The 288,358-nt window shown below is 37.8% G+C and overlaps 4 protein-coding genes and 3 pseudogenes across 5 annotated transcripts; 6 read left to right on the top strand and 1 right to left on the bottom strand.

Moving 5' to 3' along the window:
- The first annotated feature begins 3,309 nt into the window (after positions 1-3,309).
- LOC149846668 (auxin efflux carrier component 1a pseudogene) lies at positions 3,310-3,977 on the top strand (annotated as a pseudogene).
- Positions 3,978-56,259: 52,282 nt separating this feature from the next.
- LOC149846669 (uncharacterized) lies at positions 56,260-91,336 on the top strand. The gene is made up of 5 exons (XM_089996487.1): positions 56,260-56,292; positions 56,683-56,725; positions 88,246-88,426; positions 88,583-88,714; positions 91,199-91,336. Exons 1-5 carry the CDS (start codon positions 56,282-56,284, stop codon positions 91,258-91,260), a joined length of 429 nt encoding a protein of 142 aa, XP_089852613.1. The 5' UTR covers positions 56,260-56,281; the 3' UTR covers positions 91,261-91,336.
- A 168-nt stretch (positions 91,337-91,504) lies between these two features.
- LOC149846670 (calmodulin-binding transcription activator 3-like) lies at positions 91,505-123,202 on the top strand. Its single transcript, XM_089992084.1, has 5 exons — positions 91,505-91,690; positions 94,699-95,378; positions 95,519-96,107; positions 121,588-121,911; positions 123,005-123,202. Exons 1-5 carry the CDS (start codon positions 91,505-91,507, stop codon positions 123,113-123,115), a joined length of 1,890 nt encoding a protein of 629 aa, XP_089848210.1. The 3' UTR covers positions 123,116-123,202.
- An 8,249-nt stretch (positions 123,203-131,451) lies between these two features.
- On the top strand, positions 131,452-141,452 carry LOC149846671 (uncharacterized; annotated as a pseudogene). The gene is made up of 8 exons (XR_016430310.1): positions 131,452-131,857; positions 131,985-132,073; positions 133,690-133,917; positions 137,342-137,549; positions 138,505-138,640; positions 139,176-139,256; positions 140,431-140,497; positions 140,725-141,452. The product of XR_016430310.1 is annotated as an uncharacterized LOC149846671 (transcript).
- Positions 141,453-143,341: 1,889 nt separating this feature from the next.
- Positions 143,342-159,669, bottom strand: LOC149846672 (ubiquitin carboxyl-terminal hydrolase 4-like). The gene is made up of 6 exons (XM_089996488.1): positions 159,220-159,669; positions 149,347-149,463; positions 146,553-146,651; positions 146,281-146,469; positions 145,981-146,162; positions 143,342-143,987 (listed from the first exon to the last, which is right to left on the bottom strand). The coding sequence occupies exons 1-6, from the start codon at positions 159,340-159,342 to the stop codon at positions 143,588-143,590; spliced, it is 1,110 nt and encodes a 369-aa protein (XP_089852614.1). The 5' UTR covers positions 159,343-159,669; the 3' UTR covers positions 143,342-143,587.
- A 16,408-nt stretch (positions 159,670-176,077) lies between these two features.
- LOC149846673 (ribosome biogenesis protein NSA1-like) lies at positions 176,078-214,340 on the top strand. Its single transcript, XM_089996489.1, has 12 exons — positions 176,078-176,293; positions 176,484-176,596; positions 177,399-177,428; positions 177,536-177,669; positions 189,047-189,223; positions 189,395-189,458; positions 189,621-189,728; positions 190,241-190,394; positions 192,707-192,796; positions 201,807-201,862; positions 213,127-213,184; positions 213,838-214,340. The coding sequence occupies exons 1-12, from the start codon at positions 176,212-176,214 to the stop codon at positions 214,008-214,010; spliced, it is 1,239 nt and encodes a 412-aa protein (XP_089852615.1). The 5' UTR covers positions 176,078-176,211; the 3' UTR covers positions 214,011-214,340.
- Positions 214,341-234,656: 20,316 nt separating this feature from the next.
- Positions 234,657-236,119, top strand: LOC149846674 (transcription factor MYB53 pseudogene; annotated as a pseudogene).
- The last annotated feature ends 52,239 nt before the right edge of the window (positions 236,120-288,358 follow it).

A 288,358-nucleotide genomic window follows, 5' to 3' on the forward strand; every position in this document is an offset into this window, starting at 1 on the left:
ATGTTCCTAGTGTTGTTCCCCAGAAAACTAACCATGTCAAACACATTGGTACGATTAGATTTAAGGAAAAGATGTGAACAAAAGACCTTTAACAAGCTGGTTTGCCAGGGGGTTTAGCTGGAAAAGTGCTTAGCAGCGGCGATCATCTTATTATATATATATATATATATATATATATATATATATAGGATGGTTGACTCTATTTCACAATCTTTTTTAGTTGCTCATATAAAATCAAAGTAAAAAAATATAAAGAAAAAATCATTCATTCACAACCACTGATGAATGATTTCTCAAAATTTTAAAGATTAGTAATCCTTTTAAAAAATTGAATGGATTCAATCTTATACATATGTGAAGAAGTTAATAGAAAAGAAATAAGAATTATTCTTTCTTTTCTCACTCACAAGCATAGTGACAAAAGTTAAAAACGGAAAAACCTCGTCCGGCAAAAAACTCAAGAGATTTTGAAATTTTTCATAGATCTTGCATTTTTTCAGCAAAATCTCGGGAATAAAAAATAAATTGAAAATATAAAAAACTAATTTTTGTAAGAAAGTATAAATAAAACATATTTTAAAAAAAATCTTGAGGGTTTTCACGATAAATATCTTTTAAAAATATAAATATCGTGATATTTGTCACAGTTTAAAAATCTCATAAGAAAATACGGTTTTAAACTTTCAGGCAATTTCTCGCAATATATCGGTGATATTTTATAAATATCACGATATTTGTCACAGCGCTTACAAGCCGTGTAAGATGAAAGTCTCATGCTCGGGGGTTTTCCTCCATTATCAGGTTCTTTTTAAATCAACTTAGATACATTGCATTGCATTAAAACTCCTGTAGTCATTCTCTTATACAAGTTGGTGTGAGCATTTTGTGGACAGGGTCAAGTGCGATCGCTGGATAGTTTTGACGATGGAAGGCATTGGACACCAAACATGTATAAGAGAAAAAGAGAAAAGGTGAAAAAAAAAGATAAAATTTGTGTCTTGCTTAAAAGACATATGTGACTCACATTGGCCCAACGCATTGGGCCGGGCCTTGAGCTTCTCTTCTAACCCGAACCCGTTAAGAACTAGGCCGGCATGATGCCCACCACTATATGTGAGATTGTATGACTAAAGGTACATATATATATTTGTTGATATTTTAGTGCTATTAAAGGCATCAAAATTATATGGAACTATTGAACTCGAAATCATAAGTTTTAGATTTTTTTCTAGATTAAATCCTGTGGATGTGATCTACAAGTTTTATTTAGTGAAAAATGAGTTTTGGATCATATGATTGCGAATTTTTAAGGACTTCACAAATTAATGGTCCATAATGTACTAAAATTTTATGAATCAAAAAATCAAAATTTTGAATTGAAATAACATGGTCCAAAGTTTGATCCTTAGCAAACAAATCATCCTAAACACATTTATGTGGTCAAATTGAGTCAATAAAGCTTCAACCTATAATTTTCAATTCAATAGCTTCATATAATCATGTGCCTTCAATAACACCATATATTGACCATATATATATGCTAATTACTCTTTAAAAAGTATAATTTTAGCCTTAAAATGTGATTCTTCTAGCATGCCCAAATATATTTCTAGCATTAAAAAGGTTTAATTCCACGTGAAAAAACAAGCTTATCATCTGAAAAAGTAAGTTTTGCATTGAATTTTGAAATCGTGAAAGAAGTGTGTCGTTTTACGCTTTCAAGGTTTTACGATATATAGGGCGTAATTGGGTTAAGTTTCATTTTAAAATTGTGTCTAAAATATTGGATTTAATTTGCAACTACCACCAAAAATTGTAGACCCATACGGTTTAATAGGTTCGAGTGGAAACTGAGTTAGGTTCAAGCTGTTTAGGTCTTAAATAAACCTTTTTTAATTAATCAGGATCTAACAATTAAACCCAAACTTGACCCATCTCGATTCGTCTCAAGTTTCGGGTATATCAGAAAATAGTGGATCCATATGGGTTAACAAATTCATATACAAACCAAGCCAGTAGCAAGTGGTTGGGTCTTATTTTGATTCACGTTTTTGGGTTGGGCCTGGGTATTACTATGAGTATAGAGCTGTATGGATTAATCAGTTTAGATATAAACCAGTTGAATATAGTCGATTGGGTTCATTTTAACGCAAGTCCTATTAGGATTTTTTTTTTACTTTTGGAATTAGGAAAGTTGCTATCATAAAAAAAATCTATTGGATTAATACAAATTATATTCAAATTTATAATAATTGTTTACATTAGATCTGATTTAGGATTGATACATTTGTCAGATCAGAAACTCTTCGATCGGGTCGAGACAGATTTAAGTCAGGTATGAAAACCGGTTGGACATGAAATTGGTTTGGATACATATCCAGTTAAGGTTCGGATACAAAATGGGTTGAGACCAATTGGATTGGATTTATTTTTCATATTTAAAATTGACTCATTTTCAAAACAAGCCTTGATTTTGGAATCCAAATCCATGAGTCTATCAAGATCGAGTCGAGTTGGGTCTAATCAATTGGAGACATCAGTTCAATTCAAATATGTACTACTCGGTTGGAGGGAAGATCAGGTGCAATGTGGGTGCACACTTTTGGTGTGCTGCTGCAGCTGATTACTCTTCATCTGCTATTGGGCCCAACAACTAATAGGCTGTATAGTGTATGGAGAGGGTGAACAGGAGCAGCTGCAGCACACTAAAAACATGCCGTCACATTGCACCAGATCCTGCTCCATATATTAATTGGACATTTTGAATCTGACCCGGGTTCTAATGGTTCCTCCTTGTTTGTCACCAAACGTTGACCCTATTGGGTTTGGTATGTGTCAGATTTAAATCAAACCCAACCCATTGACAACCTTACAAAAGATGATGATATTGGCTTAATTTCAAACCAAAAGGTCATTGCCCTCAAGCTATTGAGGGTAGGAAGAGGGGGGTCTTGGTCATTAGAGGGGTGGTCTGAGTTTCATTATCATGGGTACAGCTCTTAGCATATAAGAAGAGGCAAGGGCATTATGTCTTTTGCTTGTGGCAAAGAAAGGTGACTTCCTGTATTACGGGTTTGCACCAGTGTTGTGAGAGGCGTACGCCTCAGTACCTAAAGTGTACGCCTCAGAGGCAAGGCGCACGCTCAAGGTACTGAGGCGTTGTAGTGAAGCATTTCAGGCTTGAAACGCACGCTTCACTCATGTGAAGCGCACGCCTCACGTCAAAACGCGCTTCGCTTCTAAAGTGACGCATCATGGCACGGTTTCTTCATTTGTGTAGTCCCCACAAACCGTCGCACCAGACCCAGGATGATCACGGCGGCAGACTTCTACCACGTGATGACAGCGGTTGTTCCGCTCTATGTGGCGATGATCCTGGCCTATGGTTCGGTGAAGTGGTGGAGGATCTTCTCGTTGGACCAGTGCTCCGGCATCAACCGGTTCGTCGTCCCCCTTCTCTCCTTCCACTTCATCGCCACCAACGACCCCTACTCCATGAACCTCCGCTTCGTCCTTGCCGACACCCTCCAGAAGCTCATTGTCCTTGTCGTCGTCTTCCTCTGGTGCAGGGCGAGCGGGAGGGCCTCCCTCGAGTGGGCCATCACCCGTCCGAGTTCTCTTCGGGAATCGACGATGGTGGTCATCTGGAAAGTTCTGGTTCTGGCAAAATTGGGGACAAGAGGGTCAGCATTGAGATTCTTTGCGTGGTGCGAGCGGTGCTCAAGAAGATTATGAGGAGGGTTTTGGTGGGGGACAAGGTTCTGGTTGGTGGGATTTATTGGGTTGATAGGAGAGGGATGATCGAGAATGTATTCGAGAGGAAATCCGTGATTATCGATCCTCCAGTGTCAAATTTGGATCATTTGCTTGTTCTTTTCTCTATGGAGCAGCCCAAGCTGGAGCCCTTCACGCTTACAAGGTTCTTGGTGGAGGCGGAATCTACAGGGATCCCGGTCACCCTAGCATTGAAAAAATGAGAACTCGTCAATGAAGAGGTTAATTTTGTTTTTGTCTTCCTATTAGCATAGAATGAACATGGTTTTATGTTTATTTTCCTCTTTTTCAAATTCATGCACTCTAGTCCTTTAAAGCTTTCATTATGATGTTTTAGTTCAATTAGTAAGTATTTAAATAGAATGGTGAATGATCAGCGTAGAGCTTATTGGATATTTATGCATTGGTTTTCTATCTTCCTCCTTTTTTATGCATTTGTTTAATTTGTAAGGGCTTGAATAGAATTGATAGATTTTTCAATCAAAAAACACTGAATGAATTTCTGAAGATAGCATGCTTCTATGTTTTTTATCATCTATTGCTTAGCTTCACATTTCTGGCCTTCTTTATATTTGTTTGGAGTGAGATCTGTCGCATGAATCCTGAGTAGTTAGTTTGTTCATGCAGTCTCAAGAATTGTTGGCGAGATGACTTCCAATTCAACTTTATTATGTGGTAGCTCTAAACTACATCAACTATGTTTAACCTATATTTTCAGTTCAACTGAGTTCTATGATAGCTTTAAACATCTTAAACTATGTTTAATCTATATTGTGATTTTATTTTCTTATGATTTTGTACTAAAATAACTAAAAGCAAATTAGTAGTTCTTATTTAAAATTTTCATTATTTTATTAATATTATATATTTTATTATTTTGATCGTGAAGCTTACGCTTTAATGCCTCGAGGCTTATGCCTCGCTTCATAACATGCTCAACGCCTCGCTTCGCCTCATCGCATTTAACAACCTTGGTTTACACTGTCGGAAAAGCGACTGTAAGTACGGCAGTATTAGCCTCCTATGGGGGAAGCAGATCAGGTCATGCTGAACATGAGCATTTTTGCTCATGCCGACATCGTGGCCATCTGTTTGCATTTTGGATGAATGCCACAAGGTTTTGTTGACTTTTGAGCTTTTTAAAATGCAACTCAGATGGCTGCGATGTCAGCATGAGCAAAAACGCTCATGTTCAGTGTGACCTGATCTGCTTCCTCCGATGGGTGGTTAGTCAAAAAAGATAAAAGGTCACCATGAGGTGGTATCCCATGCGGTAGGCGGGGTCTTGTGTCAAGCTGAAGGCCCAGGATCGAATCCCTCTGCCACATGGTGCGGAACAAAAATTGAAAGCATCTTTTCTATCAATGAGTCAATAGTACGTGAATATTTTGTAATTATTTTTGTAAAGAACAAAGGGGGAAGGTGATTGCACTAGTCGTTAGACATTTTGGAAGGGTTTGAGTTATTGGTGGGCCCCCCATAAATTTAGGGATGTACTGATGTAGACCTTAGAGGTGTGGAGCCCGAAAGGGTGGTGTGTGTTCTCACTGAAACACAAATTCGCATGTTCTTGTATGTACGGAGGAATATCTTGGGACGCACGATAATTCATATGCCAATGTTGCCCACGATAACTTTATAATAAAATAACATATAAAAAAGGTGGATATGCTTTTGACGGAAATGTTTTCTGATAAGATAGATATGCGTTGGATGAAAATGTCCTCCCGCTCCCTGTAAATAGATTTGCACGTTTCGCCTTTGTTTTTAGCTTGTGTTGCAACACATGGCCGCCTTCTCGTTCTTGCCAGATGAGTTGTGGAGCCTGATTCAAAGTTTTTGCCCTTGCAGGAAGGGGGTCCAGGGGCTCCCCCGATGCGGGTCTCGGGGGGGGGGGCCTTGGAGGGGGGTCGTAGGGGGCAACGCCCCCCGGAAGAATTTTTTTGGGGCTTATGTTTGAGACTCAATTTATTATAGATCAGACCCAACTTGTTTAGGTTTAGGGTTGTCGCTCTTGCCTTGTATAAATTCTTTCTTTTCTTTCTCTTGTAACTGTTGAAAAGAGCAATAAGATTTCTCTCTGAGTGGCCATATTTTTTTTATTCTCTCCTCATTGAAAAAAAATAATTTACAGTAAAAATCAAATCAGAGAGTAGCGATTTACAGTATAAATCAAATCAGAGAGTAGCGATTTACAGTAGAAATCAAATCAGAGAGTAGAGATTTACAATAAAAATCAGATATAAGAGTAACGATTTATAATAAAAATCAGATAAGAGAGTAGCGATTTACAGTAGAAATCAAATTAAATCAAAGAGTAGCGATTTACAATAGAAATTAAATCAAAGATTAGTGATTTATAGTAGAAATCATATTAGAGAGTAGCGATTTACAGTAGAAATATGATTTATACTATAAATCGTTATTCTCTGATTTGATTTCTACTGTAAATCGCTACTCTTTGATCTGATTTCTACTGTAAATCGCTACTCTCTTATTTAATTTCTACTGTAAATCGCTACTCTCTGATCTGATTTCTACTATAAATTGTTACTCTCTTATCTAATTTTTATTGTAAAACGCTACTCTCTAATTTGATTTCTATTGTAAATCGCTAGTCTCTTATCTGATTTCTACTGTAAATCGCTACTCTCTTATTTGATTTCTACTGTAAATCGTTACTCTCTTATCTGATTTTTACTATAAATCGCTACTCTCTAATTTATTTTCTACTATAAATCGCTACTCTTTGATTTGATTTCTACTGTAAATCGCTACTCTTTGATTTGATTTGATTTTTATTTAAAAGATGATTTTGACAGGTTTCCTAATTGACATGCATCACAAAAATAATCTTTTTTAAAAGACATTTTAGGCAACCCACAAACCAAATTATTTTTGGCAAGTTTTGAGATATATTTAAAGTTGATATGTCCCATCGTCATATGCCATAGATTTTGAGAGTCATTATTTGCAATAAGACAAAGTTCAGAAATACTTTATAGATATAGTTCATAAACATTATTTCTTCTTAGCCTTTTTAAAATAATATTTTTATTTGAGTCAAATATAAGACATGCATCATGTTTAAAACTGACATTATATCCTATGTCACACATTTGACTGATGCTTAGAAGATTATGCTTCAAACCTTTCACAAGAAGAACGTCTTTAATAAGTGGATGATCGATATTATCGATATTACCAATATTGATTATTAATCCTTTGTTGTTATCTCTAAAAGTGATGGTTACTCCTTCTTTGTACTGAAGAACAACAAATAGATCTGAATGTCCTGTCATATGCTTTGAACATCCACTATCTAATATCCACATGTTTTTCTTTTTGAAAGCCTACAGCAAATCAAGTGAATGACTTTTTTGGTACCCAATCAGATCCTTTTTTGTTAGATTTAGGAACCCATATCCATTTAGATTTGGGTTTCTCTTTAATCAGGGAAGAATACATAGTATTTGTCTTATAAGAATGATAACTCAGTTTAGAATTGAAAGAACTTTTAACAAAAGTAGTTTTCTAATTAGTACAAGATGGTTTATTGAAATAAGAATAACCAATGCCATTCTTGTAAAAGGAGACTCTTTGAGAAGCTAGAAGTTTATCTCGGTTCTCTTTTCCTTTGGTAATTATGAAAATTGTTTTCATCAGGTTTTCTGTTTTACTACTTAACTCTGAAATTTCTATTTGAAGACTTTTAGTCTTTGCACTTGTAGAATTAATTTCAAAAGCTAGCCTTAGATTTTTCTCCTTTAGATCAGAATTTTCAATAGTAAGTTTTTCATTTTTCTGAGAAAGATCTAAGTTTTCAGATTTTAAAACTTTATTTTTGTGACTCATTTTTCTAGATTCTTCAAATAGTTCTTGAAAAGCATCTAGAAGTTCATCAAAAGAAAAGTTAGATTTTGTACTTACAGGGCTTTCTTCTGCCATGAAACACATGTTTGTTGTTTTTGCTTCATTATCACTTGAATCTTCACTTGAGGATGGCTCTGAGTCATCCCAATGAGCATGGAGAGCTTTCTTTTTAAAGTATTTTTTCTTTAAGCCTTCTTCTTTGGGTCTCTTTTTTAGAAGAGGACAGTCACATTTTACATGACTTGGCTTTTTGCATTGATAGCAGATGATTTCTTCTTTAGGACCCTGCTTTTCCTTATACTTTTTGAACAGCCTGTCATTTTTCATAAATCGTTGGAATCTCTGAGTTAGAAGAGTTGTTTCAAAATCATTTTTTGAATCATCTTCTTCAGGAAGAGCTGGGAAGGCAAGAGTTTTCTTTGAAGGTTGTTCTTCTTCTCTTCTTTCCTTCATATGAACTTCATAGACCATTAGATTGCCTATGAGATCGTCCAAGGTTAATTTTGATAGATCTTGGGCTTCTTCGATAGTTGTGGTCTTCTTCTCCCAATCAGATGTGAGAGATCTCAAAACCTTTTTCACCCTATCAGTCTGGGAATAGGTTTCTCTCAGAGATTTAAGATCATTGGTGATGTTGGTGAATCTAGTGAACATCTCTGTAATGGATTCATCTTTATTCATTTTGAATAGTTCGTATTTTCGAACTAAAGATGAGATTTTTGCTTCTTTTACTCTGTTAGTTCCTTCGTGGATGACTTTCAAAGAATGTCATATATCATACACAGAATCACAGACAGATATTCTGTTAAACTCATTTTGATCGATGGCACAATATAATGCATTCATAGCTTTTGTATTTAAATTAGCCATCTTCTTTTCTTCATCAGACCATGAAGTATAGTCTGATGTTGGAGATGTATATGGACATTCTACAATCTTTCATATTGTAAAGTCTACAGACTTAAGAAATATGGTCATTCTATACTTTCAATATCCATAATTAGTGCCAGTAAAAAAAGGACGAGAGGAGTGTTGACCTTCAATATCACGAACATAGGAAGATGTTGTCATTTTATGTTGGAGGACTTGTTATGTCGGATCCAGCAAAACCTGCTCTGATACAAAATGAAATTCCACTAGAGGGGGGTGAATAGTGCATTTGATTCCGGATCGAAAATTAAAAAATAATTAGAGTCAACACACAGAGAACACAGGATTTATACTGGTTCGGTCAAACACCTGACCTACGTCCAGTCCTCAAGTCTTACCACTTGAGTATTTTACTATTTCCTCCTTGTCAAACCCAACAAGGATAAATATTACAACACCTTCATACAGACAACCCTGTAGAGGTCTTCTTCTTAATCCCGAGAAGGATCAATACTGAAAAACTGAAGGATTGCACACTTTTCCTATAGAACCTTCAAAACAATATGCAACAGATGAATGCACTTTTAGAATATCTCAAGTTTTGAAGATTCACTCAGAATGCTCTCTTTTCAAAAGTAGAAAGAATAACCACTCAAGAGAACAAATTTTTCTTTTTGATTTTTCTTAATATAAATTTGTGTTTTTGTCAATATGCTCTCGCTTTTTCTTCTCTTTTTTTTGACACCTTTTTGTTTTTATATATAGGTTTACAAAAAGTCATATCTTTTTGAAACACTATTTCAAATGAGTGTAGTTTTTTATATGAGACACCTTGTCTCTTCAAGACATCTTTTTTTTTATGAAAAATATGTGTACTTTAGTCTATAATAATTTGTGTACCATTTCACTTTTTCATAAGTCAGCATTTCTTGAATAAATGCTTTGCTTAATAAATGTTTGTGTATTATAAAAATAATGTTTTTACTATAAATCATCATTTTCAATTAAATGATTTAAAGTACAATAAATGCTTGAGAATTTAAAATAATAATTATTTTACAAATCGTCACTTCTTAAATAAATGCTTTGAAGTATAATTAATGCTTGAGTAATAATTAAATTATAAATCGTCATTTCTTGAGCGAATACTCTTATATCATGAGCTATTATATATTTTCAATAGTTGTCTTTTACATAAATGCTTTTGAAATCATGAGTTATTATATCTTATCAATAGTTGTCTTTTTCATAAATGCTTGTAGGAAGTATAATGATTGTTCTAAAAGGTTTGATTTAACCTTTTTGAAATAATTCAAAAACACACGTAACGGTTATATTTAAAAATTATCTTTTTAAATTTATATGACTCATATGTTAATGTGTGGTTTTTGAAACATATATAGAAATATGAATTATGCATGTTTTTTGAAGGTTCTGTTACATATGACTCTAAGAAGAAAAAATGACATTCTTGAAGTGCCCGATCATCTCCATCTTGAAGAGAGACTTTATGAAGATTGAGTCGATCAAGCTTTCTTTCAAATATCTGAGTATGATGGCTTCAAATGTTGTACGTGATCACATAGTCTTCACTACTCTTTAGTGAAAGAACCTTGCATCAAATACACGTTAGATACATAGCAAATCATATCATATCAAGTCATAATATAACATTTCACATGTCATCATGTTAAGCATAAGCACATCATATTATCTCATATTACATATTCATCATCAAAATATTGTTTCTCAATAGTACTTACAATCATTATCATGGCAGCGTAAAACTTTGTGGGCTTAATCCTTGCCTATAGGGAGTCACCGTGCTTCGGCTCGTACAAGGAGTGACTTCCATGATATTTGAACCTAGACCACATGCCTAGTGGCCTAGACCCCATCCCACTACACCAAACCCTTTGGGGGCTGTCTTGAACAACTTAATATACCAACAGAGGTTTCCTAGCATTTGGTAGGAACAGTTTGTGCTAGTCACCATGTGATGGGATGTTGCAAGTTCGAACCCCACTGTATACGGGTGGCTGAAGCCTGGTCGTTTGCATGTCTGGGTTGGCTTAAAGTTTGTTCCTTAAAGGGTGGGTGGCCTAATTCCCCAAGCTTTGTTATAAAAAAAACAACTTAATATAGAAATTGAAAACCTTTATTTCTTCTGATTACTCGTATTCTCTATGATTATTTTGTAATTCCTACTTTCCAAACAAACTAAAAATAACACTTCAAGATTTTGACTGCATCAGAGTTTGGTGCCTTCGGAGACCTAATAATCTGTGTTGGGGAAAAGCAAAGCTCCTCTCGTGTTTGGATACCAGGGCTTGGGTTTCGTCATACGTTGCGATTATTTTTGAAAAGTCATATAGTACTGATGCGAATAGAGCAGAAGGCCCGGGTCCATAAAAATCCATTTGGATCTAATTTAGTTTAGGTACATAGAAGTATAATAGCTTTGAGAAATTTCTGCATCTTGGGGTTCGAAGGTGCATCAAGTACCCAGAAAACGTGCTATTTTGAAAATATCATGTTTTCACCATGTTATCATATTAATACAATAAAAACAATTTTGTGGCATTTTTTATATCATTTATATTTGTCTTTGCAATTTTATATATCTTTTATGAATTTTTCTAATTTTACATACACTGATATTTTCTGGAAATTTTCTCAACAAATCAAAATTTTCAATATATCGCAAGCCTCTCTCTCTCTCTCTTGTTGTCAGAAGGCCAATTTTGTCAACATTGTTTAAAATAGCTCACGATTATTGGACGTTGTCAACGGGTCGAGTATCTGACCCATGATAGTGCACCCAAACCCACCCTAACAAGAAGCACTTGGGTTCAATTCCAGACCAAGAAAGTTGAATCACAAATCTGAACTACATAATTCAGAGAGTATTTAGAATATGTATTTTGTGGTGTTTAGAACTTATCTTTTACCTAAAAATACACAAGAAAACCCTTGGATCAGCCGAATCAGGTCGAATCTGACAAAAAACATAGCTCATACTTGATCCATACGATACTCGGGTCTGGTTTAGGTCAAAGAGAATAACATCTGGATCGACATTTTCGTGTCTGCACCCAAACCAACTCTGACCCATTGACAGCTCTGAGAGATAGGGGTGTCAACGGGTCGGGTTTGGTTCAGACCCAAGTAGAACCAGACTTAGACTGGATTTTTGAGTATGGTATTGGGTCCCGACCCAAGTTTAATCGGGTCTACTATAAGAGAAACCATACCCAGAACCAATAAGAACTACATGATCCAAACCCTGACCATACCATGTAAAATAATATTTTTTTATCATTTTTACATTGAAAATCTGTGGGTCTTAATCAGAACTCGGGTTGGGCTCTGGTCTGGTATAAAATTTCACAAACTATGCCCGGGTCCATGTATTAATCGGACCTTCAGGTCTGGGCCCAGATCTTAATCAGGTCTTCTTATTTGTCACCATACCCTGGACCCTATAAGGCTTGGTTCGGGTAAACCGCACCCGCTAACACTTATATATATATATAGAGAGAGAGAGAGAGCAGTCAACATGTCAAGTATGACGCAATCCCCACCCGTATCAGAACTGGTAGGGTCAGGGTTTGGTAACAAATAAAGTGGTCCAATTAACTATTTGATTTGGACGCGTGAGGTCTTGGTTATTAAACGGGCCAGGTATGCTTTATGGTTTATAAAATTTTATACCAAACCCAGAACCCACCCGAGTTCAGATTAAGATCTGCAAATTTTCAATGTGAAAAGCTTTAAAATATTATTGTATCGGGTATGAATATGTGATTTTTATAAGATCCGGGTATAATTTTTCCTATGAAATGTCTGCTCGGATTTGTGCCTGAACCTGGTATCAGTACCTCTTAGTCTGATCTTGGTCCAGACTCCAGACCCGTTAAAAGGCGAGGGTGAGACTCATTGACGCCCCTAGATAATCGTCTGGATGGCTCGGTGGGGGCCAGCGGGCATCTTGGATATTTTAATTCAGAACAGGTAGTTACGTGTCTTTATGAAAAAATGATGAGTTTTTTTGTAAATATAAAAAATGATTTCACAGTTCACAACTTCACATGCTTTGGCACGTGTCCATTCGCATAAAAGCTTCAACGACCAAAATTGAGTTTTGTGGTCTCCCCGGACCAACAATATTTTATAGGGAAGAGGTGAGCTTAGTCAACCCTTTTCATTGACTCAAGGTCTTTAACCGAAAGGAAAGCGAGTGAAAGGCAACATTGAGGAACCTAGTCTTGGGGCAAGGCACTGCCACTCCATCACGTTTAAGCAAGCCTCATTTCGCTTGAAGCTTAGCTAGTGAACACACTTTTTGTACGAGTAGGAGTGATCCACTGGTTTGGTTTAAGACTGAGCAGTGAGCCTCAAGAGCACTTAGCCTATCTACACTCTGTTGGAGACAAAGCGGAAACAAATTGACGGATCGAGACTTCCCCACAAGTGTGAATCGATAGAAACAATGCAACGATGACAGTGGAAGAAATAAAAACAACAAAACCAATAACGCACACAACGATTTACGTGGTTTCCTCTCAACTGAGGTACGTCCATGGCAACTGATAGGTCAGCACCTTCCACTATCTTCTTGCAAAGATTACAAAGTGGTCAAAAGGCATAAGCCTTACAAACACACGAGGTGTAACAAATAAACAAGAGGATATACCTCACAGAAGAACAAGGAACAAATGATCTGAAAAAACAGCTTGACGAAGTTGTTCTGAAAGAAGTGCAATATCACTTCTTTCTCTTGTTCTCTTCGCACCCTTTCGGTGCCCTAAAAGTGTCTCATACTCTCTCTTTAATGTCTGAGTGCACCAGACGACCCTCTATTTTCCCGCTCATCCATCCCTTAAGTAGAGGATGAGACCCGTAATAAATGCGAAAAAACTAAACATCTTGCACAACTTACGAAGCATCAGGAGCGTCAATTGCTATTCCAGCAATACCCGTGAATCACCATGTTGCGATGCCATAAATCGCTATCCAGCGATGACCACAAATCGCCATGCGGTGATGTCACGAATTGACTTCCTGCAGAAGCCACAAATCGCTATCCAGCGATAACCACAAATCGCTGTCCTGCTGACAACACAAATCACTATCCAATGATACCACAAATCGCTATTTGGCTAACAACACAAACCGCTCTCCAGCAAATAACTATAAATCGTTGTCTGGCTTACAGCACAAATCGCTCTCCTACGAATAACTATAAATCGCTCTGCAACAAATACGAAGTCGACTTACGCAGCTCCAAGCGATAACCACAAATCGTTGATCCACAAACTTCTGAACAACTGAATCATCATTCAGCTGATAAGGACTACTACAAATCGTTGTTCAGTGAATAAGAAACTGTCCTCAACAAGATCAGGCAACGTGTTTGAAAGCGACTGCAGCGAATAGGGCTTGGAGTGCGGCGAACATGAATAAGGAGAGAAACCCAGCAATTCTCCCCCTTCTCGACTTATGTGGAAGCTTCTTCCATTCTTGCTAGGAATCAACACTTCTCATATTTGTCCTTGGGCAATGATTTGGTCAACATATCTGATGTGTTGTCATCAGTATGCACTTTCTCCAGATGCAGTAATTTTTTATTCAAGACATCCTAAATCCAGTGATATCGAACATCGATATGTTTTGATTTTGAATGAAACGAGGAATTCTTGCTCAACTGAATCACACTCTGGCTATCACAGTAAAGAATATACACTTCTTGCTTCAAGCCCAACTCTTGCAAGAATTTCTTCACTCACAGCAACTCCCTGCTGGCTTCTATAATGGCGATGAATTCAGCCTCTGTAGAGGAAAGAGCTACATACTTCTGCAATTTTGACTGCCATGCAACTGCTCCTCCTGTAAAAGTAACCAAGTACCCATGAGTAGACTTTCTACTGTCTACATCACCAGCCATATCACAATCTGTGAATCCTTCAATAATAGGTTCACCAATTTCCAAAGCACAAACTCACCTTCGAAGTGCCCTGGAGATACCTGAGAATCTATTTCACTGCTGCCCAATGTTTCTTCCCTGGATTTGACAAGAATCGACTAACAATTCCAACAACATGAGCTATGTCTGGTCGAGTACACACCATAGCATACATCAATGAACCTACTGCCGAGGCATAGAGAATTTTCTTGTAACGACCCCAATCCATACCCTTTAAAAATGTGAAATATTTTTTTTATATATAATAGTTGCAGAAAACTTCCCAAAGACCTGAGGTCCTCACAGTTCCAATTCCGACTGGATAGCCCAAACACCACAAACGAACTTGCAACCATCATCCATAAGAACCAAAATAATTTCTTTATTTATGAGTAAAAGTAAATTTCAGAGACAATGTTTTATTCAACTGAAAGTAAAGTAACAACTGAAAAAGCAAGAAGGATTAAAGAAAGAGCCATTTTGTCCCCTGCTGAAGCTGACAAGCTCAAGTATGACTCTCATTCATTCCCAGTAGCCAGTCCAACCTCACTGTTCATCATATCCTGTGAAAAACCAACAAAATAGGGTGTCAGAACCGAAATTCTGAGCACAACTACTTCTAAAGAAACCAGGTGAGACAAAGAACATGGATAAGATTTCATGCAATGATTTGATTGAGTGCAGATATAAAATTTGCAGTATTCAAATATCCATACCTACCAACAATTACATATGCTCACCAGTCAAGAACAGTAAAGCAGTACCATATATCAAGAACTAAATAACCAAACCTTGCAGCATGATTTCAAGAAGTAAATCATATGCTACCACCAAATCATGTCATGATATAGAGAATGATTCAAACATGCATGATCTAATGCATAACAGAAAAATGCATGATTATGTGCAATGCATGATTTCTTCTATTATCTTTCATTTAAGTTCAATCTTTCCATATGCATGCCCTATTAAATGCACGCAGCTTTAAGTTCTTTTTTTTAATTATTGTTGCCCGCGAATACACCAAACGGGTATAATCCCCGAGGTCAAGTAGGTTCCCAGGGTAGCTTAGCACACAATTTGTATTTTATTACTGGGTTCCAACTTAGCCCTCGACTGAATCACCTTCGGAACATTAAACCTCCAGATCTAATGTCGGGGACACAAGGGACACCCCACGCCCACAAGTGTCACTTCATTGGTACCATAAACAACAGTTGTGTCAAACACACCACTCTCGGGTAAAGTGACGGACTCTCCCTAAAACCGTGGTCAGGAGAAAGAACCTCAATATCGGGTTCAGGGGACAAAATTACAGCACACAGAGTTTTTGTATCCTCACAATCTCCCCAAGACCGGACATCTAAGATTATCATACTCCAGATGAGATATCCCATAACGTATATTACACTGTTCTTAATCATTATATTTTTATTAAAGTTAATTCTTTAAGTTTGCAACACCATATGCAAAAGTAAAGTGAAAACTCGCATCCTTCCTTGCGGGGACCCTTACGAGACTCCAGTCTGTATAGACCACTAGAACAGTGTAGTAATGTGTCATACCAACTTATGTGGTTTAAGTGATGCAGTTCAAAATATATATGAAAGAAACCCAACCCACGACTCTCCAGGCCGATGATGGTCCATTTAGGCCATCGATGCATTGCTTAATAAAACCAAATAGTGTTTACTCATTACACTATGTCAATGGTACTAAAAGCATGTGCACTCATGCAATCATGACCCAATCATATGCATGTTATTTATCAATCATATGCATTTTCACTATGTGTGTGTTACCTACATCACATACGGGTATTAACAAATCCATGTTTTCTTTGAGTGTGTGAGTGCACATGTACCATTTCACATAATAAATCAAGCATACATGTTCAAGAAGAATTATCAATAACTGAATCACGCTCACACTCACGAGTACCATAATCATAACAATAACAGTTACATAACCTTCTTAGAAATAACATTCCAACCTGTTCTTGACATATATATATATATAGGTGTGTATATGTTCCAAGATTTCCCTTTATTCATATCAAGACTTATATCATACACAGTATTTATAAAAATCTGGAACATATTTCCATTAAACCTAATTCATAACAGTCAAGTGAAAACATACACCTCCATGGCAACCAACATACCAGCCTTTAAATCACTCATAGAATTCTGAACACGAATAAAATGTTCAGCTAAAGACAACAAAGCAAGACACATTACATATAAAATTTCAGTTGTATGTGTCCATCCTCCCTAAACATAGTAAAATGAACACTATTATACACAGCTCAAAATTTCAGGTTATGTTTCAATGATCCCATGCTGCATCTTACAAATATGTGCTTAAGCCACACTCAAGAACCAGCTTGAGATACTTTAAAGCAAATTCGTGTGTATAGGCATTATGTACTGAAATGACAGTGGGTGCTTATGCAAGCAGCAATAGTAAAGACAGTTAGTAAAAAAATTCTGCTTCTTTTAGGACACGCACTCAGCACGCGAATTCCACCCAAATTTCAAGATCATACAATAAGTCCCAGAATACCCTATCCTTTCCCTAATGGAAATAACAACTTGAACGAGAAACAGAAATCATGTTTTCCACAGTAAAATACAATCATTTCCATGCAGTTATCGAACAAACTTTTGAAATCAACATTTCTGCTTGGCTGTATTCATTGGGGAGCAACATACATTGCTAAACATCAAAGGTCCAACTATTCAGCATGCATATAACAATAAATCTTTAAAGAAAAACAAAACAACGATCACTCAGCCCTTCATTTTAGAGGCTTTAACTCCTACCCTCAGCATGATTGTAAAAATTACAAAAAAAGAAAAACTATCAGATTCAAGTCCTCCTTTCTTTTCTCCCTTTTTTTTTCTTAAGCATATACCTCGATTCTCAATCAAGAAAACCCCAAATTGAGTTGATTTGGGAACTCAGCAGGTTCGGGTTATATAAAAAATATCATTTAAGAACCTCCATATTCAGATTCCCCTTTTTTTTTCAAATAGATGTAATCGGCCAACATATATTAAAACATGTAACCAACAATAGGAATTGAAAACCCCCATTTTTTTTTATCATGGCAGTCGAATCTCCCAAATTCGATTGACTTGGGCTTTCCGTCAACCCTCATAACCTTCTCCCACTCCTTTATTCATGACAAGCGAAACCCCCAAATCAAAGATTTGGGGTTTTCCGATGTCGGATTCACCAAAATCCCCAACTACAGAGTTCTTGTGGAACCTCCCCTCAAACCCACACATGGAATCGAACCCCTGTTCGATCCCTCACCCCGATTCTAAGAAGACCCATACCTTTTTGAAGCTTTTCCTGCGATCGGAGGCTGGAGACGCGAAGGTAGGGCCGACTGAAGTTGCCCCTCACTGCTGCCGTGACAGGAATGCTCGAGGAGGGCTTCGGTGGCAGCAGGTAGCCGGAGCTTTGCCGGCAACGATGGCTGATGTTTGTCGCAGGTTTTCTGGCGTGCCCTTTTTCTCCGATGCGCACCCAACTCGACAGAGAGAGATAAAGAGACAAAGAGACAGGAAGAAAGAAAGAGAGAGAGAGACTGAGTGAAGAGGGCAAGACCCCCCTCTCCACTCCCCCTTTATCAGCTAACCCCCTCCCCTCTTGCCGAGAGGCGCGGGGTCGGTTACGCCCTGCATAACCCCCCCCCCCCCCCCCCCCTTGCTCATTTCTTGATTCTGTTTCAGCTTTATCGGGCAACCCTTATCGGGTTGCCCCTTTTCTTTAAAAAGTTGTTTACATAGGGCGCGGCTCGAGTCCGGACCCGTAACCCGACCCCAAACGATATGAATCCACAAGTTGGATCCAGCTGTGGATCCTCGGATTAATTTTAAAAAATTAAAATTTTATTCATTTATTATTATTATTATTATTATTATTATTAAATCGTGGTTGATATCATTTATACCTAATTACCCCTTTATGGGTCCTAGATCTGAAATGTGGATCTAGGCCCAATTTGCATATTTTGAATATTTTATAACATAAACAAAATTTTGGTAGCAAAAAAAATCGGTTTTTACATTTCTGCATCTTGATTCCTTCTTCATCATTTGCAGGACATTGCCTTGAGCTGAGTTTGAAGTGGACTGCAAGTGGACAATTAACAGGCTTTGCCTTGTCCATGTTGAACCTTTCTTATATACTTCTCTTGCGATAACCAGATCAGCCCATGTGATCTATCATGAACGATTCTCATCCCAAGAATCTGTTTTGCTGGACCTAAATCCTTCATGGCAAATGTCTCACTCAGCTTGAGCTTCAACTCGTTTATCATGCTGATGTCTTGGTCCACAATCAACATATCATCCACATAAAGCAAGAGAATGGTAAAATTACCATTTGGAAATTTCTTCACAAACACATAATGGTATGTGGAGGTTCTTGAATATCCATGCTCAGTCATGAAGAAATCGAATTTCTTATACCACTGTCTTGGTGCTTGCTTTAATCCATACAAGCTCTTCTTCAGCTTGCAGACAAGGTGTCATTTACCCTTGTCAATGAAGCCCTCGGGTTGCTCCATATAAAATTTTTCCTCCAAGTCACCATGCAGAAATGCAGTTTTCACATAAAGCTGCTCAACTTCCAAATTCATGCTTGCAGCTATACCGAGCACAGTTCGGATGGAGGACATCTTCACAACTGGCGAGAAGATCTCGTCAAAATCAACTCCCTTCTTCTGAGAAAAACCTTTCACTACAAGTCATGCTTTATACCTAGGTTGGGAGTTGTTGCCATCAGTCTTCTGCTTGAAGACCCACTTGTTCTTCAACACCTTTTTCCCTTTAGGTGTCTTTACCAGATCAAAGGTGTGATTCTCATGCAATGAATCTATCTCTTCTTTCATTGCCTTAAGCCACTCAGTTTGGTTTGCATCCTCCAAAGCTTCTTCAAAAGTTTTTGGCTCACTTTGATCTGTAATCATCACATACTCATTTGATGAGTATTTCCTGGATGACTCTTTATACTTGAGGTTTATAAGCTTTCGAAATAGAAAAGCCTTGTTCACTGTCATCTTTCTGCCGTAAAGGCTTTCTAGTTTGGTACAAAGACCATGCACCGAAGTTTCTGTAGAAACATGATGAAAGACATTGTCGTCTATCCACTGCCGAATGAAATTGACCGCCTTTCGGTCTAGCTTTTTTCATTCATTGTCTTTCATCTCTTCTGGTTTGCCGCTGACACCCTCAATGGGTATATCCAGATCTTTACAAACTAAGAGGTCTTTCATCTTAGTTTTCTATGTCATCCAGTTTGTGCCATTCAAACTGATCATACACCCGACAATGTTGTTCTCCATGACTTCACACACGAATATACGAATCAAAACTCTGATATCAGAGGTTGGGGACAAAGCGGAAACAAACTGACGAATCGAGACTTCCCCACAAGTGTGAATCGATGGAAACAATGCAACGATGATAGTGGAAGAAATAAAAACAACAAAACCAACAACGCACACAACGATTTACATGGTTCCCTCTCAATTGAGGTACGTCCACAGCAACCGATAGGTCAGCACCTTCCACTATCTTCTTGCAAGGATTACAAAGTGGCCAAAAGGCATAAGCCTTACAAACACACGAGGTGTAACAAATAAACAAGATGATATACCTCACAGAAGAACAAGGAAAAAATGATCTGAAAAACCCAGCTTGACGAAGTTGTCCTGAAAGAAGTGTAGCAACACTTCTTGCCCTTGTTCTCTCCGCACCTTTTCGGTGCCTTTAAAGTGTTTCTCACACTCTCTCTCTAATGTTCTGAGTGCACCAGACGACCCTCTGTTTTTCCGCTCATCCATCCCTTAAGTAGAGGATGAGACCCGCAATAAATGCGAAAAAACTAAACATCTTACACAACTTACGAAGCGCCAGGAGCGTCAATTGCTATTCCAGCAATACCCGCGAATCACCATGTTGCGATGCCACAAATCGCTATCCAGCGATGACCACAAATCGCCATGCGGTGATGTCACGAACCGACTTCCTGCAGAAGCCACAAATCGCTATCGAGTGATGCTCACAAATCGTTGTCCTGCTGGCAGCACAAATCGCTATCCCGCGATAACCAAATCACTATCCAGTGATACCACAAATCGTTATTCGGCTGACAGCACAAATTGCTCTCCAGCAAATAACTACAAATCGTTGTCCTACTGACAGCACAAATCGCTCTCTAGCGAATAACTATAAAACGCTCTGCAGCAAATACGAAGTCGACTTACACAGCTCCAAGTGATAACCATAAATCGTTGATCCACAAACTTCTGAACAGCTGAATCGTCATTCAGCTGATGAGGACTACTACAAATCGTTGTCCAGCGAATACGAAACTGTCCTCAACAAGATCAGGCGACGTGCTTGAAAAAGACTGCAGCGAATAAAGCTTGGAGTACAACGAACCTGAATAAGGAGAGAGACCCAACACACTCTAATTAGTGCAAAAACTTAGCCTACTTGGCTGAGTCAAAAACTTAGTCTTGGAAGATCTTATGGTTACGGAGAATGGGCATATGGAAGAGCATGTGTAGGCATGATGAGGAAAGTGATTTGGCATCCTCACCGTCCACAATGTACACAAGGACCATGAATACAGTGACAAATATTGTGAGATAATATTGTGAGATTTTCATAAATCATGAGATAATATCACAAGAAATTGCTTGAAAGTTTAAAATGGCAATTTCTTGCGAGATTTTTAAAATATTATGCAATTTATGAAAAAACATAAATATCGTTATTTAAATATGATATTTATGTTTTAAATGACTATTTATCATAAAAAAATCATGTGTTTTTATTTTTAAAGAATTTTTATTAATATTTTCTTATATAAATTAATTTTTATATTTTTTAGTTAATTTTTTAATATTGAAATTTTGCTAAAAAAATGCAAGACTTATGAAAAAAATTCAAATTCTTACGAGTTTTTGAAAAATGATATTTTGCTATTTTTAACGTTTGTCACTATGACCATGAGGTCCTTGTTGGATGAAGCAAGGGACGGTGAAGATGTCAAATCATTTTCTTAAAGTGATTTGATAGATCACCTGACCTGCTCTCCTTAATTACTTCAAAAGAATTGGATGAGGTAAGCTCACAGTCATATAAAGTGATAGTGAGGATGACTTGTGACAGTGAGGATGACTTATCTGACAACTTTTCTATATCACCCTTAGAAAAACCAAACTCCGTCTTATGCAATGGACGTTGACATTGACCCATTAAGAGAGATAGGGACAATCGAAAGAGCTGTTGAAAAAAGGTTTCAACATTGGATGCGACTCAACAAGCTTCTTAGATATCTTAGATGCTTAATCTCTAGGAAGATGGCTTAGGAAGCACACATGTTTTCTTATGTGGAACACTGGGTGTTGTTATTTTGAAATTTGTTTTTTTTTGGCTCAAAGAAACAGCCATAGGCACATAGACCTAGTTGTGCTGGCTCAACCAGACGTACTTATAGTCTCTATCCATGTCAGCGTAGAACTTCGAGGGCTTACCCCTCTACCCCAGGGAGTTGCCAAGCTTCGGCTTACGCCGGGGGGGTGGTGACACACATGGGATTTGAACCTATAATGCGGTCTTGGGCCCTCCCACTATGCCAAACCCCTTGGGTCTGTCATTATTAAATCTAACTTGCCATTGGAATCGTACTTTTATTTTTTAAATGGCCAATCTAATATTAAACTAGTTATATAAGTATTAGTTGTGTTTGTCTTATTAAAATGACCAAGATAACCTTAAACATGAAGTCCTTTTTGGAATATACATAGTTACCTTTTTTAGTTAAAATTTCACTTAACAAAATTGAATGTGCAAAATGTACATTGTTGTTTTTTGAAAATTGCATTTGAATTTTTATTTTCTTAACTGAAAAACTTATTTTATCTGAAAAAACAAACAGATGTCTTTAAAATGTCATTGTTTTTAAAAGTGTTTGTTATTTTAGTTAGTAGCTAATCCCTATATAATTAACTTAATGTTAGGTAAAATCTTTTTTTAAGAAATTATAACTTACAAAATGCATATAAGTTAAACATAGTTTTTAGTCACTTTTATCTCTTAAAGCAAATTAAGGCATTTTTTAAAAAATTACATATTTCATCCATTTGTTCTCCTTAGGCTATAAACATGTCCGACAAATAACCATTAAAGTGAACCCAAACTCACCCAAAAAACAATTATTTGTTTTTTGCATTCACATTGAAAAAATGAAAGTCGCTACCAAGCCCACATAATTTTGAGGGCATTTAAAATATTTTCTTTTACATAAAAACAACTTTGATGACAAAGCCAAACTTGAGTTTGAGATATCCAAATTTTACCTAAAAAAATAGTTTGTGGGAAACCTAATTTATCGAAATGAAGATTTTTAACATGTCTGGATGCCCCAAAACTTAAAAAAAAACAGCCATTTTCTAATTAGATACCAATAAATGGATGGTTGGAAAATGGATGAAATGTCAACAAAAAAAAAAGCCAGCAATGAAAATGGCCAAACACTAAATATTAATAATATCTTCATATTTCTATTAAAAAAATATTAAACTAAGAAAAAAGAAAACAAAAAAAGAGGAGAAAAAGGGCAATAAGACTATTTTTCTGCCAAGGAAAATAGTTTGACAGTTATTAAAAAAACAAACACTTTCTTAATAGTCACCGACCGCGAATAGCCAACCACAAATCAATTGTCAGAAAAGACATTGGGTGGTGAGGGTTGGAATAACCTTCCCCAAATAAATCTGATTTAAAACAAAAGGAAGTGGGGCAAAGGGGTGGTGGGTGGTAGGGGGTGAGGAGTTTTCACGATAAAAAAAATTACTAATCATGAAATTTGTTTTTTCAACCAACACTGCTTTCAAACCATGTTTATCAAAACTTTGCTTGACACTTAGGTATCGTTCTGGCCTAAAGCACGCAGGTTGTGCGAGACGACACTGGCTGGCCCATCATCTCGGTCAGTCCTGAATATATATATATATGTGTGTGTGTGTGTGTGTGTGTGTAAATTTATACATATATAAATAAAATATATATATTTATAATATATATTATAATTATACATATATATTATAATTTTAAAAAATATGCCCAACTTTTTTTTAAACATTAATTTCAATATGTAATTATGCAGTGGACTTACCAATGGTTACGCTCCAACCGTACCAAGCACTAGAGGGTCCATTGTAGCACAAGCGCCATCATGTCTTATCCTACTAATATTAGGTCCAGTTCGGAACCACCAAAGACAAAAGCTGGTTTGACTATATTACATAAAGAAAAATCTTTAATAAAAAAAAATATCATTTTATTTTTTGTTAAAATCTTGAGTGGATTACAGGTACATCAACAAAAAAGTAATTATGTCATTCATTAATCGGTTAAATCATTTGACCACCGGTTTGTAAATAAATGTTAAACAATTTAATAGACTTAATAAAATATAAAGTGTTGTCCAGAATTCAAACAATTGGTCCTTGTCACACCCCGCAATATCCCGTCATCACTCGAGTACATCTATGTATTACTTGTATGGTTATAATATTGAGGGTCAGACTCCAACTAAGTCTTATTAGAAAAACACTAACAATGCATGTGCATACAATATCAGGTATACATGGAACATGCAATTCAATACAATAATCCTGTTATCATTCAAACATACAAATATTGCAAATACCTTCATGCATAATAATATTAAACTAGAACATATCCATACTTAGCATTCAATCATCCAAGGTATATTTGCCACACAAATGCAAGTACATACAAAATAAGTATACACGGTCAATTATACATAAACAGTTAATCAATACATGATCTTACTAGAGCAATCAAACATCTCTTTAATGCATGAATAACTTTTATATTTTTTATTATCTTTTCTTTCTTAGATGATGCATGCAATGTCTTAACTGCATGTACAACTCATAATTGTTTCGATATCATAATCTTATATAGCTACCAACACAGACAAACCGGATCAGAGGCAACAACCTAAGGTATATTTTAAGATAATTTGTGACTTATTAACCTGGCCTTGCACAATTTCACCGTGTTGGGATATAGGGCAATTCAATGTTGAGAGAGATACATAATCCTCTAACCTGATATATTAAATTTTTCTTTAGCTGAAGTCCATACATACCACCCCACAACTGTAGTGGTAGCCTTGTCTCTTCTCTCTGTGGCTAGGGAAAAACAACCTTTTATGCTATAAAGTAACTTATGAAGCCTAAATTACTACTTACCCTCTCCTTATAAGCCTAAGAGAATTAATAAGCATTTCATATTAGTCTTAATTATTTTTTTTGTCATTCACGCCTTGATAAAATTAACCACTCACATTCAAGGAAGCAGATCAGGTCATGTTGAACATGAGCGTTTTTGCTCATGCGGACATCGTGACCGTCTGTTTGCATTTTGGATGAATGCCACATGGTTTTGTTGACTTTTGAGCTTTTTAAAATACAAATCGGATGGCCACGATGTCAGCATGAGCAAAAACGCTCATGTTCAGCATGACCTGATCTGCATTCCACACTCAATGTAAATTCTGCCATAGTCAAAATAAAATTTAAAATTTTTATAATAGATGCACAAATATGTTAACTATCTACAGTCAGTCAAAAATCTTGGTTCAATCTTATACTGGATCATGGAGAAATACATTTTTTACTGAAACTGGTTTTTTGTTTATAGAATAGACCGATCCGGTTTGGCTTTACTGAAGAGCTATCAATCAATGAATTTACAAAATAAAATAAATCCTATAAATTTTATTGTAGTTAGGTGAATATGTTTGACATAATTTTCAAAAGAAATCAGGTCTAAACTCCATCTCAGTTGAGAATTAAAATTCACTCACTATAGTTTGTTCTTATTTTTGGATATACTGAGTTCCAAAATTTTATGTTTCTGAAATAAACTTTCATGATTTTTAATTCACAAATCGTAATGAATTTGTGCACAAAATTTTTACCATGTTTTCTTTCATATATATAAATTAACAATGATAAAAATATTGGCCATAAATATGAAAAATTGAGCAAAATAAAATAAACAAAAAATGTGTAGTCATTAAAAAACTTCTGTCAAGAAAAAAAATTCTATTTTGATTTGCAGAAGTTGTATCTCACAATCCAAATCTCAAACAAATCCATTTTTTTTATGGAGATTATTCTTATATGGCTGAAAAATCTCTCTAAAATTAAGAAAAAAAATGGTTCACCATTTTAAAAAACCATAAACATTTTTTAAACTAATCAAAATAAAAATCACAGGACAAAATGCATTTTTAACAAACACATAATTAAATACATGCTTTTCATAAAGTAAACACTCTAAACATGCATTTCGTAATTTTGATTCAATATAAACATGTCATACATATGCATGTACACATCCTAACATGCTATAATCACAGAGACCGAATTCATAATACGAATGACATGCAAGATTCAATGTACTTCAAATAAGAAAACCCATTTTTTAAAAAAAAAGTCATCCATACACCAAAATTACTTTTTTATGTTAAAGATTTTTTATTTTAAAGAATTTATACACATGTAATAATAGATATGACATGAATCCAAATTCATGCATGCTAATCATACATGAATATCACACTAAACTAAATTTTGAATTTGTATAAACCATTTTTTTTCTCAAAAAGACATTCGAAACCTCGAAACCAATTTTTATATAATTAAGCTTTTAGACATTAATTCATATTGACATATCAAATATCAGATTTAACATAGATTTAACATATTATATATAGTTCATGCAAAAAATATAAATTCACACTATCAAAAGTTGTTCTTATGAAAAATACTTTAGCTTCTCCAAAACTGATTGTCACCGAAAACGTTTTAGAGTTTTGATCAATTATGATTGATATCATATAAGTCTTATTTAATGTACAAGGCTGATATATGCATATTATCATGTATATGTGGATCCTCCACAACATGCATATGCATATTAGCACTATGCACATACACACAGTTAGTATACTCTTACCTTAAAAGTCAAAATAAAAAACAAAAAACCGAAATCATAGTGACTTTCTCCTTCTTGATGATCACATCCTCTTCTTAACTTCACCAACAATAAAGGTACAACCACATCAGCTTCAGACCTCCAAGAAATTCTAAGAAGGTATAAAACTGAGAGGAAAAAAAGCAAGAAAGGAGAGAAAATAAACTCTAATAAGAGGGGCATGTGGGAGGTCCCCTTATATAACCTTCACATGGGATTTCTTAATCCCATTAAGTTAATACTTCTAGCCTTTCCCTAAAGTTTCTATTTACTTGTTTATTAATATCCTAGGCTAAGTTATATTCCTACACATTTAGAATATTTAAAAAAAAAATTAAACAACTAGACTTGTCTTTGCATTAAGAAACTAATTAAATATTTGGCTTTGATTAAATGTAAAACTTTTAGGCCTTTAAGAAATAGAAAACTAGAAGACCTTAGACAAGTAGGATGGGCCTACATAGAGGGGCATCCCACCCTCTTGGATCCACTTATTTATTCAATTTAATTAATTATTAGATTTCAATCCATTTAAATTTCTAGATTTAATTATAACTAATTCTTAATTTAAAATCTTAATTGGATCCAAATCCAAATTATATCCAATTTTATTTAAGTTAAATCTATATCCAATTAAATTCCATATCCAATTTCAAATTAACATTTAATTAAATCCAATTTCAATTGAACTCCACATTCAAATTCATGTTTAATTAATTTCAATTTCAATTTAGTACCAAATTCAAATTCTCGTGAAATTCAAATATGAATTCGATCCAAATCAAGATCATTTTATTAGAATATCCAAGATTCATTTATTAGATCCAAATTAAATCAAAATCCAATATGAATTTAAATTCTCAAATTAAAATCCAAATTGCCTCCAAAATTCAAATTCGAATCGAATTTTGCTTCCACTCGAAATTTAATTGAGATGAAAATTCAACATTAATTGAGATTAAATTTTCAACAAAATTCTATATATTAATTAACATAAAATTCATCTTTATCACTCAAAAAATTATCAAAAACTTATGGGTTTTACATAAACATTTAGCTTAGCCTAGCCTGATCAAGCCCATGGGCTAGGCTTTTTCAATTGAACTGGCCCATCGGTTGACAGGCCGGTCTTTGACTGGGTCTGGGTCGGCCTGATCAGCAACCTGGTAGGGCCTAATCAGCGGTCAGGTAGGGCCAGGCCAACACATTGCCCACCCCTAGTCTTAGGTCAGTCAGTCTCAATATTTTCTGAAAAAAATCACAGCTCAAACCCAGCCTACGTTACCCAGGACAAGTTCGAGTGGGTTGTTGGCCAAACAACTATGTCTTGAACAGCTAGCACAGTCAAAGCTCCCAGCCTCGAACCTCAGTCTTGACTTAGTTCAGCAAGTCCCCACTGTTGCAGCCCTGGTTCCATCGTTAATTGCAAGATGACTTTGACTAATCCTGTTGTGGAACTCACACAAATCGAAAAGCAACCGTCCATCTTTGCAATCGAAAGGTCCAAATTTCTCTACCGTTTCTAGTGGGGACCAGAGTTTCTGACGTGGACGGTTTAAAAACCATTTCCCGGTACTTTCCTACGCCAATTTAGGGCCCAGGTGGAGGGCAGTCCTGTAATACAAGAAAATATAAGGGTGTTTTCGTCAAAATTGCTCCACTCGATAAATACCGCGACGAAAAGGCGACTCTTCCGATTTCCAAATTCCGTCGGCTCCGAATTATTCACTTCGAGGAGAGTCGAGCTGCAGTTTGTTCCTCTTCTTGGTTTCTTGCGTTAGGTTTTCGAATTGGTGGGGAGAAATTTAGGATTTTGTGTTTCATCGGGTAGTTCTTCGTTCTAGTTCCAGGCGGATTCGAGTGAGATCGAAGTGGAGTTTCGATCATGGCGGAAGGCCGACGTTATGGAATCAGTAGCCGACTAGGTAGAAATTTCCTTCTCCGTTCTGTTTTTGGCTTGCTGGTTGATGATCCGATCGTTGAAGACTGAATCCGGTTTCGAATTGTTGTTCTTTTGGTTGATTTGATTGATGATTTTGTGTTTCTTTTGTGACCTCTCGTTTTCCTTTTGGTTTATTGTTGAAGAAGAAATCGAGCTATTTGTAGGTGCCGCGTGTGTGTGGATAGTGTTTGCTACACGGGAATGTACCGTACTCTCAAGTAGAAACTCATACGAATGAGTTTCTTCTGATCACTCTGACTCCGTAGACGGCGTGGTTCGTTTGTTAGGACTTGATACTTTTGATCGAGTGGTCTCTACGTAAGGATGGGCTTTTAATTGTAAAAAAATTGGCACGTTGTAGACCATTGACTGTTGGAAGTCTTAAAATAGCTGTTTATGGCGTCGAAACGTGATTTTGATGAAAAAACCCATGTAAGATCGTATACGTAAGGCTTAATCCACACTAAAATCATGAAAATGTGAAAAAAGTATGGTTTCTACTAGAAAGCATGGTGCAGTCCATTCTAGGATGTTTTACTTTGCTTACGTAGTAATTTAGCTGAGTGTTTCAAACCCTGCCTTTTACATTTGATTGTTTTGCCTTTCTGGTGATAGCCTTGATGTGTTTAATTCGTTAGTAGGTTTCTTTGACGATGCAGTTTCTTTTCTTTTTTCGATGTTTGATTCCTCTTACTGGGAAATGTTTCAGGGAAATTTTAGCTTAGAGATGTGTCCAACCGAATGAATTCTTTCTTGTTGTCATCACCTCCATGAATGAACAGTGGAATTTGAGAAAATTTCATCAGAACAAAGTTAAGGAACTAGTCAAATTCTCAGTGGAGATTTGCTTGAATTTAGTAAGTTAAATCGGGCAAGTTTGCTGTGAATCCTTGAGCAGAAGACAAGGTGTTCGCTGTGTGGTTCATGGGTTTGTGTTGGTCCTACTCAAACTGTGGCTCGCAGCAAGTCTTCTTCTTTTCCTTCATCTATGACCATTGGCACACTGCATTCCATATAATCAAATTCCAAGTCATATATTATAATTGCCAATAACGAAACCATAAACAAGATTGAATCGAACAGTTAGAGCAACCAAAAAGCATCAAATGACACAACCTACTTTAGAGGCCTCTCTCTCATTCTCTCTTCCTTTTAATTTAATCAGCATGTCTTTTGAAGTTCTGTAGTTTTGACATTGAGTTGATGGTGGAACTAAGCCTGACTTGGGACATAGGTGTAATTGTAGTATAAAGATTGAATGGTTTTAAAGACAGTGGAAGGTTTACTGGGTTAGAAGTGTTTTTGCCTTTTAATATGAGGCATCTGTTCCTACAATCGATCAAGAGGAAGAGGGGCATCATAAAAAATTATGTACCAAAAGTACATGGAGCAACCACTAAATGAAACTTCTGTTAAGAGTTGTATATACATGTGCATGTATGTATATATATATATATATATATATATATATATATATATGTATGTATATATACATATAAATTTGTATACACATATATGTATATGAATACATATATATGTATTATATATTATTATTATAGATTGTATCTAGGTTCTTTTTTGTATTTTTATTTTTTATTATGGGCTGTTTGGTCATTTTACGGACTAACCGTTGGGAGCTCCCAACTGCTAATAGGCTCTCTTGTGCCTGTCTCTCTTGTATATTATGGGACATGAGAGTCCCTATTTATCAATGCATTATGTTATGCATTTTACATCAATAAAATAATTATTTTTATATTGTGAGTGTGTGCCTTTGTGCCTCTTGAGTGTTCTCCCTTTGTGGATTGTGTAGTGTTATTGCCCTAGTAAGCTTCTTCTTTGATCCTTGGACATCGCATTACATGGTATCAGAGCCATTGGCTCTTGGGATCTTGTTCTTGCGATTGTGATCAAGAATTGGTTGTTGGATTAACCACCACGATTGACGTGGTGGTTATCCACGATGTGGATACATCCCCACATACCGTATGCTTTATAAATACAAGGTATCATGAGCGACCCTGTGTGTGTGGTGACAGGAAATACAAGTCTACTCACCGGCTGCCTGAGGAAGCCTGCGCTTGTGGTGGCTGCAGCCCGGCTGAGCAGAGAACCTCCGGCGACCTCCCTTTCCGGTGACCACCGCAGCTCAGCAATGGCGGCATCAGGCACACAACCCTCTCCTGTGTGATTAAACTGTTTTAAATAACAGTGTTTTGGTTTTTCCCTGTCAGAGGGGAGGCATTGCCGGAAACCGACCCAACAATGGGTTATGGGCCTACACCACCCCTCCGCTGCGAGGGTTCGATGGTGTTTTTTTTGGGTTTTTCGGCAACTGTCGCCATTGGGCGACAATGTTTTCCGGCGACTGTCGCCATGAGGCGACAAAGCTTTTCCGGAAGAGAGGCATCGTCGTGGGGCAACCTTGCAGGCTGTCGACAGCAGGTTGTCGTGGGGCGACATGATGATACTAATTCGTATGTTGAATTTACTTCATCTTCTATGTATGTCAAGGATCTTCAAACGAGGAAGATGTTCGCTGAGGCAAAAAGATAGCAACATGTACGTCTTCAAAGAAGATCCCTTGACTGCTCGAGCTACATTGGATAGTCACTCGAAGCCTGAGTCCTCTGCGTGTGTTTTTAGTATTTAAAAGTCTAGTGAGTCAAATGTTTGCATAGTAGGTTAGGTCATTGTGGTGGAGTTTTTCTTAAAAAACTAGTTTCAAATAAATTGTTACCCAAATCTGTCTTAGGTGAAGAGTCTTGTGATAGTTTATGTCCTAGTTGTCAAGTTTGTAAGAGTCATGTTTTGCCATTTAATTCATATAATAAAAGAGCTTCGAGACCTTTTGATATTATTCATTATGATGTCTGGGGACCATCTCCAGTTTATCTTCTAGTAGCAAATATTATGTATCATTTATTGATGACTATTCTCGTTACTTTTGGATATTTTTCTTAAAGCATAAGTATGATGTTTTTGGTATGTTTAAAACCTTTTGGGCCTATGTTCATACTCAATTTTCATCCAATATTTTAAATCTCTAGTGTGATGGTGGTGGTGAATACTCGTCAAAAGAATTTGTTGAATTTTTACAAAATAATGGATTGGTCAAAGAGTTTCATGCCTGCGGATACCTTAACAAAATGACATTGTTGAAAGAAAGCATTGCCATATTGTAGAGTGTGATGTCCATGATTCATAAGAGTAAAGTTCTCATAAAGTTATGGATCGAGACATTTTATACAACTGTATATGTCATAAACAGATTGCCTATGAACCTTTTGCAGAACAATTATCCCTATTTTATGCTATAAGGGAAGCACCCAAATTATAATGAGTTAAAGGCATTTAGGTGTATGTGTTATGTTCATGTGGACAACAAGTTGAGAAACAAATTTCAGGATAAAGCCCATGTTTGTCGTTTTGTTGGATATGCTGATGGTTACAAAGGTTACACATGCTATGATTCCAAGTCAGGCAGAATTAAAATATCTATAGATGTTGTGTTTGATGAGTACAACTTTTCTAATGATCAATGCAACCATTATCTTTTGCAGGACAAGAATAATATTGAAGTATATCAGCCTTGGATGGATACTAGCCTATTTTTAGCCATGAATGATAGGGTACAACAACCAAATCTTTTTCCTGATAAAAGCCAAGATGTCTTAAAAGATCCACCAGCCGAATTGGATTATGACACAGAAACCGATTGCAATGTAGAAAGCGCATCAGGAAGATTCAAAGAGGGATGCATTTATATAAGACGTAATCAAAGCCAGTCGGTTCTGCAAGAACAACAACAATCGTCAGATCAAGAGCGACAACTTCAGTCAATAAGAAGATCAAGCAGGGTGAGACATCCGATTGAAAGATGGGTGAGTTATGAAAATTTCAGCATAAATTTTTAGTGCTTCCTTACACAAATCAGACAACAGCAAGAACCCAAAACATTTCAGCATGCAGTGCGGTCAATGTAATGAAATATGCGAAAAAGCAAAGAGTGCACTAGGCACTTACAACATCCACTAATGAACAAACAACAAGGGCTAATACCCAAACCCACAAGAGACAACACAACATAAAAATATAAATGTCTCTTATTGAAAGAGAGAGAGCTCTCAAGAGTGAGAAATACAAGAGGGGTTCACCCCTATTTATACACAAGAGAAGGAAAGGGGAAGGGCCAAGAGGCCTTTAAAGGAGAGCCACATAGGGGGCTCCCCATGTAGTCGTTGGGAGCCCCCAACGGTCACAAATGTGACCATTGGGGGCCCCATCGACTACATGGTGGGCCCCCTTTTGTGTGAGCAAAAAAACAAAAAACAAAAAATATGATTTACAAAAAATAAAGAGAAAAATAAAATAAGAAAAACAAGTACCCCTATCGGGTACTTGTGAAATGACAAAAATACCCCTATCGGGTATTATATATATAAATATATAAAAATATATATATATATATATATATATATATATATATATATATATATATATATATATATGAATTACATGTATTTTAACACCCTCCCTCAAGCTTTACGGGGATATAACTGAAAGCTTGTTAAGAAGAAACAAAAACCGAGGAGCCGCAAGCGCCTTAGTGAAGAAGTCCGCCAACTGGATTCTGATGTGACGTAAGGTAGTGCTATAGTTCCTCTTAGGTATTCATCACGAACGTAATGGCAGTCCATCTCAATATGCTTAGTACGCTCATGGAAGGTGTGATTGCTTGCAATATAGATTGCGCTTTTGTTGTCGCAACACATCTTCGAAGGAGTAGAGATGACAATGCCCATATCACTGAGGAGGCTTCTTAGCCACACAAGTTCCATGGTTGTAGTGGCCATAGCACGATATTCTGCTTCCGTCGAGGACAAGGATACTTTGTGTTGCTTCTTGCATCTCCACGAAATCATAGAGTCACCTAAGAAAACACAAAATCCGGTAGTTGAGACTCGGTCATTGGGATTTCCTCCCCAATCTGCATCAGTATAAGCAATTAAATCAAGTGACGAGGCAGAAGAAAGAAAAACTCCCTTAGTTATGGTATTTTTGATATATCTGACAATCCTTAAGACTGCACTCATGTGCACGGTTGTAGGTGCATGTTGAAACTGACTGACAGAGTGGACGGCATGAGCAATGTCTGGCCGTGTGATGGATAAGTAGGTTAGAGACCCAACAAGTTGCCGGTAGGGAGTAGGATCCTCGAGAGGTGTTCCATCTTCCAACCTTAGTTAGTTGAAGTTGCGGTTTCGGAATAGTGCCCATAACGTATCCCCAAAGCTTTTTCCCCTTGAGGTTGTTTTCCATGGCGGCGGCCCACATCATGTAGTTGGAGCCATTGAGCTTGAAGGAGAGATCAATCTTTTGTTCTCCTTCCATAATAATCACTTACAAGAGGATAAAAAGAAGAGAGATATAACAAGAAAAAAATATAGCTACACAACTAGCTATATTAAGAAGAAGAGCATACACAAGGCTCTGATACCATGTAATGAAATATGCGAAAAAGCAAAGAGTGCACTAGGCACTTACAACATCCACTAATGAACAAACAACAAGGGCTAATACCCAAACCCACAAGAGACAACACAACATAAAAATATAAATGTCTCTTATTGAAAGAGAGAGAGCTCTCAAGAGTGAGAAATACAAGAGGGGTTCACCCCTATTTATACACAAGAAAAGGAGAGGGGAAGGGCCAAGAGGCCTTAAAAGGAGAGCCACATAGGGGGCTCCCCATGTAGTCGTTGGGAGCCCCCAACGGTCACAAATGTGACTGTTGGGGGCCCCATCGACTACATGGTGGGGCCCCTTTTGTGTGAGCAAAAAAACAAAAAAATAAAAAATATGATTTACAAAAAATAAAGAGAAAAATAAAATAAGAAAAACAAGTACCCCTATCGGGTACTTGTGAAATGACAAAAATACCCCTATCGGGTATTATATATATATATATATATATATATAAATATATAAATATATATATATATATGAATTACATGTATTTTAACAGTCAAATAGGTGTATAGAAGCTATGAATGAAGAAATGCAAGCCTTGCATGAATGCCAAACATGGAAGATAGTGAAAAGACCGCCTGCTAAAAATGTAGTTGGTTCAAAATGGGTGTATAAAATAAAGTATAAACCCGATGGAACTATCGAGAGATATAAAGCTTGCCTAGTAGCAAAGGGATTCACTCAGGAGGTCCTGATGAGCGAATGTCTGTTTTTGAATACTGTGTTTTCCTTGGAAGAAATTTGGTCTTATGGAGTAGTAAGAAACAAAAGGTTGTTGCGAGGTCCAGTACAAAAGCTGAATATCGTTCCATGGTTGCAGTTACAACTGAGATGACATGGATTAGACACATGTTGTATGATTTGGGAGAAGTCATTCCCAAGTCACTCTTGATGTGTGATAATCAAGGAGCTATCAAGATTTCAGTAAATACCATTTAACATAAAAAGACAAAACATGTCAAAATTGATCAACATTTTATTCATCAGAAAGTGGAGGATCAGGAGATTGAGACTAGCTATGTCCGGACTGAAGACCAAGTGATTGACTTGTTCACTAAAGGCCTCACAAAGAACAGGTTTTGGTATTTAAGAAGCAAGTTGTCCATGGTTGTTAACTACATACAACTTGAGGGAGGCTATTAGAGCGTGAGGTTTGAGGTGGTCGGATCTGGATCTTGATCCGGATCCATATCACTCATGTCACTGTTCACGACATTATTGTTCACGTCTCCTAGTTCCCTTTTGTATTTTATTATATACTGTGTTCCTAAAATACCCTTTAGTAGTCTTCTTGTATTTTGTGTTAATAAGGGTGTTTTAGTATAAAGTAAATATAAATAGTCACAATGAGGCACAATTTTCTCATATTGGGAATCGTGAGAGTTAAACTCAAACCTTTCTCTTATCTTCTTTCTCTCTGCAGGAACCTCAGAAAACCTAAATCTAACAGGGATATGCTTAAGAATACAAAATAGACTATAGGGAAACCTTTGCACCTGTAGCAAGAATGATCATTGTTATGACTCTCATAGCCTTAGCTTCCATTATAGGTTGGCCTATATATCAAATAGATGTGAAAGATATTTTTTTGAAGGGAGATTTAAAAGAAGTCTATATGGATCCGCCCCCAGTTCTTGAGATTCCACCTGGATACATTATCTATTTAAATAAAGCTTTATATGGTTTGAAACAAGCCCCTAAAGCCTAGTATGATAGATTCAGTGTTGTCATGTTAAATTTTGGATATATATCATGTTATACTGACACTGCTTTATTTGTTAAGACATCTGATGCAAGTATAATCATTCTACTGTTGTACGTAGATGGCATGATCATCACTGGTGGAGACAACCAGGGAATTAGTCATATCAAGAATGTTCTTAAAAATAAATTTGAAATTATTGATTAATTTGAAATTATTGATCTTGGATTTCTTACATATTTTCTTGGTATAGATGTCACATACTCATCTTGTGGGTATTTATTAACTCAAACTAAATTTCTAACTAAGATTATTAACAGGTCTGAAATTACTGACGAAAAAGGGGTCGACACTCCAGAAGTGATTAATGCAAAAATGAAAATTGATGATGGAATTTCTCTGGAGGATCTCACACCATACCGTCAAATAATTGGAACTCTCACATACTTATCTATCACCAGGCTTGATTTCATTCATGCAGTTCACATTGCAAGCAATTTCCAACACTCACCAACTGTTGTGCATATGAGTGTTGTTATGAGAGAATAATAAGATATATTAATAAAATTGTTTCTAAAGGCCTTTTTTTGTCCTCTTTCTCCCTTGATTTAGTTGTATACTCTGATTCAGACTGGAGAGAAGATCCTAATAATCGTCGCTTAACTACTATTTTGTGTGTGTTTTAGGTGACTCGCTCATATCTTGGGAGTGCAAAAAACAACAAAAGGTTTGTCTTTCATCAACGAAAGTTGAGTATCGAGCCATGGCTGCCACTACATCTAAAGTTGTTTGGTTGAGGCGATTGCTTGGAGATATGTGGGTAAATCTCATGACACTCTCAAAGCTTTGTTGCGACAACAAGAGCGTCATTTACATTGCCGACAACCATACATTCCATGTGAGGACTATGTTTATGAAAAATATTTGAAGAGGACCATATCATTGCCTTACGTCATATCATAATATCAATTAGCGGATTTCTTCACCATGGCGCTTCCCTCTCCTAGATTCCATTTTTTCCTTGACAAACTTTCGGTGGTCTCACCGTAAGTTTGAGGGAGAGTGTTAAGAGTTGTATATATATATATAAAACTATGTATACACATATGTGTATATGAATACATATATATGTATTATATATATTTTATTATATATTGTATCTAGGTTCTTTTTTGTATTTTTGTTTTTTATTATGGGTTGTTTGGTCATTTGACCAACTAGTTGTTGGGAGCTCCCCAACGGCTAATACGCTCTCTTATGCCTCTCTCTTGTATATATATAGGACATGAAGATCCCTATTTCTCAATGCATTATGTTATGCATTTTACATCAATAAAATAATTATTTTTATATTGTGAGTGTTCTCCCTTTGTGGATTGTGTTGTGTTATTGCCCTAGTAGGCTTCTTCTTTGATCCTTGGAGATCTCATTACAACTTCAACCTAAAAAAACAAAATTTGCCAGTGACATGGTGACAAGATGTAGCATTATTTAAATATAACGTTATTTTGAAATTTTGATGGATGTGTGGAAATACAATAAAAGATAAGATTCAGAACGAGGAGATACGTAAGAAGGTAGGCGTTGCATCAATTGAAAATAAGATGAGAGAGAATCGTTTACGGTGGTTTGGACATATTCGGCGAAGGCCTAATGATGCTCCAGTTAGAAGGATGGAGAAATGGGAAAATATATTAGTTAAAAGAGGTCGGGGTAGGCCTAAGAAGACTTGGATGGAGATGATAGGAAAGGATATGAATGCTTTGAACCTCACCGAGGACATGGCATTGGATAAAAATGATTGGAGGAGAAGGATTCATGTGGAAGACCCAGAATGATTTTCTTTTTTTGGTTCATATCGCCGACCCCAATTGTTTTGGGATGAAGGCGTAGTTGTTATTTTGAAATTTTGATGCTCACACCTTTAGCAATTAATTTGCCCATCACTAACACATTAATTTTGATTTGTATTGCATTAAAAGCACAACAATAATTCACCGAATATGTGAATGTGTTTTTATACAAATTTCTAAAATAGTAGAGGGAGCCGGAACATGAGTTTTCACGATAGGAAAGAGACATGACTATTATAAGGAAGCAACATATGCTTCCTACTTATACATGTTTAGATTCTGTATCAAATTCTATCTGCTCTTTGAATGCATAAAGGCCCTTTTGACTTTTACTGTGACATTTTGACATTCCAAAATTTATACTAATCATAGGTTAAGTTTCATAATTTTGATCAAACTATCAGAGTGTCGTGAAGTGAGAGGCTTTGGGAGATTAAACTTGCTTCATTAATTCCATCAAGATGAAGAATAAACACTCTATGCACATTACGTGAAGATTATAAACTATAAAAATTACATAATTAAACTACCTCATAGAATACAAACATCAGAAAAGAAAAATCTGGCCTCATATATGTTTTATAAATATATAAAGGTGTTATAGTTATGCATGCAATGCAGAGTAAATGAAGGATTAATGGCGTTTGCATCCCACCAAGTGGATTTGCGAGCATCTCATGTTCACACACCATTGATGTGTCTAAAACAGTTCATATATTAAGTGAAACCTACAAAAACTCAAAATAAAATAGTAAGTTCCTTGTTATTCATTTTCTTGTAATTGTTGCTTCATTTTGGACTTGTAAATTTTGAATTACTTGCAGTTGATGGGCTTGTATGTTCCAAAAATCATTTGCTATTTAGGTATGAGAAGAAAAAAGCAGGTCTCATTAACAATCCTCCATGCAAACCTTCTAGTTGTAATATGGATACATTTTACCTATTTTCTTGGTTTAACTTTGCATCATCTCACACAAATGTTGGTTTTCTTCAAAGATATCTGCTTGAAACTTGTGATACCTGATTCGTATTCTCAATCACTGCTTAGATATAATAATATGTCTCTCTTGTGCTTAAACTGATTGTCTTCTTTTCCTTTTTGCTTTCTTTTTCTTCTCAAGTGAAGATGAAACTGTTTGTTGTCTTGATGAACAGATATTGAGCAGGTACTCTTGGAAGCACAACATCGCTGGTTGCGCCCTGCTGAAGTTTGTGAAATTCTTCGAAACTATCGCAAATTTCAAATTGCCCCTGATCCACCTAATAAGCCGCCTAGTATGTTTCTTTTTCTAGAGATGTTATCATCTTGACTTTCTAGCAAAACTGCATACATGTAGTTAGGGCTGGGCAACAAGATGAGCTGCTCGTGGCTCAGCTCCTGTTCAGCTTGTGAAGAGCTCGTTCGAAAATAGACTCTACAAGCCAAACATGGACAATAGGTGTTTGGCTTGGCTTGGCTCATATAGGCTCGTTAACTAGTAATGAAAATAATTTACATATAATTTTTTTATCATAGACATAAGTGGTTGAAGTGTAAGTTTGAGTTCAAATCCTATTGCTTACAGCCTTGAAACAATGTATTTATTTTGTAAATGAGTCAGTTTTGTTAAATATTGATATATATGTATGTATGTATGTATGTATGTATGTATGTATATACTAAATATATATGTATGTAGTATATATACATTCATACATATTTATGTATGTGTATACATATATATACTTTGTATACATATATAATATATATGTTGTTAAAATTTATATTTTGTATTTTTATTTATTATATATTTTTTATATTTTTGAACTAGCTGTTGAGCCAGCTAGCCTTTAGGCATGCCTAAGTTCCTAACTGCTAATCTAACAGCTAGTTAGACATGCCTAACGGCTAGTAGGTCTTTTCTCATTCTCCCCTCTTTGTATATATATATATGGTCGCCTTTCCCATTGTAAAGCTATGCTTGTTGTGAGCATTTCATTAATAAAATTTATATTTATTTTATGTTGTTTTCCCTTGTGACTATTCTCTTGTGACTTGATGCATTTGTATTTTCCCTTAGTGGCTTGTGTTATTGCCCATAGCTTGTATTTGGCCATAGTGCCCATGGCCATATCTTGTACCTTTTTGGGTTGTTTGATTACAAGTTTGAGCTTGGCTCAGTTGGTTTAAAGTTCATATTCTATTATTTCCAGCTGTGAAAAAAATGTATTTTTTTTGTAAAAGAGCTAGCTTGAACTTGCCATGAGCTCGAGCTTGGCTCAACTTACCATAAGAATGAGCCGAGCTTGAACACCCTTTGTTCGGTTCGTTCGGCTTGTTTACCAGCCCTACATGTAGTTCATGTGTATAATGTTACTTATGTAGGTGCTTTATCAAAGAACCTAAAGCTGCTTTCTGATGTTCTATTGATACTCTACTATAGCAGAGCATTCCTTTCTTTAATCTGTTAACATTTCCAAAAATTCCCTTTTTTAGGTATAGCTATATAGTTTGTAAATTGTAGCATTCCTGTAAAGTGTTAACTGTCATTTCCTTTGGTTGTTGCTTGTGCTGTACCTTTTGTCATGTGTTTTCTGTTAAAGTTTGAGATGTCATTTTCCTTTGTTTATTGCTTGTCCAGTATATTTGCTGTTGAGGTTTTCCTCGCAATGATATTTGTTAACTCGCTGTTGCTTCACATTCAGAAAATTAAGTCTTGCATATACTAACCTAAGGGTTTCTCCATAAACATTTTTACAACTTTCTGTTCCATAATTTACTATTTTCTATTTAATCAAAATAATAAGCTCAACTCTTCATGGAATAATCAAGTTTGCTTTTCCTGTGTAGTAAGTTTTTACTGAACTGCTTCAGCTAGTTATTTGAGTTGCTTTGTTTGATATTTGAATTTCTACACTTTATGCATCTCATTACAAATCAACACATGGTTCGCATTTATTGAAGATCCCATCTGTAGGTTGTAGTGAAATATTTGAGATCGAAAATGTAGATGATCCCTTTCATCCAATTTAGAGGTTGTAACATGAACTTACTGTTTTAGTTTTCTTTTGTGAGTTTAATGTAACTATTTTTAGTAAATGCATATATGTTTCATGGACACTTCACTTAACATGCAAATCCTATGTCGACACAACACGACACTTGGACACCCCAGGACACTTCATGGACACAATCAGACCAGTGTCGGACGCAGTCTGTAAAACCTCAAAAAAAAAAAAATAAATTTGTTGAACCCGGGTCGAATCCAGATTTGGACCCGACCCGGATCCAAAAGGTGAGGCGGTCGGGCATAGCCTCACCGCCTCCCTCGAGTCTTCTAAAGACAGTGAGACAGGGGGGGTTTCAAATACGAAACCCCTTCCCCTCTCCTGCTCTCTCGTTCTCTCTCCCCGACACTCACTCTCTTCCCTTCTCCCCCCGACTCTCTCTCGCCGGCGGCACCTCCGTACCCGACCCCCATACCCTCGTGCCTCTTCGGTTTCGCAGAGGAGCCCCCAACGTTGGAGCTCCCTTTGCTCGCCGGAGACCCCCTCTACTGCTGCCGCCGACGACTGCCTTCGTTCCCTCCATCGACGCCGTCGCCGACGCTGGCAACTTCCAGGTACACTCCTTTCCTTCTCCTGTTTTCTCTCCTCTCCCCCTTTTTTTCTCCTCCTTTTCAGTCGGCAGGCCGGCAGGGACGACGCCCTTTGTCGCGTGTGACCGACTGGTTGGCAGGGGGTGATGCCCCCTGTCGCCTATTGTTGATCGACTGACAGAGGTTTCCAGCCCCTGCCCCTCTCTCTCTCTCTCTGTTGCCTTTGGCCGGTAGGGGCTGTGGCCCCTATTTGTCATCTTTTGGCAGGCTGACAGGGGCATCACCCCTGTCGCCTGAAACTTTTGGATTGGCAGGGGCTAAAGCCTCTGCCTGTCGTTTCTGGTAGGTCGGTAGGAGCGGGAGCCCTGCCTGTCCTTTATCGGCAGGGGCGACGCCCCCTATCGTCTGCATATCATAGGTCTGCATGGGCCTTGGCCCCTGCCTCTCGTTTCTCAGCAGGAGCCGAACCCCCCTTGCCTCTCTCTGGGTCTATCAGGAGGGTGGTGCCGAGCACCCCTCCTAGCTGTCTCCCTACTCTCTGCCTTTGTTTATCGCAGGGAGGGGCTCGAGCCCTCTCTGCCTTCGATCTTCGTAGGGGAGGGCTCGACCCTCACTGCCTTCGTAGTACGTAGGAGGGGCCGAGCCCCTCCCTGCTCTCTTTTACGGCAGGGGAGGGGGCTGAGCCCCTCCCTGCTCCTTGTTACGACAAGGGAGGGGGTCAAGCCCCTCCTTGCACCCCCGTTGTTCAGGGGAGGGGTCAAGCACCATCCTTGCTCCCTCTTTTCGGGCGTCAGGCAGGGGCTTCGCCCCCTGTTTGTTTACGTGTTCGACAGGCAGGGGCCAAGCCTTTGCCTCTTTGCGTATTCGGTAGGCAGGGGCGAAGCCTCCTGCCCCCCCTTTGTGCGAACGGGTAGGGGCTTGATCCCCTGTCTCTATGCTCTTTTGGTAGACAGGGCGACGCCTTGGCCTCCCTCGTTGCCTTCACAAGGTAGTGGTGCAGCCCCGCCTGCCTCCTCGTAGTCTGCTGACAGAGGTCAGTAGGAGCTCGCAGCCCCTGCTTCTTGCACTTATAGCAGGTGCGCAAGGGCACGATGCTCCTGCCTCTGCTTCCCTTACGTCAGGACGACGACAATGCCCATGATCTTCTATTTTTTGTGTTAGCTTGCTAAGATCGTCACTTTTGTAGCTCGTGCGACGGATCCTGCTCGTGCTCTGCGACCCGTGCCGTCCATCGCTTACACTTGCAGACGTCAGCAAGCTTGCAACTCCCAAAGGTAGGGGAAGATTGCACAGAAGACTTGGACAATTGAATTGAATTCAATTAACTAAAAAGGACAATTATATATATCTATATATATCATATATATTTATACGAGTACGCATGTAACTCAAGGACGCGGTTTCGCGATTCTTGTCTTTTACTTTTTGTCGAGTCTTTGCTTTGCCGTCACGCATTCCACAAAGGTTTTGCATTGTACTCCTGCTTACAGTTTTTACTTGCCGTCGTGCATTGCGTCAAGGTTTTGCGTTGTACTCCTGCTAACAATCTTTACTTTGCCGTCGCGCATTGTGCCGAGGTTTTGCGTTGCACTCCTGCTTACAGTCTTTACTTGCCGTCGCGCATTGCGTCGAGGTTTTGCGTTGCACTCTTGCTTACAGTCTTTATTTTGCCGTCACGCATTGCGCAAAGGTTTTGCGTTGCACTCCTGTTTACAGTCTTTACTTGTCATTGCGCTTTGCGCCCAGACTCTTGCTTTTGCATATGTGTTGTTAATGCCTTGCTATTGCAGATGACGCTCAGGTTTTCGCTCATTGCATACGCGTTTGAGGCATCCTCGTGGAGGATGCAAGAGGCATCTACCACTCTCACTCTTGCGACAAGAGTTGAGTCAGGAGCTTAGCGATTTATCATCGTCGAAGGAGAGGGATCCTTAGCAGGGATCCAGGTTCTTCGAGTACGTAGTCCTGCAGACGAATTGGGGTTCGAGCGAATTTCTTAGCGGGGGTTCTGTGAGAAACCCGTATCCCGTCTATCGAGGCCGATATCGAGTCATGGAAGACATGTAGATATCCCGATAGCGATGAGATTCGAGAAAATCGCATGCCTAATATTGACACAAGCTGCTGGCTGTTTCAAAAGATAAAGAATGTCAAAAGTAAAGTCTGAGAAACATTACATCTTTGTGAAACACTCTTGTTGAGGCTCCTATTGAGGAGCTATACCCCCTTCATCCTACAATACTTGTAGTCGTGCACTACATGCTAATACTGCGATGATCGGATGAGACGGTCGTGCGACCTCGAATAGTGCCAAATGCACAATGCTTTAATCACTTAAATGTTGACTGATTCGCCTTCACAGGCAAGATGCTCGAGTGGTTTAAAGACCACAACATAGAATGAGTCGTTAGTTAAACAACCCCTAACGCACCCATTCACTTCTTGTTGTCTGTCAAGGGAGAGGACAGAGCGGTACAAAACTTCAATGGACAGGTTGTTAACAACAACCCCACGGGCAATAATCCGACCTCCCCAGTCATTGGAGTTAAGAGAAAGGGGCTACAATAGTTAGCTCAACACTTTTGCAGAAGTTGAATGCATCCGTGACACTGCTTACCTGCCTTTGGGGAATCCTCTCTCGGCTAAAGCAGTCCTTTTAGGAGCGGACTCAACTAGCTATTCGGGTTATTGAAAATACATAGAATAACAGACGCTCGAACTAGTCTCAATTGTTTCTACGTTTTGACTGTGCGTACCCGCAGGCCAGTAATATAAAAACATAAAATTTGTTCACACTAGTTGATTGCTCGTTTGCTCGGTAGTTCAATATGTTACTCGTTGAGCTAAGCACGCCTGTCAAGGCGTTACTCTATTTGGTTAAACTGCTTACGCAGTTCTTTGCTGAGTAATAACTAGCTTCTCATACTAGTTAAGTGCTTATAATAATAGCATTATACTAGTTGCTACATATTAGCATATGACTTGTTTTACCCCTTGGTCGAACTGCTTGGTGCTTGTTGTAACGTAACACTTGTTGGCTTGCATCTCTTATGATTGATGTGATTGCATACAACTCATAATCTACGAACTGATGACAACTAGGACTGATGTAACCACTTATCTTATAAGCTGCTTACATATTGTGATATAACTGCTACCGTATGATTGCTTTTCATGTGTAGCTTATGAATTGTTTGTGATGCAATAGCTTGTGCCTTACGATTAATTTAATTACTTGCTGATGGACTGAGCCATTTGATGATAATTGTGTGTTTTCGCGAGCATTATTATGAGTGCTTGTCTTATTCAGTTGTTTTGTTTGGCTGTCAGATAAAGTTAGTTACTCTTCGCCTATAGAATCAATTGGATTTCCATATCTGCGTGTTCTCATGTGTTGTTTATGCATGCTTTGAGGTCCTATTTGAGGATTACAATGTTCCTTGTGGCAATAATTTGATGCATAGTATTATATGCTTCTGTGCGATGTGATTGATGTGTCACGTGATAAGAAATGTTGAGAGTATACGATAATATGTTCATGGTTCATGGAACCTTATTGGAGGAATGGGTGATCGTGTTTTGTTTTACCATGTGAACTGATACGATGCATATTGCTGATATACATGCTTGTGCCCATATTGGTGGCTACTGACCCCAAGAGCGGTCAATTGTTCAGAGCAGTCGATTGTATTGATTCATGTATCACTGAGTAGGTTGTCTGTTGAGGACCTGATCTCAAAAGGATTATCTGCGAGGGCGTGTATGATCAAGACCAGGTAACCGGCTAGAGTGGTAGATTCTCTGTGAGGATGTATATTGTCCATGAACGGGTAGCCGCAAAGACGGTGAACTCCTGTGAGAAAGTGTATGGTCCAAGACTAGGTATACCATCTAGGGCGGAATTCCTTGTAAGGTTATACATTTCTCAGACCAGTTGATCCGGCGTTGATCTTATTGATTGTAATAGTGGCTATCGACCCTGAGAGCGGTCATTTGTGTTGATGCGTGTATCACAATGATTTTCATTGTATATGGCATTTGTTGAGGATCGAGTTCTCAAAGGTTTCTCTGTGGAGTATGTATGATCAAGACTAGGTAACCGGCTAGAGTGGTAGATTCTCTATGAGGATGTACACTGTCCACGAACGGGTAGCCGCAAAGACGGGGAACTCTTTTGAGGAAGTGTACAGTCCAAGACCAGGTATACCATCTAGGGCGGAATTCCTTGTGAGGTTATACATTTCCAAGACCAAGTGACCAAGCTAGAGTGGTAGATTCTCTGTGAGGATGTACACTGTCCATGAACGGGTAGCCACAAAGACGGTGAACTCCTGTGAGGAAGTGTATGGTCCAAGACCAGGTATACCATCTAGGGCAGTAATTTCCTTGCGAAGTCGTACTTTTTCTCAGACCTAGCGATTCGACGTAGATCTCGTGTTTTTTATTACCATAAAAAGTTGTGGTGAGCTGTGATGATCTTCTGAGATTGTTTGAGATAGCCAATTATGAATCTATAGTTTTGGCTTTCTGTTTTAGCATGATTTCATGCAAGACTCAGATGTGAGAATCATATCTTTATTTGATTTTAGATCATGTTTTGGACCTTCTATAGAAGGTTGGGCCTTTTATGAGAAAGTATGACGCCTTAAGTGAGTCATCATAGGTGTTGTTGGCCGCGTAAGGCCTTGAGACATGAGAATGTTAGAAAGTGGCTTTGAATACATTAGGTTCAATAAAGAACCCATACACATGCACATGAAGTGCGAATAAACCCATTAAAGGGAGCAACACAAGCACATAATGTGCTAACACATAAACCCACACAAGGGGCAAAAATATGACATAAAGTCATAAGTTGAATATTATTGAAGAAGGAAGAAGGGGGTATAAACCCCATACAATGGAGCATAAGCTCCTCTAAAGGAGTGAAGAATACAAAGGGGGAGACCCCTATTTATAACACAAAAGAGGGGCCACCAAGGGGGCTCCCAAAGGAGTCGTTGGGAGCCCTCAACAGTCACATTTGTGACCGTTGGGGGCTCCCCAACGACTCTTTGGGGAGCCTCCCTAGGTGGCGCAAACCACAAAAAAAGGGAAAAATAAAAAAGAAAATTAAAAATAAAATTACAAACATATTCCAAATGGAATATGCGTAAAAACTGTGAAATGTCTAAACTACCCCTATGCCTATAAATAGATAAATATATATTATATATATATATATAATTAGGATAATACATATGCATATATACCATATATGAATATGTATTATCCTTTATATATATATAATATTACAATCGTCGAATGATACATTTTAACACCCCCCCTCAAGCTTTGCGTGGGGGAACAAAAAGATTGAAGAAAGCAAGAGGAAGAATCTCAAGGCTACAAGAGCCTTCAGGACGAATGCCATTGTAAATGTCTCCCTCCAATGTCTTTAACGATGAGCACCTTCCATGATCTATCCAAGGTACTTCTTTTCCTCTTATCTTCAAGATCCCGAGGAACAACAACAAAGAACAAGTAAAAAATATCTTTGCACTTTACTAAAAAAGGAACATTCCTAACAAGGTGCAAAATTTATGCATAATAGGATAATTACTTTAGCATGAAAAGAAAATTTAGAAAACCAAAGTTTTCAAAAACATATATCATGTTTAAAGAGTGAGCGAAAACATATTGCAATAATGCATAATGCATTCATAAGGTCCAATATTGGACAAACACAACCCCATAATGGAGGAATAACAAAATAGTCCACTAAGGGACACCACAATAATCCTACGAAGAGGCATAAGCAACATATACTTTATTGAATGAGATCCTAAAAGGCCATAAAGAGCATATGCATATATTATCATGAAATGAATTAATACGTAAAGGAATCATTAATGAACATGCTTCAAACATGTAATGAAGTGCCAAACAAGAGAAACAAAGTCTCCAAGCATACTTTAGACAAAAAATAAACACAAGAGTTCACAAGGTTTTAAATCCATTTACGAGGCAAAACGAATAGTGTTATTTGAGTAGAGAATCTTACCCATTTAGGAAAATCTCACTCAATTGACAAAAAGGACACATTTTGCATACAAAAGTGGCCAAAATACCATAAGCACTTAATATATAGATTAAATGCCAAAAAATCAACTTGATTTTAAAATATGCATATCAAAAATATGATTCACTTGAATATCTTAAAACACAAGTCATGAATGAAATTTTGCAAATTTCAACAATAGTTCATCCATTACAAACAACTACCTCATTAGTCCTTCAAAAACCCATAAATCAAGTGTATAAGCTACTAGATCAAGGATATAAATATAATGTCATTAAAGGGCAAAAACACACACAAAGGTGTGCAAAAGAATCTCTTGTCTACATATAATAATACTTGAAATGAGTGCATCTACGACAAGAACAAGAGAATACACGCCAACATGGACCAAAAGCATCTCTTGTCTACGTAAAAATACACTTAAAACCAAGTATGTTCAGCTACTAGAACAAGAGTAACAAGCCAACCATGGGCTAAAACACAATACATCTCTTGTCTACATAAGATGGCACTTGAAATGAGTGAAATAAGCCAACCATGGGCATACATCTCAGCGACTAGAGCAAGGACACAAACGCCAACATAGACTAAAATCACACACCATGGTATGAATCAACGTGCCTTGTATACATAAAATAACACTCAAGACAAGTGTGTTCAGCTACTAGACCAAGAGAGCAAAAGCCAACAAAGGGCTACCAACACACGAAGGTGTAATAAAATCCTTGTCTACATATGATGACACTTAGATAAGGGGCATAAAAGGAGAAGACTTTTGAAGTAATCAAACTTGTAATGACAAACATATATATAAATCAAACCTTAAATCAATAAAACAATATTCTTCAAAAAGGAATACCCATAAAAATAACATTTTGGAATAAACTATGTAAAAGTATCTTCAACAAGATACAACAACCGATAGAACAATATTCTTGAAAATAAATGTGTGAACATACGCACACCAAGAACATATGGAACACTTGTGCACAAAAGCACAAAATCACAAATGTGCAAATGCACTCATAATTTTCATTAACAATGGAAGCTTGAGCAATAATCCCTAAAACCTTGATTTCAATATACCTTAAAACATTTTAAGGTTTCAAACATCATATATCCATCACATTTATATATAAATAAGAGCATCCATAAGATCAATGGCCAACATCAAACTAATGACACACTCATATACCAAATCATTTTAGAGTCCTAAGGTGCCCATAACTCACCTCAACCCCCATCTATAATATGGTAAGTGGACAATCTAAAAAGACATAACAACGAGTGTCACACCCATAATTAGAGATCATATACCAAATCATTCTAGAGTCCCAAGGTGCCCATAACTCACCTCAACCACCATCTATAATATGGCAATTTGGACAATATAAGATGATATAACACGAGGTGCCCATAACTCACCTCAACAAACATCTCTAATAAAACAATAATAAGGCCAAAACAATGATGCATTAAAGAAACATGTGATGGACAAATATAAATGCCACAAAAAGGCAATAAACACTTTAGGGATAATTTTTCAAAGAAAAGAGGACCGATTAAAAATTGAATCAAAGGTCCAATATAATCAATCACAATAATATGCTTTATAACAACAATTTTGCATAAACATGAATTATGCTTAATCTTCAAAAGAAGTCATTTATACAAAAAAGACTTATTATGCAACTAACACAATTATGAAATATTAAGCAACATCATGCGTAAGAACCGATTTGGAATAATAAAAAAGTCAAAAACAAGCCTCAACTATGATAGATATAATGTGCAATTAAATGCACACCAAATGATAATAGATGCAAGATTTTTAAATGACAATAATCTTGAATAAGCAAATAACAAACTTAGGCCAATATAGGCATTCATAAAGATGGTGAAGTTTGAAAAATCTTATGAAATCCACTATTGTAACTTGAAAAATGATGCTCACAACCAATCTCAAAAGATCCACAAAGGGTTACAAGTATTAATGAATCGTTGAAGAATATTATGCAAGGAAAAAGATACTCACAGACAATCTTCTCACAACAACCATGAAATCTTCATAAAAGAGTATATACTCACAAGAAGATTATAAGGACCGAAAGGCTCCTTAAAGAGAGCTCAAAACACACAAAATTCCCAAAGAAGGGGGAAACTCCACTAAAGTGAGAGAAATTCCAACAAAGAAGAATAATATATTTGTTAAAAAACCTTACGATAAAGTAAGATTGTACTATGGCATAAATCTATAAAATTAAACATTTATTGAGGAAAAATTCAAAAGCTTTTAAGTTTTATCAAAAAACATGACTTAATAGATTATTACGAACTCCTAATGTAATAAGTACGCAACAAACATTAGTGAAGACCATAAATTTTATAATGAGACAAGCTCTTTAAATCAAATCGAAAAATCTTTTAAGAGTATAAAGATGCAAAGAAAATCACCATATTCCATAAGACTATTTTAAAACTTAATTCAACCGGAATTATAAAAAAAGACTTTCTTAATTAAATGTTGCTCATATAAAAAGGACACGTTAGGTAAGTGAATCAAAACTTATTAAGGAATTTAGCATTTTTCGAAAAACTACATCTTACAAACATTTTAATCTTAACATACCTTTCTTTAAAGACTTACCATATATAAAAGGTATTCTTATAAACAAAGTTAGATTTAAAATATAAATTCAAGGCTCCAATGGTCATAAATCTTTATCGACCCATTAAGTTTTGAGCAATCATATATCTAATTTTTCGCCAAACAAGTTATCATTTTCAAATTTTTCAAAGAAAAACATACGAAAAAGTATGTATACGAAAAAGATTCAATAGAGTATCAAGTAACTCAAATTTTTATAAAAAGACATAATGACAAAGAGAACACATAAAAAAACATATTAAATTCTTCATACAATACTTAAGAAAATAGAATGCATACCTAATAACTTTAAGAAAGAAAAGAGAGAGAAATAAATACTTCACCATTTTTCTTTAAAAATTTCTTGAATACCACGCTTCCCGATGCACCAAAGAACAACTCGATCTCAACCTTGCTCTGATACCATGTTAGAAAGTGGCTTTGAATACATTAGGTTCAATAAAGAACCCATACACATGCACATGAAGTGCGAATAAACCCATTAAAGGGAGCAACATAAGCACATAATGTGCTAACACATAAACCCACACAAGGGGCAAAAATATGACATAAAGTCATAAGTTGAATATTATTGAAGAAGGAAGAAGGGGGTATAAACCCCATACAATGGAGCATAAGCTCCTCTAAAGGAGTGAAGAATACAAAGGGGGAGACCCCTATTTATAACACAAGAGAGGGGCCACCAAGGGGGCTCCCAAAGGAGTCGTTGGGAGCCCCCAACGACTCTTTGGGGAGCCTCCCTAGGTGGCGCAAACCACAAAAAAGGGAAAAATAAAAAAGAAAATTAAAAATAAAATTACAAACATATTCCAAATGGAATATGCGTAAAAACTGTGAAATGTCTAAACTACCCCTATGCCTATAAATAGATAAATATATATTTTATATATATAATTAGGATAATACATATGCATATATACCATATATGAATATGTATTATCCTTTATATATATAAAATATATATAATATTACAATTGTCGAATGATACATTTTAACAGAGAATAGATTAAGGTTGTTCAGGTCAAAGTGTTTGTTGAAATAGTGAGAGTGACAAACGATGTTCTGATAGTGATTAATGCAGAGACCCCGTTCTAGGAACGAGAACAAGCTTGTTGCGTGGTAGTTCACAGCTTATGATCAAATGAATCGTCTTGCTACGTTTTGACAGTTGCGCTGCTTACTTGCTTTGAACTGCTTACCCGCTTGCACTGCTTACCGCTTGCACTGTTTACCGCTTTCCCTGCTTACCCGTTTGCACTGCTTACCTTGTTGTACTGCTTACCCGCTTACACTGCTTACCTGTTTAACTGCATATCTGCTTTAAACTGCATAACTTGCTGAATTAAATGTACTTAATTCAGTTTCCTGTAGTTTCTCTTGTGCACTTACTAGTTTTTTGCGAAACTAACCTATTCTATGGGTACAAGTGATGATTAGGTACACCACAGGCGATGGCGCGATTACAAGATGACTTCAGGACTTCTTCTTCTTGCTCTTAGCTTGCGTCTTGGACGTTTTGGGTTTGTAACAGATTTTTCTTGGGATATCCAAATTTTGTAAGTTTTGGTTCTTTTAGCTAACGTGCCTAAAGTTGTCAGCTTGCTTTCTAAATTTAACAAAAGAATAGTCTTCCACTGATTTCATAAACAAACTCTGAAGGAAAGATATTTTTTCTAGTCTCTTGCCTGTTTTCTGAAAGGTTCGCAAGTTTGAAATTTTGGTTGTGCCGTTAACTTTATCTATTTCATTTATTATGTTGATTACTTATGTTGTATTCATTTGTGTTTTTCTTTTAACATTTGTCATTAACTGCATTACGTCTCAACTTTTGCTTGGTTTTATTATTTTGATATAAATTATTGTGATTTAGCATTGTTGTTATATATATATATATGTGTCTGTGTGTGTGTCACTTTGTCCCCTTGTCTCCTTGTTCTAATTTTTCAGAATTGCCATGTCATACCAAGTGTATCCACATCATGTCTCGTTCACATCCGTACCTAAAAAGGATAAAAAAAAAACTGAACATTAAATTCTTTGTCTGCAAGGTTTTGATTCATATTTTGGTGTGTTGGTGTGGCACAGATTGTATGCATGTGTTTCCAAAGAGGAAAATTTAGTATTTGAATAATTGATGAGTCTGGAAATATAGCTTTTAATAAAACAACGATTGTTATTGTCTCATCTAAGATTTATTGTCATTTTGAAGAATTCAGAATTTCCTAGCAGGAAATTCTTCTGAAATATTCCAAAAATATTTTGAGATGTAGCATGCCCGCTGGAATAACAAGCAAAAAGTTGGATCCTTGAAAACATAGATGGCTGTAAACCGGTGCTAGAGAAATCTATTTTTGTTGCACATACCTTTGTCTAGTTTCCAGGATTTGGTTGATACCTAGGGGCGAGTGGGTTTTGAGTAGGGATTTTTTTTTTAAATTATGCACTACATAGTTTCGTGGACTTTTTCCATGCTCAATTGCATATCCTTTGTAATGAAACAAGAGTGCACAATTACAATGCCAATGAAGGGCTACACAAATGCACAAATATAATATGGTCTCTAATGGACCGATAACAATCTCATAAAAATATGAAATCCAAAAGATTATAATGGCACAAAGCTCACAAGACCACAATAGAAAAAAGTATTGTATTAACACACATCAAATGCTTTAGAAAAGCATAGCATTACATAGAGAGGTGAGGCTAAGGGAGGTAGTCCAACCAACGGTCATATTTATGACCGTTGGGGGCAGTCCAACCAATATCTAAATCTAAGGCAAGTTTAGATTGAGTCAGGAAATAACCTCTAGAAGAATAAGCAACTTCTATACCAAAAAAATACTTTAAAAACCTCAAATCAGTAATTTCAAAATGTGTTTTGAGAAGTCTTTTAATGTGTTCAACTTCCTGTTTGTCAGTTTCTGTGATGATCATGTCGTCCACATAAAGGAGAAGGATAATAATATCTGCATCAGACATCTTAATAAACAAAGTTGTGTCAGTTAGACAAGATTGAAACCCAACATTAAGTATAACTTGACTAAACCTGTCATACCAAACCTTTGGCGCTTGTTTAAAGCTATACATGACCTTATCTAAACGAAAAGTCTTTTCTTTAGGAATAACTATACCAGGAGGTGCTTTCACATAGACTTCTTCAACTAATTTTCTATTGAAAAACACATTCTTAACATCCATTTGATATATAGGCCATTTATTCACAGTGGCAAGGGCTACTACGGTTTTAACTGTGCTCATCCTAACAACTGGGGCAAAGGTTTCCTCATAATCTATGTCACATAGGTACGGGTGCAGATGCGGCACTTTAAAAAAGCTTGGGTGCAGGGAGGGTGTATATATATATATAATTTTTAACAGTTTTAAGTTAACACTAATGAAATAAAAACACTTATCATATCATCAATTCATCATGCATAAATTCATGCAATAAATCAAATTAATAATCTACAATTGTTATTCCTCATCAATAAAAAATAACACTACATTGGTGTGAAGGTGCATATATATATAAATATATGAATGTATGTATACGTGTGTATGTGTATTTATGTATTTATATATATAATATAAATAAAACTGGAATTCATTAGGGTTAACTGAATCTACTTTTGGATAGAAATAGATCTCAGTGTGGTTGACTTCACCTGATACAAAAGAAGCCATGTCCAAGTGTTGCACCATCGCGGGTGCGGTGCCCTGTTAGAAGAGTTTGTGTTACATAGCTCATAATCTATTCCATACTCTTGAGAGTATCCCTTACCAGCTAACCTAACTTTGTATCATTCAAGAGTTCCATCACTCTTGGTTTTTATCTTATATACCCATCGACAACCTATGAGTTTCTTTCCTAGAGGTATATCTTGGATATTCTAGGTATTCACCTTTTCTAAAACATCTAATTTTTTTCTTATGGCTTCTACCCATTTAGGATGTTTATTTGCTTCAACATAGTTTGAGGGTTCGATATAAGAATGTATCAACACAATATAAGCTTGATACTTGGGTGAAAAGGACTCATAAAACACAAATTTTTCGAGGGGTTTTGATATTCTGGATGACTTTCTAGTTTGTATTTCTGCGTGATTATTAGTATATTTTTCAAGATCACATGGATGTTCAGAATTACTACGCCTGGAATATTGGATTCAGTTTGGATCTCGAGATTGTTCTTTACTTATCTCATTATCATGAGATTCTTCTTCACTTATTATATCATTTCTGATTTCCTGATCTTCATCGAGATCATCATCATAATCATCAAACTTTGGAATTAGATCCAACAGAAAAGAATACTCAATTATTTTCTTAGGATTTTCAAAATCAATTTTTTTCTAAGACACATTTCTTGAAACATATAATTTTTTTATTTTTAAAGTCAAAACATCTATAGCCTTTGTGGTTATTTGCATATCTCCAAAAGACACAAGGAGTAGCATGAGGAGAAAGTTTATCATTTTTATCAGTGAAAACAAAACATTTGCATAAAAAAACTCTTAATCTAAAATAATCAGTGATCAGTTTAAAATTTTTTTCAACTGGTAATATATTTTTCAAGAAGACAGATGACATTTTGTTAATAAGATAAACTGCAGTCAACGTGGCTTCGGCCTAAAATTCTTTAGGTACTTGATTTAAATAAGCAAAGTTCTTTTGTTGGCATCTTTGACCCTGGTAAATATCTTTGGCTTCTTGGCTCAGGTGCCTCATTTCATATGATACCAAATGATAATTTTTTATCCAAATATCATAACTCGAGCAATTCAAATGTTTTTACTGTTGATGGAACATCTTTTGAGATAAAGGAAATAAAAAATTTCAAAAATATTTTAAAAAGGTTCTCTATTCCAAAAATTAGATATATTACCAAATTAAATCTAAATCTTTTATCTGTCTCTCAATTATTTGACTATGGATATAATGTTTTATTCTCTTCTATTGGTTGTCGAGTGTAGAATCGCCAGTCAAGGAAGCTGATTGGGAAATGCCATAGAGAAGGAGGCTTATACTACATGGATTTTTTTGAAAATACCTAAGAATACTTTTTGTTATAATGTTCCGAAACTGGATTTGGATTTATGACATAAAAGACTTGCTATCCTAATGTATCCAAAATCCAACACATTACAAATATGGGAAAATTTTGTAATCTTGAAAATTTTACTTGTGAAGATTGTATTCTTGGTAAAATGAAAAGATCGCCCTTTCAAGAAGGAACTTTTGTCTCTACACGACCGCTTGAGTTAGTGCATTAAGATGTTTGGGGCCCAATACCTGTTATATAATTTTTGTTGATGATTTTACTAGACACACGTGGATTTATTTCCTTAAACACAAGTCTTAAGTTTTTTCATACTTTCAAATATTTCACAATTTGGTCAAAAATAAATTTCAAACAAATGCTTTTATCTTTCACACTGATTGAGGAGGAAAATTTTATCAAAAGAATTTAAAGATTACCTAGACTCAAATGATATTACACATCAAAAATCTTGTCCCTTAACTCCGCAACAAAATGTCTTGGCCTAAAGAAAAACTAATCCTATCCCAACTCTAGTTACACACACACACACACACATATATATATATATACATATAAACATATGTATATTTACATTTTTAATAGTGTCCACTAGCGACCTACAATTGCAATAAAGTTTTTGGTAGAGCATGATGAAGGCACGGTTCCATGAATATTGATGGTATTTACTTGAGTAGATCACCTTTAGAATAAAAGGCTGTAGAAGTGTGTCAAAGTGACTCTTTTGTGTTTAAGCTACAAATAAGGGATTTGCATATGTGAGATTTTGCTGATGTTCTTGAAGCAAATCATGAAGTCCTAATGTGCTACAGTTTTGGAGAATGATGCCTACTGTACTTTTAGTGGTTCATAATCAAACTGATTTTGATGTCTTACATTCAAGTTTAATGGGCTCTGTTGTCAGGTGGGTCACTTTTCCTTTTTGACCGAAAGGTACTAAGATACTTTAGAAAGGATGGTCATAATTGGCGGAAGAAAAAAGATGAGAAGACTGTGAGGGAAGCACATGAGAGGCTAAAAGTAAGTATCAGAGCATACTGAATATTTTTCCCTAAATATGTTTTTATGGTCTCATTCTTTTATGACCCAGTGCTGCTAAATCTGTCGGGTATTTACTTAAATTGTTTAGCTTAGAGCATGATCTCAATAATTGGCATTTTATTGGATTCTTGGACACTGTAATGATGCATAAAAGTTTGTCTCTTTGTGTGTGTGTTAGGCAGGCAGTGTTGATGTCTTGCACTGCTACTATGCTCATGGTGAAGAAAATGAGAATTTTCAAAGAAGAAGTTATTGGATGCTTGAAGAGTGAGTCTTTATTATTTCTTTGAGTTGTGATTTCCAATATTCATGTGTTCTGCTGTTTGTTGTCTTTTTTTATCTTGTCTGATACTGTGATGTCTGTATGAGTGTCCTGTTTTTCATGGCAGAACAAATCGGTGCCTTGTACATGTCTGAATTCAACATATATAGCTGTATGCATGGAAAGCCAAGGAAAACAAATGCTTTAACTGATGGAAATGAGTATGACTTATGCACGATGCCACATAATAGGGAAATCATGTACTATTAAATTATTTACACGTGTTAGCCAACATACTAGATGAATGTTTTCTTTATACTCAGATCTACTGACAGAGGCTCTCTGTGTTTTGTTGATTGATCTGTTCTCGACTGATATGTTTACCAACAATGCAGGGAGTTCGAGCACATTGTACTAGTTCACTATCGTGAAGTGAAGGTCGAACCCAGTTTCTATCATGTTGTATTGTAGCTTTATGTTTTATCTGGTGTTCAGCATGCCAAAAGTATTTTTATCATGCTTTTGAACATGCTATTTCTGACTGAAGTTTTAATGTTATGAATTCTGTTTCTTTTATTTAAGTCTTTCATGCATTTCTTTTCCCTTGAAGCTTGTAATCTAATGCACATTTGATTTTTCTTATAAATCATGATTGAAATGTATTTTGGCTACAAATGTCAGAACAGTGTTACAGGAAGTGCCTAGTATCAGAAGGAATCAACATGTTTTCTGAACAAGTAGGAAGTGCTTCCTGAATCACTTGTTGCATAAAACTAATGGCTTTTTGTTTAATACAAGGTAGTAATGCATATCTCATAATGTTTGTTTAGATGTCTTAACGTAAAGAATTAATATGTGATGTCAGAGGTGGTCCAATTCTTGTGGCACAAGAAACTTGCAGTCTAAGATGTATGGTTGGTGGATTTGGGACAATTCCCAAAAATTCTCTTATTCTCTTTCTAACCAATCCACCATGCCAGCAGTCTTCACCAGCCCCATGCTGTATCACACCAACACTTCATTTTGGCCCTTGTTGTAATGAAACAAAAAGTGCACAAATAGATGCCTCTTATGGGCTTACAGACATACAAGAATGTGCATAAACAAAAGGACACTTATGGGTCAATATACAAAACACGATCACAAAGCCACTCAAGGACAAGAACAACGTTAAAAAAATATCAATATTATTGAGTGGAAGTGCTTGAGACAAGCATGCTACAAGGGGTGTAAACCCCTTTATGTAGGCATAATGGGCCAACAAAGAGCCATTGGGATGCTCCCAACAACTCTAATGGTTGTTTACCATTATGCCCTTAATACAAAAAAATAAAAAAATAAATATACAAAAAGACTCAAGTGCCCCTCATGGTCACATCCTATTACATAAATAGAAAAGACCAAAATACCCCTAATGGGTATAACCTATTAGTATAATATAGAAATATATATATATATATATATATACATACTCGATATAGGTATATAACGATATATATACACCTATATTACTATATATATACAACTTAACACTCTCCCTCAAATTTATGGTGGTATCATCAAAAGTTTGTCAAGCAAGAAATAAAACTAAGGAGAAGGAAGCGCTTTCGTGAAGAAGTCAGCAAACTGGAATTTTGATGCTACATAGGGCAATGTGATGGTCTTATTTAGATATTCTTTACGAAAGTAGTGACAATCCATCTCGATATGCTTGGTTCTTTCATGAAACGTGTGATTGCCTGCTATGTAGATGACACTTTTGTTATCACTGCACAACTTTGAGGGTGATTGCATATACACCCCCATATCTTCCAACAATCTTCTCAACCACAAAATTTCTGATGGTGTGGTAGCTATGGTGCGATACTAAACTTCTTATGACGATAAGAACACTTTCTGCTACTTCTTACACTTTCAAGATACCAATGAATCACTTATAATAACACAAAAACTAGTAGTTGGGTGCCTATCATTGGGATCTCCTCATCAATTAGAATCAAAATATGCAATTAACTCAAGTTGAAAGGAGGAAGATAATAAAAGTCCTTTAGAAACAGAACTTTGCAAATATCGAATAATCCTCATAACGTAACAATGCTCATGTGTACAGTAGTAGGAGAGTGCTGGAACTGGATTACTTTATGCACTGCATGAGAAATGTCAGATTGGGTAATAGTCAAACAAGTGAGCCCCCATCATCTGCTGGTAGGGAGTAGGGTCATCCAAAGGCGTTTCATCATCTATTTTCATTGATTACTTCAGGAGTGTCCACCCTCTTCTCATCAGTATTTCAGACCTGTTAATAATCTCAGTGGCAATCTTGGATTGAGTCAGCAAATAACCATGTGAAGAATATACTACCTCAATCCCCCCAAAAAAATCTAAGGAATCCTAAATCAGTTATTTCAAAATTTTGTTTAAGGATACTTTTAATATAACTAATTCCATGTTTGTCTCCTCCTGTAATGATCATGTCATCAACGTAGAGAAGTAAAATAACAATACCTGTATCAAATATCTTAACAAACATAGAAATGCTAGTATAACATGATTTATAGCCAAGCTTAATCATAACATAACTGAATCTATCACACCAGGCCTTGGAGCATGGTTTAACCATATGGAGCTTTTCTTAAGTGAAAAACCTTTCCTGACGAAACATCATATCTCAGTGGTGGATCCATATAGACTTCTTCCTTCAACTCACAATTTAAAAATGTGTTCTTGACATCCATTTGATAGATGAGCCAATTCCTAATAGCAACTATAGCTATGAGAGTTCTAACTGAAGTCATTCTAGCTATAGGTGCAAAAGTTTCATCGTAGTCTATGTCATATTCTTGGGAGTAACTTTTGGCTACTAACCTAGCCTTATACCTTTCTAGGGAACCATCATTTTTTTTTTACCTTGTACACTCATCTACATCCTATGGTCTTTTTCCCTTATGGGAGGTCTTCTATTTTTCAGGTGTTGGATTTCTCTAATGCTTCTAGCTTATTATTCATGGTACCTATTCATTTGGGATAATTTTTGGTTTGATTATATGTAGCAGGTTTAAAGTAGGAGTCTATCTGGGGTCTAGATATTCTATTAGATCTTCCAAGGGAATTGGGATATTGTGTTTCAAGACTAGAATACCTTTCTAAAACACTAGGTTGTCTATCATTTCCTCTTCTACTATATTGAATAACTAGAGGTTCATCTCTATCTATACTATCATTCACACCACCAGGGACATTCAGTTGAGGTTCTTCATCAAGAGTATCAAAACTCAAAGATGTTAAAAATGTATATATATACATATATGTATGTATTCTATATATATATATATGTATATATTACAATGTATCTAGGTTAGAACTAGGTTTTTAGTTTTGCCTTTTTCTAGTTTCTTTTGGACTACTCAACAAAAAAATGACCAGTCAAAAGAGACATTGGGACAGGCCCAAATGACTCCAAATGGAGCCGTTGGACCTGGAGCTGTTGGACCTCCCCCAATGTCTCTTAGAGACTCCTTGCATAGATTAATTGATAAAATATTATTTTATTTCTTGTGTTTTTACCCCTTTAGTGTGTGTTTGTGTAAGCCCATTTTGTGGCTTGTGTATTCCTTTGGTGCTTTGGTGGAACTCTTGAGTGTCTACTCTTGTTGTTTCGGTGATTATATTTTGGAGGACCTTGTTTTCTTACATGGTATCAGAGCATGGAGATCAAACTGATTTTTCAGTGCATTGAGAAGTGTGCCACTCAAGATTTTGAAGAGATAAAGTCTCTTTTGCAAAATTTATTCAAGTGCTTGTGAGATTGTTATGCCCTCTTGGTGGAGTGCTCGTGTGTTCGTGCTCTTCATTTGAGGTGTTCTCTTTCTGGTAGAGTGCTCGTATATTCGTGTTTCTCATTGGAGGTGCTCTCTTGGTGGTGGAGTGCTCGTGATACTTTTGATTTTCTTCTCTCTTTTTTCCCCATCTCTATCTTCTATTCTTTCTCTTAGCCCTTGTAAACATGGATGACAATGATAATGTCTTCCTAAAATCCATCAAACTTAACAACACAAACTTTGTAACATGGGCTTCAATCATGAAGCATTTCATATGGGAGAAAGGATTGTGGGGATTAGTGGATGGGTCGGATTTGGAACCCAAACTAATCCTTACTAAGATAGAAGGAGAAAAAGAGGTACCTCTTACGGTAGCGGAAAAGACCAAGGCTATGGTCATGTATGAGAAAAGTTGGAAAAAATGGAGAATGGGACTTGCCAATATTATGCTTTGGGCCTTGGCTCATTAGTAATGTGATATCAAGAAGTGCTCAAGTCTAGCTAAGTTTGAACATGCAAATAAAGCATGAGAATATCTCAAGAGGATGCATCCTCTTAAAGATATTGCCCACATTTGCAACTTACAAGACAAAATACACACAATATGACTCAAGGAGGAAAAAGTCGTATCTATGCCGGGAAACCATGTTCATGCTTACAAACCACTATATTATGGGAAACCAAACAATGATAACTATGGAAAACAAGGCAATGAGTTTGAGAAGAAAAAAATTATTTGTTATTATTGTTGTGAACCAGGACATGTCAAGACATATTGTCCTAAACTAAAGAAGCCTTCTGAGAAGAAGGTAGCATCGGTTGCACAAGAGTCAAGTGAGATAAAAGCTATACAAGAATCAAACATTAGGAGCATGTCTTTGACTCAACTTGTAGAAGCTCTCCAACTTCCACTCAAAGGAACTTCATCAACCGGAGCTGCGTTCTCTTCTGTTAGCATCTTTGACTCCAGTAAGACTCTTTGGCTTCTTGACTCAGGTGCCTAATTTCATATGACACCAAATAGTGATATCTCATCGGTTGCACAAGAGTCAAGTGAGATAAAAGCTATACAAGAATCAAACATTAGGAGCATGTCTTTGACTCAACTTGTAGAAGCTCTCCAACTTCCACTCAAAGGAACTTCATCAACCGGAGCTGCGTTCTCTTCTGTTAGCATCTTTGACTCCAGTAAGACTCTTTGGCTTCTTGACTCAGGTGCCTAATTTCATATGACACCAAATAGTGATATCTTATCCAAATGTCGTAACTCAAGCGGGTCAAATGTTTTTACTGCTAATGGGACATCCCTTGAGATAAAGGGAATATAAAATTTCAAAAAGATTTTAAAAGATTTTTCTATTCCAAAAATTAGACATATTCCCAAGTTAAGCCTAAATCTTTTGTCTATCTCTCAATTATCTGACCATGGGTACAATGTTTCCTTCTCTTCTATTGGTTGTCGAGTGTAGGATTGACAGTCAGGGAAGCTGATTGGGGAAGGCCATATGGAAGGAGGCTTATACTATATGGATTTTTTAGAAATACCCAAAAATACCTTTTGTTATAATGTTTCAAAACTGAATTTGGATTTATGGCATAAAAGACTTGGCCATTTTAATGTATCCAAAATCCAACACTTTCTAAATATGAATTTTTTTTGTAATTTTGAAAATTTTACATGTGAAGATTGTATTCTTGGCAAGATGAAAATATTGCCATTTCAAGAAAGAACTTGTCTCTATACGATAGCTTGAGTTAGTGCATTCGGATGTTTGGGGCCCAATACCTGTTGTATCTAAGGGTGAGTTTGCATATTATGTAATCTTTGTTGATGATTTTACTAGACACACGTGGATTTATTTCTCTGACATAAATCTGAAGTTTTTTCATACTTTCAAATATTTCATAAATTGGTCAAAAATTAATTTTAAAAGTATATTAGTTAAAAGAGGTCGGGGTAGGCCTAGGAAGACTTGGATGGAGATGATAGGAAAGGATATGAATGCTTTGAACCTCACTGAGGACATGGCATTGGATAGAAATGATTGGAGGAAAAGGATTCATGTGGAAGACCCAAAATGAATTTCTTTTTTGGTTCATATCGGTGACCCCAATTGTTTTGGGATGAAGGCGTAGTTGTTGTTGTTGTTGTATTTCTATCTTTCACACTGATTCAGGGGGAGAATTTTTATCAAAAGAGTTTAAAGATTACCTGGACTCAAATGGTATTACACATCAAAAATCTTGTCCCTACACTTTACAACAAAATGTTTTAGCCGAAAGAAAACATAGGCATATCATAGAAACCACAACATTGCTTATCTCAAATCATGTACCTTTAAGAATTTTGGGCCGAAGCTACTTTGACTGCAATTTATCTTATTAACAGAATGCTATCTGTTATCTTGAAAAATATATTACCAGTAGAAAAACTTTTTAAACCTACTCCTGACTATTCTAGGCTTAGGCTTTTTGGATGCAAATGTTTTGAATTCACTGATAAAAATGATAAACTTTCTCCTCGGGCTATTCCTTGTGCCTTTTTGGGATATGCAAATAATAAAAAAGGCTATAGATGATTTGATTTTAAAAATAAGAAATTATATATTTTAAGGAGGTGTCTTTCTTAGGAAAAGATTTTTTTTTTTGATTTGAAAACCCTAAGGACATAACTGAGTATTCTTTTCTATTGGATCTAATTCCAAAGATTGGTGATTGTGATGATAATCTCGATGAAGATCAGAAAATCAGAAATGATATAGTGAGTGAAGAAGAATCTCATGATAATTGATAAAACTATTGAAAGAATCGAAGAATCGGTGAGAGAGAGGAGAGAGAACTCAACCTTTTGGGAATCGGCAGCCACACTTTTCTTAATGCTGCACTAATCCTTCATTAAGATTAATAAGGTTACAAACAATTTTACATGGACAAAATTGCCCTTTACAAGAAATACATATTACACATGCATGTATAAGAGGTTGTATCAAATATGGATTATCTACTGGACCCATATTCGATCCATATTCTAATACCCTCCCCTCAAGTTGTGCATGAGAGTAAACCATGTGCAACTTGTTCTTCAGATACCAGAAACGGTTACTTGTGAGACCTTTTGTGAACGCATCAGCGACTTGGTCTTCTGAAGACACATAAACTGGTTCAATCTCTTTATCTGCAATCTTTTGTCTGATGAAATGTTGGTCGATCTCAATATGCTTAGTTCGACTGTGATGAACAGGGTTGATCGCAATTTGTATGGCACTTCTATTATCACACATAAGAGTCGAACTTGAGACATTTTCTCCAATTTCTGTAAGTAGATGCCTAATCCAGGTCACTTCAGCTGTGGCAGCTGCCATAGATCTATACTCTGCCTCTGTGCTAGATTTTGCTACAGCCTTCTATTTTCTTCTACTCCATGAGACAAGATTTTTTCCAATAAAAACACAGTAACCTGAAATAGATCTCCTTTCATTTGGGTCCCCTGCCCAGTCTGCATCTGTGTATGCCAATATATCATGTTTTGGTGTCCCCCATGAAGACTGAGCATATGTGAGTCCATCACCCACCGTGCCTTTTAGATAACGAAGAATACGTTTGACAGCATCCATGTGACCAGTTTTCGGTTCATGCATGAACTAAGATACTTGATTTACAAAGTATACGATGTCTGGTCTGGTAAAAATGAGGTACTACAACATGCCCACTATACTGCAGTACTTGCTTGCATCAGGATACAACTCACCATCACAAATGTTGAGCTTTTGATTGACAACACTAGGTGTAGGCAGATGTTTGCAATCTGTCATTTCTGCTTTGGCTAGAAGATTAAGAGTGTATTTGTGTTGAGTTAATGACATTTTTCCATCCTGTCTATCCACCTCTACGCCAAGGAAATGTCTCAGTTCCTCAAGGTCTTTCATCTTGAACCACATACTTAGAAGCACCTTAATTCGCTGAATGTGGTCTGGAGCATTGCCAGTGATCACAATATCATCAACATATATAAGTAAGAAAACCACAGTGGTACCATCCTTGTATATGAATAGAGAATGATCTAGTTGGGAACGAATGAAATCGTGGTTCTGAATTTCTAAGGAGAAACTTTTGAACCATGATCTGGAGGCTTGCTTTAATCCATACAATGCTCTGGTTAAGTTGCATACATATTCATTTGGATATCCCTCTGCATAACCTTGAGGCTGCTCCATGTTGACCTCTTCCTTTAAATCCCCATGCAGGAATGCATTTTTAACATCAAGCTGATTAAGGGTCCACCCATGTTCAATTGCCAGACCAAGAATAATACAAATAGTTCTCATTTTCACCACTGGGCTAAAGGTTTTCTCATAATCTTGACTGTATTCTTGAGTAAAACCTTTGGCAACAAGGCGTGCTTTGTAATGCTACCATCCGATTTATATTTAATCTTACAAACCCATTTTGAGCCAACAACATTTTTATCTGGAGGACACCCAACTATCTTCCATGTTTGACACTCATGGAATGCCTCGATTTCCTCATTCATCGCTTCAATCCATTTCTTAAAGTGAATGGCTTGACAAAAAGTGAGTGGTTCTTCGTGTTTCTCAATCTTGGATGGAAAAACCTGAAAATCCATTGAAAATTTATCATAACTTACCCACTTTTCAATGGGATGCCTTATCCTGCCTAATCTTCTCGGCGCCTCTCTGTTATTGGACAATGCCACGTGTTCTCCAGCAGACACATCTGTTCCCTCTTTGAGTCTCCTGGTATAGACATTTCCTTTGTATCTCAGACATTCTGTCTTCGATGCCTCATCTGAAACCATCTCATCATTTGTGCTTTCAGTAGTCAAAGTAGTATAGTCCCCAGCCTGTGAAATAAGCTCAACACTGAGCCATGGATCATACCAATTATCATTGGTGTCAATATGTTCACAATTATGATTTGCTTTATTTCCCAAAAAACTATTTTCATCAAAAACAACATTTCTGGAAATTCTGATCTTTCTATTGGCAGGATCATAGCACCTGTAACCCTTGTGTTCATCTGCATAATCTACAAACTGACATATAGAGGCTTTGTTCTGAAATTTAGTTCTCATGGATCTATCAATGTGAACATAACATGTGCATCCAAAAACTCACAACTCATCATAATCAGGATGGTCACCAAAGAGAACATAATAGGGAGACTGGTTTTCAAGAATAAGCATAGGAAGACGATTTATCACATGAGTAGCAATATGAAAAGCTTCTGTTCAAAGACTAATAGGCACATTAGAACCATGCATCATGCTCATTGCACTTTCCACAATGTGTCTGTGCTTACGTTCATCAATTCCATTTTGTTGTGGAGTGTACGAGCAAGAAACTCTACGATGGATCCCATTATCTTGGAGAAAATCTAAAAATTCTTTGGAAGAATACTCACCACCTCCATCACATTGGAGAATTGGGTTTTAACGTAGGCATGAAAACGATGAAAGATGAGAAAAACCTCTGATTTGTGTTTCATAAAGAATATCCAGGTAAAACGAGAAAAGCTGTCAATGAAGGATACATAATATTTACTTCCAGAAGAGGAAGGATTGGGGGTTGTGTAATGCCCCAAAATTTCAAACTTACAAACCTTTCAGAAAAAAAAAACAGACAAGAGACTAAAAAGGAATCTCTTCATCTCAGAGATGGTTTACGAAAACAACGGAAGACTATACTTTTGTTAATTTCAGAAAGGCAAGCTGACAACTTTGGGCGCGTTAGCTAAAAGAACCAAAACGCACAACCCATGCTACTTGCAAACACTTGGAAAATCCACTTTCATTTATGAAGTTCTCCAAATAGTACAAAATTCGGATATCCCAAGGAAAATCCGTTACAAAACCCCAAACAACAGGACGCGAGCTAAGAGCAGGAAGAAGAACGTCTTGGCGCCATCTTGCCATCGCGCCATCGCCTGTGGTATACCTAATCATCACCTGTACCCATAGAATGAGTTAGTTTCGCAAAAAACTAGTAGGTGCACAAGAGAGACTGCATGGAACTGAATTATGTACATTTAATTCAGCAGGTTACGCAGTTTAAAGCAATTATGCAGTCAAACAGGTAAGCAATACCCAAGGTAAAATAGTGCAAGCGCATAAGTAGTGCAAACGAATAAGTAGTGCAAGCGAGTCAGTAGTGCAAGCGAATCAGTAGGGCAAGCGAGTCAGTAGGGCAAGCGAATCAGTAGTGCAAGCGAGTCAGTAGGGCAAGCGAATCATTAGTGCAAGCGAATCAGTAGTGCAAGCGAGTCAGTAGTGCAAGCGAGTCTCACGACCCAACGACCAGTGTGAACAGACCTTATGTTTCGATAATTACTAGCCTGCGGGTACGCGCAGGCAAAACGTAGAAACAACAGAGACTAGTTCGGGCGTCTGTTATTCTATGTATTTTCAATAACCCAAATAGCTAGTTGAGTTCGCTCCAAGGGGACGGCTTTAGCCGAGAGAGGATTCTCCAAAGGAGGCAGTGCCATGGATGCATCCAACTTTTGCAGAAGTGTTGAGCTAACTATTGTAGCCCCTTTCCCCTAACTCCAATGACTGGGGAGGTCGGATCGTTGCCCGTAAGGTGGTTGTTAACAACCTGTCCATTGGAGTTTGTACCGCTCTGTCCTCTCCCTTGACAGACACATAAAAGCGAATAGGTACGTTAGGGGTTGCTTAACTAACGACCCATTCTATGCTGTGGTCTTTAAACCACTCGAGCATCTTGCCTGTGAAGGCGAATGTGAGGCCATTTATGTGATTACAGCATTGTGCATTTAACACTGTTTGAGGTCGCACGACCGTCTCATCCGATCATCGCAGTACTAGACGTGTCGTGCACGACTACAAGTACTCTAGGATGAAGGGGGTATAGATCCTCAATAGAAGCCTCAATAGGAGTGTCTCACAAAGATGTAAAGTTTATCAACTTTACTTTATCCTTTGAAACAACAGTACCTTGTGTCAACATTATGCATGCGATTTTCTAGAAACTCATCCGCTATCGGGGTATCTACATGCCTCACATGACTCGATACCGGCCTCGATAGACGGGATACAGGTTTCTCAACAGAACCCCACTCGTCTGCAGGACTGCATACTCAAGGAGTCAGGATCCTTGCAAGGTAACCCTCTCCTTAGACGAGGATGTAACGCTAGCTCCCAACTCAACTCTCGTCGCAAGAGAGAAAGTGGTAAATGCCCCTTGCATCCTCCACGAGGATGCCCTTAAGGCAAACGCAAAGGGCAAGAACCTGCACGTCATATGCAATAGCAAGGCAATACAAAACATATGCAAAAGCAAGAGCCTAGGCGCAGAGTGCGACAGCAAGGTAAGCGCGGTAAGCAGAAGTGTGACGCTAAACCTCGACGCGATGCGTGACGGCAAGTAAAGACTGACATAAGGTAAAGGGCAACGATCGCGAAACTGCGTCCACGAGTTAAGTGCATACTCGTATAAATATATATATATATATATATTTGTATATATATATTTATTTAATGGTCGTTTTTAGTTTAATTGAACTTAATTCAATTATCCAAGTCTTCCATGCAATCTTTCCCTACCTCGGAGAGTTACATGCTTGTTGGCGTCTGCGGATGTACACGACTGACGGCTCGGGTCGCGGAGCGCGAGTGGGATCCGTTGTAGCTGCAAATATGCGACAATCTTAGCACGCTAACAGCAAAATAGAAGGTCGGAGTCATTGCCACTGACCTAACGCGAAGGAAGCAGAAGCAGGGGCATCAGGCCCCTGTTGACTTGCTTTCGGCAAAGTACGAGGAAGCAGGGGGTTGTACCCCTGCCCTTAAAGAGCGAGGGCAGGCAGGGTTACGCCCCTGCTTGACGAAGAAAAAGAGAGGCAGGGGGCTTCACCTCTGCCTGACGAACATGCACAGAGGTAGGGGCTCGACCCCTGCCTAATAAAATGCGAACAGGCAGGGGGCGAAGCCCCTGCCTGATGCCAAGGAAGAACGAGGCGAGGGGGCTTGCCCCTTCCTGTCGAAAAACAATGGAGGCAGGGGCGATGCCCCCGCCTAAAGAGTGAAGAGGCACAGGAAGGGGTCTCGGCCCCTCCCCTGCCGAAATAAAGAGCAGGGAGGGCTCGACCCCCCTCCCCTGCCATAATAAGAAGCAGGGAGGGGGCCGACCCCCTCCCCTGCCGTAATAAGAAGCAGGGAGGGGGCCGACCCCCTCCTTTGCCGCAATAAGAAGCAGGGAGGGGGCCGACCCCCTCCTTTGCCATAATAAGAAGCAGGGAGGGGGCCGAACCCCTCCCCTGCCGTAATAAGAAGCAGGGAGGGGGCCGACCCCCTCCCCTGCCGTAATAAGAAGCAGGGAGGGGGCCGACCCCCTCCCCTGCCGTAATAGGAAGCAGGGAGGGGACTCAGCCCCTCCCCTACTTACAAGGGTGCAGGGAGGAGCTGGGCCCCGCCCCTGCAACAAGAGGGTATCGGGAGGGCTCAGCCCTTCCCTTACCAACCACAGCACAGGGAGGGCTCCGCCCCTCCCTCACTAAAAAGAATCGTAGGGAGGGGGGCTTTGCCCCTCCTCTGTGATTCAATGGGGCAGAGAGGCCCCCCCCTGCGCAACGAAGAAACGAGGGGGAAAAGAGAGAGAGACAGACGAGCGAGGGAGAAGAAGGGGAGGAAGAGCGTACCTGGTGGTCGGCGGCGGCGTTGGAGAGAGTCGCCGGCGGCGATGGGTTGATGCTGGTCTCTGGCGAATCGAGGGTGACGAGAGGCGGTGGGTGTCGGGGAGAGAGATGAGAGAGTCGAGGTGGAAGGGCGGTGAGGAGGGTTTCGTAACCCTCCTCCCGCCTGCCTCGCTGTCTTAAAAGACAGCGAGAGACGGTGGTCCGGGTCCGGCCCGAATCAAAACTTTTTTTTTTTTGCTGTTACATCCTACCCTCCTTAAAATAATTTCGTCCGTGAAATTTCTATTCCATGAATTGGTCAAAATACAAGTCAGGGTATTTTTCCCTGATATCAGACTCAGGCTCCCATGTACATTCATTTATTCCATGGTATTGCCAACGTACTTTTACAAGAGAAATCGTCTTCGATCTGAGCACTTGGTCTCGACGATCAACGATTGCCACTGGTCTTTCCTCGAACGTCAAGTCTTTTTGGATATCCACATCATCATAATGAATGATGTGTGATGGGTCGTGAACGTATCTTCTCAGCATAGATACGTGGAAGACGTCGTGGATCTGAGCGTACTGAGGAGGCAGCGCAATACGGTAAGCCGCCTCACCGATCCGATCCAGGATCTCAAAAGGTCCGACGAACCGGGGACTCAGCTTTCCTTTCTTCCCAAAACGGAAAACGCTCTTTGTAGGAGATACCTTAACAAAAACCATATCTCCTGTTGAGAACATGAGCTCTCTACGTCGACGATCGGCGTAACACTTCTGCCGACTCTGCGCAGTACGCAGACGTTCCCTGATCATCTACACTTGCTGAGTATAGTGTTGTAGCACTATAGGTGAATCTAGCATCCGTTCACCAACCTCATCCCAGTAAACAGGTGATCGACAAGGCTTTCCGTACAAAGCTTCGTACGAGGCCATACCGATACTCGCATGATAACTATTATTGTACGCAAATTCTGCCAACCCGGTATGAGAGTCCCATTCTCCCTTCAGTCTAACATGCACGCTCGCAGCATGTCCTCCAAAGTCTGAATCGCGCGTTCAGATTGTCCGTCGGTCTGAGGGTGGAAAGCGGTGCTGAATTTCAGTTTCGTGCCCAAGGCCAACTGCAGTTGTCCCCAAAACCTGGAGGTGAACCTCGGGTCACGATCAGAGATGATTGACACATTTACACCGTGCAATCTCACAATCTCTCTGACATAGAGGTCTGCCAAGCTGTCCAGTGACTGACTGAGCCGTATAGGGAGGAAATGCGCCGATTTAGTGAGTCGATCCACGATCACCCAAATCGCATCGTGTTTCCTCCGCATCATTGGCAAACCGACGATGAAGTCCATCGTGATGTCCTCCTACTTCCATTGTGGAATCTCCATCTGCTGCATCACTCCGCCTGATCGCTGGTGCTCGATCTTAACCTGTTGGCAAGTCAAGCACTTCGAAACGTACTCTTAGAGACTCCCTCTTGTGTATATAAATAAGGGATGACTCCCCTTATAATGTAAGCCTTCTTGCATAGATTGATTAATAAAATATTATTTTATTTCTTGTGTTTTTGCCCCTTTAGTGGGTGTTTGTGTGTAAGCCCATTTTGTGGCTTGTGTATTCCTTTGGTGCTTTGGCGGAACTCTTTGAGTATCCACTCTTATTGTTTCAGTGAATATATTTTGGAGGACCTTGTTTCCTTACAAAAAAATCATTATTGCTTTTAATAAAAAATTCTAACAAAAACGAATAATCATTAGCTTTCTTAGGCACAATTGGAGCAAAGATACTTTTCTTTTCAAAGGTCACATTCCTAGAAATGTAAAGTTTATCATTTTTAAAATCATAACATCTCAAACATTTCTGGTTTTTACCATATCCGAGAAAAACACAAGGTATAACTTTTGGAGACGGTTTGTCATTTTTGTTTGTAAGAACAAAATATTTACATCCAGAGGTTCTTAATCTTGAATAATCAGGAGAGATTTTGTAGAGTTTTTTAAAAGGTGAAATATTTTGAAGTTTAATAGAAGGCATTCAGTTTATAAGATAAACAACGGTAAGTGAAGCTTCGGCCCAAAATTTTTTTAAGCATTTTTTGAAGTCAGTAGGGTTCTAGTGGTTTCTATTATATGTCTATTTTCTTTCGACCAATTTATTTTGTTGAGGGGTGTTGGCGCAAGATCTTTGGTATACAATACCATTGATTTTCAAATACTTTTTGAAATCATTTGACATAAATTCTCCTTCTGAATCAAAGCGAAAAATAGCTATATTAGTGTCGAGTAGGTTTTTAACTAGATTGTAAAAAGTTTTGAATATTCCAAACACTTCAATTTTATGCCTAAGAAAATAAATCCACGTGTATTGATCCACAAAGATTACATAATAAACTTAACCACCCTTAGAGGCAACAGGTGTCGGACCCATACATCCAAGTGTATTAATTCAAGTGGTTTAGAAGCAAAAAATGTCCTCTCTTTAAAAGGAATATAGCTTTAATCTTTCCAAGTGTGCAATTAGTGCAATCAAAACTTTTATTACAAACTTTTCTCAAGTGAGGTACATTGGATCATTTCGATATGCTAGGATATCCTAACCTTTGTTTCCACAAAAGTATATCCAAATTTTGTACTTTATAACAAAATATGTTTTTGGGAATAATCAATCAATCAATGTAATAGAGATCCCCTTCTCTATGGTCTTCCCCAATCTACTTCCCGAACTGGAGATCTTGCACCAAACATCGATCCGATGGGAAGAAAATCCTACAACCATGGTCGGCTATTTGAGAAATGGAATGGAGATTTAAATTAAGCATTGGAACAAATCTAATTTTAGAAATAGAAAAGTTTGAATTTTTTTTTGAAATTTTCAATTCCTTATATGTCAAGAGAGGAACCATCGGTGGTGAAAACATTAGATCTACTTTAATTCATACCACAATCGAAGAGTGGTGTTATTTGGGGTCATATGAAAGAATGCACCAAGAGCCAAGAAATCTTACCTGGAGGTGAAGAAGAGGAAACTGCGACACCTGTGATGGAAGAACATGATCCTTTGAGGAGTCTTAGTTCTTTCATGAATTGAAAAAATTCTTCTTTAAGGATTTGGTTTTTTCTTAGAAGAGCATCATTGGGTGTATCCCAAATAGGCTCCATTTTAGCTATTTGGTCTCATAGCCTCTTGAGAGTTCCATAATATTCTCTAACACTCTTATTGATTGCTTACAATTATGGATGTGATCACACGAGTCCCACATATGTACAACATCTCTTTGAGTGTAAGTTTGCTTGGTGAAGGTTCATCGGGTCTTTTAAATTCCAAAATATTGGCACAAGGTTCCTCACACATGCTCCCTATGAAGACAGAGAGCGAGCATTTTCGCATGGCCTACTTCCCATTCTTTGTAGGCTTTCTTATAATACAAGTGAGTTTTTTTCTCTCACTTCCTTTAAGAGTTTCTTCTTTAGTTTCACCATCTTCTCCCGTAATTGTTTTGGTGAGAATTGGTTGAGGTTCTAATATAGAACCATCAACAAATTGATACAACTCCTTTCCCACTAAAATCCTCTTTACCACGGTAGCCCAAATATTATAGTTGGTTCCATCAAATTTGATGGGAACAACGGTCACAACTTCCTTGTCAGCCATGGATGCAAAGAGGAGAGAAAGTGTAACGACCCCAATCCATACCCTTTAAAAATGCGGAATAAAATTTTTTTTTTTATAATAGTTGCGAAAAACTTCCCAGAGACCTGGGGTCCTCACAGTTCCAATTCCAACTGGATAGCGCAAACACCACAAACGTACTTGCAACCATCATCCAACAACAACAACAACAACAACTACGCCTTCATCCCAAAACAATTGGGGTCAGCGATATGAACCAAAAAAGAAATTCATTTTGGGTCTTCCACATGAATCCTTTTCCTCCAATCATTTCTATCCAACGCCATGTCCTCGGTGAGGTTCAAAGCATTCATATCCTTTCCTATCATCTCCATCCAAGTCTTCCTAGGCCTACCCCGACCTCTTTTAACTAATATATTTTCCCATTTCTCCAACCTTCTAACTGGAGCATCATTAGGCCTTCGCCGAATATGTCCAAACCACCGTAAACGATTCTCTCGCATCTTATTTTCAATGGGTGCAACACCTACCTTCTTACGTATCTCTTCGTTCCGAATCTTATCTTTTATTGTATTTCCACACATCCATCTAAGCATCCGCATCTCAGCTACACTCATTTTTTGAATATGATGTCTCTTGGCAGCCCAACATTCCGTACCATATAGTAAAGCGGGTCTAATAGTCGTCCTATAAAACTTTCCCTTCAACCGCAATGGCATTCTACGATCGCACAACACTCCAGTAGCACTTTTCCATTTCATCCACCCAACCTTTATCCTATGATTTACATCTCCATCAATTTCTCCATACTTTTGAATGATGGATCCCAAATATTTGAAATAATCATTCACCGGTATATCTTGCTCACCAAGCTTCACTACACTCCCATCACTACTTCGTTCCTTACTAAACCGACATTCCATATATTCAGTCTTACTCTTACTCAACTTAAAACCTCTAGCTTCCAATGTCTGTCTCCATAATTCTAACTTAGCATTAACCCCAGCTCTAGACTCATCAATCAAAACAATATCATCAGCAAACAACATACACCACGGTATATTTTCTTGAATTGATCTCGTAAGCTCATCCATCACTATCGCAAATAGGAAAGGGCTTAAAGCAGATCCTTGATGTAACCCAACCGTTATCGGAAAATTGGTTGACACCCCTCCACAAGTGCGGACATTGGTTACTACTCCTTCATACATATCTTTAATTATACTAATGTACTTGAGAGAAACACCTTTCTTCATCATTGTCCACCAGAGAACGTCCCTAGGTACTCTATCGTATGCCTTCTCTAAATCAATAAAAACCATATGCAAATCTTTGTTCCTCTCTCTATATCTTTCAATAAGTTGTCTAAGAAGATGTATAGCTTCCATAGTTGATCTTCCAGGCATAAAACCAAATTGATTCTCCGATATCATGACAACCTTCCTCAACCTAGACTCAATCACCCTCTCCCAAAGTTTCATAGTATGACTCATGAGTTTTATACCACGATAGTTTGTGCAATCTTGTATATCACCCTTATTCTTATATAAAGGCACCAAAGTACTCTTCCTCCACTCATTAGGCATCTTATTTGTTCGCCAAATCAAGTTAAAAAGATTTGTCAACCATTCTAAACCTTTCTCTCCCAAGCATTTCCAAGCCTCGATAGGTATACCATCTGGGCCAACTGCCCTTCTTGATTTCATTTTCTTCAAAGCCTCTGCAATTTCTTTCTTTTGAATCTTGCGCATGAAGTCACGATTTATCTCATGAAAAGGAATGGAGAAGTCTCCAAGATCTTGAGCATGACTATCATTAAATAGCTTATCAAAATAATCTTTCCATCTCTCCTTAATCTCCTCATCTTTGACTAAAACCCTTTGCGTTTCATCTTTGATACATCTAACCATACCCAAATCCTTCGATTTCCTATCTCTCATCTTTGCAAGCCTATAAATATCCTTCTCGCCTTCTTTGGTATCCAACTTGTCATAAACCTCCTTATATACCTTAGCCCTCGCGTTTCGAACAACTTTTTTAGCTTCCTTCTTTGCTATCATATACTTCTCCAAATTCTCATTATCACGACTCTTAGATTTCTATAACACTCTCTTTTAACCTTAATAGCTAATTTGACATCCTCATTCCACCATGATGTATCCTTACCTAGTGGTGCACCGCCTTTAGACTCACCCAATACCTCCTTAGCTACCTTTCTCATACCACCCGCTATCTTATTCCACATTGATTCTGAATCCTCCTCGAGACACCAATCAACTTCCTTAACTACCTGCTCTACAAACATTCCTTGTTTAGCTCTTTTCAGTGCCCACCACTTAATTCTAGGACCTATCCTATGTCTATCCCTTTTGCGGCATTGTCTAATTCTAAGATCTAAAATTAAGACTCTATGTTGTGTAGCTACACTTTCTCCTGGTATAACCTTACAATCGATGCAACAACCCCTATCTCTCTTTCTAAGTAGGAAAAAATCTATCTGACTCGTATTAACCCCACTTTTAAATGTTACTAGGTGAGACTCCCTCTTCCTAAACGAGGTGTTTGCTAAGATCATATCATAGGACAAACAAAAATCTAAAATCCTTTCTCCACTTTCATTTCTTTCTCCTATACTATAGCCTCCATGGATATTCTCAAATCCATCCCTACTAATGCCTACATGTCCATTAAGGTCACCGCCGATGAAAAGCTTTTCTCCATAAGATGTCTCTTGTACTACTCCATCTAAATCTTCCCAAAATTGATGCTTAATGGAATCATCTAAACCTACTTGAGGTGCATAAACACTAATAATATTAATAATATCCGTACCTAATACTAATTTAATAAGTAAAATTCTATCACCCTTCCTACGGACCTCAACTACATTATCTATAAACTGACGACTCATAACAATCCCTACTCCATTCCTATTCCTATTTATTCCTGTATACCAAATCTTATATCCCCAAGGTTCTATCACTTTAGCTTTCTCACCTACCCATTTGGTCTCTTGAAGACATAAAATATCAATCTTTCTCCTACACATAACATCTACTAACTCTACCAACTTACCAGGTAAAGACCCTATGTTCCAAGTGGCTAACCTAATTTTATGGTCTTGGACTAACTTCTTTACCCCCACCCGTCCAACAAAGTGAGGGAACCCTTGCCTATTTGACACCACACCCGGGCGCCGGTGTGACGCGTCGCTTCTGGGCGACGACCTAGCAACCCTTGCACATTTATCACTGCCTCCGGGCCTAGAGAGTACAGCGCGTCGCTCAGTAGGGAACGCCCCAACGAAATTCTCATATTGGTTCATTTTCATAGGATATGACAAAGTTTTTTATGCTGGCTGTCACAGGCCTACCGCAACCCTCCTCCTTTATCCGGGCTTGGGACCGGCAGTGTATAACTACACAGGCGGAGTTACTTGCAACCATCATCCATAAGAACTAAAACAATTTCTTTATTTATGAGTAAAAGTAAATTTCAGAGACAATGTTTTATTCAACTGAAAGTAAAGTAACAACTGAAAAAAATAAGAAGGATTGAAAAAAGAGCCACTCTGTCCTCTGCTGAAGCTGTCAAGCCCAAGTATGACTCTCATCCATCCCCAGTAGCCAGTCCAACCTCACTGTTTACCATATCCTGTGAAAAACCAACAAAGTAGGGTGTCAGAACCGAAATTCTGAGCACAACTACTTCTAAAGAAATCAGGTGAGACAAAGAACATGGATAAGATTTCATGTAATGATTTGAGTGAGTGCAGATATAAAATTTGCAGCATTCAAATATCCATACCTACCAACAATTACATATGCTCACCAGTCTACCACCAAATCATGTCATGATATAGAGAATGATTCAAACATGCATGATCTAATGCATAACAGGAAAATGCATGATTACGTGCAATGCATGATTTTTTCTGTTATCTTTCATTTAAGTTTCATCTTTCCATATGCATGCCCTATTAAATGCACACAACTTTAAGTTCCTCTTTTTAATTACCGTTGCCCGCGGATACACCAAACGGGTACAATCCCTGAGGTCAAGTAGGTTCCTAGGGTAGCTTAACACACAATTTGTATTTTATTACTGGATTTCAACTTAGCCCTCGACCGAATCATCTTCGGAACATTAGACCTCCACATCTAATGTCGGGGACACAAGGGACACCCTACGCCCACAAGTGCTACTTCCTTGGTACCATAAACAACAGCTGTGTCAAACACACCACTCCCGGGTAAAGTGGCGGACTCTCCCTAAAACCGTGGCCAGGAGAAAGAACCTCAATATCGGGTTCAGGGGACAAAATTACAGCACACAGAGTTTTTTGTATCATCACAGTATCCCCAAGACCGGGTATCTAAGATTCTCATACTCCAGATGAGATATCCCAGAACGTATATCACATTGTTTTTGTTATATTTTTATTAAAGTTAGTTCTTTAAGTTTGCAACACCATATGCAAAAGTAAAATAAAAACCCGCATCCTCCCTTGCGGGGACCCATTCGGGACTCCAGCCCGTATAAACCACTAGAATAGTGTAGTAATGTGCCAAACCATCTTATGTGGTTCAAGTGATACAGTCAAAAAACATATGTGATAAGAAACCAAACCCACGGCTCTCCAGGCCGATGATGGTCCATTTAGGCCATCTATGCATCACATAATAAAACCAAAGTAGTGTTTTATTCATAACACTAGGCCAAAGTGCCAAAAGCATGTGCACTCATGCAATCATAAACCCAAACATATGCATGTCATTACTCATTCATATGCATTTTCACTATGTGTGGTAACTACATCATATACGTGTATTAACCAATGCACTATTCTTTTGAGTGTGTGAGTGTACATGTAAACTTTCACATATCCATCAAGCATACATGCTCAAGAAGAAACATCAATAACCGAGACATGCACACATTCCAGATTTCACAACTAGTATTATGAAATGCAAAACAACATTTACACAATTACCGGGCAGAAGTGTAAGCCTTGACATATGCTAGGGAGGTTTGTCGGGCTTACCAATCCCAGACCCACCAACCTCCTAGCTAGAAATATAGTCAATTCAGTCCAGCCAACACATATTAACCAATCATGTTGAAAGGACATAAATTTTCAGGAAAGAAAATATAGTTTGCACAATTATCTTAATGCGCACAAGGATCGATCAACATGATCAGATCATTATCCAAAGCTCAGGATTTCAAGAAACATTTACATGGTGCTTATACACAAACCCCATGATAAATCTGTCCATCAAACCCAAATGTATGCAATACAAAAACGGACCTGATAACTTTCATGCATGAGCATCACTATCAACCTATTATAGAATTAACCGTATTATGAGCAACATACATCAAATTAAATAAAATTTAAACACAAACACTTGGCATCATATAAGTGTAGCATATAAGCTGAATATCTTTTTCTTTTTCTCCAGGCTGACATAAGTATATCAAGCAATATTATCAAACATAATTGCTAGTTTGCCAGCAAAAGCAAGTCACCTACAGACTAAAATTGGAGTATACATATTATTGTATTAACACCTATTAGCATCATCGCAGGGCAGTTTAACATAAAATGGTATGTATGTACATACAAGGTCAACTCTCACTCACCTAATCTGATTCTGGACAAAATGTAAGATCAGCAGTGTCATACCGGGTTTGAGCCTACACCATAGTTTTTTTTTTTATTCAGCTAGTAAGGTCTATGATTTAGAACAGTACCCAGACATCTGTTGACAGGGGGGTTCCCTACTGATCCTCGTAACTTTAAAATGAACAACATCTAAAGTGCATTATGTAAATGTTTTAGATTTAAAGCATGCAGAATGTATACTTAAGATATTTCAGGAACATATGCTTAAGAGTATCACTCTGGTTCCCCAACTATCACCATTGCTCTCACGAACTGCAAATGCAATTAAGATTTATTTTGATACGAATCATAACTGGTTTAGTCCAACCCTCAACACCTTAATACAATTAAGAAAATCATAACTTCATCAGACCCATGCTATAAAATGACACTTTCACGGTCCTGAAGTTATGATGAACCAAGCTGTTGATATGAAACTTTATCATACATAAACAAAAATTTGACCCAACTGTTGCAACTTAGTATAAAACCCATGATCAAGACTACTGTAGTCAAATGAAAACTGTAAAAGAAATATTATACATAAAATATCTTAAAGTTCGTGGGTTTAAATCTATCAACATTCACGTACACGTGAATCAAATTTTCTTTAAGAGAATCGTGCTTACCCCTAAAATCGACAGATCAAACACCAAATTAGGCTAATCAGGTGCTTCTATACTGATTTCCTAAATTAATACATGCCAAACCAAAATCTGTGTAGAGCACGCATGTAAAATCAAGAATTTACATTTACAAGTTAAACCCTTATTGTCGTCCGAGTTAGGGCTTCCCCTGTAACCCCAGGGTTCGTGATGGCCTTCGGTTCCTCTTCTTGCATAAAAACAAGAAACCCCCAAATCGCACATCTAGGGTTTAACAGAATTTTCTTCCCCTTTTTTTTTTTTGAAAATAGGGAATACCTCCATCGACAGCCTTCCCTGGATGCTCCCCTCAAACACCTCACACGAGATCGAACCCATGTTCGACCCCTCACCCAAAATCGTTAGAAGCATCGTACCTTTTTGAAGATTTTCTGGCGATCTGGTTCAATCATTGCGAGAGAAGGGTCGGCTGAAGTCGTCCCTCGCTGCTGCCGTGACAGGGGTAACTGTCGTAGCCTGTGGTGGCTGCTGGTGGTTGAAGCTTTCCGGCAACCTCCACCTCTCCGATGCACGCCCACACGAGAGAGAGGGAGAGAGAGAGACTGAGTGAAGAGGGCAAAACCCTCTCTCCACTCCACCTTTTATTGGCCCAAACTCCCTCCTCTACCGAGAGGCGCGGGGTCGGTTACGCCCTGCGTAACCCCCCCTGCCCCCTTTCTTGTTTCTGTTACAGCTTTTTTGGGCAACCCTTATCGGGTTGCCCCTTTTCTTTAAAAGGTTGTTTACACAGGGCGCGGCTCGGGTCCGGACCCGAGACCCGTAACCCGACCCCAAACGATATGGATCCACAAGTTGGATCCAACTGTGGATCCTCGGATTAATTTAAAAATAAAATAAAATTTTATTCATTTATTATTATTATTATTATTAAATCGTGGTTGATATCATTTATACCTAATTACCCCTTTATGGGTCCTAGATCTGAAGTGTGGATCTAGGCCCAATTTGCATATTTTGAAATATTTTGTAACATAAACAAAAATTTGGTAGCGAAAATTTTTGGTTTTTACAGAAAGAGAAGGAGAAAAAGATGAAAAAGGTTGATGGCATGCTTATTGAAGCAACAGTTCAACGCTCCTCCGATCTCACGAACCACCATGCAATCTCCATACACAAATTATAATTCAAGAGCTCCAAGGCTCTGATACCATGCAATGAAACAAAGTGTACAAATAGATGCCTCTTATGGGCTTACAAACATACAAGAATGTGCACAAACAAAAAGTCCACTTATGGATCAATACAAAACACAATCACAAAGCCACTCAAGGGCAAGAACAATCATAAAAAATATAAATATTATTGAGAGGAAGTACTTGAGACATGCATGCTACAACAAGGGGTCTATTCGGGTTATGTCCCCTTTATATAGGCATAATGGGCCAACAAAGAACCGTTGGATGCTCCGAACGGCTCTAATGGTTGTTTACCATTAAGCCCTTAATACAAAATAAAATGACAACAAAAAGACTCAAGTGCCCCTAATGGTCACAAGACTCACAATCTATTACATAAATGGAAAAGACCAAACTACCCCTAATGGGTATAACCTATTACAATAATAGTGAAATAAATAAATAAATATATATACAACTTAACTCTTGTATCATGTCTTCTTAATCTTGTATATTAGTCATATTGAAAACTTCATAACAATTGTCGTATCTCTGTATTCACAACCGTATTCATGTGGCAGGCCCTGTGTCAACATGTGTTGCCCCTAATCCATGACATCATATTGACCAAGGGTCCGTGTCACATAAACATGGACATGGGATGGGACCTGACTCGGACACACTTGGTATGAAAAGTCTTTTAAAACTAAGACACAGGGACATGATCAGCTATATACGATGCGTGTATAATTATGTAGTCATCTCAATGAAAATTTTCCTGCAATAATTCTAAAACATTACGATGAAAAACACTAAATAATAAATTTAACTTGAAAATTAAAATCTAATATAATCAATGTCAAATTTTAAAACAAAACATGCAAGTAAATACAAAACGAGCAATCAAGATTGCAAAAAATGAATAGATGAAGTTAGAGGGACATGGTGCTGACTGTGTCCGACATTGGTTTGATTATTTCCTTGAACTGTCTCATTGTCTGATACCACATGCTAATAGAAGTGTCCATGTGACAGCCAAAGATAGCAAAACTTCATTCTAACACTTTTCTGACCAAGCTAACTTGAGACTTCTAAAGAAAGGACATACCCCGAATAGATGCTGGCCTGATCCTTCTTCTTTGTTGCAAGATTAGCACGAGGTAGCCAGCATTATACCTCGCCTCACGAAAAGCCTTATTAATGTCACTAAGCATATTTAAATTGTAAAGTTTTGTGTTTCATTTTTTTGGGGAAAGATTTTTTCTGGTTTAAAGAGGTAAACTGAGTTATTAGGAAACTCATTTGTTTCTCATCAGTAATCATGAAACTCATTTGTTTCTCATCAGTAATCATGATCATGGGTAATGGTGGTGTTATCAAACCTGCAGGCTATGTAGTCAAAATTGGCGACTAGGTGCCTGGTCGCCCTAGGCATGGGGTCAGTGCCTAGTCCAGGGCACTTTAGGCGCTCTGGACTTAAAAGGTCCCAATTAATCCGACTAGTCCCTGTTAGAAAGGAGCCTTCGATCTTCCACGCTTACCTGCAACAGAGAAAGAGAGAGAGAGAAGAGAGAGAGAGAGGAGGGAGAGTGATTTCAGAGAAAGGGGTTTTGTCGATCATCGACTTACCCTTTCATTCTATTAAATACATTAAGTAAAATAAACCTAGGGTACAAAAATACCCCTTTAACGTGATAATTTACATTTACACCAATTGGGTCTGGACCCGATCCAATATATAAATGGATCGGGTCAGACATATGATGACATCTTTTCAGCCTCCCTCAAGTTGTGCATGGTGCTGAACCATGTACAACTTGCTTTTCAGACACCAAAATTTGACCTTCGTCAACCCTTTAGTGAGAATGTCAGCAACTTGTTCTTCAGTTGGCACATACATAGGCTCAATCTCTTTATCTTCAACCTTTTTTCTAATAAAATGTTGATCTATTTCAATGTGCTTTGCTCGACTATGATGAATGGGATTGAAGGACATGTTGATGGCACTTTGATTGTCACACAGCAACAGTGACCGAGCAATCGATTCTCCCATTTCTGTCAGGAGATGTCTTATCCATGTAGCCTCGGCCGTGGCAGTGGCCATGGATTTGTATTCAGCCTCAGTGCTCGATCTAGCAACCGCTTTTTGTTTTCTACTGCTCCAGGATACCAAGTTTGGCCCAATGAAGCTGCAATAACCGGATACTGATCGTCGTTCGTCTGGATCACCCGCCCAATCAGCATCAGCATAAGTGACGATCTCATGGCCCCCGCCTGGATCTAATTCTTTTTTCTTGTATACCAGCCCATCACCAATTGTACCCTTCAGGTAACGAAGTATACGTTTGACTGCCTCCATATGTGACATACGAGGTTCATGCATAAACTGGGATACCTGATTAACCGAATATACTATATCAGGTCTAGTAAAAGTCAGGTATTGCAACATGCCAACTAAGCTGCGATAGTTAGTGGGATCCTCATATATGTCCCCGTCTTTTGAACTCAGTTTCTGATGAATGACACTTGGAGTTGTCAATGGCTTACAATCTGTCATGCCTGCTCTGCTGAGAATGTCCAACGTGTATTTGTGCTGAGTAAGGGTGAGAGTATCATTTCTTTTATCAACTTCTACCCCAAGAAAATATCGCAGCTCTCCCAAATCTTTCATCTTAAATCTCTGATTTAACAACGCCTTCACCTGCTCAATGTGACTTTTACAGTTCCCTGTGATGATGATGTCATCTACATATATTAATAGGAAAGTAGTGACTCCTTGTAGATTGTGAATAAATAATGAGTGATCCAGAAGGGACCGAGAGAATCCATGCCGTTGTATCTCTAGAGAAAAACTGTCGATCCAGGAACGAGAGGCTTGTTTCAAACCATAGAGTGCTCTCTTTAACTTGCATACATATTCTTTGGCTTCTCGTTCTGCATATCCAGTGGGTTGTTCCATGTAAACTTCTTCTTTTAAATCCTCATGCAGAAAAGCATTTTTTACATCCAGCTGGCTCAATGGCCAACCATATTTAATAGCTAGACCCAACACAATGCGAATGGTCCCCATTTTAACTACAGGACTAAAAGTTTCATCAAAGTCTTGACCTTCCTCTTGTGTAAATCCCTTGGCTACAAGTCTAGCCTTGTACCTTTCAATGCTCCCGTCTGGTTTATACTTTATCTTGTACACCCATTTTGACCCAACAACATTTCTGTTTAGTGGCCTAGGTACAATCTCCCATGTTCCACATTCATGTAAAGCTTCCATTTCTTCATTCATTGCTTCAACCCATCTTCTAGAGCTCGCAGCTTGATAGAACATGAGGGGCTCTTCCTCTTTACTTATGGATGTCAAGAACAACTGAAAATCCAATGAAAATTTTTTATAACTTATCCACCTGTCAAGTGGATGTCGAATCCTTGAGGCCTTGAGGATCTTCTGATATCCATTGTCTGTGAAGATGAATCCGTACTCGTACGCGGGGGGAATGAGGGCTCTTTTTCTCGCCGGGTGTACACAATACCTTTATACCTTGCTGGCTCCAAGACATGTGGAACAGTTTCTTCCGTTTGAGTTTCATTTGCTGATTCCTCATGTGTCTCCTTCTGACTGCAATTTTCTGGACAGTCTAATCTATCATTGGAAAAAAGTTCTGAATTTAACCATGGATAGTATACCTCAATGCTGGGGCTTGAGTTATCAGCATGAAGGGTTGAATTAGCATCCTGAGCATCAAAGTTCATCTCATCGAAAATTACATTCCTTGATATCTTGACACGCTTAGTTAGAGGATCATAGCACCTGTACCCTTTGTAGTCTTCTGCATATCCTATGAACCTGCATTTTAAGGCTTTATCTTGGAACTTGTGTCTGAGTGAGCTGTCAATGTGAACATAGCAAACAGACCCAAACACACGTAATGCATGGTAATCAGGTTGTATGCCAAAAAGAGAGAAATATGGTGACTTATTTTCTAAGATACTCATGGGCAATCGATTTATCACATGGACTGTGGAGTGAAAAGCCTCAGTCTATAATGATACAGGAAGATTGCTCCCGTGCATCATGCTCATTGCAGTCTCTATAATATGTCGATGCTTCCTTTCAGCAATCCCATTTTGTTGAGGTGTATGCGGGCAAGACACTCTTCTCTTTATCCCATTATGTTGAAGGAAAACAACAAAGTCATTCGAGGAGAATTCACCTCCTCCATCACACTGGAAATTGAGGATGTTGGTAGAGAAATGATTTTGAACAAAAGAATGAAATCTTTGGAACAATCCAAAAACTTCTGATTTGTGCTTCATAAAAAATATCCAAGTATAACGTGAGTAACTATCAATGAAAATAAGATAGTATTTACTGCCAGAAAGAGAAGTAATTGGGGCAGGACCCCAGACATCTGAACAAATGACCTCAAATGGCCTTGAAGCTCTTTTATTGATGGAAGCAAAAGGTAAGACATGACTCTTACATAAAAGACAACTAGAACACTTTGTATCAACGACCTCTGAACTCAGACTGGACTTAGGAATAAAATTATTCAAGACAAGTTTTTCAATAAAATGACGACCACAATGGCCAAGACGACTATGCCAAAGTCTTGGCTTATTACATTCAGAAATATTGAAATATAAAACCAGAATCAACAAATTGACGTTGGTGAGGCTTCAAGGATGAATAGCCGGAATGAATGGAGGAAGGATCTTCTTGAAAGATATACATGTTGCCCCATCGTTTTCCTTCAGCGAATGTCTTCCTCGTGTGAAGATCCTTGACATAAACAGAAGAGGGAGTAAATTCAACTGAAGCATTGGCATCATCAACAAGTTTTGAGACAGAAACAATGTTCTTTTGAATATTAGGTGCATGGATGACACTTGGAAGTTTAAGAGAAGACTTTGACATTGGTATAATGGCATTTCCAGTGTGTGAGATTGAGTGATGAGATCCATCTCCTGTGACTATGCTATTCTTACCAACATAAGGTGTAAGAGTCAAGAGTTTACCTGCATCACCTGTGACATGAGTAGCTGCTCCAGAGTCGACATACCAAATTCCTTTGTCATTTTGCTTCATATTCAATCCTGCCAAGGCTGCCAACAACAACTCCTTTACTTCTCCATCCTTCCTAGCCTCTGCTTGTGGAGCTTTCCCTTTGTTTTGAGGATTAAACCAACAATTTGCTTTAATGTGTCCTTTCTTGTTGCATAGAAAACAAGTGGGAATAGGTCTTTGTCCTTGTATATTTGGTGTCGGAAGTATGCCACGACCTCCATAGGTGTTTCTTCCTTGGCCTCCTTTTCCTCGAAAAGAGCTTCCTCGTCCTCGGCCATAACTCATTCCCATATCCAGCACATTTTGTGTTCCTGAATTCCTATGAGAATCTTCAGAAGATCCTTTCAGAGTCATCTCATATTGCAATAGTTTCGCACGAAGATCTTCAAACTTTGGAAGTTCTGGTAAACATAATAAGGTAGTCATCATAACATGATAGTCTGACCCCAATCCACTCAAGGTTTGTTGTACTTTATCCTTTTCACTGACAAGACACCCAACAACAGCCAGCTGGTCCGTGATGCCTTTCATTTTGTTCAAGTATTCCATAACAGACATGGAATCTTTCTTCAGCATTTGAAATTCACGCTTAAGATACATAATTCTTGCCTCAGAAATTTGTGAATACGTCTGAACTAACTCATCCCACAGTTCCTTGGCCGTACAATCATCAGGAAGAGCAATAAGGACTTCCTGTGAGAGAGTTGAAGTGATGTAGGCCACTAACGATTGATCCATCTTCATCCAAGCAACATATTCTGGGTTCTTGTGAAGAACAATAGATTGTTCTCCTTTATCGTCCGCCTTTTCTTGTGAGAGGAATTCTGGAGATGGTGGAACAGATCCATCCAGATGACCGGAGAGGTCCTGACTCTTTATAAATGGAATGATCTGTCTTTTCCAGGTTAAGAAATTGGAGTTATTCAATTTCTCAGAGACTAGCTGACCAAGAAAGCTTGAGGACAGACATGACTGTCCATAAGAGGAATCCATTCACAGCAGAGGACTCGGCTAACAGGGTTTTAGGGATATCACAGTCGAGGTCTCGACTGACAGGGCACTCGGCTGACACTTAGGTATAGATCAATAGAAATGGGAATCACGCACAGCAGTTCAGAGATACAGCAGTTCTCACGCACAGCAGTTCAGAGATACAGCAGTTTCAGAACCCACGAAAAAACAACAGTTTTAGAATCACGCACAGCAGTTCCAACATGGGAGATACATCAGTTCAGTTTTAGAATCACGCACAACAGTTTCAGAACCCACGAAAACAGCAATTTCAGAATCACGAACTCAGAAATATTTTCACACAGCAGTAATACTTCCAGAACCCACGAAACAACAGATTCAGAATCACGAAATCAGAGATATATTTTTCAGAATCACGAACACACCGTGAATGTTCCCAGAAAGGGTCGATACAGAATCACGAACTCACCGTGAATATCTCCAGAAAGGGTCGATTTAGATTTAGAATCACGAACTCACCGTGAAAAGATGTCAGAAAAAATCGACTGTCGCCGTGAAAAGAGAGAAAATCGACTGTCACGGTGAAAACTCCACTGTGAAATCGAGAAAAAACTCCACTGTGAAATCGAGCCACCGTGAAATCGAACAACAATCGACTGTCACCGTGAAACAGTCTTTTACCAAAGAATCGACTGTCACCGTGAAATCGAGCCACCGTGAAACGAAGGCAGCTCTTCACGCACAATCGTCACGCTGCTCTGATACCATGTTAGAAAGGAGCCTTCGATCTTCCACGCTTACCTGCAACAGAGAAAGAGAGAGAGAGAGAAGAGAGAGAGAGAGGAGGGAGAGTGATTTCAGAGAAAGGGGTTTTGTCGATCATCGACTTACCCTTTCATTCTATTAAATACATTAAGTAAAATAAACCTAGGGTACAGAAATACCCCTTTAACGTGATAATTTACATTTACACCAATTGGGTCTGGACCCGATCCAATATATAAATGGATCGGGTCAGACATATGATGACATCTTTTCAGTCCCCGCCTAGGCACCGAGTAGTCACTGCCTAGGTTCAAACTTTGTATTTTTTTGACCATTTATATATTATATGTTTTCCATATATATATTTATATACAAAATGTATTTTTTTAGATGTATATCTACTCTTTTTCTTCAGATATATAAATATATATTCTCAGTTTTTTTCCAAATATGTATATATATATATATATATTTATATATGTATGTGTGTGTGCATGTATAGATTACAAATATATATTATTATAAATTCTGCATTTTCTTAACCCTTTTGTGTTTTAGGATTCCGACTAGTTCCACCTAGGCCTTTTAGATGTCTGCCACCTAGGTGCCGACTAGCGCTTTTGACTACATAGCCTTCAGGCTTAACAGACATTATTAAATTGTAGTTTGCACCATTTTAGCGCTACCTGGTTGAAAAAAAAACTACACTATACCAAGTTGTGCAATTAACTGTTGATTCAATTTGTTGTATTTTGATTATCATCAGCTTGTGCTCTTTCTTTGATAAATAGTGATTTAGTGTCGAACTGAACTTAAAAGATATGTGACAAAAGGAGCAAATGTAGAAAACTTGTAGGTTCCAAGAAGAACCAAACAATTATTCTAGTTGATGTTTAAAATTTAATTTTAAGAAAGTCTTAGAATTTGTTTTTCCATAAGGGTACCACAAGGTGAGTGATGATGGTTGCAACAGTTATTTTAACAAAACAAACTGTATGGGGTCATTTAGAAGTAATGAAAATTATAATCAAGATCATGGATGTGCAAATGTTAAATATGTTTAGGATGATGATCTCTCGAGGGAAAGAGGAGAGGACTGAAAACATTATAAAAGACTTGTACATGGAAAGATTTTGCTTCTTTTGAAAGCAGAAGTAACTCAGAAACTTGCTATTCTTCTTATAGTTATCTACCTGGGGACTTGCCTGACAATTTAAGTTCTACATTGTTAAGAATTTAATGGCTGGTATCGTTAATCAATAAGAGGCAGCTAATGGCTTTCCCAAACTGTTCCCCGCAGATACTGCCTTAACTCTACACTTTATTACAAATTTGCAGTGTTCTGCTTGCAACAGGCTTTAACAATGACTATCTTTTGTGTTATGGTTCATTGAGAGCACAAAGTAGTTAGGACTTTTCTGGTATTTTAGCTTTATAGACTCGGTATCATTATGAAGTTGGTGCACCTTTCAGATTAATTTTTCTTTCTGAGAAGTTGAATTACCAGTTGTTCTATGTTACGTCCATGAATTGAATCAGATGATTATTATTTTGATCTTGAAGATATGCATATATCCTAATCTTTTGTGTTGATATGTTTATTAGGGCAACAAAACAAGCTTTGGTCGTTTTGATGATGCTGAAAGGAATTCTTTGAGTGTTGAGATGGCTAGTCCTGCTTGTTCATCTTCTCTACTTTCAGATCAGAGTCCACTGCAATGTCAATCAACAAATATATCAAGCCTAAGCACTTCTCAGGCATTGGAATATGAAGATGCTGAATCCAGTATGGATGCATTATGTCTTGCCCAATTAAGTCTGATTTTTTCTGCTGAAACTAAGAGATTGAAACAAATAACTTGTTAGAAGTATAGAAGAGCATTTTATTTTAGAATGCTTTGTGCAAGACACATGCCTACTTATACTTTTGTTTAACTAACAGGTGATCTTCAAGTAACTTCCAGATATAATTCTCATTTTGAGTTACAACCCTCAGAAGATATGCCTTTTTTGGGTCAGGAGACGCCTAACATTTTTCAAAACTATTTGAACATTCAAACTTCAAGTGATACAGGTAAGACAATGTATTTTTTGTGAACTTAATAAGCACATCAAGGTAGGTATCATGCATCATAGAGTACAAGTAGATGGTAATAGAAATTTGTGTCAGGTGATTATGACAGGAAGAAGTTTGATATTCTGCAAAACACTTTTGCCTCTCTTGTTGATCAAAATTTGACCGGCGACAGTAAAATTTCTCGTTTTGAAATAAATTTCCACAAGCCCAATAAACAGATTGATTTAACTTCCTGGGAAGAGGTCTTGAAACAAAGTACACTTGATTCACCTCATCAATCTGCATATATTTCTGGTCAGTCTTTTGGTATTGGTAGGACACCAATCCGACAGGTTCATGCCAACCTTGAACAACTGTTCTCAGATGAGCTCAGAATAAAACAGGATGATATCGCGAAACTGGATGACAGATCTGAGTGGCAGGTGCCTCTTTTTTTTCATTGACGAACTTTCTTTTGGATTCTATTTTATGTTTCATGCCATTTTCAGGTAGCAATAATCCTGTTTCTCTTGAAGTTGTTTTTGAGTTCCTTGCTATTGATAACTTTCACATTCATCATGTATTATTTTTTGAACCAGATTTTAGTTGAAGGCCATGCCGGTGTTCGTTTTCATGGTTCAAATGGCTTTCTTACTGTTATCAAAATTTAAGTGTGGTCTTGTCATGTCTCTTGATCGCCAAAACAGAAGGCAGTCAACAAAACTGGCTAAGGGAAAACAAAAAGTTCAAATTGTGCTTCATGCATGTTTAGTTCGTGATTATGATGAAGTTTTTTTTTCAGACCCATCCTGTTACTCCAGTGTATGTTTTTCCTGGTTTGGCTTTTTGTTTTTTCCTCTGGATAGGCAAGTTTCCCATATTCCATAGAGGCTGGTTATGTTTGGAATGGACAAATGTGCATTTATATAGAGGAATAGGGCAAAAAGAGCTGCAAATGTAATTTCGGTTTTTTTGCTGTTATAAGTTTAAGCCGGGTGTTGTGATAACTTCTTGAGCCTTAAAAAGCAAGAGGCACTCAACCAATCTCTCTCTCTCTCTCTCTCTCTCTCTCTTGCTTCTTGATGCATGTTTAGTTTGTGATTCTGATGCAGTTTTTTTCAACTTCTATCCTGTTATTCCAGTGTATGTTTTTCATGGTTGCTTTTTTTAGCAGTTACATGTGATAAGTTTCCCATTTGTGAAAGTCTCACTATCATTCCATAGAGGCTGGTCAAGTCTGGAATAGAAAGCTGTACATTTCTCTTGAGTAGGGCAGAAAGAACTTAGAATGGAGCTCTTGGTTTATTTATATTGATGAAGATGTTTGTGGCATTAGAAATTCCGTTTTGCCTTCTCTTTTGCTGCTTTGCAGCATAAGTTGTTTTTTGTTCCCTTTTTCTGTGTTCTTTATTAACTTTGGTAGTTGCATCAGGCCAGCTGCCTTACCAGTCCTTTTAATTATTGCTTAAATATGTCTGGTGCATTCTGAGCGGAATGGCTCAGTTAATAAGTCAGCATCAGCTAACTCTTTCAGCAATTAAAGCTGATACTTGGCAACACTTAACATTTCTAGACATTCCATTTCTTGGTTCCACTCTTTAGTTCACTTAATGTTCAATTACTTTGTAGGTGTACTTTTAGTCTCTCAATTTTTGGATTTAAACATACTTTTTACTGTTAATTTTGTTGATCTTGTAAAAAGTTGCAAGCATTTTAATGTCTTCATATGACCATATCTTTATGGCTTTATTTGAATAATGAAGGAATTATGTAATAAAATAGTAGTCTTTTTATTGCTCCCATGCATTGCATCCAATTTGGCACCCCAGGACACCTACATATGTGTGTGTATGAGAGAGAGAGAGAGAGAGAGAGAGAGAGAGAGAGAGAGATCTGTGTCCACATATCTATTAAAGCCTTGACATCTCCAACACAGATAGTCATGTCCATAATTGGGCTATCATAATGTAAACCTCAAGAAAGATACTTGGGGGAATATTCCTTTTTTCTGAACTTTATTTTATTGAAAGAAAAGATAAATACAGTTTGGAAACACAGGGTTTCCACTATCCAGCAGAGTAACCGATGTGATGTAACTCCACTATGCACGTGTGTGTGCCTGAAGAATCCAGGATTCTTCCTATTAGTGTCCAGAAGATAGGCTCTTGTGCCTAACTAGAAGACTTCATGTAATGACACAAACTTTCAGATGATTTCCTTAATCTACTTACCAAAACAGCAGGCACTTTCACAGAAAATAAGCTTCCCTGCTATATCTTGTAGGTGGTTTTCTGTTCATCATTCATCCAGCATTTTCTTGTAAGTCCTTAGTTTCTGTGTCACATGGATACGGCCATTTTTATAAAGTTTTCAATATGACTGGTATATAAGAGGGCACATTATGGGTGGAGCATTCATGTGACATAGCTTAGTTGTGGATAAAGTCTGTTTACTCGTAATAAACTTGTGGAAGTGACATTTGGTTTATAACCATTGAAACAGTTGGCTTCAGAAGAAGGTCATTCAGCTTCATCTACATGGCCTATCAGCCGACAACTGCATGAAGATTTTCATGAAGTAAATGCACCTAATAACCTGAAACCATTAACTGGAGAAGCAGACCTGCAAAATGAGCTGAAAGTGCAGCTGAAGGAAAACAATATGCTTCTGGAAGTTAGTTTTCAGAAACAACATAAGGATCTAGAGAGTGCTGCAAATGTAGAAGCAAGTTCCACTTCATTTAAAAAAGTGTCAGACTGCCCATCTGAGGGAGAAGGATTAAAAAAGTTAGATAGCTTCTGTTGTTGGATGAGCAAAGAATTTGATGTGGATGAATCACTTGCACCATCTGATCCAGGATTATACTGGAATGTGGAGGAAAGCCGGGATATAGGTGTTGATGCTGACTTGCTGAGCCCGTCACTTTCACAGGAGCAGCTTTTCAGCATTTTTGATTTCTGTCCAAATTGGGTATACTCGGGCATGGAAACAAAGGCATGTAAACTTCAACCTTTTGCATAATTTCTTTTCTTTTTCTTTTTCCTGTCTTTTTTCCTCCCACGAGCTGTAGCTTACTGTTTTTTTTTCTTTTACAATCTTCATATAGTATGATTAGGGACTACAAAAAGAAACAAAAAATGGAACAATGCATCTTTTAGCTGCTTCAGCCCATCTCATTCAATTGAAATTTATGTCAGTGCATATAGGGATTTAGATGGTTGGATTCAGTCTCGATGTAGATCTTACTGAATCTGACCTTATCAGATATAGATGGAAAATGGCAGTACCAAATCCAGATCCGACTAGCATAAAAAAGCTAATGATAGAGATTTACACTTATGGGGTACCCATTGGATTCAGGTTCTATTTGGTTTTGGATTTGGATGTAAAAACTGGAAACTCTTCATTCTACCAAATCCAAATGAATGGGGTTGGATTTGGTCGGATATCCGACCCAAATTTGAATCATTGCCATCCCTAAGCGAGTAAGGGTGACACTTTAAGACACTTGGGTTCATGCAAGTAAGTTCTGTTTCATTCCTTTGAAATTTACGTCGGTGCATAAAGTGTGACACCATGAGGCTTGGGTTCGTGGCTTAATGTATCCTGTATTCAGATTTGCTTAGCATTAGAGAAAACCCAAAATGAGAGAGCACAACGAGAGATGAATACCAAAAGCTTCTTTGCTAAGAAAGAAAGATCATTACAAGATAACCATCTTGCGGCATGTATTTCATTGACCACTCTTGGCTACACTAAAAGACAAAAATAGTTGACCTTCTAACAACAACAACAACAAACAACAACAACTACGCCTTCATCCCAAAACAATTGGGGTCAGCGATATGAACCAAAAAAGAAATTCATTTTGGGTCTTCCACATGAATCCTTTTCCTCCAATCATTTCTATCCAACGCCATGTCCTCGGTGAGGTTCAAAGCATTCATATCCTTTCCTATCATCTCCATCCAAGTCTTCCTAGGCCTACCCCGACCTCTTTTAACTAATATATTTTCCCATTTCTCCAACCTTCTAACTGGAGCATCATTAGGCCTTCGCCGAATATGTCCAAACCACCGTAAACGATTCTCTCGCATCTTATTTTCAATGGGTGCAACACCTACCTTCTTACGAAAATACAAAAAAACCCTCAGAAATAATCTTATGTACATGAATAGGAGGGTAGCACCAAAACTAAAAATACATACGATACACCTATTTCACCCATATGACATTATTCAACATCTTGCGACATGTATTTCATTGCAATCCAACTCGGGTTGTTACTCAGGGTGGTGTTGCAAAATATAAACTTTTCAAAGGGACAAATTGTAATGAAATATGCAGAAAAACAAATACAAAGTGCACAAGCGCTTTTACAAGTCCAATAAAGAACAAAAACAAAAGCACTAAGGCACTACACAATCACAAAATGCACATACAAGACTTCAGAGAGTCAAAACAATAACATGAGAACATAAAAAATATCATCTTGATTGAGTAGAATGTTTAGGAAAAGCATTAGAAACAAATGAATGTTTTTACCCCTATTTATACACAAGTAGTCTCGGACTCTCAATAGAGTTGTTGGAACAGTCCAACAGCTAGAAATAGAACTGTTGGACTGTTCCAACAGCTCTATTGACTTGTCAACTCTATGCTGACTAGAGTTACTAGTTGAGGAAGCGGGAAGCGAGGCACTTTCAAAAATTTAGGAAGCGGGAAGCGTGGGACCACTTAGAAGAAAATTATGAACCGTCTCGAAAGTGAACCGGAAGCGACCTAGGAAGCGTGGGGGAAGCGGGAAAAAAAATGATAAAAAATGGGGAAGCGAGGGGGAAGCACACTTCCCAAAAAAGGGGGACGCTTCCCCACGCGTTTTGGAAGCGTGATGTTTCGCGCTTCCGAAGTGCGTATCGGGGAAGCACGCTTCCCATGCGCCTAGGCGCTTCCGGTAACTCTGATGTTGACTAGTCCAAAAAGAACCTAACTAAAAGAGCCCCTCAAAACCAAGGCAACTATAAAAAAAAACAAAAATAGATACAAAATTGTCCCTATAGGACAAACCTATATTTAAAAAGTAAAAAGACTAAAATGCCCCTGATGGACATTACTTATTACAACAAAATTATATATATATATATACATATTTTGATGCAAATTTCCTTTGACATAAATTCATCTGGTAGTTTTTATTTTTTACTCTTTGACATAAGATGAGAGAGAATCGTTTACGGTGGTTTGGTTATATTCGGCGAAGGCCTAATGATGCTCCAGTTAGAAGGATGGAGAAATGGGAAAATATATTAGTTAAAAGAGGTTGGGGTAGGCCTAGGAAGACTTGGAGGGAAATGATAGGAAAGGATATGAATGCTTTGAACCTCACCGAGGACATGGCATTGGATAGAAATGATTGGAGGAGAAGGATTCATGTGGAAGACCCAAAATGATTTTCTTTGTTGGTTCATATCGCCGACCCCAATTGTTTTGGGATGAAGGCGTAGTTGTTGTTGTTGTTGTTGTTGTTGTTGTACTCTTTGGCATAGAACTTCATTATTGGCTAATGGGCTTGGAGACGTTTTGTTTCTTTCTTTTTTCAGTTGGAGGGTTGGGTGAGGGTGCAAACTGGCCTTTCTGGGGGTGAGACCTTTTCCCCTAGGAAAACTGCTGCTTCTGAGACAAATTTATCGGAATTTTTTTTTTCCTCCATGTTGGTTTGTTGACAGGAAAGCATTATTTAATTTTAGGAAAAATAAATGTAGACCAAGTTAAAACTTGACCTTAACCATTAGTATCTTGTGCTTTTTGATAAGATAAGTATGTGAAAAATAATAGTAGACAAAAGTAAAACCTCGTCCTTAACCCTTAGTATCTTGTGTTCTTTTATAAAATAGGTATGCGCAGAATAATAATTTATGCTTTGGGTTTTTCAAGTCTCTGTTGGCTGCCCCTTTTTATTGCTTGTAAACTTTATAATAATGCAATTGCAAAAAAAATATCAGGTTTTGGTTACCGGTACATTCTTGCATGATCAAAAGAATTCATACAAATGGTCCTGCATGTTTGGGGAAATTGAGGTTCCTGCAGAAGTCGTAGCCCCAGGTGTTCTTCGCTGTCATGCTCCAATACATAAAGTTGGAAGAGTGCCATTCTATGTCACGTGTTCAAACAGGTTGGCTTGTAGTGAAGTGCGCGAGTTTGAGTATCGTGCAAACAATCCTCATGTGGAGACTGCTGCAGGATTATTTGATAGTACAAATGAGATGCTCCTTCGGCTTGCAAGATTGTTGTCATTGGAGTTGGACACACAACTAAAAACCCCTGTTATTGATGGTGAAAAACATAATATATGCAGCAAAATCAACTCCTTGCTGAAGGATAATGAGGATGAATGGTTTCAAATGAACTCCAGCAGTGATGCAGATTATTCCCCTGGACATGTGGAGGACAAATTGCTCCAGAAACTAATGAAAGAGAAGTTACATGATTGGCTCCTTGTAAAAGCACTTGAAGATGGTGGAGGTCCCAATGTGTTAGATAATGAAGGACAAGGTGTGCTGCATTTAGCTTCTGCCCTTGGTTATGATTGGGCAATAGCACCAATGATAGTTGCAGGTGTCAACATCAATTTCCGTGATGTCCGTGGTTGGACTGCACTTCACTGGGCAGCATTTTGTGGCAGGTAAACCTTCACATTCCTCTTTGCTTAGTTGTATAGCACTCCACATGTCAGTTCCCAGTATTTGGTTATTGTCTGTCTGAAATGCTCTTTTGCTACTTAAGTTGCTGATCTCCTCTTGCTTGAACATGTTACATTCTCAGAGAGCGCACTGTTGTTGCACTGGTTACCATGGGTGGAGCTCCAGGGGCATTGACTGATCCAACTCCTCAATTTCCTTCCGGTAGAACACCAGCAGATCTGGCTTCCAGCAATGGACACAAAGGAATTGCTGGTTATCTTGCAGAAGCTGCATTGACATCACATCTTTCCACCCTCACTTTAAAAGAAACCCTTAAGGATGGAAATGTGCCTGCGGGTTCTGGTAAAAGAGGTACCGTAACCTTTTTGGATAGTGGTATCAACCGTCTTAGTGAAGGTGATATCGAAGATGAATCTTCATTGAAAGACTCATTATCTGCCGTTCGTAATGCTACACAAGCTGCAGCAAGGATTCATCAAGTATTCAGAGTGCAGTCCTTCCACCGAAAGCAGCTGATTGAGTATGGTGATGATAAATGTGGAATCTCAGATGAGCATGCTGTTTCACTCATTTCGGTGCATAAGACACAGAGAACAGGTCATCATGATGAGCCTGTTCATTTTGCTGCTATAAGGATACAGAAAAAGTTCCGTGGTTGGAAGGGGCGCAAGGAATTTTTGATAATCCGTCAGCGCATTGTCAAAATCCAGGTGAGTTCTTTCGATTTTGCTGGTTTCCAAGCATATGCATCCTGGAAAGAAAATGAACTTCATAACAACTTTGACAACTATGTTTTCTGTTGAAATTTAATTTTGGTGGGCAACTTCTTACTGAATGTAGCTTTCAGGTGCTAATCCTTGTGCATCAAAATTAGATTTCACTGAATGCTTGCTGGCCATATGCCCTAGAAGTGCACTCATTATTTAAGCCCCTTAGGATATGTTTGGATAATATTGCGGTCAAAGTTAGAGAGAGATGATAGGAGAGTAATGAGGAAGATAGGATGTCAGGTGTAGTAAAAGGGAAGAGAGAGAAAAGAGAAGAGATTAAGGTTTGATAACTATTGTTCTCATTCCAAAACAGTATATCACAAAAGTGAAAAATTACTCTTAAGACAAAATGGTTCATAAAGGTCCTTGAAATGTTTGGGACTATATATTGAAGGATCCATGAGATCACAATGGCTTTCTCTCCTTTCATTTAGTTTGGTAGTCTTTCTGGTTATATATTCCCATTTGACTCAAGCAAGAACAGCTAGTTTAATAAACCAAACCCATAATATAATTTCTCTCATCAAACTTCGCATTTATTATTGGAAACCCTTTGAGATTGGCATTTCCTTGGGTGTTCAACATAGAAATACCCACCTTTTCTATAATGTTTAAGGCCTTAGGTCATTTCCAAGACTGCTGCATACTAGGGATTTTACAGAACTTGCAACAGGTCCTATTTCTATTGGAGAAACCCCATCCATCAGTCTCAAACACCTCTTAACCACATAATGGCACCTATCTCAGGCCTTTGGACCACTAGATTTAGCCTCACAATTAAGATCTTCTCAAAAGTTTGCAAATAAGGGCAAAAATAGAAATACATATAATATTTCATTAACTTTGGTTCTACTGCTCTAAAAAACCAGTAAAACATCTCTAAGATACCTAAAAACCTGCTTCTAGTGGAAGCAATGGAACTCAAATGATAAAATCCCATTTTACTTGTCATTTGGTCCTCTCTTTGCTGACATCACCTATGCCTGTTATTCTTCAAAAAGCAGGTCTAGAACCTTCACTGTAGCTCTGATTTCATTTTACATTACCTGAGGCTAAAATTTTTGTTTAATTTGGTGTGGAGGATTCGTAAAAATAAGGAAAAGAAGAAGAAGAGAAGAAGAAAAACATGATGAGGAAGAGGAGGAGAGAAAACGTGAGATGAGAATGGGGCAGCTTGTCAGGCCCTCTATTCCTTTTTCACATTGATATATGATAAAGTTAGAGGCTAGCAAACCTGGTTAAAAATGCCCCTTATAAGATTAGTATAAACTATAAAGCAATGTTGTAATTAGCGTATTAGAATCCATATCGTAAGACATGAGAGAAAGAAAAACATTTAAATTATGCTAAAAAATTAAAAAAACACAAAATTCAGAAAAAACTAACAATTTTAGAAAATGCAAAACTTAGAATACAAGAAAAAATAAATAAACATGAATGAGTGCAAGAATTAAAAACAAGTAATTATATAAAAATGAATATAGTAGACTATTAACATGTTATTTACATGAAATAGAGTTCAGTAATTCATTAGATAAAGTGAATAGCATAGATGATACTTGATACTTGATAGAACAAAGAAGCATAGTTTGCTACATGACTATAAAAGTCAAAGGCTCAAAAGTTCACTACATAAATTATCAATAACATAGAAGTTCACTACAACTACATAGTTGACTACATGACTAAAAAAGTGAAAAGACTCAAAAGTTTATTACAACTGCATAATTCACTACAAAGTTCATTACAAGTACCATCGGTGGTAGAAACAAAAGATTTAAAAGAGTTGGTGCTTTGTTCGAATAGAAATGAAGCATTCAGAGTCATGTGAAACAAAGCACCGAGTCAATGATCCAAGAGGACATACCAGGAGGTAATGAGACCGCTCCACTAGAAGTGGATGGGGTAGAGGAGTTGTTCTTCATGAATTGTTAGAGAGCTTTTGTTAATTAAGCAATGAATTCTTTAATGTCTCCATTTCTCTTTGACTCTTTATTTTTTTTGGATAACTTTTCTCCAATGAAAACCACATTTCTTTTAAGCTTGGGAGAATCGGGTTTGACATGTCGTGGCTCATTACAAAAATGACAATTCTTTTTGCCCCTTCATTGTTAGGCCTCCCAAAATGAAGATGCTTATATGTCTTCAAGTTATTTCCCGGTTTTGAAACGGTACGAACTTCATCAACCTCCTTGGTCATGGACAAGCGAGTCTCTTCTTGACATAGTTCGGCAAAAGCTTCATTTAAAGGAGGTGGGGATGTCCTATGAAGTAGAGATGCCCGAACTTGCTCGAATTTTGGGCGAAGACCATGAAAGAATTGAAAAATAATGTTTCTTCTCCATTTGGCGTTGTTTTAATTCAATAGCCTCTCCTTTCCATTGTGGCTCAAGGACAACAAGTTCATCCAATAAGGAGATAGTGTGATAAAATATAATTGTTGTTTTCTTTCAGCCCTAGGTTCGATTTCAAGGAGACGAGAGAGAGAGAGAGAGAGAGAGTTATCGATTCATCAACCCTAATCACTTATTTAAAGAGGTGATTAGGTGTAACACAATTACAAGTAGGCATACGTCGTAATTATGCTTAATTACGTATGACCACCTCAAGACATATGAATATTACTTTTAACACTCCCCCTCAAGCTGGAGCATATATATCTATCATGTTCAGCTTGCTGCAACATCTTGAGAAACCTGCACTTGCGAGAGGCTTGGTGAAGACGTCTGCAACTTGGTCTTCGGACGTCACGTGACTAGTAGAAATATGCCCCACCTGCACTAAGTCACGTATATAGTGACAATCAACTTCAATGTGTTTCGTTCTCTCATGAAAAACAAGATTGTTAGCTATATGGGTAGCTGCTCGATTATCACACATCATCAACATTGGGGATGGAATCAACACTTGTAGGTCTTTTAGAATGGACCTAACCCACATCATTTCAGCAGCAGTTTGAGTCATAGCTCTATATTTTGATTCAGCACTGAAACGAGCTACCACAATTTGTTTCTTACTTCTCCAAGTAATTAAGTTTCCTCCGACAAACACGCAGAACCCTGTGGTGGACTTTCTATCATCGATGGCCCCTGCATAGTCTGCATCTGAGTATGCAATTATATCAAGGTTGGAGCCTTGTTCATATAGCAATCCCTTTCCAGGAGAGGATTTCAAATACCTGAGAATCATCATAGCTGCCTGCCAATGCACTCGAGTGGGTTTGTCCATGAATTGGCTTATCTTACTCACTGCTAAGGAGATATCTGGCCGTGTTACAGTGACATATAAAAGTTTGCCAACCAGGGATCTAAAACTTCCATTGTCAATAGGTTCTTCTTCTTCATCATACATATGCAGTTTAGGATCCATTGGTATATTGGCTGGTTTGGCGCCTAACATCCTTGTTTCCTGCAGTAGATCAAGCACATACTTTCTTTGTGATAGGACTAACCCTTCACTGTTTCTGGCCACTTCTATGCCCAAGAAATATCTAAGAGAACCGAGATCTTTGGTGACAAAATGCTTCTGAAGATGAATCTTTGTGTCTGAGATATCCTTTGCACTACTCCTTGTAAGAATAATATCATCTACATATACAACCATAACCACAATACCAGCAGAGGTTTTCTTGATAAACAAGGAGTGATCTGAAGATGACCTGTTGAAGCCAAATACAGACATAATTTCAAATAACTTCTGAAACCATGCACGTGGACTTTGTTTGAGACCGTATATAGCTTTCTTTAGTTTGCAACCTTGCTACAGTCTCCCTGAACCTCAAACCCGAGAGGTTGCTGCATGTACATTGTCTCAGATAGATCTCCATATAAGAAGGCGTTTTTCACATCTAACTGACATAAACTCCATCCATAATGGACAGCTACAGATATGACCAACTGAATAGTCCCAAGACGGGCTATTGGAGAAAAGGTCTCAAAAAAGTCAACTCCATATGTTTGAGTATACCCTTTAGCGACCAACCGGGTCTTGTACCTTTTAATTGAGCCATGTGAGTTGTACTTAATGGTGTAGACCTACTTACATCCAACGATATTTGCATCAGTGGGAGGAACAACCAAATTCCATGTGTCACATGAGAGCAAGGCATCCATCTCGACTTGCATTGCTTCCACTTAGGATCTAATAATGCTTGTTGATGATTAAGTGGGACATAAGTGGCAGATAAAGCAGAGATAAAATTCCTCATGTGAACCCCAAGTCGTGCCTCAGTAACAAACTTGGAGATAGGATGTAATTGTAAAAGTATCTTCAACAAGATACTTTAGTCGATAACACAACAACCTTAAGAATAAATGTGTGAACATACACACCCAAGAACACTTGTGCACAACAAACACAACACCGAATCACAAATGTGCACTTGCACCCATAAGTTTCATAAACACTAAAGAGGTTGGGCTACAATCCCAAAACCCTTAGAGAAATACAAGAGGAGCTGCCCATATAAATAGGGCTTGGAGGAGGCCTTGGGAGGGGCTCCACATAGTCGTTGGAGCCCCTCCAACGGTCACAAATGTGACCGTTGGAGGGGTCCAACGACTAGTGGGTTGGGCCCCTCCCAATGCATGTACAATGCATTAAATGCAAAAAACAAAAATACAAAAAAAAGAAAAAAGAAAATACAAAAAAACATATTCTTGAAAAAGAATATATGTAAAATTCCTAAACTACCCTTACTATGACTATATATATTTTATATATATAATTGGTAAATATATATACATATATTATATATATGTATATGTATTACCTTATATATATAAAATATATATACGAAATTACAAGTTTGATTACATAATTTAACACCCCCCCTCAAACTTAGGGCAAGATGACCGATAGTTTGCCAAGAAGGAAGTTGAACCGCGGAGCGCACAGGGCTTTAGTAAAGAAATCGGCCAACTGATATTCGGACGTGACATAAGGAAGGTCGATAACTCCGCGGAGATATGCTTCACGAACATAGTGACAGTCCATTTCGATGTGTTTTGTCCGCTCATGAAAGGTGTGGTTCTTTGCAATGTAGATTGCACTTTTGTTGTCGCAGCATAGCTTGGTGGGTCCTTCAATTTTGATCCCCATGTCTTCTAGCAGTTGGTGAATCCAAACAATCTCCATGGTAGTAGTGGCCATGGCACGATATTCAGCTTCAGTTGAGGAGAGCGACACCTTTTGTTGCTTCTTGCATTTCCACGAAATTAGTGAGTCTCCTAAGAACACACAAAAACCAGTGGTGGAGTGACGGTTATTTGGGTCACCTCCCCAATCTGAGTCAGTATAAGCAATCAATTTTAAATCAGAGGAAGAGGACAGAAAAACTCCCTTATTTAGAGTACCCTTTATGTATCTTACGACCCGTAAGATGGCACTCATGTGAACGGATGTAGGCGCATGCTGAAATTGACTTGCAGTATGGACTGCATGGGATATATCTGGTCTGGTAATACTCAGATACATCAGGGACCCTACAAGCTGTCTGTAAGGTGTAGGATCCAATAGGGGAACTCCATCATCAATTTTCATCTTTGCTCCTACTACCGCAGGAGTTTCACACAGCTTCTCATCTGTAATACCTGACCTGTCAATGATCTCAGAAGCAAGCTTAGTTTGAGATAAGAAATATCCTCGAAGAGAGTATGTCACTTCAATTCTCAAAAAAATAAGTTAAAAAACCCAAGTCAGACATTTCAAATTTATCTTTTAAGATAGATTTTATACTTTTAACCCCGTTAGAATCACTCCCAGTGATGAGCATGTCATCAACATACAGAAGTAAAATAACAATCCCTGCATTGGATTTTCTAACAAATAGAGCAGTGTCAGTAAAACAAGAGGAAAAACCATTCTCATTCATAACAGAGTTAAATCTATCATACCAAGCCTTGGAAGCTTGTTTTAGGCCATAGAGTGCTTTCTGAAGACGAAGCACCTTTCCCTTAGGAGTCTCCATTCCAGGAGGTGCATCCATGTAGACTTCTTCGCTTAAATCGCCATTTAAAAAGGCATTTTTCACATTCATTTGATAGATGTTCCATTTGTTGATAGAGGCAACGGTTATAAGACATCGAACAGTGACCATACGAGCTACAGGAGCAAAAGTTTCTTCATAGTCAATACCATATTCTTGACTATATCCTTTTGCAACTAAGCGAGCTTTATACCTTTCAAGGGATCCATCACTTTTAGTTTTTACTTTGAAAACCCATCTGCACCCTATTGTTTTCTTGCCTTTAGGAAGATTTTGGAATTCCCAGGTTTTGGCTCTTCTCAGAGCCTCAAGTTCATTGTCCATGGCATTAATCCATTCAGGGCATTTACGTGCTTCTTCAAAATTTCTAGGTTCTATATAAGAGTGGATGGCACTAAGGCAGGCTCTATATCTTGGTGAGAAAGAGTCATAGGAAATGAACCTAGAAGGAGGCCTTCTACTTCTCTCAGTTCTACGAGGGATCACTTCATTCTGAGAGACACTGGAACTGGCATCATTATATCTGTCAAGAGCACTCCTAAAGTTGTTTTGATCTCTATGAGAGTAGGTGATAGGGTCTCTAGGTAATTCAATAGGTTGATGTGACGAAGGAGACAAGGAGATGTTTTCCTCGGTTTCAAGTTCATTTGGGTTACCTTGATCTGACTCATTATCACTACTATCATCGTCCTTATTCAGTAAATCAAATAAAAAAGAGTAATCCATATTCTCATTATGGGGGTCACAACTTTCAAATCCACTAACATTTTCCAAAAAACTCACGTTCCTGGAAACATACAACTTATCACTTTTGATATCATAACAACGAAACCCCTTTTGGGTTTCAGAATAGCCAAGAAAGGCACAAGGAATGGCCTTTGGAGAAAGTTTGTCATTCTTATCAGTAAGAACAAAACACTTACACCCAAAGACCCTTAACCTGCTATAATCAGGTTCCTTATCATACAGTTTTTCAAAGGGAGAAATTTTGTTTAAATTTTTCGATGGAAGTCGATTTATGAGATAGACAGAGGTAAGAGCTGCCTCAGCCCAAAGATTTTTTGGAATGTTTTGAGAAATGAGCAAAGTCCTAGTTGTTTCAATTATGTGCCTGTGTTTTCGTTCGGCTAACCCATTTTGTTGAGGGGTTTTTGGACATGATTTTTGGTGAAGAATTCCAAAATTTTCAAGATAACCCTTAAATTCATTTGAGAGGTATTCTCCTCCAGAGTCAGACCTAAAAATTTTTAAACATCCATTGAATTGATTTGAAATCATCATGTGAAAATTTTTAAAGGTTGAAAAAACTTCATGTTTATGTTTAAGGAAATAGATCCAACAAAACCTAGTATAGTCATCCACAAAGATTACATAATATGAAAAACCTCCTTTAGACATTACCGGAGCCGGTCCCCATACATCGGAATGGACAATTTCAAATGGTTTTGTCGTAAACATGGATCTTTGAGGAAAGGGCAAACATTTCATTTTCCCAAGAATGCATTCATTACACAAAAAGTCACTTTTACAAAGATGTTTAACAAAAGGCAAGTACGAGATTTTAACAATATTGGGATGACCCAATCTCTTATGCCATACATGAATGTCTTTGTTTTGGACGACGTTGCAAAATTGACTCTTGGGAACTTGAAGAAAATCTACGTAGTAGAGGTCTCCTCTTCTAGAGCCTTCCCCAATCAATCTCCCGGACTGGCGATCCTGTATCCAACATTTATTAGAAGAAAATTTTATATCGCAACCATGGTCCGAGAGTTGGGAAACGGAAAGAAGATTTAGGTTAAGGTTTGGGATAAAACGAATTTTTGGAACAAAGAAGTCTTGTTTTTCAAAATTACCTATTCCTTTAATCTCAAGAGATGTACCGTCCGCGGTTGATACAAAGGATGGAAAAGCACTTTTAGAAAAATTTGAAAGAGTGCAATAACTAGGGGTCATGTGAAAGGATGCCCCGGAATCTAAAAGCCAAGATGTCTTACCGGGGGAAGAGGATGACATAGCGGCTCCGGAAGTACCTCCCTTGAGAAGAGGTTGTAGGGCTTCCACGATTTGTTGAAGAGAAAGAGACTCACTTGATAAAGGGGGTCGTTCTTCAACTTGAGATGCCATAGCCGTTGCAATCAATTTCTTCCATTTAGGACACAAGGGTTTGATATGTCCGGGTTCTTTACAATGATAGCAAGTTACTTTGCTATAGTCTCTTTTGCCATACCGATCATTTCCTCCTTGACCTTGATTCTTGAAATGAGGAGGTCTATAGGTCCTCATGTTATTTCCCGGTCTTGACACGGCATTAGCCATTTCACCATCTTCTTGAGTAGAAGAAGTAACAAGAATGCTAGGGTTATTTTTGCCAATCCCCATACGGGTTTCTTCACCACTTAGCTTGGTGATAACATCTTTGAGTGAGGGGGATGTGAAGGCGGAGAGAAGAGAGGACCGAACTTGTTCAAATTCGGGTCTAAGGCCATTTAAAAAATTGAAGAACCGGTCTTCTTCAAGTTGTTTGTGCCTTAATTCGATAGCCTCACCACTCCATTTAGGTTCAAGGATTGCGAGCTCGTCCCAAATAGAGGATAATTCGGCAAAGTACTCCCGAATGGTCATGTCATTTTGTTGGAGAGTCAAAGCCCTCTTTTGAAAAAAGTACTTGTGGGATAGATCTCTTGAGGTGTACATTTTCTCAAGATATACCCAAGCTTCGGAAGCCCTTTTAAATTTGATGATGTTGGCATTTATCTTGGTCTCAACGGATGAGAAAATCCAAGATAATATCTTGAAGTTCTTCATTTCCCAATCATCATGTTTCTTAGAATACTCTTCAAGGGTCTTTTGTCTTTCATCCCCTTCAAGAATCTTAATATCACCTCCTTCAACAATGGTAATTTTGGGTTCCGGTTCCGGTATGGATCCATAAACGTAACCCCAAAGCCCCTTTCCTTTAATATGGGCTTCCATATTACCGGCCCAAACATGATAGTTTGAGCCATTAAGCTTAAACCCAAGAGAGAAATGGGAGTCTTTTTCGCCCATTAGAGAGGAAAGAATGCAAGAGATAGTATGTACCTTAATTACTTTTTGTGTCTTTCTTGACAAAAGAAGCTCCTAAAATATTGCTCGAAGAAGATGATCCTCTTTGATTACAAAAAACTTGAAGGCACGCTTCCCGAGGAATGCAAAAGAAGGCGAGTCGCAATTCTTCTTCTTCAACGAGGCTCTGATACCATGTAAAAGTATCTTCAACAAGATACTTTAGTCGATAACACAACAACCTTAAGAATAAATGTGTGAACATACACACCCAAGAACACTTGTGCACAACAAACACAACACACCGAATCACAAATGTGCACTTGCACCCATAAGTTTCATAAACACTAAAGAGGTTGGGCTACAATCCCAAAACCCTTAGAGAAATACAAGAGGAGCTGCCCATATAAATAGGGCTTGGAGGAGGCCTTGGGAGGGGCTCCACATAGTCGTTGGAGCCCCTCCAACGGTCACAAATGTGACCGTTGGAGGGGTCCAACGACTAGTGGGTTGGGCCCCTCCCAATGCATGTACAATGCATTAAATGCAAAAAACAAAAATACAAAAAAAAGAAAAAAGAAAATACAAAAAAACATATTCTTGAAAAAGAATGTGTAAAATTCCTAAACTACCCTTACTATGACTATATATATTTTATATATATAATTGGTAAATACATATACATATATTATATATATGTATATGTATTACCTTATATATATAAAATATATATACGAAATTACAAGTTTGATTACATAATTTAACAGTAATGTGCATTGCCTTTTACCTTTTCTGAGAGCAATAGGTCTGTTATCATCAACATTAGACATCGTAATATTTTCAGGAGAACTCACTTCTGAAGAAGGCGATGGTGTAGGTGCTGATTCAGGTGGTGATCTGCGAGTGTACACCAGAGGAGGATCCTGGTACCGAGCAAATGTGGGAGACTGAGAATGAGAGATAGACTTAGAAAATGACTCCAAAGGAAGAGGAGGAATGGGAAAAGGCAGAGTATCACCCTGTTCAACATGCAGTCTGGATGCAGTGGTAGAAAAATAAGGAACAAATTCAAAGAAAGATACATCTGCACTAACATACTCTCGTCGGGAGATGGGATCATAGCACCGGTAGCCTTTTTGATTTTTAGGAATTGAAGTGGCGTACTCTCCTCGAGGGTACATTCTCTCTCAGATGAAACTTGCTGCTGACATCTGTTCCAAATCTGGTATCTCCGATGATAAGAAGACAGAAACCCCAGAAGTCATCAATGCAAAATTAAGGTTGGAAGATGGAACACCTCTCGAGGATCCTACTCCCTATCGGCAACTTGTTGGGTCTCTAACCTACTTATTCATCACTCGGCCAGACATTGCTCATGCCATCCACTCTGTCAGTCAGTTTCAACATGCACCTACAACCGTGCACATGAGTGCAGTCTTAAGAATCGTCAGATATATCAAAAATACCATAACTAAGGGAGTTTTTCTTTCCTCTGCCTCGTCACTTGATTTAATTGCTTATACTGATGCAGATTGGGGAAGAAATCCCAATGACTGAGTCTCAACTACCGGATTTTGTGTTTTCTTAGGTGACTATGATTTCTTGGAGATGCAAGAAGCAACACAAAGTATCCTTGTCCTCGACGAAAGCGAAATATCGTGCTATGGCCACTACAACCATGGAACTTGTGTGGCTAAGAAGCCTCCTCAGTGATATGGGCATTGTCATCTCTACTCCTTCGAAGATGTGTTGCGACAACAAAAGCGCAATCTATATTGCAAGCAATCACACCTTCCATGAGCGCACTAAACATATTGAGATGGACTGTCATTACGTACGTGATGAATACCTAAGAGGAACCATAGCACTACCTTATGTCACATCAGAGTACCAGTTGGCGGACTTCTTCACTAAGGCTCTTGCTGCTCATCGCTTTTTGTTTCTCCTTAACAAGCTTTCGGTTATATCCCCGTAAAGCTTGAGGGAGGGTGTTAAAATACATGTAATTCATATATATATATATATATTTATATATATATACGTAATACCTGATAGGGGTATTTTAGTCATTTCACAAGTACCCGATAGGGGTACTTGTTTTTCTTCTTTTATTTTCCTGTTTATTTTTTGTAAATTATATTTTTAATTTTTATGTTTTTTGCTCACACAAAAGGGGCCCCACCATGTAGTCGATGGGGCCCCCAACGGTCACATTTGTGACCGTTGGGGTCTCCCAACGACTACATGGGGAGCCCCTAGGTGGCTCTCCTTTTAAGGCTTCTTGGCCATCCCCCCTCTCCTTCTCTTGTGTATAAATAGGGGTGAACCCCTCTTGTATTTTTCACTTAAGAGAGCTCTCTCTCTTTTCAGTAAGAGACTTTTATGTTTTTATGTTGTGTTGTCTCTTGTGGGTTTGGGTGTTAGCCCTTTTGTTTGTTCCTTAGTGGATGTTGTAAGTGCTTAATGCACTATTTGCTTTTCCGCATATTTCATTACAATGATAAGATCACCATCATTCCTATGAAGCTAAATGATACTAACTATGTAATGTGGGCTTCGATTATGAAGCACCACATTTGGGGAAAAGGTTTATGGGGTATAGTGGATGGTTCCGATTTGGAACCTAAACTATTTCTTACCAAGAAAGAGGGTGATAAAGAGGTTTCTCTAACGGAAGAAGAGAAGAGTAAGGTGTTAGCCACTTATGAAAAGAAATGGAAAGAGTGGAGGATAGGGCATGCAAAAATTATGTCATGGCTCATCAATAGCATAGACATTAAAAAATGCTCTAGTCTAGCTAAGTTTGAGCATGCCGATAAGGCTTGGTAATACCTCAAAAACATGTATTCCCTTAAAGATATTGCACATGTATGCAATTTACTAGACAAAGTTCGGACAATGACTCAAAAAGATAAAACTATTCGAGAATATTATAATGAGTTGTCCGAACTTTGGGAAGAGTTGGCTCTTCTTGAGCCCAAATGGCATTGTGCCGAAGATATCGAGCTTCGCCAAAAGCAACTCGATATGGAACATTTCTATCAATTTGTGAATGGTCTAAGGCCGGAGTTTGAATCCACCAAATCGGCCCTATTACATCGTGGAAAAATTCCTTCTATTGTTGATACTATAGAAGAGCTCACTATGGAAGAAAATAGACTTAGAAAAAGTACTCTAAAAGTTGATGATGACTCAGTTTTAGCTGTATCTAGACCGGGGAATCATACTCGTACTTACAAGCCGCCTTATTTTGGAAGGCAAAACGGCGACTTTGATAAAAGAAAAGTTATTTGTCATCATTGTCATGAACCGGGGTACTATAGGCCTCAATGTCTAAAGTTAAAAAGAAGAGAAGAAAAAAGAGTTGCATCTGTTGAATCCGAGTCAAAAGATCAAGATGCACCTGTGTCTATGGCTCAACTGATGGAAATCCTTCAACCTCTTCTCAAAGGGGTATCCTCCTCAACCAAAGCCTCAACTGGAGCGGCAGTTACATCTTTCTCCGGTCCAGGTAACTTTCCTTGGCTTTTAGATTCTGGTGTTTCTTTTCACATGACCCCAAATGTTAATAGTCTATCCGAATGTCTTAAAAATAACTCAAGTGTGTCAAAGGTTTTTACAGCCGATGGCACATCTCTTGAAGTAAAAGAATAGGATGTTTTGAAAATCTTCAAAAATCCAAAAAAAAAAATTATCCCAGAAGTTAGATATATCCCTAAACTTAATTTGAATCTCTTATCTGTCTCACAAATATCTGATTATGGATGTAATATATCTTTCTCTTCTCATGCTTGTTGGGTACAGGATCGCCACTCAGGGAAGCTGATTGGGGAAGGCCATAGAGAAGGAGGACTCTATTACATGGACTTTTTGGAATTACCCAAGAATGCATTTTGTTATAATATTCAGAAATTAGAATTGGATTTATGGCACAAAAGACTTGGACATCCTTATATGTCTAAAATTCAATATTTTCCAAGTTTGGAAAAATTTTGTAATTCTGAAAATTTTTCTTGTAAAGACTGCATTCTTGGCAAAATGAAAAGGTTACCATTTCTTAGTAGAACTTTTGTTTCCTCACGACCACTTGAGTTAATACATTCGGATGTTTGGGGCCCCGCACCAGTTATTTTCAAAGGTGGTTATACATATTATGTCATTTTTGTTGACGATTTTTCTAGACATACTTGGATTTATTTTCTTAAACATAAATCTGATGTCTTTGCTAATTTCCAAATATTTCATAAAATGGTTAAAAATAAGTTTCAAAATGCTATTTCTGTTTTTCGCACTGATTCAGGGGGAGAGTTTATGTCCAACGAATTCAAAGAATATCTCAATTTACATGGTATTACACATCAAAGATCATGTCCACACACTCCACAGCAGAATGGCCTAGCCGAACGCAAACATCGGCACATTATGGAAACTACTAGGACATTGCTAATTGCAAATCAAGTTCCAAAAAATTTTTGAGCTGAAGCGGTCCTAACTGCCACCTACCTCATTAATAGGATGCCATCTTCCTCATTAAAGAATACAACTCCAATAGAAAAGCTTGTTAATTTAACTCCAGATTATTCTAGATTAAGAGTCTTTGCATGCAAATGTTTTGTTTTCACCAACAAAAATGACAAACTCTCTCCTCGTGCAATCCCATGTGCCTTTTTAGGATATGCTGATAATCGAAAAGGCTACAAGTGTTTCGATTTTCAAAATGACAAATTATATGTGTCAAGAAATGTATCTTTTTTGGAAAAAGAAAGCTTCTTTGAATTTGAAAAATCCAAGGATGCCACTGAATACTCGTTTTTAATTGATCCAACTTCAAAATCCAATGAATGTGATGTTGGATGTGACCTTGACAATGATCAAAGTCCTATTGTTGTTGAAAATGATGATAGTGAAGAGCAAATCCATAGGGATGTTAGTCTACAATTTTCAAGACGTAGAGAGCAAAATCTTCCATGTGCATTACAAAAATACTCTGAAGTCTCACCTAGAAGAACGTCTAGAATCTCTAGACCTCCAGAAAAATTTGTGTCTTATGAATCTTTTTCACCCACGTATAGGGCCGCCATTACATTAATACAATCATATGGTGAACCATCATCCTATTCTCAAGCCAAAAATCATATAGAATGGATAGAAGCCATGAAAATAGAATTGGATGCACTAGAAAAGGCCAATACTTGGACGATCCAAGATATCCCTCCAGGTAAGAAACCTATAGGCTGTAGGTGGGTATACAAAGTCAAAACCAAAAGTGATGGGACCCTGGAAAGATATAAGGCCTGTTTAGTAGCAAAAGGATATGCCCAAGAGTATGACATCGATTATGAAGAAACATTTGCTCCTGTGGCACGTATGACCACTATTAGAACTTTAATAGCCTTGGCCTCCATTAGAACATGGCCTATCTTTCAATTAGATGTCAAAAATGCTTTCCTGAATGAGAATCTCATTGAAGAAGTATACATGGAAGCCCCACCTGGTATTAGTATCCCTAAGGGTAAAGCTCTTCGTCTAGAAAAAGCTCTTTATGGTCTTAAACAGGCTCCAAAAGCCTGGTATGACCGATTTAGTCATGTTATGCTTGATATTGGTTTTCAACCTTGTTTAACTGACACTGCTTTGTTTGTTAAGAAATCTTATGCAGGCATCATTATTCTTCTTCTCTATGTGGACGATATGATCATCACTGGAGGCGACAAACAGGGAGTTGCAAATATCAAATCTCTTCTTAAAACTCATTTTGAAATGACTGACTTAGGTTTATTAAGATATTTTTTAGGCATTGAAGTTGCTTATTCCCCTCGGGGGTATTTGATATCTCAATCTAAATTTGCTATTGATATCGTTTCCAGGTCTGGAATTACAGATGATAAGAAAGTAGACACTCCAGAAGTTGTCAATGTTAAAATGAAAATTGATGATGGAGAACTTCTTGATGATCCTACTCCTTATAGACAGCTTGTTGGAGCTCTTTCTTATCTTTCCATTACTAGGCCAGATATAACTCATGCGGTTCATACAGCCAGTCAGTTTCAGCATGCTCCCACCTCCGTGCATATGGGAGCAATTTTGCGTATTATTAAATACTTAAAATCCTCTTTTTCACGAGGATTCTTCTTGTCTGCTTCATCTTCATTAAATTTAATTGCATATACTGATGCTGACTGGGGAGGTAATCCCAATAATAGACATTCAACTACTGGTTTTTGTTTGTTCCTAGGTGAAGCCTTAATTTCGTGGAGGTGCAAGAAGCAGCAGAAAGTCTCTCTTTCCTCCACCGAAGCTGAATACAGAGCCATGACAACCACCACTATGGAGGTTGTTTGGCTCAGACGATTGCTAGCGGATATGGGAGCTAAAGCAACGCAAGCTTCAAAGATGTGCTGTGACAACAAAAGTGCGATCTACATTGCAAGCAACCGGACATTCCATAGCGCACTAAACACATTGAGATGGACTGTCACTATGTCAGAGAGGAATACTTACATGGAACTATTGATCTGTCATATGTTACATCATAATATCAATTAGCAGACTTCTTCACCAAGCCTCTCGCTGCTCCCAGATTTCACTTCCTCTGAGACAAACTTTCGCTCATTGTACCGTAAGTTTGAGGGGGAGTGTTAAAATGTAAACTGTAATATATATATATATATATATATAATTTAATATTTTTATATTTTCTTTTATCATTTTTTTCCATTTTTCTTTATTTTCTTTTTTAGCATCTAGTTCAATAGAAACTAAATATTTGATCCAGTCAAGTTCCTGTTGGAACTTGACTGTGCAAATAGCTGTTGGACTGTAGTCCAACAGCTATAATAAGAGACGTTGGACTACAGTCCAACGTCTCTTTTGGAGAGCTCAAAATGAGCTCTCCTCTCTCTTCCACTTTTTTGTATATATAGGGGTGAACCCCTTCAATGTAAATTACTATGCTTCTTAAGCATTTTGTTCATGAATAAAGTATTATTTATTTTTCAAGTGTTCTTCCTTTTATACCCTTTCAAGGGTCATGCTTGTAGTGTCTCCAATAGACACTTGTTTGTGAGTTATTCGTGCATTTGTTGAAGACCACCATTTCATTACACCTAGGTTCGATTTCAAGGAGACGAGAGAGAGAGAGAGAGAGAGAGAAAGAGAGAGTTATCGATTCATTAACCCTAATCACCTATTTAAAGAGGTGATTAGGTGTAACACAATTACAAGTAGGCATACGTAATTATGCTTAATTACGTATGACCACCTCAAGACATATGAATATTACTTTTAACAATAATCATGCACATTCAATCTCCTTGTTTGGTAGATATCACATTTTCTTGCAAAAAGTATTGCCTAGCAAGATCTCTTTGGGTCTATGTACCCTTCATGAAAATCCAAACCTCATTAACTTTTCTAAATTTTGCATGGTTGGCACAAATTTTGAACTCAACATTTGCTTGTGAACCATGCCAATATTTTGGCATGCTCACTTTCTGATTCTGATGCAGTGCATTTAGACCATTCTGACACATGCGATGAGCTAAAGGACGACCCACTATTGATGATCTGCTCCAAGAAGACATACATTTGCATACCTAAGTCCAAAAGGACTCATTCGTGCCAAAATAGAGTATAAGGGTATTTTCATCATTTCATACTTTTGCATTTCTGAGAATTTTGTTTCTAATATCTCTGACATTCATTTAGTTAATCTAGTTCCAAATGTGAGAATTTTTGGAACTACAAAAATAATTTTTGTATTTTTTTAGTAGGAACCGGATTCTATGGATCCGGATAGTTCTAGTACCCTTTAGGATCCATTTTGGGTACTAGAGGGTGTAAGGGTAACTTGGGTAGTTTTTATTCTTTTTCCAGCAATAGATCTGGACTTTGATCCATTTAATTTTTTAGTGTAGAGGATCCAATCCACCTCACAATTGAATCTTCATCATTGGCTCAAATAAAGGTGGCCTCTTGGAGTGTTCAATCCAAGAGAGGCCACCTCACTAGCTTCTCAATGGCCAAAAGAGAAGTGACCTCTTAAATGAGCTACTCTCAACAGCCTTAGAAGTCTCCCATTGGTCAAAAGGTGAGGAGAATGAGACAAAAATATTTGACTTGTCTCTCATTGGCTTTCAAGAAAGGTGGTCTCTCATGAGAGCCAATGAGAGCAAGGGAGGGTCTCTTTATTCCTTTAAAAAACTTTCCAAAAAACGTGAATGGCGCTTTTCTTTACATTTTTGAAAAAAAATCTGTGAAGTAAAAATGAGACACCTTGAGGGTGAGCTTGGGTAAGGATTCTCTTGAGTGTGAGTGTGAAGCTTGTGGCTGATCGTGAAGGACGTGGAGGACGTCCAGTTCCTGTCATTGTATCCTCATTTTTGGCCTCAAGCAAGCAGCCATCCAACTTGGAGCTGCTGCATGTTGGACTCGTTGCAACCTGTTGCTGACTAGCTGCAGAGCTACCACTGTGGACCTGCTGAATCGGACTGCTGTGCCAGCTGCAACAGCAACTGAATCCTCTGCTGCTAAGCCTGGCATTGGGAGGTTGCTGCAGGTGTGCAGTGTGGACTTGGTGGTTGACCCAGCTCCCATCGCTGAACACCGAGTTTGCTTTTTCTGTTCTATTTCTCCTTAAGTGTTTGATTGAGTGTTATATCTAAACTGAAATCTTGAATCGTTGGACTGTTCTCTGTTTGCATTCCACCGAAACTGTGTTAATGATTGGACTGATTCTGAGTACCTGTTCGGAATAATTTTAACGTGAACCTGATAACGTTTTTTGCACCTGCTGCTGAATCCATACATGATGAATCTGACCTAATAGTTCTATGCTGAACTCTTATGAGATCTATAACTGAATTAGAGTAATACTGCCTGCTGTTTAAGGTATGTAATTGAAACTGATTATTGTTTCTGTGGTCTGAAATCTGTTGAGAATTTTGACTGAATCGATTTTGTCAAGCAGACGCCAAACCCAACCCTGCTGGGTCCAGTTTGACACCCTTCAAACTAGCAAAGCAAAACCAGCTTGTTCTTCCCTTCTCAGCTTACCGTGTTTGCTTCCTGAAATTTCTGCTGCAAATACGTTTTGAATGCAGTAGGTTAAAGCTTAATAATTCTGACCTGCGTTAGACTGGAGCCACACTTGTGCAGCGTTAACTTGAATTTCTGTTCTGTACTAGCTGAAATAAAATGTCTATTTGATTTCATAACAAAGCATGCTCAGTGTTTATCAGCGATTGATCTGCTGTGCGATGAACCCCTGCAAATATTTATATATATATACCTTTTTTTCTTCTAAACCTATGTTGGAATCGACAGATCGATAATTGCTGTTTTCAGCCTGTGCGTGAATTGGACCTTCTGCTTCAGTGTTGGGTTAACTTCTTTTCTGTATGTGTGATTGAACCTCTGATTTATTTCCTGCTGGTTTACTCCGTTTGAATTTATTGTTCAGCTGAAAAACAGATTTGTGTTGGCACTGAATTTAAAAATCGTGAATTGAATGCAAAATTATATATATATATATATATATATACATGTTTTACTGTTTTGGGACTGAATATAGTTAATTTTTTGAGGTTACAAAATCTGATTTTTACTTGCATGTTTAAATCTGAAAACTGTTTCAAAGTCATATCTAGTTTGAGACCTAGTTGCTTCCGCATCCATATCGTAGTAGTGTGTTCGCGAACCAACCCCCATAGTCGGTTGCACCACTTTCCCAGTCTTCTACCTTTGATTGGTATTCTTGAATAGCTCATTCTTTTTCTTCTTCATTGAGAGCTTTTTCTTGATCTCCCTCATTCTTTGTAAGTTTTAGTTGAGGCTCGGGTATGGTGCCATACACATAGCCCCAAAGCTTTTTACCTTTGAGATGATTTTTCATGGCAGCTGCCCACATCAAATAATTGGAGCCATTCAATTTGAAGGAGAGATCAATCTTTGCATCTTTCTTGGCCATGACGAAGAAAATGAAAGGAGTAGAGGAAATGTGAAAGAATGATATCTCCACCAATACGATCTCCACAAAAACTTCAAACACTTTGAGAAGCACGATCAATAAGACCCAAGGGTGAGGACATCGAGGAGCTTTGATACCATGTAATGAAACCAAATGTACACAAATACAATGCCACTAAAGGGCTATAAAAAGTTCACAAACATAAAAAGCCTCTAATGGGCTAAATACAATAAGCCACAAAGGCTAACACAATTCATTCACAAAGAGAAAGAAGGCACAAATATAAAAATTATTTTATATTAAATGCTTAAGCAAAAAGCATTAACAAGAGAGGGACAAGAGGTCCCTTTTAATAGGGGAGATACAAGGGCCAAGTGAGTACCTTCTAGCCCTCCCAACGGCTATAGGGGTCAATGACCAAAAGGCCCATGGGGAAAAAATTAAAATAAAATACAGGAAAAATAAGAAAATAAAAAAGGTAAATTAGTCCCTAATAGACATAACCTATTACAAAATGACCAAAATGCCCTTTAAAGGCATTACCTATTACAATACATAAAAGCATAGTATATATATACATAGGAATGTATATATACTCAAATATATATATATATATATATTAACAAATATATACATACATTACATATTTTATATAAAATATAAAGTTAACATGACCCGGACGAGTCACGAGTCAATCATGGATGAGTCACTGGGTTTTAAAACTATGTTTCGAGTAAATGGGAACATTTCTTAGCTCGAGGTTTTCAAAGTTTTACCTGAGCTGACATTATACAATTGTGTGGTTCTCTTTTTAACTGCTGGAATCATATCTGTGTAATGAAGTGCCGGATGAAGTCTCCAAGAGCAAAACAAGAGAGCAGGCACATACACAAATAGCCACTAATGGGCAAAAGAACAACACAACCACTTAAAGTGGTAAGGCACCCAAAAGAAGAGGAAAAATATATATTCCACTCAAAAGGCTTCAAAGAAGCATGCTTTACAATGGGGAGAAACCCCTTTATTTATAGACAAAAGAGGAGGCCTTGGAAGGGCTCCTAGAGGGACGTTGGAGCCCTTCCAACGGTCATAAATATGACCGTTGGATGCTCCAACGTCCCCCTAGGTGGGGCCCATTCCAAGGTGGAAAAGGAAAAGAATAAAGAAAATAAAAAAGAAAGAAAAAAAGGAAATAAAAGAAAAGGAGAAAAAATACAATATGCGATAAGTAAAAAGACTGTTTTACCCCTATATGGGTCTATTTACAAAAGATATAAATATATATATATTTATATATGTAGATAGACACATAGACATATATATAATTAATATATATATGTATATATATGTGTATGTGTCGTGATCTATATATATAAATATATATATGTACAACATATTTTAACACCCCCCCTCAAACACACGGTGAGATCACCGAGAGTTTGCTAAGGAGAAAGAAGAAACGAGGCGATGGCAAAGCTTTGGTGAAGAAGTCCGCCAACTGGTACTCGGTTGGAACATAAGGCAATTGAATGGTGCCTCGTAGGAACTCATCACGAACATAATGGCAATCCATCTCAATGTGCTTTGTTCTTTCATGAAAGGTGTGATTGCTGGCAATGTAGATAGAGCTCTTGTTGTCGCAGCATAGCTTTGAGGGAGTTGAGAATGAGACCCCCATATCTTTAAGCAAACTTCTTAACCATACGATCTCTGTGGTGGTAGTGGCTATCGCACGATACTCTGCTTCAGTAGAAGAGAGTGAAACTTTCTGTTGCTTCTTACACCTCCAAGAGATAAGTGACTCTCCAAGAAACACACAATACCCTGTGGTAGAAATACGATCATCGGGGTTACCACCCCAATCAAAGTCAGTATAAGCAAGTAAAGTAAGAGGTGAAGAAGAGGGTAAGAATAATCCTTTTGTTATGGTGCCTTTCAGATATCTGATAATTCTCATGACAGCAGCCATGTGAATGGTGGAGGGAGCAGTCTGAAATTGACTTGCACTATGAACTGCATGAGAAATATCGGGCCTAGTGATGGATAAGTATGTGAACGACCCAATCAATTGACGATAAGGTGTGGGATCAGCTAAAGGAGTGCCATCACTAGCTCTCATCTTGGCATTGATTATTTCTGGCGTCTCCACCTTCTTGTCATCAGTCAGTCCAGATCTGTCAATAATGTCGGAGGCAAGCTTCATCTGAGAGAGGACATACCCTTTGGGAGAGTATGCAACTTCAATACCTAAAAAATATCTTAGATAACCAAGATCAGACATATCAAAATTTTCTTTGAGAATATTCTTAATAAGGTTAATACCTCTCTTATCATTACCTGTGATAATCATGTCATCAACATATAATAACAGAATTGTAATGTGATCATTAGAATTTTTAACAAACAAAGCAGTATCAGTATAACATGAGGAGAAACCATTATCAAGAACTACTTTGCTAAAAAGATCATACCAAGCTTTAGGTGCTTGTTTAAGACCATAGAGAGCTTTATTTAACTTTAGAATATTTCCTTTACCAATATCAAGACCTGACGGAGGATGCATAAGCACTTCTTCATATAAATTTCCATTTAAAAAAGCGTTTTTAACGTCAAGTTGATATATAGGCCATTGTTTAATGGAGGCTAAGGCAATTAAAGTTCTCACACTAGTCATCCTAGCTACGGGAGCAAAGGTTTCCTCATAATCAATTCCATATTCTTGGGCATAGCCTTTTGCAACCAAACGAGCTTTGTATCTCTCAAGAGATCCATCACACTTAGTTTTAACTTTATATACCCATCTACACCCAATTGCCTTTTTTCCTAATGGTTGGGGAATAATACTCCAAGTTTGAGCTTTGTTAAGAGCCTCTAATTCAACTTTCATTGCTTCAATCCAATGTGGATGATCTTTAGCTTCTTTAAAGGAAGTAGGCTCATGATATGAATGAATTAACATGAGACAAGCCCTATAATTAGGTGAGAAAGATTCATAAGATACAAATTTTTGTGGAGGTCTACTATTACGAGAAGATCTCCTAGGTGCATTAATAGGTTCTTCTAATGAGAGATCTTGAGAATATCTTTCAAGAGTAGGTTGATGTTCAATTCCTGACCGCCGGGTATATACATTCATTTCATTAAGATTCTCAACTTGAGAATCATTACCATGCTGAAGTATATCATTATGATGGGAGATGCCATCACAAGTATTATCGCAAGTACTTGCATCTGGTGTTTCAATTCTAGGAGCAAGATCAAATAGGAAGGAATAGTCAAGGTTTTCTCTAGATGTGTGAACATCAAATCCATTTTGTTCTTCAAGAAAATTTACATTTCTTGATATATAGAGTTTATTATTTCGAGTGTCATAGCATCTATAACCTTTTTGATTTTCACCATATCCAATGAATGCACATTCAATAGCTTTAGGTGATAGTTTATCTTGTCCTTGAACAAGCACAAAACATTTACATCCAAATATCCTTAATCTATTAAAATCTGGAGTAATTTTGAATAATTTTTCAAAAGGTGATACATTTTTTAAAGAAGCAGAGGGCATACGATTGATTAAATATGTTGCGGTAAGAAGAGCTTCGGCCCAAAAGTTTTTAGGAACATTTTTAGAAACAAGAAGTGTTCTTGTAGTTTCAATTAAATGTCTATGTTTTCTTTCCGCAAGACCATTTTGTTGTGGGGTTTTAGGACAAGATCGTTGATGTAAAATTCCATTTGTTTTGAAATAATTTTGAAAATCTTTAGACATGTATTCTCCTCCAGAGTCGGATCTAAATATAGCTATATTGTTTTGAAATTGGTTTTGAATAAGAATATGAAATTCTTTAAAATTATTAAAGACATCGGATTTATTTTTAATAATGTATACCCATGTATATCTAGTAAAGTCATCAACAAAACTAACATAGTAAGAGTAGCCTCCCTTGGACAGAACGGGTGCCGGTCCCCATACATCGGAATGCACAAGCTCAAAAGGTCTTTTTGACACAAAATTACTATGAGAATACGGAAGCGAATGAATTTTTCCAAGGATACAATCATTGCATGTGAATGTATTTGTATTACAAATTTTTTCCAAAAAAGGAAAGAGATACAATTTAGAAACACTAGGATGTCCAAGTCTTTTATGCCAAGTCTCAATATCTTTGGATTGAACATGATTACAAAATGATTTGGTTGGCAATGACAAAAAATCCATATAATAAAGATCCCCTCTTCTATGGCCTTGCCCAATCCGCTTCCCGGACCAGAGATCCTGCACATAGCAATGGGTAGGTGAAAAAGTGACATTACATTCAAAATCGGTAATTTGGGAAACGGAAAATAGATTTAAATTAAGTTTTGGAATAATTCGAATTTTGGGAACAAAAAATTCTTTGTTTTCATTATAAGTTTTCTCAAGATTCCCAATGCCTTCAACATCCAAGGATGTTCCATCGGCAGTGAAGACAAAAGATTTAAATTTGTTGAGACTTGTTTTTGATAAGAGTGATGCATTCGGAGTCATATGAAAGGAGGCACCCGAATCAAGAATCCAAGAGGTCATACCTGGGAAGGAGGAGATAGCGGCGCCTGAAGTGGATGGTGTAGAAGAAAACTGAGAGGAGCTCATCTTCATGAATTGTTGAAGAGTTTCGGTAAGATGAGCAAGAGACTCTTTTATGTCACCATCTTTCTTTGAGTCTTCATTTGGAGGAGCTTCACCAACGGAGGCCACCTTCTTTTTAAATCTTGGGCAATCCGGACGAATATGGCCCGGTTCATTACAATTATGGCAAATGATTTTCCTTCCTCCACCACCATTATTTTTGAAGAAATGAGGTGGTTTGTATGGCCTTACATTGTTGCCGGGTCTAGATACGGCATGAACTTCATCAACATCTCGTTTTAATGCCAAACGAGTCTCTTCTTGACATAAGTCGGCCAAAATATCACTTAGAGGAGTAGAGGCCCTATGGAGAAGGGATCCTCTACGTTGCTCAAATTCGGGGCGAAGCCCATGAATAAATTGGAAAAATCTTTCTTTTTCCATTTGCTCTTGCCTCATAGCAATAGCACTATCTTCCCATTGGGGTTCGAGAAGGACAAGTTCATCCCATAAAGAAGATAGGGCATTATAGTAGTCCCTAATACTCATATCACCTTGTTTAGTAGCTCTTACCTTTTCTTGTAGGAAGAAATGCCTAGCAAGGTCTCTTTGAGTGTACATGCTTTTCATAAAGAACCAAGCTTCATTAGCCTTCTTGAATTTGGCGAGATTTGCACAAATCTTTAATTCAACATTGTTCATGAACCATGCTAAAATTTTAGCATGCTCACTTTCCCAATCTTCTAATTTAGAAGAGTAATCAAGAATAACCTTCTCTTTTTCCTCTTCGTTCAAAGCTTTTTCCTCATTACCTTCAAACTTAGTCAACTTCAATTGTGGTTCCGGAATGGTTCCACATACATAACCCCAAAGTTTTTTACCTTTGAGATTGTTTTCCATGGCGGCCGCCCACATGCGATAATTGGTCCCATCCAATTTGAATGAGAGGTCGATTTTTGCATCCTTGTTGGCCATTTGTAGAAGAGGAATATAAATGCACGAAAGAGAAGGATATTACTTGTCAAAAGAAGATCCGATGAAGCTTTATCAACCAAGGCTCTGATACCATGTAATGAAGTGCCGGATGAAGTCTCCAAGAGCAAAACAAGAGAGCACGCACATACACAAATAGCCACTAATGGGCAAAAGAACAACACAACCACTTAAAGTGGTAAGGCACCCAAAAGAAGAGGAAAAATATATATTCCACTCAAAAGGCTTCAAAGAAGCATGCTTTACAATGGGGAGAAACCCCTTTATTTATAGACAAAAGAGGAGGCCTTGGAAGGGCTCCTAGAGGGACGTTGGAGCCCTTCCAACGGTCATAAATATGACCGTTGGATGCTCCAATGTCCCCCTAGGTGGGGCCCATTCCAAGGTGGAAAAGGAAAAGAATAAAGAAAATAAAAAAGAAAGAAAAAAAGGAAATAAAAGAAAAGGAGAAAAAATACAATATGCGATAAGAAGTAAAAAGACTGTTTTACCCCTATATGGGTCTATTTACAAAAGATATAAATATATATATATTTATATATGTAGATAGACACATAGACATATATATAATTAATATATATATGTGTATGTGTCGTGATCTATATATATAAATATATATATGTACAACATATTTTAACAATCTGCAGACGCTGAATTCAACAAGCTTATGTGCCCCTCACTGTGCCACCTGGGATGCTGTTACTGTTGTCCTAACGGTCATGCTATTTGGCACTTTTTGTAGGATTGTGTTTTGGAAACTTTCCTTTTTGCTCATGCCTGAAATTATGATTTCAAATTCCTAACTCTCTGTAATTTGTAGGCCCATGTAAGGGGTCATCAGGTAAGGAAGCAAGTGACAAAGATTGTATGGTCCGTGGGTATTGTTGAGAAAGCAATACTACGATGGAGGCGAAAAGGAATTGGTCTGCGTGGGTTCCGGGCAGAAGCTTGCATTGATGGCCCTGCAATGCAAAGCAACTCCTCTAAAACTGATGATTATGACTTTCTAAAAGAAGGCAGAAGGCAAACAGAAGAAAGGGTGGAGAAAGCCCTTGCACGAGTGAAGTCCATGGTTCAGTACCCTGAAGCCAGAGATCAGTACCGCAGGCTGCTGACTGCTGTCTCAGAGTTTGAAGAGAGCAAGGTAATCTTGTTACTTAATTTTTATAATTGAATGATTATATATATATGGGTTAATCTACCATAAAACTAGCTTAGTTTAACATTAGATGGGTTCAACCTTATTAAAATGACTAAAATATCATTGAAAGAATGGTATCTTTTAAAATGCATGGTTACTTTTTTGGACATTATAGGCCTTTTGAACTTGGAGAAAATTAAAAAGTCAAATACCTTTTCTAAAAAATTATATTATGAAGCTATCAAAGTTTCCTTTTTGTCCTAAAAAAGTAATCTTGTATTTTTAAAAAATGTCATTATTTTAAGGGTATTTTAGTTATTTTCATAAGGGTGAATACATCTAATGTTAAACACAACTAGTTTAATGTTAGATTAACCCTATATATATATATAAGAGAGAGACAGACAGACTTGAAAATATACAGACTTGAAAATATCTCAAAGTGCTAATTCCTTTTGATATTTTCTTTTTTTGTATAAGTCTTGAGAAAATCTCTTTAAAAGAAGTTGGAAAATAAAAATCGTGAAATTAAAAAATTGCTGAAAAAAATAGAAAGGTATTCATGGCACAAAAAATAATCTAATCATATTAAGAAATTTTAAATAAAAAGAAAATATCACAATATTTTCTCAAAAATGTATTCACAAGTTTATTTTAATTTTGAAAATGTTTTATTTTTCCTTTTTTTTAAGATAATGCAAACGTGCACATACAGAAGTACACACATGTGCACGCACACACACACAAGTGGTCAAATAAATGCGAGGTACGACATGTCTGTTTGATTGTGTAAGGTAATGATGACAAATATATATGCTGGCCATGCTGGATCATATGTTAACTAATGCTGCAAACTAGCTATTGCTATTCCTGCTGCTTGTAAACCTGGCTGATGCAATCTGCAAGTGAAATAGTGTGCAGTTGACTGTCTTTTGTTTAGAGAGAGAATTTCTATCCGATTATTAAGTAGTCTATCATTCCCATGCAGAGAGATAATTGTGCTGGATGTCATTTCTCATGCTGTTTTGCATTGCACTCTAGAAAATTCACTTCCAAATCATTATTTCATTGAAACTCTGAAAATGATATTATACAGGTTGAAATTGAAAGACTGATGAATGGAGCAGAGTCAATTGAAGTTGATGATCTGGTCATGGTTGAAACACAAGATGAAGATGATGACATTTCTATGCTTGTCACAGGCTAGTGTCTGGACGTTACATTATATTGTAAATTTATTAAAACTGTTGTATTATTATTCAATTTTTATTGTGTTCATCTGTTAGAAACCTTAATTCTTCTGCTTTGTTGATGGTTTGTGCAAAAATAATTGTATCATGCTGAGAGAAATTTGTAGGTTTCATCTATTGATTTTGTCCAAGTAACCGTCTTTTATGTGAGACACAGGGCATTTGGTAAGCAATTATTAATCAGACATGATAAAGTTTTTTAAGTATTCTTATATCCAATATTCTTTCAAAGGAAGCAGGTTGATCATTTTTTTTTTAACAGAGAAAGCTGGGGTTAGGCAGACCCCTACCAGTTACACAACCATGTACCAAGGGATTCGAACGAACTTGCAACGTTCCAACACAAGGTGACATGCATTAACAACTCCTGCGAGATAAGCGGAGCGCCCCCGCCACCCCCCGATTGGTAGGTTGTTCATATTTTAGAAACGGGTTTTTCAATACTTCCATGTTGAGGAAGTGAAGCATTTCCCGTTTTTTAAGCATGCTTCTCTATGTAACAAGAAGCTTCCTGTAGCTATGGTACAGAGTTTGATTCCCCTCTATCATCAATCGTGTAGCCAGTCCACTCTCTCAAGGTTTACTTGTTTGGTGGGGCCAATTAGGGCTTGATCCTGGTGTGTGTATTTTTTCTCGTAACAAGAAAAAACGTCATATTAATGTATAATAATACTGACAATTTTATTTTATTTTTTATTCGGAGAAACCGCTCCATGCGCAAAGACCTAGCCATGGTGGCTCAGCCTGCCATACTTACTGACTCTGTCCATGTCAGTGTAAAACTCTGAGGGCTTACCCCTCCACCCCAGGGAGTCACCAAACTTTGGCTTATGCAGGGGGTGTAATGCCCATGAGATTTCAACCTAGACTGCCCATCAAACGGTCTAAGCCCCGTCCCACTATGCCAAACCCCTTGTGTCTAATAATACTGAAAATTAAAGTAATGGAAATTCAACAAACCCTACGATTAAGGTGTTTTCCCATGTGCTATGCAGGGTCCTGTGTCAAGCTGAAGGCCCAGGATCGAATCCCTCATGGGGCGGCTGTTGTTCTGGTAGGGGTCCTCCTAACCCCGAGCTTACCTTGAAAAAAAAAGAAATTCAACAAACGCAAGAGAAGTGTCAATTTCAACAAATCAAGAGACGTGTCAACAGCGTACCCACTTTATGGTCTTTACTAAGTGCGCACTTTTTTTTATCCGTTACAAACCTTAAAATGGCAAATCTCTTTTATTGTTGAAGGCTTTAAAAAATCAAAAATTTCCATCGAGAAAAGAAACTCCTTTGGCTTGCAATATCCATGGCTGATGGTAACGTTGGCCGTTGGTGGGCAATGAACACTGATCCCATCATTTTATACAGGATGGGTTCCATCCTACATTGAATCCTAGCTGTCCAATCAATGCCTAGGATTAGTCCATATTTTCACTTGGATGTGAACTGATCCTAGCTGTCCAGATGCTTCAGCTGGACGGTTAGAATAAACTTCCGAACCCATATGGGATCCTTTTTGGTGGCCAATGGACCTGCAGCCCGTGACCTGCCTGCTTCTTTCCAATGGTTTAAGCACTGGCCACACCACCAATTCTATTTGGGACTGGGCTAGACTGTTATCAGGTGGTTGACCGACCTATTGCCCATGGGGAGCCAGGCCCAAGCCAAGATGGGCTGGGTTTTGCACCAAAAAAGTGGCCCCGAGCTTGGCCCATTTGAGCAGGGCCCCCAACTACCCAATTAACCATAAACCCTAAAAAGTATAGCCTGCCATCACTACTTTAGTTGCCAAACCTCGGGGTTGGTATGTACTGCCCGACTAATTTCTCTTTTAAGATGTGTTGACAGGGGCGGAGTTAGGAATCTAAACTAGGTTGAGCACAAATGCACAGTAAAAAACAAATCAAAACCTTAAATTCTAACAACATGATTCATAGATATACTAATTGAAAAAACAAAAACAAAAAAAAAAGCCCTAAAATTCTAAACAAAATCAAGCATGCATTTACTAGTCATGTTTATTGTTGATTAAAAAAAGACAAAAAATACCTAATAAATATTCATGACATTTAAGAAACCAAATAAAAACATAAATTCTAACAAAAATCAAAGATTTAAGAGTTTGATAAGTAATAACCAAAATCAAGCATTCATTAATGAAATCATGCTTAATGATATATAAAAAAAATAACACAAAAAAACCAAAATTATAATTAAACATTTGCATCATTTGGAAAGATGCAAACCAATACCCTAATCTCTAAAAAGATATGGATTTACGTTCATTGAATAAAAACTAATATTCTAACAAAAATCAAGTATTCATTACATGTTTAATGCTAATTAAAAATATACCAAAAAACCTCAAAACCCTAATTAAATGTTGATGCTATTTTAAAAAAAGTAAATAAAAAACAAAAACCTTAATAAAAAATACAAAAAAATAAATCACTAATTAAACATTTATGTCATTTGAAAAAGTCCAAATCAATACCTTCATTCCTAAAAAAAATTATAAATTTATGCTAACTGAAAAAAAAAACCTAATTGTCTAACCAAAATCCAGCATCCATTACTTGCCTCATGCTAATTTAAAAAATACACAAAAACAATAATCCTAAAAAAGAGTATGCAAAAAAAATCCAACTAAAGAGACTGTCGAATGCTAGATGGTTGAATGCAGTGCACCGGCCTGTGCAGGAGAGAGAGTGCCTAAGAGGTAGTATTTCCCCAGACAATTCTATATGCACCCTTCTTCTTATTTGGAGACCACAATCAGAACCCTCTTGATGCTCAGGATCTTCGTTGCTACATGAAGACTTCTTTCTTCCTTCTCTTTGGGTTGTTTCTCTTGTTGATGCTTACTAGTAGGTATGCTAACAAAGCAATGTATCTAACCCTTCTGGATTCCTGCGAAAAGAGGGAAGGAGGAACGAGAGGACTGGCAGTGCCTCCTTCGGCGAAGAAAAGGAGAGAAAGGGGTATTGTCTTCCCCTTTGAGTTGGGATTAGGTGGGTTGTGCACGTGCCCCCTTTGGGTCGGGAATGTCGGGCACAAGTGATGCCCACCCTGACCAGGGGCATTGCCATTTACACCGAATTTGGGTTTTAGTCGATTCTGATTCAAGTTCGAATGCAAAACTCAATACCAAACCCAAATCTGATTATTAATCCAATCCGAGTTTGGCTACCATCCGACTAATCGGATTCGGATTCAAGTCAGATGTCGGGTTGCATCCGATCTGTTGACATCCCTAGGTAGGATGGAACTCAACTTTTGTTTTCTGTTGGTCACGTACCGCTGCTTAAGATCTCAGGCTGATCTGACTCGAGGCTCGTTGGAGCTTGACATGCCCAGGCCAGTCTCTGACCCGTCAAATGCTCAATCTAGTTCTTGCTGGCTTCGGGTTGGACCCAAGTTTTATCAGGTTGAGTTTGGGGTGGGTTGCGTCAAGATGGTTCCTGATTGGGCACCATAAAATTGATCACTTATCACTATATAGACTCGGCTTGTTTAGTACTAGATCAAGCTGGGTTAGGCCCGAGACTTATTGGGCTTTGTTCTACTTATGCAGCTCAAACAAGATCAAGTATCCTTGGAGACAGGACATGCCAGCTCACTCTAATTTTCACAATATCTTGATCACACCTCAAGCCATTCCTATACAATAATCCCAATGTAGCGGGTATAGTTTAGTGGTAAAAGTGATTCTTTTTATTATCAACTGAAAATTAAGGGTTCTTTCAGTTTGATGCATTCATATTTCCATAAAAAACTTTATTTCTTATAAGGGTTTAATCCTTTCCTATCAATGCCACAATTGGAGAATATTATACATTTTCGTGATTTGCATCCAAAACCTGGGATTATGGAATCGCAAAGCATGCATTTAGGGCTGGTAAACTAGCCGAATAAGCCCAACTTGAGGTGTTCAAGCTGTGTTCTGCTCATTTTTTTGCTAAGCCCAAACTCATGATGAGCTCAAGCGAATTCCTTTATAAGAAACATTGTTTCAAAGCTTAAAAGTAATGGAACTTAAACTATTGAGGCAATATCAAGCTGACTAGTCAAGAAAAAAAAAACTTGTTTCAAAGTTGGAAGCAATGGGAGTTTAAACTTTAAACCTATTGCTTGTAAGACATGCTTCAACTATTTATTATATACTGCTGCAATATATGATATAAAATATATTTGTTAATATTTAATGAGTTTATATGAGCGGAGTCTAGCCACGCCACCTATTATTTATTTTTGTTTTTTTATGGACTAGAGGGGGTTAGGCAGACCCGTACTCGTTATACAACCGTACCATTGGGGTTTTGAACTTGTACAAGGTGACGTGCACTAACTGCTCCTACCAAAAAAAAGTAGAGGCTCCGGTAAGCCACCTAAACCATGAGCGGTTCTGCTACCATTTATTGCCACGGGTACAGGTCTAACAGTTATTTTCCAAAAGATGTTTTATCTTTCTTACTAATTCCAAATGCACCCCTACTTTAATAAAAGTGGCAGTTCAAAAAAAATGCCATGTTTATAGGCTGCACTAAAAAGCTGGACTGTGCCAACGTTTACTTGGCACTCTATGTGAATCGGAATATCTCAATTGTTATATTCCGATTCACACAAGGCCACTTGCACATCTTCAAGCAAACACGTGTCACTTCTGGTCTGGGACATGTTTGCTTGGTTCCAAATAAGAATCGTTCTCTCACAATGGTTAAACAATAGTATTCTGTGCGAGCAAACATGAGAAAGTAGGCATGAGATTTGATTTTTAGTCCATTTTACTCATTTTTTATGTGATTCCAAGTCATATTCTCCACCTTGACGCCCACCGATAAACACGCTTGCATCTTCTGTCTTACTGCGGTGAATTCTTTTTTGAGATGGACAAAGTCAAGGAAAATGTGTTTTTGGGGTGTTCTCGTAGTTCCTATGGGTAGTGTATGGGGTCTACTCAATGCTAGATGCTGGGGGATTCCAATTGAGTTATTTCAGTTTCAAGGTTTCTTTCCCCGCTCTTGAACTTGAACCAAAGAAATTAAAGTAATTAAAGATCACCTATAAATTTCATCCTTTTAGATACTTTTTCAGACTTATTGCCGATACTAAGTAGCAGTCATGACATTGTACAACAATTGAAAGAGATGTAACACAGTTTGGTAGAGTAGAGTCCTGTAAACACTTGTTTATTCCATATTTTGAAGCTTAGCTCTACGAAGCTATTTTAACAGCTCAAACTCGAATCGTGGGCTTCAAACCGTACGGAGATCGGTTCTCGAGTGCAAAGGCAAAAGGGAGCTTGACTACGTAATCTATGGACAATAGGTGAATATTCCTGTACTGCCCCTTGTTGGTTTCAAGGGACGAAAGAAGCTAGGTTAGCCGGTAAATGGATAGATTTTATCTCTATCAAAACCTAGATATGCAAGTGAGCTTATAAACCAATCCGGCTCTCAATAGAGTCATTAAAAAGAAACAATTGCAAGAGCGGAGCTCTACCAACTGGAGATGCTAGCATATGTGCCCATGGTGTGTGTAAACCAATCCAATATATACCATTTACACCTAACATTCACATTTGCATCATTTACACATTTAAAATGGGAAAGCAAATTTTTATGTATATATTCTAATTTTATTTGCATTGATATAATAGCAGCATTAATGAAGCATGTGAGAAAGAAAATGTCTGAGAAAGTTTGCATCCTAGGCAGAAAGCAACCCCACTGTCCATGTTGGAAGTTGGTGGCTGCAGCTCAACTACATTGATGAGCACTTCCCTCCGATGGTCATGGCATGAAAAATTCACTAGTCGTTTTCAAGTGAAAATCAGCCAGGTAGCTTACCTGGATTTAATAAATAGACGGGCCTAATGCACATCCATAAGTCAATTTACTGTCAAATCCTTCTATAGGTCCAAACCCACTTGTTTGTTCATACTTAATTCTATACTTATCTGACCGCACACGGGGTTTAACGCTATCAAGACAGCGAATGTTTACGTATGGCAGGCTAAGCCAGCGAGACTAGGTCTTGAATTTAAGAACAAAAAAATTTTGAGACCCGTGGGTGAGTTTTGTTTCTACACAATCTCAAATATTACATATGATTTTTTTTTCAATGATAGGAATAACTCCACTGGCATTTGAATCAGGGCTGGACTTCGGGCGGGTCCGACTGACAATCACTGAATCTTGACAGGCCTAACCCAAGCCCAAACCTGTGGGAAATCTGACTCGACTCTTATTAAGCTCAGGTTTGGTTCAGGTTGGGCTGGGCCAGGTTAGATCTTTTAAAACTGAACTGTCGTTGGGTGTGCCGGACTCCATTGCTACATTTTTTTTGCTTATATCTGAAACCCGGTCCACTTATCAGTTCAGGTTGGGCTTGAGGCTTCACAGACGATCCAAACCTGGCCCAAAACCAACGAGATCATCCTTTATACCCAACCTAGTTGGCTGAGTTGAGAGTGGGTTTATTCGGGCTTTGTGCTGTTTAGGCCAACCTGATGTCAAATCACAGTTCGAATCCAAGACCCCTCACTTATGATAGATATCATCACTATCTCTAAAGTAGCAAGTAGAGTATGGCGTATCGTTCCACCTCCAATATCTGGTTGGAGGCGAGAAAATTGTTTATTTGAATTCTTATAAATAATTTGTTCTTAAGAAAATGTTATCTATGAAAAATTTTCACGCGAAGGGGCACTTATTTCATGCTCTTTCTTATGAAAGAAGGCTCTTCCCGAAGGGCCCGTTTGTTACAGGCATTTTGCTTTGAAAGAGGCAAATGCAGTCAAAGTCATTCTTCAAATGGGAGGAGGGGGTGCAACTAGGCATGCACATGAGCCGGGTTTGAGCTGAGTTTAGGTCGGCTTGGCTTGGCTTGGCTCAAGATTAAAATTTGGTTGTTCAAGCTCGGCTCAAGCTTCAACAATTTTGCTTGAGATCAGCTCGAGCCCAATCGAGAACAACTCAGCTTGGCTGGAGCTGAACACCTTTAATTTAAAAAATCTTTTTAAAATTTTTGAAATTTGTGTAAAATCCTTCTTTAAAAGAGAGAAAAACAGTGAGATTTTAACCAGTGCCACTTCCAAAGATGACTAATGACCACATTATGGAAAAAAATACATACCTATATAAAATCTAATTTTTGTATATAACTATGTGAGCCGAGTTTAAAACTTTGAAGTTGTGGAAGTCAAGAATTGGATACCCAGGTGTGCCTTCTTTGCTGCAAGGTTTAAGCTAAATGAAAAACTATTTTCTGTGAGCAAAAAAAGAATTTTTATATGCTTAGTTTTTCAAATCCTTATTCACAAGTTGAGTCTCTCCCTTGAGATCGATCGAGGGACACTAGCCAAATCACATGACAGGATTGCATGGGGCCCACAGCTACATAGTGCAGGTCCCACATAAAATGTGGTTATATGATTGCCTGTGTCAAATAGCCATGGCACTTAGCCCCCTCTCTGCTTCCCTTCCTCCTTTCTTTCAAACCTCTCATCTATTGTTAAAAAAGTAGGGGTGCAAAGGGGTCGGATTCAGGTTGGATATGATAGATCTGAATTCAAAATGCAAATTAGATCTGATGAGTTAAGGTTCAATTCAAAACCCAAAATACAAGTGGTAATATTGGATCCAAGAAAAATAAGAAGAAAAAAACAAGTTATTTACATGTAAAAAAACAACCGGATAGGATTTTGATTCGGATCAATTTCAGATCCAAAATAAAATATTGATCTAAATCTAACCCAGAATACAATTGGTAATGCAAATTAGATCTGATGAGTTAAGGTTCAATTCAAAACCCAAAATACAAGTGGTAATATTGGATCCCAGAAAAATAAGAAAAAAAAAACAAGTAATTTACATGTAAAAAAACAACAGGATAGGATTTTGATTCAGATCAATTTCAGATCCAAAATAAAATATTGATCTAAATCTAATCCAGATCCAAAAGTAATCTGATTGAGCAGATCCGAATCCGACCTGAATGCACATTCGGATTTTACTTAAGGGATCCAAAGCCGGAAATAACATTCTGGGTCGGATCGGATATCCGACCATATTTGATCCATTTGCAGCCCTAATTAAAAGTCAAAAACATGAAGCGTACAAGGGCCCGTATGAGGTATTTCTTGAAAACTAGAGCCTCTATTTCGAATTTCTCAAATATTAAGCGTACGGACGGCGGGTGCCTGTACGTAGGTTCCCCTTTTTCTTGCAAAATAATATTTCCAAAGGTGCCACTCCGAAACTTACCAGAGGAGGGAGCGAGCGAGCGAGCGACGTTCCAGGCCGATTGAGTGTCTCCGTAAGCCCTAATTCCGGCGATGGATTCGCCCTCCGATCGGTTCGCTGGCCCGTCCGGTGATCTCTGTCACCAATCCGGCGAGAACGGCATCGTTCTCCGGCACAAATCCGGAGAGAACGGCGCCGTTCCCCGGCACGCATCCGGCGAGAACGGGGGCTTCTTCAGGAAGGATTGCTCGGATACCGATCCGGATCGGGAAGAGACGGCGTTCCCGGCGTCTTCTTCATACGCCGTGTCGGCATCAAGATTGCGTCTACCAAAGGAATGGGAGAGGCTGGAGAGGTGCGTTTCTGCGTCGGCGAAGGGTTTCGCTATCGGCGCAGGCCTGAAAGGAGGCCTCTCCGCGTTCTCCATCCTTGCCCGAACGAAGAATAGATCGCCTTCGAGGTGAGAATTAGGGTTTTTTTCTCGGAGAAGAGGCACGGAGAGATCGGGGGTTTTGATCAATTTTGGTTTGTAGGCATCTTTTTTTTCCTCGTATTTCATGTGCAATGTGGTCTAATTTTTGGTTCAGGAAGAGCAGATCTCTGTCGAATCATGACGCCGTGGTGATCGCCATCAAAGAGACGTTGCAATACGGGCTCTTCCTCGGCACGTTTGCGGGTACATTTATTTCTGTAGACGAGTGTATTGCCGCTTTGGGAGGGGACGATAGGCACGTTACTTTTCTACGCCTTTGTATCTCTCCTTGCTTTTCTTTTTTCGTTTTCTTGTTTTCATAATCATTCTTCTCAAATTCTTTATGAGGTGATCGATGGACTTGTTTGCACCTTGGTAAGAGCAACAGTTGAGTTACTGATGCATCCTATAACTCGGTTATGAGTGTTTGTGTTGACGACCCTTAGTTGGCCAGGCGTTCTTGTGCACTCTTGATCAATTTGTTTCTACTTTCGTTTTCAGATCATGTTGAGTTATCATACATTAAAGAACCTGGGGATGCTTTGGGCAAAAGTAGATTTGTCTTTGAGGTGGATGGTCATTGGTCCCCATCTTATTTCTTAATCCACCTAAGGCTTGCCACTATGCAATACCACTGTGGTGATATTCAAGATGACATCTTGCTCTATTAGAAAGATGGTTGAGGCTGGGGTGTTTGGTGTAAAATAATCATCCATATTAGATGTGCTTATTACCTTGATTGCTGACCTTTTTAAAATCTCCTCCCGCCTTCTTTGTGTCAATATTCAATCAACCAAGTCTCGCTGCCTTTTTATAGTTTCTACTTTATCGCCTTTCTGTTCATAGCCTTCCTTGAGCAACGTCTATTGAACTTGACCTTAATGAAACATATGTAAATTCTTCTCTTATAAATTCGAATAGCTATGGAAAGGGGAGAAGCGATCTCCTAATTCACTAGATAAGTAGCGTGTCCTTGATAATCAGCTCATATATCAACCATTTCTTTGGATATAAGCCAAATTATGCATGTAACCTTCTATGTGATTGAAGCTTTTGGAGATTCAAGTGGCTAAGGGATACTAAAGAGTTCAATCTGAACTATGAGGAGACATTTAATTTAATCACTTGAATGGGGGCAGGGAGCTTACCTGGAAAGTAGTTGGCTGTGAATGGGCTGCAATGTGTAGGTAATAGTTCTCATTCAGCTTGTTGTACCGATTAAAGAAGTTGGACACAATGCTTTATTGACATCGTTCTGTGTTTGGTACAGTCGATCTTGGCTCTAAGAAACTAACCAAGTATGCTGAGTCCTTGAAAGATTAAGTATTCAACACTCTTTTAGCGGCTGGAGTATGGGATGGTGCTCTTAGTGATAATTCAACAAAGTGATACAAGACAGAGGGTGTTTATTATCAACAAGCTCTTTTGAATTAGGGTGCTCAATAGAGCTTTATTGGGTTAGTAAACATGTATTGTAGACTTGGAGTTACTTCATGACTCCACATACACCATCATGTTGGCCAGCATTTCTGTGTATGGTCAAGTAGTGAGTAATGCCTGATAGGGGAGAAAGGATGTTGTGGAAACGTATTATTTGAATGACCTAACTAATTGCATCAACCACAATCATCATAGTTGGAGCCTTTTTTTTTACTTGTTTCACTTATTTTTCTACACTTTTTTTGGCATTAGCCTTGTTCTCAAAGTGAATTTGAAACATTTCTTCAAATAAAGCAAAATAAAACATATTAAGACAAATCATTTTCTCTTTTCATCATATCCTACTATTAAATAATAACCGCAGAATTTTTTTGGTTCAGGACTGCAAGATGGAGAGCACTGGTAGCTGGAGGAGTTGCTGGGCCCTCAATGCTCTTGACTGGTCCAAATTCTCAGCACACTAGTTTGGCTATATACATTTTAATGTGTGCTGCAGTCCTAGCATCACGTTGTGGAATAAAGAGTGAGAAATTCGGGCACATTTGTAAGCCTTTGTCATGGGCACATGGTGACATCTTTCTTATGTGTCTGTCCTCTTCACAGATATTGTATGTGTGTTTTTGGGTTTGCAATATCCTCTTCCCTTAATCACATGATTCATTTCTTTGTATTGTTCACATGATACTACTGTATGCACATTTATGTCATACTAACTTCAGTCCCTATTTGCAATCAGAATTTTGTTGAATTGTTTGATTTTTGTTCAATAATAACTCCATTCCATGTTGGTTTTATGTATCACCTCAAATGAGAAGCAAAATCTCAGTCCTCATTGGAGAGAAAGAATGGGTTTTTGTGAGCCTTCTAATGTTCATTATGTTATGGCCTGTTGGTTGCCATAAATGCTATACATTTACTAGAAGTCACATGTTGCCAAAAAGAATAAAATCTCAGGTGTATTATCAAGCTAATAAAAAGTTAATTTAGTTTCAATGATTTCATATTGCTTTGATATCAACAAGTTGCCCTTGTATTCTGTTGTGGTGTAGAGAGGGGGAGTAGCAAGGTTCCAGTAAGCATATCTTGAAAAAGTAAGTACACTGACAAAAGAAATGTGCAGACTTAGGATTGCTCTGTTGTTCAAAGCTCTAAACATAAGGTTGCACATGTTGAAGAGAACCTGAATATCAACAGCTTTTCTTTTCTGGAATTTATGGCTGGAAAAAAACATAGGCGACTAAAGAGTACTATTTTTCTTGGTGAAATTGTGTAATAAAATGGTTAAAAAGAAAGTGAAATGCATTATATTATAACTGCCTTTTGCTTGTAGGACTGTCGAGACTGGTGAATGATGAAATCAATTGGGATCCATAGATATTGGTTAGTGCTCAGTTCTGTTTGATAAAGCTGTGTAAAGGTGATTGATAACATGTGATGGATAGAAATGCATTATAATTACTTTTGGCTCATATGATGAATGTGCACATTAGTGAATAATGGAACATCTAGAGACCAACCAGAGAGTTTAGATCATGGGTTAGCAGTCCCTACCAATATTGGGTACTCTTGGATATGGGTCCTAGGTTTCAAACTTAAATAGGCCCATTTGTCCATCTTATGCTCCAACCGTCGTGTAGCCTGTGCTTGACATTAAGTGTCTGTTGTTAATTGTGTTGTTGTTGATGATTATTTGTTCACTAACTACATACCTTTGACATGCTTTATAGTTTCAGTTTGTATTGACAATCTATAGCTTTATATCTAGAGCATATTATTAAGTGTAGTATGATTGAGCATTTTTGCATGCATATATATGTGTGTGTGTGTGTGTGTGTGTGTTATCCATACATGTACTCATCTTTTTGGAAGATTTTCAGTTGTAGACTTTGTACCCATGTCGTACCCCTTATCCGCGCGCACCCATGTATATGTGACATAGGTTAATGGTGAATACTATGAAAAGTCATTTCTTTGCCGGCTATATCTTACTGTAGACTTCATGAGCTACCTCTTCCTGTTTAGGTACCATTTGGCTTCCCCTACATAGCTCCAGGATCTTTGAAAGGAACTGCTGGCAAAAGACTTGTACAACAACTTCACCTAACATAGATACTTTCTTCTACTTTTATGTCAACAATGGCTTTGGCCATTTTCTGATGCTGTTGGTGCTCCATCTGTATACTGATTGAGGAAAACTTCAACTCCTATGTGCTCACTGGTGTAGTGGTGTGACACTAGTTTTACCACGAGTCTAGATGCTGGACAAGTCTGTTCTTACCTTTATGGTTTTGGGGCCTCATCCGGATATGTACGTTTTATGCTTCTAGTTTCTTTTTCTCTTTCTTTCAACTAGCATTAACTCCTAGCCATGTGTTCAAAAGGCAGTTTCCATTAGTCATCACTCCAATTCATTTCCTAGTTCAAGAAATCTAAGAAAAATGTAAAAATGATTATCTCCATTATATCACTATATGGCTACGTACTTTGTTAACACATGTTGCAACCATTTCATCTTCAGACTTCTAGTTGCTCTGTTAATGACATTGTCTTAGATACTCTTTTTGTAGAACCTTTCTTTGGTTTTTAAGTTGTCCAATTCATGGTTGTGCTTCCCTGCAGCCTGCATTATGGGACTGCACTCGGTTAGCTCTTTTTATTCCTTTGGTCACTTTTGTCATGTTAGCAACATGAGATAGTGATTCATTTTCACATGAAAGTGAATGCTTTCTTGTGTAACATTAAGTGAGCTCAAGTCAAGATTGTTTGTTTAATAAATGAGCCAAGCTTAAGCTCTAGTAATCCCCACTTCATGGTGCAAGACTGTCAGTATGTTGTATAAAACCAGATCCAACATGATACCAACTAGTAATGACACTCGCTAAGATGGGTGTGGCAAATTAATTGGGTTGGGTCCAGAGCATTGGATTCATAGGTGGACCTGACCTGGTTTAGGTATTTATTAACCAGAATGAAGTCCCACCTAAGGTTTGGTTAAGATATGTTCCCTTTATATGTATCTTTTCCTTAAAAGTAAGGATTCTGTCTTATCAATTCAATTTTTGTTTTACCCTTCTACCAGACTCAAACTTAGGAACTTAATCTGTGTGGGTCAAAGTTGGATTAAGATCCAGAGATGGCTGGGCAAAGACAGAATCTGACATGTTAATAGCTCTACAAGTTTGACAAATTGTAAAGCATCCACTTTCATATATATTGCAGAACAAATATGAGAATTGTTTCATTAATTTCTACATATTACTTGTGCATGTAAAAGTGAATTCCTAAACATATCTCGGCAGACGGATTTTTCTTGCTTCTCGATTGATTCCTTTGTTGTGGCCTTATCATTTTTCACTGCTGATTTATGAGTTTCTACATATTACTTTTGCATGTAAAAGTGAATTCCTAAACATATCTCGTCTGACGGATTTTTCTTGCTTCTCAATTGATTCCTTTCTTGTGGCCTTATCATTTTTCATTGCTGAAATCCTCTCAAATCTTAAGGCCATCGCTTACTGCTTGTACAACTGCTTGTTGACAATTTGTGTTTCATAATTTTAAACTGTTTAAATTTTGTCTTTTGCCATGTAAGGCTAGTTAATTAAATATTATAATTCTTAGTTATAACCTGTGGATTTTGATGTTTGTGATTCTTCCCCTCGCACACTGCAGGTGATTCGTTTTCTTCTGCTTCTTCTGTTGTTTTACAAGCGTGCTTGCTTGCTATAATATACTTGTACTTTACAAGTTATGCATTGCTCTTGGTGTTCATGATTAAAATACTGCAGAACAATTATAGACTAGTAATGCCTATGTATGTGTCATAGGCAAACTCTTGACATAGAGAAGTCTTACTTGCATTTCTTGTCACATCAGACAGCAACAAAGATTTATAGCACACATATTAGTAATTGTAACTGGCACATAATGGGAACAAACCATCAATTATCAAACAATCAAACACATGATTCTTTTGATGTCAAAACATGGTATCTTTAAATAGGAGATAATGCTTGTTTAAATGTTCTGCAGGTCTGCTTATATCCTGAAGCAAGATAGCTTGCCTTCCTCATATAGGTCCTTCCTCAACAAGCATGGTGGGAAGGATTCTGTTATTTTGCAAGGTGTGAAAGCAATTGCAAGCGGCAAACCATTAGGAAATTTGGAGAAAATTGAAGGTTATTACAAGTGCATTGGTGTAAACATAAAACTAAATGCCAATATTAAAGTCTCGTGCACGGTATACATTTTTCCATGGTTTATAATAGTTTCTATGATTTGTGAGTTGCCAAGGCTACTGCTTTAACTCTGGTTGGTTGCCCATTCTGTTCAATATTTTATTTATCTTATGAAAAACTATTTTAACGAAAAACACATCCATGAGTCCAACTGTGTACATTTTGTCCTTAAAATATGTTTAGAAACCAAAACTAACCTTTGGGTCATGCTTAGCATTGATCTGTTTACTAATTTCATGTGTTAAAGTTTACTACAGCATGATATTTTGACCATTTTTAAACCATCCACATCTTCGTGAATTGGGAGACCTTGATTTTCACTGTCTTGAAAATTGAATCATGATACTTTGGAAACCTACTATAAATAAATCATGATAACCACTTGTACGATTAGATTTACATTTGGTGGTTGTATGGTATCATGGTTCAGAACCACAATAAGGGAATGATTGTTTTGACCACAGGTTATTCAGCTGTGAAAGTGATTTATGTGATTCACATTCTCAGGCATTAATTTTCTCATGTTTGCTTTTAGGTTGTGAATTTGACTTGTGTGAAAATCCATCATGTGAGAATGTGTCATGTCACTGCTTTATCACATTCACAGCTAAGCATATAATGCTTGTGAAAGTTATTCGCAGGGTTAGTGTGAAAGTTATTTGCAGGGTTAGACTTGTGTAAAACTTTCACAAGTTTTGAGGCTTTGACATTCACAGATGGAATCACATTCACGGTTTGCATGTTTGCAAGTTCCCTGTGAAAGTTCTAAAATGTGATTCAGAATCACAAGAAACATGTGAAAGTTACAAAATCACAGGCATTGCAAACATACCCTAAATTTTCTCATGTGTGTGTGTAATGGATGTAAGTTTGCATGTGTGCCCACATATATGTGTGTACACTTTCTTTTGATGATGATATGTTCCAGGCACTAATGCTGTTTCTATACCCTTCCAGATGGTTCATGGGAATCAATCATGTGCTGGGCGCACAATTACTTTCCTACTTCAGGCTTATGGAAGGGCATTGCCAGTTTATCTCCTGTGTATTTGATTCCTACACTTATAGTTCATAGACAGGGGTTGTTGAGAAGGTAGTTTGCAAACAATAGTTCCTCTTTCCATGTCATAGTTTTCGGATTCTGTAGAATTCTTATAGACATAGATCCACATTCACATGTGATCCATTTGTTTACCAGTTAGTCGGTAACCTATCGTAGTAAAATTGCTGGAATTGCAGACATGGATTTGCCACAAGAAGATTAAGTAATTTAAAATGGTTCTTTTTATTTCTCATATTTTACTAAATTTTCGTAGAAGCATGGATTACGAGTTGCTGTTTGCATCTTTGGGATTGTGACGTGGAATTCAGAGCTATATTAAAACAAAACATAAAATGTCGAGCAAATTTAAGTTATCTGAATCAAGCCAGTTATGGTCTTGGGATTTCTAAAGATTTAGAGAAGTTAAAAAACCTAGCATAACCATAAAGTGATTGGGATATGGTAATATAATAGGAGATCTGTTTTATTGCTTGCTTTACTATTTGAAAGTACCAAATTTGGGATTTATTAGTCTGCTGATGCATCTGAGCTGTCCTTGGCTAATCCATTTCATAATTCAATGCAGGCCCTACAGTATCCTCACTAAGAGCATTCTGGGAATTGCAAGGTCTAGCTTGTTCCTTTCTGCATATTGTGCATCAGCTTGGTGAGATTTTTTATCCTGTTTCAATATCAGGAGTTCCTTTTTTTTCCTATTTGAGATCAGTCAGGGTTTTCAATTTTTGTAACCTTTGTACATTTTTTCTTATGTGGTTGTGATCTGGTTAATATGTTTTATTGTCCCATGCATGTTTTTGTTGAGATTCATTCTATGTTCTTAGTAGGGTAAGAGCAGAGCCAGGGTTTTTTTCATAATGATAAATATTATCAAGATATAAAAAGTAACCAGTAGACGCAGATAAAACAAAAAGATTAAAGGTCTCAACAATGGTATCCAATTCACAAGAACCCTGGCCACAACAGATCTGTCCCTCACCACTTTTCTTTGGCTGGAACTGGAAGTATAACATCTGCTTGCCCTGTGTCATGGTTGGTTCTTAAATTTGAAACCCATCTTCAAAAGTCCCACTATTCCTTTGCAACCAGACTAACCACCAGAGATGGTAGCAAATTGTTTGAGAGATAAACAGCAAGCCATATGCCTAATTTTGAGTAGCTAGATCACTAACAGTTTGTAGCACACCTGATATGGACAGTAAAGACACAAGTTGGTTCTTTTTCGCTCACTCGGGCTACTCTTAGGAAGTTGATGGAAAGATTTCAGCTGCTTGTTACTCCATTTTCAGAGGACTACCCCAATTGGATTTATTTTGTTTTATAACTACTCTGCATGCTGGAACTCTTTTTTTTGCAGGAATGTCACATCCTTCTTGCACACATCCAAGCTACTAATAAATGAATGGTTCTTTGGTATATGACCAATGGAACATCTATCTATGGATGGTTAGCAATCGTCTGCCTCATGCTAAACTTTCTTAAATTTGTCATAGTGAATAAGATAATCAACTTGTCCTGATTAATAGATCTTTATCATAAAAGAAGGAAGCCCAACAAGTTTCTTTTCTCCAGAATGTGAGCCAAGATTCTGGGCATGACTTCTATTTTCTGACTATGTTGCCCTTTTGCTTCATGCTTCCCATTTCATGAATAATTTATGCCACTTCTAAGCTAATGAATTGTCCATCTTTTTTCAGCAACCATTCCATGTTATGAATTTTTTATTCTGATTTCTCTTAAGATTCAAAAAATTCCTTTAATATTCACTTGACTCAATAAGTAGTTGTGATTCCAACATATGTTTTTGTCTTTCATCTTTTTAGGGCATGGACATGCTTGCTTTTCAAAATTTTCAGGAGATGTAATATTCCACTGGTTGCCCTAGGAACGGTATGAAAAATCTTCATCTCTGTTTTGCATTTCATCTCTCATTTTCTGTGAGCAGTTGTCCTCTATTTTGGATATTGTGTGTTGTTAGACAGCTTAGTTACTCAAATTGAATGGCTGTCTATTTTTCTTAATTAAGTTCTCTGTGTTTGAACTGGAGAATCCATTTAAAAGTAAGTGAACAGCCTCCTGTTTTGTCGGCGTTCTGATTGTGCCCTTTTTGTGGCCAGACCCCTCCTGGCTTGGCTTTAGCAATAGAGAAGAAGAGTAGGCGCATGGAGATCTCTCTCTACTGCTTTGCATGCGCTGTTGAAAGCTTCTTCACATGGATGGCAGATATTGGATTTGTTCCTCCATCTAAGAAACTTGGCAGGGCCGACGTTGTTCTCTTTAGCCTATCAACTGCCATCATCATGCACTGCTATGCACAAGAAAGAGAAGTGTTCCGCTCAAAGTACCTGAATGTGCTTGATTGGGTTTTCGGGGTGCCTCCGACAAGCAGCAAGGAGGCCCAGGCGGATCTAGAAAAAAAACAGAAATCTCAAAATGTGTGAGCTATATTCCAGTTACTGGTTAGTAATAAAGAAGAAACGGTAGATGCCATACCAACTGCCTCTCTTGGAAGACTTGAACGACCAACTGCTAAATGTGGTGATGATCGTGGGCTTTGAGGCATCGTTTGGGGTAATGCATTGTTTTTTTTTATGGAAAGCTGATTAATTACCTCATATAGAGTCCCTTATTAAAAGGGCATTGAATTAGGAGTTTTGACAAAGAATGAATTACAGGGTATAATGTTTTGTAGATCGCTAATGTTTTGGCCAGGTGATCAGAGTTGTATCTGGTAACGCTCGAAGGATTTTCCATGGAACACTATTTGTTCACTATTCAAGATAAAATTTATCACGTTACATATGCCTATGTATCCTAAGCATTTGAATGAAAATTGACTTGGATATCATTGTTGTATGCTCGAATTAATTTTGAGATATGTATTCCATTTATACATGTATTTATACTGTACTTTTTCTTATAAAGTTCATATCAATTAAACTTTATTTGTGATAAAGGTTGCTTTTTCCCTTTTATAGAACCACTGCCCAAGTAAGAAAATTAGTTAGCAGAATTAGCCTAATTTATCTTCAAGGGTTACAAGTTGCTTAAGTGGCTCAAGTGAACTGTGTGATTAATTGCTGCTGCTCCATATAGCGAGTAAACTTCAATCAGCAAAGGTAGAAAAGTGGTTCAATGGTTTCTTAACTTAAGGGTTCTGCCCATCTAAAATAAGTTGCAGAAGATGTTTGAAGCCGCGGTTTGCCAGAAACGAAACTCTGTAAAATGTATGCACACAGTAGCGACAAGTTTTACCATGCCTCCTTATCTTAGGCAAATTTTACTGTGAGTTGCCGAAATGAAAGATCTGATCATAACCTAAACACTACTTTATTTTAAGATGAAATCAATGTCTGGTTGTACTCCATTTTGAGCTGAAATCCGAGGCCTGAGAGTACTATTTTAAGCTGAAATAGCCGGGCAAATTCAGCTGGGATGAAAAGCACGAATGTAGTATGAATAGCTAGAGATTGCAACCGACTTGAGAAACGCTCAAGCAACTTTACCAAGCCAAGGATATCAAGCCTTCTGGTGTATAGAGTCAAGCCATGCAGTAGTACATGCAAAAGCTTTGAACCACATATGAGAAGGCAGCACATGAGAAAAAGAAAAAGGAATCTGCATGAGCATAGGGAAACGAAGAGGAATTAAGTTAGCTGATACTTAAGAAGTCAGAAGAGAGACTTTGGGATCACACTTGTTCACAAGGTTTGGTGTGCCAGCTTTTCTATGTTATACAAGGCAAGGCCTACTTGTGCTTGATCCGCGATCGGGTATGTTTGAATGCTTAGTTTGCGATTCATGAAACGGCCAGACATTGAGCTGACCTGACCCCTCCCACCAGATCGAGCCAGAGATTCATGAATCTACACTAGAAATTAAGGATCTGAAATCGGTGTTTGAATCTCTCAGATTTGGAGTGAAACCCGTGTTAAAAGCACCCCTCAACCAAATAGGTAAGAATTCAGAATTCTGGGTTTTGTGAAATGGCCATCGAGATCAAACATCCAAGTTCCGGAATTCAATGGCTTACTAATTTTGCGACCTCAGTGTCTCTGGGAGACCAGCTGGATAAGTTATAAAGACTAATAACAACCAGAGGGTACCAATCCAACCAAGTAGGGGTGGGCTGTAGCACGGCTCAAGACCCACAAAAACTCCAACCAGATCTGAGAAGCATTTATGGGATTCATATCCACCAAGTATTTCTAGCTATAAATGCATTCACCTCTACCATAGTGCTTCTTCTCTGAGATCTTACACTACCAACCAATCCTTCGAAAATGGTAGCTACTAGCAAGGCAATGCCTGTCCTGACGAGAAAGAAACATAAAAAGTGACATGCTAAATCCCCATTCAAAGATGCTAAGAGCATGAGATTCATCTGAGGAAACAAAGCCTAAAAACCCCAGCCAGAATCCCAAGATGTTTTCATATAAAAGAAAAAAGTGTGAACCAGAAATAGCTATATAACTCTTGTTTGCCTGGTCAAAAGTGAATTATGTAAACTGAACAATGCTTTTCATTTACAAAGCAATTGAATAAAGAACAGAGCTCTACTCGAGAAATCCTCTTCTGCAATTATCTCACATAACCATCAGTCTCAAAAACAAAACGGCATCACCAAGCATTCTGACAATAGCTAAAGTACAATTACTGACACTCGCTTGATATGCATGCACTGAGAAATGGAAGATAATGTTTTCTGTAAATATTATTGGATATTGAGAGAGATGAAGCGACTGCATTTCTATTAAATACTTGGCATCGAAGAATACAAGCATCTGTGAATCTCAACCACCATTTACACTCCCTTTATTGTCTAATAAGCAAAGGATAACGTGCTTCCACCATCTACTGTACATCGCAATCAGCAATCTTCCGCAACTCACACAGCTCATTTAGAATGGCTCTTTCAAAAAGGAGAAAGAGAAGAAACAAAGAAAAACCACCATATTCATTGGGGGAAATCCTACCGCTTCAACTCTTGCCACCTAACCTCTCATAAAACAAGATGTATCCATGATCGGTGTTGCTCGAGTACTCCTGAGCTGATCCAAAAAACGTCTGCACAGCTGATTCATCTAGCATCTCCACATTTTCATCGTCAAAGAAAAGCCAATGGTTGTGGCTCTTCACCAAGCTGACATAATGACCATGATTAGGTCCACTGCCGACATGAACAACGACAGCAAACAAGGAATACTCAGAGTCTGCATCGTCCATGGTGTTGCTGAGCTTTAACTCCAGGGGAAAGACAACTCTGTATGATAGTTTTTTGTAGCGGCCAAGCTGCTCGATATATTTGAAGCGTTTCAAATGAATGACGAGGATGTGAGGGGGCTTCTTTATCTTCATCCTCTTCTGTGCTTCCTGCAAGCTGCAGAGGAAGGGAATTCTGGTTAAATTAAAAACAAGAAAATCAAAAAAGCGAAAGGCAAAAAAGAGTAGAGGCTAGGGCAAAAAGACTACAACAACAACTACGCCTTCATCCCAAAACAATTGGGGTCAGCGATATGAACCAAAAAAGAAATTCATTTTGGGTCTTCCACATGAATCCTTTTCCTCCAATCATTTCTATCCAACGCCATGTCCTCGGTGAGGTTCAAAGCATTCATATCCTTTCCTATCATCTCCATCCAAGTCTTCCTAGGCCTACCCCTACCTCTTTTAACTAATATATTTTCCCATTTCTCCAACCTTCTAACTGGAGCATCATTAGGCCTTCGCCGAATATGTCCAAACCACTGTAAACGATTCTCTCGCATCTTATTCTCAATGGGTGCAACACCTACCTTCTTACGTATCTCTTCGTTCCGAATCTTATCTTTTATTGTATTTCCACACATCCATCTAAGCATCCGCATCTCAGCTACACTCATTTTTTGAATATGATGTCTCTTGGCAGCCCAACATTCCGTACCATATAGTAAAGCGGGTCTAATAGTCGTCCTATAAAACTTTCCCTTCAACCGCAATGGCATTCTACGATCGCACAGCACTCCAGTAGCACTTTTCCATTTCATCCACCCAACCTTTATCCTATGATTTACATCTCCATCAATTTCTCCATACTTTTGAATGATAGATCCCAAATATTTGAAATAATCATTCACCGGTATATCTTGCTCACCAAGCTTCACTACACTCCCATCACTACTTCGTTGCTTACTAAACTGACATTCCATATATTCAGTCTTACTCTTACTCAACTTAAAACCTCTAGCTTCCAATGTCTGTCTCCATAATTCTAACTTAGCATTAACCCCAGCTCTAGACTCATCAATCAAAACAATATCATCAGCAAACAACATACACCACGGTACATTTTCTTGAATTGATCTCGTAAGCTCATCCATCACTATCGCAAATAGGAAAGGGCTTAAAGCAGATCCTTGATGTAACCCAACCGTTATCGGAAAATTGGTTGTCACCCCTCCACAAGTGCGGACATTGGTTACTACTCCTTCATACATATCTTTAATTATACTAATGTACTTGAGAGAAACACCTTTCTTCATCATTGTCCACCAGAGAACGTCCCTAGGTACTCTATCGTATGCCTTCTCTAAATCAATAAAAACCATATGCAAATCTTTGTTCCTCTCTCTATCTTTCAATAAGTTGTCTAAGAAGATGTATAGCTTCCATAGTTGATCTTCCAGGCATAAAACCAAATTGATTCTCCGATATCATGCCAACCTTCCTCAACCTAGACTCAATCACCCTCTCCCAAAGTTTCATAGTATGACTCATGAGTTTTATACCACGATAGTTTGTGCAATCTTGTATATCACCCTTATTCTTATATAAAGGCACCAAAGTACTCTTCCTCCACTCATTAGGTTGTTGGTCAATAAAATATTTGATTGACGCATACAACAGCTTTCCTTATGATTCAAAATGAACAGGAACCTGATGTTTTCAACCAGTGTATTCCAGTATTGTGTTCGTTTTATTTTGTGTATAATATAAAATGATTCAGAAAGGTAAGTTCTCGAGCAAAGTGACATCCAAAATAACCAACAAGAGAAATAGAAGACAGTTTATCAAGATTATCGGGGGGGGGGGGGGGAAGCTGGGCAATAAAAAATGTGCCAACTATTAGGTTTATGCCATCATAAAAGGAAAAAAAGAGAAAACGGCCAATAAGAGGTTCATAAATGGTAAAGGTTGACAAACGGCTCAAAAAATTGCAGAACTGCCTGGTCATGCAACAACACGAACATTCCCAGCAACTGCCCATGTTTTATGGCAAATGACAAATATGTGAAACCTTCCACCAAATTAAGATCATCAAAAGTATGAGTATGAAACATAACTCCATTTGTTGATCCTAAGGAAAGATTAAAGAGTGATATAAAACACTGAACCTGCAACATTTATCACAGAAGAATTTATCCTCAGCATTCAATGTCTCAGTAGAACTGAAATTTTTTAGACAACTGGTGATGGAACTGTTCTGTTCGATATCAAGGCTCAAATCTAAAAATGTCTCGTCCCTTGCTGTTACTGTTTCACACCTTAGGCATCTAGTTTCATTGGTGAGGATACCCTGTAAAGGAAAAACAATGGCACCAACATCACCCACTTTTTAGAGCATACATCTTGAACAATTAACAATCTATAAATTACTCAAATAAGTTGCTAGAGTGATGGAAACTGCCGAGTACCTGAAAATTTTTGTGAACCCATGTAGTCAGGGGCTCTTTATGAACACCGTTAGCTTGAACATTCTGCTGTCCATTTGTGCTCTTCTCTGATGGTGATGAAGTCCCTGGAGACCCTTTCACATCATTCAACTCTTTCTCAAGGATGTCAGCAAGCTCATTTAATAGAAAATTCAAGAATTCATGTGCATCCTACACAAAAACAGAAAGAAGTTAATTCATCTTCCAGAAATGATGGGAAATGTTTGCAGGATCATCTAAGATTACACCCATACCTGATGCATGTAACTACGGAAAAGCTCATTCTCTTTCTTCACCCTTTGCACAAAACGCTTTGGAGCAATAACGCCTGTTTTCTTTTTCTGAGAGCTTATCTGCATCAAATTAAAGAACCCACTTTTGGCACTAAAGACCATACGTGCAGCACAGAGTACATAAGTAATTGAACAAATGGCTTGACTATACTTATAGAGTACCATTTGCAAAGTAAGAACCCATATTTTGGCACACAGGATAGAATGGGATAATATTGGCTACACTTGTAGGTAAGGAACCCCACAACAACAACAAACAACAACAACTACGCCTTCATCCCAAAACAATTGGGGTCGGCGATATGAACCAAAAAAGAAAATCATTCTGGGTCTTCCACATGAATCCTTCTCCTCCAATCATTTTTATCCAATGCCATGTCCTCGGTGAGGTTCAAACTCAAAGCATTCATATCCTTTCCTATCATCTCCATCCATGTCTTCCTAGGCCTACCCCGACCTCTTTTAACTAATATATTTTTCCATTTCTCCATCCTTCTAACTGGAGCATCATTAGGCCTTCGCCGAATATGTCCAAACCACCGTAAACGATTCTCTCTCATCTTATTTTCAATGGGTGCAACGCCTACCTTCTTACGTATCTCCTTGTTCCGAATCTTATCTTTTATTGTATTTTCACACATCCATCTAAGCATACGCATCTCAGCTACACTCATTTTTTGAATATGATGTCTCTTGGCAGCCCAACATTCCAGATGTGATCTACATATTTAGTGAAAAAATGTAATATTTTTAATTTTTTCAGTTTTTTATATATCTGACCCTCCAGATGTGATCTACATATTTAGTAGAAACTGACCTTTGGATCATGTTTTTCTGACATATATGTCAGATTTTATGAGGGTTGAAAAATCAACGGCCTAAAATGTACCAAATTTTCAAACCTCAAAAAAACATATTTTTATGTCCAAAAACTGTGATTCAAGAATTGATTTCTACTATTTTGACCATGTTGAACACGTCCATGGGGTCAGATATGATCAAAACAACCTCCTCCTATGAGTTCTAAGTTTCTAACTAGGGGGTTCCTTACCCACGTGGGTAGCAAATGCTATCCCAGATAGAATATGCAGTACAAAGTACATAAAATAATAAGAAAATCAATTAAAGAAATCAACTTCAATGTAGGCGAAGAAATCCATTTTAAACAAAAAGTACAACAAAAACCATCATGAACACCTCTAATGTGTCTCATATGTAGCACTCTGGAAGCAAAAGCTCAATTGATCATATTACCATACTAGTTGGTTGGTCCCAGGTTAGGAGTTGAGAATTACATATTTGCTTAACAAAGTAATACAGGAAGCACTAAAGTAGGTTAATATTCTTTCCCTGCATCTTGAAGAGAACACTGATCTTAATTCTCTTTTCAATTTTCTCTAGGTTTTCTTAAGATGAAGTCAACAATATTTACATTAAAAACAATAAAGGAATATGTTCTAAGTCCTCTAATCCACAAGATCCAGCCCCTACTACTAAATCAAGTTTACTGTGTTTGATTCCAGCCAGTAGCCAGTTGCAAGCGCCCTGAGTGCGATTTGGATGAACATGAGAGCTCATAACTACATCTGGTGCAAGAACAATGTTATGTGGGATCTCTCTCTCTCTCTCTCTCTCTCTCTCTCTCTCTCTCTCTCTCTCTCTCTCTCTCTCTCTCTCTCTCTCTCCATGGATAACTTGGTGCAGGAACCTACACACCCAACATTTTTCAACACATGCAATGAAAGAGAAAGAGAAGAGAGAGAGTTTATGAGGGTAAAATGGGTAGATAACAATCTAATGAGGATAATAAAACAGGTAATGATTAATCATTTTCATGGTTTAAAACTTTAAAGTGATGATACTATGACACGAAGGATGTCTATGCATTTGGATGAGTGAAGGAAAATTGAGTATGCTTTTGAGTTGTAAGATTTATTGGGTATAGAAACAGCATATACTTTGCTATTCTTTTTTCTTCTGGGGGTAGTTGTTAGGGACTTCATGTGCATGGGCCAGGGGAGGGAGGAGGGGGTGGGTAGCTTTTGATAGTATCCTTTTTCTTTCTTGTTTACTTTTAATAGAAGTGAATAGAGTAAAAATAGGGCTTCTAAAATATAAATTGCCACATCATACAGAATGTTTTTGATAGGTCCCATCAGTTGGGTCATGATGTCATGCAGTTATTTGAAATGCTGATATAACAGAGAACATTCACACCAGAAACAACCATCAATAGAGGTAGTGTATATCATGCAAAGCAGATTGGGTGACTCCAAGCAGCCATATGCCAATGTCATGCAGTTGACCTTTAAAATGCTTAATACAGGGAATGTCCAAAGTCCGGACTCCGAACTGCAAACAATACCAAGGTTAACTAATTACCCACTAGACATATTTTGCAAATGTTTCCACATTTTGAAAACAAATACCATATTTTGCAAATGTTTCCAGTCTTGTTTAGTAACTTCCACATTTTAAACACAAGAAGGGCTAAAACTTATGAAATGATTTGAAAATATCAGACTTATTGTTCTCCATACAAAGCTGGAACTTTAAACGTGAGTCATGTGTTAAGATGATTTCTATGGTTATACTTTATCAGGAATTTCCCCTCCCTCAAAAAAAAACCCCAAAAATACTGAAACAGAAACCAAAAACATAAAATTTAAATTAGTACATATAAATCTCAGGAAGAGATGAAACAGAATGCTGGTTATTGAATAATAATGCAACTAATCACCCACTAGACTTGTACCTGTGTAAATAAATCTGCCAAGCATGTCAACAGATTCTCCTCTGCATCTCCAATATTCTTATTGTTAGCATAGTGCTCTAACAACTGCTCACGGAATGGTACACAAAAGTACAATGCCTGTACCACAAAATAAAGTTGAATTTCTTGTTCTTACAGAATATCATACATAAAAAGAACATGTATATACACAACCAAAGTGTGTCACAATTCAACCATTTCACAGTTAGACAGTTGCTGATTAAAGGAGATAAGGCAAAATTACACATAACCATCTCAGCAGTGTAAATCAGGAAAAAAAAATTATACACTAAAATAAACATTGTTACAAACTCAAACGCATGTTTGTTATAGACATTTAGACAGGAATACCAGATAAATTGTTCAGGTAGTACATATGCTTCTTAACTGGAAGAAGAAAGAATGACATTGGATGGTTGGATAACAAAACATGGTACTCAGTGATGGTTGGATAACAAAACAAGGAAAATGGGTACTGCCTATGCTAGGTAGACAACTAGCAGTTTGTAACTTTCAGCTGTAAAGCCTTCCCTCCAGAGATTAGTGGTTACTCTTGACCTTTGATCCTGACAGGGCTGCCCAAAAACAGTTTAGTGGTCCACCATAGAAGTGTGCCGATACTGACAAATTAAAAGTTGGTTGCCAAGCGAAAACCTTTTACCAAGATGATGATGGCACAAATCAGTCATTGACCAAACAAACAGCTACTACTTTTACCATCCTAAAAATGCAGTTGACAGACTTTCTATAACTTAAGCACATTAAATAGTCAAATATGTCAAACAAAACAGAACAAGTATTTCCCACTAAATGAGGAGAGAGAGCCACAAACATGGGTTGTTAATAGCTAACAGCCTACCTTTGTCTAGGATTCAGCTGATCAATGGAAGCTCAAGACCGATAAAAGCAAGGCCTCTCCCTAACACAGTGTTGGGTTTTGAACTAGGAAATAGTAACAGCCAAACAAACTCAACCTGCACAAGTAACAGGCCCTGTCTGGTCAAATCAGTTAGACCTAGGCCTATCTTGATGACCAATCCTGACAGCACTGGGGACAAGGCCAGGCCCAATCATTTAGCAAGCCCAGCCATCTAAAGTATGTTTTTCCAACATGTCAAAAAAGGTCCAATCTGAGGTTGACCCAGCAAACAGACATTATTATCTTCATTGTATGTCTGACCCGATCCATTTGTATAATGGATCAGGTCCAGATCCAGTTCATGTATTGTAAATTATTATTTTGTAAAAGGGTATTTTCGTACCCTAATGTTTACACTTTATGTTAAATAGAATGAGAGGGCAGTCACGATGGACTGAACCCTCCTGTCAGCTGGAAATTTCTCTCTCCCTCTCTTCACTTCTCTCATCGTAGATTAGGGTTTCATTCTTTCATGGTATCAGAGCAGGGCGTGGATCTGCGTGAATCTGCGTGAAGAAAGCAAGGCGTGGATCTGCGTGAATCTGCGTGAAGAAAGCACAGCGTGTGCATCAGCGTGGATCTGCATCAGCGTGGATCTGCATCAACGTGGATCTGCATCAGCCATCTGCGTGAATCTGGGTGTGAATACCCAGCGTAAATACCCAGTGAAGAATGTCTGGTCGTGAATCAGCGTGATTTCAGCCTGCTTGAAGAAAGAAAGCCCAGCCTGCGTGAAGAAAGTCCATCTGCGTGAATCTGCGTCTGCGTGAAGAAAACCCAGCCTGAGTTTGCGTGAGCAAATCCCAGCGTGAATCCACCAGCGTCAGCAGAGTGAACTTATCAGCCGTGAATCCCAGCGTGAATCTGTGTGCCGTGATTTGAATCTGTGTGGTAAATCTCTGTGAATCTGTGTGGTATTGTGGCCCTCAAATACCTAGCGTGAATCTGTGTGAAGAAAATCTGTGATTTCTTTCAGCCGTGTGTTACAGCATCAATCTGTGTTTTCTTTTCAGCCGTGATTGCTTCTTTGTGAAATCAGGTTCATCAGGTTTAATCCCTGTTGTTTTCCTGTTGTTTTTCCTACATTTAATCTCTTGATCTGTGATTTCCTTTTCCTTTCTGCTGTTTTTCCTGTTAATCACTGCTAATCATTGTTAGCCATCTGTCATATCTTATCTGTCTTTTCTGTTAGCCGAGTTCTTTGTTCTTCATACCTAAGTGTCAGTTCAAGCATATTCATCAAATGGAATTTACTCACGGGCAATCATGCCTGTCCTCAAGTTTTCTTGGTCAACTAGTCTCTGAAAAATTGAATAACTGTAATTTCTTGACCTGGAAAAGACAGATTATTCCGTTTATAAAAAGTCAGGACCTTTCTGGTCATCTGGATGGATCGGTCCCACCGCCTCCAGAATTTCTCTCGCAAGAAAAAGTGGACGATAAAGGCGAACAATCTGTTGTTCTTCACAGGAATCCAGAATATGTTGCTTGGATGAAGAGAGATCAATCGCTAGTGGCATATATCACTTCAACTCTTTCACAGGAGGTTCTTATTGCTCTTCCTGATGATTGTTCGGCAAAGGAACTGTGGGATATGTTAGTTCAAACATATTCACAAATTTCTGAGGCAAGAATTATGTTTCTTAAGCGAGAATTTCAAATGCTGAAGAAAGATTTCATGCCTATTATGGAATACCTGAATAAAATGAAAGGCATCACAGATCAGTTGGCGGTTATTGGGTGTCTTGTCAGTGAAAAAGATAAAGTACAACAAACCTTGAGTGGATTGGGGCCAGATTATCATGTTATGACGACAACCTTACTATGCTTACCAGAACTTCCAAAGTTTGAAGATCTTCGTGCAAAACTGTTGCAATATGAGATGAATCTGAAAGGTTCCTCTGAAGCCTTTCATGGGAATTCCGGAACACAAGATGTGTTGGCTATGAGAATGAGTTATGGTCGAGGTAGAGGAAGTTCTTTTCGAGGAAAAGGAGGACAAGGGAGAAATAACTATGGAGATCGTGGCATACTTCCAACACCCAATGTTCAGGGACAAAGACCCATTCCCACCTGTTTCCTATGCAACAACAAAGGGCACATTAAAGCGAACTGTTGGTTTAATCCTCAAAACAAAGGGAAAGCTCCACAAGCAGAGGCTAGAAAGGATGGAGAAGTAAAAGAGTTGTTGTTGGCAGCCTTGGCAGGATTGAATATGAAACAAAATGACAAAGGAACTTGGTATGTCGACTCTGGAGCAGCTACTCATGTTACAGGTGATGTAGGTAAACTCTTGACTCTTACACCTTATGTTGGAAAGAATAGCATTGTCACAGGAGATGGATCACATCATGCCATCTCACATACTGGAAATGCCATTATACACATGTCAAATTCCTCTCTTAAACTTCCAAGTGTCATCCATGCTCCTAATATTCAAAAGAACATTGTTTTTGTCTCAAAGCTTGTTGATGATGCAAATGCTTCAGTTGAATTTACTCCATCTTCTGTTTATGTCAAGGATCTTCGCACGAGGAGGACATTCGCTGAAGGAAAACGATGGGGCAACATGTACATCTTCCAAGAAGATCCTTCCTTCATTCATCCCAACTATTCATCCTTGAAGCCTCACCAAGTCTTTGATTCTGATTTTTTATTTAATGTTTCTGAAAGTAATAAGCCAAGACTTTGGCATAGTCGTCTTGGCCATTGTGGTCGCCATTTTATTGAAAAACTTGTCATGAATAATCTTATTCCTAAGTCCAGTCTGAGTTCAGAAGTCGTTGATACAAAATGTTCTAGCTGTCATCTATGTAAGAGTCATGTCCTACCTTTTGCTTCCATTAATAAAAGAGCTTCAAGGCCATTTGAGGTCATTTGTTCAGATGTCTGGGGTCCTGCTCCAATTACTTTTTTTTCTGGCAGTAAATACTATCTTATTTTCGTTGATAGTTATTCACGTTATACTTGGATATTCTTTATGAAGCACAAATCAGAAGTTTTTGGATTGTTCCAGAAATTCTACTCTTTCGTTCAAAATCATTTCTCTACCAACATTCTTAATTTCCAGTGTGATGGAGGAGGTGAATTCTCCTCGAGTGACTTTGTTAATTTTCTTCAACATAATGGGATAAAGAGAAGAGTGTCTTGCCCTCATACACCTCAACAAAATGGGATTGCTGAGAGGAAGCATCGACATATTGTTGAGACTGCAATGAGCATGATGCACGGGAGCAATCTCCCTACATCATTATGGACTGAGGCCTTCCACTCCACAGTTCATGTGATAAATCGCTTGCCCATGAATATCTTAGAAAATAAGTCACCATACTTCTCTCTTTTTGGCATACAACCTGATTATCATGAATTACGTGTGTTTGGGTCTGTTTGTTATGTGCACATTGATAGCTCACTCAGGCACAAGTTCCAAGATAAAGCTTTGAAATGCAGGTTTATAGGATATGCCGAAGATTACAAAGGGTACAGGTGTTATGATCCCCTGAGTAAGCGTGTCAAAATATCAAGGAATGTTATTTTCGATGAAATGAACTTTGCTGATCAGGATAATAATTCAACTATGGTGGATACTGATAACTCAAGCTCCAGCATTGAGGTATACTACCCATGGTTAAATTCAGAACTCTTCTCCAATGGCACAGTAGAATGTCCAAAAAATTGCAGTCAGAATGAGCCACATGAGGATTCAGCCAATGAGACTCAAACGGAGGAAACTGTCACATATGACTTGGAGCCAACAAGGTATAAGGGAATTGTGTACACTCGGCGAGAGAAAGAGCCCTCATTCACTTCTTGTTCGAACACGGATATCAGAAGATCTTCACGGATTCGACATCCACTTGACAGGTGGGTAAGTTATAAAAAATTTTCAATGGATTTTCAGTTATTCTTGACATCCATAAGTAAAGAGGATGAGCCTCTTATGTTCTATCAAGCTGCGAGCTCTAGAAGATGGGTAGAAGCAATGAATGAAGAAATGGAGGCCTTACATGAATGTGGCACATGGGAGATTGTGCCTAGACCACTGAACAGAAATGTAGTTGGGTCAAAATGGGTGTACAAGATAAAATATAAACCAGATGGGAGCATCGAAAGGTACAAGGCTCGACTGGTAGCCAAGGGATTCACACAAGAGGAAGGCCAAGACTTTGATGAAACTTTTAGTCCTGTTGTCAAGATGGGGACTATTCGTATTGTGTTGAGTCTAGCCATTAAACATGGATGGACATTGAGCCAGCTGGATGTGAAAAATGCTTTTCTGCACGGGGATTTAAAAGAAGAGGTCTACATGGAACAACCCACTGGATATGCAGAACGAGACGCCAAAAAATATGTATGCAAATTAAAGAGAGCACTCTATGGTTCGAAACAAGCTTCTCGTTCCTGGTTCGACAGTTTTTCTCTAGAAATACAACGGCATGGCTTTTCTAGGTCTCTTCTGGATCACTCATTATTCATTCACAATGAACAAGGAGTTACTACTCTTCTGTTGATATATGTAGATGATATCATCATCACAGGGAATTGTAAAAGCCACATTGAGTAGGTGAAGAAGTTATTAAATCAGAGATTTAAGATGAAAGATTTGGGAGAGCTGCGATATTTTCTTGGGGTAGAAGTTGATAACAAGAATGATACACTTACCCTTACTCAACACAAATATACGCTGGACATTCTCGGCAGAGCAGGCATGACAGATTGTAAGCCGTTAACAACTCCAAGTGTCATTCATCAGAAATTGAGTTCGCAAGAAGGGGATATATATGGAGATCCCACTAAGTATCGCAGTTTAGTTGGCATGTTGCAATACCTGACTTTTACTAGACCTGACATAGTGTATTCGGTTAATCAGGTATCCCAGTTTATGCATGAACCTCGTGTGTCACATATGGAGGCAGTCAAACGTATACTTCGCTACCTAAAGGGTACAGTGGGCGATGGGCTGGTATACAAAGGCAAGGAAGAATTAGATCCAGGTGGGGGCCATGAGATTATTACTTATGCTGATGCTGATTGGGCGGGGGATCCAGACGAACGACGATCAGTATCTGGTTATTGTAGCTTCATTGGGCCAAACTTGGTATCCTGGAGCAGTAGAAAACAAAAGGTGGTTGCTAGATCGAGCACTGAAGCCGAATACAGATCAATGGCCACTGCCACGGCCGAGGGTACATGGATAAGACATCTTCTGACTGAAATGGGAGAGCCGATTGTTCGATCACTGTTGCTATGTGACAATCAAAGTGCCATCAACATGTCATTCAATCCCATTCACCATAGTCGAGCAAAGCACATTGAAATAGATCAACATTTTATCAGGAAAAAGGTTGAAGACAAAGAGATTGAGCCCATGTATGTGTCAACAAAAGAACAAGTTGCTGATATCCTCACTAAAGGGTTAACAAAGGATAGATTTTGGTTTTTGAAGAACAAGTTGTTCATGGTCCAACACCATGCACAACTTGAGGGAGGCTGAAAAGAAGACATTATTATCTTCATTGTATGTCTGACCCGATCCATTTGTATAATGGATCAGGTCCAGATCCAGTTCATGTATTGTAAATTATTATTTTGTAAAAGGGTATTTTCGTACCCTAATGTTTACACTTTATGTTAAATAGAATGAGAGGGCAGTCACGATGGACTGAACCCTCCTGTCAGCTGGAAATTTCTCTCTCCCTCTCTTCTCTTCTCTCATCGTAGATTAGGGTTTCATTCTTTCAGTGTCTACCCCTTGTCCCAACTCAGAATTTTATAATAAGATGAAATGGGTTGATTGATTGAACTAAGTCTATGACATGAGGCGCCTGAACTTCAGTTAGAGTTTGACACATAGAAGCTCGGTTGCCAACTAGGCTAGAAATAAATCTCAGACTTTTTAATACCAACATAGTGGGCTCTTTCAGTTCATGTAAGGACTCGGGATAATGTACTTTTGTGCACAATAAACAAATAGCTGAAATCAAATATCTTGAATTGGTAATGCTAGGATCAGTCCAAGTGCCTCTGTTGTGTCAGACTTCATTCTACAGGTGAGTCCTTGTCATCTCTCCTCTTTCATTACTTCAATAAAATGATTCTCTTTCTCTCACAATAGTTCAACTTCAACCATTGTGCTCTATGGTGACAGTAACTATGAGTTAATTAACAAGTCCATGCAACATGTGTGACACTTTTCATGATATTTGCATAAACTTGCAAACTAGTAAAACACAGCTGCCAATCAGAAAAGCAACACTTATACTAATCTATCAAATAGTTGACAAACTTCACTACAACAAACCAGGTGTTAAATTTCCAATAATTCCTGAACTTATGCCATAAGATGCTCCAATCATTTCATTAAAATTAGCACCAAAGGAGAAGACGCAATTTGATGGTTGATGCACTAAAGTTCAGAGGAGAGGCTTCTGAAATGAAGCAGGGTTCTGAACCTATGCTTGCTAATATCACTACTATTGTTGTCATGTATGCTAATTCTCCCAAATGTAGACAAGGTGAACTTTAATCTTGGATGATCAAAATCAGCAAATCACACCTGTTACGACCATGATGTTATAAAAAAAACAAATGAAAAGAAAGCACCAATAAAAACATTTTTCAAGGCTCGCCGGACTTGCTATTGGTGGCTGAATTTAAGCATGTCTAAACAAATAGGAAGCACAAATTGGGTATGAGCAACAGGTTCACCCAAGCAGTAAGAAAAAATTGTGAAACCATTTCATCACTACAAGCAGAGAAAAGGTGACTGAGATTAAAAGAATCATCTATGGTTGCCAACTTTATGTCAAACACAATAAGATGTCTGCAGGCAGAACCAATCACATATGGCCGTATAGGTACCCCAACCAACTCTCTTACAAATCCACACAGGTGTTGCATGACCATCACTATGATTAAGCTAAAAGCAGAGATATCGACCTACTCTCCTTGTGAGCGATCTTTCAATGGTATGAGTTTGTTGCATATGTTCCATGTCATATTAACCATATCACTTGGACTGTCAAATAATACAAACAGTACTGTCTGCTGATGAGCATTGATTCATTAATAGCAAGAACTCAAAGACTGCCAAATGGACATGCCTTGGCCATGAAACAATCTTTTTAAGATTAAAAAGAAAAAAAGACTTATTCAAATATTTTATGGGGAAAAAGAGGACAGGATGGGATGACAAGATACCAACTCCTGATCCAACCGCAGTTAAAAACGGAGTAGAAAAGCATAAACGATGAGAGGACCAAATTTCAGATGGTAAGATCCAATACAAGAAAAATAATGAAGTATATCCATTTTCCAGAAAAAAATGCCCATTTTGCTCTAAAATAATTAAATAAATGAATACATCAACTGAACCATTGGTACTTGAATTGAAAAAACAAAAAAGTTACGAGCAGGAAGGTATAAAGCCCAGCCCAGGAATAGTTCATCAAACCCAATATCCCTATGTATTTCATGCCCGAGAAGTCAATTATGAACACTTGCAAACAACCTGACAAGTGCTGAAAACAGAAACCTGTCCTTCAGTATGTTATTTTCTTCATGCTTTCTGAGAACTTGTATAAGATCACCCGTTGCAGAGTTTCAAACACAAAGGTTAACAATTTCACCTACAGCAACAAGGTTTATATACCAAATGACCTTAAAAAAAAAAACTATCAAAAAAGTTACAAGTTAAAAGTCCAGGAAGCAGGAATCTGTTGCCACTACATGCAGACCTATCCAGTTAATGGTTCGGTAGCATTTAGTATTTAAAAGAAGAAAAATAGCAGGCAGGTGCAGGATACAGAATAGTGGAGAGCAAAAGGAAAACAAACGACAAAGATAGACATTCTTGTGATACAGTTCAAGGAAGACATGCAAGCAATGAGAATCCAAAGAAAAACATCTCACGAAGCATTACAAAAGTCAAAACTAGCCATTCTTCTGATGCAGTTCCAAGAGGACATGCATGTATCTAGAATCCAAGGAAATTAGGAAATTCATTTCACAAAGAAAGCATTGCCATAGGTAGCAATAGCAATTGTGCTCCATTTCTATAGAATCACTTGGAGAAGAACAAAATAGTGGAAGTGGGAGCCATGGAACGCATTTTCCTGGACCACAGTGGTCATAGCAAATGCATGTTAATAGGCAATTTGCACCACAAACCACTTATTTTCTCTAATGAATAACCAAATTACACTGCAACGACTTAATCTGCTTCCTTGAATCACTTGACATGGATTGACCTAATATAGAATATGATCAATCTTCTGCAATCGAGCCTCGGACTACAAAAAATCTCATCATGAAATTGTGAAATTGCCATCGATAGTGCACTAATACGATTTCAAACACCGTCCAGAAGACCATTTCAGAACAAAACCAAACACCACAATAGTACATAATCAGCATGGACCTTCCATCCATACTCTCCACAGAAAAGGCTACATCCTGATATACCAGTTTCAGAGAGGATTCATTCCATCTTCTTGACAAAGAAACGGCGATCCCCTTCCTTTTGTTCGATCAATCCCAACCACAAACCGCACATTTGAGATTCAAAAACAACCATCCAATGGTTGAATTCTAAAAGCAAATACTTAGAGCGCACGCAAATGTCTCCGCATCATGCCTGGAACCAACAATTCTAGGGCGCCCCTCAAAAACCCACGACTGAAATCATTATAAGAAATCAACAAATGCAATTTGGACCGAAACCCGCGAATTCTTAACGACTACCAAGATGGCGAAAACAAGTAAAACTCTAAGAACTGTATCGAAACAACGTAATACCGGGATACCACATTCGGGAAATCACATGATTCGATAGCAAAATCAGGAAGCCAAGCGAATATTTGGGGATTCCAATTGGATGAGGGGAAGAAAAACAATAAATTGGTTCAAGACGGAAGGTTGGGAGTGAAGGGAAGAACCTGCAGAACGCTGTTGCAGTAACAAGTGTTGCCGAAATTCTCGAGGCCGAAGTACCTCTCCCCCTCTGGAAACTGATCGCCCAAAGCCTTCTCTAGCTTCGACCCCGCGGCTCCCATGACCATGAAAGCATAAACCAGACGCCCTTCTGATGCTCGAATCCCTCTCCTCTCTCACCCAATCCTCACCCCTTCTGTTTCCTCCATGAACCTCTCTCTCTCTCTCTCTCTCTCTCTCTCTCTCTCTAAACAGAGGGGAGTTCAAATCAATATAAGGAAACAGAAGGCAGGTTCAGCGAAGATGATAACTTCTCTTTGGAATGAGAAAGGGGATGTCTCTGAATCTGATCTGCTCTTCCTTCACAGCTTTCCGGTTGACCATCAAACGAATTGGTGTGATGTGTGAATTGTGTCTCTCATCTCATGAGTTATAACAGCTCTGCAGCATGTGCTGTCTCTGCTGCAAATATGTGCAGTGGTTAAAAAGGAACAGCCTCTCCATTCAACCTATTTTGCTCATGTATGTATTGTGTATGAAGTGGTTTATGCATTTTAATTTCTTTGGGTGATGTGTGAATTGGGTATGGGAGGGGACAGAAATGGATGGTTTTATGTGGTATTGCAAAGCTTCCTCGTTTGAGTATTTGGGAATTGGAAATTGGGATATTCTTCTAGCAAAATACCAAATTCTTTGTGCGCTAAAAGGCTTATGTTTGGGAGTTGGGATGTTGGTAGGGGTGTTAATGGGCTGGGTTTGACCCAGACCCAACCCATATCAAACCTTATAGGGTCAGGGTTTGGTGATAAATAAGAAGGTTGAATTAGAATCTGGGTATACGAAGTCGAGTATGGTTTGTGAAATTTCATACCAGATTCAAGTTTCGATTAAGATCTGTGATTTTTCAATGTAAAATAGATAAAAAATATATTATTTTACAAGGTATATATTGGGTTTGGTTCATGCAATCCTTATAAGACCTGGGTATGGTTTTCCTTATGGTAGACCCGATCAAACCCAAGTCCGAACCCAGTGTGAGTACCCGCACCTCAAAGTCAGATCTGGGTTCAGACCTACTTGAGTCTGAACTAAACCCGACCCGTCAACACTCCTACATGTTGGGGTTGGTAATGGCCAGATTGGCCATTGACTTGTGTGTTGAAATTTTCATATTTGAGGTTAATGGTTTCATGAATGTGTTTAATTTTAGGTTAAGAAGGAAGTGAGCACGTATTCAGGTTTATTATTGTGCTTTTTTGTTTTAATTTCCGTGAGATTTTTTTTTTATAACTCAAAGAGACCGCACCCAGCATGAAAACCTGGTCGCGCTGGCTCAACCTGCCATACCTGCGGTCATCGTGCCAGCTGGGTAAAACTCTGAGGCTAGGACCCCTGCCCCCGAGGCCTATGCTGAGATTGGAACTCAAGACCATTTGGTTATGATAGAGCAACCTAACCATCTAACTATTTAATTCAAAAGTTTAGTATTTGAAATAGGAGACATGGTAGGGTTGAGGGTGATGGCTCGAGAAGTAGAGGTTGTAATAACTTAGCCAAAGGGCTTGGCTATCCAAGCAGAAGATGAAAAAAGCCTAATAAAGATACTTGTGATGGAAAATGTATCATATTTTTGTATTATTTTGTGTTTTCTAACATTAAATTTAGAAATCTATAACATGGTTGCCTAAAGTGGGGTGTTATAAGATTTCTAGTCTTATTTTTTCATTTGATAGATGCAACCGGCTAAGATCACCAAGAGGTTACAATATTGAAACCCTTGAGGGGCTGTTTGGATGACAGGTGGACAAAACCTGGTTTTTCTCCAACCAGGTTTTGCCCCAAAACCTGGCCAATTCCACGTGTTTGGGTGACAAAAAACCCGATTTTTAGGTTTTTAGTTACCAAAACAAAATCATGAAAAAAATCTTACTGGTCTTTTTCGGCCAGCCACCGATCAAAAAATGGATGGGTCAATGTCACTCGTGCTGACGGCACCGACTCGGTTTTTTTTTTTTTTTTGAGTTTTACTCAGAGAACCCGCCCCAGGTGTAGAGGCCTACCCACATTGGCTCAGCCTGCCATACTACGGTCTCTGTCCATGTCGGGTGTAAAACTTTGGGGGAAGGGGTTTTTCAGTAAGCTGTTTGTTTACCAAAACCCATTTTAAAACTAAGTTTTGGTGTCATCCAAACGGTACGTGAGTGGGTGTACTCCTTGGTGAGCAAAGGGACCTGGTTTTACAGGAAAGAGAAACGATCTTTACACAGTTATCTAACAAAAAATGAAGTATGGTCATGAGAGAGAGAGAGAGAGAGAGGGGGATGAATTTATGTTGCAAAAATCAGTAATAAAAGTATCACCTAAATTGCATGTTTAAGAAGAAATTCATGAATTAGGATGATAATACTACCACCAAGATGGTATCCCATGTGGTAAGTGGGGTCCTGTGCCAAGCTAAAGGCCCAGGTTTGAATCCCTCTGCCACATGAGGCTTAAGGGATGCCTGATAGGGGTCGGCTAACCCCAGCTTGCCTATCAAAAAAAAATTAGAATGATAATACAAAGATTAAAATCCAAGACTTATTTCTCATCGATAAGAATTCTAAGCGTATCAAAATACATTTTGGCAAGCACTAAGTCGTTTGTCATGTTCTTTTAGTGCATTCATGCTCAACATTTATTGCTATCTTGTACTATTGTACAATCCCTTGCAGTAAAACGCTTCAATAAAAATGGAATGCTTACGTAATTATGTTGTTATTTATATAAATTTACAAGTAAAATGAGTTTCTAATGTGTTAGCCGTGAGTTTCATTTAAATATGAAACAACTTTTATAAGTATTATGAAGACTATTATTAGTGTTTTTTCTTAATGGTATGTTAAAATGTGTTGAGCAATCATGCAATTGTGACCTTGTGGTCAGGAAGTTTTCACTTAGGGTGTGTTTGCCTGTTGCGGAAACCTGGGGGTTTCCACGGAAACACGTGAAAAATTTTGTGTTTACGCCGGCCCCACCATGGCAACACAAACACTCTCCTCTCTTTCCCGCGAAAAGAAAGGGTCGTTCTCAATGTAAACACCCCCCCCCCCCCCCCCTATTTTCCATGGAAAGCTTTCTCGTTGGGGGGTAGGGGTCCAATTATGTTCAAGAAGACTCCGCAGAAACCCTTGAGCGGAGTGTTTTTCCTCTGCACACAAACGCCCCCCTAAGGTTAACCAATCGGTGAAATAATTTGATTTCTCTTGTTTTTCCTCAAAATGGATGAATTATGTGAATAGTTTAGGGAGTATTCTAATGTCTCACAAGTTTCTTTGTGTGAACTATGAGTTTCATTTAAATATGATACAACTTTTCTAAGTATTATGAAGACTCATATTAGTGATTTTTTCAAAATGGTATGTGAAAATGTGTTTAGCAATCATGCAATTGTGACATTGTGGTTTGGAAGAGTTTCATTTAAAGGTAACCAATAGGCGAAATAATTTGATTTCTCATGTTTCTCCTCAAAATGGATAAATTATGCAAATAGTTTGGTGTGGCATTGCTTTCATTTTTTTTTTTTGAAAATTTACAAAAACACACCTAAAATTTGTGCGATAAAAAAACCCACATCTAAGTTTTCATTATTGTTAAAAGCACACCTAAACTTTTCATGGTTAATCGAAAAAACATAGGGTCTACTAACACCAAACTTATCATAAATTTTGCACTGTAATTACCAAAGATTAGGTGAGGTTTTTTTTCACACAACAACAACAACAACTACGCCTTCATCCCAAAACAATTGGGGTCGGCGATATGAACCAAAAAAGAAAATCATTCTGGGTCTTCCACATGAATCCTTCTCCTCCAATCATTTCTATCCAATGTCATGTCCTCGGTGAGGTTCAAAGCATTCATATTCTTTCCTATCATCTCCATCCATGTCTTCCTAGGCATACCCCGACCTCTTTTAACTAATATATTTTTTCATTTCTCCATCCTTCTAACTGGAACATCATTAGGCATTCGCCGAATATGTCCAAACCACTGTAAACGATTCTCTCTCATCTTATTCTCAATGGGTGCAATGCCTACCTTCTTACGTATCTCCTCGTTCTGAATCTTATCTTTTATTGTATTTCCACACATCCATCTAAGCATATGCATCTTAGCTACACTCATTTTTTGAATATGATGTCTCTTGGCAGCCCAACATTCTGTACCATCTAGTAAAGTGGGTCTAATAGTCGTCCTATAAAACTTTTTCTTCCACCGAAATGGTATTCTACGATCGCACAACACTCCAGTTGCACTTTTCAATTTCATCCACCCAACCTTTATCCTATGATTTACATCTCCATCAATTTCTCAATACTTTTGAATGATAGATCCCAAATATTTGAAAGAATCATCCACCAGTATTTCTTGTTCACCAAGTTTTACTACACTCCCATCACTACTTCGTTGCTTACTAAATCGACATTCCATATATTTTGTCTTACTCATACTCAACTTAAAACCTCTTACTTCCAATGTCTGTCTCCATAATTCTAACTTAACATTAACCCCAACTCTAGACTCATCAGCAAACAACATACACCACGGCACATTTTCTTGAATTGATCTCGTAAGCTCATCCATCACTATAGCAAATAGGAAAAGGCTTAAAGTAGATCCTTGATGTAACCCAACCGTTATAGGAAAATTGGTTGTCACCCCTCCACAAGTGTGGACATTGGTTACTACTCCTTCATACATATCTTTAATTATACTAATGTACTTGAGAGAAACACCTTTCTTCATCATTGAACACCAGAGAACGTCCCTAGGTACTCTATCGTATGTCTTCTCCAAATCAATAAAAGCTATATGCAAATCTTTGTTTCTCTCTCTATTTCTCTCAATAAGTTGTCTAAGAAGATGTATAACTTTCATAGTTGATCTTCCAAGCATAAAACCAAATTGATTCTCCGATATCATGACAACCTTCTTCAACCTAGACTCAATCACTCTCTCCCAAAGTTTCATAGTATGACTCATGAGTTTTATACAACGATAGTTTGTGCAATCTTGTATATCACTCTTATTCTTGTATAGAGGCACCAAAGTACTCTTCCTCCACTCATTAGGCATCTTATTTGTCCGCCAAATCTTGTTAAAAAGATTTGTCAACAATTCTAAACTTTTTTCTCCCAAGCATTTCCAAGCCTCGATAGGTATATCATCTGGGTCAACTACCCTTCTTGATTTCATTTTCTTCAAAGCCTCTGCAATTTCTTTCTTTTGAATCTTGCGCATGAAGTCACGATTCATCTTATGAAAAGGAATAGAAAAGTCTCCAAGATCCTGAGCATGCCTTTCATTAAATAGCTTATCAAAATAATCTTTCCATCTCTCCTTAATCTCCTCATCTTTGACTAAAACCCTTTGCGTTTCATCTTTGATACATCTAACCATACCCAGATCCCTCGATTTCCTATCTCTCATCTTTATAAGCCTATAAATATCCTTCTCGCCCTCTTTGGTATCCAACTTGTCATAAACCTCCTTATATACCTTATCCCTCGCGTTCTGAACTATTTTTTTAGCTTCCTTCTTTGCTATTATATACTTCTCCAAATTCTCATTATCATGACTTTTACTTAGATTTCTATAACACTCTCTTTTAACCTTAATAGCTAATTTGACATCCTCGTTCCACCACGATGTATCCTTACCTAGCGGTGCACCGCCTTTAGACTCACTCAATACCTCCTTAGCCACCTTTCTCATGCCACCCGCTATCTTATTCCACATAGATTTTGAATCATCCTCGAGACACCAATCAACTTTCTTAACTACCCGCTCTACAAACATTCCTTGTTTAGCTCCTTTCAGTGCCCACCACTTAATTTTAGGATTTATCCTATGTCTATCCCTTTTGCGACATTGTCTAATTTTAAGATCCAAAATTAAGACTCTATGTTGTGTAGCTACACTTTCTCCCGGTATAACCTTACAATCGATACAACAACCATATCTCTCTTTCTAAGTAGGAAAAAATCTATATGACTCGTATTAACCCCACTTTTAAATGTTACTAGGTGAGACTCCCTCTTCCTAAACCAAGTGTTTGCTAAGATCATATCATAGGACCAACCAAAATCTAAAATCCTTTCTCCACTTCCGTTTCTTTCTCCTATACCATAGCCTCCATGGATACTCTCAAATCCATCCCTGCTAATGCCTACATGCCCATTAAGGTCACCGCCGATGAAAAGCCTTTCTCCATAAGATATCCCTTGTACTACTCCATCTAAATCTTCCTAAAATTGATGCTTAATGAAATCATCTAAACCTACTTGAGTTGCATAAACACTAATAATATTAATAATATCCGTACCTAATACTAATTTAATAAGTAAAATCCTATCACCCTTCCTACGGACCTCAACTACATTATCTATAAACTCACGACTCATAACAATCCCTACTCCATTCATATTCCTATTTATTCATGTATACTAAATCTTATATCCCCAAGGTTCTATCACTTTTGCTTTCTCCCCTACCAATTTGGTCTCTTGTAGACATAAAATATCAATCTTTCTCCTACACATAACATCTACTAACTCTACCAACTTACCAGTTAAAGATCATATGTTCCAAGTGACTAACCTAATTTTATGGTCTTGGACTAACTTCTTTACCCCCACCCATCCAACAAAGTGAGGGAACCCTTGCCTATTTGACACCACACCGGGGCGCCGTTGTGTCGCGTTGCTTTCGGGCGACGACCTAGCTTCAACAAAGTGAGGTTTTTTTTTCAAAAAAAGAAATATTTTTTAGGCAAACTCAGTAACTTCATCCTATTAACTCAACTTGGGTTGATGGAAGTGTGTTTGTTTCTTTCCAGTTTAGGAGTGTTTTAAAAAAGTGCCTCTTTTTGCTGACCTTTAACTTATGGTCTGGGCATCAAATAAAAATTTTGTAATTGAGTTTCTATCTAGTTAAACTTTATTATTTATTTGATATTTATTTATAACTAAGCTGAAGGAAAACTTCCATCACCGATCACACATAGGCAGACCTTTTGTTGGCAAATCTCATGTGGTTCTTGTTAGATAAGAGTGCACCGAGCTTCGACCTTGTGGCAAGAGACACCACCTGTGGGTTTTGAACTAGTCACATTCTTTCACCTTGCCAAAGTTTACAACTTGCCCCTACCAAAGGAACAGATCTCTCGTACAGTTCTCTTTCATGTTTGGTGAAGCTAGTAACACTCAATAGAAATAGTTTCTATCCCCAAAGGGGTTTGTCTTAGTAGGATGAGATCTAGGCAGCTAGGCAGGTGGTCTAGGTTCAAATCTCATGAGTGTCAACCCTTGCTCAAGCCGAGGGGAAAGGAGTAAAGCCATGAAGTTTTACATTGTCAGAATAGCATCCGTAAATATGGTAGACAAGCCGACGCGGCCAGGTCGCTGATCACGAGGGTGGTTTATCAGTGTAAAAAAAAAAAAAAAAGAGTTTTTAGTCTCATAGGGATGACTAAAAATATATATAATTGAAACAAAACATGACATTCTAGCACAAACCATGATTTGGTTTGACATGCAGAGAGATGGTGACAGGCTTTTAAAAGAAAATTTGTAGTGTTCTTATTTGGGATGGTCCCACGATAGGTGAAAATGTATGGCTTTGAGAGGGAGGACCGGGCAAAAGCATCATTTTAAAAGTATATTAGATGTTTCATGTAAAAGCAAATGTTTTTTTTTAGATAAGAGATGAATGGTAGCTCTACGGCTTCAATGCAAAATTTATTAAAAAAATGTGGGTCTTAGTTTATTTTACTGCAAATAGCCACGTAATGCATAACATCACCTTTTTTTCATTTTATTACTAAAAATAGAAAAACTCGTATCTTCGAACGACTTTTTTTTTAACACGTTCAAACGCAACATAATGCCACACTTTCTTTCTTTCTTTTCAAAAAAACATTTAGATTTTGAACTGCTGCTAAATGTCTTTTTTTCTTTCCAGAAATTTAGCGGCAGTCAAGACCGTTGTTAAATCTCCTGAACGCAAAAATATAAAAACAATGAATCGTCAACATTTGATCGTGCACGATCAAGGGCGACACTTCATCCAATGTACACGGGTTACTCACTAAAAATACATCAATAACTCATTTAATCATGCCAAAGAAGCATATATTGAGAGCTCTTTTATTTTTTTATTAAAATATGGTCAACTTAGTGATCTTAGGACCGATAGCAAGTGATCGTATTAGACATAAATGGTCTTTTTTTGGTAAATTACTCTTGAATTTCTTTCTAGAGCTATACTTGGATCGGGTCGTAAGCTGGTAAAGTCAGGTCCTGGGTGGGTCTCACTCTCTCTCTCTTGATTTTCTTTTGACACATCGATAAAGTTTGTTTAGTAAAAAAACAATATTCAATTATGTTTTTTTTAATATTTACACGGAGAAACCACCCCAAGATCAAAGACCTAGCTGTGTTGGTTATGCCTGTGATATTTACATAGAACTTTGTGGGCTTACCCGTTGCTCCAAGGGAGTCGCCACACTTCGGCTTGTACAAGAGGTTACGCCCATGAAATTTGAACCTAGACCACGTCCTACGTCCCATCCCACTATGACAAATCCCTTTGGGTTTCAATCATGTATTTACAATGTATAAGCAGTTTTTTCATCATATTAAAAAAAATAGATGACCAATAATGTTTGAAAATTTTATAGATCCAAAAACCATGTCTTACGTTGAAAAAGCACAATCCAATGTGTGACATTTCTATCTTTTTTAATCAACAATAAACATGATGCATGAATGCATGCTTTATTTTTGTTAGAGTTTTAAGTTTTTTATGTTTCTTTTTCTCAATTATATTTTTTGATGTGCATTTTTTCTCAAACCCCTTTGGGGCTCAATCATGTATTTACAATGTATAAGCAGGTTTTTCATCATATTAAAAAAAAATGATGACCAATAAGGTTTGAAAATTTTGTGGCTCAAAAAATCATGTCTTAGGTTGAAAAAACACAATCCAACGTGTGACCATTTTTGTCTTTTTTAATCAATATTAAACATGCTTCATGAATGCATGCTTTATTTTGGATAGTTTGAGTTTTTATAGGTTTTTTTCTCAATTATGTTTTTTAATGTGCATTTGAGACCTAGTTTAGATTCTGGCTCGACCCCAAACCCTACTTTTTACAAAAGGGCATAAAACAAACATCCTTGACCTCGAAGAAGATGCACCTCCAAGAAAGGGTTCCAATTTTTAGAGAGAGTGAGAGAGAGAGAGAGATTCCCACTACTTGTCTCCCATAAAACAATCCATGTTTCCAACCCCTCACCAAAACCCTAAACTTGTACCTCTCCTACATTTCTTCCCACTACCCACCCGTCGGTTGCTCAACACCACCACCACCATAATCATGTTGGCCATACATGACCATCATGGACATGTTTCACGGAGGATTTCATGCGTTGAGGAGAGAGGTGGGCCCACTCTCTCTTCAACGTATGAAACTGCCCTTTAAAAGGCCTTGTCCAAATGAAGCATGTTTAAACGTACTTCATTTGGACAAGCTCAAACAGTGAAATTATTTACCGTTTTTCTTTTTTTTTAAGAGAAAATCGGTAAGTTTCACACGAGCTGGGTAACGGCTATGCATGAGAGTGAAACCGTCAGTCCCTATCTCTCCCTTAAATAAGGGAGAGGGCTTACTCTGGCATGACATGCTAATCTGAGAAGCACACCCCATCCTAAAGAAGGTCTGTTATGACCTTACCTTCACCTTTGTTCTTCTTGCCTTCATCTGCACTCATTTGGAACACTGATCCTTCAGTGGTATCAGAGCTCAAGCTCTTGCTGCGTGGAGAGACTCATCCATGAGAACACCATCTTCTTCACCGCTCGGGGCCATCAATCATTGTTCGCAGTTCAGATGAACACCGAAAATCAACAGAAAGGTTAGTGTTTCTGTTTATAAAGCTTATTAAATAGGTCATCGGATTTCAACGACCCTTGTCTCTGCATTTACAAAAAAAAAGGTAAACATACATTTTGAATTGGGTCTGTCCAGGTCTATCCGCAACAAAAAAAATCTGTTTGTCCTTCTTTTTTATTTTTTTTATTTTTCTTTTTTTTTTTTTTTTGGGGGGGGGGGGGGGGGGAGGGGGGAGACCCCCAATTGGGATTTGCGGCCATTCTCTAGTAGAGAGAGAACTAGAACTCTAACCCATATGGGGTCTGCGTCAGACATCAGAGGGTTACCATTTTGCAGAAGGTCGTCGGCATCGGGTGACCTCAATACATAAAACAAAAGGAGAAAGAAGAATACAGACCCCGATTCGGGGCCTGCGATAGATATCAGAGGGTCACAAAAAAAAAAAAAATTTTGTTCTCTTGGCTCTAACAAAAGATCTTTTTTTAAGAGTGTCGCTAGTAACTAGCAACCTCTCTTCTCGGGGTTTTCTTTTTAGAAGGTTATTGACATCAGGCGACCTCGGTAAATAAAAAAATAACAAAATAAAATAAAAAACAAAGAAGAGAAAAACAGAGTGGGTCGCAAGAATCAGGTGACCCTTGTTCTTAAAAAAAAAATCAAAGGAGGAAGAAGAACACGAACCCCGAATCGAGGCATGCGTCAAATAACCTTGGGTCACAAAAAAAATGGAAAAAAAGTTTTTTTTTTCTCGGATTAACAGGGATTTTTTTTTCAAGTGTCACCAATAACCAGTGACCTCCCTTCACTGAATATTTTTGCAGGAGGTCGTCGGCATTTAGCAACCTCGCTAAAAAAAAAAAGGGTTAGCTACTTTTTTTTTCTTTCATTGCCAGCTCCTCACCGCAGCCATATCCCTATTTTTTTCGATGACCCATCCTACAAGGCGATCGAATTGACTGATCGGCATCGTCTTCGACGACTGAAGAAAAAAAACCTAGAGAACAACAGAAGCTTTCTTGCAAAGCTTTTCATTTTTTCAGAAATATCGAGCCTTTTTATATAGTTTAACAGTAGATATTACCTTTTTGCCCTTATTTTTTCGATAATTTTGGTCAAGTCCCTGCCATATTGAATTATTTTTTACCCTTGATCTTTTTTGCTATTTTTGATCAAGTCCCTTCTAGGTTAAATTACTTATTTATCACTAGTCTTTTTTGATAATTCCAGTCAAGCGCCCCTGCATGGATAACTTACATTTTTGTCCCTGCTCTTTACTGTTAGTGCATGTTCTATCCTTTTGTAATTAAATTATTGTACTGCCTCCACTCTTTGTTATTTTTGATATCTGTATCCTTCAATTATATAATATGTCCTCAAATTTCTTGTAATTCTAAGAAAGAGGTCTGAACTCAAAAATATATCCAGAACAAGCTTAAACTTTTGATTTCTTGCAAAAAAAAACTCTGCATTTTTTTAAGTCCTATTTTTGAGGGATCATTATTTTTTTCCTACAGTACTCTCATCTGACCTTTTTGAAATTATAAAAAAGCGCTTAGAGATTGTAGATTTGCTCATTTTTAGTTGAAAAAAAATAAGAACTAGATTGTCGTACAAATTTTTTATTTACATAATACAATAAGTTTGATATCATGAATTTGCTAACTATGAACGTGATATTTTCTGAGTTCATGACTAATATTATCTTATTTGTCTACTTGTTAAATGTTGGACTTATATTTATCATGCTTTGCCATCATAAATACCTAATTTCAGAAGAATGACAAGTAGGGCTCGTGCAACTGGCCAAAACTGCTTAATGGAATCAATTTATATATTTGGAAGATGATGATTCCTCTTGTTTTGACCATAGAGGGCATTGAGATTGCTCTCACTACTAAAATGAGAGACTCGGGTAACAAAGCTACCAAATAAGACAAGATAGTTTTTCTAAAGTATATATAAAAGAGATAATATGTTGGCTATAACCATTATGCTCACCTACATGGATGACGATCTAATTAAGGTATTCAAAGATTACCCTACAAAAAAGTCTATGTTTTATTCTATTTCAAAGAAGTATGATACTACCTCTGAAACACATATTCAATTGCTTTTGGAGCAATATAATTCATGTATGATGCAATAAAATGATAATATAGTTGATCACGTGAACAAAATGCTAGTTATGGCAAAGGACTTAGCGATACTTGAGAATGTAATTCTAGATCATATGCAGATATCCACCATTTTGCACAGTCTCCCATCTTCATGGGAGATGGTCTAAACTGCTCTTAGACTGAACTCAAAAAATCTAATTTTAGAAGAGCTTCCAACTCAACTTAAAATTAAGCAATAACATATGTAACAAGATAAGAAAAGTGAATTACACTTCGCGAAAGATAATCACAATCACAGTCATAGCCATTTTAGGCGCTCACATTTTAAGAAAATATTTTTTAAAGGTAATGCAAATTTGATAAGTGAAAAGGTCGAACATTCCGCAAGCTGCAGGCAATTGCCTTCCAGGTCAAGTGCTTCAAGTGTGAAAAACTTGGACACTTCAAGAAAGATTCTTGAAGTCAGACAAACAAAAATAATGGCAGAAACAACAAAAATGGCTAGCAAAAAAGATGCGTTATATAATCAGTATGATATCAGAATGCTCTTATGCGAACCATGCTCTTTCTGGATGGTGGGTGGACTCTGAGGCGACACTTCATATATCAATGAACAAAGAAGAAATGGTGGATATGATCAAGTATAAACCTGATGAACATCTGGTGTACATGGGCAACAACACCTATTCTGATGTTATGGGTGTCAGGACTTATTGCATTAAAACCTCTAAAAACAATGTTCTGTTGTCAAATGTCCTGTTTGTATCATCCTTAAGACATAATCTAGTGTATGTTCTGGCATTGGTTGCCAAGGGTTTTGAAGTTTGATTTTTACCAGGGAAGGTTACTATGGGAAAACATGATCGAGTCCTGTTTGATGGGGTCTTTGATAAACATCATGGATTGTTTAAAATTTATGATTCTGATATGAATAAAATTCTTTGGATTTCTACTTATATTAATATTGTCTTTAATGTGGATGAAAATGTCTGGCACCAAAGACTTGGTCATATTAACTTAAAGAAAATAAAGAAACTTGTTAAATTAAATCTAATACCTGACTTTAATGAATCTTCATTTCATAAATGTAAACTTTGCATTTATAGAAAAATGAGATATAAACCCTGTATTTATGAAGAAATGACAATAAAACCTTTCCCACATAATGTAATTAGAGCATATGAATTATTGAAAATCATATACACTGACATTTGTGGTTCTTTCAGGACTCAAACTCATAAAGAAATACAATATTTTTTATTTTTTATTGATGACTTTTCTATATATATTTATGTCTACCTTATAACTTATAAGTATGAAATGTTAGACAAATTTAAAGAATATCGTCAAGAAGTCAAAAACAAACTTCACAGAAAGATTAAAGTTTTACGGTCTGATCGAAGAGGAGAATATACCTCAAATGAATTTTTTGAATATTGTAAGGCTAACGGGATCAAACCTCAAACTACAACACAAGGTACTCCTCAAAAAAATAGTGTGGTTGAAATATTCAATAGGACCCTTATCGACATGGTTATATGCATGTTATCTAATGCTTCATTATCCAAAGTATTCTGAGGATAAATAATACATACAATAACATATGTTTTAAATAGTGTTCTTTGTAAAATTATTGTCTCTACACCTTATGAATCATGAACATAAAAAAAACCTAACCTAAGTTACCTTCGTAGATGGGGTTCAGTAGCTCATATAAAGGTTATAGAGTGATCTAGAGATAAACTCGATACCAGATATATAGATTGTATCTTTACTGGATATCCCAAAGGATCTAAAGGTTATAGATTTTACCACCCAAATATGGGTTTAATTGAAAGTAGAGATGCTATTTTCTTGGAATATCAAAACATGAAAGAAATTATTCTTAAAATAAATGAAGACCATCCTCTTGATTTGTATTATGATTATGATGACTCGAAAGAACATTTAAGTAATGACGAACCTCTGTAAACTTTTCATCTTCTTCTCATCAGTTTCAGGTTGGGCATAAAAGGTCTAGAGTTCCTCTGTCTTACTTAGATGACTATTATGTCTACTTGTCGGAGAAATTGTGTTATTCTTTAAACATGGATGACATGAAAGATAACCTATCATATGGTTAGGAAATAAACTCACATGAGTCAATAGACTGGGTAAAAGCCATGAACGAGAAAATTGAGTACATTGAGAAAAAGCAGGTTTGAGAATTAACTGATTTACTTGAGAAAAAAAATCATTGGATGTAAATAGATTTTAAAGAAGTTTAAATCTGATGGTAGTATTGATAAATTTAAAGTGAGGTTAATAGCTAAGAGTTTTTCTCATAAAGAAGGATTAGATTATGTTGACACATATTCACTTGTTGCAAAATTTGCCTCTATAAAGACAATTCTCGCTGTTATAGCTCACTACGACTTAGATCTACATCAAATGAATGTTAAATTTGATTTTCTTAATGGTAAGCTCAAGAAAATGGTTTTCATGAAACAACTTGAAGGCTATATAATAAAAGGCAAAGAAGATAAATTATATAAGTTGAAAAAATCCTTATATGGATTTAAGCAATAACCACATCAGTTGTATTTAAAGTTTTATAAGGCAATTATGTCATTAGGGTTTGTGGCAAATAAATTTGTTCATTGTATTTATGTCTGAAAAAAGTGATAGTAAATTTGTTGTTCTCTCACTATACGTGAATGGCATTCTCTTGACTAGAAACGACAACGATATGATTGTCAAAACCAAGTCATGGTTAAATTATCAGTTCGAGATGAAAGACATTGGAGAAATATCCTGTGTTCTTGGAATTAAAATCACCTGAGATAGAAACTCTAATCTTTTAAGCTTGAGTCAAGAAATGTATATAAATCATATACTCAAGAAATTTAAAATAAGTGATTGCAAGCCTGTTTGGACACGTGTGATAAAAAGTGTTAAATTGAGTAAGAATGATAGTCCTGATGATGGACAATAACTACTGAATGTCCCTTATGCATAAGCTGTTGGAAGCTTAATGTATGCTATGCACAATACCTGATATCAACTTTGTTGTTGGCCTCGTTAGTCGTTACTAAAGTAATCTTGGTTGGCCTCATTAGTAAGTAGTAAAATGAATATTTCTAAATTTAAAAGGGACTATAAGCTTGAAATTATGTTTTCAATATAATGTTGTAGAATTAATTGGGTATTTTGATGTCAGGCAATAGGGATGATATTAAATCTACTTCTGGATATGTTTTTTTCCTCAAAGAAGAAGCAATTTCCTCGTCTTGTAAGAATTAAGGTTGTGTAGCTCTGCATACTTAAGAAGCAGAATATATTGCATGCAATGCAGCTGTTACATTTGTTGTTTGGATAAGTCGCTTCATTAGTGATTTGAAGTAGAATATAACCAACGGGCCAGTCCAAAATTATTGTGATAACCAAGTTGCCATCTCTCTTATGAACAATGGAGCAAACAATTATAAAAGTAAATATATATTGGTAAAGTATCATTATATTTATGATATGATTGAAAGGAATGAAATCAAAGTAAGCTTAACCAATGAAGTTGTTTATCGATTTTCTCTTTTTAGAGAGAAAAACGGTAAGTCCCACACGAGCTGGGTAATGACTACCTAGGAGGGTGAAATTGCTAGCCCCTATCTCTCTTTTAAATAAGGGAGAGGGCTTACTCAAGGCACAACACACTAATCTGAGAAGCACACTCCCTCCCGAAGAAGGTATGTTACGACTTTATCTTCACCTTTATTCTTATTGCCGTCATCGGGAACACCGATCCTTCAAACCAATCGAGAGGCAGAGAGATGCCTTGCACCATTGCGGTAGAGTGTGTTGAATTTTCACTCAAACAACTTGAGAGGGTTTAGTGGGAAACAACTTGGATCCCACCAAGATACACATCTCATTAAGTATTATTTTGGTGTGTTTGATGGTGCATTTATGATTGAACAAAACAACTCTCAACATAACAAACATATGCTTAGTTTTTTTTTTGGCTGGACAAGAAGTTGTGTTACAATTTTATGGTGCATGGACAGTTTGGACACATGAATAATGAGTCAGCTACCTTCGTTTTGGATCATACATATCGATCCACCCAACAAGTGTTTTAACATGTTTATTATGGATTTTAGTTTCAGATATGAATCTCGGATTAGATCTAAAACTAAAAAATGTTTACAATTTGTATAATTTTAAAAAATTAAAATTAAAATTTTTTTATACATAAATGCTTTAATCTTGGTCATATTAGATCTAATTATGAAAGTTTATCAAAAAATTAAGGATATTAGCCACCAATAAATGCAAAAAACATAAATAAATCATAAGACCCTAAAATGTAAAAAAGAAAATCATAAATAAACCCCAAAACCCTAAACTACAAAAAACACAAGTTATAAAATAAAAAACTATAAATAAATCATCAAATTAAATACAAAATGCCCTAATTCAAACCCTAATGAAATAAGATCAAAGGAAAACAAAGAAAAAAATTAATCAATTTAAGTACAAGACACCCTATTTTTTAGAATTTTGAATCAAAACCCTAATCAAGAAAAATAAAATAAATCTTAATCAAATTAAACATTTAAAACCCTAATTAACGATAATTGATTCAAAACCCTAATATAAAAAAATCAAAGAAAAAAACCCTAATAAAATTAAATAACAAAATTTTAATTAAAAACATTTAATTCGAAGCCCTAATCAATAAAAAAAAAACCTGGTAAAAAATCATGGAAAAAAATTCCCAAGCGCCAATGGGTTTGGCCTGCCTAGGTGCAAATCTCATTGAAGTCACCTCTTGCGCAAGCCGAAGCGTGCCGAAGCTATTGGGGCAAGGGTAAACCCTAGACCCGCTCCTCTAGCTCCTTTCCCACCACCCGCCGACCGGCGGCTCAGGCACCCACCACCACCATAACCAATCAGGAGACGCAGAGATGCCTCGCACCATTGCCGTAGAATGTGCTGGCTGCCCCCCGCTGCGAGTCATCGTTTCCGACTCCTTGGGCCTCCTGAAAGGTGAGCAGAAACTCTTATTGATTCCGCTCTCCGCTCCTCTGGAAACCCAACAAATCTATTTCATATCGTATCAATCTACACCCTCCCCCCCCCCCCCCTCCAAAAAAAAGGGGGGTTTCAATCCCCTGTTTGATCGGATTGGTTTGATGTGTTAACCGTTCCCTCCTTTTTTCTTTACTGTGTTCGGCAGTTGTGGAGTCTCACAGCGAGAAGGGAAAACCGCAAGTGGTAGACAGATGGGGCGTGCCCGATCCTTCCCGGTACGTCCTCGCTGCGTCGGCGGCGGACCACCCAATTAATCCAGTAAGCGGGCTACGATTCTGATTCTCTTTCTTCTTTTTTTTTTTGGGAATTTCTTGCTTATTTTTCCCGTATAAGCTGTGCTCAGTTGAATCTGTAGTGCTAGTTTGGTTATTATGATGCTAGTCCTAGTGAATTTGTCTGGAAAATTCAGTTGCTTAGCGACAAGACGAGGACTGGAATGTTTTTCACCCTCATGAGTGCATAGCTGCTGTGGAATTTGTACCCTGTGTTGTTTTGATAAGATGATGTGTCAATGTTGGTCTAGAGTGAGAATCGGCTTCTGATGTAGGGTTAAATGCTTGTTATCGACCTTTACCAGTTTTGGTGCCTATGTAGTAGAATTGTTAGCGTATTGGTGACTTTTACTAATTTTAGTGCCTATGTAGTAGAATTATTTGCAATATGTCCCTTTCTCACCATGCATGATCTAAGAGAGATTTTAAGAGATGGTGTTTCACTCGATTTCAGACAGCTGCCTTCCATTCCTATCATACAAAATTTTGTACGTAGGCAATGTGCATTTTGTTCTGTTTTAATGTATTCAAATTACTACATTTTTTTGCCTGCAATATCATAATTGCAAGTATGTTTGATTCTGTCTACATGTTGTTTGTTGGGATTGGGGGCTGGAGCCTTGTTGGGCATTGATGTTGGTTTATGATCTTGCTAGTCAATTTAAATGGATTGCTGCCGTGGTAGTTGATTTCATTCTTTTCTATTTTATTTTCGTTAGATTGTAGCATATGCTAATAAAGGATCCTTTGTTTTTTGTATCTCTCAATGCTTGAAAATGATTTTGCAGTTGCTGGCTGTGGCAAGGAAAAATGGTGAGGTAAGTTCCTCCACAGAGATGCACATTGATATGAGGATATGTTTTGTTGAGATATTGTTCACGACTTCAAGTGCACTTTTGTGGTTAACATATTGCATTGCCATTAGGTTGAGGTACTCAGTACTCGAGATGGAACAGTTTATGCTTCAAAGAATATTGCAGATGCTGATGATAAGAAACATCTCAATAGTTCAAAGGAGGAATTTGACTCTATTGTGGGGCTACATTTGTTCAAAAGGAGGTCTGACCATTTCCATAAATTTTTTATTTTTTCATCCACTGTTTACATGCTCGAGTCAAATAAAATTGTTTAATGTCTTTTAGTTTCTCTTTTGAAGGCTTTCTTAGATATTTTCTCTGTGACATCTTCTACTTAGAATGTGTAGACATATACATTGAGTCTCTCATAGAGTTTTTATGGTGGTTATGGTATTGATATGAAGAAAGGTCTCTAACATGGTTAGGAAGAACGAGTTGACCTTTAGTGAGCATGGCTCATGTGTAAAAGAATAGTGATGAAGCAAGTTGAAAAAAAAGGAAAGGAGAGAAGAAAAGGGAACTTTCAGTCATTATATGTGCTTATCTGATTAAAACCTTAGATAATATGATGTAACCTTATTCCAGTTTTTTTCAGATCTAGGTGTATTGATTATTTGTGATAATTGTAGGTAAGATGTTTTGCACCAAAATGCTGTTAATTAATTTTTGGACAATGTGAAGTTCTCATCTATGGTTGTGTTGTGAATCGGGTTACTCTATTATGTACTTGGAGGTTACACAGTTTGAACAAGTAGCATTCTAGTGAAATAAATATTTGATTTTCATGGTTTAAAATGCATAAGATCCAAGTTTCATTTAGATCAAATAATGCAAGTGCACATGAGATACATGGTTACATATTTCAGCTTTTATCTAGAGCATCTTTGTTTTGGACCGCCTTGTTTTCACCTTTTTGTTTCTTATGTGTATACCTCTTTGGCACTCTCAAGTGCTTGTATATGGCCTTTTGGCTTAAGAACCCCATGTAGCGGGCCCCTCTCTTCCCCTCTCTATTTACTTTGCTTACAAGTTGCTATAAAGAAGTTTTATACATCCTTGCCTCCTTGCTCTCTTTGTGCTTATGCATATGCGTACTCTTGCTTCTGCTCCGGCTCATGTGTTGTGAGTTTGCTTGTGCGCTTAAAAGGCTTGCTTTCGGTGTTTGTGACTACCCGAAGCTACGTTGCGGAGGCCTTCAATTCTAAGCCCGTGACAAGTTGGTACTAGAGCCTTGTCGACATTGGGATTGACAATGGTGCCGAAGAAACATATCATGATTCCTTTAGGTAGTATGGTTCCTCCTGGAAAAGAGTTCATACCTGATGATCGTATGTCATCTATGTGCATGATGTCGCTAAACTGCAGTAGAGGGGGTGGAGAACTCTGTGGAAGGTCTTACCACTAGATTTGAGTATCGGTGGATGATCTTGCCACCAAGATTGATGATTTGCTAGGACGGTTTAACATTATGGCTGCAGGAATGAATGTTGTTTGACAAAAGAATGATCAGTTGGAGCGACAATTGAGGACTGCCCCAGTTGGTGGAGCTGCGGTGCATGTAGATATGTTGCGTATCAAGCTACTTGAGCCTACAAAGTATAGGGACACTCAGAGCTCGAGAGACGTCAAGAATTTCATTTACTAGATGGAGCAGTATCTTGATGCTGCTAGGGTGGAGGAAGACATAGATAGGATGCGCACCACAACGATGTACTTTGCGGATAAAGCGACTCTTTGGTGGAGACGCCGTTTATGCGATGTTTGACGTAGGCTTGTCATGATAGACTCATGAGAGAATCTTAAGAAAGAGCTACATGACTTTTTTTTGCCCCAAAATAAAGAAGGATTGGTCCACAATAGGTTGTTGGCATTCTATGTCACATGGGTGCCGGTGGGGAGGGGTGCGGCACTTTAAAAAAACATGGGTGTGGGAGTGCGGCAAAAAAATAAATACAACAACAACAACAACAACTACGCCTTCATCCCAAAACAATTGGGGTCGGCGATATGAACCAACAAAGAAAATCATTCTGGGTCTTCCACATGAATCCTTCTTCTCCATTCATTTCTATCCAATGCCATGTCCTCGGTGAGGTTCAAAACATTCATATCCTTTCCTATCACCTCCATCCATGTCTTCCTAGGCCTACCCCGACCTCTTTTAACTAATATATTTTCCCATTTCTCCATCCTTCTAACTGGAGCATCATTAGGCCTTCGTCGAATATGTCCAAACCACCGTAAACGATTCTCTCTCATCTTATTTTCAATGGGTGCAATGCCTACCTTCTTACGTATCTCCTCGTTCCGAATCTTATCTTTTATTGTATTTCCACACATCCATCTCAGCATACGCATCTCAGCTACACTTATTTTTTGAATATGATGTCTCTTGGCAGCCCAACATTCCGTACTATATAGTAAAGCAGGCCTAATAGTCATCCTATAAAACTTTTCCTTCAACCGCAATGGCATTCTACGATCGCACAACACTCCAGTTGCACTCTTCCATTTCATCCACCCAACCTTTATCCTATGATTTACATCTCCATCAATTTCTCCATACTTTTGAATGATAGATCCCAAATATTTGAAAGAATCATCCACCGGTATTTCTTGCTCACCAAGCTTCACTACACTCCCATCACTACTTCGTTGCTTAATAAATAGACATTCCATATATTCTGTCTTATTCTTACTCAACTGAAAACCTCTTGCTTCCAATGTCTATCTCCATAATTCTAACTTAGCATTAACCCCAACTCTAGACTCATCAATCAAAACAATATCATCAGCAAACAACATACACCATGACACATTTTCTTGAATTGATCTCGTAAGCTCATCTATCACTGTAGCAAATAGGAAAAGGCTTAAAGCAAATCCTTGATGTAACCCAACCGTTATAGGAAATTTGTTTGTCACCCCTCCACAAGTGCGGACATTGGTTACTACTCCTTCATACATATCTTTAATTATACTAATGTACTTGAGAGAAACACCTTTCTTCGTCATTGTCCACCAGAGGACGTCCCTAGGTACTCTATCGTAAGCCTTCTCCAAATCAATAAAAACCATATGCAAATCTTTGTTCCTCTCTCTATTTCTCTCAATAAGTTGTCTAAGAAGATGTATAGCTTCCATAGTTGATCTTCCAGGCATAAAACCAAATTGATTCTCCGATATCATGACAACCTTCCTCAACCTAGACTCAATCACCCTCTCCCAAAGTTTCATAGTATGACTCATGAGTTTTATACCACGATAGTTTGTGCAATCTTGTATATCACCCTTATTCTTATATAGAGGCACCAAAGTACTCTTCCTCCACTCATTAAGCATCTTATTTGTCCGCCAAATCTTGTTAAAAAGATTTGTCAACCATTATAAACCTTTCTCTCCCAAGCATTTCCAAGCCTCGATAGGTATACCATCTGGGCCAACTGCCCTTCTTGATTTCATTTTCTTCAAAGCCTCTGCAATTTCTTTCTTTTGAATCTTGCGCATGAAGTCACGATTCATCTCATGAAACAGAATAGAAAAGTCTCCAAGATCCTGAACATGACTTTCATTAAATAGCTTATCAAAATAATCTTTCCATCTCTCCTTAATCTCCTCATCTTTGACTAAAACCCTTTGCGTTTCATCTTTGATACATCTAACCATACCCAGATCCCTCGATTTCCTATCTCTCATCTTTGCAAGCCTATAAATATCCTTCTCGCCCTCTTTGGTATCCAACTTGTCATAAACCTCCTTATATACCTTATCCCTCGCGTTCCAAACTACTTTTTTTAGCTTTCTTCTTTGCTATCATATACTTCTCCAAATTCTCATTATCACAACTTTTACTTAGATTTCTATAACACTCTCTTTTAACCTTAATAGCTAATTTGACATCCGCGTTCCACCACGATGTATCCTTACCTAGTGGTGCACCGCCTTTAGACTCACCCAATACCTCCTTAGCCACCTTTCTCATGCCACCCACTATCTTATTCCACATAGATTCTGAATCCTCCTCGAGACACCAATCAACTTCCTTAAGTATCCGCTCGACAAACATTCCTTGTTTAACTCCTTTCAGTGCCCACCACTTAATTCTAGGATCTATCCCATGTCTATCCTTTTTGCGGCATTGTCTAATTCTAAGATCTAAAATTAAGACTCTATGTTGTATAGCTACACTTTCTCCCGGTATAACCTTACAATCGATACAACAACCATATCTCTCTTTCTAAGTAGGAAAAAATCTATTTGACTCGTATTAACCCCACTTTTAAATGTTACTAGGTGAGACTCCCTCTTCCTAAACCAAGTGTTTGCTAAGATCATATCATAGGACCAACCAAAATCTAAAATCCTTTCTCCACTTTCGTTTCTTTCTCCTATACCAAAGCCTCCATGGATACTCTCAAATCCATCCCTACTAATGCCTACATGCCCATTGAGGTCACCGCCGATGAAAAGCCTTTCTCCATAAGATATCCCTTGTACTACTCCATCTAAATCTTCCCAAAATTGATGCTTAATGAAATCATCTAAACCTACTTGAGTTGCATAAACACTAATAATATTAATAATATCCGTACCTAATACTAATTTAATAAGTAAAATCCTATCACCCTTCCTACGGACCTCAACTACATTATCTATAAACTCACGACTCATAACAATCCCTACTCCATTCCTATTCTTATTCCTATTTATTCCTGTATACTAAATCTTATATCCCCAAGGTTCTATCACTTTTGCTTTCTCCCCTACCCATTTGGTCTCTTGTAGACATAAAATATCAATCTTTCTCCTACACATAACATCTACTAACTCTACCAACTTACCAGTTAAAGATCCTATGTTTCAAGTGGCTAACCTAATTTTATGGTCTTGGACTAACTTCTTTACCCCCACCCGTCCAACAAAGTGAGGGAACCCTTGCCTATTTGACACCACACCCGGGCGCCGGTGTGACGCGTCGCTTTCGGGCGACGACCTAGCAACCCTTGCCCATTTATCACTGCCTCCGGGCCTCTAGAGTACAACGCGTCGCTCAGTAGGGAACGCCCCAACGAAATTCTCATATTGGTTCATATTCATAGGGTATGACTAAGTTTTTATGCTGGCTGTCACAGGCCTACCGCAACCCTCCTCATTTATCCGGGCTTGGGACCGACAGTGTATAACTAAACAGTTATACACAGGCGGAGTTGCGGCAAAATAAATAAATAAATATATTATATATATATTATTTTTAAGTTTTAACAGTTAACAACATTAACACTCTCTGTTGGCAGGGGAGGGGCTGAGCCCCCTCCCTACGCCCTCTTTGTGTAGGGGAGGGGCCGAGCCCCCTCACTGCACCCTCTTTGTGCAGGGGAGGGGTCAAAGAGGAGAGGAGAGGGAGTCAAAGAGGAGAGAGAGTACCTGAGGAGGAGAGGTCCGGCAGAGCGGTCGGCGGCGACGTCAGGGTCCGACGAAGAGGTTGATTGGCGTCGACTTCAGGAGGAGAGGTCGGGAAGATTAGGGCAAATTTTTTTTGCCCTAATCCTCCCCTCCGTAGCCCATTTCATCGGGCAATTTTTTTTTAAAAGTCCAAAAACTGGATAAAAATGACCCTGGGTGTGTTGACCGCACCCATGGTCGGGTTGACCGCATTGGGTGCTGCACCCGCACGCGCACCCACGTCGCATCGCCTCGACGTGGGTGCAACACCTAGTTGGCTGAATCCCTGTGATTTAGCTGGCATTAAAAGAGACATGGTCAGTTCATGACTATGTCAAGGCATTCACTTCAGTGATGTTGGACATCGAGAACATGGGCGACACAAATAAAATGTTCTACTTCAGGCATGAATTGCAGGGGTGGGCAGCCACAAAACTCATTCAACATGATCCTCCAACTCATCCTCCAACTCTCGCTGAGGCACTTGCTGTTGTCGAGATCGATAGGCACAACATGTCATTTCAAGGTAGACAACATGAAAATGACCATAACAATAATAATCGAAGGGATAACCAAAGGAATGACAATGGGCAAAATGTTGGCCGTGGGAACCAACAAAATCAGGGCTGACAAGATGGCCATAATAATAATAACAATCAGAACATGAATAATTTTCATGGGGTCAACTATCGTCGTTGTGATTGTCGTATCTACCATGGTGATCATTGGGCCGATACGTGTTCGAATAGGAATCACGGTCAAGAGAATGAAGATAACCGTGTCCGCCTCGAGCAGCGAATGCCGTTCAGGGTAAGGAAGTTCATCAACCTGTAGAGACACCAACTGTTGGGGCAATGCAGATGATGAATGCAGTGAAGGTGACAGCTACTGCGGAACCACCTGTATGCAAAGAACCAATATACTTGAAACTTCTACCCAATGAAAGACTCACAAGGGCGTTGGTAGACAAATGTGCTACGTATAACTTTATCTCTTGTGAAAAAGCATAACGCTTGAGATTGCAGTGGGAAAAGAAGGAGAGCCGCATGGAAGTGGTTAACTCCGAAGCAAGGGCCATCTATGGTGTTATCCATAATGCGCCATCGTGAATTCATAACTGGTCAGGAAGGACCACATTTTCGGTCGCATCGATGAATGATTTCAAAGTCAACATTGGTATAAAATTTTTGAGAAGTAACAAGGCAGTGCCGATGCCTCACCTTAATGCTCCCAGCTTTGAGGGTGAGAATCAGCCTTGCATGGTTACTACGCTACTTGCAGAGAAGCCTTGCAAGCGCTTGGTGTCCATGCTCCAACTAAAGAGACACATGAAAAATAATGATGAGACTTTTCTCGTCACAATCTGAGCAACGAATGAAGCGGGAGAAGTCGTCCCATGGGCCCTAGTCCCTATATTGAAGGAGTTCAACGATGTTATGGCCGCCGAACTGCCCAAGGCGTGAGGTAGACCATCAGATTAAGTTTGTGCGGGTGCACGACCACCCGCTATGGCTCCATACCGTATGACAATTCTTGAGCTGCAGGAACTACACAAGCAATTGGATGACATGATCGAAGCATGGATCATCCAACTGTCCAAAGCTCCCTTTGGAGCGCCCGTGCTATTTCATGCAAAGCACGATGGGTCGAAGCGTCTGTCCGTTGACTATAGGGCATTAAATAAATTGACCGCGAAGAACAAGTATCTGCTTCTTTTGATCACCGACTTGTTTAATTAGCTCAGAAAGGCTAAGGTCTTCTTTATGTTGGACCTGAGATCAGGTTATTAGCAAGTAAGAGTTGCTGAAGGGCACAAAGCGAGACCACTTGTGTAACATGTTATAGGGTGTTTAAATTTTTTGTTATGCCATTCAGCCCGACAAACGTGCCATAAACTTCTCAACCTTAATGAACAAGATTTTCTACTCGCACCTTGATAAGTTTGTCGTCGTTTACTTGGATGATATAGTGATGTACAATGACTTTATGGAGGAGCATATTCAACACCTTCAGATTGTGTTTCAAACTCTAAAGGATCACAAGCTGTATGTCAAGCAGAAAGAATAACTATTTGGTCAGAGGAAAGTTTACTTCTTTGGCTATATTGTGGGAGGTGGCGGATTGAAAATGGACCACAAGAAGGTTGAAGCTATTCAAGCGTGGGAGCCACTTACTAAGCTTCTCAAATTACGTTATTTCTTGAGACTTGCCAATTACTATTGGCGATTCATCAGAGGGTATTATCAGATCGCTGCTCCGCTCACTGATCTACTAAAGGAAGACAGGCCATGGTTATGGTCTGATGAATGTCAGAAAGACTTTGAGAAGTTAAGCGTGTCTGACAGAAGAACCTTTGTTGAGGTTGCCAGATTGTCAGCAACCATTTGAAGTGCATGCTGACACGTCTGACTTCGTGATTGGAAGGGTGTTGCTACAGGAAGGACATCCATTGCATTTGAGAGACGTAAGCTGAATGATGCCAAGTGTCGATACACTATGCACGAGCATGAAATGTTATCTGTCGTGCATTGTTTTCACACATGAAGACACTCTTTTCGGGTCGCAATTCGTTGTGCTAACTAACAATGTTGCGACAAACTACTTTCAGACTCAAAAGCTGAGTCCATGACAAGCCCGCTGGCAAGATTTTCTAGCGGAATTTGATATGATCATTGAGTACAAGTCTGACAAGGCCAATGTTATTGTTGACGCCTTGAGTCAAAAGCGGAACTTGTAGCGCCACTCGCATGGGATGGTAATGTTAGCCAACCGATGAGCGTTCTTCTTGAGCAGGTTCGAGAAGCTTTGAGGAATGATCCAAACACCCAATAGTTGATTGCATTGGTAAAAGAAGGAAAAACACAGAGATTTTGGTTGAATGATTTGCTCTGCTCCACGGGAGATCGTCTATATATTTTGCCATAAGATACTCTACGAAGGCGCTTAATGCACGAGTGCCATGATGCCATCTGTGCGGGTCACCCAGGGCAATAGAGGACCTTGACGTTGTTGGAACGTGCGTTCTATTGGCCGCATATGCACAACGATGTGGACCCTTATGTGCGGACTTGCTTAATCTGCCAGCAAGACAAGCCCGTAAACCAGAGACCTGGAGGATTATTAGAGCCTCTACCAGTGACAAGCCGTCTGTGGGAGGAGTGCATCACCATGGGCTTTATCGTGAGCTTGCTAAAAACTCAAGGTTGCAGTTCAATCTACGTGGTTATGGACAAATTTTCGAAGTATGCTATCTTCGTGCCTGCCCCTGCCACCTGCTCAGTTGCCGATACCGCAAAGTTGTTCGTGCAAAATATGATTAAGTATTGGGGAATCCTTGAGAGCATCGTCAGCGATCGTGACACTCCTTTCATTGGCAAATTTTGGCAAGAAGTATTTTGCTTGAAGTTAACAAATTTGCATTTCAGCACAAGCTTTTATCTTTTGTTAGTGTCAATCAAATAGATGCTGTTCAATTCTGCTACAACCTTCAAAAGAGTGAGTCATCCAACCATAGTTCATTTGAAGTTGCAACAGGACAACAACTGCAGACTTCGCAGACTCTTATCGTGCGAGGACATGGCAAAACGCTTTATGCATACCCATTCGTCAGGAACTATCATGATCAGACAGAGTTGACAAGCACATGAAGAAATGGGTGGACGAGAAGCGTCAACCAACAAAATTTCGTGTTGGTGAAGCTCTTCCTCGACCGCACAACTATCTTTCGGGGCCACCACCGAGGCCTCATTTGCAAGTATGATGACCCCTTCACCATCACCAAGCGCGTTGGGAACTTGGTGTACAGGCTGGACTTGCTATCGAATTTTCAAGTGCATCCGGTCTTCCATGTGTGCAACCTAAAGCCGTTCCATGAAAATGAAGGAGACCCTCAATGGAGCATGCCTTAACATGCTCCCATTCGCAGCGCACACCGTCAATAGTCAGCATCCCATGCAGAGAATTAGAAGTCATCCTCAACCACTCCAACAGTTACCTCGGCGAAATCAAGAAGTACTTGGTGCGGTGGAAAGGTCTACCATAATGTGAAGCTACTTGGGAGAAAGCTACACACATGTTTCAACATCGTCAACTTGTGGAGGACTACCATGAAGAATTGGCGTAGAGGACGGCACCAACTTAGGAGGGGACCGTGTTTCAGACTGCTATGTTTTTACCTTTTTGTTTCTAATATATATACCTCTTTGGCACTCTCCAATGCTTGTATATGGCCTTTTGGCTTAAGAACCCCGTTTATCGGGCCCCTCTCTATGTACTTTGCTTAAAAGTTGCTATAAAAATGTTTTATACATCCTTGCGTTCTTGCTCTCTTTGTGCTTGTGTATGCGCGTACTCATGCTTCTACTCCTGCTGGTGTGTTGCGAGTTTGCTTGTGCGCTTAAAAGACTTTCTTTCGGTGTTTGTGACTACCCGAAGTTACGTTAAGGGGGCCTTCACTTAAAATTACGCCTTATGATACATAGCTTGAAAATTTTGATGATATTGGTTCCGACTGAATTTATACCAAATTCTGGAAATAGCATTTAAAGCCATAAAAATGGGGTGATCTCATAGCTTTTGTTGAGCGGAGATGGTGGGGTTGGCTGATGGAATTTTCTTCTGTTCATTTGACTTTACACAATGCATTTCTTACAAAAATGTTTTCTCCCTCGCTGCAAAAGGTTATTTGTTTTTCATATTGCAAAAAGTCACCATGCACCAAAACGGTATCTGTGTCTCAATAAGAAAAACCCTGCAGAATTCTCGTTATTGATTTTAACTTTTTCTGTTGGACAAGACATCCTCTTGATCTTATATTATGATCTGCTGCCTTGGTTAAATATCCTCATGGTTGACAATTTTTTTATGGGAGGCAGTATCTGCTGTTGTTATGTGCACACCGACCTTGAATTTTCCTAATGGTTTGGTGTGTTTTGGTAATTCACAAAACTGAAATAGAGTCAGTCATATGACTTGTTGATAAAAGATGACTCATAGGCTATGTCGCATGGATATGGCTGCAGATACGGGGATATGGCCATTTTTATGAAGTTTCCAGTATGACTTGTATATAAAGGGATACGACAAGGCAGTCAAAATGTAGTATCTGTGTGACATAATAGCTCATAGACAAACTGGGTTACCAAATGAATAATGATTAATCAACAAGGATGCAGCCAAGCATGATGGAAGTAAACGTGTATGTCTATGGTTATGATTTCAAAAACTCACCAAGATAACTTTTGTTGAAGGTGAGAAGAGGGGCAACATGACGAGAAGCTAAAGGTGGCAGTAGACCTACAATGAAGGAGTTCCAAAGGAGGTAGAAAATGTTGGAACCATGAGCTTTAAAGTGAGGAGCAGGTTCTGTGATGTTGTAAACAGAAAAATTTGAAATTTAGGACACAATTCTAACCCTATTTAGATCTGACTTTTCTGAACTTAGCTAGAGGAAATATGACCCAGTTTGATAACTGTGTCGGAATTGTGATGTGATTTCAGAAAAGTGCCTAACATATCTGGAGCTTGAAAGTTCTTTAGAGTTTTATTAATGTACTTTTTCAATCATGGCCAGAAGATATGAACGTATAGAAATTGGTTTGTAGGGATCTGTGATTGGCACACTATATTTGCAGGAAAGGTAAAGGAATGTCATTATCATTCACATGCTATTTGGTTGAAAATGGACTCAAGAGTCTCGTTTTAGAATTTCTTCAGGCTTGACTGCCCAAATTAACATGCATATTTATACTTTTGATAAATGATCCGGCCAAATATGCTGAATTGCCAAATTGTTTTTCTAATTGTCTATACAATCTTTGCTTATGCTGGCATATTCTTGAGCCTCTTCTCCTCTCTTTAGTTCAAATAACAAGTTTTCCTTCTCAACATACAAAAAAGAATGAAAGAGCCTGTGAACAGAGATCTTGTGTATCCATTTCTTTCTGTTGATACCAGTAAGTACCTGGTAAGGAGTCTGAGATGTGGTCTAGGCCTTGGGTAGTTGGTTTTAATGACTGAAACCACTTATCCTGAATGTTTATGTGCATCTGAAACTGGTTTCATGCTAGGCCATTCAATAGGTATATCTCTTATTTCAAATATGCTTATCAATGATCTGCTTTTCTCCTTTTTTGCAGATCAAACATGTTTGTTGCATGCACGGAGAAAGGAAATGCAAGTTTGAATTACTTCCAGAGAGATGATGCTTTAGATCCTGAGCGTCTGGATAGCCCAAGGGCATGGAAGTTATGTGGCTCTGGTACTGTTTGTTGTTTTTCAGTCGATGGAAGTGAGACTCATTCCATCATTGGAGGGTTAGTTCTTTGTTGCACAATATGAATTGAAAGACATGCTCTGTGATACATTTTATTGCAAATTAAGTTTATATTTGATACAAGAATTTCAGATTTATGTATTGGATTTCTATTGAAAGTCCTGGGAAACTGTGGCTGCCTCCTGACTCTATTTTTCCCCCTCAAAATTAGGAAGGGTGTTGAAATTAGTGTTTGGGATCTTAACATATGCAGCAAGACGTGGACGGCCAAAGCTGTAAGTTTTCTTTTCTTACAAATTTTTTCTTGATTAATATTCCATTTTGTGTAGGTATGGTGGTCATGTTTTCTTTCGTATATACTTTACCATTAAAAGTTTTTCTTGTTACATGTTAAGTTTATGGTATTAATCTACTTAATATTGTTGATTCCATCACAGCCCCCACTTAACAGTCTTAGAATATATACTCCTCCTTGGTTTACTGCTGCTACATTTCTTGAGAAAGAAGATCATCGCAAGATTGTGACTGGAACCTGTCAGCATCAGGTACTGTTTCCAGTTTCATTTTCTGTAGACTGCAGACTATACATCTGGCCATTAGTGGTTGTATAAGGTTATTAATGATTGATTAATCTGCACACCCTGCCTCACAACCCCTTCCCCCCTCCTCTTTGGAAGAATGATTGAACACAGGCATTGTTATATAATTTGTTTCTTTTCTTTCTTATTTTGCTTCTTTTGATACATTTTTCTGATTTTGATGTTTTTTCCAAATAAAATTGTTTCTCTCTCCTGTTGCTTTTGGTTCTCATGTTCTTTCCTTTTCTTTTAGCGAGTGTTCTTTCTTTTACTTTTACGGTTTTACCTGATATAAGAATTAAATATGGTTCAGTCACCACGAGTACAGAAACACACACATTCACTTTATCTTTTGGTAGAAAACAACATTTTTCATTTTGTTAAGGAACTTATGATTGTTTTCCCTCTTGTAGGTTCTACTAATGTGCATATTTGGATTGTTACCTGCTAATCTGCTACTCTTGCACATTGTGGCATAGGTTCGTCTTTATGACATTTCTGCCCAAAGAAGGCCTGTTCGTAGCATTGATTTTCGGGAATCCTCAATCAAGGTCGTTACTGAAGATCCAGATGGATATACAGTGTATGCTGGAAATGGAGCTGGTGATCTTGCTTCCTTTGACATGCGGACAGGTAATATTTTCACCTTCAAATCTATAATGCTAATTGTGCTGCATGTGTCTGAAGAAAAAGATTATGTAGCTGGTAGTGTCAAACAAATTATTCTTTTCTTTCACATTTTGATTATTATTTGAAGTTGCAGCAGTTTCTTGAGTTCAGAAATACTGCATTAACTGAAGAAGATGAGAACTTATGGAAAAAAACTGAGAAAGATGAGAAGTGTAGAAGAATGTCTCCTTGCTGATTGTCCTTTTCACTGGAGATGCAAGAATGGCATGCTAGTGGCCCCCCTCTCTCTCTCTCTCTCTCTCTGACACACACACACACACACACGGTTCAGTGTCAGGCATAAAAACCATGTGCCCTTTTTGAAAAGCATTTTCCAGCTTTTTAACTTTTAATGTTCAGAGCACTCCCATGGTTTTCTGTTTTAGTAATCACACTGAGGGTAGCTTGACAAAATTCTAGAATAATATGTCTTACGCAAGTTGTTCTTTTTGAGGTACGTGTGCTGGAACTATTTGTTTCATGCATTCATTCATCAGTCCTTTGATGTTTCAATGTCATTGTGGAATCTCCTGCGGTTGTTTGTGATAGCATATTGGTCCCTGTTATTTTTTTTTGTTCATACAGGTTTATGGCAGCATTTTATTTACTATCTCTTTTTTTTTCATATGTTCTGTCGAATATCATTATAGAAATTGTGTGAATTCTTGTTCAGAATTCTGGGATGAATTTCTGTCTGAAATTTGAACCAAGCGCATCAAAGTATAAACTGCTTTTGTTTCACAATGAGATCCCTTTAGGGGACTACTGCTATATAGTAATGAATTCAGAAAACAGTGAACTACTAGAAGAAATTTAAGAAATATAATTAAGGTCACAATAAAAAAGGGATATGTGACACGGGTACACTTGAAGGAAGATAAAGTGTATTATTATATGATGTAATACCACTTTCAAACTCATAACAAAATGAGAACTTTCAGCATGAGAGACTGTGAGCAAGGAGACAAAAAAGAGACAAAATCTTGAACCTGAAGATTGGATAATGGAACACTCTTACAATATTTTAAACCAAGTTTAATTTTGGACATCTCCACTATGGTCCCTGCATTGATGAATCCCACGTAACTGGGTTGGCTACTTGAATGAGTCCATAGAATTTGGAGTGTTTCTTCTTCAGCAACATATTTCATTTAGGTGCAGAAATTTTGTCAAGGTGTTAACGCCTACTGATGGCCATGTTGATAACTAATTTTCATACTTACATGTAGATATGATAATTAATTTAATCTATTTTTTCATGAATCAACAATGTTTTTTTCATCTATTCACTTTGATAATCTGAAAATTTGATACCATGGTGTGTCCAGTATGAGAGAGAGAGAGAGAGAGAGCATGTTTGTGACCCTCTGGGACTCTTGGATTTTCTCTTGATCTTTTGATTGCAAGTCACAAGCACACCACTTTCTCAACTGTAATAAAACATAAAAATGTGCACAGCTGTGATTGTGATTCTCACTTGAGAATCCTATCCCTTGAAACCTGTGATTCTTGGTCACAAGATTGACCTTGCGACCCAGCTTCTACTTTCTCAGTTCATCCCCACCTGCGGCCAAAGCAAACGTGCCCATAAGGTTGAAGTTTGTTAAAATCATTTGTATGTACAAATGACTTAACAAACTCCATTTTTAAAATTTTTATTTTTTGTTTTTTTGGGTCCAAACAACCCCATGGATGTCAACTACATGCTGTGTTTTAGTTGGAAACAGGTTTTGAATCGCCAGATCTGACCTATGTACAGGTTTTTCTGGTGATAAAAAAAAAAGACTATGCTGAACCTATTTTTCCAGACTCAAAATGCACCTATTTTTCCTGACTCAAAAAATGTTTCTTCGTAGAAAAAAATGATCCGAGGGTCGATTCCTACTAAATCGACCATGCTGAACACATCTGTGTGGTTAGATTGAGTCAAAACAACCTGCATTGTAAGATTTCAACTAGATTGTGCATTCAATCAACTGTAATATATATATCTGTGCGTGTGTATTCATGCCTTTATGTGTATATGCATGCCAGAACCAGGTTTAGTGCATCTTTTGTGCTTGTTGACAATGGTGTTTTTTATGTTGGTCTGATATGGCTGACCTCTCTCCCGTGTATAATAGTGCCTCTTCAATGATCATGTTTGAGTCCTTAACAAAATTGTGGGAAAAAACCCTCTTCTTTTCTCTGTTGTTTGGATTACTCAAGGATCTGTTTTCAATAGCTCTTCTATGGTACATTTGAATGTCAAACTTTATATTTTCTATTCATTGCAGGGAAATTGATTGGTTCCTTTATTGGTAAGTGCTGTGGAAGCATAAAGTCTATTGCAAGACATCCTGAGTTGCCAGTGCTTGCCTCTTGTGGTGAGTTATGAGATGTTTGGCTGTTCATTACTGAAACTCATTGCCTTAACATTCTACTTGACAGTGCAACCTTATTTTCTGGAATTAGTCCATTGCAAGGGCTTGGTTTTGGATTCTTTAATAGCTCGCTAGTGCATGATGAAAACAGGTCTTTCCTCCATTCATTGTATGAAGGGAGATGTCAGGCTTGTATGCGGGTCTAGACCGGACCATGGGGTCAAGGTTCAGATTGGATCATCAAAGCCTGTCTGTGCTACACCTCGGTTACTTTGAGGTATCAGGACCTTGCAGGCTTGCCTAGAGTCCATCCCCCAATGATCCTAAAAGCAGAATAAGCAAATTTTTGCTTTTGTTATTTTCTAGCCTTTTCTTGGTCACATATTTTGGTTTATTTAATGTGTCTTGGCGGCCATAGGTGGAGCTTCCAACTAGTGTTCTTGCCTCATTATAATCAAGAACTATGTATGACCTTGACAAGTTTGATGAACACTGGGGGAAAGTATGATTAGTTTTAATAATTTTTCATTAGGTAACTCTGAGTATATATTACGAAATTTATTCTTGCTGTTGCTCAAATATTTGAAAAAACATATCGAAACCATTAGGTAGCTATTTTATATTAAATATGGAGCTGTGACATTGTGCTGCTAAAATTATGGGAAATTCAAGAAGAATAAAAACAAATAAAGCAGGAGCAGGAGAAACTGAATTGTTACATAAATAGCTGCTGAAAGTATTATTGTCTGAGCTTGTATATATGACTGTACTTGTATAATGCACAGTATGTTCAGGGTGTTTTTTTTTAAATCTTTAAGGGGCATTTTTGTCCTTTTTATTCATTTCTCTTCAGTCCTATGAAACTGTTTCTGAGATTTTTTCTATGTTCTGTATATTGTATTCAAAGGCTCATGGGTTCATATGTGTACTGGGCTTCTAATGAAATGCACATGCTTTTCACGTGTTCTCTCTTTCTCCTTTGATCCTCATAGTTCGTAAGATAGATCATCTCTCTTTAAACTTAGATAATGTTAACTGTGTGGGTAACTTTATTTGATTTAGCCAAAAGATCCCATGCTTAGTAATCTACAGACCGAACCATTCCGCCAACCTGTCACATGGGCACGGGCATGTACATAGACATGATATGGATTCAATACACATACACAAATTTCTTGAAACTAGGACACACGTGCACATATTTTTGTATTATTTAACTGATAAGAATTTATATTTTAATATATAAAATACATCTACTATTAAAGTTATTGTTAAAAATTATTAAGAAAATTATGTTGAATGTGTCACAGCATATTATGTGGTGTGTCCTTGTGTTGCCTAGACACAATTCCCTATATAGCATGTCCTTGTGACATAGCCACCACCAGTTCAGTTTTAGAATATTATCAGCCACATTTGGGAACCTGAAGATCTGATTGATTGCTGCTATAAAATTAAGCATATTGTTTTAAGATGTAGCTCTAAGTGTATTAAGCAACAAATAAAATTACAGAAGCCACATTTTATATTAAGAGGGATGTATGAAATGAATTTCATTCGGCTGCTATGATCTGTCTCATGCATAATACATATTTTGGAATTACTAATGAGTTCGTCAGTTGCTTTGAGACAAATTTCAAATGTTTAGTCCCTTAACTTGTTCAGTGTAAAGACTTAAAATTCCCCATTGGTGTGCTGCATGAAACTTGACTGACTTCTGTTACTATTATAACTTGTTCTTTTTGTTATGGTGTTCTTCTGAACTTTGCGTTGTTCTAGTACTAATATATGTTGGTCACAACCTATGTCACATGGGTGCGGGTGCGGATGCGGGGGTGCGGCACTTTCAAAAACCTAGGGTGCGGGGGTGCTTCAGGGGCAAAAATGTAAATATATATATATATATATATATATAGAAGGGGGGTCCAAAATTGAAACTTCTAAATAAAATCATTTAAAACTTCAAAATATGGGTTTAATTTACACGTTGGACTTTAGGAGACCTTTCCTATTCTCAATGAAAGCTTTTAATTTCCAAGAATCTAAATAAAGTCATTTAAAACTTCAAAATATGGGTTTAATTTACACGTTGGACTTTAGGAGACCTTTCCTATTCTCAATGAAAACTTTTAATTTCCAAGATAGATTTTAGGAAACAGTTTTCTATTATCAACACTTTCCAAAGCTGCCTTCTTAAGAAACTCGTTGTATGTTTTTGGTGGATAAGAGAAAGTTTTATTACTATTAAATGAGAGAGAGTTTAATGAGAATTTATTCACTTGAAAATAATGTTGTTCAATGCATTTTAAATGAATTTAAAGCAAGGGTCTCTTTTTTTTATTTATTTTCCAAAGCAGATTTTTTTTAATCCAAAAAATGGACCAAAATGACCCTGGGTGCGTTGACCGCACCCAGGGTCGGGTTGATCACACCGGGTGCCGCACCCGCGTCGCGTCGCATCGACGCGGGTGCGGCACCTGTCTTGGCGAATCCCTGTGACATAGGTCACAACCTATAACCATGGTTTCAAATTTTGGAATATCATCATTTTCTTGTCAAGGGAAAATTTCATGACAATTTATAAGCTATGTCACAGAGACTCTTCAACTAGGTGCCGCACTTGCATCGCACCCGTACCCGATGCGGTCAACCTGACCCTGGGTGCAGTCAATGCACCCAGGGTCATGTATGTAACGCCCCAAAATTTCAAACTTGCGAACCTTTTAGAAAACAGACAAGAGACTAGAAAACATCTCTTTCCTCCAGAGTTTGTTCATAAAATCAACAGAAGACTATTCTTTTGTTAATTCAGAAGGCAAGCTGACAACTTTGGGCACGTTAGATAAAAGAACCAAAACTCACAAAATTTGGATATCCCAAGGAAAATCCGTTACAAACCCAAAACGTCCAGGATGCGAGCTAAGAGCAGGAAGAAGTCTTGAAGCCATCTTGTCATCGCGCCATCGCCCGTGGTGTACCTAATTGTTACCTGTACCCATAGAATGAGTTAGTTTCGCAAAAAAACTAGTAGGTGTACAAGAGAGACTACAGAAAACCGAATTAAGTACATTTAATTCAGTATGCTAAGCAGTTTAAAACAGATATGCAGTTAAACAGGTAAGTCGTGCAAGGAGATAAACAGTACAAGCAGGTAAGCGGTGCAAGCGGATAAGCAGTACAAACAGGTAAGCGGTGCAAGCGATAAGCAGTGCAAGCGGTAAGCAATTCAAAGCAAGTAAGCATCGCAACTGTCAAACGCAGCATGGCGATTCATTTGATCGTAAGCTGTGAACTACTACGCAACAAGCTTGTTTTCGTTACTAGAACAGGGTCTCTGCATTTAATCATTATCAGGACATCGCTTGTCGCTTTCACTATTTCTAACAAACTCTTTGTCCTGAACAACCTTAATCTATTCCAATCTCTCAAGGCCTTACGCGACCAACTATCACCTGTTATGACTCACCTAAGGCGTCATACTTTCTCAGAAAAACCCACCCTTCCATAGAAGGTCCAAACATGATCATGATCTAAATTCGCTAAAGATCTGATTCTCACGTCAGGGTTCAACATGTAATCATGCTAAAGCAGAAAGTCAAAACTATAGATTCATAAGTGGCTATCCCAAAAATCTCGGAAGATCATCACAACTCACCATAACCTTTTATAGTAATAAAAAAACATAAGTTCTATGTCGGATCGCTAGGTCTGAAAAAAAAAGTATGACCTCACAAGGAAATTACCAACCTAGATGGTATACCTGGTCTTAGATCGTACACTTCCTCACAGGAGTTCACCGGCTTTGCGACTACCCGTTCGTGGACAGTGTACATCCTCATAGAGAATCTACCATTCTAGCCGGTTATCTTATCTGGGAAAAGTACAACCTCACAAGGAAACACCACCCTAGATGGTATACCTGGTCTTAGATCATACACTTCCTTACAGGAGTTCACCGTCTTTGCGGCTATCCGTTCGTGGACAATGTACATCCTCACAGAGATTCTACCGCTCTAGCCGGGTCACCTGGTCTTGATCATACATACCCTCATAGAGAATCCTTTGGGAACCCTGTCCTCAACAAATGCCATATGCAATGAAAACTATTGCGATACACACATCTACACAAATGACCGCTCTCAGGGTCGATAGCTACTATTACAATCAACAAGATCAACGCAGGATCACCTGGTCTGAAAAATGTATAACCCATGGTTGCCAGTTGAGGAAGCGGGAGCGGGAAGCGATACGGGAAGCGGGAGCGGGAAGCGAGGCACTTTCAAAATTTTAGGAAGCGGGGAAGCGTGGGACCACTTAGGAGCGATTCGGGAAGTGTCTCGGAAGCGACCTAGGAAGCGTCTCGGAAGCGACCTAGGAAGCGTCTCGGAAGCGAGGGGGAAGCGGAAAAAATAAAAATAAAAAATACAAAAAATTGAAAAAACAGGGGAAGCGTGGGGGAAGCGAGGTGGAAGCGAGGGGGAAGCGTGATGGGAAGCGCGCTTCCCATTAAAGGGAAGCGCGTCCCCCATTAAAGGGAAACACGTCCCCCATTAAAGGGAAACACGCTTCCCAAAAAAGGGGGACGCTTCTCCCCACGCTTCGGAAGCGCGAGGTTTCGCGCTTCCGAAGCGCACTTCGGGGAAGCGCGCTTCCCCTTTTAGCTAGGCACTTCCGGTAACCCTGGTATAACCTCACAAAGAATTCCGCCCTAGATGGTATACCTGGTCTTGGACCATACACTTCCTCGCAGGAGTTCATCGTCTTTGCGGCTACCCGTTCATGGACAATATACATCCTCACAGAGAATCTACCACTCTAGCCGGTTACCTGGTCTTGATTATACACGCCCTCGCAGATAATCCTTTGGAGATCAAATCCTCTACAGATACCATACTCAATGATATACGCATCAATACAATCGACTGCTCTGAACAATTGATCGCTCTTTGGGTCAGTAGCCACCAATATAGGAACAAACATATATATCACTTCACATGGTAAAACAAAACACAAGATCACCCATTCCTCCAATAAGGTTCCATGAACCATGAACATATTATCGCATACTTTCAACATTTCTTATCACGTGACATATCAATCACATCACACAGAAGCATATAATACTACACATCGTATTATTGCCACAAGGAACATTGTAATCCTCAAATAAGACCTCAAAGCATGCGTAAACTACACATGAGAACATGCAGATATGACAATCCAACTGATTCTATAGGCAAAGAGTAACAATCTCTATCCGACAGCCAAACAAAACAACTGAATAAGACAAACACTCATAACAATGCTCACAAATCATACAATTACCATCAAATGACTCAGTCCATCAACAAGTAATTAAATTAATCGTAAGGCACAAGCTATTGCATCACAAGCAATTCATAAGCTACACATGAAAAGCAATCATACGGTAGCAGTTATATCACAATATGTAAGCAGCTTATAAGATAAGTGGTTACATCAGTCCTAGTTGTCATCAGTTCGTAGATTATGAGTTGTATGCAATCACATCAATCATAAGAGATGCAAGCCAACAAGTGCTACGTTACAACAAGCACCAAGCAGTTCGACCAAGGGGTAAAACAAGTCATATGCTAATATGTAGCAACTAGTATAATGCTATTATTATAAGCACTTAACTAGTATGAGAAGCTAGTTATTACTCAGCAAAGAACTGCGTAAGCAGTTTAACCAAATAGAGTAACGCCTTGACAGGCGTGCTTAGCTCAACGAGTAACATATTGAACTACCGAGCAAACGAGCAATCAACTAGTGTGAATAAATTTTATGTTTTGATATTACTGCCTGCGGGTGCACGCAACCAAAACGTATAAACAACTGAGACTACTTCGGGCGTCTGTTATTCTATGTATTTTCAATAATCCAAATAGCTAGTTGAGTCTGCTTCTAAGGGGACGACTTTAGCCGAGAGAGGATTCTCCAAAGGCAAGTAAGCAATGCCACAGATGCATCCAACTTCTGCAGAAGTGTTGAGCTTACTTTTGTAGCCCCTTTCCCCTAACCTCCGACGACTGGGGAATTCAGGTCTTTCGCCCGTGACTGTCATTAATGGCCTGTCCATTAGAGTTTTGTACCGCTTTGTCCTCTCCCTTGACAAACAACAAGAAGCGAATGGGTGCGTTAGGGGTTGCTTAACTAACGACCCATTCTATGTTGTGGTCTTTAAACCACTCGAACATCTTGCCTTTGAAGGCGAATAGTCACCATTTTATGTGATTACAACATTGTGCATTTAACACCGTTCGAGGTCGCACGACCGTCTCATCCGATCATCGCAGTACTAGCATGTAGTGCACGACTACAAGTACTCTAGGATGAAAGAGGTATAGCTCCTCAATAGGAGCCTCAACAGAAGTGTTTCACAAAAATGTAATGTTTCTCAAACTTTACATTGCATTTTTTATCTTTTGAAACCGCTAACAACTTGTGTCAACATCTGACATGTGATTATCTCGAATCTCATCCGCTATCGGGGTATCTACATGCCTCGCATGACTCAATACCGACCTTGATAGACGACATACAGGTTTCTCAACTGAACCCCCCGCTAAGAAGTTCGCTCGAGCCCCAATTCGGGATCACCCGAGATATGTCGAAAAGACGAACAGAACTAGCCAGTCACATCCTTCCAAATGCTTCGATTTGGGCAGTCTTTGATGCCTTTGTGCAACTCCTCAAAATCTCAAGTATACTTTGCAGGATTGCGTACTCGAAGAGCCATGATCCTTGCAAGGTATCCCTCTCCTTAGACGAGGATGTATCGCTAAACTCTTGACTCAACTCTTATCGCAAGAGAGAGAGAGAGAGCGGTAAATGCTCCTTGCATCTTCCACGAGGATTCCTCAAAAGCGAATGCAATGAGCGAAAACTTGAGCGTCATCTGTAATGGCAAGGCAATAACAAAATATATTCAAATGCAAGAGCCTGGGCGCAAAGCGCGACGACAAAGAAAAAAATTGTAAGCAGGAGTGCAACACAAAGCCTGGGCGGAAAGCGCAACAACAAAGGAGAAACTGTAAGCAGGAGTGCAACGCAAAGCCTGGGCGCAAAGCGCGACGACAAAGGAGAAACTGTAAGCAGGAGTACAACGCAAAGCCTGGGCGCAATGCGCGACGGCAAAGTAAAGACATGACAAAAAATAAAGGACAAGGATCACGAAACCGCGTCCTTGAGTTAAATGCGTACTCATATAAATAAATATATTTCTATATATATTTATTTAATGGTTTTTTTTAGTTAATTGAACTTAATTCAATTGTCAAAGTCTTCCGTGCAATCTTCTCCTACCTTGGGGTATCACGAGAAGGTAGTTGCCTGCGAGCGTAGGAGATTGTCGGTTCGGTTTGCAGGACGCGAATGGGCTCTGTTGCGCAACTGCAAAAATGCGATATCAACGAACAAGCGAAAGACAAAGAGAAGTCTCGACTTCTCCGCAATACAAGGCATGGATCAACAATCCTTGCTGGCTTGAAAAATAATGGGGCAGGGTCCAAAGACCCATGCCACCAAAGAAATAGGTGCAGGGGCCGACGGATTTAAAAGAAGGGCAGGAGCCTATGGCCCTTGCTAGAACAGTTAAAAGGGCAGGGGGGTTCAGCTCCTGCCGACCTGCCGAGAAACGAGAGGCAGGGGCCAAGGCCCCTGCAGACCTATGATATGCAGGCGACAGGGGCGTCACCCCTGCCGACAAAGGACAGGCAGGGCTCCAGCCCCTACCGAGCCAGTAGGGGCTGTGGCCCCTACCTATCGTCTTTTGGCAGGCCGATAGGGGCATCACCCCTGTCGCCTGAAACTTTTGGATTGGCAGGGTAGGGGCCACAGCCCCTACCGGCGAAAGGCAACAAAGAGAGAGTGAGGGGCAGGGGTTGGAAACCCTTGCCAGTCGATCAACAACAGGCGGCAGGGGGGCATCGCCCCCTGCCAACCAGTCGGACACAGGCGACAGGGGGCGTCGCCTCTGTCGGCCTGCCGACTGAAAAGGAGGAAAGAAGAAGATAGAGGGCAGAAGAAGGAGAAAAGAAAAGAGGCGTACCTGGGGGTCACCAACGATGGCGGCGGCGGTGTTCGGGGAAGACCGGACGCGACGGCGGCTCAGGCTTGCTCCTGCGAATTGAGGAAGACGAGGAAGAGCAAGAGGGTGAGAGGGGAAGAGTGTAGAGAGAACGAGAGAGCATCGGGGGGAGGTGCAAAGAGAGACGGTGAGGGGGGGGGGTCGTATTTGAACCCCCCCTGCCTCGCTGTCTATAAAAGACCCAAGGGAGGCGGTGAGGCTGTGCCCGACCGCCTCTCCTCTTGGATCCGGGTCGGGTCCAAATCTGTTTCTGACCCGAGTCTAACAATTTTTTTTGAGGTTTTACAATTTATGTCCAATATATATATATATATGTATATATATATATAATTTTTTATATTTTTGCCGCACCCCCGCACCCGTGTGACATAGTTTATAAGAGTTTTTTTTGGAAAAATATCAGGAAAATCATGGTGCTTATAAAATTTTAAAATAGAAAAACATAAAGAAAAACATGAAATTCAAAGAAAATAAAAATAAATTAAAATCATGATATAGTGGAGAAGGTGATATTTTTTGCACTATCTGGATTTTATTTTTTGTAAAATTATCAAGTAAAAGATTGGTGTTAATTGAGATGGTCAATGTCCAATCAGATGTTGAATAACAGCATCTATGATTTTCCATTCTGCATTGATCAAAGTACAAAACTATAGCAAGGCAAAAGCTAAGGCTTCAATATTGCCCTTAGGGGTAATCCATTTTATGATTTATTTCTCTTACATCTGTGTTTAGGGTCTTCAAGCAAAATTTTTATTGCTGGATTTGGTTTACTGATATACATGTTTTTTCTTCTAAATTGAAATGATTTGGTAGATCAGTAACTGTATTTGTTGGGGTTGATGTGTTATTTTAGCATGTGAAATTTCTTATTTGTTGACTTGAAAACTGTCACCTATGTAGGGTTGGATCGTTATTTGCGTTTTTGGGATGTGAAAAGCCGTCAACTTCTGTCTGCAGTAAGTTTAATCTCAATCCTTTTCCCTTAGGATAAATGTTTTCAGATTCTTGCAGGTAAATATAATTTTATAATGTCAATTTCTATTCCCTTGGTGGTCTCTTTTGTAATAATAACTATCATGCATTAGATGTGATGTTGGTTACAAGCTTAAAACTTTCATTTGTCATGATATATATATATATATATATATATATATATATATAGGGTGCTCTCAGAGCGCCTACTCCCACCTTATAGAAGCTTTAGGTTTTCAAATTTCTTGAACCTTTTTTGTTGATCAGACCCTATACATATGATCTATAATCATTATTTAGTAGAAAACATGATTTGGATCATGCGATTATAGCATACATGTAGGTTTCTTAAGACCTTTAAAAATCAACGTCCCACAATGTATCAAAATTTCATGACTTTAAAAATCCTATTTTTATGTCCAAAAAACAAAGCATGATTCCTATCAAATAAAATATGTTGAGTACATCCATAAGGTCTGATGCAAAAGATACAACCTGCAACTATGATTTCTAGTATGTGGGAGTTGGTGTCCCGGAGCCTCGAAGTATATATATATATATATATATATATATATATATATATATTGTCAAGCTGGTAAACTGTCTGATAGAAATCGGACAGTTTTTGTGCCGCTGATCGCATGTGATGAGCGGCACTAATTTTTTTCGGTTTTAATGACCTTTAGCGGTGGTTTTGACCGCCACTACGGTTTTGACCGCTGCTACGGTTTTGACAGAACTAAAAGTAAAAAAAAAATGCTGCACGGCGCAAGGCGGGCGTCCGATGATACACTCGTTGCTATATATATATATATATATATATATATAAGAATGTGAGAACTGAAATATGAGAGCTAGAATATGAGAACTAGAAATATGGACATTTCCAACACTTTATTTGCAACTCCAACCATGTGGATGTACTTGGCATGGTGAATTTGCTAGGAATCAACCATTGGATCGTGTATTTTTGATTAAAAAAATTCGATTTTTGAATGCTTGAATATTTATGAAGATTATGAGCAATTTATTTTAAAGTCTTAAAAAAATCTTGTTTATGCATCAAAATCAGATGATTCAAGAGCGGGTTCTTATAAAACCAACATTGTAGATCACATCCATATGGTTAGATTTAAGAGAAAAGAACAAAAAATCCATGAAAATTGCGGTTCACACATTAGTTCTCATATTTCTAGTTCTCATATTCTAGTGATATATATATATATACACATACACATACAAGTCACTAGAATATGAGAACTGAAATATGAGAACTTGAAATATGGGCATTTCCAACGCTTTTTTTGCAAATCTAACCATGTGGATGTTCTTGGCATGCTGAATTATCTAGGAATCAACCATTGGATAGTGTATTTTAAAAATGCGATTTTTGAATGCTTGAATATTTATGAAGATTATGAGCCATTGATTTTTCGTTTATGCATCAAAATTGGATGATTCAAGAGCGGGTTCACACTTTTTGAGCCTACCGCGCGCCTACCACTAGTGAATAGAGATTTTTCGGTTGTTTTTCGCAAATCTAACACTGCAGATGTGTTCAACATGGTTGATTTGCTAGGAAATGACACTTGAATAATGATTTTTCAATAAAAAAGATGATTTTCTAAGCATTGAATATTTTATAAAATGTTAGACCGGTGTTTTTTAAATCTTATAAAAACTTAATTGTATGACAGAATCAGACAATCCAAGAGTCGATTTCTATAAAATCAAGTATGTAAATCACATCTATATGGTTAGATTTTAGAAAAAATAGAAAGATCCTTCCAAAGCCCGGTAGGCTGGCTGTAGGCTCGAAAAGTGTTAGGCAGCTACTACTTACTCTCTCTCTCTCTCTATATATATATATCTATATCTATATATGTGTGTGTGAGAGAGTGTAAGATTGGATGCTAAAAGCGCATCAAACAGGTGGTGAAAGGGCTGTAGCAGTAGTCAGTGACCACCTAAAGGCCTTTTTCTTGACAAATGTGAACACAGATCCAATGGTACATTGACGTTTACAGGTGCACTGTTTACACCAGAGTTACCAGAAGTTTCTTAGATAGGTGGGAAGCTCGCTTTAGAAGAGCGATACTCCTCTCTTTCGAAACTTGATGAGAATCTCGATTCTCCCACGCTTTCCACACGCTTCTCCTATGCTTTAGTTGTTGATACACTTGATTTTTTTTAGGTTTGAAGGCCTAGTGAGGTGATTGCTTGTGGTGGTCAAACTATTGTTGAAGTTTGCAAAATATCACTTTTTGATATTTGTGAGAATATAAATCTCTTCGTGATGATTCATATGTCCGTTAATGATCAAATTTTCGTATGATCAATTTTATGTCTTCTTGAAAAATATGTTGATTTTAAGATTATGGTTTGATTTTATAAAAATTTATCCAAGAAATACTTCTCTTATCTTTCTTAATGATTATCTAATGTTTCTAAAATTGTCACTACTTTGTTTGAAAAATTCTACTTGAGTGTTATTCTTGTTTTTAAAATATATTGGTTTTAAAACTTTATAACTATTGGATTAGGATATTTTCTTTTGTAGTAGGAATTTTTTTGATTTGTTCCCTCTACCGGTTCTTAAAGATGCAATGATTTGAGAAAGGATATCTTTGATGCATCATGGTATGAAGATGGAGATAGCCGATGAAGGTGTTTGAGGATGATCACCAATAAAGACATTTGAAGTCTTGTATTTGCAAAATTTTCTATGTGATAAAGATGAAAAGTTCCCTTAAAAGACACTTGAAGATTTGAGTCCTTCCCATTGAATCTTTGTTGCATTTCCAAACTTTCGGTATATCACACCGTATCTTTGAGGAGAGAGTCTTAAGTTGTATATATATATATTCATACATATATATTTGTTTAATATTGTACATATATACATATATTCATATAAATATGCATATATATTATTTATAATGATGTAATAGGTAAATATCCTCTGGGGTGTTTTCATCTTTTCACTAAGTCATGTAATAAGTTGTGCACATAAGGGCACAGTAGTCTTTTATTTATTTTTGTACAAACTAGATATTTAGTTTGTAGTTGAGGGCATAGTGGTTAAAGCCACATAGAGTCATTGGGACCTTCCCAACGCCTCAATTTCTAGCCATTGGAGAGTGTCCCAAGGGCTCTATGGCTCCTTTAATTATATAAATAGGAGTGTTCCCCCTCCTTGTAACTTAATGTTTCTCCTAAGAATTTATGCTCAATGAAGATGAATAATTTTTATTTTGTGTTTTTTCTATTTAGTTCCTTAATGAGTTATATGCACTTAGTAATTGTAAGCCATTTGCGGCATTGGTTTGTGCTTATGCACTTTTGTGATCGTGATCTTGTAAAACCCTTGGTAACATTGTTTTTATGAATATATATGTATATCTGTACAATATTAAACAAGTATATATATATATATATATATATATATATATATATATATATATATATAGAGAGAGAGAGAGAGAGAGAGAGAGAGAGAGAGAGAGAGAGAGAGAGAGAGAGAGTAATGTGTAGCTTCCAGACCATTTATCTCTCACATTGTCCCAGACCCCTTTAAAAACATATTTGTACGTGTTGTTTGCTTAATCCAAACCTGTAGTTGTGTTTATCATTGTTTATTCACTAAAATCCATGTTTTGGATTGAATCATTTTGACAAGAAATTTTTATTTTTAGTTAATCAAGTTTTTGGTACAATATGAACCATTGTTTTTTTGTTGTTGAGCTAATTACACATCTAAACATGAAAAAAACATATGTTTTCTACTAAATAAAGTATAGTGATCACAACTATGGGTTTAAGTTAAGCAAATAATAAATGCAAGTATGTTTTCTAAAGGGTCTAGGATGATCTGGGAGTTCAATAGTCTGGAAGCTACACATCATTCTCTTTCTCTTTATATATATAGGAAAATGAAAACCTACCCAGTAGAAAACCTCCTAAACCTACCCAATAAGAAACATTTATCAGATTTTCGGTGTTTTTTTCGAAATTCTGAACTTACAGACGTGTTCAACATGATTGATTTACTAGAAATCGACACTTGGATCACACATTTTGGATGAAAAAATGGTATCTGGAGCCTCAAAAAATTATGAAATTTTGGACGTTGATTTTTGAAACCATATAAAAACATATCCATGCATCGGAATCAAATGCTCCAAGAACTGATTCTTATAAAAACAAGCGCATAGATCACATTTGTAAGGTCCTGATGCCCATTGGTTAAGTTAGTAGGACCCCAGTAGAATCACAGTTAAACCACTTGAATTTGGTTATATTCGAAAAAATGCCTATTGGATGGATTCCGTGAGATTTGGGTGTTGACAAATTTTTCTTTGCCATTAGGTTTGGGAGGTTTTCTATTAGGTAGGTTTTCATTTCCCTATATATAGGATTTATATTTGCTACAATTGATTGTACCTACAATTGCGTTTTAATTTCATGATGCGAGTTGTTTTGACGCAATCTATGTCACAGGGACTCTTCAACTAGGTGCCACACCCGCGTCTCACCCGCACTCGATGCGGTCAACCTGACCCTGGGTGCAGTCAATGCACCTAGGGTCATTTATGTCCAACTTTTGGATTTTATATATATAATTTTTTATATTTTTGCCGCACCCCCGCACCCAAGTTTTTTGAAAGTGCTGCGCTGTTAAAATGTACCTCATATATATATATATATATATATATATATATATATATATATATATATATATATATATATATATATATATATATATATATATATATATAACATCAATACCTGATAGGGGTATTTTTGTAATTTTACATAGTTGTTTTAGAAACCAACTATTTTGTTTAAATGTAAATTTCTTTATTTATTTTTTAGTTTTTATTTTTGTATTTTTTAGAACCTAAAAGGGGCTCCAACCATAGAGTCGTTGGAGCCCCCAACGGTCACAAATGTGACCGTTGGGGGCTCCCAACGACTCCATGGGAGCCCCCTTTTGGCTCTTCTTTTGAGGCCTTTTGGCCCTCCTCTTTTCTCCTCTCCCTCTTGTATAAATAGGGGTGAACCCCTTGTGTATTTTCATGCTAGAGAGCTTTCTCTCTTCTGAATAAGAGGCTTTTTATATTGTTGCCTTCTTAAAGGCTTGTGCTTGTATTGTCTCTTTGTGGACTTGTGATATTGTCTCTTTTATTCATTGTTGTAAGTGCTTGCATGCACTCTTTTTATTTCCGCAATATCTCATTACATGGTATCAGAGCCACTCGATTCTTGAAGGAAAGGTGTGGTTCGTGTATCTCATATTTAGTGGATATCTTCTCACTTCTTGGCAACATCATGGAGGCAAATATTGACCTATCTTTCAAGCTCAATGGAAAGAATTATATGACGTGGGCATCGACAATGGAAAATAATCTTAAAGGAAAGGAGCTTTGGGGTTTTGTCATGGGTACCGTTCCGGAACCTAAGCTTATGCTCACTAAGGACGAAGAAGGTAAAGAAAAGGCTCTTGAAGGAGATGTTCGCCTCAAGGCCATTGAAAATCATCAAAAAGAAGTGGAAGATTGGGAAAGCAATCACGCAAAAATCCTTGTGTGGTTTATGAATAATGTTGAGCTTAAGGTATATGCTAATATAGCTAAATTTCGTAGAGCTAATGAGGCTTGGTCCTTTATGAAGGGTATGTATACCCAAAAGGATCTTGCAAGAGCATACTTCTTGCAAGAAAAAATTAGAACCACCAAGCAAGGTGATTCTAGCATTCAAGACTATTATAGTGCCCTAAACCCACTATGGGATGAATTGGCTCTTTTGGAGCCAAAATGGGTTTCTATGGAAGATATTGATTTAAGGCAAAAACAAATAGAACAAGAACGATTGTTTCAATTCCTTTTTGGGCTACGTCCCGAATTTGAGCAAGTGAGATCCTCACTTCTCCATAGATCTATTTTTTCTCCTATTGAAGATGCTATTGCCGAAATCACTCAAGAGGAGACAAGGCTTGGCATGAGTAAGCATGTTGATGAAGTCCTTGCCGTATCAAAACCGGGTAACAATGTTAGAACCTATAAGCCTCCGCATTTTGGGAAACAAAAAAACTACAATGGAGGAAGAAAAATGATTGTTTGTCATTATTGCAATGAGCCGGGTCGTATTAAACCCGCTTGTCCAAAGCTTATTGGAACCTTCAAGCCTAAGGTGGCCTCTCTTGAAGAAACTACCACCAAAGAAGATGAAGGCAAGAACAATGACATAAAAAAAACTCTTGGACAAATATCTATGGCTCTCGAACAAATACTAAAAGTTTCTTCCTCCACATCGGGTGCGGCTATTGCCTCGACATCATCACCCGGTACGTTTTCTTGGATCCTTGACTCCGGAGCTTCTTTTCATATGACCCCTCATGAAAATGCACTTATTGATGTTTGCACCAATTCAAAGGACTCTTGTGTCTCTACGGCCGATGGAACCTTTTTAAAAATTTCAAGTATTGGCTCTTTTAAAGATTCTCAAAATTTTTGTGTTCCAAAAGTAAGAATTGTTCCCAAACTAAATTTAAACCTATTTTCGGTTTCTCAAATTGCCGACCATGAATGTGAAATATCTTTCTCATCTAATGGTTGCTTTGTGCATGATCTCCGGTCCGGGAAGCGGATTGGGCAAGGCCATAGAAAGGGAGACCTCTATTATATGGACCATCTCGATCTCCCTACAAATTATTTTTGTTCTTATGTCCAAGAAAAAACCATGGAAACTTGGCATAAAAGACTTGGTCATCCAAGTTATTCCAAAATGTATCTCTTTCCTTTTGGAAACAAATTTTGTAAGGAAAAAGAAATTAATTGCAAAGATTGCATTTTTGGAAAAATGAAGTCTATTCCATTTCCAACTAGAACTTTTCTTTCATCAAGACCTTTTGAATTGGTGCATTCAGATGGTTGGGGGCCTTCTCCGGTTATGTCTAAAGGGGGCTATTCATATTATGTTACGTTTATTGATGACTTTACTCGGTATGTTTGGATTTATTTTCTTAGTCATAAATCAGAAGTATTTACTTTCTTTAAAGATTTTCATAAAAAGGTTCAAAATCAATTTCAAAATAACATATCTATTTTAAGATCCGATTCCGGTGGCGAATACTTATCTCACGAATTCCAAAACTATTTAACCCAAAATGGCATTTGCCATCAAAAGTCATGTCCTAGGACTCCCCAACAAAACGGCCTAGCGGAAAGGAAACATAGGCACATTATAGAAACCGCTAGAACATTACTTGTTTCTAGGAATATTTCAAAGAAGTTTTGGGCCGAAGCCGTTCTAACCTCAACCTATTTAATCAATAGAATGCCCTCTTCTAAGTTAAAAAATGCTTCTCCCTATGAAAAACTCTTTAAATTTTCACCCGATTTCAATCGTCTTCGTATTTTTAGTTGCAAATGTTTTGTCCTATTACATAAAAGGGATAAGTTGTCTCCAAAAGCAATTGAATGTGTTTTTCTAGGATATGGTGAAAATAAAAAAGGGTATAGATGTTATGATTTTAAGAATGATAAATTATATGTTTCAAAAGATGTAACATTTCTAGAAGAGGAGAACGATTTTGATAAAATAGAAGAAACAAATGAAATTGATTATATATTCTTATATGATCTTATTGATGACATACAAGAAGATTTTCTTGAAAACATAGATGATACATGTGAGGTGTCCCATCCTGATATAACTCCCTCAAATGATAGTGATTCAAATATAAATGTTTATGATAGTGATACAAATATAAATGTTTACTCAAGAAGAAATCAAGAAAATCCTATTAGTGCCCTCGAAAAATACTCTCAAATTTCTAAATCCACTTAGGAACCACAAGTTAGACATTCTTCTAGAATATCAATACCCCCAAATAGGTTTGTATCCTATGATTCCTTAACCCCCAACTATCGGGCATGTTTAATAACCCTACATTCTTATTTTGAACCGGCTCACTATAATCAAGCTAAATCTATACCACATTGGGTTGAAGCAATGCAAGTTGAACTAAATGCTTAAAAAAAGGCCAATACTTGGGAAATAGTTAATCTACCCTCACACAAAAAACCTATTGGTTGTCGTTTGGTCTTCAAAGTTAAAACTAAAAGCGATGACTCTTTAAAACGATATAAAGCTAGATTAGTCGCTAAGGGATACTTCCAAGAATATGACATTGATTATGAAGAAACATTCGCTCCCGTAGCTCGAATGACCAGTGTCAGGACCTTAATAGCTGTCGCATCAACCAAAAAATGGCCTATTTATCAACTTGACGTAAAAAATGCTTTTTTAAATGGAAGTTTGAGTGAAAAAGTTTACATAGATCCGCCACCCGGAATTAATATTAAGCAAGGTCAAACACTTCGGCTTTTGAAGGCATTGTATGGTCTTAAACAAGCTCCCAAGGCTTGTTATGATCGTTTCAGTGATATCATGCTCAAGTTGGGATTTCATTCTTGTTATACTGACACTGCTCTTTTTGTTAAAAATGCAGGTACTAGTATCGTAATATTGTTGCTTTATGTTGATGACATGATTATCACTGGGAATGATCAAAATAGTATTATTGATGTTAAAAATATGTTAAAAAATAATTTTGATATGTCTGATTTAGGTTTTCTTAGATATTTTCTTGGAATTGAAGTTGCATATTCTTCTCGAGGATATATTTTGTCACAGATGAAGCTTGTTGCAGATATCTGCTCTAAGTCTGGGATTTCTGATGACAAGAAAGTAGAAACTCCCGAGGTTATTAATGCCAAATTACGGTTGGAGGATGGGGTTCTTCTAGAAGACCCCACACCTTACAGACAACTCATTGGGTCTCTTACCTATTTAATCATCACCAGACCAGATATCGCCCATGCGGTTCACTCAGTTAGCCAATTTCAGCATGCTCCTACAACGGTTCGCATGAGTGCGGTTCTCCGAATCATCCGTTACATTCGGAACACCATCAATAAAGGGCTATTCCTATCCTCCTCTTCTTCCTTGAATCTTATTGCTTATACTGATGCAGATTGGGGAGGTAACCCTAATAATCAAGTCTCAACTACTGGTTTTTGTGTCTTTTTAGGAGACTCTCTGATTGCCTGACGATGCAAGAAGCAACAGAAAGTTTCACTATCATCTACTGAAGCTGAGTATCGGGCGATGGCAACCACAACAATGGAACTTGTATGGCTTCGCAGTCTACTTAATGACATGGGGGTTAATATTGCCGAAGTTTCAAAATTATGTTGCGACAACAAGAGTGCCATCTATATTGCAAGCAATCATACTTTCTATGAGCGTACCAAGCATATTGAAATGGATTGCCACTATGTTCGTGATGAATACCTTCGTGGAACAATTGCTCTACCATATGTCACTTCAGAATATCAGTTGACGGACTTCTTTACTAAAGCTCTTCCGGCTCCCCGCTTCATGTTTCTTCTTGACAAACTTTTCGTCTTTTCCCCGTAAAGTTTGAGGGGGGGTGTTAAAATGTACCTCATATATATATATATATGTGTATATATATATATTACATCAATACCCGATAGGGGTATTTTTGTAATTTTACATAGTTGTTTTAGAAAACAACTATTTTGTTTAAATGTAAATTTCTTTATTTATTTTTTACTTTTTATTTTTGTATTTTTTAGAACCTAAAAGGGGCTCCAACCATAGAGTCGTTGGAGCCCCCAATGGTCACAAATGTGACCGTTGGGGGCTCCCAACGACTCCATGGGAGCCCCCTTTTGGCTCTTCTTTGAGGCCTTTTGGCCCTCCTCTTTTCTCCTCTCCCTCTTGTATAAATAGGGGTGAACCCCTTGTGTATTTTCATGCTAGAGAGCTTTCTCTCTTCTCAATAAGAGGCTTTTTATATTGTTGCCTTGTTAAAGGCTTGTGCTTGTATTGTCCCTTTGTGGACTTGTGATATTGTCTCTTTTATTCATTGTTGTAAGTGCTTGCATGCACTCTTTATATTTCCACAATATCTCATTACATGCGCACCCGCACCCGCACCCATGTGACATAGGATGCAATCTAACCTCATAGCTGTGTTCAACATTCTCGATTTAGTAGGAATTGACTCTTGAATCATGTTTTTTGGACGAAAAAACATGTTTTTATGAGTTAGGAAAATAAATGCCTTTATAGCTGTTAATTTTTGGATCGCCGAAAAAACCTGTATACAGGTCGGATTTCGGATCACATCTTTGGTGTTAGATAAATATATATTATGTGTATGTAGGTACCTTTATATGTTTATATGTGCCTAGGTTTTTGGGATCTGCATCTATATCAAGTGCTAGATTGCTAAACCCGGTGTACCTGGTTATTAGTGCATTAGTAAGTTTTTCTTGGTTTCTGATTTTTGACCTCAAGTTTAGGACTATGTCACCTGGGTATGGGTATAGGGTACACGGCACAGCAATTCCCAAAAATGTGGGTACGGGGACACGGCTATATATATATTAAATATCACATAAATATACAATAAATTCAAAATAAACTGAATATAATCTAAATATATACATTAGATCTAAAATATATATTTTATACTGAAAATATAAAGTTATAAACTGAAAATATAATTATAAATTATAAATTATAAATTGAATACAAACTTGTATGCACGGAGGGTAAAATTGCATGTCCAGGTGTAAACATGGGTACGGAGGCCAAAATGGAGCGTCCGTGTGACATAGGTTTAGAAGGCTTTTGTTATTTTGTGGATCTCTACAAGTGGCTGGCATTTTCTGGCTGTTGTGACCAATCAATAAGTGGCATTTTTTTGTTCACCATCTAATATGTGTGGGCTATAGTCAACATGATTATTATCTTGGTGATAGTATTAACACTACCTGCCTTTTTCCCCCCCATTGTTTTCTCAATGTATTCCTTGTTCTTGATGCTAAGACATTCCACTGAGGCGTTTTCTTTTAATTTTTTCTGGTGGGGGTTGGGAGGAGAACTTTATGAGTAGGAAAATGGCGTGCAATCATCATTAGATAAACAGCATTGCTTTCATGTAACTGCACTTGGTGGGATATAAGTTTATTATTCTCTTTCATCTCGGAAACGTACTTGGGAAGTTTAATAAATCAATTCCTCTTGAACCGATCCTCCAATGACATGAAGCATTTAAGTTGTTTTACTTGTCAAGTCTGGCTTTGATTGTTCTGAGTTGATCCTCAGATTTATTATAACTAACGATGCTATTCTTCTGAATGAACAGGTATTTCTCAAACAGGAAGTCACAAATGTGGTTTTCGATACCTCTTTTGTTACGCCAGGTATTCCTTTCATACACAATGAGTTATATTCTTTTATTGTCTTCATCTAGCATTTTTGTTGGATTCTTTCTGCTGTCATTTGGTATTTTGTGGACACATAATAAAGTTGGATTTTGCTTTCTTGTATAGCCTGCTGTTTCATTGTATATATAATTGTTTAACACCTGTATAAGTTGTTCTAGTTGTTTATTCATCAAGAATAACTGAAAATATGCCTGCGAAGGTATATGTACAAATTAGTAACTTTAATTGCTAGGCTTGGCTAATTGGAGTTGGTTGCATGCTGTGTATCTAGTCTTCAGTTGGTGGAGATGCCACAAAGTCTTATTAGCCTTACAATGCAACTCTTTATGGACACTTCCTAATTGCCGGCAGTTGCACTGGAAATTGGGAATGTGATTTCACAATAACTAAACGTTTGAAGAAAACATCTCCCCATTTTTGCAAGGAACTGCTTTTGAATGAATCAAAATTCCCATGTTTTTGGTGGTTTAAATAGGATCTGCTGTCAGTTGATGTCAATGTCTGGATATTTGAAAGCAGCTAAAACTTATTAACCATGTTCTTTCGGTGATTGTACATTAACTAAATTTTTACTTCGATACCACCTTTCTTCAGGTTATTTGATGTTGATTTAGTTACTTTTGGTTTAGGTGCTTCATCTATTGAGCCAAATGGAGACTTGACTACGGATCAATCTGAAGAGGTAAAAGATACAGATAACTTGAAAAGAACTTGCTCTAAATTAAATGGTTTGGAGCATCATGAGAAGGTTTCCAAGAAGGCCAAGTTGAAGAGCAAGAAAAGGACTGATGGTGCAACATGATTGCAACTAACTTTAAATATCCTAATTATTAGTCTAATGGTGAGATGGCCTTCGTTCGTTATATATGTATTTGCAGATCACATTCAGTGCAATTTTTGAAGTAGAATATCCAAGAGATATGTAATTGTAGCAGTATCTTTGTGACTTAGTAGTGTTGCTATCAATATTTTGTTGCCAAAATAACCAGTTGAATTGCTTTTCCTAGATGACAACATTAATAGACCCCGAAAAAAAAATTGGGTTGAGAATTATTTATAACTTGGGCAATGTAAAAATAGTGAGTTGTACTAAATACTCCCAAGAATAATGGTTCATGTTTTCTTTATCTTGCTTCCAAGCTTTTAATGTGATTTCATGTAAAAAGAATCAATCTTGGGCATGTGAGAGATGAAATAAGCACATGGCAGAGTCTGCAGAACTTGGCTGTGAAATAAACAGCTCAAAGCTGTCTTATGGTGGTGTCCATACTGAGAAAGCCAGTCTGGGATGGCATACCATGTGAACTTGTTCTTGGAGTGTACGGATGAGGTTGAAGTGGTGGGTTGCCAGAATAGAGGGTGCTGAATTTGGCGCAGGCTGAGCAATCTTCTTGATGGTAAATGTTAAACAGGTATGCACGGAAGGTGTTGGAATTCAAGAGGCTATTCTCACTGAAGGGCAAGCTGCTTATTTTTCTTGCAGTAAATCAAAGTTGGAGAAAAAATCAGTGAGGTGGGGATTGGGAATGCATGGTTGAGTTTTCTGGCATCGTATGGTATGAAGACTGATTGTTTTGTTAATTACTTGAGTCATGGATGGCTGTTTTAGGCTTTAGTTATTTACCTTCCACCTACTAGATGAAATTTCTGCGTGCGCGTGTAGTTTTAAAAGTGGCTTAGAACATTAGCCAAATGAGGGCTACAGTGTAGGCTCAATCCAACTCAGAGAACTTGACTCAGCTTGTGTCATCACATAATGTAAAGAATTGTGTCCATTGACCGATTCGAATCATGCATTGCAAAGAAGGGCAAGCTGCTTATTTTTCTTGCAGTAAATCAAAGTTGAGTTTATTGTGAAAGTTGTTAGATGCCAACCTTCTTAAAACATTTATAGAACGGGAAAATTGGAAATGAGATCACTTGGATTAAGAACTAAAACCAGAGTGCTCTAACATTGTTCTGATGAAATCAACAAAAGTCCGCCTATACATTCAATATGACACTTGATGCCTGTTAATAACTTTCTAGTTATTGTACGACAGAGAACTCTCAAAGCAATTGTATTGGAGAAGTGCTGAGAACTTCAATGGAGCTGCTGCAGTTAGATCCATCCAGCCACCGCATTCAATCCAAATAACATGGGCAGTTTTCAGTGTTTCATGAAATAGATAAGTTGCCCAAACGTACTACTTGTAAACAAGAACTTGTGCAACAAATTTTCCATGTTTCATTATTTCCACCTTCCACGTTCACCTCATACTATAAATAGGTAAAATAATAAATCTCTAAGCGATCACATACTTCCATAACTTGTACAGTCCAAACCCATAGATGGTTGTATGCAGTTTAAACCTCAGCGGGTAAAATCTGAACCATGTCAACTTGGGTATTTTGCATTTTAACAAACTTCTGAGAGAGAGAGAGAGAGAGAGAGAGCATCAATCTGAAAGGTCCGGGTTTGATGGAGGGTTGGGAAGCGGGCACAGGGTGAGCCAGTGGGAGAAGTCCCTGTAGAAGAAATCCCAGTGCGGCGATGAACAAGAGCCCCCAAATATAGTCCACCACCATCTTCTTAAACGACGTGTATATCCCCACCATGCAAACAATGTCAGCCAGAGAAATGAGGCACCATCGGAGGACCCTCTCCAAGGACACCTCTCCTTCCCTACCCATCATCACACCACCACTAACAACAAACAAGGAAGGAAACTGAGAGAGAGAGAGAGAGAGAGAGAGAGAGAGAGAGAGAGAGAGAGAGAGAGAGAGAGAGAGAGAGAGATGAGCATGAATACTACTCAGTTCGTTGGCTGTAACAACCAGTTATTATCATGGCTCCCAAACCTAGCGATGTCAATGGACAGGTTTTTATCAGATATCCGACCAAATTCGATATTTTTAGCTGTATTTGGTAAGCCAATGCAATGCAATATCCCATTAGAAACGGATTCAGATATGGTTTTTATTTTTTGTTGCCGAATCCTAAAAATATCTAAATCCGCTTACATGTAACAAAAATGGATCTGGTATGAGCTTGTCATCATCCGAATCCATTTAGCCAAAATCGGATTAGTCAAATATGGCATTGGCCATATCCGATCTGAATCGGAACCATTTACATCCCTAGATGAGAGAGTTTAAATTTAAGCAACAGAGTAGGCAAGCGACAACTTTGAGTTAGCCTTTTCTAAACTTTGGTTTTGTGAATTTCCCAACAAATCTACATAAATTCTTGAATAATCCACAAAATTTCTGCTCTTCTTCTATTGGAAAATGTGACAGAGTAGAATCTAAAAATAACCTATAAACTTTATGAAATTCAAATACCATAAAAATATTATCAATCGAGTATGAAATAACCACATATGATTGCAATTAAGTATAGAATTTCATTATTTTGTTTTAAGAAAAACAATTATATCATTTTTATTTATTTATTTAAAACAATCATTGTAATGGGATAAGCTTATCTAGATGACATGTCAATTTAAATATATAATTTTCAGCCACCACACTTCTATACATAATCCACATGACATGTTAATTTAAATATGTAAATGATGGTCTAAATTAGTATATATGATCATAAATAATCAATTGAAATATCTAAGCTTATCTAGATAGATCAAATTTTAAATAATACACTTGCAATTAGAAACAAACATGTAATTATATTAAAAAACCATAAATAAGATAAACCTTATTTAAAAAAAGTAATCAAATCGGTCAAAACAGAAAGTATTTGATTGTCATGCAATTTCAAACATGACAAAAGATGAATTTAATTTTTTCTTAAAAAGATAAAATTTAGATAATTAAATAAGCTTTTCAAAGCATAAAAAAAACATTGAATTCTGGTATATAGTTATAAAGTTATGGCTTTTGCAAGTTGACTATGTTAAGTGTTATCCGATTTTGAGCATGATCCGACCCAAATATATGTAGAGGATTCAAGTATGAATTTAAATAAATAATATACATAATTGCTAATAACATCAAGAAAGAAATAAAGAAATAACTTACCTTTCACCAACAAAAGCTTTCAAATCCATGTTGATTAAAAAAATAATAATAAGGCACAATGCTAGATCAACTTACTTTAACTTCAACAATTATAAAAATAAAATCATGCTCAAGCTTTTGTATCTACCCTAGGTTTAGGAGCACATCGAATGGAGTGGACCTGGGCTTGCCTGTTGGCTACATGGTACAAGGTTACCCAGAAAGATTTCTTGATTGCTCCTCCCTAGGTTAAGGCCCCCTATTTATAGATTATGAATATTTCAGTCTCTCATTAAGAAAAGAAATCTCAATTGCTGTCAACCTTCAACCACACTTTTCTAATTGAAAAAACCATTCCTCATTAGGTAATATTTTTAATTAAAATATGACTATAAAAGTAATAGAGATTTTAAGAATACCAAAAAGAAAATTTAAGAAACATAATAATTACAAACATGTCTAAAAAACAAAATTTATAAAAAACTTGTCTGAAAAATCATGACTTTGACTCTATATTTATATTTATTAGTATACTATATGAAATATCATTGAAAGTCATGTAGATATCTGACCTTAATATAATGCACTCACATAAGTAAATATTACGAGCATTAGAAAATTTTTGCTCACCCAGTACATAGATATACAATACCAATATAGTATACATCGATTGTCTAAGACTAAAGTTTGTGTAGCCAATCTTATCACGAAAGATACTAATGTGCATATCAAATTGCCTAACTGGCAGAGAGACAATGTTAGGTTTACTGTAAGCATGCGTACTACATGCTCTATGGTCTCTGCCAACATAATTTCACATACATGTATCAATTGCTATAGTTAACAAAACTGTAAGCATTGCTTTTGTATAAAAAAAAAGTAGAGCAACTTATCTCTCATAAATCTAATTAACGAATAACTTGTTATATGTTTTGACATGCAATCACTAACTTTCATAAATACCACCTTACTCATTTCATGAACTTATCAAGAAAAAATTACAAGTTACTGTTATCCATTAAGGGGTATTCTTAACTTTAGTATCACAATATAGAATATTCACGTAAGTTTCAAACATGTGACATCCTTTAAACTTGATGATGTTAACATATTTATCTTTCGAGAGAAAATCTCAGATGAATCATCACAAAATAATGATGAATATAAATACATCTCATAGATATTCACGTTAATAATGTGGTTCACAATTCATGCAAGTAGATGCTTTTATAATTTAAAGAATGTATGATTCTTCGCTCTTATGGTGAATAAAATAATATTAGATTGCAAAAACATGTACCTTCACTACAAAAATATACATAATGAACAAAAGGGTACTTAGTCCACTAGCATTCTTTTTCCTTCTAGGCGGAACTGACTAAAGGTCTTCGACACCCTTTTAGGTGTGTCGTACCTGTCTTGGTCTCCTACCATGGATGCGTTGTGTCATGTCGCGTTGCATCGAGTTGTAGTCTTAGGCATGACATTTAAGTAGAATTGGTCAAGACTTACTACAAATGCCATGCCGACTACAAGAAAGTCTATTGGCTAACAACACCTCGTCTCATTAAAAAACATGTCATACATAACATACAATATTGACATATGAAACTCATGTTCATAGTTATCTTTTATTCTAATTTTTAGTCTTATCTTATCACTTGGATTAAGACTTTTATTGTTATTACATTATTAAATTTTCAAAATTATCATGCAATATCTATTTAATCCCAACCTAAGTAGCTTCTTTGGATTAAAAATAAAGAACCCAATACTTTTAATACAAGAAAACAACAAGCTCTATCAAAGTTTTTATAAAAATAAACAATGATTAATTTTTTCATTAATAGAGATCAAATAACTAATCACAATTCACATATATAAAGACAAAGATAGATGATATTGCTCTCACTAATCTTATGGTATATATGATATAATGATCCACAAAAAATATCTGCTAATGTTTGCCTTATAAAAAAATTAAGTTGAACTTTTATTTGTAGCATATAAATATTTTATTTCAAATTCATCCATAGGAAAAACAATTTCAACATGCATTGTATGCCACTCAAGATCATAGAACAATAAAATTTGAAGTGATGAATTTTACATCTCAAAGAATGTCTTGCCTTAAACATTGGCCTACTGAACAATATTTTTATATTTTTCAATGTAATAATTATCTTTGTATTGAGTGGTGACTTCTTGGGTGAAAGAGGTAAGCTGACAAAGTTTTACGCTGCCAGAACAACGACCATAAGTATAATAAGCAAAGTAAATGCGACTAGGTATCTTACTCTGGAGGCAGTTTCTCCATGTAAATATAAAAAAAATAAATACCTTTATGTTTTAATACATATAAGCCAAATTATATCTTTCTAATACATCAAATAATCATACATTATTATATTGATATGGTTATGAACATTCTTCATTACATCCAACTACTTTGTTATTAAGTAAATTTATAAATTTGTCATATATAGAAAACTTGTATTTAAATTTATCAGTGAGCATAAAAAAACTTGTAGATTAGTCTAAGCTCCCACCGATCCTTGTGTAGCTACTTACAAATCAAACTAAACATTTTGCCTCCTAAAACAATAAACACCATTCTAAAAAATAAATTATTCTAAATTCAAATAATTCATAATATTTTACATAATAAACTTATAGGATTTATAAACCTCTCAATCATGACATCTATAAACCCTTAAATGTTCAACATGGAGCTTTTTGTAAGTTTACATTTTAAGAGAAAAAGACTAGTGCATATTTTTATATACAAAAGAATATTGTAAAATTTGAGATAAATGACATTATCCAAATCATCTCATCATCTTGATAATAAGATGCGTTGAAACATGATACAAATATAAAAATTGAGGATCTTGTTACTATACAACACAATTTGATTTCTTATATTACCATTTAAAAAAAATTACACTAACAAACTTTCATATAATATACTCATTCGATGAATTACAACTAACCAACACAATTCTTAGTTAATGTAAGAATTTTAAAATTATAATATGCTATATTTGACATATGAGTTATCTATTAATAATATATATATATATATATATATATATATATATATATATATTAATTTGTTATTCAAGACAAGATCCATTTTTATCTTATCATGCATATGCAATAACATCAATGATGGTGAGAATTTTTTTTTACATATAGATCATTTGTGATTATGATGCAAATAATTCATTTTATTATTATTATGATGTATAAGAAACCCGTTCTTGATCAAATTGCTAGTGTTACTTATAACAAAAAATGTATGTCAATTTCAATGATATGTAGGGTTTTGAATAAAAAACCTCTAACAAGATAAAAAAGATAAAGAAAACCAAGTTGAATATAAATATATAATCGATTTGTATCTTTATAAGATATTATAACATATAAATCATAATTGAGAGATAAAAAATCTACTTAGACAATTATCCAATTTATTTTATATAAAGTTTTCATTGGTACCGATCCAACTGTATTTGTAACCAAATGGGTCATCATAAATATCTTGCGTACAATATAAAATAAAATAATTTGCATCGATCTTTAAATAAGTTGATAAATAATTTATTTCAATAATAGATCATCAAATATCACCCATTCTTATAATATGAAAGAACATATGACATGAATTTAATAATCATTATGTTTATTATTGAATTATTATCATTGATGCAAAGTCAGTAATATCTTCATAATTGTGTCATTTAACAAAATTGTGTGAAATAACACACACATCATGCTCTATAATTTAGTGGGATACAAAAAAAATCAATTAATAGAACTAAATAATAAAATGTCTCTTTCTTGAAGGCATGTTTGAAAGATAAACAACCATGCATATGCATCCCATATATAACCACCAAGTTTAATATAGTATTTATTATTAACTCTAATGATAAAGTAAAAACATCAATAATCACATTATTATAGCCAACTTGCTCAAACCAATTGTAATAACTCTAAGATGGTTCAAATAACTAATAAAAGAAAAAAAACCTTAGATGCATACACAAAATAATATTGGTAAAATAGGATAATACAAATTCATTGCATATTTTCTTTTATTTTCATATTCATAATCCAATACACATTATGGTGAAAAATAATATAAAAATATATCACATGCCATAAAACACATATGCATGAAAGTTTACAAAAAAACTTTTAGGATTAGGATGACTCACATTTTTCTTATAATGATAATGAAGTCTCAATAACCAAGATACTTTTTAATAACAAAAAAAATTCTATTAACCTTAACAGATAAAAGATAGTGATATCATCTACCATGCATTAAATGACATGATTGATTAAGTCACAGTAAAAAATTGCCTCTTACAACTTGCATTCTTGATAAACGACATATGCTAATTATAATCACTATGAAATATCATTAAAGTTTCTTATAAGTTATTAAATCAAGCTATGATATTAATGCTGAATAATATAATAGGATAAGGTCTAAAAATAACCTATAAACTTTATAAAATTCAAATACCACAAAGAATATTATCAATCGAGTATGATATATCCACATATGATGACAATTAAGTATAAAATTTTATTTCTTTGTTTTATAAAAAACAACCACATCCATATAAGCTATATATTTCTATACATGATTCATATGACATGTCAATTTAAATATGCAAATAAAATTTGCATAACCAAATCAATATTCTAAATGAGTATATATGATAAAAAATAATCAATTAAAATATTTAAGCTTATCTAGAAGGATCAAATTTCAAATAATAGACACTTGTCATTAGAAACAAATATATAATCATAATCAACAATCATAAATAAGATCAAACTTATTTAAAAAAAGTAATCAAATCTACCAAAACAAAAACTATTTGATTGCCATACAATTTTTGACAAGATAAATAAAAAAATTGCTTTTGTATTAAAAGATAAAATTTAGAAAATTAAATAAGGTTTTCTACACATCAAAAATCACTGAATTCTGATATACAATTGCAAAGTTATGGCTTTAGCAAGTTAACTATGTCAAGTGCTATCTAATTTCGAGTATGATCCGACCAATATATATATATATATATATATATATATATATATATATATATATATATATATATATATATATATATATATATAAAGGACCCAAGCACAAATTTGAATAAATAATATATATAATTAATAATTGCATCAATAAAGATAAGAAGAGGAAGAGAAAGCATACCTTTCATCAGCAAAATCTTCCAAATCCATGTTGATTGAAAAAAAAAAAAACTAAGGCAAAAGGCTAGATCAACTCACTTTAACTTGAGCCACCATCAAAATAGAACCAGGTTCAAGTTTTTGTGTCCACGCTATGTTTAGGAGTACGCCGAATGGGGCGGGCATGGGTTTTCCTCTTGACTACATGGCACAACATAACAAGTATTATAAAAAAATAAAACCCTAATCCTATTTTTGGATATTGGATAGATCCAATATCCAAATATAAAGATAAACAAATCTAAAAATAGATCCAAATGGATCTTTATGGACCCAGCTTGCATCAGGAAGCCTCCACATCGCGTGGGATGTAACATTTTTCCTTTGGATCAATTTGGAAAGCGTTGGGAGTTCCTTTGGATCCTTACTGCTTGGAGATGTTTATGGCTCGAAAGGAATAATCTTATATTCAAAGGATCTAGTACTGGCAGCTGGGGAGGTCATTTTTGACAAGCTCAGATGGACAATGCGATATAGGGCCTCCCTCAAATGGCCTGACATGAGCCTGGACTGGTTGGGCAGTAGAAGGGCTCTACTTTGATGGTTCTCTACTCAGGCTTCTAGCCTAAGTTGTACACTTTGTTTTATCCTCTTTCTCTTATCCTTGTTTAGGGGTGATACCTAGGGGTGTCAATGGGTCAGGTTTGACCTAGACTCGGCCTGTACCAAACCCTACAGGGTTAGGCCCAATTATAACCCGGGTTGGACTTGAAGGGTCTGATTAATATATGGAACGGGGTATTGTTTGTGAAATTTCATATCAGAATCGTGCCCAACCCAAGTTCCAATTAAGATCTGCAAACTTTCAATGTAAAAATGATAAAATTTTTATTTACCAGGTGTGGTTCGGGTCCGGTTGATGTAATCCTTATAGAATCCGAGTTTGGATTCTCTTATGGTGGATCCAATTAGACCTGGATCCAAACCCAGTACCATAATCTCAAATCAGGTTTGGGTCTGGTTCTACTTGATTCCAAACCAAACCGGACCAGTTGACACCCATATATACCTCGTCACTTCCCACATTGTTGATGTACCTTCAAGTTTTCTTCTTTAATATATCTCTTTCAAGACAGAAAAAAAAAGAAAAGGAAAACAAATGCACGCCTGGCCCAAGGCTCCAAATCTTATACACGAGTTAAAAAACTTCTCAACAAATCAGTGCATATGCACGAAAGCCAGGTAGGGTCCATGGTGAACTGGCTATATATCTTGCCAGTGAAGTCAGGCTGACTGGTCCAGCAAATCTGAATGTGATAATCGTCAGTCGATCTACTCCATCAAATAAAAAAACAGAAAACAGAAGACTAAAAATGAAAACAGAGTCTCATCCAGACCAGCTCCATCTTAATGCCACAAATATTTAAAAAAAAACAGGCTGAATCTAATACGTGATATGGGTGTGAATCAAGAAAAATTCAACCCCAGATGGGCCACAGCCGAAAGTTGGCCACATAAGTAAGGTGGCACAGGTTGGAACATCAGATGCTAAATTGTTTTAGTTTCAGGACAAGACCTGCTCCCAGTAGGCAATTGAGCTTCATCCAGATCAACTCCCAACCACTATGAGATACATCCTTGGCTTGCACGAATATGCATGACATGAGAGAATATGCATCCTTTTTTTTCACAACAGGAAGAAACTACCAATTTAGTTTGGACATCTTGTTACGGGCTGAGAGGTGCCACCATAGTTACCAGAAAGAGAAATGGATACGGCAAGCGATGCATGAAGCGTAGCTCAAAGGGGGGTTGGCGTAGTGGGGCGGGGCCTTGGCTGCTAGACGGGTAGTCAAGGTTCGATTTTCATGGGCATTGCTCTTCTGCACAAGCCAACACGTAGTGTAGGCCCCGGGGGGGAAAGGGTCCTAGTCTTGGAGTTTTATGCTGCCGGCACGATGACAGTAGGTATGGCAGGTTCAGTCAGCGCGACCAGGTCTCCGTGCAAAGCAGGTTATATGTTCCCCCCCGATGATTCACTGAATCCCACGTCTGTGTTCGGGGCTTTGAATGAGCACCACGTATACAAGCACATGGGGCTCGTATTCCCTTGTATGTTGACATAACTTTGCATCGGACTCTGGTGTTGTTGCAAAGACTTAAGTACCCTTTATTGCTATTCTTCTCATAAAGTGATGGTTTGAGAAAATGACAAAAATGCCTTTCATTCAAAAAAGAAAAAACAAATAGTTCAAAAAAAGGACAAACATGTCCTCCATCCAGAAAGTCGAGGATGATGTTGACTCTTCAAAGTCTTCTTCTTTTTCTGTTCAAAAAAAGGACAAACATGTTTTCTTCTTCTTTCTCCGTAAAACACTGTAAAACCCTTTCTCTCTCTAGAGAAGAAATCAAGGGAAACAAAGAGTTCTTCCTGGAGAAGGCCATGAACATCAACCCTCTCACTCTCTCTCCCTTCTCTCTCTACCTCTGTGCACATCCAACAGACGATCCTACATTGTTGCATCGTCATCTTCTTCTTCTTCCTTCTTCGTAAAACACTGTAAAATCCTCTCTCTCTGTAGAGAAGAAATCAAGAGAGGTAAAGGGTTCCTCCTGGAGAAGGCCATGAACACCAACCCTCTCACTCTCTCTCCCTTCTCTCTCTACTTGTGTGCCTGATTTAGAGTTTTTGCCCTTACAGGAGGGGGGTCCGGGGGCTCCCCCCCGGCGCGGATCCCGCTGCGCAGTCAGCGAGCGGGGGTTCAGGGGGGGCCGCCCCTGGCGGGGGGCAGCGCCCTACGGACCAAAATTTTTTTGGGCCTTCCAATAACGATTTGTAGTGTTATCGGGCTTTCCTACAACGATTTGTAGCATTTGTAGTGTCTTCCGTAAATCGCGAAACGCTATAGCGATTTGTAGTGTCTTCCGCAAATCGCTATAGCGATTCGCAAATCGCTATAGCGATTTGTAGTGTCTTCCGCAAATCGCTATAGCGATTTGTAGTGTCTTCCGCAAATTAGGACCAACTTGTCAGAGTCATATCTCCCTAACCGGATGTCATATTCCAAATTCGCGATTTGTAGTGTCTTCCGCAAATCGCTATAGCGATTTGTAGTGTCTTCCGCAAATTAGGAAAGCCCGATAATACTACAAATGCTACAAATCGTTGTAGGAAAGCCCGATAACACTACAAATCGTTATTGGAAGGCCCAAATTTTTTTTGGTCCGGAGGGCGCTGCCCCCCGAGCCGGGGGGGAGCCCCCGGACCCCCCTCCTATAAGGGCAAAAACTCTAAATCAGGTACACAAGTAGAGAGAGAAGGGAGAGAGAGTGAGAGGGTTGGTGTTCATGGCCTTCTCCAGGAGGAACCCTTTACCTCTCTTGATTTCTTCTCTACAGAGAGAGAGGATTTTACAGTGTTTTACGAAGAAGGAAGAAGAAGAAGATGACGATGCAACAATGTAGGATCGTCTGTTGGATGTGCACAGAGGTAGAGAGAGAAGGGAGAGAGAGTGAGAGGGTTGATGTTCATGGCCTTCTCCAGGAAGAACTCTTTGTTTCCCTTGATTTCTTCTCTAGAGAGAGAAAGGGTTTTACAGTGTTTTACGGAGAAAGAAGAAGAAAACATGTTTGTCCTTTTTTTGAACAGAAAAAGAAGAAGACTTTGAAGAGTCAACATCATCCTCGACTTTCTGGATGGAGGACATGTTTGTCCTTTTTTTGAACTATTTGTTTTTTCTTTTTTGAATGAAAGGCATTTTTGTCATTTTCTCAAACCATCACTTTATGAGAAGAATAGCAATAAAGGGTACTTAAGTCTTTGCAACAACACCAGAGTCCGATGCAAAGTTATGTCAACATACAAGGGAATACGAGCCCCATGTGCTTGTATACGTGGTGCTCATTCAAAGCCCCGAACACAGACGTGAGATTCAGTGAATCATCGGGGGCGAACATACACAACCGTCTCGTCTCCGTGCCATGTGCAGTTTCTTCATGTTATAAATAAAAAAAGATGCATGAAGTGGAAGCCGGAAGTGAATGTTAAAAAATAGTATGAAATATGAAACAGGATTCATTTTGGAAGTGATTGTGAAAGCTTGCCTGAAGTGAAAAAGAAGACAGGAAGGAAACGAGGGGAAGCAAAAAAAATAATAATAATATGAAAAATACAAAGAACAAAGAGGAAGCGAGGGGAAGTGAAAGGGAAACAAAAATGATGTGAAAGAAAAGCAATTTGGGAAGCTTACTTCCCCCAAATGAGAAGTAAGTTTTTCCCACGCTTCGGCATCTTCACTTAGAGAGGCACTTCTTGTAAATATGGTTGTCAAGTTGATGACGCCTTGTACCAAAGGGGCTGGTAGGAGCAGCTAGTGTACGTCACCTTGTGTTGGGACGTTACAAATTCAAATCCCAATGATATTGTTGTATAACTGGTAGGGTTCTGCCTAACCCAGCTTGTTTTTCAAAAAAAAGTTGCCAAGGCCTTGTGCGGAGTGTCTTGCATTGTAAACTTCCATGAGTACTCCCTTGCCCACCAGGTATAGTTTCCTATTGGCTTTAGCCTTGTGACAAGGAATGCACATGTATCGGTCTCTTGACGTCCTTCAGCTTGAATGCTTTAAGCTGTGGGTGAGAGAATATGTATCTCAAGACAAACTAAAACAAGTTCAAGGAAAAAACAGGCTTTGACTGAAACATAAGCCCATTATACCTTCAGATTTGTGCACAAGTTCCAGTTTTCCTTCTTCAGTCATAAATCTAAGATAGCTTTCACCAAAACTCTCTCAACCTCCAAACAAAGGCAACTTTCAATAAGGGCACACTTGAAAGCGAGAAAGATGTAAGAAAAGTGATACAAAATGGAAAAATCCATACAATTTTTTTGACCCTCCCAAAAGATAGAGACTTTTTAGCTGAGAGAGTTTTTTCTAAAAAGTATACTTTTTGATAGGAAACATTCCTCCATGGGAGGTGGTGGAGGAATGTTTCCTACCAAGAGAAAATTTATTTTTACACTCCCCCACCACCCATCTCACCACCACCCTCCTCCTCTCTCTCATTTTTCACATTTTGCCATTCTTTTTCTCATGCTACATAAACAAGCAAAAACTTTCTTTTGGAAAACTTCTCATATCAAAAACTCTCATAGGCAAAACTTCCTTTTCCTACGAGAGTTTTTCTCTCTTCCAAACTTACCCTAAAAGAAAACCCTAACGCGAACATGGGAAACTCAGGAACATAGAACTTAGGGTTATTGGTCCTATGTCTCTGCTGCCACCACAAACCTCATTGAAGTTTCCATTGTAGGGTCTTCAAAATGTTTTTTGGATCAAGTTATGGATGCGAGCGGGTCTGGAATTCAAGACACCCACAATAATTAATAAGTAGGTAGGACAAGAAACAATCTTTAAAATGTGCAGTAAGTTATTGCACCATCTGATGGATATCCTCTGCTTGCTAATACAAGTACGGCCCTACATCCCTGATAGTTGTTGGTCTCATAATTTTCTATGCATCTATACCATACACCAGTGCTATATTTCATGATAGTTAGCAGCCTAATAATTTCAATACACCGCACACGAGAATGATTTTTCAACATGCTTGTTTTGTATTGGAGAATCAGAATACTTTCTCTTGTTTGCGAGTAGATAAAGTATCATAGCGTGTTTATGCCAATATTAAAGTGCAAGTTGCAGTTTTGTGAAAAAGAGTTAATATATCACACATGGGTGTGTTCGTAGCTTTCAGAGGTGGGTCACGTAAGGCATGGTGGTCGTGGAGCTCCACTCGCGTTTTCCTCACTTCGGCATGGGGTTTCTCATCATAAAAAAAATACTACAAGTTTATAAAGAAAATGACATATTTTATTATGTATATATCTTAAGTAAATAATTAATCATTGTCTTGATATATCTGGTTACAGTTAGTCTTATTCCTACCCATAAGATAAGATGAGAGCATATGAAATTTTACCGAATCTTTCATTTTTTTGGGTTATTGGCTATCTGCTGGGAGTTTCGGGTTTAATACCGATATTTTTAGCAACAAATCTAATAAACATAAGTGTAGTGCTTGGTGTATTGATTTTTTTTGGAAAGAGAGTGTGTGTGAGTTGCCTAGTTCAAGGATAGGCTGGAGCAAGCCAGCTGCACTTTATATTTTGTTATTGTAATATAAATAGATAATAAGGAAAGCTGCCCGCTCTCAATAAACTTTTGAATGAATCAATAAATCCTATTTTAGAACCATAATATTTCATAACTCATTGGTAATTTTGATTCTCTATTGGCTAATAATGTGAAATCATTTAGTTAATATGGTTAAAACAGAACTGTTTGAAGTCTAAATAATTTAAATTTAGTTGAGAATTTATTTGGTATAGAACACTCATATCAATAAAATAAAATGATTTGCATGACTGAAAAAATGGGTACCTCGACCCTTCCTTTTTTTTATCTAATGCCGAAGATAAGCTTCATTGACATTAATTTTAAGCACTCAACGATATCACAAACTCCCCAGTTTCAACAATGGGAGGGAAGCTTCCTAGTACATCATGACTTGAAAATTATTTGGTGAAAACGCCCTTCAGTGCAAGTGTGTTTCCGCCCGCCAAAGACAATATTTTTTTTCTGCTGCTGATCACTCAGATCAACAGCGGATAGTCATCCGACCATCAGTGCTTATTTGATGATACGGTCTAATATATATATATAAACTTGTCCTTATTAGACTGCTCAAAGGCAGGGATACGAGGGCCAAACAGTATTAAAACCAAGATGAGATCAGCTTGTTGGAAGTTCACCCACATGTTTTTCCGAATTTGTCTTTTTCGTGTGTTTATTTGTCTCTTAAATTGAAAACCAATTTCATCGTTTCAAGGGATGCAGCAATATATATATATATATATATATATATATATATATATATATATATATATATATATATATATATATATATAGTCCCTAAAATATGAGAACTAGAAATATGAGCATTTTCAACACTTTTTTTGCAAATCCAACAATGTGAATGTGCTTGGCATGGTGAAATTGCTAGGCATCAACCACTGGATTGTTTGTTTTAGATGAAAATTTATGATTTTTGAATATTCATGAACATTATGAGCCATTAGTTTTAAAGCTTTAAAAAAAATCTCTTTTATAAAACCAATCATGAAGATCACATCTGTACAGTTAGATTCAAGAGAAAAGAACAAAAAATCCATGAAAATCATAATTCATGCATTAGTATTCTAGTGATTATATATATAAGAATTTTCAACCAAACATGTTTGCTGGTATGAATCAAGATTTTTATAGGTTTTTCTGCAAATCTAACCCTATAGATACATTTAGTGTGGTCCATTTGATAGGATTCCATTGTTAGATCATCATAATCAGATTAATAAATGCAAATTTTTATTCTTGAATATTTATAAAAATTTTAAAACATTGATTTTCAACCCTTAAAAGATCCTTCTTATATATCTTAATTGGATGATCCAAGATTCTATTTTTATAAAACCAAGTGTCTAGATCACATCCGTACCTTAAAACTTTTGAAAAAAGTAAACATATTTGGTTGGGAAACTGGTATATGTAAATTAGTATGAACCAAGATTTTCATAGGTTTTTTTATGAATTTAACCCTGCATTCGATATGGTCAATTTGCTTGGAATCGTCTATTGGATCATCGTAATCAAATCAAGAAATGTGAATTTTTATGCTTTCATATTTATGAAAATTTTGAGCCATTGATTTTAAAGACTTAAAATATTTTTCTTATACATCGTAATCGGATACTCTAAGAGTCTCTTTTTATAAAATCATGCATCTAGATCGCATTCGTACGGTGAAATTTCAGAAAAAAATAAAAAAACAATGAAAATCTTGGTTCATAACAATTTACATATGCGATTGGTTTACATATTTTAGTTACAATATAAATAAATAAATATAGAAATATGTTTACCAACCAAATTGCTTGTTGGTATGAATCAATATTTTCATCAATTTTTTTTGCAAATCTAATCCTACATATGCATTCAGTGTGGTCTATTTTCTAGGATTCGACTGTTGGATCATCATAATCGGATCAAGAAATACAAATTTTTTATGCTTAAATATTTATGAAAATTCTAAGCCATTGATTTTCAACCCTTAAAAGATCCTTCTTATACATCATAATTGGATGATCCAAGAGTCTTTTTCTATAAAACCAATTGTCTAGATCACATTCATACATTAAAAATTTCAAAAAAAAGTAAAAAAAACCTATAAAAATATTGATTCATACCGGTAAACATATTTCATTTGCCCTATATAATCACTGAAATATGAGAACTTAAAATATGGGCATTTCAAATACTTTTTTTTGCAAATCCAACCATGTGGATGTGCTTGACATGATGAATTTGTTGGGAATCAACAGTTGGATCATGTATTTTTGATGAAAAATATGGTTTTCGAATGCTTGAAAAGAATATGAGCCATTAATTTTAAAGCCCTAAAAAAAATTCCATTTATGCATCAAATTTGGTTGATTAAAGAACGCTCTCATGAAACCAAGCATGTAGAGAAAAAATAAAAAATCTATGAAAATTGTGGTTCAAACATTACATCACATCTCATATATATATATATATATATATATATATATATATATATATATATATATATATAGTTGGCTGGTTGGTTGTAGGAATCTGAGAACTAAGATTTGCCATGTTAAATTTTGAATAAAAATAAAGGCGAAATGTTGTTGGTTGGTTTGACAAAGAGACGGCGTGGATTCACGTGTTGTTCAAGTCAGGACAGCGAGGGTAATTTCGTCATTCCATCTATACTTCGTTATCGTCGCCCTTCTCCCATTTATGTAGATTGAAGTCGGCCCTGAGGGTACTTTAGTAATTTTCTAACATCAACCACAACCTAGCATCCGCGCGGGACAAAGCTAAAGCGGACAAAAGCCCAACGAATCCGTTCCCGGCTAACACATGTTTCTTGTTGCTCTAATCTAAGGAGGGATTTCTTGTTCACACGTGTGTAAAAGAACTCTCTCTCTCTCTCTCTAACATATTATCATTTCATACCCGTACTCTCTCTCTAACATACAATTATTTCATACTTTTTTTTTTGGATAAGTAAAGCTATAATTAATTCATACTAATTAATTGTGACAGCAAGTAAGAAATGCTTAAGGTCTCTCCTACCAAGCTTACCAAGAAAAAGACTATAACTGTCCCTTATGGTTGCAGTTTTTTTTTTTCTCTCTCTCTCATTTTATTACATTTGATTTTTTAATAAACTTTTATAAAATAAGATAGCGTACTGAATAAAAAATCACTATTCTAGAGAAATTGTAGGCTTGAAATTAAAAAAAAAATCTTAATCTGGCAATTATGTTCTCAAAGTTAAGAAAATTTCCTTATTTTCCATGTATTTCAGTTTTCCTTAAGTGAAAACATTGGTGTTGTATGATATGGATTTGGAGTATGAATCTCAAAATAGTGGCAACGAACATCCATCATGTTTGCATCATACTGAGACACAAATATTGGCAATTTTTTAAAATCATGCTATTTTATCACGGCATTTTAAAAATCAATATAATCTAGAAAAAACAAAATATTTTGAAAAATATCATCAATTTTAAAAATATTGTGTTTTCATTGTGATATTATCATATTATTCATTCAATATTATATATTCATATATTTTATGTTTTTCTAATAAATTTATATGTTAATTTTTAACTGTTCCAATATACTTCCGTGATCTTTTTGAGAATTTTTATTTATTTATCACGAGATTATCTTTGCCAAGAAAATCTCAATAACGAGATATGTGACTATGGTTTGCAATTTGCATAAACACTTATCTCTACGGATGTTGGTCATCATATATCCGGCCGAATTTGAATCTGTTTAGTCGGATCTGGTAGTCAAAATGGGATTATCGGATCTTAATTCAATGTCATGCTTTGCATCTGAATCCAAGTCTGAATACGAGAAAAATCCAAATCTAACTAAAATCTATGTCTAAATATCGGATTTTAAGCCAGTTGGATCCGAACTTGGTTTTTGCAAATCTCCATCCATCTTTGAATCCAAATCCAGATTTGATTATGGTATTAGTAGATCAATTTAAGTTGGACTCAGTAATGCCTAGATCCTACCCAAGTCTGATTAGTTTACATTCTTACATGCAGCATACATTAGCAATGACGTTGATGTAATCTGTCCTAATCAAGTTTTGCATCATATTTCCTAAGAATTCCCCACCAATATTGTCATTCGTTAGGGATTCAATTGGTTCCCATTACTTTTCTACTTTTTGGAGTGATCAAGGTGCCATAATAATAACAGTGATAGTCAAGCATGATTTAAGTATTAAGCAGGTCGATCAAGTGGCAAAAGTTCATTTTCAGATTAAGTATATAGGATTAGACAATGTGAAACCACGTATCCTTTGGTAATTAAGAATTTCTTTGACTTAATTAAGCAAGTGTATGGAGTGTATTTTTTTAACATACTATTTTAAGAAGCATTAGTTACTAACATATTTTTATGAAATATAAAAAGAAAAGTCAAGGTACTAGTTGATCAAATGACATTAGTATGTCTACCGTTTTTTAATTATCTAATCAGAAGATTAAGCCCCCTACTTAGCCCCAAGGGGGGCTGGCGTAGTGGGGTGGGGCCTTGACTGGGTGTGTTTCAATATTAGCCAATGGGCTTGTGAAACTGGGTGTGTTCCAAGCCCTTTTTATGGTAATGAAAACCCAATTAAGCCTTTTATTCTTTTCAGTCTATGCTTAGTATGTCAACTTACAGATGTATGAATTGAAATTGACCCAAATTATGCCTTGATCAGGTCAACTAAACTTAGGGTGCATTTGAAATCCTTAGATCTCAAATCCAAGGGTTCTCAGCTCAGAAATCAGGGGTTCTAAGATCCAAGAATCTCTAGTCCGACACCCCCTCCAAATCGGACTAGAGATTGATTCGGAGCCAAAAATACCTGAAACAAGGATCTTAGATTCTTAGATTCTTAGATCTGAGATCCAGCATTTGAGAAGGATGCGGGTCAAGACATGGGCCCATGCCATGATCCGTGTGTTCATGGATCTCAGAGATCCAAGACAATCAAAAACATCTTTGTGATATTGAACCTCATAAGATAGGTCTTTACTATGATAGACTTTCAGGTCTAGGACGGATCCACCCGTTCACATTCAAATTGTACAATTTCAGTTTTTTTTTTTAATGATGAAGTTCCTCATTGGGTAGCGTAATCTTGGGATGGGGCCAAGACCTTACAGCGCCCACTAGTAAAAGGCACCTCACACCCGGTGAGAGTCGAACCTGAGATGAAGAGGTCAAACTTATTGATAACATTCACTTTGAAGATAAGTAGACACTTATAGCTATGAGACCTATGGGGGCTCGGCTTGTCTGGTAGGAGCAGCTAGTGCGACGTTGCAAGTTCAAAACCCAATGGTATAGTTGTATAACTGGTAGGGATCTGATTGACTCCAGCTTGCTTTTAAAAAAAGAGAAAGTAGACACTTTGAGATTAAGCAACCAAACTCTTTAACTCATGAACTGGTCATACTTGACATGGGCTTCAACAAACTGAACCTAGTCTTCAAAGTCAATGGAAGGACCCTGCACGGTCCGAGCCACTTCCCGAGTTCAGCCACCCATCGCGCAAGAAGGGTCAAATTTGTCACAACTATACATGTGGGCTAGCTATAGCCCAAGCCCACTTCCATGGTGTAGGAGCCATGCAAAAAGGTGACATCAAACACCAGCTAGGAAAATTTGTTGCAGGTTGGTATGAGGGTGACGAAAGGTGGGCTCCAGGTTGCGTGCATGGCATGGAGTGGTCTGGGACGTGGAAAACGTCTGACCATACATCATCGTCCACGTGGACGCAGTTGATGACGTGTGGATGTCGTAGTGGGAGCCTTTGAAATCACGATTTGTCTCTTGACTTCTTGAGTGAGTAAAAATGGGATTTAATTAATTCATCAGTTAAGCAATTAGCCAATATAATATTTTTGTGGGGAGGCAACGTTCATGGCCATGGGCAGAGCATATAAGTATGTTGCCTTCTTGGTTAGTTTAGCAAAGCAGAGCCAGAGAGATAGAGAGGTTCCTTGTGTACCAAGAGGAACAGTGCCTGATAGATATTTCAAGAGAGAGGGAGAGAGAGAATGGGTAGGTCTCCTTGTTGTGATGAGAATGGCTTGAAAAAGGGTCCATGGACGCCTGAGGAGGACCTCAAGTTGGTTCAGTACATTCAGAAGCATGGACATGGGAGTTGGAGGGCCCTTCCCAAACATGCAGGTTCTCTCTCTCTCTCTTCAAAAATTTATACTAGAGAAACTTAAGTGGAGATTTTCTTGCCGATGGGGTTTCACAAATCTTCATATATATATATATATATATATATATATATATATATATATATATATATATATATATATATATATATTTTACATAATTCCTTTCCTTTTTGGTTTTCACAGGTCTTAATAGGTGTGGGAAGAGTTGTAGGCTAAGATGGTCAAACTATCTAAGACCTGATATCAAGAGAGGAAAGTTCTCACAAGAAGAAGAACAAACTATTCTTCATCTGCATTCCATCCTTGGGAACAAGTAATTATCTTTTTCCTGTGCTTACTATCAAGATTTTCTGTGCAACGTTCATAAGTTTGTTGTTATCAGGGTTCCATAAGCACCATTAGGCTGAGCCTTCTTTAATGGAAGTAGCACTAGGATGAAAGAGGGTCAATAACTTCTAGCAAAAGAATAACAAGAAATATAGGTTACTACTATATAAGGGATGCATTGGCTTTAATTAACATTTTACTGCTTATGAAACTAATGGTTTTATTTTATTTTTTGTTTCCTCCTTAGGTGGTCTGCAATTGCAACCCACCTTCCTGGAAGGACAGATAATGAGATCAAGAATTTCTGGAACACCCATTTGAAGAAGAAGCTGACCCAGATGGGGATTGACCCAATGACGCACCGGCCACGGACCGATCTTTTCAGCAATCTCTCTCAGTTACTTGCCATGGCTAATCTGAGGGACATGATGGATCATCCATGGGACGAACACTATGCTGTTAGACTACAAGCAGAGGCTGCAAATATGGCAAGACTTCAGTACTTACAGTATCTCCTTCACTCTGCTGCAGCAATGACTAGTACTGCTAGCAGTCTAAACAACAACAGCAATAACAACATCAACAACATCACAGACATGGAAATGCTAAATTTCTTGGCATCTGCTGCTTCTCCATCTAAGCCCTATCAGCTTGATGAGGAGGCCATGGGGTGGAGCTACAACCAAATGGATACTGGTGTTTGTTCCCTTGGCATTTTACCTAATTCTCAGAAATTTTCTGATCAGATAACCCCCAATCTGCACAACATGCAGCTCCCAACCAACCTTCAATCCTTCAATGATACTATTCATGAACCAAATTGCACGCTTTTAAATCAAGAAGACACCATATCCAAATCTTCATTGCTGACCCCTCCCCCCTTTGACTCCACTGAGAACTCTTTCAGCAACCAAGGTGATGTATCAAGCAATTCTGGATATGGGTCTTCCCCAATCTGGCCCGAGCTCTTCCTTGAAGGCCCTTTCCTTCATGAGATCGTTTGAAGAAGCCCTAGTGTTTGATGAGTTTTTCAACCAGACCATCTCTCTCTCTCTAACATTTTTACAGTGCATTTTTTAACCCTTATGTATTGATACTGCAGCCACGAATCACTTGTACATACTGATAAAAGCATACATGATGATGTATACATGGTCTGAGTTACATTTCATGCATAATTAATTTCATAGAAACTGTTTGCTTACTATTTTATGAGTATTAATGAATGTTGTTTCCTTGATTTTCATCAATGAGAACCATCTAACAAAGAAAACAACAATCACCAAGAAGAAAATGCTACCTTACCCATGTAGCCAGGATCGAATCCCGCTGGCGCATGGGGTTTGCTGTTGCTTTATCACGGTTGGGCACCTAAGGCTGGGTGGTCGTATCCTCAATCCCGAGTTTTACCTCGCAGGGAGGCAGGCCCATTAAGTGACCCGGTTATCGGTGAGGGCCATAAAAAAAGAAAAAATAACTCAAATATATAAAAAATGTCTCTCAATCTTTAAAATTGATTGAAAGGACCAGTTGCCAGGGAATAGAAGATGAAAGTATATAAACTATTAGGACATGAACAATAATTCAGATAGATGCAATAAGAAGTGAAAATTAAAAGAAAAGGAAGATGGGGGCCGTAGGGAGAGTACTAGTATTACGGGCTCATTGAAAATTAGTTAGTTGATGGGAAAAGGAGGAGAGGTTGGCAAGGAAGTCATGTCAAAAGAGTGCTGAGAATGATAGGGCAATGATAGGAAGGGGGTCACATATTAATATTTGGGCACAGGGGATTGTTGCTTTCTATAATAATTGCATTCACCTCTTTTCCCCTCATAGGTGGTTTGTGTTGCTCATTTTTCTATCGTAAAGGGAAAAGGGAAACAATTTATTTCCTTGTGGGCAGTTGAACCCTTTGCTCCTTTTTCAATCAATCAATTGACCAAAGCAGGTTATATGTTCTCCCCCTCCCTCGAACAGGGCATCTTATGCTCGGAGTCCCAAAAAGCACCACGTATTTAAGCATGTGTATCTCGTATCCCAATGTTTGTCAGCATTAATTAACGTTGGAGTTTGATGTGATTGCAAAAACTTAAGTACCCTCTTCTTCATTGGTGCAAAAAAAAAATGACGATTCTAGAAAAGGAGTGGTTGTAAAGACTTAAGTGCCCCGAAAACGCTTATTTAAGACCTAGTCTCTGCACAACAGGATTATCCGAGAAATAAATCTCTCCTGGAGGAGGCCATGAACATCAACCCTCTCACTCTCTCTCCCTTCTCTTTCTACTTTTGTAAACATCCAGCAGAAGATCCTACATTGCTCCATCAAGCACCGACTGACCTGCACATTGACTGTTGTGGAGCCTGATTTAGAGTTTTTACCCTTATAGAAAGAGGGTTTGGGGGTTCCTCCCAACGTAGGTATCATCATTCAACTAAATGAGTTATGGATCCTGATTCAGAGTTTTTACCCTTACAAGAGAGGGGTCTGGGGGCTCCTCCCAGCGTGGGTAGCATCATTCAACTTGAAGAGTTGTGGAGCTTGATTAAGAGTTTTTACCCTTACAGAAGGGGGGTCTGAGGGCTCCTCCCAGCGTAGGTAGCATCATTCAACTTGATGGGTTGTGGAGCTTTATTAAGAGTTTTTGCCCTTACAGGAACGAGGGTTTGGGGGCTCCTTTCTGCATGGATAACATCATTCAACTTGATGACTTATGGAGCCTGATTAAGAGTTTTTGCCCTTACAGGAAGGGGGTTTGGGGGCTCCTCCCAACGTGGGTAGCATCGTTCAACTTGATGAGTTGTGGAGCTTGTTTCATAGTTTTTGCCCTTACAGAAGGCGGTTTGGGGGCTTCTTCTAACGTGGGTAGCATCATTCAACTTGATGAGTTGTGAAGTCTGATTTAGAATTCTTGCCCTTATAGGAGGGGGGTTCGGGGGCTCCGCCTCGGCGCGGGTCTCGCTGCACGGTCAGTGGTTCAGGGGGGACCGCCCCTGGCAGGGGCTCAGGGGCAGCGCCCCCGAACAAAATTTTTTTGGGGCCTTGTATAATTTTTTTATTTTCTTTCCCTCTTTTAACTATCGAAAAAGAGCAATAAAGTGTTTTGTTTAATCGTGGGGCTCATGTTTCCTTCGGTTGTTTCTTTCTCGAGGTTTTCGTAACACCCCTTCCCACGATTTTTCTATTTTTCTTTTTCTATTTCTTTCCCACGATTTTTTCAATGACTCCGCTACAATGATTTTTAGTGTTGTCGGGCCTCCAACGAGCCACACAACGATTTATAGTGTTATCCGGTCTTCCAACAATAATTTATAGTATTGTCGGGCCTTCCTACAACGATTTGTAGTGTTTTTAGGTCTCCAACGAGCCCCACAATAATTTATAGTGTTATCCGACCTTCAAACATCGATTTGTAGTTTTGTCGGGCCTTTCTACAATAATTTGTAGTATTTTCGGATCTCCAATAAGCCTCATAGCGATTTATAGTGTTGTCCAGTCTTCCAACAATGATTTGTAGTATTGTCGAGCCTTTCTACAATGATTGGTAGTGTTTTTGGGTCTCCAATGAGCTCCACAACGATTTCTAGTATTGTCGGGCTTTCCTATAACAATTTGTAGTGTTTTCGGGTCTCTAACAAGCCCCACAACGATTTATAGTGTTATTCGGTCCTCCAACAGCGATTTGTAGTGCCTTTCGCAAATCACTATAGCGATTTGTAGTGTTTTGGGGTCTCTATTGAGCCCCACAACGATTTATAATGTTGTTGGATCTCACTATAGCGATTTGTAGTGGCTTCCACAAATCACTATAGCGATTTGTAGTGTTATATAATAAGCAAATCACTACCCGAATTAGGACAAACTTGTCAGGGTCATATCTCCCTAACCGGAGGTCATATTCTAAATCCGTAAAAAGTGGTGTCTTTGTTATTGAGTCTAGTTTATTCTTGTAAATTTTCAATAATTTTTATTGTCATTTCATTTCCAATTTTAACTAAAAACCAGACCCCTATTATTCTGTGTTGTGCAACTCAAATAACATAGAATAACAGGGGTCTGGTTTTTAGTTAAAATGAAGAATGAAATGACCATAGAAATCGCTAAAATTTGACAGGAATAAATTAAACTCAATAATGAAGACACCATTTTTTATGAATTTGGAATATGACCTTCAATTAGAGAGATATAACCTTGACAAGTTGGTCCTAATTCGGGTAGCGATTTACAACGATTTGCTTACTGAATAACACTACAAATCGCTATAGTGATTTGTGGAAGACACTACAAATCGCTATAGTGAGATCCAACAACACTATAAATTGCTGTGGGGCTTGATGGAGACCAAAAAACACTACAAATCGCTATAGTGATTTGCGGAAGACACTACAAATCACTGTTAGAGGATCGAATAACACTACAAATCGTTGTGGGGCTTGTTGGAGACCCAAATTTACTACAAATCGCTGTAGAAAGGCCCAATAATACTATAAATCGTTGTTAATAGACTGAACAACACTATAAATCGCTATGGGGCTCGTTGAAGACCCCAAAATACTACAAATCGCTATAGTGATTTGCAGAAGACACTACAAATCATTATTGAAAGGCTGACTAACACTATAAATCGCTGTGGGGCTTGTTGGAGACCCGAAAACACTACAAATCACTGTAGAAAAGCTCGATAATACTATAAATCACTATTGGAAGGCCGGATACCACTATAAATCATTATGGAGCTTGTTGAAGACCCCAAAATATTACAAATCGTTGTAGAAAGGCCCGACAATACTACAAATCGCTGCGCGCCGGGAGAGAGCCCCCAAACCCCCCTTCTGTAAGGAAAAAAACTTTAAATCAGGCTCCACAACTCATCAAGTTGAACGATGCTACAATCAATGTGCAGGTCAGTCAGTGTTTGATGGAGCAATGTAGGATCGTCTGCTGGATGTGCATAGAAGTAGAAAGAGAAGGGAGAGAGAGTGAGAGGGTTGATGTTCATGGCCTTCTCCAAGGAGAACTCTTCGCCTCCCTTGATTTCTTCTCTAGAGAGAGAGAGAGGGTTTTACAGTGTTTTACGAAGAAGGAATAAGAAGAAGATGATGAAAAGTTCAAACATACATTTTTGATGACTCAGGTTTGTTTCGCCGGATGACCATCGGATCGCCGACTTACCATCAGATCGTCAGCTCACCATCGTTTCGCCGGATCACCATCGGATCGTCGACTAAGGTTCATTTTGCTGTGTAGACTTTGAAGAGTCAACATCATCCTCGACTTTCTGGATGAAGGACATGGTTGTTCTTTTTTTGAACCGTTTGTTTTCCTTTTTTGAATGAAAGACATTTTTGTCATTTTCTCAAACCGTCGTTTTATGGCAAGAATAGCAAGAAAGGGTACTTAAGTCTTTGCAACTGCACCAAACTCCAATGCTGAGTGATGTCAACATACACGGGAATACGAGCCCCATGTGCTTATATACGTGGTGCTTTTTAGGACCCCCGAACACAGACGTGGGATTCAGTGAATGATCGGGGGCGAACATACACCACCCTCCCGCAATTGACAGTATTGAACTTTAAGTAATCAAGCAATTGACAGTAGTGGATGCCAAAACTAAGCCAAAAGAGTAGATTAAATAAGCTTTTGAAATCCGATGGAAATCCCCATCGTCTGCCACTGTAGACTTCAAAAGCTAACGAAGGAATTGTCTGACTATCGTCTTCCACTGTAATCCTGAAAAGCATCACTACTCTTCTACTTGCAGGTGGAGAAGGGTTTCGAGAGCTAAGCAGAATATGCTTTATCTCCTAAACAGAACAACAAATCATGTTCAATTCGAGACAAGCACCGTAATTCACACCAAAAAAGAGATTGTTCACAAAGACCAAAATAAAAAAAACTCCCAACATTATGTGGATGAGTTTTTCACCACTTCAACGTCCACCCAGAGAGAGAGAGAGAGAGAGAGAGAGAGAGAGTTTTCAGAATTAAAACACAGTATATTGCTTGTTTTAAGTGTTGTTTTTTTCTTCATTCATGGTGGTGTGATATCTCATGCCGAAACTTATAAAATAGTTTCAGCAAGATGAATATGAACCGGTGATTGCTCAGTTTGGTGCATTAAGTAGTAATAAATATAAATTTGGATATATTTTTATTGTCATATAATGCAGCATGGAACAAATGGTTGTAAGTGCTTGGCTTCAAAGCAATAGGTTAAGAGATGACATGATATTGCTTCCAACTTTAAAACAATGTAATTTTATTAATATGCCAGCTCGAATTCCGCTCAAAACAATGTAATTTTATTACAGTCGAATCCTATTACTTTCATCTTAATTAGAATCAATGTTTTTGTTCTCTTTTAAATGTGCCTGCTCACTCGGCTTGTTCAGCTTGGGCTACAAGCCAACTTGGCTTTCTATAAGCATGAGCCGAGGTTGGACGACTCAAGCTCGGGTAGTTCACCAGCCCTATATATACACAAACACACACGTATATGCACGCGCACACAAACAAGCATAGAACATGAAGACACACTTTGATGCAAAGGTACTTGATCTGCATACAAGTTCAAAACCCACGGGTATCATCCCTTGCTGTAAGGTCGAAGCTGGGTGTACTCCCCAGTAGGCAAGGGGCACCTCAAGGGCTTTACCAACCGTAGGCCAGCCAATGTGAGGTTGATGATAAGAGGGGTTTTCCCTTATATTAACCAAACAATTTAAGGGTGCACCCAACTCAGTCACTCTTGGCAGATGGCTCAATCTAGGACAACAAACTTTCACTACATAAAAATACGTTGTTAGCGACGGACTTTAGCGACGGAATATGCTAGTTAGCGACGGATTAACGAGCAAAAAAAAACGTCGCTATAATGAATGGAGTTTACGAAAATAGCGACGGAATAGATCCCGTTGCAAAATTCGTCGCTACGTAGCGACAGATTTTGCGGCATAGTGTTTCGTCGTGACAGACACAACATTTGGCGACGACCTTTGCGACGGAAGATTTTTCGTCGCTACATAGCGACAAAATATTTTCTGTCGCGAGTTTCGTAAATTTCATTTACATCGGCTTAGCGACGGAATTAATCCGTCGCTAATTTTCGAATAACCCTAATCCCAGACAACTTTTCCTTTTCTTCTTTCGCTGCTCCCGCTCCCGCCGTTCGCGAGTTCCGGCCGTTCGCCCGCTCCCGCCGTTCGTCGGTCCCACCATCCACAGTCCCCGTCGTTCGCTGCCGCTCGGAGACAGGTAAACGAGGGGGTCGCCCCCCCCCCCCCCCCCGCATTTTCCTGCAGGGGGTCGACCCCCTGCTTTTTCTGGTAGGGGGTCGACCCCCTGCTTTTTTCGGCAGAGGGTCGACCCTCTGCCTGCTCCGGCAGGGGGGCGACCCCTTGCTGTTCCGGCAGGGGGTCGACTCACTGGCGGAAAGGTTGGGGGTCGAACCCCTGCCGGAACAGGGAGGGGGTTGACCCCCGGCCAAAACAGGGGGTCAGTTAACCCCCTATGTTCTGTAAGGGGGTCGACCCTCTGCCAGAACAACCTCTTTTTTTGTGGTGATTTCATTTTAAAACAATGTTTTTTTATGCAGATTTTTCAACGAAACCAGCTTGTGCTCAGCCACCTGTGGTAAGTAAGTGACAAAAATAATGCAAATCGGGTAAATACCCGTGGTGAGTAAGTGATGCAAGCTTATTACATGTTATTTAATTAATTAGATGTAACACTTTATTGTTCACACACTCACTTAGTTGTTGATATTTAGGGTTGCTTTGTTAGAGTTCGGAGATCATGCTGAGCATGATTTTAATGTATGAATATGGAAGTGTTCTTATTTTTGGAGTATGGAGTCCATGCTAGGCATGGTAGTAGTTAGTGAAATATTGAAGTGTGTTTGTTGCATGTACATGTTTGCCATTTGTTTGATATGAATGATTACGATGTATTGCAATGTTAATTGTATCCATGCTTGCATGTAGTTACTTTCAATTTGATTATGACTTCCATGTGAAATTGTATAATGAAAGCATGCTTCAAATGATTGTATAATATTAAGTTATCAATGCATGCATCAAAATTCTTGTTATTGTATGACATCATATATTGCATGATAAATTTGATGTTTTCTTCATCGTAGCATTCTGATTGTTCTCTTTTAATTCGTTAGGTTATTATTCGTAACATCATAAGAAAATGACTACAAACCGTGAATGGATGTACCGTAAGATAGTGGACAATGAGTTATCGCATGAATATATGGATGGTGTTGAAAGTTTTATTGAATTTGCAACGACAAGTGTCAGTACAGTGGATCCCACATGTTAGATTAGGTGTCCCTGCAAGATTTATAAGAATAATCGATTTGCAGAACCTCATAGCGTTAGACATCACCTATACAGGAAGGGTTTTGTGAGTAATTATCAGAACTTGACGTTTCATGGAGAAGAATTTAGAAACGATTTTGATACACGGGTGAATATCGTGCACGATAATTCATATACAGATTTGATATTTAATGTCGCAGAAATAGAACTGGGTTCTGCTATGAGTTCTAGTGATGTAAGAACTGTCGTAGATGAAGAATCACCAAACGATGTAGCTAGTAGATTTTATGATTTATTTAGAGATGCTGATGAGTCACTTTGGAACGGTTGCGAGAGTCACACTATCTTGTCTGCAGTTCTTCAACTAATGAATTTGAAGTCCGAATATAATTTGAGTCAATCATGTTTTAACCGTTTGTGCATGATTGTGAAGAGTATGTTACCCAAAGATGAGAAATTGCCACAAAATTTCTATCGTGCGAAAGTTATGGTCATCGCTCTAGGTATGGGTTACAAAAAGATTGATGCTTATCCAAATCATTGCATGTTGTATTTCAAGGAGTAGAAAAATAACATATCATGCCCATCATGTGGGCATCCTCGGTTCAAGCCAAAGACAAGAGGCAATGGTAATACGAGATCAAAGGAAGTTTCATACAAGTCGCTTTGCTACTTTTCTATCACTCCTAGATTGCAGCGATTGTATATGTCTTCAAGGACAGCTAAACACATGAAATGACATGCAAATAAAGTTTGACACGATGAAAACAAGACCACGCATCCTGTTGACGCTGAAGCTTGGAAGCACTTTGATCATACTCATCAGAACTTTGCAATGAAAGTGCGAAATGTTAGACTCGGTCTATATACAGATGAATTTAATCCATTTGGAGGTAGATCAACTTCATACTCATGCTGGCAAGTATTTATAACTCCATACAACCTTCCACCAAGCTTGTGTATGAAACGCCCAAATCTTTTCTTGTCTCTGTTGATCACTGGTTCGACCTCACCTGACCAAAATCTTGATGTATATTTAAGGCCATTGATTGATGAACTAAAAGTACTGTGGCATGACGGTGTTACCACGTATGATGCCCACAAAAAACAAATTTTCAACATGAAGACCGTTGTTCTATGGACAATCAGTGACTTTCCTGCATATGGTATGCTATCTGGTTGGAGCCCACATGGGAGGTTGGCATGTCCGTACTGCATGGAGGATTCCAAAGTTTTTAGATTAAGGCATGGAAGGAAGCCTTGCTGGTTTGAGTGTCATTGTCGATTTCTACCCAGCGACAATCCGTTCCAACGATAAAAGAATGCGTTTAAAGCAGGCACAACTGAAACGGAAGGTCCATCCTCAAGATTGTCTGGCATAGAGATTCTAAGAAGATTGTGATACTTTCCAGATGTATTAACAGATGCCCGCAGTCTTACACCCTTCCGTGGATTTGGGAAGGATCACAATTGGACGAAGAAATCTATTTTTTGAGAACTACCGGATTGGCCGAACCTATTGATACGACATAATTTGTATGTGTTGCATATGAAGAAAAATGTGTTTGATAATGTGTTCAAAACAGTAATGAATGTTAAAGGGAAAACAAAGGATAATCCGAAGGCCCGTATGGATTTAAAATTAATATGTAAAAGACTAAAATTGGAACTCAAAGAGTATAATGGCAAAGTACTGAAATCAAAGGCAAAGTACGTGCTCGGACCTGATCAAATAAAACATGTATGTCAATGGTTGAGACAATTGAGATTTCCAGATGGATAGGTCTCTAACATTGCTCGGGCTGTGAAGATTGACGATGGACAGTTATATGGGTTGAAGAGCCATGATTGTCATATATTTATGCAACGATTGATACCCCTAGTATTCCATGATATGTTAGACAAACCTATATGGGGGGTATTGTCTGAGTTGAACGGATTTTTCAGAACATTGTGCGCATCGGATGTCGTAGTATCAGATATAAAGAATCTCGAGGACTCTTTCATCACCATTGTTTGTCTGCTAGAAAAGATATTTCCGCCAGCATTTTTTGATGTTATGGAACATTTGATCATACATTTGCCATATGAACTAAGGGTTGGTGGCCCTGTGCAATATCGATGGATGTACCCATTTGAAAGGTATATGTTTTTTTATATTTGTCTCTTTAATGACAGATATTTAAAATTTAAAATATATATTTTTGCCAGATGCATGTTCGACCTCAAAAAAAAGGTTCGTAATAAAGCAAGAGTAGAAGACTCTATTTGTGAGGCATACACTTTAGAAGAGATTTCAAATTTCTCATCTATGTACTTTGAACCTCATATTTCAACATGTTATACATGCCCGCCCTGTAACGATGATGAAGAACAAGTAACTGTAGCTGACACGCTGTCGATATTTCAACCACTTGGGCATGCATTTGGTAGTTGTCGATCAAGGCGCTTGACAAATCGAGAGCAAGACGCAACACACATCTATATTCTTTTTAATTGCTCAACGATCGACCCATACATCGAGTAATTATATGTATACGCAACACAATTATAAATCCTTTTATGTTCTATACGTGGATACATGGCTCAATAATATAAGTATTTGTGCTTTGCAGACGATTTGATCTGAAGTTGCAAAGAGAAGTTTCACATCTCACTGATGCAGAAGTACAAAAAGAATGTGAAACTAAGTTTGTGGAGTGGTTGAAACAGTTCGTAAAGAAGCTAACATAAATTTTATACTTGTAAACAACATTAAGTTACTTAATTGGTCGTGATCACAATCATTGTTTTTGTTTGTGCGTAGGTCCGCCATGGTGATGTTAAAGATCAAGGAATATGTGATTTAGAAAATGGTCCTACCAAAGTTGTGCAATGCTACAACAGGTACATCGTAAATGGCTATCGATTTTATACAAAAGATTACGGTATAAATAAATCAACAATGGATAGTGGCGTGTGTGTCAAGGGTAGCAGCTACGGTGAAAATGAACATGATTACTACAATGTTATAGAGGAAATAATGGAGTTGACTTACTTAGGCATAAATAACAGTGTAACTTTATTCAAGTGTCATTGGTTTGATCCAACTGCAACAAGACTCAACAAAGCTTCAGGCATTGTGGAGGTGAATCATAAATCCAGGTTTGGAACATATGAACCATTCATATTAGCCTCGTAAGCTCAACAAGTTTATTATACTTCATATCCGAGTATAAAAAAGTCAGATAGAAATGAATGGTGGGCAATTTGCAAGGTGAAGTCCAAACTATACCCTGAGTATGATCAGTTACAAGAAGATGAGTTAGTTGAAGACAGCGATTACTATCAATCAGATGATATCTATGACTTCGCTTATGGTCACAATGTTGCGCATGATATGCATGTCATATCTCCATTAGCCAATGAAACATTCATAGAGGAATGTGATTCAAATGATGTACCAAGTGGATGGGTAAACAATGAAGAAGAAGAAGAAGAAGAAGAAGAAGAAGAAGAAGAAGAAGAAGAAGAGGAAGAATAAAGTCAAACAAATGATGAGGAAGAATTCTCAAGCTAGTGAGCAAAATCTTATAATACAAACCTCTATTTAAATGCATTGCAATACTTGATGTGAATGATTTGAATTATTTGAATGTATTGTAATACTTGATGCGAATGAATGAGTTGTATTGCAATACTTGATGTGAATGATTAAAAATTTTATTTGAATGTATTGTAATACTTGGTACGAATTATTCGAATGCATTGTAATACTTGATGTGAATGATTTGAATTATTTGAATGTATTGTAATACTTGATGCGAATGAATGAGTTTATTGCAATACTTGATGTAAATGATTTGAATTATTTGAATGTATTGTAATACTTGATACGAATGATTCGAATGCATTGCAATACTTGATGTGAATGATTTGAATTATTTGAATGTATTGTAATACTTGATACGAATGATTTGAATTATTGCAATACTTGATGTGAATGATGTGAATTATTTGAATGCATTATAATACTTGATGAGAATGACTTGAATGTATTGTAATACTTAATGTGAATTATTTGAATGTATTGTATGACATATGTTATTTGTTAGAATATGGTTCATGGAGGTTACAGTGGTTGCTCATTCAGTAGTAGCCAGGCCCAACCTTCATCTTCACGGGCTCCTGTGATAGGTATATTATTTAACTAATTGGATGCTTGATTAGTTCAAATGCGCATTCTGAGAATTTTTAATGTATTTTTTTACAGATGATGTTTCGCCTATACACGACCCACCTACACCAGTTGATCACACAAGTCAGGAGCCAACACAGGAAGCAAGGTCTTCTCAGTCTAGCACAAGAAGACTCATTCGAATAGTGTATATCGATAATCGACCGCAAGTATTTCGTTTTCAATTATTGCATATCTTATAAATATTTTATATTGATATTTACTGTGTACCAATTCATGTGCAGCACGAGGTTTGAGCCATAAGAAGTAGTACGGGAGATTAAAAATTCACTTCTTCAACATCTACCAGGACCGGTTGCTCAATGAAAAGAGTACCCAAAGGAGATGTTAGACAGATTGTGGTCCTCATTCACGGTATATAGTTATTTCTCATAGTTAATGTGTTTCATATTTAATTTTTTTAAGTCATGTCTACTAACTTTCTGAAAATATTTGTAGGTTTCGAATCGCTTCGCAACTACGGTGGAAGAAAATGATGCAAGGAAGGTGTGGCAGAAGGTGGTTGCCAATCAATTTGCAGACATGTTGCACAATATTAAGACTGCAGCAAAAAAAGCATCTGGCGTAATAGATGATCCACTACAGTGGAAGGGTCATGGCCCTATTACTATCAGGAGAAATTATTAGGATGAAATATGTGATAAGTGGGCGAGAGATGCATTTCGAAATCGCTCTGCGAAGGCTTCACAAAATCAAGCAAAAATGCCCGAAGCCCATCTACACACAGATGGATCTAAAACATTTGGGAGTCACCTGAAGAAAATGGTAACTCATCAATATATAATATTAATTTTATAAGTATTGATGCAAACTTGTGAACTAAATCTTTTGTCCTTTAACTTCGCAGAAAGCAGAAAAATGAGGCATTGTAACATATAAGGATGTGTTTGTTGAAACACATAAATGGAAGACCACAGAAGTCTTCATATAAGAGAAGGCGAGAACGACAATGGTATGTATTTATTCTATTAATAATCATCGCAATATGCAAGTTATCATAATGTTATCATTAATTATTAATGCATACTTTAAACATTATTTTGTAGGAGGCATATGCGCAACAGATGATAGAGCGATATAGCGATGATGCTATTCAACATCCATCATTTGATCCTGCAGCATGGGTGACTGCAGCAGGTGAACCCAAAAAAGGTCGAGTGTTCAGGTTTGAGAGTAATATGAACACTTCACCAGTTATTGCTTCTTCCAGTTACGGCTCACAGACTTCTTCGGCCGACATAAGCTCCAAGCAGCAACCTATTTTTTCCGGTGATGATGTACGTCAGATCATTAAGGACACACTGAATGACTACTTCCATGACACTGTCGCCCCCTTTCTCCGAGATGTGTTCAACAATTTTGTGCTGAACAGGGGATCTTCGATTGCAGGTCCCTCTCTGGTATAATCACATATTCAGTTTTTTGTCTGCCTTAGAACACATATGAGCATAATCGAATCACATATATAACTTTTTGCCTGCCTTAGAGCACATATGAGCATGCTATAATCACATATAAAGTTTTTTGCCTGCCTTAGAGCACATATGAGCATGCTATAATCACATATAAAGTTTTTTGTCTGCCTTAGAGCACATATGAGCATGATAGAATCACATATAAAGTTTTTTTGACTGCCTTAGAACACATATGAGCATGCTAAAATCACATATTCAGTTTTTTGACTGCCTTAGAACACATGAGCATGTTATAATCACATATTCAGTTTTTTGACTACCTTAAAACACATATGAGCATGCCAAAATCACATATAGAGTTTTTTTACTGCCTTAGAACATATATCATTCATGATAGAATCACATATAAAGTTTTTTGCTTTGCCTGCCTTAGACCACATATGAGCATGATAGAATCACATATAGAGTTTTTCTGTCTGCCTTAGAACACATATGAGCATGCTATAATCACATATTCAATTTTTTGACTGCCTTAGCACACATATGAGCATGATCGAATAACATATATAGCTTTTTGCCTGCCTTAGAGCACATATGAGCATGATAGAATCACATATAGAGTTTTTCTAGCTGCCTTAGAACTCATCTGAGCATGATATAATTGCATATAATTTTTTTTTAATGCCTTAAAACACATATAATTCATGATAGAATCACATATAGAGTTTTTTGTCTGCCTTAGAGCACATATGCGCATAATAGAATCACATATAAAGTTTTTTTATTGCCTTAGAACACATATGAGCACATATACAATCACATATAGTGTATAATTTATTTCATTATATTTTGTTTATCAATACTGACTGTTCTTTTCTTGTGTAGGCTGCTAGCGATAATCAGCGTAGCGAAGCTAAAGGGACAGATAAAGACAATGAACAAGAAGACGCACACAATTTTGGCAATGATTAGAGAACTGTGTTGAAGACGTTCTATTTTTTTTGTTTCCAAATTATAATTGTTGAATTGTAAATAATTAAACTTGTTAATTTTAAGGTGAAACAATTAATTGTTGTAGATTCCTTTTATATGAAATTTTATGTGTAGTTTGTTTTTTATTTACAGGAAATATAAATTGTATAGGAAATATAAATTGTACCATTCTCGGTATTTAATTTTCAATTTTTTTTATTTTTTTTCGTATTTGCGACGGATGTTTTCGTCGCTATGCATATAAATCTAGCGACGGCTTAGCGACGGATGTAAATCCGTAGCCAACCGAAGTCACCGTTTAATATTGACGGATTGGCGACGGAATACGTCACTCGTTATTCCTTCACAATTAGCGACGGATCGGGCGACAAATTTATTCCGTCGTCAATTAACGTCGAAAAATTTGCGACGTAAGCATACAATCGCCTCGTCGTCGCTAATCCGTCGCTAAGCCTGTTAGCGACGGAATGTGGTCGTCGCTAATCCACTGCTTTGTTGTGTTGTTTTTTGTTTTGAAAGAAAAACAGATGCAGCAACTGAACGAGGCTATGTAGCCAACGATACCATAAAATGAGCAATGGATCCTAAATTAGCTTCAAAGACTAAGTCCTGTTCTAGTTAGTATTTTCTATCTCATAGACTTTTTTTCTTTTATATTTACACGATGAACCACCCTCAGGATCAGACACCTAGCCGCACGGTTGTTGTCTTAGCAACGTAAAACTCTATACGCCCCCTATCCCATAGACTTAAAAACACTAAAAGGTAAATTGCTGAACGGTTTCATACATTTTGCCAAACTCAACATAGTCTCCTGCATCAAGGTGGACCGTAAAATAGGTGGTGAGATTCGCCTTTGATACACTAGGGATATACATATGCACACACACACGAATGTGCATGTGGTAAATTCCTTAATTGTGTGCACATATAACCTCCCCATAGACTTAAGACCAAGGCTGCCAACGGTTGGGTATTCAACCCATGAGGATGCATCCAAACTCGCCCAAATAATAAGCACTTGGTTTCGGGTTATGTCGGGTTGAGAAAATGGAATCTCGAACCCCACCTACATAATTCATAGGGTTTTCATAATATACATTTTTTTACATAAAAATATATAATAAAACACTCGAGTCAGCTGGGTTGGCTAGAACATCTAGCAAAAATCACAACCCAAATCTTACATGTTACAAAGGTTGGGTTTGGATTGACCCGAATAACATTAAGGTTGGCATTTTTTATGCCCATACCCGGAAACTCGCTACACAAACCTGACCCATTGACAGCTCTACTTTAAGCCCTGTTTGGAAACTAGTAGCTGGGACGGGAGGGAAGTGGCAGCTGCCAAATCCTGGATTTGGCAGCTACCAATTCCTGGATTTGGCAGCTACCAATTCCATGCTTTAATGTAAATACAATGTCACTTCCCATCCCTAATGCATTAACTCCCATCCTAGTTTGACCAACTTTTTGCCTAATTAATGCATTAACTCCTATCCAAGTTCCTAGATTCCAAACAAGCCCTTAGAGTATGATGTAAGTGGTTAAGGTGGGTGAATTCAACTTGTGGCTTTTATATAAACTTGGAAAAAATGGGTTAAATTCACAAAGTTCATGCTGTCAAACCTAAAGAAGAAAACATGATCTCGTTAGGTGCACTCTTGCGAAATAGAATATGGGAACTATTACCTGCTCCTTAATTAGCCCATATACTAAGACATGATTAAATGGTACCCCTCACGGTAGCTTGAAAGTATATGCAAACTTGTGATGTCACATGGAGGGAAATAAGCAACGTAGGTGACACAATTAGAGACGACTATCAGCTTCATTTCCCTGGAACACTTAGAACCAATGTTGTCAGTATCGGTATTGGCCCTGAATCGTTTCGCCACCGATTCAGCTGAACCAAATGGTTCTGTATCGACTCAAAAATAATAAAAATTTATTACGTGTCAATCATAACATAACATATGTATTAAAACTATTAAAATAATAATAAGATAATATTGAAAATTTATTTTTAGTATTTTTTTATATTTATTAAAAAATAGCTGATTAAGGGGTGAAGCGTATTGATTTTCGGCCGATACAGTCGAATACAATGTGTATCGGAATACCCATCTGTATCGTTACTGATAACATTGCTCCCAACAATTAACGAAACCTGTAAATTGACCTCTGTTTGATTATATATGTTCCATTCTTGACTATGGTACTGGTTGGTCTGTGTGTTGGCTCACCTAATCTTCATGTTCAAGTTGGAGCTGAGATGAGTTTCTCCGAGCTAGAACATGAAGTTTATAAGGCTAACTTGACTTCAGGTTTGGTTACATATGAATCGAGTTGCTTAGGGGGGGCAAAACAGAAAGATTTGAGCTACTAATTAGAAGGATGTAAATGCAGGGTCGGATTCGGTTTGGATGTAGGCTGCACCAAGTCTGAGTAATTGAATTTCCTTTTAGTTTTGGTTTCGGATTTAGAGTTGGAACAAAAAAGGTGTAAAACCCCTTCGATTTAGTCTCAGTTTGGTTGTTTAAATAAAATCTGAATTCAATCGAGGTCCATTAAGATAATCAGATTTGGTACAATCCAAATAAAAGTGCTGCTTTTCACTGTTTGTATATATCTAAAAGATGCTCCTGCTCTTACCCAGTAAGTCAGATCCATTCATAGTAAGTCAGTCGCCCACGGCACGGCTTCTAACTATGTGCCTACTCATTGTGAGTTTGACTCAAACATATCTAAACTAGTTCTTTTTGGCATTTATTTCTGCTTACAAATTATTAACTACTTTAGATATTTGTTAATTTGAAAATTAATCCTTCTTTATTTGTGTTTTGAAAATTGGTCTTTTAGCAAAGGCAGAACCATCAATTTGCCTGCTCTTAGTGGTATTCTCAGGAAAACTAACGGCTGTTAACCTCAGGAATTAATTTGCAAAGGTTAATGGAAAGGCGGGGATTGATTTGTAAAGTGACATAAAGCATAGACTATTTTGCAAATAGCCGATAAGGCGGGGAGCATTTTGTAAAACAACAAAAAAAAAACAATTGCATAGGTTTTATAATTTAAAAATATAAACAATTACATAGATAGCCCTCGCTTTTACTCAAAATATCATTTCTAATCGTAAGTTAGAAAATATAATCATGGACAATTTACTGTTTAGTTGACACTTTTGCCCTTTGTCGCCTAAAAATTTAGGCGTCTGATTTTTCAGGGGGAAACTTACATTGTACTGGATTTTTCCAAGGGGCAACTTACGTGACACTTCATTTTTTTAGCCGATAATTACATGACGAAGGCATCTAATTTGTTAAGCGACAAAAGGGTAAAACTGTAAAGAAAAAATTAAGTGAACATGTTTGACATATTTTGAGTAGTGAATTGACCACGTTTGGCAAATTTGTCTAATCTTGGACAAAAGAAAGAATGGTGCCAAAAATGAGAACCATTTTTGTCATTGCCAGTAAAAAAATATTTGTCAACCAGAAAAAAATTTCTAACAATAACAAATAGCATTTCCAAATTCAATAAAAGTCACGATTGTATAAAATTGGAAGAAGTGAGATTCCTAATAAAGTTTTTAGGAGTGTGCAAGAAATGCATGACTTTGCACTTTCTAGGTGAGTTTCATGGGAAACGAGCTTTCAAGTTTTTAAAAGTTTCTCATAATCTCTGCGACAAATAATGCCAGATTTATAAAAATCTCACCGATATATTGCAAGAAATTGCCTGAAAGTTTAAAACAGCAATTTCTCGCGAGATTTTCAAACTGTGACAAATATCGCGATATTTATATTTTTAAAAGATATTTATCGAGGAAACCTCCAAGATTTGTATTTCTAAATGTGTTTTATTTATATTTTCCTATAAAATTTATTTTTTTATATTTTTAATATATTTTATATTCCCAAGATTTTGCCAAAAAAACATAAATTTATGAAAATTTTCAAAATCTCCCAAGTTTTTTTTGCTTTTTGCATATTATTCAAGTAAGTTCACGAATCACAATATAATACTTTTTACTTTTTGCTTCAATTGTATTTCTCATGCTCCCCAAGATAAACAGAAGTTCCAATCTACATGTGCCCACTTAGAATTCCTAGTCATTGATAGACTCAAAGAGCCTTTTTTTCCAGGGTAGCATTATTAACACATACAGATATATCAAAAAATAACAAATTGCTTAAACAGTAGTAGTAATTATTGCTTACCACAATCCAGATAATGGATCAATGAGATCACGTTGAAATTGTATGTTGTAAAGTGAATAAAAATACCCAGAGACGCATTTCCATGAAACTAGGGACTGTTGTGAAGTCCTTGACGGACCTGACTGGATTATGACACTAGACAGGAGGTTACTGGTGTTAGTAGTTTTGAACCAAAATTGCTTTTTGTGAAAGGCTTGAGCTGCATAAGCGCATAAGAGATCATCTACACTAGTAATCACCTCATAGGCTTGGACCATTCAGAGCAAGCAAGATACAACTCAAGGAGGCAGTGTGTAGGTTGCTTGTGCAATGCAGTGTGAAAATGTACTTTCACGTCTGGTTAAATGACAGCTCAGTATTTATATAGATTGACAAGTGTCACCTGTTAACTGTCAAGTGCCATAGTAATACTTTTAGTTAGAATCAATGCAGCTTATTTGAGCTTCAGCTAATTTTAAGGTTCTATGCATCTGTCAAATTGATTATAATGAGTTAGTTGGAACTGTTGAGAAAGTGGCAATCTTGGTTTTTGCTTAGCTAATAATAGATGGGCTTTCTATTTTCACAGAATTTAAAAGGAAACTATCTACAGTTCACCAGAATATGTCATCTTTAAATCAGGTATATTGTTGTTTTCCTTTTCAGGAAGCAGTGATAGTTTGTAAACCCAGCTTCAACATGTACCATTGGTCCTAGCCATTGTGAATGACTTTTTTTTCTAGACATAACCTTTGTAGAGCTGTTGGTCAGAAGGTGCACATTCGTTATTTGTCTTTCTAACATTTTGAACACTTTTGCAGCAGGAAGGTTTTAGGGGAGCTGAATTTGAACGACAGATTCTTGAGACTGAATATACTGTTATCTGTGACAAGATTGAATGGTTGCAAGATAAGGTTAGCATGTATGGCTTTGTAGGCTTCCACTATATACTTGGTAAAAAGTTCTTTCTGTAATGTTTGTCTTATGTGGAGGCTCTGCATGTTCCCCAGAACTCATCAAGCCAATTTCAAGTAGAGAGGACGTCATGGTTATGTTGAAGATGAAGTTTTCTGATTCTAGATATTTTTTTTTTTAAAGACCAAAAGATCATGTATAGTGAATTTATCCCAGTAGCTTATTATCATATGCTAGACATTAAGCCATGTTTTTAGTTTTCCTGTGGTTAAACCCAGAAACTGCAGAGGCAATAAAACAGACATAACCAGTAACAGCTATGTGATTGAAATAGACTGTTTGGTTACATGATTGAGGCTTGTCTTATGACAAGTTGTCTGGTTCTTGCCCTTTGGCCGGTTGGAAACATATGGCTCATGGCAGGTTTTCATATTTTTATTGTTTAGCTCACTTCCAAATTTTTTAGAACTAAAACAACCTATTGAAATAAAATATGAAAGGTAACCTTAAGTAACACTTTCATGTGAATAATGTCAAGCAAATATGAAAATGGAAAGGGATGAAAGAGGAATATCTTATATAAGGACAGGAGAGGCCCTTTTTTATTTCCATTAGTGTTGGGTTGGGTACTAGGTCCGCCCATGATGGGCGAGATCCGGACCCGGCCCACCATTTGAGGAGGGGACGGTTTTGGAAACCACCCACTCCCCATTTACTGTGGCTCTCTCATTTGGGCGTAAATAGAGAAGAAAGGCCAGGAAGCAAAAGAGAAAAGAAACAGTAAGAAGAAGAAGAAAGTGTGTTTTGTGGTGAATCAATGTGATTAGCATTTGGACTCGTGGAATCATTGTTCTCTCCAAGTGAGAGCACACATCCGTTGAGCAAAATCAAGCATCATCGATCCGCTGTTTTTCCGCTTCCGCAACAACCTGAAAGGTATGTATTCGAATCTCTTCATTGGTATCAGAGCAACGGGTTTTAGATGCTCGTTTTTGCTTGCGAATATATATTTTTTTGTTGATTCATGGCCGGAACAAAAGAGGTTCATGGTGGACGCATGCTATGGGGGATTGTCTACATCCCTAGTGCCAAGGGCAACCCGATGGACCAAGCCTACTCGGCTTGCCATGGGACAGGTTAGGGCTAACGTTTTTAGGCTAGGGCGTGGGCTGGGCATGAGCCAGCCCGACATGATGGGTCTGACCTGCAGCCAGAAGGGTTGCTAAAACTCAGGCCCGATTTTGGACCAAATGTTGAAGCACAGGCCGCAGGTCATGCCTTGGCCCTGCAGCACAGGCCGCAGGCCTGCCCAGGACCTGTGGCGGCAATGGCCGCAATTTTTTGCTCCCAGCCTGCGGCATATGCCACAGGCTCAGTCCGGCCTTACCCGGCCCTGCGGCACAGGCCGCAGGCTCTTATGCTTCTTGACTTGCGGCATAGGCCGCAGGTTTTCTCATCCGGCCTGACCCGGTTTTGCGGCTCGAGCCGCAGGCTTGTTTGCTCCTGGCCCTGCGGCATAGGCCGCCGGCCTAGCCCGGCATGACCGGCCTTGCGGCACAGGCCGCAGGCCAAGTTCTTGGAACTACAATGTGGGCTGAAAAAAAAATTCTTTTTGGCTGAACCCCGGCAGGACCAGGGTCCATGTGGGTTGAGGCATGTTGACTAGTAGTTGGAGCCATATTTTGTTTATGCCACGGATAAGCCTGGGATTCATGAATCCATTTTATTATATATTTTATTCATGTATGTGAATGAATATGATATAATCATATTGATTATACGATAAATTTTTTAAGTACTTTGGAAGTACTTACTCTATGTGTTATTTTTTAAAACAGTCATAATACAGTTTAGGTAAATATAATTATCTTAGGGAAAGTGGGAGATGATTGTGAACGTAGTGAGCTTTCGATTCCACGCCCTGTGAAAATTATATGTTATCTAATCGTGTGATTATGACTGTATATAGATGTGATAATGATTAGATCATAACATGCTTGAATAACATTTTTTGCGCATTGTTTTACTCTTATCTAAAAGGACATGGCTGCACCAAGTAAATCAATAATGGATTTGGCACGAATTGAAAAACTGAATGGTGATAATTATGATATATGGCATAGAAAGATTCAGTTTACACTGAAGGAGGCTGAGGCCTTGGAGGCTCTCAACCATACTATGGAACGACCTGAAATTGGTACTGGGGCACAATCTCGTAAGGATATGGAAACCTATGAGAAATGGAAGCGCATGAATACTGTTGCGCGTGTCACCATGCTATGTTCTATGCAGGATGACATCATGTGCCAATTTGAGCATTATAAGACTGCTCAACAGATGTGAATGGCCCTTAAAGATAAGTTTGGGGGAACATCAGCCACAAAACTAAGGAGGCTGACCATCAGGTTCGATTCATACAGAAAGTCCCCTCAGCACACCATGAGCCAGCATCTCAGGGAGATGGCAAACATGATTAGAGAGCTCAATAGTGCAGGGCATACCCTTACAGATGAACAACAGGTCCAGGCTGTGATTCGTTCTCTGCCACACAGTTGGGAACATATGAAAATTAATATGACTCATAACGAAAGTATTAAGACTTTCGATGATATCGCCCGTCATGTAGAACTGGAAAATGATCGCCTTGAAGCGACTCAACAATCTGGCATGAGGGCATATGTGGCAGAAAGTTCGAAAAAGCAAAAAAATCTTTTAAGAAGAAATTCTATGGACCAAGAAGGTTCAAGAAGGGTAATAAGAAGGGACAAGACAAAGAGCAAGAAAAGAAGCCTTATCAGTGCTCTGGGAAGCGTGGAAGCAAGAAAAATAAGGCAAATGCAAAATGCTTTAAGTGTGGCAATTTGGGTCACTATGCTCGTGAATGTCATGAGCAGGAGAAGGTACATTCTCTTATGACTCCTGTTTTTTGTACAAATGTTTGTAGTTGTGCACTAATTAGTGAATCTAATCCTATGTGGATTGTAGACTCAGGAACCACTGACCATGTGACCAAAGACCGCACAAACTTCGTTGAATATAGGAAGATGCCATCTGGTTTGAAGTGGTTGTTCCTGGGGAATAACACTAGAGCAGAAGTCAAAGGAATCGGGACTTGCAAATTGGATTTGCGAGGAAGACGATCTCTATTATTATATGATGTTCTGCATGTTCCAGAGATTCGACGAAATTTAATTTCAGTTTCTGCTTTGTCTATGTTAAACTATAAACTTGTGTTTGGGGATGTCAATGTTGACATCATTTGTGGACAAACTTCAGTTGCTTCTGGTTTCTTGATGAATGGTTTCTATGTGTTGGACACAGAACTTATTAATTTGAATGTTAATGATGAATGTTTCTCACTTATTTCAACTGCTAATAATATGGATGTGGATGTATCTGTATGGCATGCTCGGCTTGGACATATAGGGCAAAAGAGAATGGATAGGCTCGCACGAGAGGGTCTTTTGGGATCCCATGCGAAGATTGAAATGCCTATATGTGAGCATTGTCTTGCTGGAAAAACAACTCGATTACCTTTTGGAAAGGCAATTAGAGCAACCTATCCTCTTCAATTAATTCATTCAGATATATGTGGGCCAATGAATGTGGCAACGAGGCATGGAGCTTCATATTTCATCACTTTTATTGATGATTATACACGATTTAGCCATGTGTATTTAATTATGCATAAATCTGAAGCATTGGATTGCTTTAGATCTTTTATGAACATGGTGGAGAATCAACTTGATCGTAGGATCAAGGCTTTGAGAACAGATCGTGGACGTGAATATCTATCTGAACAATTCAAGGGATTGTGTGATGATAAAGGGATAGATAGACAATTAACTACTCCTCGAACTCCGCAACAAAATGGTGTTGCAGAAAGGAGGAATAGGACCCTCTTAGAGATGGTCAGGTCCATGATGGCGCAGGCAAATTTACCTATTTCCTTTTGGGGTGATTGCTTATTAACTGCCGCTCATGTATTAAATCGTGTACCATCTAAATCTATTTCTTCAACTCCCTATGAATTGTGGAAAGGCAGAAAGCCAGAATTGGCTTATCTCAGACCCTGGGGGTCTGCTGCATATGTCCATAATCTTTCCCATCAATATGGAAAATTGGGTCCTAGGGGAAAGAAGTGTATCTTTATAAGATATTGTGAACATTCAAAAGGATATGTATTCTTAGGAGAGAATACTGATGGGAGTATTTCTGAAATAGATTCTAGAGATGCCACATTTATTGAAAGTGAATTTCCTAAAAGGGGAGAGATAGAGCGTCACTTCCAGTTCTATGAATTGGATGATGAAGATCAATCTAAAGAGATTGATCATCATGTTTTAGAGACACAAGAGGATGTGTCTATACCACTATTGGATAGTGGGAGTAACACTCAAGTGGATATTGATTTTGATAAAGATCTGACAACTCGAAAGAGTCTGAGGAAGAGAATTCCTCGTCGGAGATTCCAAATCGAAGGGGAAGCCTTTGTGGTTTTGCCCCAAGATGATAATATACCTAAGAGTGTTAGAGATGCTCTATCTTGTCCTAAAAGGAATGAATGGCACAAGGCAATGGAAGAGGAAATGAAATCCATGGCATCCAACGAGGTCTGAGATCTTGTTAATCTTCCAAAAGGAAGAAAACCTATTGGGAGCAAATGGGTTCTCAATATTAAAAGAAATGCTGATGGATCTATCGAGCGATATAAAGCTCGTTTGGTTGCTAAAGGATACACACAGATGGCAGGAATAGACTATGATGAAACATTCTCACCTGTGGTCAAATTGACCTCTATTCGCCTTTTGTTAGCCATAGTGTCACATATGGATTTAGAATTACATCAGATGGACGTTAAAACTGCATTCCTTAATGGAAAACTGGATGAAGAAATATATATGGTACAACCCGAGGGGTTTGTTACTGCTGGTTTTGAGCGCAAAGTGTGCAAGCTCAAACGATCCATTTATGGATTAAAGCAATCATCCAGACAGTGGTATTTAAGGTTTCATGAGACCATCATGAGCAATGACTTTGCTATGATTGATGAGGACCACTGTGTTTATCTTAAGCGTCAAGATCCAAAATTTGTGATTCTAACTCTATATGTGGATGATATTTTATTGGCTAGTAATCATTTGGAGTTTCTAAAAACCATTAAAGAATGGTTGTCTATTCATTTTGAAATGAAAGACATGGGTGAAGCATGTTTTATGCTGGGCATAGAGATAAAAAGAGATCGTTCAAAAAGACTTCTTTCTCTTTCACAAGAATCATATATAAAGAAGGTCTTAGAACAATTTCATATGCAAGATTGTAAACCCATAGATACTCCTGTTGCAAAAGGAAATGATTTAAGTCTTAAGATGTGTCCAAAGGAATCTAAAGAAATAGAAGCTATGTCCAAAGTCCCTTACTCCAGTGCAGTAGGCAGCCTTATGTATCTTATGATGTGCACCCGACCTGACATATGTTATGCAGTAGGGTTGGTGAGTAGATATCAAGTTAATCCAGGACAAGACCATTGGAAGGCTATCAAGAGGATTATGAGATATCTTAAAGGCACATCAGATTCAGTTCTTTGTTACCATGGTGGTAACATGCGTGTGGTAGGCTATACTGACGCAGATTGGGGTGGGGACCCTGATGAGCGTAAGTCTACGTCTGACTATGTGTTCTTGATGAACAATGGAGCTATATCTTGGTGTAGCAAGAAGCAGACGTGTGTAGCCTTGTCCACAATGGAAGCTGAATTTGTTGCAGGATCGTTCGCAGTGCAGGAATGTGTTTGGTTAAGGAGATTCATCAAATATTTGGGACTCTCTTCTGAAGCAAAACTGCCAGTGACTTTATTCTGTGATAATCAAGCGGCAATTGCGTTTGCTAAGGATCCCAAGTTTCACAATAGAACCAAACATATTGATACAAGATGCAAGTATATGCGCGATATTGTATCTAAAGGCAAGGTTGCCTTGGCATATGTTAATACCCAAGATATGGTGGCAGATCCCTTTACTAAGCCTATCTATAGGGATTCTTATGTTAAACATGTAAAATCTATGGGTATTTGTAAGATTTGATATGCTAATGTTATTCATATTTTTCTTTCTATGATCATTGTATAGCATGTTGCACATCTATATGAGTATGCTACCAGGTTTGAGATAAATCTTCTCACACGGATTTATCGCCTCAGACGCTGCTTGTGGGCGGGCTGAGATGAGATGTAACAAAATCCAGGATTGCTGAATTAAGAAGCATGTCGGATTTTGGGGATATCATGTGATTATAACTCAAAAGAGTGGGAGTACAATGAGTTATGATATCCGCCATATATACGTATATGGGATGCATCGCCCTAACCGGGTTAGGATGAGGTATTGTGTATATTTAACTATATGGAGAGACCGACCTTGATATCTAAATATCAAGGGTAACCTGGTTGACCAGATCTGAGGACTTGGATAGACATTGCATGGGAATGTGCATCCTGAAGGACTCAAGTTAGTTTCTCGGGGAGGAACTGAACTAATAAAAATCTGTACGGCAAAGAATTTATGGTGTATGCATACACTCACTGGAGTGAGAAAGTCTTGCCGTAATACGTGAGTCATACCACGTATGTCACACCATGACTATAAGTCGACCACAAAAAGAAATGAAGAATGGTCCCTGTTTCTTCATTGTGTGAGTCCTTAATATATATATATATATAGATATATATATTTTGATGTCCTTATTGACTTTTAACCTTATTTTAAGAAGAAAGATGAGTGTTTCTACTTTAGCATGTTGCTTAAGGCCATGTATGATTCGGTCTAAAAGAACATGTCTGGGAAAGCAACTTATCTTGATTCAAAGAATAAGAGTTGGAAAGGAAGATCATTTGACATTTTCAGATTATGCACATGTTAAAAGCTAGCTTATTTTTCCGCATCCTGGGGATGTTTTCGGTTTATGATGAAACATGTGGCATAATGAAAGGCCTTGTCTAGCATAGCTTAGCACTATAATATGTGCAGAGGGATTCAGTATGCTAGAATATGAAAAATGTATTTGATCTAGGACACAGTGAACTTCTTACTTGGCTTGTGCAGGTATACCTTGTGTTATCTTATTATTTGCAGGTTTAGGCTATTATGTTACACTAACCGGTACATAATATGCCTCCACTCCCTAAGTTCATGGGTCGCACGGTCCATTTGCCAGTATGAATACACGATGTTATTCACCATATGAGCACGTTTGGTGTTCCTTCTTCTAAGATCTCTTCCCATCATGTGCGAGTGGGAGAATGTTGGGTTGGGTACTGGGTCCGCCCATGATGGGCGAGATCTGGACCCGGCCCACCATTTGAGGAGGGGACGGTTTTGGAAACCACCCACTCCCCATTTACTGTGGCTCTCTCATTTGGGCGTAAATAGAGAAGAAAGGCCAGGAAGCAAAAGAGAAAAGAAACAGTAAGAAGAAGAAGGAAGTGCGTTTTGTGGTGAATCAACGTGATTAGCATTTGGACTTGTGGAATCATTGTTCTCTCCAAGTGAGAGCACACATCCGTTGAGCAAAAGCAAGCATCATCGATCCGCTGTTTTTCCGCTTCCGCAACAACCTGAAAGGTATGTATTCGAATCTCTTCAATTAGATATGGACTTTCCATAATACACAAATTCATCAAGTTTCTATATTATTCAAGTGAGTTCACAAATCACAATATAATACTTTTTACTTTTTGCCTCAATTGTATTTCTCATGCTCCCCAAGATAAACAGAAGTTCCAATCTACATGTGCCCACTTAGAATTCCTAGTCATTGATAGACTCAAAGAGCCTTTTTTTCCAGGGTAGCATTATTACATACAGATATATAAAAAAATAACAAATTGCTTAAACAGTAGTAGTAACTCTTTCTGGACATGCACAATGATAAACACATTAAAGGATCTCCAAGAATAATTTTTCTATATAATTTTCCATATTATTCCAGTAAGTTCACGAATCACAATATAATACTTTTTACTTTTTGCCTCAATTGTATTTCTAATGCTCCCCAATATAAACAGAAGTTCCAATCTACATGTGCCCACTTAGAATTCCTAGTCATTAATAGACTCAAAGAGCTTTTCTTTCCAGGGTAGCATTATTAACACATACAGATATATCAAAAAATAACAAATTACTTAAACAGTAGTAGTAACTCTTTCTGGACATGCACAATGGTTCGTCCCCCTACGATCCATTTTTTTCTTCTCTCTGTATTTTTGTTAAAACAAAAAAGAGGGAAAACAGGAACCAACGTTTTTTCTTAGGGCTGGGTTCATTTTTGGAACCGGTTTTGACTTGGATCCTTTTGGATCTGAGTCAGATCTAGTTGGACCTGACCCGTAGAGAGACCCGATTTTATTAAATCGGGTTGAATCGTTCATCTCGAGAATCGAACCGTTTCGGTTTGAGACCCGACTCGGTGACTCGGCTATGCCATTTTTCTCTTCTCTCGTGTCTCGGTCGACGACATCTGTCGTCGGGATACTGCTTAAAAAAAAAACTAGAGAAGGGAAGGGGCTTACCGCCGGGACAGCCAGATCCGGGGTCGCCGCGGGCTGAAGCACCAGAGGGGAGGGGGTTTATCGCCGGGAAATGGGTTGCTTTAGTCGTCCGACGACATGCGGCATCCGAGGGATATCTGCCGGTGTAAGGTGGCTGAGTGACGCCGTGAAAACCTTTTCCCGACGTTGTTCTGCTCCTTGCTGCCGGTGATGCCGGTCGCCAGAGGACCGACGTCCGCTCGCTACAGCCTCGACTTTACCCCTTTTTTTTTTGCTTTTGGGACGAGCCTCAACGCCGAGAAACGACGATGCTTTGTGCTCCTCCAGAGGCGTCGGCCACCGGTGGTCAGCCCACCGGTCGCTAGTGGTCGACCCACCGCCAGCCATTCCCCCCCCCCCCCCCCCCTTTTTTTTTTTCTCTCTCAGAGGTTTCAAGAAGAATGAAAATAAAACCCTAATAGGTTTTATTTTACTTTTTGGATCGGGTCTGGTGTTTGCAGACCCGATCCGGGGGGGTCATGACCCGGCCCGTGTCGGGGTTCGGGTCTCCTTCAGATTCGGAGACCCAGACCTGCAACCCGGATCCAATAAAGCTTTATGGATCCGGGTCTGACACTGTATCCGACCCGAACTAATGACCCGGTACCCGAATCCATTTGGATTTTGGATCCCGGATACTGTTCCTCATTGAACCCGACCCGATCCAGTTCCTGTACCGGATAACAGGGAACAAATCGGTTCCAGAACTGATCTGTTTGGAACTGGAAAAGCCCGTTCCAGAACCGATCTGTCTAGAACTGGACAAATCGGTTCCATAACCGATTCATCCGATTCTGGGACCGGTTCTATCAGTTTCAGACTGGTTCCCTATTTTTTGGGATCGGTTCTAGGCATAACCGAACCGGTTCTAGGCGTTTAAGGGTCGGTTCAATGTTTTATAGAACCGGTGTTGACTGTTCTAGTCCGTTTCAGTACTTTTTTTATCAGTTCAAAGATTTTTCAAACCGATTTGGGGGTTTTCTGGACCGTTTCACTGCTTTATGACCGATTCAGAAGCCATTTTCACCGTTTCTTTATTCTTTTTGAATATTTTATGATCGATTTGAATGGTTATGGTGTCGGTTCAATATGTTTTGGGGCTCTCTTGGACCATTTTGGAGTATCGTTGTGATTGATTCGTTCAGTTTAGAATCAATTAAGAAGTTTTAAGCACTTTACATGTATAACACTTAGTTTATTTCTCACATTATGTTATGATGCATGATGTTTTCATTAATGTCTTAGAAATATGTATTTTTGTGCATCATATGGACAATATTGATACAAAGAATGGTATTTGAATTATTATTAAAATGCATTTGTTATCACCAAAGTGATCAAATGTATGCTTAATTAAGTTATTCTCTACCAATAATGGGATGAGTCAATATTAGAATTGTGTTAGACTTGATGAAATGATGGACTGCCCAAAGACAGTGATGTCATGTTGAGAGTCTAGCAGAATAAAATGAAAAGAATGTATCCCAGTACATGAAACATGTAGCACCCAAAGGTGCCATGTCGACTTGTCTCTGGCTAGATGTCTTTTTCAGTTTTATCAAATAGTGAGAGGCGAAGTGCATTTGCGTGTTATGGGTACTCACCAAAGTGGGACCATAATGACCCCTAGCACTTGCCTAGAAAAGTGTAAATGATAAAAAAGTCTTATTATTGCATTTACCTTTTCAAATCTTGAATGTGCTTGAATATTTATTAATGTTCTTTTTGTCATTACAGTGTCCAATTCTGTGGTTTTTTATGGTCCAAGTCATATTCCTTTTCTAGACGGCTCGAATTTTAATGATTGGAAGAAAACTGTACAATTCACATTAGGTTATATGGATCTAGATTTAGCCCTGCGCAAGCCTGAGCCTGCACCTTTAACTGACAATAGTACAACTGAACATAAAATTGATTTTGATAAGTGGGAGCGCTCAAATAGACTTAGTCTACTGCTTTTGCAGTCTCATGTGGCTAAGAATATCAGGAGCGCCATACCCATATGCAGAATAGTAAAAGAATTTCTGGAAGCTATAGAGGCGCAGTTTGTCAGTTCACATAAAGCAAGGGCTAGCACCTTGATGACAAGGTTAATATCTATGAAATATACCGGTGGGGGGAACATCCGACAACACATTCTAGAAATGAGAAATATGGCAACTCAATTGAATGACATGAAAGTCAACATATCTGATTCATTCCTGGTCCACTTAATAATGACATCTCTGCCTAGTTAATATGAACCTTTCAAGATCTCCTACAACACTCATAATGATGAATGGACATTCAATGACTTGATGTCCAAGTGTGTTGAGGAATAAGAGAGACTGAAAGGAGAGAAGATACATAGTGCTCACGTATCTTCTCATAAATGTCACAAAAGGCATAGACCAAAGAAGGACGTCTTTAAGAAAAAGGCAAAGAGGAACTCAGATGCGTCTGTGTCCAATGGGTCAGTCCCCAAGTCCCATGAAGAATCTTCTATCAAGTGCTTCTTTTGCAAGAAGAATGGACATTTAAAGGCAGACTGCATGAGGCACAAGAAATGGCTGGCAAAAAAAGGTAATTTGTCATTCGTCTCTCATGAATGTAATTTAATCAACATTCCAACTAATAGCTGGTGGATTAATTCTGGTGCCACTGTACATATTGCCAATACCTTGCAGGTCTTCTTGAACAGAAGGAATCCAACGGATCATGAAAGAAGCATCTTCTCAGGAAATAAGATGCGCTTACATGTTAAGGCCGTTGGAACTTGCAGAGTAACTTTGGGAAATGGTTTTATTTTGGACTTATTTGATACATTTTATGTATCTACATACAGCAGAAACCTCATTTCTGTGTCAAAACTGGATTCCATTGGATATTGTTTTAAATTTGAAAATAAAAAATGACTATCTATAAGAATTCAGTTCTTGTTGGTTTTGCGAATGTATGTGATGAATTGTATCGTCTGGAAACTAATGTCCAATTTTATGAAACCCTTTCCTCAGAAAATGTGTTGATTGGCAATAAACGTGGCTTATTAGATGAGCAATCCTATATGCTCTGGCATCGTCGTCTTGGTCATATCTCTAAAGATAGGATCCAACGACTTGTGAAAGAAAGGATTCTTAAATCCATTGATTTCACAGTTAAAGAACCGTGTTTGGATTGCATAAAGGCCAAGCAAACCAACACATACAAGAAAGGTTCCAAAAGAAGCAACCACAAGTTGGAAATTGTTCATACGGATGTATGTGGACCCTTCTTTCCTTGTTATACAGGAGAAAGGTACTTTGTCACCTTCATTGATGATTACTCCCGATACATGTATCTCTACTTATTATTTGAAAAGTCTGAAGTCTATAATGTTTTCAAAGACTTCAAGAAAGAAGTAGAGAAACAAACAGAGGATGTAATAAAAATAGTTAGATCAGATCGAGGTGGCGAGTACTATGGGCGTTTCACTGAGATGGGTCAACGGGAAGGACCATTAGCACGATTTCTTAAGGAAGAAGGAATAATCCCTCAGTACACCATGTTGGGAAGTACATACCAGAATGGTATAGCTGAAAGAAGAAATCGTACGCTTAAAGAAATGATACGTGCAATGCTAAATTATTCAACCCTTCCCATCATCCTGTGGGGTGAAGCTCTGCGAACAGCTGTACATGTCTTAAACAAGGTCCCTACTAAGGCTATCTCAACAACACCTTATGAGTTGTGGACAGGTAGGAAACCATGTCTAAGTTACATGCACATATGGGGTTGTACTGCAGAAGCAAAATTATATAATCCCCACATTAAAGCTTTTGACCCCAGGACAATCAGTGGTTTCTTCATTGGTTATCCAGAAAGGTCAAAAGGTTTCGGGTTTTATTGTCCCTCTCATACACCACAAATAGTAGAAACAGATAAAAGTAGATTTTTAGAAGATGGTTTTGTTGGTATAAATGCATTGCAAAACCTCTCTTTTGAGGAAATTCAGGATAAAGTTACTCCACATAAAAATTTAAAACTTCCTTTCATTATTCATTCGAATGATGAAACAAAAGTTGATTTTGTTAATAATATACTAACTGAAGAAGAACCATTTGTGGATCATGTTGAAGAGCATCCACAGGTTGATCAAGTTAGTTCACCTGTCAGGAGATCCACAAGAATTAAAAGATCTGCTATTCATCCAGATTATGTGGTGTATCTACAGGAGCCCAATGATTTCATAGATATTGAAGATCCATCTTCTTTTAAGAAAGCTGTTGAGTGTGAGCAATCTTCATCTTGGATAGAGGCCAAGAAAGAAGAGCTAGACTTTATGGCCAAAAACCAAGTATAGGACCTTGTCAAATTGCCTAAAGGAGTCAAGCCCGTAGGGTGCAAGTGGGTCTTCAAGGCCAAAAGAGAATCTAAAGGTAATATCGAAAAGTATAAGGCAAGGCTGGTTGCTAACGGTTTCACTCAAATGGAGGGCATTGACTACAACGAGACATTTTCTCCTGTCTCGACAAAAGAGTCAATGAGATTCTTTTTGCCCTAGTAGCTTATTTTGATCTAGAGTTACACCAAATGGATGTAAAAACAACCTTCCTAAATGGTGAATTAAGTGAAGAGATACACATGGAACAACCTCTAGGTTTCTATAAAGATAAGTCAGACCGTTTGGTTTGCAAGTTAAAAAAGTCAATATATGGACTTAAACAGGCCTCCCGTCAATGATATATGAAGTTCACCAAAGTCATCTTGACCTTTAGATTCACAGAAAACATCGTTGATCGATGTGTATACCTCAAGACAAGTGGGAGTAAGTTCATAATTCTGGTACTTTATGTGGATGATATCTTACTTGCAACCAACAATAAGGATATGCTGACAGAAACCAAACAATTTCTATCATTCTATTTTGAAATGAAAGATTTGGGAGAGGCTGCCTATGTTCTCGACATTGAGATCCATCGAGATAGGTCTAAAGGTGTACTAGGTATCTCTCAGAAAGCTTATATTGATAAAATTCTCAAAAGATATGGGATGGAGCATTGTGCTCCTACTACGACACCCATATTAAAAGGAGATAAATTGAGCCTTAAAGACCGCCCACAGACTCAAGAAGAAAAAGGACAGATGATCATGATACCATATGCATCAATGGTCGGCAGCTTGCAGTACGCTCAGACATGCACTCACCCTGGCATATCATTTGCAGTCGGGGTCCTTGGCAGATTTCAGTCGAATCCTAGTCTTGCTCACTGAAAGGCTGCTAAGAAAGTCATGCGCTATCTGCAAGGGACAAAAAAATCTATGTTAACCTACAGAAAGGTGGACCACCTTGAGGTTATTGGCTATTCAGATGCAGATCTGGGAGGTTGTCCTGACAGTAGAAAGTCTCCCACATGATACATTTTTCTACAAGCCGGTGATGCGATTTCTTGGAGGAGTGGGAAACAGTCCACTACTGCTGCCCACACCAGAAAGGATGAGTTCATAGCTCTATTCGAGACAACTTCACAGGCCATTTGGTTGCGAAACTTCATCTCAGGACCTCAGATGGTTGAATCCATTGGGAGACCACTGAAAGTATTCTGTGATAATGAAGCTGTTGTATCCTTCTCAAATAACAACAAAAGTACTACATCTTGTAAGCATATGAAGTTGAAGTATTTTGTTGTAAAGGAAAGGACAAAAAATCTTTTGGTGTATATTGATAACATTGGGACTAAGGGAATGATAGTTGATCCTCTTACTAAGGGTTTGGCCCCGAGATTATATGCCGAACATGTTAAGAGGATGGGCTTGTTTGAAATTCTGCAATCATGTACACTGACTTTTATGTGATCACATTTTTGGTAATAAAGATATGATTCTCTCTTTCTTTCTTTTATTGGTTATGCATCAAGTTTGCTCATAAAATTTAAGAGTTTAGCATAACAATAAAATTTGGACTGATAAAGTAGACTTAAGACCTATCCACATGAACTTTCACATACTCGGGTCAAGTGGGAGAATGTTGGGAAACAAGGTGCCCCTTCGTAAGTGCCTCTTTCCATACATCATACCTTTTGGTATGATGCATGGTGACCCTTCAGAAGTGCCTCTTCTCATACATCATACCTTTTGGTATGATGCATGGTGACCCTTCGGAAGTATCTTTTGGATACCTACATATACACCACATGATGGGTAGTGGCTGTGTGTGAAATTGAAGGCTTACAGAGATCGGTCCCTGCTCACCCACTGCTTGAAGGCCTGTACTCATCGACAGAAGCAGTTCGACTGAGGAGATCGCCCGTCTCTCGCATAAACGCCATAACAGGGATATGTATGTGACGATATCTCTTCACCAACGTGTTATACACAATGTGTTTCTCCTATGATTTTCCACACTAACAAGTTGAATGATGAACCCTTCCATCTTGAGAACTTCAAGAAGAAAAAAGTGATAATCTAACTCTCATGCCTCTTTTGAGGCAACACATTACTTGTGACAAGTTGAATGATATTGATGACTAATATACCATGTAGAGGATATCCTTGGCACTTGAAGTAAGTTACATATATATTGTAAACAGATATGAGAAAGCAAAAAAGGATTTCTGAGTGTATGATGTCATCTGTTTTCTTACTTTGCACTAATTTGTTCTCATTACATATATTAATCATAATAAGTGTTAAGACAAATGATAAAAGTTTCCAGACTGATTTGTACAGGAATTGAATTAAATATTAATACAGAGTCCTTGTTAAGTGAAACAAATTCAAGATACCATGATGTAATGAAATTATCGATGGCAAATCAGGAAAGCACTAAAATTGTAAGTCAGATTTGCCACATCAAATTATAGCAAGTGAAACTTCATACTTACAAGCTGCTTCCATTTTGGTGATCCAATGGTACTTGCAGCAAGGAACCTAGCCCAATCTGCTCCATATGGCAATCAAATAGAACTTCCTGCCATGTCTTACAAATTCTCTCTAACCATACTCTCCTCCAAAAAGCGAGTGATCCACTATTACTGAGGTGCCTTTGCTCCATGAACTTCCTGCCTGTTTGGTTCCATACTGCCTCTTAATCTGGTTCTAGTCATACTGCTAATTAAAGCCACTAAAAGAGAACATAAAAGGTCCTGCAACCTCTTCAAAAAGCAAAATTAGCAACCTGCTCTACCATCAAGTATGTAACCATTCTGCATTAGGTGGCCTAATCTGAGCATAATGAGCTACAAGCCAGGTAAGCAATGGCCCAGATCCAGAAAGACTTCAGCACAGTGTAGCGACAACTTGTAATACATTTACTAGTACATCCCATAAGCAAATGTGAGGACTGATGCTTCAAAGTTTCCGGCCAAACCAGGAAAGGAGCATGATCCACCATTGAGTCTTTGCCTGCAGGATTTTTGTAACAAATTGATTTAATACAGTGGAGGAGTAAATCTGTTGGTTTGCTTGTTTGGATCGTACACATTTGTCACCATATTATCAATGTTTGGAGTAAAAATTTTGATGTATTGGTGAAACTACAACAAGAATATTTGGAAGAGTAATTTATATTATCGGGCTACTCACTTTATTTAAATAATCTTATTGAATTCTCATGCAGGTACATTTAAATCTTGACATGTTTGAATCCATGTGTGCCATGAAAACTTTGATTGGTAATTATGAATGGTTTTATCTTGTTAGTTCTTGTTCAGCCTTTTCCATTTGTTTTCTAGTTTTTCACTTTAAAATTTCGATTTTGTAGAAATTAGATGTTTGTGCGAGTGTGAGAAGGCAATGTGTAACGCCCCAAAATTTATCTAATTTTTGAGGCCAATTTTTTTTAAACACAACGAAAATATTAAAAGTGAAGTTGGAAAATCTTAGGCAATTACAGATAATTCCATATTTGATAAAAACACTAATATAAATACTATTCAATTGAAATTTAAAGAGTCATTACATCCTTCAAAATAAAACTAAGTGAAAATGTTTGAAACAAGTAAGACAAAACCCTAGATCGGCAAGAAAAGATGTGATCTTCGCAACTCCAGTCAAGCCTCCGCAACAACTCCCATTGATCATTCATCTTGATCAGTAAAATTATTAATATTGAGGGTCAAACTTCTCAAGTCTCATTAGAGAATATCTTCTCAAGGTATGTAAGAAAAGTACCATGCATATAAGAGCATATTGAATTTAATATTTTAGTATTTCAAAACAAGTACAATTAATATAAGAACATATCCCAAAGCACATTTAAATCAATGCACTAAAAATAATCAAACACATGCACAAGCAACTAATTACAGAAAAGTAAAGCTGATAGTTAAAATTTATGTTTCACTTAACCCCTGCAGGTATGCATAGTTTGAATACGTCGAAACAGGTAAGACTATTCGGGGGTTTATTATGCATGGATGTTTTAATATCCTGAATGACTATCTGAATTAGATTCCTAAAGAGGCGGTATAATGACCGAGAGATAACCCCTAAAAGTTGAGATAAACATGACGCATCCGATTTCTACAGAAATTACATGACCTATCCACCTAGGACAAAATTGGATAGTCCGAATCTCCTAACTCTGTGTGCAAAGGATTATTGAGTTATTGTCGCTCGTAGCATAATAACAAACATTGTATGCTTCAACAACAATAGTCTAACAAATTTTGTATCATCTACCCTCTCTAAGGTAGCCCAATGCTTGATGGATATCCATTTCTTTTTTTTTAATTTGATTCATTCAAATTTTTTGTACCTGCTTCTCTTGGGCAAATCAGGGTTTCGAGAACCTGAGCACCACTTTAGAGTATGCAATCTAATCAACATCAAATGACAGAATGCAGACTACACCAAGAGTGTAATCGAAAATATTATATTTGTGTTTGGTATATTCAGATCGCCCATCAAATGAGCTAAAGGTGTATTTAAACCAGCGAGTGCTGGAAGAATGCTCCAGTACATTTAAACTGGTCAAACATTCATTTAGGTTTGTATGCATGTAGTTATTTAATTTAATAACTCGGACGTATGCATCATACCCCATTGGTCTTTTTCAACCACATGCCCAGTCTGGGAAAATAAGTACACCATATATAGTTCAAGGGTACAAAGTTTGCATGACACACATAAAATGTCACAAGTGCTCATGTAACACCGTGAAGGTTTTGTGGAACCTCATGCTCATCTTTAGGCCTTGGTATGACCATGCAAACATTCGTTGCAATACAACATATTTGTAAATCATACATTCGATAGGATAGGGTCCGTGAACGAGACCCATTTATGTCCTTTAATACTTAAAGTATTTGCAAACAAAATAAACATCACAATTATCATATGAGTTTCGCAAATCTTTCCAATAATTAATGCGTTGATTTGCACATAAAACAATAATTGAACCATGTTTGCAAAATTACACCCTTATACACATTTTCACATGAAATGACAACCAAACTTATCCGATTTGTATTTTTCTTTGGACTGTCATCCAGGGCAAACATTCATGACTTGAATTTAATCAAACTTAGGCTTATTTAAGTATTTGCCAATCACATATAACCAAGAATGATTATACGTATGTGTGTGGTTCACATATATATACATATATTTTATTACTGTGATACTGACATGTCTAGGCTCAGCAAGTGTAGGGCTTGCCATAGGATCTTGCTTGGTTCCACATTTGTTGGTAAAGAAAAAAGAACTAGGTCCAATACTCCAAACCACTAGATAACATGGCTAGTCTTAGACCCTGAGGATCCAATTCTAGGAGTTGGATTAGACTCGAATGACGCTCTCAATGACCCAAACATACTCACACTTGTAAATAACAAACACACTTGAAAAACAAAATGTTACATGGTTCATCAGGTTACCTACATCCATGATTCTCCTTCTTCGATAATTCACACAGAGAGAGAGAGAGGAGTTTTCCTTTTAAAAAATGATTAGTTACAAGTCAATAAAGATTTAACTTGATCTTCTGATCTCTATGGATCAAGCCATGATCTTAGGTAGTAAGGATTATAATTAGAAGGTGGTTTTGTTTCTTTATTGTACTTGACAAATGAGAGTCCAACCTTCTTTTCTTTCATATCTTCAATCTTTCCAAAGTTATCTTATTTCTTTATGATCGACTCTACCTTCTTGCCTGAAGCTGAGTTATCTTGATCTTGAGATAGACCATTTGGATTCTGCACTAGGTCCAGAGCTAATCTATTTTGGATATGAATCAGATTTAGATTTGGGGCTGACTTGACTGATCCAATTCTTTAAACACGCCCCTCAAGCTAATCTCTTTGAGATTCAGCTTGTCTCTCAAGTACTTAAATCTTGGCTTTGCTAGCGGCTTGGTTAGAATGACGGCTACCTGTTCTTGGGATGGAACAAACTTAACTTCAACCTCTCGGTTTGCCACCTTTTCTCTAACAAAGTAACAATCTACTTTCATATGCGTAGTTTAATCATGAAACATAGGTTTGTAGACAAAAAAGTTATACCGAGATTATCACACCATATGTCTGGAGATTTGGCTTCTTAAACTCCAAGTTCAAATAATAATTGTTGTAACCATAAAATTTATGAAACTCTTCCGACTAAGACTTTATACTCTGCTTTTGTGCTGGACTTGGCAACAGTTCGTTGCTTAAAAAATTTCTAGGATAAAAGATTTGATCCAAAATAGGATAAATACCTATTTGTGGATCGTCAGTCATCTGAACATCTGGCCTATTATGCATCAATGTATGTAGACGAGATACTATAGTTGGACTTAGATATTTGAAGCCCTAAATTGATTGTACCTTTGAGATATCTTAATATTCTTTTCACTAATAACTAATGAATATTTGTAGGATTATGCATGAACTGACGGGCCTTATTCATCGCATACGATATATCTGGCCAAGTGAAAGTAGTATATTGAAGAGCCCCTACTATGTTGTGATATCTGGTTGGATCATTTAGCTTTTCACCTTCATATCTTGATATTTGGATATTTGCTACTGCAAGTGTAGCAAAAGGTTTGCTACTTTCCATTCTTGTTCTGACAAGAAGTTTATAGAAATACTTTCTTTGGGTGAGAGCAATCTACGAATTATTTTTTATGACTTTGATACCCAAGAAAAAATGTAGAGCTCCTAAGTCTTTAATGGAGAATTCTGTAGTAAAATCAACATAAACTAACACATATAAGACCATTCCATAATATTTCTTGAAAAATAAAAATGTGTCAGGCTTTGACTCAATAAAACCCATTTTTTTCAAATATAACCTGAGTCTCTCAAACCAGGCTCTTGGAGCATCCTTTAATCTACAAATATAATAAGAGAACATTTTATTCTCAAATCCAGGCGGTTGCAACATATATATACCTCTTCCTTTAAAAGACCATGGAGAAAAACATTATTTACATCGAAATGATGTATGAGCAAATTATGACTTGTAATAAATGAAAGTACCATGTGAATTATAGTTGGTTTGATAACAGGGTTATAGGTCTCAAAATAATCTATGCCCTCATGTTGGCTATATCTTTTAGCCACCAAATGGGCTTTTCATCAGCATGCTTCTTGATCTTATATACCCATTACAACCAACAATATTAGATATTTTGCTAGCTGAACCAGACCCATATATTATGTCCAATCAAAGCATCGTATTCCTCCTCCATGGTCTGACACCACTTTGGATCCTTATGAGCCTGATTGAAATCAGTGAGTTCATCTTCTTGAACCAGTTATCTAGCTTTTGTCCAGAGGGTTCAGTTTCAGGTCCATATCTACCCCAAATCTTCATAGCAGAATCCTAGAACCCAAACTCTGTGATGATGGATTCAGTAAAAATGAAAAGTCTCCATTAGTTTTAATATAGAAAAAATAAACCTGTTTGGGATGCATCAATTTTAACCTGGACCTTGTCATTGATGGTTACCTAATTTCAAGCCTATATCTAGCAATACTTGACCATATATGTTCTGAATCCAATCTAGATTCATATATGTGCTAGGCTAATCTGACAATATGGATTTGATCCAGTTTGGAAGTCCAACCCATTTGCATAAGGTGACTTGGCATGTTGTAAACCTCTCTTCGCGCGCCTTCTAACGAAATAAAGACGTCGAAAATAGGATGAGAGAGGGAGAGAGATGGATAGAGACAGAAAGAGGGCGAGGGGAGGAAGGTGAAACACAAAAAGAAGAAAAGTAGGGAGGTTGGGGATTAAGATTTACTCGTGATTTACCCTTTCACACAGATCGTCACCATTCTCTGTTTCTCTTAATAGCAACTATCAATCCTCCAAGGGCCATTCAAAGGGAATTCATAGAGTAGAATATCATTACCATGTGGAAATCAAGATTAAAGAGTAATGTATGAGTGGCACCAAGTAGGTGTGAAAACGGGTCGGATATGGGTCAAATCGTTGTGGATCCTCATTTGAGTTAGCAATTTCAAATCTATGTCCATATCCAAATTATATTCAGTGTGGTGAACCTGGATTCAGATGTTCCATGACACCAGTCGGAGTCATAAGAAAAATGTTGAAAATGAAAGTTTTGCATGTAATAGATGCACTCATTGGCTTTGTTCCCTGTAAAAATCTAAGAGAAAGTACTAATATAAATTTGAACCAAATCCAAAAAGTTTGATCATGTAAGTTTGGTCTAATCACATGTTCAGATTTTTCTTTAATATCCATATTTAAGAATAATGTGTCAGATTCAGATCAAAGGTTTCATCCAAATTTAGGGGACTTTTTAAAAAATTTAAAAGTGTTTTTTTATTAATGAGGCACCTTTTTAAAAAAATTCTTTATTCTTTCTTGCTTCCTTTATGCTTCCCAAATACTTCATCCTTCATGCATTAAGGCATGTATTAAATACTTGCTTCTAGCTCCATGCTTCACTAATCACTTCTCGTACCCATTTCTTACTCAAGCCGGGATAAAAAAGAAGGGGCTAAGTGCCATTGGCTATTTAACACAACCACGACAACATTTCATGTGGGACCTACACTATGTAGTTGTGGGCAGTAGTAGAGCCATGTTGTGGGGAGGGTGGGTATGTGCCCACCTTGACCTAAAATTTTTTCAACAGCGGCGTTTGAATCAGGGTGGGCATTGCCCACCCTGACCCTTTTGGGTGGGTAGCTGGTGCCCACCCTAATGCGGGTCAAGGTAGGCACTCGTGCCCGACCCAAAGGGGGTTGACAACCCCTACCCTTTCACCCCCTCCCTACCTCGCTCGATACCCTAAACCTCTCTCTCTCTCTCTCTCTCTCTATATATATATATATATATATATATATATATATATATATATATATATATATATATATATATATATATATATATATATATATATATATATAGCACAGCTACGCAGGCCCTTGCTGCTACAACCCCTCTCGCCCTCTCTGCAAACCCACAACCCAGCACCCACACTCACATGCCCCCCCCCCTGTCAGTTTTCCTGCTCCCTCTCTCGCCCTCCCCATGACCACAGGTTGCCCCCCTCCCCCTGGCACCCCACTCTCTCTAGCCCCTCGGCCTTGCCCGTGAGTTTACAGAGCTCGCTGGGCCAAACTCTCTCTCTCTCTCTTTCTCTCTGACAGAACCCCGTACCCTTAGGCTCATACCATCCTGAGGCATCAAGATAGCCTCCAACCATTGCTCACTCTGTAAATGCAACACACACAAGATGAGGTCATCTCTCTCTTTGCTACTCACTTTAATTAATAATTTTTAATTAGTATTTAATCAATAATTTTATTATGTTTTTTAATTAATATATGAAATTATGATTATTGTTTGTTAGGATTAGGATTTAGGTTTTTGATTTACTTTTTCTTAAATAATTGCATTTCAATAACTAAGGTTTAAGGCTTTTTGTATTTTTTTTCAATTAGCATTTATGTTTTTAATGAGATGGATATTAATTAGTTATTCTTGTATTTTTTAATCAACATTATACATGATTCACATTGTTGATTTTAGTTAAAAATTGTAGGGTTTTATTATTTTTTGTTTCAATTAGCTTATGTATGAAAATTATGAATGATGTTTGCTAGAATTGAGATTTTTATTTAGTATTTTTTAAATAACATGAATATTTAATTAGGTTTTAGAGTTTTTTTGTTTTCTAATAGCATTTTAATTTTAATTTTGTTTTTTAATAAGATGAATATTTAATTTAGGTATTTGACATTTTTTAATTAAGATTCTATATGCTTGATTAACATAAATGCATAATTGATGATATAAGAATTAAGGTTTTTATTTTGTATTTGTTTAAATGACATGAATTTTGGATTATGCTTTTAGGGTGTTATGTATTTTTTTAATTAACATTAAAATTTGAATAATGAATACTTGACTTTGGTTAGAACTTAGAATTTTAGTTTTTTTTTTTAATTAGCATGCATTTATTTTTTTGATTAAATAGGTTAGTGATTTAATTAGAGAAATAATTAAATAGGTTGGTTAGTGATTTGATTAGAGAAATAATTGAATAGGTTTCATTTAACTATGTTAATATACAAATACACATTAATGTTTTTATTAGAAAGTGAGTGCATAATTATTAATAAAGATAAATTGGTGAAAGACATAAAATTAATTAAATATGTTTGGTGTTTCTCTCCATTTTGAGTTGCTTGTACTTTTTCTAATTATTTATAAAATATTTATGATATCTTTTATATTGATTGTTCATTTGTAAGATGTTTGTGTTTCTTTGTCAGGCCTTGCTCAATGCATTTCAAGATCAAAACTTGAGCTTAGTCATACTGCAATATTTATGAAAGACACTTTCTTTGGTCTTTATACCAAACAAAGTTAAATTGTGAAAATGTTATTATGATACTTTGTGGTTTCTAAATAAATTTTTTTATTAATGAAAAGATATTGTTTTGTTTCAATCAAGGTTCTTAATTATGAATATGATACTGTAGTTCTTTAATTTTTTTATGCTTGTTAGTATAGTTTATTGTTATACAAATTATTTTTTATTTTTACTATGCATTTGAGCCCATCCTAGCTTAAATTCTTAGCTTCGCCATTGGTTGTGAAACCCATGCAATGCCAATCATGTGATTGGCTAGTGTCACAAAGCCATAGCACTTAGGGTTCCTCTCATCTCAACCAATGTTATCACGGCAAAAAATCGATACGCTTCACTCCTGGATCTGCTATTTTTTAATAGATATATAAAATACTAAAAATTAAAATTTAATATTATTTTAATAGTTTTCTTCAATCTTGACTTCTTACTTGCTCCTATTGTCGTTTGCTTCTTGATTCCTTTTATGCTTCCCAAACGCTTCATCCTTCATGCGTTATTAAATACTTATTTCTAACTCCATGCTTCACTAATCACTTTTTGTACCCACTTTCGGTGCCGGATCCAGGATTTTGCTTAAACGAGGGCAAAAGTTTTTCGGAAACTTAAAGGAGGGTAAAAAAATTTCAGGATTTTGCTTAAAAGGGGGCACAAAAAATTTCAAAAGTTTAAAGAGGGGCAATTTTTTTTTTTAAAAATTTGCTTAAAGGGGGGCAGAAAATTTTGAAAAGCTTAAATGGGGGCAATTTTTTTTCAAAAGCTTAAAGGGAGCAAAAAAAAAATTTAAAAGCTGGTTTAAAGTGGGGGCAAAAAAAAAAATTCAAAAGCTTAAAGGGAGGCAAAAATTTTTACTTAGGGCAAAAAAATTTCAAAACCTTGTCTTTTTTCTTTTTATTTCTTTTCAGAACTTTAGGAGGGTCTCGGCCCCCTCTTCACCCCCCCCGGATCCGCCCCTGCCCACTTCTTACTCTGGTAACTATGTTTTGGACACATCCTTATATAAGTTCTGACGAAGACTATAGGTTGAAAAACATTCTACATTCTAGAAGATTGCAGAGATGGCTTCTGCTGTATTATATAAATATCATCTGGTCCACCATGCAAATGCTATAACAGGTCAATGTCATAATTTTATGAAATGAGATGGCTGGATGGTTAGGACACTATGATAACCAAGGGCTCTGAGTTTGAATCCCAACTGGGTCGGGTATACCTAACCCAATCTGACGTTCTGAACCGATTATACCTTATCCGATTTTAGTAGACCTATGGTTGGGAATCGAGTCCAAAATATAAACTCATAATAAAAAATGGATCAGGTCTTGGGTATTATAAATGAAGACCGCCCAAACATGGACAATCCATAAGTACCCATTCAAGAGTATTTCATATATAATATCTCTTAATCAAATATTCGCTTTTCCGCTGTAGGTCTTTATTTGATTTGCTACAGTTAAGGGTGTAACCGGGTCAGGTTCGGTTCAAGTCTTATCAGACCCGATTTTAAATCAGGTTTAAAAGTAAGACCCAATCCCAACCCAATCTAATTCGAGTTCAGATGTCGCTAGAAATTGTAAACCCATATGGGTTAACTGGTTCGGATATATACACACGGGGGTATTTAATATACCCATTTTGATTCCTGTCGGATGGGTATGCTGAAAAACCAGACTCATGCCCTAACGGGTTTGGGTATGATATGTTTGGGTCTTAACGGGTTTGGGTTTCAACTCGGTCTTGATTTGATTGACATTATAGACCTAATTACCTGCCAATAAAAAAATATGTAAATTACTCAAATCAACTATTCATTAAGAAGATTATATACTAATGAATGAAAAGTTTATTAATTATTTTTAAAAATACCAAATCTATACATAAAATGATTATTTTCATGCCAACCATTCATTTCAAGTTGAAATAAAAAGACCAATGATATATCATATTCAAAATGTATCATAAGTTTGGATTCGGTTCAGGTCGGTTCACATATAAAATTGGTCTGGGTACATAATCAGTTCAGGTTAGGGTCAGTTTGGGTACAAAGTGGGTTCGGGTTGGTTTAAGAATAAAATGGGTTCGGGCACATAGTCAGTTCTGTTTTACAATATTAAAAACCATTTGGGTAGGTAAAAAACCAGCTTGAATCTTAACAAGTTCGGTTCTTCATTTGCAATAACCAAGACTCAACCCATTTGCATTATGGTTCTATATTTTGAACCCGACCTTAATCCATGGGTCCACTAAAATTGGGTCAGGTCGGGTATAATCAATTTGGGATGTTGGTTTGGGTCGGGTATACCCGACCCAGTTACACCTCAGCTACAACTCAAAAGATAAGATTCAGATCCGCTTGTCTAAATAAATTAAAATATAAAAAACTATATTTTTGTTAAAAACAAAAAAAAATATTTAAAAATATAAACAGTTTTTTTATGATAAATAACTGATAGAAACATAAATATAGTATTTAAAATGCAATATTTATGTTTTTACAAAAAACATGATATTTTGAAAATATCGCAAGAAATTAAAGTTTAAAACTTTCATGTAATTTCTCGCAATGTTTTTTGCAAGTTTTTCATAAATCTCGCCCACAACTCACAAGTAGGGAAAAAGTGGGCCCCATCGAGTTCTTGTTTGTAAGGACACTACCAACAATGTCGCTTTCGCTTTGTGTAGACATAGTGACAAATCTCTCTAGATTTGTGAAAATGTGGTGAAAATATCTCCAGAAATTATCCGAAAGTTAAAAGAGTAATTAATTTCTCGTGAGTTTTTTCGTAAAAAAACTTAAATATCACATTTTATGTTTTAATCAGCTATTTATCGTGAAAAAATCATGTGGTTTTTATTTTTGAATATTTATATTTTAATATTTTTTATTACCGAAATTGTGTTAAAAATTGTGAGATTTAAAAAAAATCAATTTATCACGAGTTTTTGGCTGCGGATATTTTACTGTTTTTAACTTTTGTCAATGTTATTGAGCGCTTCAGGCAATCACGCGTTCACACTAGAGATACGATGGTGTGAGTGCTGTGCCAACGTAGCTTGGAGTACTGCCGGGCTGAGATCCACTTGTGCTTGATCCGAATTATCATAGATACGGCAAAAGTCCAAATCTATATTTAATTTGATCGAATATCCAACTAGGGTGTCAATTGGTCCAGTATGGCACGACCATGACCAATACTGGATCTGGTAGGATCTGGGTTTGGTAATAAAAAAAGATGTCCCATTAACTACTCAGGTGGGGCCTATGTGGTGCCATTAGCATATGAAGGGGCATGTAGGGATGACAGTGGACCAGGGGAAAATGAGGCCCCGCCCCGTTTGGACAGGGGATGGAAGACATGAAGGGATGAAGGTTAAAATCAAAACCCTTGTAAGGATGGAGACGGAGATGAACTTACGCTTTTCTCTGTTCCGTCCCCCGATCCCTGTTAGTAAAATAACTAAAATGCCTTTAGGGATGGCAGTGGACTGGAGAGAAACCGGGCTTAGCCCCGCCTCACCTGGTTTGGACTAGGGATGAAGGACATGAAAGGGGGATGGAGGGAGGAATGTAGGTTAAAATCAAAACCTGTGGAGGGGTAGAAGTGGGGATGGAGGGCAGAATTTTGAGATGGGGCGGGGGTGGGAACCTCATCCCCCCGCCCCTGCCACTGTCCACTGTCATCCTTAGGGTTATGGATAAACATGGACATGGACATGGACATGGTCTGATTCTGTCTGTCAGGATCTCAGCTGAAGTTATAAAAGGGTCCAGTTCCATTTTTTTTTCCACAATTGTGTGTAAATTGGGTTGGGCACAAGTAAGACCTTGGACTCATCTCAGCCTTAATAGGAGAAATATGTTAGTTCTATTCTGGGTTGGAAAACGAACTGAGCATCTCGCAGCTTAGCTCGGTTTGGCTCATTATGGACTCGTTCATACTTGCTTCATACAGGTGGCGAGCAGAGCAATAAGTAATCCATTTACCTTAAACAAGTTTGAGTATGAATATCACCTTGTGTTGGTACTATTCCGGACCGCCATGTTTTTCACCTTTTTGCTCTAATGTATATACCTCTTTGGCACTCTAGAGTGCCCCACAAGGCCTTACGGCTTAAGAACCCCGTGTATTCGGACCCTCTCTTCCCCTCTTGATGTACTTTTCTTTCAAGTATCTATAAAGAAGCTTTTTGCATCTCTCTCTCTTTGTGCTTGTGCATACACGTACTCTTGCTTTCGCTCGTGCGCGTGTGTTGTGCGTTGCTTATGCGCTTAAAAGGCCTGCCTTCGGTGTGTGTGATTGACCGAAGCTAAGTCACGGGGGCCTTCGCTTTTCAGCCTGTGACAAGTTGGTACCAGAGCCTTGTCGACATTGGGAGTGACAATGGCGCCGAAGAAGATTGCCATGACTCCTTCAAGCAGTATGGTTCCTGCTGAAGAAGACTTCATGACCGATGATCATGTGTCAGTCATCTCACGCGATGTGGCAGAGCTGACTGGGTCAGTAACCAACATGGAGAAGTTGGTTAATGGAACTTATGTCGCTTTCAGAGATCTCAATGCCGAGATAAAGACAACAGTAGAGGGAGTGAAAGACTCAGTGGAAAGTCTTGACACTAAACTTAACTACTCGGTGGAGGACTTTTCCACCAAATTTGATGATTTTTTGGGTCGGTTCAACATCATGGCTGCTGAATTGGATGTTGTTCGACGAAAGAATGAACAGTTAGAGCGGCAGTTGAGAACTACCCCGGTTGGCGGTGTTGCGACATATGTGGAGAGACCACGTTACAGGCTACCTGAGCCCACAAAGTATAAAGGCACGCGGGACTCAAAGGATCTCGAGAATTTTATCTACGAGATGGACCAATTTCTAGAAGCTGCGAGGATAGAAGAGGACACAAATAGGCTGCGCACCGCAACAATGTACTTTGCGGATGAAGCGACCCTTTGGTGGAGACGTCGCTTAGGTGATGTTCGACGGGAATTGGTTGCTATAGCCTCATGGGAAGACCTCCAGAAGGAAATGCGAGACTACTTTCTACCTAAAAATCAAGAGAAAATGGCCCGCAAAAGGTTTTTGGCATTAAAACAGACAAGGTCAGTACATGACTATGTCAAGGCATTCTCTTCGATAATGTTGGAAGTGGAGAGAATGGATGATGAGGATCGATTGTTTTACTTTGGAAACGGGTTGCAAGGATGGGCAAACCAAGAACTTATCCGGCATGGCCCCGCAACACTAACTGAGGCGCTTGCGGTTGCAGAGAAACTTGCCAAGCTGGATAGGAATGACCCTGCATTTCAAGGCAGACAACAGGGAAATGATCACAACAACCGAATGGACAATTGAAGAAACGACCAAGGACAAAATGCTGGTCGGGGAAACCAGCAAAATCATGGCCGTCAAAATGGCCAAAATAATAATCAGAATTGGAATAACTTTCAAGGTGGTAATTATTGTCGCTGTGACTGCCGCATCTGCCATGGGGATCATTGGCAGGATACATGTCCCAATAGAAACCGCGGTCAAGGGAATGAAGATAACCGTGCACCCCGAGTTGCGAATGTTGTTCAGGGTGAGGAAGATGATCAACTTGCAGAGGCGCCAACAGTTGGCGCAATGCAGATGATGAATGCAGTAAAGGTCACAACCAGTGTTGAACCGATGGTATGCAAAGAACTAATGTATTTAAAACTTTTGCTCAACGGAAGACTTACCAAGGCATTGGTAGACACGGGTGCCACACACAATTTCATCTCGCGTGAAGAAGCAGAACGGTTGGGATTACAGTGGGAACAAAAAGAGAGCCGCATGAAAGCAGTTAATTCAGAGGCTAAAGCCATCTATGGCGTTGCTCGGGATGTACCAGTGTGAATCCACAACTGGTCAGGAAGGATCGCGTTATCAGTCGCACCCATGGATGATTTTAAAGTCATCCTCGAGATGGAATTCTTGAGAAGCAACAGGGCAGTGCCGATGCCCCACCTCAACGTTGTCAGCTTTGAGAGTGAGAGTCAGCTCTGCATGGTTACTGCGATGACAGGAAAGCCTTGTGAGCGTTTGGTGTCTGCGCTCCAGTTGAAGAGAGGCATGAAAAGCGGTGACGAGACTTTTCTTGTCACAATCCGTACTACAGATGAGGTAGAAAAAGTTGAGGATGTCCCAAAGGCCTTAGCGCCAGTATTAAAGGAGTTCGGTGATGTTATGCCCGCCGAGATGCCGAAGAAGCTACCTCCGAGGCGTGAGGTAGATCATCAGATTGAATTAATACCGGGTGCACGACCACCCGCAATGACTCCTTATCGCATGGCAATTCCGGAGTTGCAGGAATTACGCAGACGATTGGATGATATGCTCAAAGCAGGAATCATCCAACCATCCAAAGCTCATTTTGGAGCGCCCGTGCTCTTTCAGGCAAAGCACGATGGGTCAAAGCGGTTGTGCGTCGACTATAGGGCACTGAACAAAATGACGGTGAAGAACAAGTACCGGCATCATTTGATCGCAGACTTGTTTGATCAACTTGGAAAGGCGAAGGTCTTCTCTAAGTTGGATTTGAGATCGGGCTACTGGCAAGTGAGAGTTGCAGAAGGGGATGAGGCAAAGACTACTTGTGTAACGCGATATGGGGCGTTCGAATTCCTTGTCATGCCCTTTGGCTTGACGAACGCGCCCGCTACCTTTTTGACCCTAATGAATAAGATCTTCTACCCACACCTCGACAAGTTTGTCGTCGTCTATTTGGATGATATAGTGGTGTATAGCGACTCGATGAAGCAGCATGTTCAACACCTTCAGATTGTGTTTCAGACTTTGAAGGACCACAAATTGTATGTCAAGCGAGAGAAGTGTCTATTCGGCCAGAAGGAAGTCCATTTTCTGGGGCATATTGTGGGAGGCAGCACTCTCAAAATGGACCATAAGAAGATTGAAGTTATTCAAGCATGGGAGCCACCCTCTAAGGTTCCCGAGTTGCGCTCTTTCTTGGGGCTTGCAAATTATTACCGACGCTTCATCAAGGGATACTCGCAGATTGCGGCTGCGTTCACAGATCTGTTGAAGAAAGACAGACCATGGCTATGGTCTGATGCATGCCAGAAGGCTTTTGATGGGTTAAAACATGCCTTAACAGAGGAGCCAGTGCTGAAGTTGCCTGACTGTCGGCAACCCTTTGAAGTGCAGACCGATGCGTCTAACTTTGCTATTGGTGGGGTGTTGCTCCAACAAGGACATCTCATCGCATTTGAAAGCAGAAAGTTGAACGACGTTGAACGTCGATACACGGTGCACGAGCGCGAGATGTTGGCGGTCGTGCATTGTCTCCGCACATGGAGACACTATCTCTTGGGATCACAATTTGTTGTGCGCACTGACAATGTTGTGACAATCTACTTCCAAACTCAGAAGAAGCTGAGTCCAAGACAAGCACGTTGGCAGGATTTCTTGGCAGAATTCGATATGGTCCTTGAGTATAAACCAGGCAGGACCAATGTTGTGGCCGACGCCTTGAGTCGAAAGGCGGAACTTGCAGCTTTGCTCACCTGGGATGACAGTGTGAGCCAACCGACGAGCGATCTTCTTGAACAAGTGCGTGGAGCTTCAAAAAGTGACCCAATAGCTCAACAATTGATCACATTGGTGAAGGAAGGAAAGATGCAGAGATTCTGGCTAGAGGATGGTTTGCTCCGCGCCGCGGGAGATCGTCTATATATTCCGCGACAGGATACCTTGAGGAGGCGCTTGATGCACGAGTGCCATGATACTACTTGGGCGGGTCACCCAGGACAATAGAGGACCTTAACATTATTGGAACGTGCATTCTACTGGCCGCAGATGCGCGATGACGTAGATGCCTATGTGCGGACTTGCTTGATTTGCCAACAAGACAAACCCATCAATCAGAGACCCGATGGACTACTGGAGCCCCTACCTGTGCCTAGTCGCCCGTGGGAGTGCATAACCATGGACTTCATTGTAAGCTTGCCGAAAGCACAAGGTTGCAGTTCGATTTATGTGGTTGTTGATAGGTTCTCGAAGTATGCTATCTTCGTGCCTGCCCCTGCCACTTGCTCAGCCGCGGATACTGCAAAGTTATTCGTGCGGAACATAATTAAGCATTGGGGAATTCCAGAGAGCATCATCAGTGATCGTGATGCACGCTTCACTGGCAAGTTTTGGCGAGAAGTGTTTCGCTTAATGGGGACGAACTTGCATTTCAGCACAAGTTTTCACCCCCAAACTGACGGACAGACAGAGAGAATAAATGGCATGCTGGAGGAATACCTGCGGCACTTTGTCAGTGCCAACCAAAGAGATTGGGTTGATTTACTTGATGCGGCTCAATTCTGCTACAACCTTCAAAAGAGTGAGTCATCCGGCCATAGTCCATTTGAAGTCGCAACTGGACAACAGCCACAGACTCCGCACTCCCTTGCTGCGTGAGGACGTGGAAAAGCACCTTATGCATACCAGTTTGTCAGGAATTGGCAAGATCAGACAGAGTTGGCGAATGCATATCTAAACAAGGCAACCAAGCGCATGAAGAAATGGGCAGATGAGAAGCGTCGCCCAGCAGAATTTCGAGTTGGAGACAAAGTGTTGGCAAAGCTCTTTCCTGACCGCACAACTATCTTTCGGGGCCACCACCGAGGCCTTATTCGCAAGTATGATGGCCCCTTCACCATCATCAAACGTGTGGGAAACTTGGCGTACCGGCTGGACTTGCCATCAAACTTTCAAGTGCACCCGATATTCCATATATGCAACCTGAAGCCATTCCACGAAGATGAAGGAGATCCTCAACGGAGCATGCCTCAACGTGCTCCGATCCCGCAGCGAGCACCTTCAACAGTTAGTGTACCAGGCAGAGATCCAGATATCATCCTCAACCATTCTAACAACTATCTAGGGGAAGTCAAAAAGTACTTAGTGCAGTGGAAAAGATTGCCAGAATGTGAAGCCACCTGGGAGAAAGCCAACAACATGTTTCAACATCGATAGCTTGTAGAAGGCTACCATGAACAATTGGCGTCGAGGACGGTGCCAACTTAGGCGGGGGAGCGTGTTCCGGACCGCCATGTTTTTCACCTTTTTGCTCTAATGTATATACCTCTTTGACACTCTAGAGTGCCCCACAAGGCCTTACGGTCTAAGAACCCTGTGTATTCGGACCCTCTCTTCTCCTCTTGATGTACTTTGCTTTCAAGTATCTATAAAGAAGCTTTTTGCATCTCTCTCTCTCTTTGTGCTTGTGCATACGCGTACTCTTGCTTCCGCTCGTGCACGTGTGTTGTGCGTTGCTTGTGCGCTTAAAAGGCCTGCCTACGGTGTGTGTGATTGCCCGAAGCTAAGTCACGGGGGCCTTCGCTTCCCAGCCCATGACAGGGACGTTACAGGTTCAAAACCCAATGGTATAGTTGTATAACAGGTAGGGTCTGCCTAACCCCAGCTCGACTTAAAACAACAACTATGAACTGGATAACCAAGTATAACTAAATCACTCCAAACATAACGTCATCAGGTTCTATTGGTAGATTTGAGGCAAGCTGTAACGATAGTGACAAATATGGTACAGGTGGTGGGATCCGGATCAAACTCAACCCATTATAGTGACAAATATGGCCATATTTTTGTCACACTTTTAGCATATTTTGTTTAATTGAAACACATGGTGATGTTCACATTTGTATGAGCAAAATCTTTGGAAAATACAATTTTTATGTTTATGTTTATTTGTTATTTTATTTACAATTTTCTAAAGTTTCAGAATTATT

This window comes from Nuphar pumila, chromosome 2 (assembly GCF_984573655.1).
Source record: "Nuphar pumila chromosome 2, dmNupPumi1.hap1.1, whole genome shotgun sequence".
Classification (NCBI taxonomy): domain Eukaryota; kingdom Viridiplantae; phylum Streptophyta; class Magnoliopsida; order Nymphaeales; family Nymphaeaceae; genus Nuphar; species Nuphar pumila.

Bases quoted from the DNA above. Each gene is read 5' to 3' on its own strand.
- LOC149846670 (XM_089992084.1), top strand. From the start codon at position 91,505: ATGAGCAAAGAATTTGATGTGGATGAATCACTTGCACCATCTGATCCA. The intron at 91,691-94,698 runs GCATGTAAACTT...AAAAAATATCAG, and splicing joins ACTCGGGCATGGAAACAAAG to GTTTTGGTTACCGGTACATT. The intron at 121,912-123,004 runs GTAATCTTGTTA...GATATTATACAG, and splicing joins CAGAGTTTGAAGAGAGCAAG to GTTGAAATTGAAAGACTGAT.
- LOC149846672 (XM_089996488.1), bottom strand. From the start codon at position 159,342: ATGGTCATGGGAGCCGCGGGGTCGAAGCTAGAGAAGGCTTTGGGCGAT. The intron at 146,470-146,552 runs GTATGGGTGTAA...GTTTTTGTGTAG, and splicing joins TCCGTAGTTACATGCATCAG to GATGCACATGAATTCTTGAA. The intron at 146,163-146,280 runs GTACTCGGCAGT...TTTCCTTTACAG, and splicing joins GGGTTCACAAAAATTTTCAG to GGTATCCTCACCAATGAAAC.
- LOC149846673 (XM_089996489.1), top strand. From the start codon at position 176,212: ATGCCTCGCACCATTGCCGTAGAATGTGCTGGCTGCCCCCCGCTGCGA. The intron at 176,294-176,483 runs GTGAGCAGAAAC...TGTGTTCGGCAG, and splicing joins CTCCTTGGGCCTCCTGAAAG to TTGTGGAGTCTCACAGCGAG. The intron at 177,670-189,046 runs GTCTGACCATTT...CCTTTTTTGCAG, and splicing joins CTACATTTGTTCAAAAGGAG to ATCAAACATGTTTGTTGCAT.
- LOC149846669 (XM_089996487.1), top strand. The intron at 56,726-88,245 runs GTCGAACCCAGT...TATGTTTATTAG, and splicing joins TTCACTATCGTGAAGTGAAG to GGCAACAAAACAAGCTTTGG. The intron at 88,427-88,582 runs GTATGGATGCAT...TTTAACTAACAG, and splicing joins ATATGAAGATGCTGAATCCA to GTGATCTTCAAGTAACTTCC.